The following is a 278,617-nucleotide window of genomic DNA, read 5'->3' as shown; positions in this document are numbered from 1 at the left end:
GCTCTAAGCATGTTAAGCATTTTCCTTGATTTTGGGATGATTTTTTTTCCCCACAGAACCATAGAATGTCCTGAGTTGGAAGAGATCCACAAGAATCATCAAGTCCAACTCCTGGCCCTGCATAGAACCATCCCCAAGATCACACCACATGCCTGAGAGCTCTATTTCCAGATTCAAGTGTATTCTCACTTACAGAGGCCTATTAGACATTGACTTCAGACAAAATCAACATAACAATCTTTAAAAACCAAAAAAAGGACTTGAAAATGACTGTAACTTTTTAAAGTTGCTCTGTGGCTTAAAAAGCAGAAAATTAACATTAAAAAAGGCAAACAAACCAACACACTTTCAAGGAATGGACCTATCTGAGTGGGCTTCAACTAAATGGTTCTGAGTTGTCCAATATTGATCTGAAAAGCAGAGATAGGATCTGGGATACTTCTGTTTTTCTTAAGAATGAGCAACATATTCCTATTAAAAAAAAATCTGTGACAGACTCCTGGAATCATAGACTAATTTGAGTTGTAAAGGGCATTAAAGATCATCTAGTTCCATCCCACATGCCATGGCCAGGGATATCATTCACTAAACCAGGCTGCTCAGAGACCCATCCAAGCTGGTCTTCAGCACTTTCAGGGACTGGGCATTCACAGATTCTCTGGGCAGCCTTACCACATTCACAGTTAAGAATTTCTTCCTAATATTTAATCTAAACCTATACTCTGTCAGTTTAACGCCATTAGCCCTCGTACTATCACTTCTTACATGCCCTTGTAAGAAGTCTCTTTTCAGCTTTATGTAGACTCCCTTTTATGTATTGCAAGGCTCCCTGGACCCTTCACTGCTCCAGCCTGAAGAGCCCCAACTCTTTAATACTGTCTTCACAGGAGGAGAGGTGCTCTGATCATCTTTGTGGCCCTCCCCTGGACCTTCTCCAACCAGTTGATGTTTTCTTATGTCGGCGTCCCAGAGCGGGGTACAGGACTACAGGTGAGGCTGCCACAAGACCTTGAGCAGGGAAATTGGACCAGATGACCTGCTGTGGTTCCTTCCAATCTGACCCATTCTGGGATTCTGTAATATATTGTAGCAACAATGCTGCCCCCAGCACTGGAGGTGAGGCTGCCCCAGTGCAGAGCAGAGCAGGACAATCCCCTCCCTTGCCAGGCTGGCAATGCTGTGCCTGATGCCTCCCAGGACAGGGTTGGCTCTCCTGGCTGCCAGGGCACTGCTGGCTCATGTTCAACTTGCCATTGACCAGGACACACTGGTCCCTTTCTGTGGCACTGCTTTCCACCGTCTCATTCCCCAGTCTGTCTGCACATCCCTTCCCAAGTGCAGAATCCAGCACTTGCTCTTGTTATACTTCATTCAGTTGGTGATTGCCTAGCCTTTTAATTTGTCAAGATCCTTGCCTTCAAGGGAGTCAACAGCTTCTCCCATTTTAGTGTCACTTACGAACTTGCTTAGTATTCCTTCTAGTCCTGTGTCCAAGTCATTTATGTAGTTTTGAAGAGCGCAGAGCCTAAGGTGGAGAGCCCTGTGGAACCCCATTAGTGACAGGTCCCTAGCCTTATGCCACCCTGTTTACTGCAACCCTTTGCACCTGGCCACCAGCCTGTTGCTCACCCATCACGACGTCTTTATCCAGCTGTGTGCTGGACATTTGTCCACAAGGATACTATGACAGACAGTATTGAAACCTTTACTGAAATCCAAAAAGATTGCATTAATTGGCTTCCCTTATTCTACTAGGTGGGTAACATTGTTATAAAAGAAAACTAAGTTTTTTAAGAGGAACTTTCCCATCATGAATCCATGCAGACTGTGACCAATGACTGCATTGCCGTTCAGGGTTTTTATTTAATAAACCCCCGAATAATCTTCTCTAAGATTTTACCAAAATAAACACCTTTCCTCCTTGCTTTGTCCACACTTTGTTCAAGCAGCACTAAAGGACCTTGAGTACTGAATCGCTTTGTCAGTTTTGTTAACAGCAAAGATTTTCTGTCCTCAAATTGGATAAAATTGCAGAGGTCTAAGTCTGGTCCCACTGCAAACAAGTGCATGTGGATGTTTACAACATGATCAAAGGATATATTTCCTTCTGCTGAGCATACACACATCAGGAGTCTAAACTTATTAAGTAAACATTTTTGCACACTCTTCTGCATTGAGGAAGGGTAAGTTTATTGTTAGCTAGAATTTTTTTCATTCTTTTGATCTGGAATTTAAAACTTCTGAAACAATTTCCATTTCAATGAAGGTTTAAAAATTTGCAATATAGTTTCTTCCCATATAGATAACCGACTCAACCTAATAGATATTAAAGAGCTCTTGCTGGTCTTGTATTCACCATGATGGAATTTTATTTAATGGAAATATCAAAATATTCTGCACAGCATTTCTGAACTGGTTTTCCGGGAAAGTCAGCTAAAAATACTTGATACATGATACATTAAAAAGCAGTAAAGATGAAAATAATTGTATCTGTGGAAAAGAGGAACCGTCAGTGGAAAACTTCCTTTCCAAGACTTGTGGTTTCCCTGCTGAAAATACTGTCTCTCAGTCTATGCATTCAATTTCTTCTCAGAACACTAAACCCAGCAACAGGCAGGAGAATATATTTGTCACTCCTCAACTGAGAATAGGTACCCCTTGCTTCTTTTTTCCTTCTCCAGAAGTGTAAAGACATCTAAAATGCAGAGAATCGTTCAGTAGTCCTCATTCATCTGATTTAGTTACAGAAAGCCCCAGATGCAATACAGAAGGTGGCAGACAAAGGATATATATTCAGGTCTGGTATTCCACAGGAAAGGTAATATGACTTGGCTGTGCAATATTTGCCCTTCCTGCTCTTTCCTCTTCAACATCTTACCAAAGCAATCATATTTAAATAAAACTGTGAAACCCCTTCCCACTCCAAATTTATCATTCAGCTGGGTTAAGGGGATCAGAAAACACAGCTAGGGCACTTCCCTCATCACGTAAATTAAATTACAGCTTTCAGACAAAGCAGCATGTTGTCAAGTGACATGTTCTCCTAAATTCTCCACTGCAGATTAAGCTTGCATGCCACTGAGTTGTTACAGATGTCAGATAACAGCCATACATCCATGAGAGAGTATTTACTATTTTTCTACTGTAAAAAAGCCACAGTTCTGCCTTGACTTTACAGGAACCACACACAGGCAGCTGAGGAATGCAGAAAGGAAGCTATACACTCCATCGCTTCCACACATCACACCCACCTGTGGCTTAGAAACAAATAGACTGAAGTTTACCAAGTACTGACCTTTTCTTCTGCTTCCCAGTCCACGGAATTTTGATCAGTGTCTATAAATATAAGAAAAGTTTTTCTCAAAGAAATGCCTCTGTAGTTGCAAAAGCAATAATAATTCATGTCAGCCTGTGCCAAAGCCAGCCATGCATACCACCCTTTGGTACAATGTTTTCTTACGAGATTAAGAGTACTTGGCATGGAGAGCTGAACAGAAACTACTGCGGTGCCAGGGAAAAAGATGAATGTACATCCTCTAACCTTCAGAAAATACCTTAGTAAAGTCACATTTGGCTTGAGCTTTTTTTAAGGAACTTTTTCCCAATATTATTTTCTGGCAAATCATCAGCTCCTTTAAATGGCTCTCACCAGCTACTCCTTGTACTTAAAGCATTTCACAACTAAGCTAATAAGTTAATTCTTGCTACAAACTTGTTCCATAAAATATATTTTAAAATATATTTTAATATGTATTTTTTTAAAATAAAATATATATTTTTAGTATTTTAAATATATATTTTAAAGACATTAAGATAAACAACAGTGGCTAAAATTGTATTCTGGGACTTGTACACTTCCTAAATTAGCATGGCTTTTTCCATTTTGATTGCCTGTCCAGCTTTTCTAGTTTTACTTGATCACCCAAGCTGAAACTGTATATGCCAGCTGCCTATCAAGGACTGATAATTTGTCCTAATTTTATTGACAAAATTTTATTGGAAGTGTTCTGTTATTTATAAGAAGAAGGCTAGGGGATACATTCCTTTACTGAAGTTAAAAATGCTAGCAATGCATCCATGAGAAACTTTAAAGTCCCCTTAAACTGGGTAGAAAATTAACATGTTGTGGGTAGAAGGGCATCAGGAGAGAGGAAAGATCACAAAAACTACTGTCAGTCTGTTTCCCAGTCCTGATGACACACAGTGGTGAGGCAAGAGTTTCTCACATCTGCTGCTGAAGAGCTTAACCAAACTGTAGGCACAGATTAGACCAGTACTCCAGCAGAAAAAGTAACCTTCCCCACTCCAGTCAGTCTTAATGTGTTCCTTTTCCACTTTGAGAAACAGGTAATGCTCTCTTCCATAGTATGTAGACGGCCAACAAAAAGCACAGGAAATAAATACATCCAATAGATTAAAGCCTTTATTAATACACACCAGTGCTTCCATTATACTCTTTCTGGTTTTTATGAATCATAACTAAAAGATCCTAAGAAGGAAAAAACCCCTCTTTGTCCCCCTGAATAAAGACTTTTACACTATAGTCACTGAAGGCTTTCTAGACCTTCTAAAAGTTAGGCATCCCGCTCAGGCACAAAAAGAGATCAGAGTAATAGTAATAGTAATAGTAATAGTAATAGTAATAGTAATAGTAATAGTAATAGTAATAGTAATAGTGGAGCAAATTCCAGCTTGCTGAAGTCAGAGACTTCAAAGGGTCCTTGACAAAATTAAGAGTAGGACTACCTTGTCTCTACGACATTTGGATGAAAATATCTCTTTTTAAAGATGAATGCTTCAGCAATTATTTCTCAGAAACACATTAGTATTACGATTGCTTGTGTAAGCTCTGTTGCAATGCAGCGAGGTGAAACGAGTGCTTGATGATAAAAGGACACTTCCACTGAGCACAAAGAGAGAGTATGACAGACAAATACATCAAACTTGGCCTGCAGATCCAAGTGCACAAAGCAAAGCTTACTGAAAGGCTACAAAACATAAAAATAAAAGCAATAAATGAAAGCACAATGGATAGGCATGGGTGGATGAAATGAGGGAAATACAGCATTAAAGATGATCCTTACTGCTTTAAGGAAAAAGTCAAAACACAATTATCAGGCTAACATTTTCAAAATGTGATGTGGAGCATCCATCTGAAGATACTGAAGCTGAGTTTCCGAAGTGCAGAAGATGAGCAAGTCAAAGGCAAAAATAGCAAGACAGAAACCTATTGCTGAGAGCACAAAACCTAAGCAATTTTGAACTATTTCCAGTTGGTCTATTTTCCAACTACTTACAGTTCCAAGAAACTGAATTATTAGAATCCCATTCAGCAATAAGGAGTCTATTAAATGATGTGGAGTAACGTAAGCAATCAGAAGTCACCTTATTTTAACATGACAGCTCCTAAAAAAAATTATACAAATCTCATGCTTGCACAAAAGCATTGAAATTATTTTACTAGTTATTGTGATTATGTTTATTCAGCAAAATAAATTATACAAGCAGAGTGATTTTAGGGATATGACAAGAAAAAATCTGAAAAAAAGTGGCCTAATACACACATGTTAAGTTATGTCATGTCATGTCAAGTCATGTCATGCCATATCATATCATATCATAATTTTGTAGAATACAGGAAAACTTCAAACAACAAACTTTCAGCATCAAACTCACAGCTAAAGTGACATATAATGGTAATTGCAAAAGAACTTCAAACTATGAATTGCAAATCATGTTGCCAAAACATGGCTTCTACAGGTTGGTTTGGTTGGGTTTCTTTCAAACTGAAAAAAAAAAAGGCAATTTAAGAAAAGAAAAGAAAAGAAAAATAGCAAAGAAAGATAGGAAAGAAGAAAATTGTGACTGTTTACTCCATTCAGTAAATATTTCATTAGGAAAAGAGTTCTTTCAAATTGCTTAGTTAGGGTAATTGCACTATATAGATCTTCAGAATTTAACTGATTCCTTCAATTGAGTATATTTGGTATGACTACTAGTGGTGTCCACCAGGAAACAGTGTTGGTCCCAGTCTTGTTTAATATCTTTATTGATGATCTGGATGAGCGGCTTGAGCCTACCATTAGAAATTAATGGATGGCACCAGTTGGGCTGGAGTGTTGATGTACTGGAGGATAGGAAAGCTCTGCAGAGAGATCTGGACAGGCTGGATCAATCAGCCAAGGCCAAGGCTGCGAGGTTCAACAAGGCCCAGGGCCAGGTCCTGCCCTTGGGTCATAACAACCCCAGGCAGTGCCACAGGCTGGAGCAGAGTGGCTGGAAAGCTGCCCACAGGAAAAGGACCTGGGGGTGCTGCTGAGAGCAGCTGAACGTGAGCCAGGGTGTGCCCAGGTGGCCAAGAAGGCCAATGGCATCCTGGCCTGGATCAGCAACAGTGTGGCCAGCAGGAGCAGGACAGGGATAGTTGGTCTGTACTTGTGAGGCCACACCTTGAGTCTTGCATCCATTGCTGGGCCCCCCATTTCAGCAAGGACATTGAGGTGGTGGAATAAGTCTACAGAAGGGCAATGAAGTTGGCGAAGAGTCTGGAATGCATGTCCTATTACAAGTGCCTGAGGGAGCTGAGGTTGTTTAGCCTGGAGAGGAAGAGGGTCAGGGGTGACTTTATTACTCTGTACTACTATCTGAAAGGAGGCAGAGGGGCAGCCTTTTCCCCCAGACAGCTATTACTAGTACAAGAGGACACAGTCTTAAGCTTCTCCAGGGGAAGTTGGACATTAGGAGGCATTTCTTCACAGAGAGGGTGATTACACAAGGGAATGGGCTGCCCAGGGATGTGAGGGAGTCACTGTCCCTGGAGGTGTTTAAGGAAAGACTCCATGTGGCACTCAGTGCCATGGTCTGGTTGACAAGGTGGTGTTTGGTCACAGGTTGGACTCCATGACCTCAAAGGTCTTTTCCAACCTAGTTGATTGTGTGATTCTGTGATTCTATATTTCTTAGCACATACATTCAGAAATCCCATGGTCTGAGATTTTGTGCTTTGATCTGTCCAGGCTGAATTCTTTGGTGTTTCCTGCAACTCATGAACAAATGTAGAGCCATTAGATCTGAAAACACACCACTCAAAATAATTTTACCACACAAAGATCTCCCCAGATGTATCTCCTTACCTTCCTGTAAGGCAATGTAACAAGCCACTAGAAAGAATTATCAGCCTCAAATTATCCACATATTCTTTCACCTCAAAGGAAGAAATGTTTAGATTATTATTTTCAACATACAGACTCTACAAAACGTCTTACATTATTCACTGGCTTGTCCTTGTGATGGTGTCACAGTAAAGTTAACTTCTGTTGACTTTTACATTCACAAAATTTGAGAGTAGGCAAATCAGCCCTACAACGGACTCTATCCCTGACATTAAATTTTCATTTTCAATGTAGAATGTACTTTTATTTTCAAGAAAACATGTGATGGCAATCTGAAATTAACAGCATTTAAATTTAATCAGGATTTCTTTAGACTGCAGATGACACAATTGGAATACCCTATAGACACATTAAATGAAAAGAAGTACCCCAATATCAGCTGACATTGTGAAGATTATACATCATGATTCCTGTGATGTGACTCCTGCTTTGACAAAGAACATTTGACTCCTTCCTGCTGACTTATTGCATGAGAAGTGCCCTATTCATGTCTGTATATGGTCTCCAGATGCAGAGAACCTGGAGAGCTGGAGACATCTCTGGAAATTCTAAAGTGAACCTACAACTGAATCTATTAGCTTGAAATACAATATTCTGCTACACATTGGACCCCAGGTGCTCTCTGTTCTTTAGCAGGTGAAAAGAGGACAAAAGTATATCCAAAGGCCAAAGAGGATATATACACACACTCACTGATCCATCTAAATTCATGGGCAGATTGCTTCTTGAATACTTTCTGCTGCTGCCATGGGAAAGAGCTGCCTTCTGCAGGCTTCTGATACTGACCAGCTGTGTGAGGTCATTTTCATGCAGTCCTTTTGCTAGCATGTGACAAGCTGCTCACTTGTTAACATATTTTTATATTTAATCAGTCAAAAATCTTACCATACTAATTTGCTGTAGTGTCCTTTTGGATGACAAAGAGTTTCCACTGCTATTTCTCCAAAGATTTTGCCCCTCCAAAGGCTATTTACAGAAGGATTTGCTTGTTCCTACAGGACATTTTTATCAGAACAGTGAAAATACACTTAAACTTCCCTGCAGAAACTTAATTATAAAGCTTGCTAAAAGCACAGGTTGAAGTCCTGCTTGCTGCTTGTGACTACAAGTTTCTGTCAGGCTGGAAAAGTCAGCTGCTTCAAGCCCAGCACCATTTCCATGATAAGGCAATTTCTTATGTTTTTAATTCTATTTCCTACTATGCAATTTACTGACCTTTAGCTGAAGGATTTCTAAGAAGCTAATCACCCGGAAGAATAAAGCCCTAAAGCAAACCCTCGAGTCTTCTCCTTCGGCTACTGCAATTAATAAACTAGAGATCCTTACCTCCTCTACAGCATTGTTCCCATACCAGTGTTAGATTCACCCCTGGCGAGAAATAAACATGATCATCCAAAAGCCTAAGAACTGTGTCCTGGGTACAGGGACAAGGGGATAGAGCTTTCAGTACTGTCTATTCTATACCACCCACATCACTGCTGGAGGCCATGGCCTTGGCAGGAAAAACACCATTGGCAGAAACAGAAGTGGCACCATCTTTAGCAGGGACATGTTGGAGGGTGTGCGCTGGACCAGAGCCAGGACTATGCTACTGGGCAGCAGGATAGAGCCATCATTACATGGAGCCACCCTGGAGCCACTGGCTGCCATGCTACTGCTGCCACCGCTGAAGCGGAGAGAGCCCTGCACACACACCACTGCTGCTGCTGTGGGTGTGGGGGGAGAGAGAGAGAGCCTGCACCAGTACTGCTGCCATCACCAGTCAGCATCTCTGCACCACAACCCCTTACTTGGATAAACTAGCTTTCCAGCTTTTCTTTTGTCCCTGTTTTCTGAGACAGGGCTGGTGAGGAAGAGGTTTAGCCACAGAAGTATTGCTGGCATGCTACCTCCCTTTTGCTGGATGCCATGTGGTGATGGTCTCCATTTTGCCCATGTTTAGAGATCGCAACAAGTGCTGCCCAGGGATATATTCAGTGGTGAATACACTTTCGTGGGTAAGGTTATCTCCTTCTCTCTCTCTCTCTCTCTCATGCACTCTTTGTTATTACTATTTTTGTGATTATTGCAATTTTTTCAGGAAATCATTATTCCAATTTATAATCTCTCCTGGTTTCCTCCATTATCAGAAGGAGCATGGGGAAAAGTGGGCAGCTGGAATGGGTTTAACTTTTCACCTGGGTTTTAAATCAGGACAAACGAAAACACTGAAAGGCATGAATAGGACTAAATTAGTCAAAAGGTAGAAAAGAAGACACTAGGAATTATGGTAAGTGCCATGTGTCCTATGAACTACTATCAACATCATCCCTCACATGATATACTGAAACAATAACCATATAACTGTACAAACTCCTTGCATAATTTGCACTAATTTATAGTCTCTTGTATACTAACAGCTGTATGTAAGATTTACTTACTTCACTGACTCAGCATTCACCTGGCTCCTCTGCACTACACTGCTTTAATTTCCCCTCCTTATTCCTAGAAGACTTTTTCTGCAGTTAATGCACTGAGACAGATGCTTGGCTGTCTAAGGCTTTCCTACAACCATGAACATTTGGCCTATGACTTCCAGTGCAGCTTGAACGAAAGCTCAAAGGCCAAATTTCATATCTCAAAATAATATTGCCTGCAAACCATGGGCATTTTTCAGGCACCAGCTTTTTTCTTGTAGCTTAAAATTTTGGCATACATTTCATTGCAGTTCAGGCAGGTCTGTAATTTGTCAGCCAGCCCTTCATCTATATTTGTGGAGATATGGTAACCCATGGTGTTCACCCTCTTCTTCCTGGGTTAATATATCCTTTGATGGCTTTCCTTCCCCAGCTCTTGCAGAAATTCTGTCTTTCTCAGAAGTAGTTTCAAAGCATGGAGGAAGAATACACAGAATGAAAGCTCCAGGGGTCAGTTTTATCTTGAGACAAACCTGATGAGATACAGCTGCAGGCCCTGAGGAACTCCATGGAGAAAGTGGCTAAGCTATCCATCATATTTGAGAAGTTGTGGCAACTGACTGGTAAAGCAGAAATACAATCCCCATTTTTTCAAAAGGGAAGTAAGGAAGACCCAGGGAACTACAAGCCAGTCAGTCTCACTTCAGTGCCTGGCAAGGTCATGTAGCAGATCCTCCTGGAATGGAGGTACAGGAAGGTGATTGGTGACAGCCAGCATTCACAAAGGGCAAATTTTGCGTGACAAATTTGGAGGCCTTTTATGACAGGATTATAGCATTGGTGGATGAGAGAGGAAAAATCAGTGTCATCTACCTGGACTCATGCAAAGCATTTGACACTGTCCCACGCAACATCGTTGTGTCTAAACTGGAGAGATAAAAATTGATGGGAGGAACACTGGGTGGATAAGGAATTGGCTGGATGCCACCACTCAGAGAACTGTGGGAACAGCACAATGTCCAAGGGGGAACCAGTAATGAGTGACATTCTTCAGGGAACCAGCACTATTTAATATCTGTGTCAGTGACACAGACAGTGGGAGCACGCTTAGCAAGTTTGCTGATGACACCAATCAGAAAGGAGTGGCCAATGGCCAGAAGGGCAGGGGTGCTATCCAGAGGTACCTGGACAGGCTGGAGATGTGGGCCTCTGCAAACCTCTGGAGGTTCAAAAAGGTCCAATACAACAGCCTACCTCTGCGTTGGGTCAATCCCAAACATGAAAACAGTTTGGAGATAATGCAGTGGATGGAAAGCAGCCCTGAGGAGAAGGGCTGCTGTTTGATAAGAAGCTTGACATCACCTAGCAATGTGAGCTTGGAGCCCAGAAAGCCAACCATGGGCTGCATCACAAGAAGTGTGACCAGCAGGTTGAGGGAGGGGATTCTGCCCCTCTAGTCCACTCTTGTGAAACCCAGCCTGTAGTACTGGATCCAGCTCTGGGGCCCCCAGCATAAGAAGTACATGACCTGTTGGTGTGAGTTGCCACAATGGTAATCAGAGAGCTGGAGCACCTCTTTTATGAAGACAGGCTGAGACAGTTGGAATTGTCCAGCCTGGAAAAGAGAAGGCTCAAGGAAGACCTTCTAGCAGCCTTACAGTACCTAAAAGGATCCACAAAAAAAGCCAGAGGACTTTTTTCAAGGGGATGTGGTGAAAGGACAAGGGGAAATGGTTGAAGAGAGCAGATTTAGAATCATAGAATAGTTTGTCTTGGCTGAAAGCTTAAAGATCATCTAATTCCAACTCCCTTGCTGCAGACAGGAATGTCTTCCACTAGGCCAGGTTGCTCAGATCTCCATCCAGCCTGGCCTTGGACATCTCAAGGGATTGGGCATCCACAGTTTCTCTACACAACCTGTGCGAGTGTCTCCCCACCCTCACAGTAAAGACTCCTAATGTCTAATCTAAACCTACTCTCTTTAAGTTTGAAGGCATTCCCCCTTGTCCTGTCATGACACGCTCTTTTAAAAAGCCTGTCTCCATCTTTCTTGTAGGTTCCCTTCAAGCACAGGAAGGAGGACTAAATATTAGATATCATGAGATTTCAAAATATTTTAAAATATTAATTCTTTCCTTCAGACCATTTACAGTGCATCACCATTGGATTTTTCAACATTTTCTTCACATTCTTTTGAAGTAGAATCTTCCTTTACAATTGGATGTTATTATTCTAACATGTGCAGGCAACTAAAAAAGCTGAGGCTTAGACACCGACCATGATAATGCTCCAAATCTTGTGATAAAACTCCTGGGAACAAACTGGGAATACAATGATTGTTTAGTTCTGGCAAGAGAGGATGCCAAGGGCACTGTTCTGGCAAGAGAGGATGCCAAGGGCACTAACCATTTTAAAGCCCTTTAAATAATCCAGAAGGTCAGATCGTGTGCCTATAACTCATTTTTGAGTTGAGTAGCCAATAATTCTGAATGCCTTTCTCAACTTCACTCTTCAGATCTTTGGCTATCTAAGTTAACATATTTCCTCGAACTTGCTGATCATCTTCTAAATTAGTGTTCACCCACTCATCCATTTCAACGTGCTACCAAGAGATTTGAGTTCCAAAATAATTTTGTCATTTGCAATCATTATCTTCTATCAAGAAAATGTTCTGCTTCATTACATCTTCATTAAAATGAATCTCCAAATGGGGTGTGAGTGAACAGTGCCCTTCAATTTCATTTATGTCATTTGTGAAGAGGGGTAAAGAGCAACTGTCTGCAAGAATCAATAATTTTATAATTACATACGTATTAGTGTGGCTTTTTGTATGATATATCACATAATGAGGCATCCTGCAGTTGCTGGAGCAGCAGTAGAGTATTATCCTATAATTTTTGCTTTTTTCACCACCATGTTTTATTAATACATCTGCACTTTGTGTGGTATGGAGATTAATGATTGTGGCTAGCACAGGTCTTTCTCGTGAGAACATTCTGCTGTGTTTTATAAACAAAGATAAAGTTTGGATGTTTTTTAAACAGTGTCTCGAGATTTGGACAGTTCAGGCCTGGCCAATCAGGCCTAGGGGGAGGTTTCTGGCTGACCAATCTGGGCGACCTCTGAAAAGTCTATATATATTGAAATCAAAATAATAAACTCTCTCTTTCTTGCCACACTGAGAACTTGGGTCCTTTTCTCTGCTAGCGGCTCAACAGCGACAAATGATGTTACTGCAACATGGCAAGAAAATACTATCATCTTCATTTGCGGAACAAATTATTATTATTATGCTAATAAAAGGGTATTTGTTTAATACACTTTTACTTCCTAATTTTTCAACATGATAAGACTTGATTGCCAATTTCCAAAAAAATGAGGATCCAGCCTTTTCACATAGTCCTAGAGGTCAGATGCTGGTGCTACTGTGAAGTGACTCTTGGTCTGAATTGCCTTGTAGATATTGGTGTGCCCAAGGGCAATATTTAATACCTTCCTTCCTGTACAACACCCCATACCAAGTCACATCAGAAAACAATAATGTCTGATACACAGCTCAAAAATCTTGGATATATATATCAGGTCTAGTTCAAAATCCTTTTAGTCATTTGCCTTAAGCCATGTCCCTTTTTGAGTCAACAGGTGGAAAGCTATTACAAAAATCAGAAGTGAAAAGGTAAGCCTCCATTCCAGATTGTAGATGTATTTATCTTCTCCATGAACATTTAAAAATTTATTATTTTATACAGTTTTGCCCATGAAGACATCATCCTTCAACACAAACTTAATCCCTGCCACGCTGATATTCTCTGACAGACATTTTTAAATGCTTTGCAGAAACTCAGACATTGCTAGTTTTCATGCAAAATTAATTCATTTTGTAATACTACCAGGACTCCTTCTCATATGAGGCTAAAGAAGGGTGCTGTGAGAAATATGTGTTGTTCAGAATTATCCTTGACATGTGAGAAAAATGTGTTGTTCAGAATTATCCTTGACATTTTGTGTAATTGTCATGGGTTTGAGACGGGACCTTGCCAGGAGGACGCACAAAAAAGGGTAAACAGGCTTCAAGCTTAAAGTTGCAAAAAAGGTGATTTAATTACCTAACAGAATTGGAGGATAAATGCAAGGCAAAAATAAACTTCTCATACATTATTTTGTTCACTCCTCCCTCCCTCTTACGAACCTATAGTATTCACCCCCTTTCCTCCTTTACAATCCACAAGACAGGTGGGGGGGCAGGGTGTGGGGTCTCTTTTCAGTCCACAGAGCAGATTCTCAAATTTATTCATCACTACAATTCTTCTACTACAAATACTCTTTATCTCTACTTGTTTCTCTCTCTCTCCAGACAGTTTTGTACTCTCACCCCCACCCTCTTAAGAAGCAATCTCTGCACTCACTCCCTCCCCCTTCCCTCTTTCCAAACCAGCAACACAGACAGGGGGCAGGTTGAGGGGTCCTCTGGTCAGTCCAATCAGGAAAAGAGGTTCTCTACTTAGCCAGGGGTCTTTCCCACGAGAGACAGTCCTTTGAGAACTTCTTTGGCGTGGGTCCAATCTCATCAGCAACATCCCGCCCAAATTCTGCTGCAACATGAGTTCTTTTGTCCATAAGGTGCTGTGCAGACTCTCCTGAGCTGAGGCCAAGCTGCTTCCATGCCAGGAGCAAGGCTTATCTCTCTCAGTTAAGGCCTTCTGCAGTTTAAACTCTTAGATGAGACTCCCACTGGTTCACAGTCTTTTCCAGGCATCCACCTGCTCCTCTGGCTTGGGCTGTGGGTGAATTTCTGCATCCTTATGGACTCCATGGGCTGCAGGAGAAACTTCTTGCTCCCCCCATAGCTTCCACCACAGCTAGCAGAAAGTTTCAGCTCTGGTGCCGGAAGCACTGGAGCACCTCTTTCCCCCATTCTTCACTGACCTTGGCAATCTCCATGCTGTTCTCTCACATATTTTCACCTCTACCTCCTCCTCTTCCAACTACAAAGAAGTGAAAGAAATGTGTGCCTGCTTTGTTTTGAATTTTTCTTAAATATGTTTTCACAGAGGCGTAACCAGCACCTCCAATTGGCCCAAACTTGGCCGGCAGCATGTCCATCACCTTCAGAGCCATCAGAGATTGGCTCTGCTGGACTTGATGTAAAAACTTCCAGAACTTGCACTCAGGACACGCAGGAGCCATCTTTGTGCCACACCCCACCCCTCAGACACCTCTCCAGGCCTACTACAACAGCTTCTGAGGGGTCCAAATTTCTCCTAGATGTTAAAAACACTTCACTGATGTTCTGGGCCAATCAAAACCACCACAGTAATTAGGAAGGAAAATTGTTTGCTGTCATGTTGCTCTAGTTTTTTTTTTATGGACTGCTAATTGGTTGAATATTTAAGAAAAGGAAATACCATTTCAAAAATCATTACCATAGTATGCAACTGGATTTACACAGCTACTGGCTCATGATCACAGATATGCCATTATACTTTCGAGGCAAATGGGAACTTTTGGATTTCATAAAATGTATCTGCCTATGATGATTTTCATAGCTTGGCTTTCCTTCAGTCTTCTGTGAATAGTACACAACTACCAGTCAAATCTCTATTTGTGAAACACATTTTTCCCCCCTTCCCACTCTGCTTGCCTACCTTCTTACAATATAACATGTCTGCAGCAGAAAAACATACAAGCATAGTATGAAATATTTACACTACTTAAAACAAGAAAAAAATAATCAAATACTTTTTCACCACTAGAAATTCCTCCAATTAAGACATGGACGCAACATCTTCCAAATTTCATTAAAATACCTGATAATATACACAGTATTTTTACTGGGACCAGGAGCACAGTTTAGGAAAAAAACAGAAGCGATCTAGAACATAGGGTTCCACACTCAAGGTTTTAAAGGCATAACAGGTAAACTATTATCAAGGAATTTAATACATTTTCACCATTATTCTTTTACGTTAGTTTGACACAGATGAATTCTGATATCGACAGTGAAAAATGGCTGGTAAAAAACATTTAGTTGAGATGGAACAAAACTGGGTTTTGGTAGAAAAAAAGATATTTGGCATTAGAGGGCTATGAACTAGCCAACAAAAATCCCATCTGCAGCTGTTGTCTTCCTCCCAGCAGTGGTCCCATTGACTCCAACAAAGATAAAAATCCAGTTGTTCTGGTGCAGGATTTAATTGAATTAAAAAAAAAAAGCCAAAACCAAAGCCCAACGCCCACTGACAACCCCCCAAAACAAACAAACAAAACCAAACAAACAAAACCAAACAAAAAGCATCCAAACAAACCAAACCAAAAAATAAACAAATAAACAAACCAACCCCTTATGTCCTATCTCTGTTAATTTTAAAACAAATCCAGACCATTTTATCTACAATTAATGTGTTTTAACCCACAATTCAACCATCCTAAAAAAGCTCAGTTGATGAAAACATGGAGAGGAATGACTAATTTGATAAGGTTAAGGGTGTCTTTGATAAGACAGTAGAAGTACCTGTGCAAACAGAAGATAAAGCATCTGCTGGCAATATTCTGGAAATTCTAAGTAGTTAAGATTGATCCCTCTGTGCATTCAGAACCAGCTAGTGGAATAGAAATAGATATGACTTTAAAGTTATAAGGGTCAGTTGGATTAATTAAATATACCAAATAAGGGTTCTCGTAGTTTAAATCTACACTGGATTAAACAGCATCTCCAAAAAAAAAGACATTACTGCTATTAAACCAGTATCATGGCCCCAGACATAAAACCAGCACCCCATCAGCTCTGCCCTTGAGAACAGTGAGTACATCTGTCAAGTCAAGCTCACTGGAAGAATTTTTTTCTTATCATATATGCTATGTTATATAGTATATATGGAAGTTAAACTTTGAGGTCAGATGTCAGGAGGCACAGGTTCCAGGATGTAGGGGAAAATTCTGCTATTTTGGGTACTTTGTAGTAGTAACACATTTACAGACATAAAATACAGCTTTGTGTATTTTTTTCCACATGCTTTGGCTCTTCACCGAAGTTTGAAATACTACCATTTTTATTGGATTATTTTCTCATTAAGATGAGAGCTATTAGACAGGAATTTATTAGTTTGTGGTTCAAATTTTTTCTGTACTCCCAGCTTTACGTTCCTAAGAAACTATTGCAAAGTTCCTATCTGGTGGACTGGCCTCAAAAAAAAAAATTTAGAAAACCCTTAATTATTCTACCTGTATTTTATATTTACCTGTATTTACCTGTCGATTATTGGTACCCATTTTTGGAAATAATTGCAAAATTCTGTTGTTTTATCAAAGCATTTTTAAAAAATACGATACTCACAATTTCATTAACTCCCTGGGATGCAGTTTCTTATCTATGCTAACCATAAACTATGAGAAAAAGGCACTTCATTAGTTTTCTATGGATCAAATCAACTGTCACCAAAGCTTATACAAATTACATTAATAAGCTGACCTAGGCAGAAAACGTTGAAGGTCTAAATAAGTAAAACTGAAGGCATTTTTTCCTCTCTTAACTATAATCTTTTTTAAGGAGTATGAAAGGGCAAGCTTCCACTTGCTACACTGTGCTCTGCATGGTGCACTGCAGTGTACTGTACATGTTCTGGTAGGACTCTTCTGACTCTCCCAGCACTGAAACACTCAAATGCCTCAAAATGTTGAATATGTTCCTAGCCTGTTCTTACGTAATTCACTTAAAATGTTGTTAAGACAGTTCTGCAAATTGGAAAATATTGTTGAGATATGACTGTGTAAGTATCAGTAACCATGTGGTACCAAGTTACCATGTGGTAATAACTTGTCAACAGAATAGTTATTTACTTATTTATTTATATATAAACTTAATTCTACAATGATGTAATCTGAATTATTTTAGCCTCTGGGAAAAAAAAAAAAACAAAACCAACATATATCCATGTATGTCATTGTTTCCCAGGACAGTGTTCACATTTTCAAGACTGATTCCTCTGTATGTTTCATTAACATTTAAAAAAATTAAACACAAAAAATTAAACCATTTTTTCATGCATGCAATCTTAACCATGATCTACTCTGAGAACTTTCTAACAGTCATCAATAGAGGTAAAAAATGTATTTTTATCAACTTTACAGATAAAGTGTATTGACATTTTTTCACAAATGCATTCTGATTTCATAATGATTCCAGGATGTCTCAAAATCAGAAAAGATAAAAAACCTTTAAATAGAATTTAGATTTACGTTTGCTCAGCAGCTGTGCTTAGGAGGTGTACAAGCAGGTAGTCTCACAAAGTATTATGTCTTTTGGTCTTTTTCTATAGCTGAATTCATTTCTAGAATAATTTCAACATTTCAAGAATGATCCATGGGCTTGGACTACATTTCTTTTCCATTTTATTAGGATACTCTTTTTATGGTGTTGGGTTTTTTTATATATAGCTCCCCATACAGAAACTGCCAGCTTGACTCTACATCTCTACATCCAGGATCAAAGCCAATGTCTGTCATTCTATAAAAGGAAAATAAAATTAAGAACAGCTTGCTCATCAGGATGTTTAAAACAATCCCTATTTCACCTGCCTAAAATTTTTTAAATACTTATTTAATTTTGTATGGGTGTTGTGCTATCAATTTCATTTTTTTCAAGGTCACAGACATAGAAATACATTTGACGGAGTTAAAAAAACAAAGATAAATTATTACGGAAAAATGGCTAGAACTTTGGCATGCGTTTTTTCTTAAATACTTTTAGGGAGAAAACACTAGCAGAAAAGAACAGTAATGTACTGTGACAGGAAGCAAAAGGTATGTAGAGGTCTTCAATATTATTCAATATTTATTGTCTTGCTATTGCTGAACACAAAAAATAAGATCTGTCTCTAGCTTTCACAAGTTGTATAGCATAATTGTATTATGTTTTTTCTAAGGTTGTGCAACTCCTTTAAGGTATTGCAGGCTCCAGGAAGAAATATATCAGCTACAGTCACATTGTTTTATACCGGCAGAGGGGCATTTTTCTGTGCTAAGAGGGCTGCAGGTAATTCTATGTCTACCAAGAATGTACTGTGAAATCCTGAATCTGAATAAAAAGGATACTTACTAAGTACTTTAGTATTAAGAGAAATACACAAACTTCATAGAGAAAAAAGTAAAACCTAACTTAATTTTAGCTAGTCTTCAGGAATCATTGAATTGGAATTATTTCCCCTAGCTCACCAAAACAGCTAAAACAGAAGTTTTAAGAAGGGGTACACGAGAAGGTGAATAGAGAAAATTAAAGGAAGGCCTGAATTCTGAAATTGTCTTGCAACTCATTTTGTTCCTAATGTCTAGAGAGGCACCACCTCACTGCCTGCAAGGACAGGTCAGACATTTTACTTACTGAAAGAAACATCTGAGTATTTCCTCTCCAGATATGTGTGAGAAAATTTAAAAAGAAAAAAAAAATTACACCCTGTGGCAGTGAGATCCAAAGTCAGAGCTCTTCTGCACAAAGTTTGCCTGATCTTGCCCACCCTGAAACCCAGTATGCCTTTTTCTTCATGTATCTCTTCAGTGCCACTCATACCTTGTGACATTTCTGTACCAAAGTCTAAGCATAGTCATTGTGTTTCTTACTATTTCTTTGCATTAATTATGTTTTTCTGATTTGCTATGGCTTGTAATGTGGTAATATGCCAGCCTTCCTTTTAAGTGGTCTGAAACCTTTTATGATTTAATTAAACTAATATGATACTCTTCTGCTTCCTTTCCACCACTAGACTTCCTCTTATTTTTTTTAATTGAATTCTCCTGATGCTGACAGATACAGACAAATTACTGCAGTTGCTCTACACGTCTGAAAAATAAGGACACTTTTTTTGGTGTCTCTATATGAATTTATGCAGCTAGGTCCAGGTTTTAACACTTGAGATTGATGACAGCTCTTGCTTCTCATCCAGGTGGATTTCAGTGCTCATTTCTGACTCAGCAAGGTACATACTTGTCTCTTTCCCCAAGCTGTCACACAGAACAGGCAGATTCATGTGAAAGGCAAAAGTGACAAGGTTTCAACTGCAGTTTTTGCAGATCTCCTCCAGGCCTTAGTTACCCAGTTGCTACAGACAGAACCTCACTAGTGTATGTATCAGGCAAACCTCACTAGTGTATGTTTCAAAATGGATGATATCAAGTACAAGTAAATAAGATAAATTAAACTTCCATTCTGTGCTCTCCTTCATGCCACTCAGCAAGAAAATGGCACGTTTTGGTTGGGTTTTGTTTGTTTGTTGCATTTACCATTGAGCTACGGGTTTGTTAATCAAAATCAACACGTTTATAAACATACTGAAAACCATAGCACCACAGGGAATTGGATCCTAATGTTATATATACCTTAATCAATCAAACGGCGGGGAAGGAGAAGACCATTGCCAAGGAGTAGCACAGAGAAATGAACGCGTTTGCTGTTTTGGTATTTAAGCCTACCAGGATGAAAGCCGGGGGCAAATCTTCCCAGCCGTTTGTGTACCTGGAGCCCCAATGCTCCCGGCAGGAGCAGGGTGTGCGGGCCGGCAGGTGGGCCGGCCGAGCGAGGGGCGGGCGGGGGCCGGGCTCTCCGGTTGCCAGGTGAAGCGCAACGTCTCCGCCTCCCCGCGGTAAGCGCGCAGCCCCGCGGAGCGCACGCAGGCGGTCCGCATCGGCTCGGCTCGGCTCGGCACGGATCCCCGCGGCGCGCACCGCGCCAGCCCCGCCGACCCCCGCCATGGCGAAGGCGATCAAGAAGGGATTGTTCTGCCCGGGCTTCTGGAGGAGGAACTGGCTGCTGCTGAGCACGGTGGCCGCCGTGCTGGCGGGTGAGCGCGGGGGCAGGCAGGCAGCGCGGCGCCGCCGCCCCCCGCCCGGCCTTGCCGGCACGGTTCGGCCTTGCCCGGCGCAGGGTGGCGGGGCGCCGGACCGGAGCCCGCGGCGGGGCGAGGGGCGCTGCGCGGCCGTGGGGCCGGGCTGGGCGGCGAGGGGCGATGCTAGCGACCCACCCGAAAGGCGGGCGAGGGCGGCCGGCCGTTCTTGCCCAGCATCGCCGCGGTCGCGGGGGCAGCCCCGCAGTGTGGCGGTGCCGCGGGGCCGGGCGAGATCGGGGCCGGGCGCGGGGGCACACGGCGCTCGCAGCGCGGGCGGCCGGGCCGGTGGCGGGGCCCTCCTGGCCGGGCCGGCCCCTCCGCGCGTCCCGCCGGCCCGTGTGGCAAAGGTCGGGGATCGGCGCGCTGAGCCGCCGTGGGGAGAAGGCGCACGGGCGCCGGGGGCTGTGAGCCCTCCGTGCTGCGGGTCCCCGCGCAGGCTGTGCCCGGGCGGCCTCTGCAGCTCCTGGGGGAACGCGGCGCCTCGCCTGCTGCGGGTCTGCCGGTGGCAGCCCCGCCGAGAGAGGCTGCAGAGCCGGAGGTGGCTTCGTGGAGCTTCTGGTGGCCCAAGCGAGTGGTGCGACTGGAAGAGTTTGGCAATGCCACCCAGCTCTCAGAGGCGTTTTCAGGGGCATTATTTTAAAGATAGGAGGATTTCTTCCCTCTGTGTCAACAAGTTTCTGAAGGGGAAACATGTTGAACACCATCTTACTAAGGATAGGTGGGCAAAGAGGGCAAAGAAAATGTATCAAGTTACTTGGACAAAGAGGCTTTTCCATTTTGGCCCTAGTCGTACACCTAATTTCATTTTCTTCTGGTGATTATTTGGAGAACCTCATTCACATTGTTTCTCTTGTGGAGAAGTGCTGCTTTAAACATCTGCTTGCCGCATGATGGGTCTCTTTCAGATGACTCTTCTGCTAATTTGAACTTTGGCCGGACCATACCTGTTTCAGTACAAATTTGTTCAGAAGAGAAGTATTATTTTGGAATTCCACCCAGTTATTTACAAGATGTGATCAGAACTGTGCTTACATATGCGTGTGTGTTTTCGTCAGTGCATTCAGTATGTGAAAGATCTCTGGATTTTTCTTGTCTCATTCATAAAAGGAAATATTTTTGTGAGTTTCGCATACCAAATACTAAGGGCCTTGCTTTGAAAATCTGATTGTGTAACTGGAGGAGTGTATATGTGTCTGTGTTTGCATGTGTACAATTGCTTTTTCACATACTCTTGTCAGGTACTCTTCTATGAGTTGACATACTTACTTCCCATTTACAGAAGCGGCTAAGAAATATTCCCCTCTCATTATCTTCAATGATTGTGGTTAGAAATTAAGAGTGTGATGTTATTCTACAGGTGGAAAATTCTGAAATTAAATTTCTTTTAGAGCCACAGTGTATGCAGGAGCTGTGAGCACAATTGACCCCAATTCCCCTAATACCCAGTGGGAATTCTCAGTGAGAGAAGGACAGGCTCCCAACACCTCCTGTGCACTCAGACTTCTCTGTCTGCTACACTGTAATTAACAGTCCAGAACTCAGGGGAGCACACAGGAAGAACAGGGAAACCCTTTGCAAAGATGAAGTTGAATGATATATTATTGTTTTACTACAGCTTGAGGGAAGATTGTAATATGCCTAGAGTCCACAAACCCTTCATAATCAAATTTATGTATTTATTCTTTTTTAATATACCCTGGGAAATTACTCTGAAGTTTGTTAATCTAGTTAGATTGGACTAAGAATTTAGCAATTATGAGCAGAAGAGTTGCACATAACTCTGAAATAAGAAAATGGGCTTTTCAAAAATATATGATGAGGGAGGAGTGGAAGTATTAAATGGAGCAGGCTGTGAAAATATGCTGTGAAAGTTGTTCAGCTGTGCTGCAAAGTACCTGATATTCCTAGACTATCATAGGGAATAATGATTTTTGCACATCATTATCAGAGCCATGTTCAACATCCAGTTGAAATGTGCTTATCTTTGCTAGTACCCTCCTAAGCTGAAAAGTTTTCCTGAACACTTGTGTGTGTCTCTGACAAGAGAGAAATAGACAGAAACCCATCAGAATTCCAAACACTTCTTTCTTCAAGAGTAGTTATTACATTATATTTTAAGCATTCAACCCTTTGCCTGTCCTTTCCATTTTCAAAAACATTTTAATTTCTTTTATGGCAAGGGGATTATAATTTAAAATCTGTACACAGGATACCTCAAGTGTCATGGCTTTTGGGTGGAAACAGCTGAATGTTTCCACACCAAAAAAAAGAGAAAACAAAACTCGAGGCTCAAGTAGTTCTTTTCCTTGATTTAGTAGAGAGTCCATTTCAGACCACCAGGCTGATGTGAAGTGATCTGTAGCCAGGAGAGCAGCAGCCTCATGCAAATACCTGCAGAAGAAGGTGTATCTTGCATGTTTTTACTCTGCTGACCCTACAGACCCCAAAGCAACTGAGCTAACAAAAGCAGTTTAAAAGTCAATTTGCTTCATGTGCTTCTACAGCCTTTCATATAAAAAGTTACATTGTTTCCAGATTATACAATCAAGGCAAAATAAACCAGAAATATCCCTAAAATTTACTCACCCTGAAATAGGTGTCCAAAGGGCAATTGCATACAGAGAGTTTAAGTCACACTTCACAGGTTTCTTGTAGAGCATTTCTTTTTTGTCATCACTTTGTCTCCAAAAGGTCATTGCTGCAACACGGACAAGCCAGTCATGAAAGTAAAAGGCTGATTATGTGTAAATACTTGCTCATTAGTCTGTCACAGCCTGACAGTTTGTAATATTGGGCAGTTCTTCAGCAGAACACCTTTTTCTTACAGTGGAAATTAAAGTGTAGGTGATTTGCGTACATATGGTCTGAGGCACTGAGTTGCAGTAGCATGCTGTCCTAGAGCAGAGATCATTTTACATTCTCAGAAATTATACACTAGTAAGTTGCAATTTTTTTTATACTTGTAATCTTGAAATCTATTAAACTTTTTTTTTTTTTTTTTTTTTTGGTAGCAATTCTGTGTCTGGGAAACATTATTCTGAGGGATTCGGTTCACCTAAACTTGCAGAGTACAAATACATTTTGTTTTAATCACTGAATTAATTCACTTCCTAAACAGATTCAGAACTTCAGATACCTCTGAGTCTTTGACTCTGAAATGGGCTTTTCTCGACAGCACTTGTGTGGGACACTTAGATTGTTCCGGTATTCATGAGGAAGTGTGAGAAATGCAATATTTAGATTGATACAGATGAAGGAAGCTAATGGCACGGGAGATTGTGAATGGCAAGCATCCTTTCTTCAGCCCACAGTAGATCACGTCCCTCAGAGGTGTGCCAGTGCAGTCTCAGTGTGAGGCAGCGATAAACACTTTTGTGCTCTGCCATTACCTTCCTCCATCGTTCTCCTCTTCACACATGTACCGTGTACGCGGTCCTCACGCTGCACACCTCAGACATGACGAGAAAGGGACCTTGGTGCCGGCCCGGGAGCCGGGCTGGGCAGCGCAGGGGCGGCGGGAGCTGTCCGAGGTGGCTCAGAGAGCCGGGACCGGGCGGCCGGAGAACGCGCAAAACGCGAGCTGCAGCGAGACGTGGTCTGAGGCAGGAATGGAGTCACTAAGGGAGGGCAGGGGTCAGGTATAAAGGCTGGAGCATGCCTAAATACCTGACTTTTCCACCTCTGAAGTGAATTTATTCAGTCTCTGCAGGATCAGACACTTTGCTTGTGCAGTTCCATTGTTGAAAGATTTGTACTGGCATCAGACCTCCTTTTCTCTCCGCATTTGAGAATAAATTAAAATATGCATAGTTCCTGTTGTAGCACCGGCACTGCAGAAACTTTGAATGTTGTGACTGTAATTATTTGCCAGGATTTGATAAGTGCAGCAGCCACTGAAGCTTCTGGTTTATGTTTTGTGATATTCCTCTAGCAGTTTAGATGCAATTTTTTTCTCTTTAATATTAATGGAGGTATTCTTTTATATTATAATATTAACTAGTATTATCTCAGTATAAGAATATTTCTTGGTTTCTAGACAAGTCAGGTGCATTCACACCTGCTAAAAGAAAGGCTGTGCTCCCTCTGTAATCAGACAAGAGGGGATTTGGCAGTTGGTTGTAAAAGCAGTAGTTCTGCATTACTGGAAGCCCACCAGTGCATTCTCGCAAGAAAGAATGTCTCATAGGTGAACACAACAATAGAAGAATTAGTAACATATTACTGTTGGTGGCCTTTCCCTATGCAGAAGGCCACCCTGAATCCAGCTCACCATATTTCTGAGTTTCTTTCTCAAATGTAGTCTGCAGCCTCTTAATCCCATAGACCTATAAAGTCTTTTTCACAGTAAGTTGCTTTCTCTTTCTGGCAAATATAATTTACCAATCAAAAGCCTGTTCTTTATATGAAGTAAGGTTTGACCATTTTCCATTTCCCTCTTCTTGTACCCTATCATAAAGTGGCCTATTGGCTTAGTTTAGGCTGTCTTCAGTACCATTTCTTGCTGCTTGCACAGCACAGTAGTTAGGTGCCAAACAATGAACTAGATTAATAGTTTCTTTAAATACACTAGCAAAAACAGCAGGAAAGAAGTTAAGGGGAATTTAATAAAATGAAAGAATTATTACTTTTTTTCTTACAAGTATGGTTGTAAACCAAGCATTTGATTCCTTTCTGGGATTCTGAAGCATAGCATTTTGTTATTTTGGAACTCATACCAAATGAAGACCAGACATCTTGAATCAACTGTGGTAGCATGGAAATTTAACAGAAGATTGTTTTCTTCCTGGTGTGCCTCAGAACAGCATAGATGATACTTACAAATTTTTATGCCTCTCTAGACAGTGATGGGTCTTACATCTGTGTTTCTCTGTAACACTTGCCTACAGTTTGATAAAGGATGTGATCTCTTCAGAAATGTATGAAACACAGCAATTCTGAGAAAACATCAATTTAATTTTTAAAAACGAATGTAAAATGCAGAATGATTAATAATTTCATCTGAGAGTTTCACATGCTATTGAGAATCAAAAATGCTCTGAGCCAGAAAGTCAGACAGTGAAAGAATTCAAATGTAATTGAAGTTAAGCATGATCCTCTTTTGGTCTTGAACTGTTTTGAAGAAAAGAAACCCATCTTTTATTTCTTCTTCCGTCATATAAAGTTTTCCTGTTTCATTATTTGTTTTAACACAAACTCTGGGTTTCGCTTTACGTGAGTGAAGTGAAACTATCACTACAGCTGAATTTTTAATAAAAGGAGCTTTGGAAAGGGTGAACCTAATGTCAGTTTACACTCTACAAAGTCCCCAGACTACCAAAGTCTACCAATATTTTTTTTTTGCATTTGAAGAAATAACACCATTACTAACACCAGCAAAATATTTACTGTATTCATTTTTCCGTTATTATTTAAGGGAAAATACAACAATGTAATTACAAATTTTTTTTTCTTTTATATTTACATTTTAGAAGCAAAGCATAAAGACACTTTCATCTTATATACCCAAAAAAAAAAAAGATAACGTTCAGGTTGAGACTACTCACAAACAATAATTTCACTGTTCGGAAATCTTTAATATTTTTTTTTCCACAAAAGCCTCATAGGATTTGTGCAAGGCATTTGTACTTACAGTCCCACAACATCATCTTGTGCTGTAAGATAACATCTGTATCACATCTGAAGATCAGGTCTGTATTGGAGTTAGTATTCTAAATTTGTTGTCCTTTCATGCTTTTGGAATGGCGAGCAACCTGGTCTTGCTTAATATAAGCTAATTTTGTAGGTCACATATCTGATTTCTCAATGCTTTGATGTCTTCATTGGTTTTAGGATAACAATGTTTCTTCTTGTTACTGTCTATCTTTACTGTCCACTAAATTGCCTTTCCAGCTGCTTATCTCAGTCACAATCATTCCATTGCTCTTCCAGCAAGGGGAGAGCTAGAACAGCATGTCCTGTTTACTGTCCTTTTCTTTCATCAAAGAAGCTGTAACAAGGGTCAGAATCTGGCAGATATTTCCAGTTTCTAGCCTTTCATCTTTCTTATACCATTGCCAACCATTTTGTTTCTTATATATTTTAGGGGTCTTTAATGAAGCTGCATTTTTCATCATGTACTCTATTGAGCTAATATTTCTTGGGGTGTCCACGACATACAAAGGTGCTTATATGGCTTTGGGATAGCAAGCAAATATTGTGGAAAGAGAACAGAAAATCAGTGGGCTTTTGCACAAAAGGGTGAGAAATTCTTAATTTTTTGTGTGTGGCATTGTAATGGTGCCAATGGTGCTGTGGAGTGTTAGGCTACATAAGCAGAGCAGTAGATCCAACAAGTGGGGAACGTGAGTGTCTGAAATGACTGAGCAAAGGGGTCCAAATGAAACACTGCTTTATAAAATGTAGTGGATTTGGAGACCTATACTTTTCTGACTGACTGCATTGTTAAAGAAGGCTCACATGTCATAGGTAGTTGAGATGAAGAAGAAGGGTAAAGGTTTTAGAAGTGACATCAGAAAAGGGTCATAAGGAAGGTGACCAACAGAAGAACAAGTTGCTGTTGTCAGGTTACCTTTCAATTTTACTGTAAAACACAGGAATACACGATAGAAGGATTACCCCTAGGTTATCATATCTAGCCTCTGCTGCTTCAGGTTACACCATTGTAGATAAAATTCTGTTACATATCATGCTCCATCTTAAAGCTGGATAGGGTGTTTGGTGCTGTATATCCTCCTACAAGCTATACTCATCAATCCGATGGTTGAAAGCCTTGCAATTTCCAAAATAAATGTATTCAGTTTCATTGTGCATCCAATAATTAAAATATTGCTCAATTGCTAGTATTCAGCCATTTTCTATATTTCCACTTCACTCATCCCTGGTGGACAAACCAAGCTCTTCAATCTCCTTTCAAAAAGCAGGATCTGCATTCTTTTAATTATTCTGCAGTCCTCTTTTGTGTGTGTTCTACATTGAATTTGCTTTTCCTGAAACTTTAATGAGTTTCACACAGTATTTCCCAACAGAACAGGTGCCTTCACCACAACACATCCAAATTCATGAAGAAATATAGGTCGCATAGCTGCTGGGAAAGAGCTGTCATTTTGCCCAGATTGTTTAATTTATGACATATCTTAACAATGTGCTATTTGTGATGTTAAGGTTGTAAGGACAGTACTCCACAAACATAGTATGTCGAGAAGTTTGTTGAAAAACTGTGAAAGAAACAACTTGTGTCTGGTACAGCTTAGTTTATTTTTACAGTGGTATGTTCTGTACAACAGTTCTAGCTAGATGAAGCACATTTGTAAGGTTTTTCTTTTTCCTTCAACAGTTTTTTTTTTTTCTTGGCTTTCTCACGAAGACGTTGCGTCTGCACATGGAAAATATTTGGAAGATATGTACAGGTGAAATTCATCTACTGTCCGGATAAATGGAAGGAAAGCAAGAGTGTGATAGGAGACATTGTTAAATAATCAAACTGGTTAGCCCTCTGCATGTTGGGAGGGAGCACTGGTTCAGCATTTAGCAGAGCTGTGGTCACACATAGCCACAAGAAAATAGCCACTATTTCTCTTTTCCTGGCAGAGTGAACTGACTGCCCTTGATCTGACTAAGGGTGAGATGTGCCTTGTGCAGGGCTGCATAGCAGAGAGGCTGCTCTGTGTTATTGGTGAGCTACAGGCTGCCCTATGTTATTTGCCCTGTTCTAGGCTCTCGTGGCACAGAAAGTAGTAGAACTTACGTGCATTTGCTGTTTGCAGTAGCCTTCACACCTACTGTGAGCAAAGGGAGTATACCCACACTGGAGAAGGTGGTTTTTCCCCCTCTGGCCAGCACTCTACCTTTCCTGCATTCCTGAAGGTCCATCACAGGGAGTCACTGTCTACCTGAACTTTCCTCACACTACAGTCAGATGACAGTGTGTTACTTGTGTGAAGGAATTTACAACCTCTGCACCCTCAGGGTAATCAGAGAGCATCAAGGGGTCTCACTGTGGCAGTGGAACGAGCGCTGCTTCTCTTACACATTGCTACTAAATATTCTTCAGTAGACCAAGAACTGATATGGGAACTTTCTTCTGGAAGATTTCTGAGAGAACTTTTCTTCACATGTTTTTGTAAGCAAGCTGGTAGTCTGGCTAACACAAGCAAGCAGAGTTAAGATCAGTTACTATGTAATTATACCCCAAGACTCTATACCTTAGTGGTTTTCTGCAGTTTTCTAAGAAGCTTTTTTTTTCAGTCAACATCTGTATGCCTATTGGAAGGTACATTGTCAAGTAGAGTGTAAAACAGTAAAATGTATAACATTAGAAAGTATTAAAAATAATACAAAGAGCTGAAATAATACATTTTTAAGTATTAGTAATATTTTCTAAACCCTCTCTTTTAATGTTTTATAGTTCGCACTGTGTTTCTTTGCAGCTAGTAGACAGCTAGTGGTAACAGAAATTCTCTGGAGAGAGCAGAGACAAAATTGATTTATAAAATACTATTAAATGACTCAGAATGTATCAGACTGTACAAGTCCTGCCTGCCTATGCAGCAATTTGACATGTTTGTACTGGGTGTTTTGTATTGTGTTTGAAATCAAGTCAGTGAACTTTCTTTGCTAGCCTTTTCAGTTCCATGAATCGTCTGCTGTGAAGTTAATACAATTAAGACCCACATATAATGATAGAAGTAGTGTGTTTTAGTCTGTCCCATGTGTGCAGCATATCATGTGAAATTATGAAGAGCCTAATCACTTATTTAATAGCACAATAGATGTTGCTACAGTACACTTAATAAGAGGTTTGAACCATGTGACATTTTTTCTTCATTCAGTGCTGTGTCAAAACAAAATTCCTATAATTCCCACACTGTCTGTCAGCATCAACCAAGGTCACTAACTCTGCTTCAGTGAAAAGGAGTTTCCATACTACGGAATTTTAAGAAAGCAGGAGGAATAAATACCACGGTTTTTGCTTTCAGAGAGCTGCATGTACTTCAGAACAGATAATTTTGCAAAACAGATTATTAGTTCTGCGAAAATATATGCTGGATTCCTTTTCACATTGTCTTTATGATTCATTCCTGAGGGTCATTCACATAATGAAGTCTGTGGGATTTGAAGGTGATTTGCTTTTTTTTTGGTGTCGTGCACACTGATGGAGAATTCCCTGCCAATTGACACTGTGCATCTCAGACCAGTGTTTTCATCCATGAGTGCAAATAACGTTAGAGAGTCCTACTTGTTAGATACCAATTTCATCTGCTTTATATTCTCTTTCAGCACAAAACAGAAGCAGGCATGTCTATGCATGGACTTTGCTGATTTGTTTCTAAATTGAGTTGCTCTACCTGTGAAGGTAAAGCAAGCAAAGGGGCATGCTATCATGCCATCTTCTTGCCTGGGATGTAATTAGGTTCTGAAGAGCAATTAACCCACAAGGTGATGTAATGCAAAAAAGTGCAGTAATGTCATACCGCATGTCCTGAACAGATTCAGGTGCTCAGAGTTTACGAGTTTTCAAATTCAAGATCTCACAAGATTCAAGGCCTCACATAGTTGTACAAAAAAGGCTCCAGGGTTTACCTATCACTTTCTGAAAAATTGTAAATGGTCTCCACATTTGGTTGCTTAGGGGGCTGCTGAGCAGCCCACTTACTTTTACAAGTTTACAATAGCTGCAGGACAATCTGTCACACCCCATGTGTGCTAGTGTAATTGAGCCCAGAGATTATGCAAATTTTTTGAACAGAATGTATCAAAGTTTTTTTCTCATTTCCAAATCTGTGTCATGAACTGCAGCAAGGTACTTGAACTAAAATGTAGTAGCCATGTAATTGTTCCCATACAAATAATTTACCTTTTTCCTTGGAAAACATTTCAGAAGGAATAGCAATAGGGAAAGAGGCACTCCAGATAAAGGTCAGATTGAAATAAATTACTGTTCACCAGATAACCCAAATGTCACAGAAGTAGCTTTGCAGGGAGACAGAAACCTCAACATAATCATCTACCAAGATCCATTTTACCTAATTTCTGTTGTGTACATACTGCACATACATACACAGGCCAGCCATGTTCTGCCACCTTTTTACACAGAGCTGTCAGCCCCTAGGTCCTGTAAAGCCTCAGGCTTGGCAGATGTGGTGGGTCTAGTGCTACATACAGTGGAGCTAGTTGCAGGTGCTAACTAGCCCCTTGCAGCACCCTGTGCTCCCCTTTCTCTGGGTAAAACAACAAAAAATGGCTCATCCTATACAGAGGAAATATGTATTACCACTAACTTTTTAAGCTGGGACTCTTGGGACTCCCTGAAAGATAGGTGCCAATGGATTTCAGTTGGTATGCTCATGTTCAGTGATTTTCTTCCACCCTGTTTTTCTTCTCGTTAGTCTTATCCTCACCCCTCTCCTTGCTTAGTCTGTGAAACAGACCCTTTTTTTGAAGGATTTTGTGTCTGTTACCAAGCTTATAAAAAGCATAATGTGCTACGTGGGAGAATAGTAACAAGGAGTTAGGGCATCTGTTGTTTCATATGGGTTCAGACAAGAGAAACTGAGATTTTTATAAGACTTTTGTCTATGCTTAGGGTTGCCATAATCAATGGGGTGTTAATAGTAGTGATTGCCATGTGAAATATTTTTATGCTGGACCACACTTCTTTCTGTGTGTTATAATTCCCAGAAGAAATTTCCAAGCTGAACTTGGCTATTGAGATGACGACCAAAAAGTTCTATATACATCCATTTCCAGTGCAAAAGCAAATATGTTCTGCGAAACTTCTAAGCTTCTCTTGTTACTGTTACAAAATAAAATTTCTTATATTCCTATGATATATTAAAGCAGCATATGCTGGACGCGAACTGCAGTTAAAAGGTAGCTGCATTTTACTGTAGTTTTTGGCATGCTGCACAAGTGCACTATCTGGTAAAGAAATTGCATGAACAAGGAATCGAGACCAATAATGTAATTTCAAGAGATCATTGGAATGAGGATCTCTATTCTCAGCTATTGTCATTAGATAAAAAATATCCTCACAAAAAAATCAAACACAAAACAGGTATAAATATATAGGTGGAAAAGCATAAGGAAGCCCTGCTATAATTTTGAGATCATATAGGAAGCTTTTGTAGTGAAATCTAAAGTGGAAAACAGAAACCTGAAGAATTAAAACAAGTGTGAATACTTCTACCTGCTAGCAATCCTGTTGAATACACAATGATCAGAATTTCATCTGGTCAAATATGACAGTCACCACGTAGCATGACAGGCAGATGGTTAGAATATGTCCTAGTCACACCTGCTCCATGTTAAGTGGCATTTTATAACTGGCTATAAACATGCAGTTCAGTCCTGTTGCAATTTAAGCAAATGTCTACCCTAAGTTCTGTGAATTCTCTGAAGACATGAAGGAAATTACCTGTATGGTTAAATTCAGCCATTTACTCTGATACTGTCAGGATCAAAGTCTTGGCAGTTTCAAATCATGTAACCATTTTACAAGTGGAATTCTGTCTTGCTTGGGCTTATCTTAAAGTGCAGAGTAAGTATTTTCAACACATCCAATTCAGTCAGTAGATTAGAAATAGAGATCATTGTGTCTTATCATTCACTAATCAAGGTCATTTGCATAATATAGCAAATATCTTCAAGGCTGTTAAGACTCGAGATTGCTCCAAGGAATTTTAACTGTCCGTGTTAACTGGCAGAGATTACACCTCGATCAGAAATCTTAATGGTTGATTAGAGCAGCTCATTTCCTTGGAAGGTTTACTTGTTCATTTTCCCTCTCTGTTAACAGGAAAGACTTGGTTTTTAATCTGCCTTAATGTTCATTTAGCTTGATTTTGATGACAAAGAGTTCTGTCTTGTTCTCTCATTGGATCCAGTTAGAAATTGGATCTCTTGATGTTCAGTTTATTCAGAACTGAAATATTACGAAGTTCCTGTGTGAAACAACAGTTTTAATGCTTTCTAGACACTGATGAACACATTTCCTGTAACCATAATTTTAATTTGAAATTCATGTTGGAATGGAAAATAAAGGTATTGCCTGTCAAACTGAAGATTTTTGTCTTTTGGCCTATCATTCTTTTTCTTTTGGTAGAACTCTTATCTGTGATGTGTCTCAGAAGCGAGAACTATCTGATGATTCATGTAATCCGAAGATAAGACGAAGTATAAATGTGCCTTGCACCATGGCTCAATCACTGATTGAATTGTTAGTCTGGTATTCATAGGTTGGTTATGTGGTGGAATGAGGGTGAAATATATGGAGTGTATTTTTGTTGATCAATTTCCTGGAAGTTATTAAATTAATTTAGTGATTACAGTCACATTCTTTTCTAATTATGTAGAGCAGCAATTACTGGAAGTGGTGCTGCTGGGTAGGCTTATTTTCACCAATAGAAATCATCTGAAGTATTTGTGTCACCATCTCTCTTTGGTGTTTGGTAGTGTTTATGTATTGATTTTTTTAATGCCAGTTATGGGTCTTTTAGAACTAGCAAATGCAGGTAAAAAGTCAGTACTGGACTGTACTGATAATCAGAGCACATAATTGGATTTTTCCAAAGACATACCTAAAGACATCCTGCAGCTTCAGAATTACGTGTGTTATTGCTTTGCTTGTCATCAGAAAACGAAACATCTCTTGTCTCATATGCTTTAGAAGTTCTGCCATAGCTGTGAAAATATGTTTATTGCTTGCTGGTTTTGTTCTGCTATTTTTTCTCCTGTTTCCTCATGTCTGTACTATAAATTACATCTAATTTATGTCACATTTTTATGTCCCTTTTAGGTATCGGAATTGGCGTGCTGGTACGGGAATATGGCAAACTGTCTAACTTGGATAAGTTCTACTTTGCCTTTCCTGGGGAACTGCTGATGAGAATGCTCAAACTCATCATTCTGCCATTAATTATATCAAGTATGATCACAGGTATGACTGGAAATGTACTGTTAGCTGATGAGATTATAATTGTGGGTTAGCTTGCTTTCTAAAGGAAAAACCCTTAAAAACAACTTGATGGAGCTCTATACTGAGAAATACAGATTTCATACCTTTAGATTAAATTTCTCTTTATGGGATGAGAATGGATTTGGAAGGATTAGCACTACTATCTATTACATTATAAAGAGCTGTGAGCTAATAACATTGCGTGTTTATAGATTCTTGTATCTCTCTCTCCCTGTTTTCAGGAGTGGGTTAAGCAGTTGCAAACTGCAAAGCCCAAAGCTGCAACTGCATGTTCTGAGGTACAGAATTAACTGTTGTAAGTAGTATCTTGTTACCATTTCACAAGCAAGGGAGAGCTGATCTCATAGCACTGTCACAAAGAGAGGACATTCCTGACCTACACTTCCTTGGTCTCAACAAACTTCCGTGAGGTACCTTGCATGAGCTCTAGCATTCACTAAATCCTTCTATGAATCCATTCAATTCGCTGACCTGCCAGAAATAAATTAAGGGGAAATAAATCCACTTGTACTTTCCCAAAAATGAGAACTTCTTTGAACCTAGCGAGTGCAAAGGGAGACTGTGGCTGGGAAGTGGGTAATGGAAAGAAAAGCAAAGCTTCCATGTTTTAGGAATAGCAAGTAAGCTGTTGGCTGGAGCCCGGCCGTGCATGCTGGAATTTGCTAACAGCTCACCCAGCGGGAAAGATTAGGAAAGATTTGGTGGAGAAAAGCCCAGAGCAAAGAGACAGAACCGAGTGTCAAGCCAAGCAAACTTGTCTTTATTCTTTAAGACTTTGCTAAGGGTACAAGGATTGTGACTATTTTCTTTCAGCTTCCTGCAGTGAATCAAGACACATTGATCACTATACTGCCCCTTTTCATCTCGACAAAACCTCTGTTTTGACAACGTATTTGTGTCCAGCTGTTTGTTGATTAGTTAGATGTTAATGAAAAGCATCAGACATTTGACTAGAGAACAGGAGAGCATGGTGTGATAAGAAAATCAAAGGGGAATTTCGATCATGTTATGAAGGTTCTTTCAAGAATAGGATATTAAACACAAACTTTTAAGCTCCTCAAAGTTCATAGGCAAAAATATCACTGCTTTCACAGTAGCACCCCAAAATGAGTCTATGACAGAAAGTTCTAAAGGGAAGCTGTCAAGGCCTTTTGAGCATATCTGTAATATACAATGACAGAAACCTAGTGTTAGAATTGAAATGGAGAATGTCAAGAGCTGCAAGATTTAGAATGGAAAGCTGCCAAAGGCAGAGTGAGAAATGATGACACAAAATAGTCAAGGGTTGTGTCCAAAGGAATGAAGGGAGATGAAACAGTTATTGGTGTGTAAAGGAGAGGAGAACCTTAGTCTGTGACAGCAGATCCAGGAAAAGCTGCCAAGATAAGACTGAGATGTTCCTTTTTTTGTACAAGCTTTTATTAGTAGTGAAGTTGGGTCTATGTTTTCAGAAATAAATCAGGTCATTAGAATAATCATTAAATGAATTATTTATTAAATGTATTCTTGTCCAGCACTTGCAAGGGGAAACAAGAATCATCCTGTTAAAAATATCATGCTCTTACTTAATGTATAATATTCCAGTATGGGTAAACTGCATTTGTAACTACTAACACAAGCTTGGATTTTACAGATTGCACATTACAGTTACATAGAGGGATGAGAATGAGATGCTCTTTTTCTGACCTTGGCATATCCAATTTCCGTAGAAAATAAGAGCATATTTTTTCTACACTTCTATGCTAGGTTTTTAGGCAAGGAAAAGGAAACAAGATTGATAAAAAAACAGAAGCTACTTTGATAGAGTACGTAAGGCTTTGCAGTTGCTGAAGACAAAAGGACTAATTGCCTGTGTGCAAGTAATCCTGAAATGCATGGTAAACAAATGAACCAAGCATGTCTGTGCATGATAGTTTTCACTATTCACCTGCATCCATCCTCAGGATGTTGATGAGATATTTTGCCTCTTTTAAAATGGGTATGTTAACCTTCCAAGCATCAGAAATGTGCATTTGAATTTAATAAGTAAACCTGTGTATGTGTATGGTATGTATGGAAGCGTACTAGTAATTTTTCTTCTTTTACACAGAGTCATACAGAATGATTGAAGTTGGAAGGGATCTCTTGAAACCATCTAGTCTGATGCCCGTGCTCAAGCATGGTCAGCTAGAGCAGTGTTTTCCTGTTCAGGTTAAATTTCATGGGGTTTTTAATTTTTTACTGTTGTCTCATGTCTTGTCTCTGGGCACTGCTGCTAGGAGCCTGGCTCTGTACTCATTCCCACCCGTCAATAATTTCTACGCATGAATAAGATCCCTCTGAGCATTCTCTTCTCTGGATTGAATAGTCCCTGCTGTCCCAGCTGTCCTCGTGTGAGAGGTGCTCAAATACCCTCATCACAGTTGGGGCCCTTCACTGGACTCAGTCTCAAGTCCATCTCTTTCTTGTACTGGGGAACCCAGAACTAGACCCAATATTCCAGCTGTGTCCCCCCAGAGGTGCTGTGTTTAGAGAGATTACCTCCTCCACATGCTGAGAGTGCTTGTCGTAGTGTTGCCCAGGAGGCTATTGGCCACCTTTGCCATGAGATCTTACTGTCTCGTGGTCAGGTTGTTGTCTGCCAGGACCCTCAGGTCCTTCTCTGCACAGCTGTTCTCCAGCCAGTCAGCCTCCAGCATGTACAGGTGCCTTGCATTATTCCTGCCCAGATGGAGAGCTTTGCATTTCTTCTTGCTGAACTTCATGTGATATCTATCAGACAATTCTCCAGCCCATCCAGGTACGTCTGAGTGACCATATAACCATCTCATACACCAGCTACTCCTCCCAGTTTTGTCTTGGTGATTTTTCCACAAAACTGTTACCTGTAACCAAAATCTAGTATTTTGACATGACATACATTTACAAAAGGCATCAAACCTTCCTAGATGCCTTTGGACCCAGCATCACAGTCTCATTACAGTTATGTACCAAATGAGCCACTGCAATTGTCTCTGGTGCACACACTTAACCTGCAGCAAAGACACAGTAACATGACAATGTTTTTCTGTTGTGGTGAGCTAATTGCATCCCCTTAACTTGTGAACAAGATAGACACTCATTTAGGACCAGCTAAAGTGTTGTTGCTACTTTTATTACAGTAACTTCGCATATATTGGGACCCCAAGTCCTGATCATGGGAATAGATACACTGGTCCAGCTGAGATGATCAGATACAGGCCCTGTAGGGGTCTGCATAATATGTATATTCCTAGGAGGTGGACAGCCTCAGAACACATCTTGGTCCCACAAAAGACAACCAGCCAGAATGCCAATTGTGATGCTTTCCTTTCACGTCCTACATTTAATCAATAATGATGAAGTTTCTTTGGAGGAAAATACTTTTGGGTCTCATTCCAGAAAAGGTACAGCCAAATGCAGAAATATGTGCCTTTGCCACTAACAGTGAGGCAAACAGTGAGCTGTCTTGTTTACAATCATAGCTGAATATACATCCTGGATCTTACTTAAATTTTTCATTCCCCTCCTTGTTCTCTTCTTTACAGTAATTTTTGAAAGTGTGAATTTTACCTTTGTGCTAAAATTCAGAATTGCAAAGAGGTCATGGAGTCTAACTTGACTTTAATAAGGTTTTGACACTGTCTCCCATAACATGCCCCCAGAACAACTGATAAAATATAGGTTAGATAATTGCACAGTGAGGCAAATTGAAACCTGTCTGAATGGGCAGACCCAGAAGGTTGTCATCACCAGCAAGTCTGGTTGGAGACAAGTCAGTAGTGATGTACCCCAGGGTTCGGTACTGGGGCCAGTAGTGTTTAACATTTATCAATGAGTGATGCTGGAGCTGAGTGTTCCTGCAGCAAATTCACAAGCTTGTTCAGTCTGCAGAAGAGAAGGTTATGGGGATACCTTGTTTCAGATTTCCAGCACCTGCAGTGGCTTATGAGAGAGCTGGAGGGGGTCTTTTTCCATAGGCTAGTGCTAAGATGGTGGGGGAGGAGGGGGTGGCTTTAAACTGAAAACAGGTGTAGATTAGACAGTGGAAGAAAATTCTTTACTGTGAGGGTTGTGAGACACTGGAACAGGTTGCCCCATGAAGTTGTGTTTGCCCCGTCCCCAGAAATGTCCAATGTCATGTTGGATGGGGCTCTGAGCAACCTGTCTAATGAAAAGTGTCACTGCCCTTGGGAGATGGGTTGGAACTAGATGATCTTTAAGGTGCTTTCCAACTCAAACCATTTCTTGACATGCTTGAAAATGCAGTCTGTAGTTTTCTGTTTTGGAATTAAAATGTCTTAAAAGGTAATGTCACACCCTGAAAAGAATCAGCTCATGCTATAGAGATGGGAGCTGTGCACAATTGCATGATCAGATCCCAGTCTATTTGGGCATAATGATGTAAATCAAGCCCACAGGAAAGAGAGTGGAGGTTGGAATCACTCTTTGAGGTTTCAGGATTTTCTGCAGAATTTAAAGTATTACTGATTTTAACCTGGAATAGATTCCATCTTTGTGAAAAAACTCTTAGTGATTTCCTCAAACTCTTGCTTGTCCTTGGAGCTCTAATTAGAGCAGGAATAGCCTTACCTCTGTCTATTTTCAGATTCAAAGGGCAAAAATCTGCCTCTGGTTAAGTGGAGGGCTTTGTAGAATGTTTTTTTCATTCACAAACCCAGTTCCTCTGAGTGCAAAAGAGGAAAAGCATTGTTTACATACTTATGTAGTGTACAAGTTGCAGTTTGTGGAATTTTTCCTCTAACCTGCCTGGAAGCATAACTGTAGCTTAGTGAAAACCTGACATAAGCACTGAGCATGTAGTTGTTTTGAAAAAATTGAAAAGTTTGGTTGGTAGGACCCTGCTTTATGCATGGAATAGTCTGCGCAGTACTCTGCCTCAGAGCCAAATTTTAATTGTTCTCTTCTTCTCATAATAATTTAAATGGATTCAGATGTAAACTTATTTACTCTGATCCAAAAGCCCACCACTGATAATTGAGTTCAAAATATAGAGCTCTTCTGTCTATCCATGAAATTTCTATCCCTCAGATTAGCTAATAGCATGCTAATGCATCATCATGTCAAGAAATTATTTGTATTTTCTGTCTCCTGCTGTAGTGACATGGGAAAATTGAAAATGAAAATCAAAAGCCCACAATGTTACTCAGGATTAGTGCGATGACATCAGAACTAAAGCTGTACTGAGTGTAATACTCCCCATTCCAAATCCACTTCTTTTGAAGTAATGCTCTAAAAGAAGGAATACTAGACAAATACAAAAAATACGTTATTTTTCAGGGGCTCTGTAGGGAGAAGGAATTGGGAGGAATCTCTTGTGTGCTTCATGGGCGTTTCCAGACTTAAATCTAATAATTTTGGGATTAAAACATCCAAAATATCTTTGAAAGTCTTAGAAATTCACAACTCTAATTTCATTTGGAGAATGAAAATTCTCTGGAATTGTGCAGTATATTTCATCAAGGGTGCGTACTGAGTAGACTAGCCCCCTTTAATCACTTTTAGCAGTCTTTTTCATGAAGTGAGCTACACACAGTATGCAACAGCAGTAAATGTTTGCAAATCTGTTTTCTGTCAGGATCACAGCAAAACTTAGGTTGGAGACAACTGTCAAGTTCCCTGAAAAGTTGTTGCCTTGTATTTTGGTACAAGCTGGGGAAACTTGTATGCCCAGTCTGAAGCTAACTAATCCACAAAAAATGTCTGGCCTTATTTCCTGCACATAAGTTCCTTGTTAGTAGCTAGTGTCAGGAGATCTGGATCTTAATGCAACACTCCCAGACGTCCAGATACTATGAAAATACCACATCTCTGCTTTCCGTCTCTCTTCAATCGGTCAGTCTCAGATGGGGTTATTTCATGCTGCCTGCCACATTGACTTTCAAACTATAAGCTGTGGATCGTGATGTGGAGGTCTTTCTTCAGGGCTAGAGTGTGTTCTGTCAAAGAATGCACACCACATATCTGATAAATGACCTTTCTTCAATGATGTTTCCAGAGCTACCCATAAATGCCAGAAGTTTTAGCTTTGTGTTAAAAGATGTGACATGTAGCACAGCAGGTCCATGTCTCAAATCTCAATATTAATGGCATGATTTTATCAGTGATTTGATGTCTGGCTTAAGTTCAGCAATAATCTCTCCCTCATTTCTTATCTTTCCTCCCTGACAAAATATTAATAAAGCTTTTCGTATGTTTCTGACCTTCCCTGCACTTTCAGCCTTCACAGACAACTTCAAAGAGGCTAGAACAGATGGATGGGAGTTTCTTTCATTGTGAATTTGTGCAGGCTCAGCTGTGGGGAACACCAGAATTCCTTAAAGCAGTTGACAAGGCATTTGCAGGTACACACAGCATACTTCCAGAACAGTGGAAAAAAAGACAGTATCAATTACTTTCTGAGGGCAGCTGTATGTGAGCTGTAAATACAATGTCTCCTGAGCTGTGGATCTGGAAAAACTGTTAAGTTTCTATGACTATAGAAATATACTCTTGCTTTACTCCAGGGCCTGCTTTGACTACTGGTCCAGTACAGACTGAGGCATCATGGCAGTTCCATCTTTCCCAATGCCAAATATATTATTCTATTTGCACTTGTTACTCATAGGACAAAGGTAATGAGTGATTCCACCACAAATCTGACTTATTCTGACAACTGCTTGAGAGAAGAAAATACCCCAGTGAACTACCTGGGCCATGTGACTTTTCCCATTTGCAGAGTCTGTTGTTTTACCTTTCTAAAGAGTATGTTAGATTGTGACTGATGAATGGATGTGTTGACTAGGTTATCTGTCCTTCACAGTTGTTCAAAAGTAAAGTGTGAGTTTCCCACTTTGGATCTGTGTTGGATCTGTGCCTGGGAAGGTACTAGTTTATGTTATCACAGTGCCAAAGACTTTGGTGAATGAAAACAAAACATTCAAAATGGAATACAAAAGAGCTAGAATGCAATGAGGGAAAAAAATGGAATTGGAGTATTAATCAGATTGTTGTTATTTCTTGTGCTTATCTTTGAAAATCAGAACAGTTCAGATTTAAAGAACCACTTATTTATTTTGCCCATTCTATTTGTAATTTAAATTAGGACACATTGAGACTGTGCTGATACCCAGGAATAGACCTGCTAATTCCATTGTATATATACATTGTGTGTACATTGATTTACAGTGCTATAAAGGAGTACAGATAAGGAAACGGCAGGAGGACAAATCTGGATTTTTTCCTATAATGCAGGGCTTCCAAATCCATTTTTCTGTAATATCATAATTCCTGGGATGGCAGCTGCCTCAGCAGTTTCCATTTCTACAAGTCCAAGAAGCGCAGCTATTTGGAGATGCTCCATTACTGAGGCATCCTTAACAGTCCCTGTGCATCACCAGCATAGTCCTTGGGAAATTGCTGGTCTAGGTTGACATACTTGGGGACTGTTGTCTGAAATACGTGCATGTTCTTTGCATGCTGTGCTGTTTCTTAAGCCAAAAGAACTCCCAGGAAAATCAGATCCATTATATAGTATTAGTGAATGAGTTATCTGGTCTCAGATGGGAGACTCACCTTGTCCCTCTGTACCATTGATTGTGTGAAGGACAGAAAATGTTACAGTACTGTTAATGAGTTTTGCCTTCAGTTATACTGAGGTATGCTGGAAGTCCTGCCCCTGCTGTCCGTGTGCAGTCGTTGGGGCAGGCAGGACGGCAGAGTCACGACTTATTAATGGACAAGGCTTTGTGCCCATCTTCTTCAGATTACTTCTGTCACAGTCATCCACTCGTTTCCCATCAATATCAGTTGACCTTATACTACTGGGACAGCTCCTACATTATTTAAGGTTTTAAATTATAGTAATAAAACTTTGAAGTAGGCTTCTGTTACATGGAGTATGATTACGACCAGCTCTCAAGGGCAAAGAACCCAAACACAGTAGCCATTTTGTGACACCGGCTGTCAATGCCTCCTGTCCTAATCATGTCACTGAGGGCACTGCTGGTGGCACCACTGTGATTGGGTCTAAAGTCAGTTAGTGTCTTCTGCTCTTCTGTTGTGGAGCTCAGGACATAAACAACAGTTGCACTGTATAAAACAAATTGTGTTCACTTTTCCACTCCATTTCCCTGTGCGTAGACATCACAATTGATTAAAAATGCAGTGTCATGTTAAAGGGGTTTTTTAATAGCTTGGAAGCTAAAACTTTACCACGTATACATTTCACAACCAATAACTTTGACGTAATTCAAGTACTTTCAGTACTACAGGTTTTCTGTATTCACTCCTTACTCCATGTTTCACCAGCAATAGTGCAGAGGCTCTATTTCTGCTACATCCTTGAACTGAATCTGATTTCGCTAATGAATCTTGTTAGCCTGTCCATCTTGGCAGGTTGATGTGTCATCTTCTTCCTGAAAAGTTTTTATTATATTCCAATCAAGGAATATTATCTCTCTTGTAAAGGCATTAATTTCAGATTATATAACATCTAAGAGCTTTCTAGAAGAAAAGTTAAAATGTTCCTAGTAGTGATACCATCTGCAAATAAGATGAATGGAAGGCAGTACTGATACCTTCTTTCTCTGCATGTTTCCAATAACCTCTCTAGGGAAAGGTGATTGTGCCAACTGCCAGGAAGACAGCACAACAGCCCTTAGCAAACTGATATCCAGGGTCAGAAATTTTATTTAAATCTTACCTGAAATGTTTTCTGTTTTATAACAATGTTAACCCTTTCATTGCCATAAACTGTTCATCTCCCATCCCACCCTTTCTATCTGGCATTTAGAAAGGTCCATTACAACAACTTTTTCAACCTCATCCTAAATGGTCCAAGAGATGTATCAGTATCTGGACAATTATATCTATTGTTGTATTCCATATTTTAGTAAATTTGTTGGGGTTTTTTTTTCAAATAATATTTTTTCATTGCCTCTCCCAAGTTAAAAGACGAATATTTGACACACTAATCCAATTGAAGTCTCATTAGATCACTAAGTAGAAATTGAGAATTTTCTGATTTGAATTTTTTTGGTGGTATTTAAATAGCATGAACAGATGCTTATGCACTACCTGCATGCATCTATCTGTCTTACCCGTGCTCTCCCTCCCACTGCCCCCCTGCCACATGCTAGTTTTTCTAATTTCATTTATAAGACATTCTTCTTTTGCATTTACACAACATAGTAGTGGAATAACGATTTGTTCCAAAGAAGAGCGATTAATTAAATTTCTGTCAAGTATATTGGAAAGGTAATTGCTACAAGCTGCCATAGAAATCCTTTTCCTTTTCCTTTTCCTTTTTCTTTACAGTAAGAAACAATGACATTTCAATAGATGGGAGAACTGCTGTTATAGAAGGATTGACAGAATAGGAATGGAAGACTTCTTGTAAAAAACAAAAAAAACAACAAAAGATGCTAGGTCATCAAAAATCTCATTTGAGAGATTCCATATCACAGTGTGTTTGGGGCTTCCATTTGCCATAGCTTTTTCATTATCTGGTCTTAGCTGACATCTGACTCAGAACTGTTCCCCTAATGAGATTTAGATATAGAGATCATTCAGTTAGCTGGTGAAAGACTAGTTGCAAAAGATCATTCAGAGCACCATGACACAGTAAACATGAGGAAAAAATAAAGTTATGAGGTGCATGCCAAGTAAAAGATGTTTGAGAATGATCTACTGACAATAATAATCTGAGCCCTGTGTCTCAGATTAGTAGTGGACTCGTACATAATATCATGCTGTCTGAAGTCCTGCATGTGGGTGGTATTTCTGTAGACAGTTGTGAAATTCTTACTTGGCTCCAATAGTCTTGTTCATACACAAGGAACATTTCCCAGAGCACTCCACAGAGCATCAGAAAAAAAAAGTAAAAGATTTACCTTCAGGTTTTGGAAGAAGCAATAGAAATTGCTGTTGAACCTAGACTGGAAACTGAAATTTCAGGGACAATATGAAGGAAGGGAGCTTTCTGGAGATTAATCACAATTGGGGTAAACTTGTACTACAAAATCATGCAAATGAAGGGGCAAAACGGGAGAGAAAGGGCTCAGAGTCTGAAATGGGAAGAGGGGAAAATCACAGATGACTCAAAAATGGGTTCAGTAAAGCATAGGCTCTGAATTCACCAGTGTTACAGTAATTCCCCCACTCCACTTTCTGTCTGAAGTATGCAGAAGGATTTTCTCTTCAAAAAGTGAGCATAAACCAAGGCAAAAGGAAATGCTGGGCCAAGGATAAAAGAATGGAGGACAACTGGCTTTGGAATCTTTTCTTTTCAGAAGCCCTGAGAAAAACATTCTTCTGAATTTATGTTTCAACTGTCCCAAGTTTATAGAATGGCAGAAAGGACCTTTCCCTGGAGTGAAAAGGCAACTTTCTTATTTGTTTGTATCACCCAACTATTTAATGACAAAATTTGCATGGAAATATGATGAAATCTAGCCTTACGTGTGTGAGATACTTCCCTTTCCTAGCAGTAGCTAGGAGTAAATTAGAGTTGGTAAAGCGTATGGAAGAAGAATGCAAATTTGGATTCTCTTAGATACATAGAGGAATAAGAAAATAAGCAATAAGCTAGCTCAGCACTGGAGCTAGAATTCGGTTTTCACTCCTCAGGTAAAAAGCATGTCTGTCTTCAGAAGGTACAGGCCAATACCAGTGTTTTAGTATCGGTAGTGTTTCCCATTGCAAGTAGAAGGAAAGTATGGCAACTAATTCAAAGTTTTCACTTGCGTCTAAGGAAGATTGTTTTAAAGACCACCAGCTCTGTGATGACCAGTGGATTAAATGAGAACTGTCAGTACTAGGTAAATGACATTCCAAAACCACTTTGGAACAGAGAGGTCATACCACAGTCAGATGAAGCTGATATTTTGATACTGCTTATGTCTTAAATTAGAAACAATCCTGGCTCCATCTTTTAAAGCCAAGAAACTTCATGCATTTCAGGCAGCTGTCCATGTATCAAAGGCACTGTGTCAGCACTGTTGTGGGGTTTTCTTTTCCTAGTATTTTTTAAAGAATAAGTATTACCTTTTTGCAACAACACATAACCCCAGCAATAAAATAACATTACTGTTTTTATATAAAACATTGTGGTCCCCTTGGAAGAATTGCCTACTGAAATTCTCTATATGCATTTTAAGAGTTTCCTATGGTTTTCTATTTTCTTATGTCTTATGCAACATTCTGTTAAAAGTTTTGCTCTCTTAGATGTTCACTAATCATCTAATTTCTATGACGTAGTGACATGAAAAATTAAAGTGTGTACACCTGGGAGAAATTGAGAATTATTTTGTGATTTATCTAGTGACCACAGAAATTCCTCAATTATAGCAATAAGACTGCTGGTAGTTTGGAGCAGTTTCAGGACTGCATTCTGTCTTTGAATCATCACTGAGGTCATAGCTGAGAAGGTGTAAAAGCCAGACAGTTCTACTCTTCAGGAATTTTTGTTGTTATATTTTTGTTAAAATAGGGAATTAGGTATCAGAACCCTGAGAGAATTGTGTACAGTTAATGTGCACCATACTTGAGCTCTTTTTCCTCAGAATTCAATTAGTTTATAAACTAATAGATGAATCCACCATGTGGCTGGAAGTTGTATGAACCTGGGGGGGCCTTGAGCTTCCTTCTGGCCCTGGGTCACTTAAGACGAACAACATGCCGTCAGTCCTGGAGCTGACTAAGTGGCATCAAGAAAACTCACATCTTGATCCTCAAGTAGCTGTGTTGCAAAAGGAGTTAAGCAGCCTAGCCTTTTACAGATCATTATACGTAATGATCAATGTGTCATGCAGATAATGTGATGATTCTATCAGCTTCCACCAATGTTCAGAAGTTTGAGAACAGCTGAGAAGTACTGCAGGGATGCACTTGATGGTGACACTGAAATTTGTAGACTAGCAGTAAAAAATGCTGGTTATGTTTGTTATGATTGTTATGTAATTATGATTGTTGCTGTTGAACTACACAAACTGTGGATGTAATTTCTCATAATGTACTGAAAAAGAGCACCTGGAAGCATAAATCTGTGTGCACAGTTGCATGTGTTCCACTCTGCTGAATAGTATGACAAATTCTAAGGATATCAGTGTTATTCCTTAGGGATAAGATGATAAGCACTGGAAGTCAGAAGATCCCTGTGATTGTTTCCAGTTCTTCATGGAACCCTTTCCCCACCCAGATCTGACAGGACTACACGACAGGTCTCACAAGAGAATAGTGAACAGTTCTGGAATTACAGTATTATACCTCAAGTCAAAGCCATTTGGCCGTCTGTACCTACACATTTGTATAGGCTTCTAAAGTGAACACATTCTATATTCAGTGGCTACTGGTAAAAAATTCTGGAACACCATGTTTCATATTTAAGCTTAGTTTTGTTTAAATCAGTCTATTCCCTTAGGTAAAATAGCAGTATTTCAGGTAAGTAGTTTTAAATACATATAATAAGAAAAAACAGTAAGAAAAAATGCAGTGCAGAATTTCACTTTGGTAGAGTTTTGAGGTTCTTGAGTGAGATAAAGTAGAAGGGAGAGATTAGATTTCACAGATTGTTTTTGGTTTTAGTCTTTTGCAAGTGTATTTGATGCAAAATAAAGAAAACTGGGCAATAAAGAGAAGAGCGCTTCAAGCCAGAGACAGTAACATAGAAAACATGCAAGGTGGATTGCAGAAGACTTGACAATTGTTTCCAAAGCTTGACTTCAGGTGTTAAAACTTTAACTCTGTTCTGCTAAAATTATATGGGCAGAGAGGTAGACTAACAAATTTTAACACCATTTAGTGTCTTTGGTGGTAATCTCACTTAAGCCTTTTTGTATCACAGCCACAGAGCCACTGGCTACAGCAGAATTAGAAAATATTTTATAGGAAAATTTAAGGGAGTAATCAGAAATACTGTGGTTTTGAAATGCCCAGGGATGGAGAATCCATCATGCTTGTTCAAACTCTGTACAGTAAATTATATCAACAATTAACTGTTCAAACCTGTTTAAGCAATTTTAAACTTGGGGATAGAATGAGGGAAAAAAGACCAAATAAATTAGTTATAAAAGTTTGGTGGTAATCCAAAGCAGATAACCAAACTTAATTTCATTACTTTTGTGATCTAATTTTGAATGACACTGCAGGCTTTCCTTTTGGAGTAGGACATGTGCCATGTTAGTTTGAGAAATAAGTTTTTTTCTGAATTGAAATCAGTGTTATGTAGTAGTTTAGTACTTTGTTGTTAGTAGTTGTGTTAGTGCTTTGTTCAATACATCTTCCATCAACTCTTTCAATTATGTCCAAAAAAAATGTAAAGCCATGATGTCACTTCAAAGGAATCTTAATTTTGAGTTGTCTGGAGAAAAGGCTAGTAGCTATCAATATTATCGATATTATCAATTGCTCAGTTGTGACAACAGGATGTATCTGGACAGAGTCTATTTATTATATTTTCCTATGTGTAACAAGCTAACATGTTAAAAAAGGAGCCTTGTATCATAAATCACCCAGTGCAAACCTGTGGCTGTGGCACTTGTAATGAATGCTAGCTACTTCAGTCTCTAAATGGAAGCACCATTCTGAATGCAGGTTTCAGAGTACAGCAGCTTTCCAAAAAATGGAAACACAAACCCCACACTTACCATCCTCAGACCCTACTTATACTAATTCAGCCATGTCTGCCTGAATGATCTGTGTGTTTTTATGGTTACCAGCAAAGGAGCACCAACATGACAATGGAATGACAGGCTGGATCCTAGGACAGCTTGCTCACTAACAGGATCATTATCCAGTTTAAAAAGGCAGGGTCAAAGTTTACCCTTTATTATGCCTCTGTAAGTCTACTGAGCATAACAGTTTGCAAAGGGATTTCATTTGGAGTCAGAAGAATGCTTGTCACAGGAATTTCCTGTCATATTTACTGTAGGATCTTTGTAACTGAGTACTCCAGGGAAATAACCTTGCAGGATTATTAGGCTCTTAACTATGTCAACAAGACTGTCAGGCAAAAAACCCCCCAAAAATATGAAGACACAAGTTTAAGAATAAAATTGCATTACGGGTTTTGTGAAATTTTCATTAAAATGTATGGAACAGTGTCAATACCTGTTTGCTGTCTTTTAAAAACATGATGGGAATTCTTCCAAGTTAATATATCATGTGGAAAAGTTTTAACATTGGCAGCCTTTGAAAACAGGCTTGTCCACAGAAAGCATTATTTATTACTATCTGTGTGAATTGACATACACAGGTAACCAAGGGAAGCCAAGTGACAGGTGAAATGGAAAGTGTAGATTTATTTCATTACATCATCGACAGTGCCAGGCATCAGAGACACGCATGGACATGGGGCTCTGTTAGGCTTAGCTCATCCTAGCATCCTAGCGGGCAGCGTGGGGGAGTGCTCACGGCCTGCCTCACCATAACAGAAGGCTTCCCACATGTCTGTGAGAGTGTTCTCTCTCCACAGGAATTCTACTTCTCAAAACAGGCACAGGGTGAACCACACTAGGCATAATAAATGGAGTTTTTCTACACTGACATTTTTAGCATTCCCAGCTGCAAGGTCACTTTGATCTAAACTATTCCCTCCTCCTCACCAAATCTTCCAGTGTTAACTCTTTCCTCCCGGAATATCAGTTCTCAGGGGTTCTCACTGACATGTTTTCCACAGCTGAGCCCACAGCAATGGAAAAGGCCCCTTTTCTGCCTTTTTTCTTCGCAGTTCCCAAGAAATAGAAATGATGGCCCAGATTCCGTGTCCATTCTGTTACTCCTGCCTCAAACAATATCCTTAGCGCTGACAGCTTCCTGTAACAGCTGTGGTATTGCTTTTTCTGTGTTCTGATCTGTATTCCCTTGCCATATGAATAGTTCATTAATTATCCTTATCTGCTCTACAAGTGAGAGAATATTTACATCCTGATTTCTGTATATATGTGTAGTTCTTTTGTACTCAATTTGATTATATACTATCCCATGGAGGACCCCAAAATAATCAAATAGGTTATGGAATAAAATAACCTTCATTCTCCCCTCCCAGTACTGTTTGCATTTTGAATAACAATTAACAGAACTAGTAAGACATTATGTGAGTACTCTAAGCACAAGTTGTCAGTGCTGTTAATATACCTTCTGAAAGAGATACTAACACATGGTTAAAGTGTGCTTGCTAAGATCCTTTTTCAGCTCAAAGATCAGTAAGTTACATTTGTCTCAGATCTCTTGATTTTTCTTCCTTAGCTTTTGAAGCTATTTTTTTTCCTATGAAATCACGCTTCTCTGAGGCTAAATATCGTCCTGGTGGTTTTGGTTTTGTATACAAAGGAATCTTTGATTCCAGTCTTTGATAAACTGATTCAGTAAACATACAAATAGAAATGTATTACAAATGTATAATAAAGAGATAGCAGTGAATTATTAACTACTGTTGTTATAAGCAGACAAGTTTTGGAGTCACAGGGCTCATTTTGCCCTGGTTACTGAGTTGTATGTGTACCCATATAACTGTAAATCTTTTAAACAATTAAAACATACTTCACGAGAAGTTTCATCTAATACTGTTGCCAGAAGTTAAGTTGACCTCAGTATAATATCTGTGTCAGTACTTTCCCTACCTTCATTAATAAATCTACCCTGTGTTCTTTACAATGACTTATACAGGTGGAGAAGTGTGAACCACCCAAACTTAATAAAAGCTTTAGTCAAAAATTAAAAAAAGTAAACTTGTTAATGAAGACAAACTGACTAGAAATGATCCTTGTCTGATGTGCCTTTGAGCAACCTGGGATAACAGCCCTGAGCAACTCCCTTCACATGGCTTTTAGTTTTAAAGCCAAGATGTTACAGATCTGAAAAAAGTGAAAATATTATTTAAGAGAATAAGGAAATAAATTGTGACATACTCAATAAACCAAAGAAGTCTAATTCATCACAAATATCCAGGAATCAAGAAAGCTCAATTGTCTTTGCCCTAGAAAAACCCAGGGAAAACGGATTTTTACAAGAAAGCAGAAGCAAATAAGGTGGTCAGCTATAGATATTTTTCAGAAGTGCAAATGTCAATTAGATATTTAGAAACATCTTGAATAAGGAAAATTTCCTGCACAGAAATAAAAGACAATAGTTACTTCTCTCTACAAAAATAACAACATAAGAACATTCTTATAAGACTGGTTTTTATTGTTTTGTTTCTGTGGCTCTTTTTTGCAGGTGTTGCTGCTTTGGATTCCAGCATTTCTGGGAAGATTGGTTTGCGAGCAGTTGTATATTATTTCTGCACTACAGTCATTGCTGTAATACTAGGTACTCTATGATTCTGTAACTTTTTTAATTGTCAGCATTGCCTAATTACAAATGTACAGCACTGTGACCTTACAAATTTCCCAAGACAGGATGTGGAAAGAAGACAGGGAATCATACCAGAAAATTTGCCATTACTTGTAGCCAGGTACAGAGAGAAGTTAGTTTAGTCCTGCTGTTCACAGTTGGGCCAATGTGAAGCCACAGGCAATTTTACCATGTATTTCAATTCAGGGAAGATTAGGAGCTGTCTGCTGAGGTAAACAGTGACCAGCAGTGAGAATTGAGCAGTGAGCAGAGATGAATTAATACCAAAGGCCAACTCTAACTACAAAGTGAATTTCCTCAATAGCAAAGTGATAGCTTGTTCCTGATTCTCAGATGTGAAAATATGTAATGTGTCACACCTGAAATAATGACAGAAAATGCTGGTTCCTTTGTCATCTCATTTCCTTCCTTAAAGGTTATTTTCCCCCCTCTGTCACTGCCAGGCTCCAATCCTGCATCTCTGAAATCCACATGTTCTCTTATAGTAAGTTTATTCCTGACAAGCAGCATTGATGTGTTCTGGATTTGCTTAAAGAAACCTCTCTTAAGAAACAAAACCTCATCTCATACAGCTGGGAAATTTCTGTGAATACATAAGGAGGAATATTGTTAAAGACTAACGTTAGTATGTATCTAACTTTGAAATTTTCCCTACTCTGGGTGAGGAGTTAAACCAGACAATCTCCTCAGGTTCTTGATATTCTAAGTTGTTCCATGGCGTTATGACATTACTTGTTTCATAATGCAGAGCTGTGCTAATTCACTATTGCTTTTATTCACAGATGTCATTAGAAGGACTTCTTCCTGCCTGGTTGAACGCTCATCCAAACGCGTCTTTCTCCCTTCACTGAAATTTAGTTGTTTCATTTGCTTTAGATTTCTTTGGACTTTTATTAGGGGAAAAAAAAAAAAAGAGAGAGAGAGAAAAAATAATGCACATTTGGAAAATAATAATAGTAAAAATGCCTAAAATGAAGCCACTAAAGTAAATGAAAATATTGTAATTGATTTCAGTGTTTGCAAGGTCAAATCTAGTGTTTCTTAATAACCCACAATTTTTTATTTCTGTCTTCTTCTGAAGCCCTTTTCTTACATAACTTCATTGCTACCTAACTTTATTAAAACACCCTGTGACTTTCGGGTCACAGGACAGTGCGCACTTGTATAAATATCTGAAAGCTAGAAACAAGAAGAGCTACATAAAGGAAAAGGTAAATAGCAATTCAGTATATTCACTCTGCAAAAGTTTCAGTACACTCATCCGAAGCCCACATAATTTACCCTCTTGGTGAGCAGAAGTGGTGTAGTGCCATACGTACAAAAGCAAAGCTAAAGTGCTGAGGCTTGCATTAGCAAGCCTACAAGTAGCTCCCGTATTAGGGGAACCGACACATTTAAGGGCACCACCTGCAGGCTTTTCTTTTGTGAACATACAAGCATGAGAACCCAGGGAAAGTGTTTGGTGAGCTGAGCTCACAAAGAATTTGGCTACACAGGATATAAGCAATAATGCACCAATGCTACTGCTTGCACTGTGAGCCCTCTGCTTCTCCTTCTGCAGGGATTGTCCTAGTTGTGACCATTAAACCTGGAGTGACTCAAAAAGCAAGTGAAATTGACAGAGTGGGCAGTACCCCAGAAGTCAGTACTGTTGATGCCATGCTGGATCTGCTCAGGTGAGGTTTTCATTTTTGGTTTCCATATCCCCTTTGCAGAAGTCCAAACAAACACAAATAAAGTTGCGATATGTAACACAATAAAATGCTTTCTGATATTGTTTGGATGAATAAGGGGAGAATAACTCGTATTTCAACAGATTAGACATTTTAAAATATACTCAGGGCAGTTTGTTTAAACAATTCTCTTTATACCATAGACTTTGGTTAATAAACCAGTGATGAAAAATCCCTCCTTCACAGAAATTGACATGCAAGATCTATCTATTATGAGGAAAATATCCATAAAGGACTGGTGGATTATGGGTGGATTACTGACTGACAGCTTTTGTGTCATCCAGCATAGAAAACCAGCTGAAATGGCAGTGCTGTGGTTCCCCTCCACAAGGCAGGATGCAGAGTAACAGATGCAGTATGTAAGGATTTTCAAGGGTTCCACAGTCAAGAAGTTTGCTTCATCACCAGTATCTAAGACACTGTGATAATGTGTCTTTCCCCATCAGCATCGTTGACAATGATAGATACTTTGAAGTGGTTAGAAGAAGGAAACCCCTAGAAAAGTCTGCAGAAGACATGTGCAGGTTTTCAGAGCTAATGTGTTTAAGGAATTCGAAGAAAAAAAATACAAAAGAAAAGGCTGTATTGCTAATGGAGGCTAGGTAATTCCTTCAGAAATGTTTCTGTTGATTTTTTTTTTCTTCCAGTGTAATTAGTCTCTGTTCTGGATCACTATTCCTGCTTACCATTTTATTTTTGTAGAATTTTTACTTAATCTGTCACATAAGAATCAACAGCCACCTATCTAGTAGTTCAGGGGTGTGCTATAGATTATAATTTAACTTCTTGCAAACAAGTTTAAGACAGTAAATTAGGAGTTAAAAATCTGAAATTCTCTTTGAAAGGAATTAGGATTAATTTTCCTACATATTTGTATTCAAAAACATGGATAAAAATAATGGACTTAAGATTCAAATCCAGACAGTCTTGTAAAGATGAAGGAAAACCCCACACTTACACAAACTGTTTTTGCTTTTGAATATATTTTGCATTAAAAACTTGAAAACTAAAGGCAGGAGTTTGTGAAGGGTCCGTAAGAGAGATAAAAAACCTCTGTTTCACTATATACAATGCATTTTTCTGCACTGGATTGGATATTTACCAAACAGCTAATTAATGCTTTCTTTTTGTAATTGTTTGAATCTGAAATTGGCAGTTAGGAAAGAGGCACACAACTGTGTTGCACTAAATTTCCTAATTCTTCAGTGTGTGAAAATTGTCCTTGACCCCACAATAACACATGAGAACCTACCATTAGCAAAGATTAATTTTTGAGTTCAGAACTACAACAGAGCATACCAAATATCTGATTCTTACAGCACAGCCTTTATAAGAGGGTTTTGGGGTTTTTTTTCTCCTCTGCCTATATTTGACAAATACTGTAAAAACGGTGTATCATATATTCTTTATGCAAGTAATGGAGATGATATAGCAGGGAAAAAATACACTGTGTTTAGTAGCTTTCTGATAGAAATGTCACATACTAAAAAATAAATCCAAAAGTTCAACGAGTTCAAGTAGGAAGACAGTCATTGGGACCCTTAAACCCTTAATTTCTTTGGACCCTATATCTGCTGATGCTAAATAACTGCTTTCTGCTAAAAGAAACACAACATGGTCTGTTTTTTAAGCATCGAATGTTATCATTTTGTTTATAACAAATAACTTTTACTTAGTATGCTATAGTATCGAAATGCTTCTCTGCTTGTTAACAGGAATATGTTCCCAGAGAACCTTGTTCAGGCCTGTTTTCAACAGGTGAGTTTGAATATTCCTCTTTACTTCTGTAGTTTTAATTATTAACCACAAATTATTCTCTTATTAGTCTTCTTGCCATTGTTAGGAGCTCTAGCTCATGACCCACAAGACTGCAGCAGGCCTATAGGCTATCCAAGAGCCAGGGGAGTAGAATTCGTATTATATTATTGGTGAATCTCTTGTTTGATCTACAGCTTCTAAGGTACAGAACCCTGATGGCTCACATGAATTGAGAAATAAAGTCTTTGTCTATGTTTGCTACCTTCAAGTCAGATTGGTTAATTTTGCTCTTATTTTTACTGGACAAAGGCTATGCCTTTGTCTATTCTTCAGTTTCCTCTTGTTTCTAAATAAGCTCTTCTGTTTTTTTAAAAAACTTTTCCAGTACAAAACCAAACGTGAGAAAGTTAAAGCTACAACTTCTGTGGATAAAAATAGCTCCATATTTCCAGACGGACCCACTACAACTGCTACGACAGCAAAGGCTTCAGAGGTGTGACCTTTATCCTTGTATTCCTTCATAATATATGAAGTAGGGAGAAAGAGCACAGACTAAATTTGGTTTAGTTCATGTGGTTAGTGATGAAGAATTGAAAGGAAATAGCACATAGATGGATTTTAGCAAGAGCACGAAAATTAATAAGTAAATGCTTAGAGGTCATTGCAAGTGTCTTCCAGTAAGTTTAAGAACATCAGAGGAGCCCACAGGTTAATTGAACAGTCCACAGATAATAGATGAAGATTGATTAAATTTAACTGCATATGAATTGTCAATTTTCTGAGAAATTAAACAGTCAGTGTGGAAAGACTAGGTGTACATCATTCTGAGATGTTTGAGTAGCAATGACATAACTGTAAGCACTAAAAAAGAAAAGGAGTTGAAAATAATAATAAATCCTTTTTAATGTAAAGCAAAGCATTAAAAAGGATTTGTTGACTAATAGTTTGTTGCTCTGAAAAAAAAATGTACAGAGGCAAAAGTGAAGAAGGGATTTAACAAGCCTTTCATTAGGTGTGGAAAGCTTATGGATGTTAATGGTCTACATAGCATGGACTTACTCTGGAAAAGAGAGAGAAACAAATTCAACAGAATGTGAGCACAGAACTACAAACAGTACCAAATCAATATACATGTGACTATACTCCTTCCAAATTTTATCTGAAAGTAATAAGAGCATGGGAATATGAGCAATATGAAGAGACATTAATTAAATCCTGAAGCAGAATGTAGTGATGAATGGCATCCTTTCCTTCATATGTTCATACTGCACAGAGGAATGCATTTTTATGTGATGTGCATACAATTCTCCTATAAATTATGCAAATTCACTGATGTTCCAGTTGTTATGCAATGGTCATATCTTAAATCCGTAAATATCTTAAATCCAGATGCAAACCCTCAGGTTGCTCAGAAACAAACACAAGGATTCTACATCTGTGTTTCTTCTCCACAGTGGAGAGTAAATCTGGAGTGTAGGGGAGTACATCTTGAAAGCATGGCTGTGGATACCTAGACTTGCCATACTTAATGTCAGACATCTGTAGAAAGGACAATACTCCCTGCTAGAGTTTGGTCAGATCCTTGCCTGGCTTTATAATACAAAGTATTCAAGTTCAGCTAAGTGCATTCCTGAGCTTGCCCACTTGGAACTTTCCGAAAGCGAATAGAGTAGCTGGAAAAGAGCTCCATGCTTTTATAAAATAAAAAAACAACCTAAATGTGTTTTCATTTTAGAACTCTTTAAAGCAAATTCGTTGTTCTGAGATAGTACTTTTTTTCTCTTGATTCCAATCTGTAGAACAAAACCCAAGAATATAAAATCGTGGGCATGTATTCCAACGGCATCAATGCACTGGGGTTGATTGTCTTTTGTCTTGTTTTTGGAATCGTTATTGGGAAAATGGGAGAGAAAGGACAAGTGCTGTTGGATTTCTTCAATGCGCTGAACGAAGCTACAATGAGAATAGTTCAGATAATTATGTGGTAAGTCCAAGGATATACTGGCATTTTCTAACAACTTCTTGAAGTGGATTTTGTCATTGAAGAGGTAGGAGCAGACTCAGACTCTGCTTGTATGCACATGTTTCACACAAACAGTAGCTTGTCAGATCTGACCCTTCCATGGATTTTTCTTACATCCCAACCCACTGAGATGTCTGTAAAACAGTCCAGGGTTTAGTTGCACACTTCTTGCTTTCTTAAATAAAAGTAAATTAATTTCTGCTATTGGTCCTGTTCTAAGCAGCTAGTTTAGTCCCATGCTAAGTTAAAGCCCTGTGAAATAGGCTGCTGGGTATTTTTCTGCAGAAAATTACCCACGAGGCCCCAGTGTTACCATATGCCATACAGGAATTTACTTATAAACTGATCATCCATTTTCTTGCATGTGCCAGAAGCTGTGGCTACAAGTTCCCTGAGTTTCTACCCATGTGGGAGCTGTTGTTTGAAATAAAGTAGAGTTGTAGAGTTTGGTGCTGGAAGTATGAGGAATTAGTCCTGTTTTCATCAAGTTCAGTGCTTAGAGGAACTAGGTATTCCTGCTTTCTACAGGGATAAGGTACAATTTTGTTTGTCAGATAGCACACATACATTTTATGAATTTGTGATTTCTGGTTTTGAATGGATACATTTTATATCTTTACAAATATCTAGATTAATTATCCTGCTCAAAGCCCTGAAGTGTCATTGCCCGCATGACAGCCTGCTTTCTGTAACCAAAAAGAATGCAGTGGAGCTGGTGTTAACATAAGTCCTGATTTTTCTCTTGAATTTTCTGTAGGCAGTAGCCTATGCAGCTGTTCAGGTTCACAAGGCATGTCCTTGTGTAAGTTTACCTTATCCTGTGCATGTGACAGAGATATAGCCCCCAGTGCTGCAGGGCAGCTCCTGTAGCTACAGGAGACCTTTCCCACCTGTGTCTGATTACAGAATACACAGATACTGGTTTCAGCCCTGCAGACTTCCATCCCCAGGGGAGCCTGTGGCTATATAGATATTATTTGCTGTAATAGGGTATATACCCACACCCCTTCCCGACTTCTGTGTATTCTGTGACACCGAGTTATGCAATACTAGCTAGACTATACTTAGAGTTACATTTACTTTGATTTTCCAATTTTTTTTCATCACCTTTGTTGTAACCTTTCTGCAAACAAATGAAGTCCATTGTATAACATAATACATGAAAATATATGAATATGAAAATATATTAATATATGAATGTTTTCATATATGAAAATATATGAAAACATACCAAAACATATTTTCTGTCTCTTTTTAAACATTACTCTGGGAGATAAATTATGCCATGGTGAGCATGCAGCATTTCTGAGAATGCATTTCTGATATCTTTATTTTTGCTTTCTAGGTATATGCCAATTGGTATCGTGTTTTTAATTGCTGGGAAGATAATAGAAGTTGAGGACTGGGAAATCTTTCGTAAATTGGGTCTTTATATGGCTACAGTAATAAGTGGGTATGTAATTTCTTAAAGATGAAATCATATGTATGCAATTTTGAAGCTCAGTTGACTACCACTCAGTTTTCCACCACAGCCAGTCTTCTAGTCAGAGACAAAAATTCTCGTCAGTGAAAATTATGTGAGGATGATTTTAATCCATATTTTGCTGGATGCATGTCTTGCTTTAGAAAGTCACTGCCTTGTATTCTGAAAAAAACCAAAACCCAAATGCAAATGCTTTTCTTGTATTCATTGTTTCATCTTCACAGCTTATGCTGAAACAGATAATATCATTGTATTAAGGATGAGGTTATGAAGTATGGTTTATTGGGGGTTACCAGCCTATCACATATATACAGTACCTGGATTATGTTAGGAACTTCCACGAGACTTTTGAGCCCAAGGTGTAGCAGCATAGACCAGACTTTCCCTGCTGAATAGAAATGTGTAGTAAGTGCAGTGCACAATAAATGATGCCAAAGAGACTCATCCCTTCCATCACCAGTACCAAGCAAACAGCTGACATCAAGAGAAGTCCTGGGGATTGCACTGTTAGCTAGTTAGTCCATCAAGGTAAGGGTAGATGGTGAAGCTGCAAAAGGAGAAGTTGCAATCTGAATAATGCAGCCAAGTATCAGAACTTTTTTTCTATTCTTCTTTCTTAACTGTTGCCTATGTAGAACAGTCTGGGTGGAGCAAGTTACACCTGCATAAGGTGGAGGCTTTCAGCAGTGGAACTTTAGAATGACTTAACTGCTCCAAATGATAGGCTGTAATACCATATCATTATATATATCTGCAGATTATCCTACAAAGCACCCTTTTGACAGATAAATGGATATTACCGTCCCAATAAGTAAAATGCATTTAAATTTCTATTTCCAATTCAGTGAAGCATAGCCTTCTAGGCTGTCTTGGTTCAGTACCTTAGCATCCACTCCTATAATTCCTTCGTTATACTAAGGATTTATCTATGTTTTGTCTAGGGGCTAGATCCAAAGTTGTTCATGAGTTTCTTTCCCTACATTATGCATTTGCATGCTGTTCTTCAAACATCACTCACACACTTTCTGACAGCCAAGCAAAGAGAATGGTGATATATTAGTATTAAATGCAAACCATTTTATAAATATTCAAGAAGTATCTCTGGGGTTTTTGCATTAATCTGTGCTAGATAAGCACATTTATTTCAAGGTTGTTGTTTTGTTTTATGCATAAGTCAATATGTTTGCACTAGCTATTTGAAAACCAGAGATAAAATTACTTTCCAAATAAAAAATTACAGCTCCAGAAATAGCACTGATTCATTACTTTTTCAAAATGTTACAGAGATGAGTGCAAGTTATGTTCATCTGATGCATTATGCAGTTTTTTGTGAGTATCTGTTTGGAAAATAAGACTTGGAAAATAAGTCAGATTTTTAAAGGTTTCAAAAGTTGATATTTACCAAGAGACTGTAAATCAAGACTCTAATATTTTCTATACAAATTATAAATGAGACCCTCACCACCAGCTAGATAGAAGTCATTGACAGACTGACAGAGTATCACTTCTGCAGGTTTTCTTTGTTATTAACTCCAGTTAACTCCGAGGAGGAATATGTTGGATGGATTACTACTGCCTTTTGACTTCAGTTTTAGATCAGATAGCAAGTTTTACAGTTTTAGATGTGATAGCAGGTTTTATGACTATTTACCTATCGGTTACTGTTTACTGGTTACTATTTGTACTGTGACAAGTCTTCCGTAATGTGTGTGTGAAGACATACTGCCTTCTCCAAAGTACTTCAATTGCTAAGTAAACTGCCATTACATAGTGTCCTGTTTAGCTGGCAACCATGGGTTTGACAGGCACAACAATTTTACGTAGATTCCCAGGTGCCATCAAGAAAATGGTATGTAGTGAGTACCTTTACATCCTTGGAGAGAAAATGTCTCTGTTCCACCAAACATGACACCATTTACTCTGATGGGTGCTCAGGTAGATTTCTGCAGCATTTCTGTCTCCTGCAGAGTAGGCACCTGTGGGTGCTGCTCAAGGCATTGTGGATGAGGCTAACAGCAGCACATTCTCTGCACAATTGACCATCAGGGAGAGCACGTTGTAATCAGATTACAGGAGCAGATATGGACAGGTACATGCAGGGCTATAGGCTGGAATGAAAAGGTGCTTGTTCTACATTTTTCAGCCTGCAAGAATTCCCTTTTTTCTTACCTCTCAGGAAAAAGGAGAAATGTTGCTCTTTGTTTTGGTTTCTTAAAAATTTCCATTCCCATCTTCATTTTGGTTTTCATTCTTATGTGCTTGACCTTGTCTGTTTGCAGTGTATTCTGTTCATCAGCATCTTCTGTAACTGTTTATCATCCTCTCCTGAAGCTTTGTCCTGAAAATAACAGGTTATCTTAAACATTTCTTTTATTACTTATCAAGAAAACTGTGCAAGAGCACGAAGGCTGGTGTGTCTTATCCTCCTGTTTCTTTCATTTAACCTCCCTATCCAGCTCACCTTCCTTCCAACTTTATTATTTATGGTGTTTCACAGCCTCAGCCCTATGAGAACTCATCCACCATTGTCTGCAGCTCATCTCAGTCTCTGTGTCTCATTCAGATCTCCACGAGGAAAGAGATTTCCCCCAGTGTCTTCGGTCCCATTTGCCACTAAGTATCTCAAGCCTCTCACATTTAATGGTTGCAGAGTCAGGATGAGGACATATTAGAAGTTACAGCAGAGGAAAGTCAAAGGCATAATTTAAGTGCCAGAGGGAACTCAGGCTGAAGTGGGAAAAAAGAAATGCAGTTGCAGCAAGTAGACTCTCCTTGCCTGTGCCTTTGTCTGTTCTGAAAGCAGCAAGGCAGCTGCATCCCTGTAAGGGATAGTCCTATAAGGAATGGCAGCTTAGGATTCTGAGGGACAAGATTCTTCCTATCTTAATAACGAATGCTATTAGAATTTCTATTTTCAATTACTGATTATGATTTTTGGTATAAAAATTTCTGCTGCTTGCTGAGAATTGCATTTATGCATGAAAATAAATATTGCTTCAAATTCATTTAATGACAGTAGTAGCAAAGCAGATTTATACAAATACTTTATTTTGAATAATGTCATGTTCATGCTGCTACTAAAAAGGTGCAGATCTAAATTTTTCAAATAACTAAGTCAGTATGCTTTTAGAGTTAGACATACTTGAAATGCTTACTCTCATTAACATTTTATTAAGACACCAAATGGCACCCATACCACTTTATTTTTTTTCCTATATACTCTGCAGAATTCAGTTTTTTCTCAGGCACCATTGTATAAATTGCTAGGTTTCTTTCTAGAGTTATTTACAAAATTTTATCAATACATGTCACATGCTGTTAGTTACATTCCACTAAATAAATCAGATGTTCCCATACTGAATGAAAACTTTATTGCCTATTCCTTTTAAAAAGATAATTTTTCCCAGGAAACAAGTATATAGGTTTTGTGTGTGATTTTTGATGCTGTTGTGACTGTGACTTCTGCTATCTTGTCTATTTTTGGCAGAACAAATGGTACCATGATTTATTGCTGTCTTTATCAAGTGGTCTGAAATCATAGAGCACTATTACAACACAGAATGTGCACATGAACATATGTGAGGACAGAATAAAAATTCCAGGGTCATACGTGATGACAGTTTTTGGGTTTATGTTTCCAGGCTATGTGATAATTTATTTTCATAAAAAGCTGATGTTGCTATAATTGCACCTTTGAACATAGGATATATTTCACAGACCCTGCAAATACATTTCATTTCAAATGTACTTACAGCAGTCAGTTTACCTCTAATCTTAATGCCTTTTAGCTCTGCATTCATATGCATTCAGGATTACTGCACGGTATTCAAAATTCATGCATAACTGGAAGGATGAATTTGTCCCTAAATAAATACCTTAAATAAATATCCAGGCAAATATATCTGAGCTGCTAAAGTCAAGAGGGGAGGTTGATCTCCTATGAGTCAACCCACTTAATTTTAAAAATTAATAGTTTCAAAATACAGTATTTCAGCCTCTTACAACATTTAAAATGCTTAGACTACATAAAGCTCATTTATACAGTCTGAAATACTTCACTACATTTAAATTGTAGACCTGAGCTTATACAGTTTTTCTCAGAGCAGGTGTGGATTTTTCTAAAGGTCCATATTTGAAGTTTCTGAAGAAAGATGTGGATTTCAGCTGTCCCTGACTGGAAAGCATATTTACCTGTATTTCCAAAACATATTTTGCAATAAGGGCACATAAACTGAGAATAATAATTTGATTTGATTTTCTGATTTGTCTCTGGTTTGCACTGTAAGGATTTGGCAGAAGAGTGAAGTGTTTTAGTTTTATTTCAAATCACCCTCTGCACATCAGTTTAAATATTATGTATTAGTTTAGGCTTCTCATTTTCATGAGTTTAAAATTATTTCCAAGTAAATTCTTTTCTGCCTAGGAAAGGGAGACAATTCATTTACAGTCTCTCTCTTCTTTCCAAAAGCAAGTGTAGGACAGCATTAGTCTCCTTTTTATTAAAAAGCAGGCATTCTCTCTAAATTTTGCACATAGGTGTCACTAAAGTCACCTTTAGTGATTCTTAAGTGTACTTGAGGACAGAACTGGGTATCTATTATCACCATCTTAGTAGAGCAAGACAATGAGATGGAGCTCTTTGTTTAACTAGTCCATTTTATTTTGCAGACTTGCAATCCATTCCGGTATAATTCTGCCACTGATCTACTTAATAATAGTAAGGAAAAATCCTTTTCGGTTTGCCATGGGGATGGCTCAGGCACTTCTGACAGCCCTCATGATTTCTTCCAGGTAAAAAAAACATCTTTTCTGTAATATACCTAGTAATAACCACATTGTTTGTGCTCTGATTTTATTGCTACTTCATTACAAGCCCTGGTATCAGCTGGACAGTTTTCAGTCCCCTGGAAGCTGAAATATTGCTTTCATCATTATTTCTGTGGTACCCAAAAGGCACTACAGAGTGCATTGGCCTTACACCTGGCCTGCCTCTCCCAGGAGGGGGCAGTTCTTTGCCATTCAGTTCAGTAGTCACAGACGTGATACAGTTTAAGCTGCTGAACATTTTTTGTGACAGCATATACCATGGCAATTTTACCATGTAATTTTGGGAACAACTAATACTTAGCTATTTCTTCCAATAATTAGAAGGTATAACAAAAGTTGCTTTGCTTTTTCATGGTGCAGCCTTCCTCCCTGCCTTATATCTCCGTTTGTGTCATAAAGCAGATCAAGCTCTGAGGAAAAGGAAATGTAAGGGAAATGATGTGTTGTTGCCTGTGCTTACTTTGTGTGTTTCATTATGTGCCAGCTCAGCAACTTTGCCTGTCACCTTCCGCTGTGCAGAAGAAAAAAATTCAATTGACAAAAGAATCACGAGGTTCGTTCTTCCAGTTGGAGCTACTATCAACATGGATGGCACAGCTCTTTACGAAGCAGTAGCAGCTGTATTTATTGCACAGCTGAACAACTTACAGCTGGATATTGGGCAAATAGTTACCATTAGGTAAGACTAAAGCTATCAGCTGCATTTGGTGGGAAGTGAGCTTTTTTGTGAATGGTACATTAGCTTTGGATACCCCATGGGAAAGTTTAAACTATCATTCACAACACAGGAAATAAGAAACATTCTCCCTTCTTGGTCCAAGGCCTAGCCAGTGCTACCTGATGAGGAGGTAGGATAGGCCAGGATATGCAGCTGGTATACAGCACTGTTCTGGAAATTGCCATTGTTCTTTCCTGCAAACACTTGCAAACCAGCTTAGCATCTACCCTTGATCTGTCCAGTTTGCTTGATAGACATGTGTTTCCTGTTACTCTGCAGTGTAACTATAACAGTACATGGCTTGTCCTATAAGCTTGACATCAGACTCTGAGTAAATACTATTTAAAAGGAAAACTGGAACATTTAGGCTTCTTTCTTGCAGTGAAATAAGACCAGTTATGCTAGAAAACAGAGTTTCTGTCAGCAACATGTATTCTGAATGCCTTTTCTGGGCTTTATTTGGGATTTAGTGTCACAGCTACGGCAGCCAGCATCGGGGCTGCAGGCGTGCCCCAAGCCGGACTTGTCACCATGGTGATTGTGCTGAGCGCCGTTGGCCTGCCCGCAGAGGATGTTACTCTGATCATTGCAGTTGACTGGCTTCTGTAAGTTCAAGGCACTTCATATTTAATTATTTTTCTTTTTTTTTGTTTTGTTTTTTTTAAATGTTTACATCAGTTGTCTGGAAATGTGTGAGTCTGAGACAGAAAGCAACAAAATCATTTAAGACTACTGCAGGAGATGGACAAAGTTTATTCTTATGGCCAGGCTTGTTCAGAGTTAAATACAGTAATGGCTTTAATTGTGAGAGAAGTCCTACTACATGGGATGGCAGTTAATAACCTCACATTCAAAGATGCTATCAGCCTTAAAGTAGTGATCACAGCACTAATAAATCATGAGTATCATCCTCAAGACAGACAAATCTGACAGTACCAAGAAGTGCCTCTAGAGTATCAAAACTGCTACCACATTATGCTAAATACATACATCATTCATAAAAATCAAATGTAGCCTCAAGCTGCAAAGCACATCATATCCATACACTGGTAGCGGAGCACAACATGAACAAAGCAAAACTGGCCCTGGACTCCACATGCCCACATATGGCAGGCTGTACACGGGTCTGTGCTGCCAGCACTACTTTACTGGGGCTGTTCTTTACTGAGAGCACTGGCCCAGCCATTGATCAACAAGCACACATGTAAACTCAGAAACTGTTCTTTATGCCTGATCCCAGCTATCTCAGAGCATTTCAAAGCTTCTCAGTCCCATTCAGCAGCTCTTTCTGGAGAAAAGCCTTTTCACCAGAAATCTTTCCTGTTCATGTTACACCAATGTGTTTCTCTGCCACTTTTGCAAAAGCACAGAGAATCACAGAGTATATTCTGGAGTTCAGAAGGACGTCAATACTCAATTTTGTCACATGATATGTAGGATAACAGGATGCATAAGTTAAGGAGTATCGTTTTAGTTCTTTTGCCTCCTAAACTGTGTGAGCTTTAGTGCTCAGATCAAGGTCATGTTCACCTGCAGTAACTTAGCATAGATGATATTTCATTGGTATCAATCCAGTGATCTTAATAATTTCATAATATTTGCTTGTCTTCTTCAGGTTTATTTACACTCAAGATAAATGCCTTGCTGTTCCTCCTCCACCCTTTCCAATCATTTTCTTGAAGGATTTCTGGCAGCAGCCTATGTATTTCACTGATATATTTAATTTATTTGATTGTATAACTCAGTTTTGCAAGTAGAAATTCCAGTCTCCAGAAAATCAGGGATGTTGGATGGATCCAAGAATCAATTCAATAAATGTATAAGGATGATTTTCCAAAGGAACTAGTTCCATCCATAAGAACATTTTTCCGATCTGCTGTCTGCAACAGGGTTTGATAGTTTTGTTTGCTGTGCTCCACAGTCATTTTGTTTTCTCCAGCTCTCTTCTATTCCTAGAGGGCATTTAACATTTTTAAGGATAGTGCAGATCAGTAGAATCCACTGTCTCAGTGCAGGTATCTAAAGAGTTTAAGAACAGAACAAATGTATATTGGTTCTTTTTCCAAAGTACTGTTCCAGCCTCCTGCAAATTGCAGCTCACTGAATTCCTGAGTTAGAGGTGGTTTTTGTCTTATTCTTCAATTAATACCTCATTGCTTTGGGACTCATGTTTCCACACGTCCTGTGGAGATTAATTCCACATCGTAATGATGTGTTCTGCAGAGACATACTTGTATTTTGTTTGTTTTAATCTATGTCCTAGTAATTTCATTTGATGCCCTCATCTTATGAGTGTGAGAGAGAAAGAGAGCAGTAATTCCCTATTTCTCATAGCAGTCATGACTTTATGTATCATATCTTTATTCCACATTTAAACTCCACAGTTTATGTTCTTTTTAGGCACAATATTAGTGCATGAAAGGTACTTGTTCCACCATGAAGCGTACAAATAATTCAAGATGATTCTGGTTCTAATTGAAGCATTTTTCAGACTAAGATGCGTTGCTGTGTAGAGTAAATTAAAGATTAATTTAATATACTAGGGATCATTGCTAGTGCATTTTGCACCTCAGGAGATGGAATGCATGTTGTCATGCCACGTAGATTATTAACATTTTCACCTTTAGTACTTACTGCCTAAAATGTATAATTTTGCAAACTATTTGTCAGTAGTGGCTCATTAACAATGCACTAGTTAATTCTGAACTTACCAAGGTTATACTACATGGGTTTGAGGAGTATTTCCACATGTTAAATGAAGAACAGAAACATTAATAGAATAGTACTATTATAACAGATGAGTTTCCAGTGCTGTTGATTTCCTCATTTCTGACACTGATCCTACCAACATTTTTCTTTACTGCTCTCTCTTCCTTTCCCTACCATATATTTTCGTTCCACACAGAAAACTTTCTAGCATTGGAATTCAGCAATTGTAGAAGTATTGCAAAATACTGTGAATATATTCACCTCAATGTCTCAGCACAGAAAGAAAAACTTGTACTGCCACAGAGCCTTTGCAGTCCTCTGTAGCTGAAAAGAAAAACAGGGAAGCTTGGCCTTCCACTGTCCATGCTCTACTTCCACGCCAATTTTCAAACTTTGTTATATTGCAGGGGTTTGGTGTTCCTCTGCCAAGGCACAGCAGGTTTTTAAGGCCTGCATGTTACATTTCTGTTTGAAGAAAAACCAACAGTGAAAGAAGTATCATATTCCTTTAAGTGACTTGTTTATTACAACTTTGTCTTCGGCCCTTTAACAAGGAGAAGCTAGCAGAAGATAGGCCTTTCCCTTCTCCAGGGTTTGGGCCAGAATACTGAAGACACTGGGCTAGATGCTCCTCTGGCTGAGGACATGACTGTTAGAATGACAAAAGGCACAATGCAGACTCTGCTGCTGCACCCCACAGTCTCTCATCACAAAGAGAACCACCTGTGTAGCATACTTCAGAGCCTGAGAGGTAATCCTTCCAGCATTTTGTAAGGCTTTGCCACAGCAGTGGAATTACTGCTCTAACAAGTGACATGACTTGCAGTTTTGCATGTCCTGTACAAAGTCATTTCTCATGAAAATTACTCCAGGCTTCTTCAAATACATGGCAGGAAAATTCTCTTTCTTGTTTTACAAGACCTTTTTCCTTTAATTGAAAGAGTACCCAAATTTGCACTGGGAAGAAAACAACACTGCATGAGCTAGAGAAGGTTACTTTTACTAAAAGGATTTCCTAAATAACATACTGAATGGTTTGTCTGACAACATTTTTCTTCCACAGGGATCGATTCAGAACAATGGTCAATGTCTTGGGAGATGCCTTTGGTACAGGAGTAGTGGAGAAGCTCTCTAAAAAGGAGCTGGAGCAGATGGATGTCACCTCTGAAGTCAACATAGTCAATCCTTTTGCCTTGGAAACAGGAATACTTGATAACGATGAAACAGAGGCCAAGAAATCTTACGTCAACGGAGGCTTTGCTGTAGATAAATCTGACACCATATCCTTCACACAGACATCCCAGTTCTAAAGCCAGTAGCTTTCAGCTAGAACAGGAGCACTAAGGGACATGGCCATATGCAATATCTCAGAAAGGTAACAGGATAATTAAGAATGAATTACATTTCACTTACATATGATTTACTGCAATAGACTCTGATCCTCTTTACCAGTTCTGCCCCTTCTCATCATCTCCCTCAACAGTTTGAACTCACCATTGTTAGTCCTTACTGATAGGTTGAAGAAAAAGACAGTTGTAAAATACTTCTTTTTTTTTTTTTGAGAATATACACTATTGCTGAGGCTATGAAATGCCTCTCTAGAATCAGCATGCTCATAAATAGGTCATTAGCTGGGACAGCCAAATGTGTTTTACTCAGGAGTAGCACAGCATTTCACACATTACCACAAAGCACATATATGAAATCCTTTTTTACATCCTTGCCTTCTAAACAGGTTGCACTGTACTTGACAACTTCTGTAACTTGATCATTTGCCAAAATGCTAATTTCTGCAGCTGAGGGGATACTACTTGCGTGATTCAGGAAAAAACAGACCAGAAGGGCCTTGTAATAAGTACATTTTACTGTGAATAGGGTTTAGTTTTTCTTCAACTGTGAAATAATTAGGCGCAGAAAAATTTCCAGTATTTATGTAGCTAAGTTTCCCCATGCCTTTCATGTGAATGCCAACTGCTGGGATTGGCCTTCAGATATGAAAGAAATTGCTGTTAGCTTGCTCTTCTGGCATTTGAAGAGCTTTTGTAAAATGACACTTTACCTATTTAGGTCAACTTTCATGGCCTCCTAGCACATTTTCAGCAGAAACAGAAATAATTCCATTTTCTGTTGTCCACCTTTGATTTTAACAAAATATTAGTCAGCCCAAAAGTAGGCAGAGGTCATGAAGACAAAAGTCTAGAGTACAAATTCTAAATGTTTCTTCCTTGGAATAAAAGAAGATATATTACCAAGAATAAGGAATGAGAGCTTTTTCCTAGAAAGAAGCCACTCTCACTAAACTTCTTACATGGACTGGTTGTTTTTTTGGCTCCTTGGTTTAGTTTGCCAGTTGAACATGCAAGTTTATAGCTGCAACACCACTACAGTGCCAACTTGTCAGCTAAACTGTATCTTATGAACCATTTCTGGACCTAGAAAATCATGTCCTCAGGTGGCTTGCTATAGGATAAGAAACACCGAGAACTTCCTCCTTAAAAATCTCCATTTTCTATAACATTTTATACAAGATTTCCATGGTGCAAAAATCACTCTCTCAAGGGAGGAGTTGCTGTAACAATTTTTTTTTTTGCCTTGCACATTGAAGTAGTTAGCCATTTTATATATAAACTGAAATTCATATACAGTTATCTGTTTGTGAATAAGCTTGTGGTAAGCATAAAATCACTCTCATATGCTAAAAAAACCTTCCAAGTACCTGCAGTGTTATATACTTGATTCAGTCCTATACTTTTGTATTTAAACAGTCCAGAAGTGTGCCAAAGAGAACTGATTAAGGAGAAAATATTTACTGTAGATTTTGATAAATTGCACCTTAAATTAATGAGACATAATACTGTATTTAAATTTAACATCATAAACTATATTAAAATGTTAATCTAAGTATTGGTGAATTTATACAAAATAAAGAACATGTACAGATTGAGTAAATCAATCTTTTACCTTTGCAGAAACAGTATAAAACAGTCTTTATTTGTGCAGCTTTGCTTATGGGAGGAAAAAGCCTACCAGTTTCCATGAGTAGCCTATAATCTATGCCTTGTCTTTAGCTTTTTAAGTCACCCTTTTATGATCACCTTATTATGTAGTCACCCTGTTAATGATGTACTGTGAACAGTGGTCCTAATGTGTTACGAATAAATAACTTTTCTCTTTACTCTTGTTTTAGCCTGCTGTCATCTCCTTACTGTAGTGCATAGAGTTCCTCTAGCTATAACAAGAAAACCAATTCAGGATTTATGTTATCCTCTCTAGTGATTTAGCTGTAGCCTTGGCAAGAATTACACTCTTCCAATTAAATAAATGCTTAAGAGTAGAGTGCTGAGATTGCAAGAAACCCGTCTAACTGGAGATTAGGTGGATTGGGAGTATGCTATTATTAAACACATGCTAAGCAGGGGATAGTTTATCTATTATTCATCTATCTGGATCAGACTCAACTGAGCAGGGGTTGATAGGGGTGTTTTGCCACCTACTCACAACCAAGAGACCAAACTATGTACTGAAAATCATCTTAAGTTCAAGGATACTTTTGTTGACACAGTGTTTCATGTACCTTCTATATAACCTGGAAAGACCCTGCTTAAGCAATGTGTCTGTCCTCCATGGTCTCCTGGTCTGGAAGATTTGGAGTGTGGTGAAGAGTCTCCTGTTAGAAAGGCATCTGCAGATTTTGGCCCTTTGTACCATGTTATGTTCTTGGAGTGGTTCTGGGGCTGCAGAAGCTATCACAGGATTGCATTTTGAGTAGTGTTTGTGGCATTAATTCATGGAGGACCAGATTACCCACACACTCATCCCTGCTGAAATACTCAGGGACTTTTAGCTATCTCTTATCTCTGAACAAAGAAAGCACTTGGTCCATAAACATACACAGGTCTGTCAACATGGTCAGCTATATCAGCTCCTCAGGATCTTAAATTGCATAAAAACCATCATGATATGTGCAGTTCACTTGTTCTTTAACATTGCCTGATAGAAACAGAAACTGCCCAGTAGTGCATGGTCAGGGAGGAGGCAGCCAGTGGACCCCCAGGCTGGGACACTGCAAGGTCTGTGCCAGCATCCTGCCACCATCACCCAAACCCCTTCTGCACCACTTGCCCTTCACAGGGTCAAGGTCCTCAAGGTACCTGGTGACCCACATCACCTGCCCCAGACCAATGGGGACCCTTAGCCTCATCTCAGGGTGCTGCCCCTAACTGGAGACCTCCAGTGGAGGTGGGGACGTCGTGGGGACAAGGATCTCTGCGTGCTGGTATAGGATCCTGTGAGATCAGAGACATGTCATTGAGGGTCACGGGTGGTTGACATCCCCATGCTGAGGTGGCCCTACCCCCAGCTCCATGACCCTCTACTCCCCCCAAATGCAGCTGCTATATCAGGGTCAGGGTCTTAGCATCACTCACAGGTTTCTCACCAGAGGAGAGGTGATTTGTTTAAAATTTGAGCTGTAAATCCTGGTTACAGGATTTACAAACAGATCAAAACAGATCTTAGGCACAGCTGCCTTCCCACTAGATGTCACCAGTGGCACAGGGACTACTGGGAGCCCTGGGACTGAATGTACTGGAAGCACCAGGAGATGGGGGAGCTGGGCTGGCCATGCTTGGTGGAAGGCAGCTTGGGAGGGCTTCTCATTGCATGTTGTCAGCGGGCACTGCTAGCACTGAGGTTCACTATACTGGGAGCACTGGGCTGAGGGTACTGGGACCACTGGGCAGTACTGGGATGGGAGGCACTGGGGGCAATAGGAGCATGTGTTTTGGGGGACGGTTTGGAGGCTGTATGTGCTGAGGATGGCATTTTTGGGTGAGTATTTGGGGTCCCTGGTGGATGTTTGTGGGCCATGGGCTAGTTTTGGAGACTATTTTGGGGGCTAAAGGGTCATGGGGCAAAGGCTACCCCACAGAGTGGTTGTCCCCTGCCATGTCTGAGCGGTGGAGGTGAAGGAGGTTTGGGGGTTCAACATACTGCAGGAGTGGGAGCCTCCTCAGGATGACAGCAACCCCAAGGGCACCAGCTACACCATGCAGAAGGTGATGGGGAAACGCACACCCACTGCTCCCCAACTTACCCCACCAGAACCCCCAGCTGATGCCTGGATCCTCTCCTTGTTGTGAGGGGACAGCCTGGATGCCAGTGTTCTGCTTTTGGCCTTGGGGGGAACCCCAGACATGTGGGTCTTCTCCTGGCTGCAGGGGCCACCCAGACATCTGTGTCGCATGCTGGTCCTGGGATGGCCATGTGGACATCCGGGTCCCACATGGAGGCCATCTGGATATCTGTGTCCCCTCAGTGTTGTGGAGGGCACACCAAAATCTGGATCTCTGTGGGGACCTGCCCAGATACCTGTCTCCTCCTGGTTCTGCTGGGCACCCCAAACACCTGGGTATTTTTGTATATTGTCCTCTGTCTCTGAGAGCCCAAAGAAGGGGGAAGTAGCTTCAGAAAACACCAGCTCTCTTTGCTGCCCCCATATCCAGCTGTCTGGGTCTTTCCAGCATTTTGAGACTGACCAGAGGATCCCTAACTCAGGCTGTGTGTGTGTGTGTGTGTGTCCCCAGGCCTGCCACTGAAGCCACTCGAGTTCCAACATGACCTGTGCTCAGCCCCACGGCTCAAAGCACCATGGCAGCTGCATCGCTGCCCTCAGCTGTGCTGTACAGGGGCAGCCCAAGGGGGGGACAGAGGGGGTTGGGGTACCCCTAATGCTGCCCCCTGAGTCCAAGATGGATGAAGATCAAGGGGAACAAGGAAATTTTGGGGTTCTTAACCACATGTCCCCCCAGTCCAAGGTGCGGTGGCTGAAGAACAAGGGGCCGTCAGGGAGGACCCCTACAGCCAGGGGGTCCCGACCCACCACAGCTGCAAGCCCGGGACTCGATCTGTAAAAAGCCCCTTCCAATCCGACCTCTTGCAGGACTCCGTGACAACCGGCTGCCACCGCCAGGTGTTACCTGGCAACAAGAGACACCACAAACACAGGCACATGCGGCTGGGCCCTGGAAGGCAGAGAGAGCGGAGGAAGGAGGCTGCTGGCTGCCCACATTCCTGACTTCCAGCTTCCCTCCGAGCACGAAGGCTCTCATCCGCCAGGACAGGTGCTGTGTTTTCGGGCAGGGCTGCAGCCATGTCCTCAGTCAGCCTGTTGGAGCTGCTGGATGAAGCCATCGGGACGCCCGAGGTCAATGTCAACTTAGAGGCGCTCCGCAAACTGCTGAAGGTCATGCTGGGACACCTGAGCCTGCTGGGCCTGCAGGGCGTGTTCCCCCTGGAGCCCGGAGCACAGGGGGCTCCTGACACCTCGGGAGCTGCCGGCATGGGACAGATGGACACGACTGAAGCCCAAGTGAGTGGCATCTCCAAAGCAGAGGCTTTTCCTAGCTCCCTGGGTGCTCCCCGCAGGATACCCCCTCCTCTAGGGTCTGTGCCCTTATACCAAGGTTTGGCTGAAGCCCTAGCTCCCAGCAACATGTTGGGTTTCACTGTGGGAAAGAGAGGGAGATTTGGAGCAAAAATCTGGGGCTGAAACACTGCTCTGGGTGGTTTGGGTCCTCTGTATGCTGGGTCTTTTCCTGCTGACCCAGGGTGTGCCATAGGCTCCCAGGACAGGGACAGGAGTCTCTGGGGAGCTGCTCACCTGGGGCTCAGCCCCACCACACATCTCTCTGAGACCACAGCTCTCTCCCAAGGGCGTGGCTGGGACGAAGGCTGGGCAGCCCAACATTTTAGAGGATATCCAGAGGATCAAGGAGGAGCTTGGCCAGGTGAGATGCCGCCATCACAACTTGTGGGTCTGAGAGAGCAGACAGCAACCTTCTCTGCGCACGCTGGAGGTTCAGCTGCATCCAGCCGTGCCAGATGAATGAAAAGTGCTGCCCACAGTGCCTGGCTATCTGGCTGGGCAAGACCCTGCACTGTCACCCACAGACCATGGCACAGGTAAAGGTCCTGCAGGCCCCCAGGGATCCTCCCCTGAGGTTCATCCCTCCCTACCCCCTCTCCTAGACCTCAGGTCTCTGCAAGGATCTCAGTGAGGAGGTCAGTGAGATGAAGGCCCGCATGGGAGAAGACATCCGGACGATCCAGGAAGCACTTGGCCAGGTGAGCTGCTGTCAGTGGCCTTGGGAGGGAATTGGGCCCTCGCCCCCGCCCTGCCTCTCAAGACCTTGCCTTGCCACCCCTGCCCTGTGGCTCTGTGGCATGATGGGCACTGGGAGAGAACAGTGGGAAGGGTGTCCCATGAGGGAAGCATGGAAACTCACCCTTGCCCACTAGCAGTCTCCCACTCTGCCTGCGGATCACCCTGGTGGTAGAAGTCACTGCCTGCTTCAGCCAACGAGATGCTGAGGCCCTTTGAACTACATGGAAAAATGGAACATGGGTGCTGGAAAGGAAAGAATGGAAAGATCTACCAGTACAGGGCAGCCACAGTCTGCACAGAGTCTCTCTGGCTTGGGGCCAGGCTCAGTTTGGATGCTCCTTGGTTCTGACTGCTGTCCTTCTTCTCATTCCACCCCTGGATGCTGCTCCTGCCAAGCCCCAGAGCACCACCCCAGGGATAGAGACAGGGACCCCCAGTGCCCAAAGTGACACCGCTGGGACACAGCCTGGATCCCAAGAAGGCCACCCAGCAATTGAGAACATCACCAGTGACCTGTCTGAGCTCCAGGGCCAGATGTCCTTTCTGGAGAGCTTGGCCAGAGACGTGCAGGGTGAAAAGGAGAAGGTGAGCCCATAGCAGTCCCTAAGGGGGCTGCAGGGATGCCAGGGGAGTTGGCAGGGAGGAGGCAGGCAAAGGAGGGTATGGGGTCCATGCCCTGACTCTGCCATCCCCACCCTTCCCAGATCAGACAGCTGGAGGTCGCCCTCAGAAAGCTGGGTGTGACTACAGCCGAGTGTGAAGTGGATGACACCAACCAGATCCTCCAACAGCAGGAGTAAGAATATGGGAGAGGATTTTGTATCCCACAGGGCTGCAGGGAGTCAGTGGGAGCTAGGGGCTGGTGGTCGGGGAGCATGTAGTTTGCGGAGCAAAGCTCACTTCCCAAGTGGCCTTGTGGAGGCTGAGCTTGCCTGTGCTCTCATCTTGTTGGCCAGGTCTGCACTGCAGGAGATTAAGCAGGAGCAGAAGGAGCTGAGAGAGGAGCAGAACATTACCAAGGCCACACTGAACCAGCTGGTCACAGCTGACCAGCTTCAGGAGCAGGTGAGGTTTGGCAGGAGCACTCCAACTGTTGCCCTTATTGGCAGGGTGATCCTTGTGGGGTTCCTGACCATATTCCCTGCCTGGCTGGGACCATCCATGGTACCTGAGTGTGTTGGCTGCATCCATCCCATCTCAAAATTAATTCCTTCTTCCCTTTCTGCAGCTGAATGAGCTAGGGGCAAAGATGGAGAGCATGGTACAGGAGCAAGAGTCAGTGGCACTGAGGAAGCTCCGACGCCACTGTGAGAAGCTCCAGAAGCAGATGGACTCCATGGCACCACAGCAGGTGCAGAGTTTACTGCCACAGAAGACTCAGGTAGGCAGCTGGCAGCATGGGGGGGCTTGGGAGGCTGTGTCAGAATCCCTTGTCTGGTTGTGCTTACTGTAATGTAGAGCAGCCACTTGCTTCCCCCTGAGTTTGTTTTGGATGGGTTGGCAGTATGGCAGGAAATTAAAGCCTTGATACAAATGTCCTACTGACACTGAGGGCTCATGGCTGGTGGACAAGTAACCTGAATCTGTCCCTGAGGGGCAGCCAGACATCCCTTGCATGGCACCATGTTGTCATTTTCCTCCCTGGAGCAGGATGAAGAGCTGCTGAAGAGCATCCAGGCCACTGTTGTGCGGGTGGAAGGGGACTGCGAGCAGCTCAGCTATGTGACAGGGAGCCTCCGGGATGACCATCTCCAGAATCAGAAAGATATCAAGGTCAGTGGCTGAACAGGGTCAGAGTATCCCCCAGGCACAACCAGGCTGGAGACTGCCAGAGGCTTGAGCCCACCTGCTCGCAGCCCTCTGTGGATTCAAAGGGCCTTTCCCGAAGTTTTTTGGATAGCAGGGAGCATGGGGTGCTTGGCTGGCCAGAACACAGCTCTGACCCCACTGTGGTGTCATGGGATGCTTTCTGTATTGGAAGGTTCTGTTCCAGTCCCTGGAGGGTCTCGAGAAGAAAGCAGATAAGGAGGACCTGATGCAGCTGGTATGATCTTGAGGAGTCCATCTTCAGCCCAGGGGGTCTTGGGCATGGTGACAAATACCCTTTGTCCTCTGGGTGCTCAGTGATAAAACTGGTCTGGGGGTGGAAGGGGGAGGGTGTCAGTACTTCCAGACTGGCTGCAGATCCTTTGCCAGGTCCCTCTGTCTCCCTCTCAAAGGCCCTTTGGCTGGTGGGATTGCCCACATGGGGGTGATGGAGTGAGTGGGCCACACAGCCCTGAAAAGGGCACGGCACGATGGCTCTGCAGGAATGTTTCTGTGTCTGGTGCTGGCCCTGCCTGTCAGACCTCTGCCCTGTCCCCACTGCTCTCCTGCCCTTCCTCCCTACTAGAAAGCGGACAAAGCTGCCCTGGGCAGCAAAGTCAGTTGTGCCCATTTTGATGCGAGCATGGAACATCTGGAAGACAAGTTGCGAGAGTTGCTGAGACGGATGTCAGGCCAGGAGCAGCGCTGGCAGGAGGCCCAGCAGCGGTTCAGAGATGCCTTGGACTACAAGGTGAGGAGTGCCTTATCCTCACAGTGCAAAACAGGGTCCTGGGGGCTTTGCAGCTTGAGGCAGCATCCCTCTGAGGTTTCCCTGTCTGCTGGCTTTTCGCTGGGGACCACCATATTCCATCCTGGGGCAGCTGGCTGAGGATGTGCATCTGTCCACAGCTGGATCGCCTGGAGCTGGGACCTTTCCAGAAGCAACTGGAGGATACCTGGGCAAGGATCATCAAGGACCTCAGGGATGAGTTGTCAGTAAAGCCTGAGGACGCTGCTGGACTTAAGCAGTGAGTTCAGTGGGATGGTATTGGCTCTGTCAAGAGCACTGGCCTTGTTCCCTCCTTTGTGGTACCCTGGCCTCAGATCAGGGTAGCCAACAAACTGTAGGGATGCTGACAAAGCAGCTACACCTTTTTCACACTTTGGTAGCAAGTTCCCCACATCGAAGGAGGCACAAGAATGGGCACCTGCAGAACACAGCTGTCCAAACCAAACCTGGGGTGTGGGAGCAGAGGTGTGAGGATGGAGGACAGAGCAACCCTCTGGGTTGTTCCCCTAGGCAGGGGTGCAACACATAGTGCCACAGGCCTGTCATGATCTGCCCCCCTTGGTGAGGCCCAGGGGAGTCGTGAGCACTGACAAGGTGATGACGTCAGGCAAGGACTGGTTTGGATGGCAGTGTGGGTTGCCTGCACCCTCCCCCTCACATACCTGCCTGCTCTGGGCAGCCACAGGCCACTGCTTCAGGTCAGCGGTGCCATAGTGAGCTCATCTCCTTTTCCCCTTGGGTCAGACAGGAACCAGGCTCAACAGCCCACAGTTCCCCCTACAAACACTGAGACTCCCTTCAGCACCGTGCCTGGCACTTCTTGCTGCCTGTGAGCTGCTGGCTGTGTGCAGGCAGCGCTGCAGTCCTGCCGGGAGCTCACCCAGCCCTTTCCCCCTTAGGCAGCTGCTGGTCCCTTTCAAGTGCCTGTCCTGCGACCGGCAGCTCAACGTGCCGGTGCCTGGCCCGTGAGTAGCACCGGTGTATCGGGGGGCTGCGGGGGTGGCGTGGGAGGATGGGTGCTGGCCATGCCCTGCTGGCACAGGGGCTTGGAGTGTCTGCCTGGAGGCTCTGACTCTGCCGAGCCGTCTCCGAAGCCATGTCTGTCAGACGTGCCGTGGGAACCCCTCCAGAACTCCTCCCCAAGGGCAGCAGGCAGAGGGATGCTGTGCGGGTGGATTTTGGTGCTCTGCCCCAAGTTGGGGTGACTCATTTGTCCCACCACCCACCCACGGCTCCTGCCCTCCCCAGGCACATTGACACACTGCCGCTCCTTCCATCGCTGCCCAGCAGCCACGCTGCACACCTCTCTACCACCATCACAGAGGAGCAAGCACAGCAGCACGGTAACAGGTAGGGGCATGGGGACCCATCGCTGGCCTCTGGGGTGCTGGATAACCCTGCTCTGATCTCCTGTGAGGGAAATCTCTTCCCTGAGTGGGGATGGAGGGCACCAGGGGGTCTGGGCAGGGCAGGGGAGCAGAGGGTGCCACAGAGGGCCAGGTGCACTTACTCCAGGTCTCTGAGTTTTTACAGCCCCTACTGTACTGCTCCATCAAGCCCTAGTCTCAGTGGCACTGAAGTTACATGTCATTAGTTGTATCTGGTCTCAGCCTGACCTCAGGGCTTGGTGAGGAGTCGATTCAGCACAGTGGGACAAGCATGGGTTTCCTGCAGCAGTTGTAGGGGAGTCAGGAGGGACATGCCTCATTGGGGAGCAGCCTCTGCCCCCCTTACTGACACAGTGGGATGAAGCCCAGGGTACCACAGTGTTGGACAATGAGCACCCCCATGCCCCATCCCTCAGGAAGGTGGTCAATGGCAAGTCTGTCAAGTCACAGAGCTGCCTGGGTCAGGATGCATGCAGTAAATCGCCCAAGGATCTCCTGCTTCTCTCCAAAAAGGTAGGGATGGTGAAGGGAGGAATGTCCGGGAGGAAGAAGGCTGGGAGAGATGCTGAGCATCGGGAGGGAACCCTGCCTCAGTTTCCTCAGGAAGAGGTGGGGGGGAGGGTTGCTTGGGGATGCTGAATTAGACCCCACATTTCAGCCAGCCACTTTGTCCTTTCTAGCCTGCCATGACTGAGCTGCTGGGCACAGATGACCGCATGGATCAGGGCCAGGAGCACAAACCTGAGGTGACAGAGGGCACAGGTTGAACTGGGTGTGGCCTATCAGGTGGTGGGAGAAGAGAGCACCAGCTGTTTGCCCGTGATGGGTGAGCAGGGCTCTGTCTGCATGCCTGGGCAGGTGCAAGGAGGGTCTGGGGTCTGGGGTCTGGGGCAGGCTGAGGAGGGGTGGAAGCTGGATGGCAGATGAGACAACGGGCCGTTAGGGGTGTTCAAGTTGGAGTGCAGTGTGGAGATGGCGCTGGCCCTTGCGGGACAACAGCCCATATGTTGGAGGGCAGCCCTGTCCCTGAGGGTCTCTGGCCATGCAGATGCCCCTGGGCTTCAGGGGACTTATCTCTGTCCTTCACCTCCAGGCCCAACCACCTAACTAGAGCACCAGCCAGCCTCAGACCTCAACCACTGATCCCAGGTGCTGTGGCATTTGCTGTAAATTCAGTTCCCCCTAGATGGAGCCAGCAGCCAAGCAGCTGGCTGGGACTGGGTCCTTGGAGCCCTGCATGAAGAAAAGACTGCCCAAAGAAAAGGGACTTCTTTTCAAGTTAATAAAAAAGTTGTGACTGCTGTGTTTGGGATTTTCTAAGCAAGACTGATTTTAAAACTAACCCTCTGCTTCAGAGCTACCACCCTAAAGCTGGCCAGGTGCCACAGGGAAGGGTGATGTTTCAGTGGGGGCAGGAACTGGAGAGCTTGGGGTGAGCCCCCAGACTGGGTCATGTGAGTATGCAGGGGGTGTCCCCGAGCCAGGTGGAGGGGCTGAGGTTTCCCTCAAGCCATGGGCTGTGGGGGTGCAAGAGGTGGAGTCCCTGGCTTGCCTCCCACTCATGCTTCTGGTGCCCCTGAGCTGAACTGCTCTTTGGTGAAGCTGCAGCAGCACTGTGTGTCTTTGGGGGCCTCAGATGAGCCCAAGAAGCACTGCCCCCTCTCCCACATCAGGCTCAGGGCTGGGTTCAACATCATCATCAGGGCCTGGGAATGTAGTGAACCTGTGGGACCCTTGCAGGGGATGCTTAGCTCCATATGGAAGGTGCAGTGCTGATGCCACTGTTACTGCTACTGCTGTCCTCACCATCCATGCCATCTGCTGACCCTAGTGTCCATTATGTGACAGTGGTGTCTCATAGGTAGGTCCCTGGGGTCCCATAAGTGACAGTGACCATGCAGCAAGTGCAGTTCCTACACCTCAAGGGGTCCATCATCTGCTTCACATTGCCCAGTCCTGTGGGGACCCCCCAACCTCACCCTGGGGTGCTGCTCCCAGGTGGGGCCCTCCACAGGGATGGGGACTGCCAGAGGTGGGGACCTTCAGTGTGATTGATCTGTGGGGGCAGGGATGTCAGGGTTGTCAGGCATCTTAGAAGGTTGGGAACAACCACAGAGGTTTGGAGACAACTATGGGATCAGAGACCTCCGAGGCTGGTGTAAGAGTCTGGGAAACAGCAGGGCATCAGGGGACATGCAGGGATGCAGGTCAGGGGTGGATGTTTGGGTGCACAGGACCCTGATTGTCCCACCAAGCCACTGATGCTCAGCACCCAGCAGGCTCAGCTGTGGGTACCCACAGAGGAGAGAGGCCAAGCCTCTCTCCTCACAGCCCCACATGCTGGTGACCACCCACAGCCTGGTGAGCACAGGGTGATGGTAGATGGGTGAGGGGTCCTTATTTCTTCCACATGGTGCTGGGCAGGGTTATGCCTTTACTTTGGTCCTAGATTTATAAGCCAAACACACTTAAAGGGGTAAAAGGGGTTTTACCTCGGTATTTAATAAGGATCCTTCAGTGCACAGTTCATCAAGGTGGAAAACGCCGAAGATGCACACTGCGTGTGATGCGTATACAAATTTTATAGACCTTGCATATTAGCATATCTGACAAAGATTCCCCAATAAGAAGCTTAATAGATGAAGTAATGTCCCCCCTATTCTGCCAACTTCTAAAGTCTCCCCCTCTCAGATGAGCCTTGAACCCTGTTTACAAAAATATGTCTCAGACAGCCTAGTTTTCATGGAGAATCCAGACAGAATAGGAACTTCCAGCCTGCAACTGGGAGCCTTTTAGAATGTTTTGTCTTCCTGCCTAGAAAAATACCGGAACGAAGTTACAATATCAAGCTACAAAAATTACAAATATGTATGCTAACAATAGAGAGAATATGGAAAAGGTATATAAAAGGCAAAAAAATCACAACAGCATCAAGGGGACCCTGGGCTGTAATCCGGGCAGTCCCCATTTCTGGCACCACCCACCCCAAAGCCACTGTGGGGCCACAGTGAAGAGGGGCAGGACTAGGGGTGCTGGGGTGGGCTGAAGGTGCTGGAGAAGGATGGGGACATCTCACCCCTGCTGCAGGGGGTCAGGCTGTTGGGGGGTGAGGATAGCTTGGGATTTGAGGTGCCTCAGAGCCCAGGGCTGGATGACTGGTGCCAGGTGCTGGGGGTGGGTCCAAGACCATCTGGCAGGTCCAGGCTTTTGGAATACAGTGGATATTTACTCCAGAACTTCACCTCATCACTGATGGGACATTTGCAGGCAGCAGCATTTCCAGCACCATTCTGGTTCTTTCTCTGTCTGGCTCCACCTGTATCAGATGCAGCTGGCTTTGCAGCAGAATTATTTTTCCCCCATTTCATTTAAATCAATTGCCTCCAGAACTCCTCTGAAAACTTCATTAACACCATTTACTGAATTTGCATCAGCCAAAATGTTAGTCATCAAAAGCTCTTCTCCTCCACACTTAACAGTTCTCCTTTCGGTGGATAAGCCCTGAGAAGCCAGGGACTCTGCATGGGATGACATCCTCTCTCCATGTAGGGCTGGCTAGGGGGCACCTCCAGGAGGGACAACAGACTTGCCAGCACTCATGCACTAGCTCTGTCCCATAGGAAGCGTACTGCAGCATCTGTAAGCACGGGGACATGGGAACAGACCCCCTGGCCTTCACTGGGCCTCTGGCAGGATCATCCTGGCATTGCTAGATCCCTAGGAGGGATGTGTTGGTGTCTGTGAGGCTGGCTGGAAACCTTTGGTCAGAGATACTGAGTTGGGGTGCCACAGCAGGAGTTGGAGAGCAGATGTGGGAGCAGGCTAAGGCATGGTTCGGTGTTCATGATTTCCACTCTGGGTGAGTGAGCTGGAGCCAGAGTGCTCCTTCCTGACCTCTTCTCTCAGGATGTTGCATTTACAGCATGGATCAGGTCTTTACAAATGCGCTTGGACCTGCTTTAAACTGTCAGTGTCCTCACGCTTCTTGGCGCGATGACTTTATGGCCAGCCACATCAATCACTGCTGGTCACACACACAGGTGCCAGTATCAAGTTCATTCTTCCCCTGGACTGGCTGTTGAGGACAAGAATATGAGGGTGGTGAAACCTGGCCCTGACCCAGCAAACATGCACGGGGGGAGCAGAGAGAGGTCCACAGGCCCCTGTGGGAGAGCTGAGAGGTCCATCTGCTAGCTCTGCTCAAGGAGCAGGGGCTGTGCATCCTCCATGCCCAACCATCTGCCCTCCCAGCTGCTGATGGGATGCTGCTGAGCTACCCCTGGGACTGAAAGGAGGCCGATCTCCTCCCTGGCCCCATGCTGGAGAACCAGCTCTGGGCCTGTTGAGCTACACAGAAAGGCAGCTTTTTTATTGTTTATGCTTCAGGGTTTTTGTATGGAGCTTCAAATTAAATATCCATAAAGCTTTTCAGATGAAAAGTGGATGAAATGGAGTGTTGGAAGCTCATCTGTTGGAGCAGGATGCTGCAAAGAAGTGCTTTGATTTACCCATTGCTGGACCTTGTCTTTCAAGGAAAGACCAACCTCACCATGAGCAAAACAGAGACAACTGATTATACAACTGAGCAGCACTGTAATTTGGGTCTCATTTGGTAATTTGTGACCTGTGTTTTGTCAGGGCCCTTGTTTAAAATTAGAACCCCAAAGATAAAAGTTGTTGCCTTTCCTGGTGGTTTCTCCTCTTCCTCAGTCTGATGTGAAGAGCGCATGTGGATGGGGAGGCAAGTCTGGCAGCAAAGGTGGAGTGACAGGGGCTGCAAGAGGCAGAGACGCGCCCAGTCCTGCCTGTGCTTCCTGATATCAGCACTTTATTACATGGTTGAACCCTAATAACAACTTTCTGCTGCTTCAAGATACTGGCTCATTTATTTTTTTCCCCTTCTATTCACTTGTAGGCAGTGAAATGGAGGATGAAAGCCCATTTGTGGCCTCTCTCCCTGCTCATATCCTGGCAGTGAATACAAAACCATGAAAAGGCCCCAGCCTAAGTGATCCTGGGAGACACAGTATGTGGGTTTAGCCCACTTTCCCTAAAGTCTCTACAAATACTAAGCAGTATTTTCTACTTGCAAAACCTTATGAAGCACACTGCAGCAGCAGCAAAGCCCCTTTTCTTCCTCAATGTGAGTTTTTACATATCTTTTAGGAAGGTTCTCCCTTTTTTTCTGGCCCATGTTCCCACTGACAATCAGCTGAGGAACTAAAACCATCTCTGTTCTCCCACTGAGGAGCAAAAGCATGAATTGTGACTAGTATTGTTAAATTAGGTGTTACAACAAAAATTAAATTAGTCTGGGGGGAGCGGAGCTGTTTATTGAGTGGAGTGTTTGTTTATTGAGTGGAATGGGGTGGTGGAAGTGTCTGCACTTGGGAGGTTCATGGGAGATTTTTGGGGACTCAGGGGCAGAGGGTGAGCAGAGCTGCCCCCTTGCCCAGCCAGAGCAGTGGCCAGGGTTGTTCACGTGCAAAACTGGCGGGGGGGAAAGCAAAGATTTCAGTCTGGCTATCAGCATCGCAGAAAGACATCTGCCCTCCCGTGTAATCCAGAGCCACCTTGATGTGTCAGAGTGCATGGCTGTGGGGCAGAGATGTGGGACTGGGCGAGACCATGCAGCTGCCCCAGCCACTGCCCCACGGCCCAAACCCCATGTCAGGGGCTCAGACTGAAGTAGCCCTTACAGGACATGAATTCCCAAGCCACCCCAGCAGCCAGCCAGGACCGAAACCAATCTCCACAGCCCAGCCATGCCAGCTCCACACAAAGCCCTGCTGACCCAAACACAGTGGAGAGACTCAACATGCCCCATTGCTGAGGGCAGAGGAGCTGGGGTGATTCCCAGCGGCCCGTGATCCAGCCATCTGCTGACACCAGGATTTGAGGGTGAGCTGTGGCTGGATCCAGGGTCACGGCTGCTGGCAGGGACAGGGATGTTGGTGGGACTCTATGCATCAGCTCCAAAATTTCCACCAGAGCATCAGCTCCAGGTGTTGAAGCAGAGCCCCAGCTCTGGACACTGAATCTGAGTATCAGCCCCAGGCACTGAACCCAAATGTTATCCTTGAAGCCAGACTCACCTCTCTGGTATCCCTCTGAGTCTTCCTCCAGAGAGCACTCCAAGATGTCTGAAAATAGAAGAAGACCCCAGAGACTTTTACTTCTGGATCTGGCCCTAGGCATGCCCCATATGCGCCCAATCCTTGTTGCATGGAGAAGGCAAGACCACCTGAGGTGGGAAACACAGCCCCCTTCATTTGTGGCATCACCTCCCTCCACACATAATTAGTGTCCTAATTTGAGTGCTAATTAACAAGCAACAGCCTTCTGCAACTCCCACCTTCAGTTTTCTCTCCCCTAAGGCTAATCAAGAGTAGGTTCCTGATTTTCTTTTAATTAAACAAGCATTTGTGATGCTTTCACTTTCCAGCCAAATTTGCCAGCCCTGGGGTTCTCCAGCCTCCTAGCTCTGTCCCAGATTTCCATTTCTGCTTAATAAACTCGCTTTTTGCCAATTTTTTACCCTCCAAGCACCTTTAAATTGTGTCACTGCCTTTGCCAGCATGCTGGTTTTTTGGGTAAAATCCTCAAGATCTGCTTCCAGCTCTGGCATCAACAGCAGCAATAGCTGCACTTTCCTCTCTGTGCACCCCAACAGGAGAAAACTGGGGTGTTTATGCAAAGAAATTCCCGAATTCCCTTTCCCCATTGCTGGAAAACCACAGGGATATCTTTACTTCCTTCCCTGGGCAGGGTTCTAGCTCCTGCTGGAGATATGATGGGAGATTTCCCCATCATCATCAAGTTTTGGATTAACCATCAACCCCGACCAGCTCCAAAGCAAAAAGCCCAGAGGAAAAGAATGCAGAGTGAGAAGAAGTTCCCAAAAATAGAGGATTTGGGGCCAAAACTTATGCTCCTGGTGATGCTTTTTGGCTCAAATACCTGCTCAAGGTGGTTTGGGCATCCTGGAGAGGAAGGAAGAAAGATACTTTGAGCTGCTTTCCTGTGAATAAAAAGGGAGGAAACAGGGATTTTGGGGAAAAGTTTTGGTTTACCCATAGCAGATCACCATCCGGTTGCTGGCACTTGGCCTGGAGCTTAGCACGGCTGAGATTGCCAGATCTAGGTCACTTCAGCAGCTTCACCACATTGCTGTTCCCCTAACCTCCAGCACAGGCAATGGAGCCAGGAAAGGAACCACAATTCCTGGTCACTCGACACTCAGTGGAGCCCTTTCAGCAACAGCCACAGCTTCTGCTTCTCAGCATAGACTCGAGTCTGGGGGACAAAGGAGAAGGAGGAGGACGCTGGAGGGGGAAGGAAGCAGTCTGGCCCCCACCGTGCACCGAGATGCCAGCAGCACCCACCAGCATCTCCTCTGGTCTCCCTTGCTGTCTCGGTCAGCTCAGCACGTCGCTCGTCCTCCTCTTGCAGGGCTTTTAGGGAAGCTTCAAAATGCTTCTGCATCCAGGAAAAAGGGGTTTATACTCCTGGAGAAGGGGAGAAAGTGGGGAGAGTGGGCTGGAACCCCTAAAGCACCTGAATTATGGCCAGTGCAGGTGGCCCCTCATCCTCCTCTGCAGCTGCACTGCAGCAGATATGCACGTGCATACCCATGTTATAACCACCTTTATAGTTAGGTTGAATGCACGCCCTCCCCTTATCCGAGCAGATGTGTAAACACAGTGATAAACAGGCACTACAGGTCTGCCAGACGCGCTGGGAAATCCCATCTCTCCAAGGCCTCCTGTAAAAAAGTTACCACCAGCCCCTAAAAAGTTCCCACCACCCTTCAGTTTCTACCCCCTTTCCCCTACTCCCTGCCACCCCAGCCAGCCCCAAACCCCCGGTGTGACCCCGATTTCCCCTCCGGTCCCGGAACAGGAACAGCAACGCTCCATAGCGCAGGCGCTGCGTGACAGCAGCACTTTGAATCGCCAATATTTAGAGTTTTGGTCTCAAACCTACCACTGTTCTATACAGCTCAGTTTTGGCTTTTAGATGCTTGCATTGTTTTTCTTCCCCACTGGAAAAATTCTAAAAGCTTGCCGCACCTCAAAACACATATTTAGGGACAGAAAACACAGGCAGCGGCAGGTGGGGGTTGGGAGGGACGAGTTGTTTACGAGCAGAATTCTCACTCCTGCGGCTGCAGCGGGGCAGGCGAAGCGCGGCCAGGAGAGGGCTGTAGGGGACAAGGATTAGAGCAGGAGCGTGAAAAGCGAGCAGCGTTCCGCTGAGCCCATGAGCAGCCCGGCTGGGAGCCAGGGGGCTGAAGTGAAATAAAAACCCACCGCTGTCCCTCCGCACCCAGACCGTGCGGGAAACATAGGAAGCGAAGAGGGGAAAAAAAAAAACCAAACTAGCAGATGTAGTATCTCTGGTGGGAGGTGGTGTTGCAGCAGAAATTCCAGAGGGGAATAATGTTAATGTAAATTTTGTAATAAAATTAATTCATGGAACTGAACCAAACGAGGGTCTTGGAACAAAAAGTTTCACTTTTATAGAATAACAAAAGTATGTTACATATATATATAATATCGTATAATACATATAAAAATAGTTTTATTATATTCACTATATTTTAACGATAGTAATGTTCTGAACTATGTTTCAATGTATCTCATATTTTTATAAAAAATAAATTATGTTTAAATATAATTGAAAACTTTATAGTATAGAGTTATAAAAATAATAAAACATACATAAAATATTTTTTAAAATACTAATCAGGAACTATAAATAAGGTTGAATAAACCGTAGAAGAAGTTTGATATTCCCAAACAGCTGTAAAAACCACTGACCCCCAAAACCGATCAGCTTTGGCTTTTTCAGGGTAAAAAAAATAGGGAGAAATGATGGAAAAAACCCCATATTGGGCATTCGTGACACCGTTTATAGCCCCAGATTTGCCCTTGCCCGGGGGTGGGAGGGGAAAGGGGGCGAATGGAAAAGCTCCCCCCTAATTGTTTGATCTCGGGCAGCAAGAGGAAGCGGCGCTGTGCGATCCCTGCAGTGACTGCTCGAGGCGCGATGGATCGAGGCAGGGCGAAACCGCGGAACCCAGCCCGAATAAACACAAAGGTTGATCTCTCGGGCCAAAAAAGGAAAGGGGGGGGAAGTCCAAACCCAAACCTAAAATCCTTCTTTCCTTCTTTTTTTTTTTTTTTTAAATTATGCTGTCTTCTAAGAAACGCCCAGAAAATTACTTTAATTAACAGCAGACCAACTTAATGCTTAATTAATTGTTAATTATTTCAGGCACTTATTGTCCTTTCTTAAGAAGAATCTCAGCCTACATAAGGCTTCTGCTGCAGCAAGAGAAGTCAGGGCTTTGCAAGGTATAAATATTTTCCCAGAAATGGTCTCACCGGGGTGAGGTGGCGGTGAAGGGGCTACACGAAGGGGCGCACCGGGGGTGACTGTCGCCTCTGGCAGGTGCCGCCAAGAGGGCTGCACCGACAGGAGAGCGAGGTGCGAACAGAATGTATCGAACGGAATACAACAAATAGAATGAAGGAGCCGCAGCGGGCTGTGGGGTGCCCCCGCCCCGCATGTCCCTGAGCTGCACGCTTATCGATAAGCGCTGCCCACGGTGTGCGCGGCGGGGGAGCCGAGTGACGGCAGCCAGAGCCGGGACAGCGGATTCCTGCGGCGGGGAGCAGCGGGGCATGCTGGTCTCCATCAAGGCCACAGAGTTCAGGCACCGGGACAGGTCAGCCACCCCGCAGCCAAGGACGGGACCCGTGTATCCCGCTGCCCCGCGGAACCAAGAAGTGCCTTAAAATCTAGCCTAATCGCACACACAAGCATACGCACAAAAGGAAAATTGGGGCTGTTTTTTCTATTTTATTTTTTTTTTAAATTCACGACCTTCGTGGTGGACAGCAGCACAAGACTGATCACTAATTAAAGCAGCTGAGAGGGGAGCTGGACAGGAAACAATTTGTGTCCCTAGGAATATGGGCAGCACCTAGGGCTCTGTTTGGGGGCACACAGGTGGCATCTTGCAGTCCAGCTACCATGTCCATGTCCTGCATCTCCTGACAATGACCCCCTGACAGCTGCCAGCCAGCTCCTGGTCTCACTGGGACTCTCTGGCCTCATCCTGCTCCTCCTCCTCATCCCACCACACACTTTTTTTCTCTGCCAAAATCTGTGGGAGAGGTGGTGTGCCAGTCTCCATGGTCATGTTCGCTGTGGGGACACCCATGGAGGGATCCATGTCTGGGAGGAAGGAGGAAGGTGGGGAGTGAGCGGGTGCAGAGCCTGCTGCTTACTTCCCCTTGGACAAGGTCCTCTTCCTCCTGAAATGATTTTGACTTCTCCCCAGAAAACTGAATTGTCCCAAAATACAACTGAATTCTTTCCAAAATAACTCTGAATTCCCCCCAATATCTCTGAATTTTCCCAAATACCTCTGCATTCAGCCCCAAAGCTTCCAAGTTCTCCTAAAATACCTCTGAATTCTCATTTCCTGGAGTTGCTGTCACATTCCTCACCTGGAAGCTGCTCCCTATTCAGCTCCATCATGCATAAAGGGCCAGAGCCAGACTTGGGGAACTAGGGGGCAATATTTAACCAATTTCTGTCTTGTGGTACCATGCAATAATGCTTTTTGCTTTTTTTTTGGTTTTTCTTTTTTTTTTTGCATTGCCCTTATTTTCCTCCCTTCCCTCCCCAAGGCCTGTGTTGAGAAAGTAAACGGCTCCAAAATGGAGGAAGAGGGGCAATCAGAGGGTGCAGGAGGTGTCCAAGCACGTCATGGCCCCATCTGCAGGCGAGAGATTGGAGGCCTCCTCCCTTCTTGGCTGATAAAAGCTGGCAGAGGCTGAGACAGGACTGAGCTTTGGCTGAGCCTGTGCCAGAGAGAGGAGGAACAAATCCCAAGGGGAAATAAACCCACTGGAGAAGCAGCAAGTGGAGGAAAAGCATCTGGAGGAACCCCAAAACGGCATCAGTGACAGCAAGGAAAACACCAAGAAGGTTTGAGTGAAGGGGAAAATCCCTGTGCTGATAGGTGGGTTACATGGCCCTGATGTATTTTGGGGGTAAAAGGGGATTTTGAGCCCCCTCCCCATCCCATGAACTCAAGAAGGGAAGTGGATTTACCCTTGCTTTGACCTCAGGATCTCTAAAGGTGTTTTGCAGTGGAGGGTCATGGTGATTATTTGCTTTCCATCTGCTTCTAACAATCCAGTGGGGGAAATCTGGGTGAGAAGCAGCATGGCTCCTGCTTTTATCTTCATTTAAGGGTGATTTTCTTACCATTTTTCTGCTTTTACTCATCACCCTGCTGCTTTAATCCCCTTTCCTGCAGATTTGCTGAGGAAAACACATAGAAAAGAAGCAACCTGTTCATTTTCAACTGTCACAGAGTGGTTTATTCAATCATTTTGGAACTTTGTTACTCATTTCCAGGGCCCTTTAGCATGGGCAACCCCTTGTTTGCATGAAAAACCCCACACTGAGTTCCAGAGGATAAATTTGAGGCCTTTTGGTGCCAGCTCTTATCTCTCAAACACACATTTTCTCCAGGGTCAACAACAAACTTCTTCCCCTCTCACAGGATTTCTTTGGACGTGAGAGCTGGACGTGGCTTATCTCAATTTTTGGGACTTTCCTCGCTCAAATAAACTTTGTCAGATTTGTCTGATGAAGGGTGGAGGCAGAGATGGGTTTAAGACATAGATTAAGCCTTCAGCCAGCACAAGGAATGGGGATTTGGGGGTATAATAATATCTACAATGGAGAAGGGCCCATCCTAATGTACTCCTCATGTTCCCTTCCTAGTCATCAGGGAATTAATTTATTTAACTCATCTCCAAGGGTCTTCCCATAAATGAACCAAGTTTTGCTTCATTTGAAGAAGAAAAATGATGCTATTTGAAAATAAGAAAAATAATGCTGTTTTCTTGAAGTATGTTGATTAAATGTGGTGGTTGAGCCCATTTATTGACATAAATAGGGGCAGAAGGCTGAGATGTGACTCTTTGAAGGACAATAATTACATTTTATCCTTTCTTTACCTTTTCTGTGCCTCTAGTCAGGAGGAAAGGACACTCAGGGTGCAATGGCTTTCTTCCTCAAGCCACGGCCATGCACGTGGGACCTTGCCCTGGACTACCACACTGCCAAACAGTTTGAAGGTAATCAGAGGAGGCCAGAGACAAGCAAAGTATCTGTTCCTGGTATTTTCTGGGCTGCATCAAATTAGATGTCCAATGGAGTTGGAGACTCTTCAACTCCACCTTCTGTCTCCCTAGGGCCTCCATTTTAAACCTCCATCTCTTTTCCTCCATCTCCAACCTCTTCTGGATATCCTCCACCTCCAGCTCCCACCTCTTCACTCTTACATCTTCAGCCTCACCTTTCCTCTCCTTTTCTCCTTGAAAAGTCACCGGTCAGGGGGGGTTTGGGGTGTGTGTTGTCTAGGCTTAAATTTGGCTTCTGATTAATTCTGTTCTGCTTTTCAGTGGATGTAACCCTGGATCCAGCCACAGTGGGTCCTGAGGTGATCCTCTCTGAGGACCTCAAAGAAGCTACGTGGGGTAGACCTCGATGCCAGTGGTCTGAGAGTCCGGGCCGGTTCGACACAGATCCCTGCATGCTGGGCAGTGAGGGCTTCAACTCGGGCCGTCACTACTGGGAGGTGGAGGCCAATGGGCGCTTCTGGGCCGTGGGGGTGGCCCTTGAGTCAGTTCAGAGGAAAGGCCGGGTCCTCTTCAAGCCCAACACTGAGATTTGGGGCTTGCAGAAGTATGATGAGCTCTGCGTTGCCCTCACTGCTCCATCGAACACCTCTGTCCCACTCCTCAATGGGGAGATTGGGGTCTACCTGGACTATGAGGTGGGATTGGTCTCTTTCTACGCTGTCAGCAGCCGCAAACGCATCTTCACTTTTCCTGTGGCCTCCTTCAGTGGGGAGAGGGTCTTCCCATACTTCTGCGTGCTCCTCTCAACCATCAAACTGTCCCCCAAGGGCTGATGCACTGGAAGAATCCTTCCAAAGCTGGATGCATCATGGTGGTAGGAAATGCTTCTTGATGTTCCTCAAGTCTTATTTTCCAGGTCTTGGAGTAATTTCCAGCTCAGTTCAGGGTTCTACCTCCATCTTAGATGTCTCTGTTTTGGGTTATGTCCAGGGGGTTTTGGGTCTGAGCTCAGCATGGCTCATCTCATTTCAAGTTGTCCAATTCATCCAAATTGGTTAACAGGAGTTGGGCTTCACTGAGCTTGTTTTGAGCTGAAAACTTGGCTTTTTCTCCCAAATTCAGCCTCCTCTGAAGGTTCCTTTTGCTGACCTCAGTGCCTATGACTGGCTGGGCTTCCAACGCAAATTAAAAATCTTAATTTTTGCAGGCTTTGCTTTAATACCAGCCATTATCTCATTTTAAATGGGATTTTGTCATCACAAGAATGTGCTCACACCCACTGCCCCCACCATTTTCTTCTGCTGTCCCCATGCTCAAGATGTATATCCAAGTTATTAGCATGTAAATATTCTCAGAATATAATAAATTTTCTTTTTCTCTAAGAAGCATAAGGTATTTGCATTTGACCTATCAACAAGTTGTCCCAAGCCCAGAAAGATGCCCCAGGGTGACTCTAGCTCTACAGGATTCCCAAGAACTGCCTCTCATGGGTCCCCAAAAGCTGCCTTGTCCCAGCAATACCTTGTTGGTCCCCTGGAGCCCCCAGTAACCCATTTCCCAGGGGGTTCAAAACCTTTCTGAGGTTTTCTTTCATGTCCCTATGGTGCTGCAGGTACCTGGGTATGAGAAGCCCTCCCTGCAGCACCCAAGGAGCTGACACAGAGATTTGGAGGCCGTCTCATCCTGTTGTCCTTGCTTGAGCTCTGCAGCTCAGGTTTATTACAAATCCAGTTCTTCTCAGTGCTGCAGTGGGAGGAGCTGAGCCCATTGCCATCCAGATAAGCACAGAGCCCATGACCACGGATCCAAAACCTGGAAGGATAGAGGAGATAACTCCCCTCAGACGGGGCAGCAGGAAAAAGGAGAAAAGTCACACATAGGCTTCCCTCAGCTTTAGTTCTCCTGCATCCTCATAGGCACCAACATGCCAAAATATCAATATATATTTCTTTTATAGAATTAGAACTAATTTGACATCAATCTGCCAACCCTCATACTGATTTATTTCTATTTCTAATAAGAAACTCAAAGCTTTGCAAGAAAAAAAACCCTTAAAATAAAAAATCTGAACTTAGGATTTTCTCACCAAAAGCACCACTCCCACATTTTAGGTCAGAGGGGAAAACAAAGGCCAGTTCCAGATGCAATGTTGCCCTTCCCAAATACTGTCCCATTGCTCTGGATGTACCTCAAGTGCAAGAAGAAATGCACATTTCATGGCTGAGGAAACAGCAACCAATGTAATGATGAAGAACATGGACTCACAGGTGAGACAGAGGTGAGCGGTTCACCCATTGCCATGGCTGCTCCTCATCCTCCCTCAAAAGGCCAATCCAATGCTCTGAGATGCCTTTGTATCTCATCACAAAGCTCTGAAAGAGAGGAAAAGGGAAAGATTTTTACTTTCTTCCAGCCAAAAATCTCAATTTTACCAGTTGCTCATGCTGCTTCAGGGCTTCTTTGGGGCTTTAACATTTCAATCTGCTACCAAAAAGTGTCATCTAGAAACAGGGGTTTGTTCCTACAGTTCTTACAGCAGTTGGCTTTGGTGAGGAATTTGAAGAGACCCATGATAACATACCCTCAAGACCTTTTCCCCAACTTCTCACCCCAGATCTTCAAGAAAGATCCAGGAAGAACAGGCAAAGAAACAAAAAGGTTTCAAATACATTGGGTTTTTTTTGTTTTCTCTCCATGCCAAGCATGTCCTCATGTCTCCTTACCAAGTCCTCCATGCTGTCCAGCACGGCCAAGGAAGCACCAAGTGCTGAGCAGTTGTCCTGGCTGGATGTCCAGTTCCCCATAACCTCCGAAAAATAGTAGCATTTTCCTCTGTACCTGATCCAGTCGAAGGGACACTGAAAGCAGGGCTGGGCACGAGGCTGAAAAGCCTGTACTGTCATTAAAAATAGAACAGTGTTAATGTGCAGCATCTTCCCCTTGCCTCTCTGGGGTGGGGAGGTCATCCTCCACCCCATGGCTTCCAAAAGTCTTGCATCTGCCTCAACTGAGGGCAAAAAGAAAAATTAAAATACCAGGAGAAATCCTGGGAGAAAATAAGCTCAAATCATGGCCCAGCTTGTGATGCTGAACAAGAAACACAGGTGCTGCACCTTCAAATCAAAAAACAGGGTGGTAGGCTTTAAACCCCCACATTTTTAAGAGGAATTTCAAAATAGCCGTATCCCTGAACATGCCCTTGGTTGTTGCTCTCTGTCATTAATGCAAAACTAGTGAAAATGACAGAAAAAAATTCTCTCATTCCTGCAGACTTCTTGACTTAGTGGGACTCATGCCAACATCTCCAGGCCCTTTGTTCTCTGAAGAAAATACTTTCATGTGACTGTACTCATGAAATGGCTCTTCCTGTTGATTTTCTAAGGGTTTCTAGATGACACCAGCTCCTACACCGAGGGGATGGGTTTGGTCTTCTGTAGAAAGGCTGCTCTGAAACATCCTTCCTTCAGAGAGGATGGCAGCTTGGGCGGGCTTTTTCTTTCCCAGGAACAATGAAGTAGATCTGGCACAAATGTGACAACCCAAAATATCTCAGAGACATTCCCCATGAGATCAAAACCTTGACATTCACCTGCAAAAGTGATTGCTGTGATGGACAGAGCCATGAAAAGCACTGCCAGCATCACCTGGCAGGCAACACGTGCCTCTGGCTTCATCTCCAGGCTGTGACCTGCAAGAGAGCAGACCTTCAGTCCCTCTGTGAGGATTCCCAGGGGAGCAACATGCTACAGGTCATGCCAAGATGATGAAAGGCTGGGCTCATCCCAATGCCAGTGGACTTGGCGTCATTTCATGTGAGAAATACCAAAAATTCTACTCCACGTAGAATAAAGTAATTTATTTTTTTATTTCTGGGAACTCTTTGGGGAACAGTCTCCTCCCCAGCTCCAGACGCAAACTCCTGAAGTGTACCATAATTAAAATTTTGCTTTAATTTCTGGGGTTTACCCCATTATTAAAGTTCAGTAGAGTGTTTGTCTCCACCTAAACTAAGACCCTTTGGGTCTTGAAATTTATCTGAGTCACAGTGCCTCCATCTCTGGATCCTGTGATCCAGAATATGTACTATCCCTTCACCATGAGCAAAGAAAATTCTTTTTCCTAGGGGTTTTACTAAAAAATCTTAGTGTTTTTATCCAGTGGGACTTCCCCCATTTTTTGTCTAAGCTTTTCCCTTTTTTGTCCCCATCATATGAAACAAATTTCATGGGAAAAACCTTCCTCTCCCCTCTTCTTCCTGGAAAAATATTAGAAAGTTGGTCAGAAGCCAAATATTCCAAATAGTTTAAAAAAAAAAAATTCAACAAATAAATTTTAAAAAAATAGAAAATGCCACACATTTGCTAAATCAGAAAAAAAAAAAAAAAACCAAAAAAAAAAACATTCCTGAAAAATCTTAGTCCCTGGTTGGGTAGAACAAGATGATGGAAAAGCCCCCAAAAGTCCCTTTTTTACCTTGTGTGACAAGGGGATAATAGAGATGGGAACAAAATCAGGAGAGCTGAAACAGGGCAAAACAGAAAGCTGATTTCTCCAAGGAAAGAAGACAATAATAAATACTTTGCTGATGTGTCCAAACTGGATTTAAATACCAAATGTAAGGTAAGGTCTTCCAACAGTTCAACTCCTCAAAAATTTCTATATTCACATCCAGAATAAATCAGAAAACTGGAATATTTTTTTGGGGGAAAAAAGCCTAAAAGAATCAGTTACTTGAGTGCATCAGGAAGGTTAAGCCTAAACTGGAGTAACCCATGATGTCTGAAATGGGCCTGTTTAGAGCAAAAATTCCATCTGCTGAGTGACAAAAATTTTCCCTCAAGGGAAATGACAGAAAAAGCTTTCTTTCCCCTACAACCTTACTTCAGCTGGGTTTTGTTCTCAGATTACAGAAGTATCAAAAAACCCCCAAACCCAGTAATTCTACAGTTCATTGCCCTACAGTTACCTGCCTGCTTGCTCCTTTCCACGCCCAAAAAGCCAGAATAAACCCTCATTTCCTCCATTTTTGGGGTTCCACCTCTGCAGGTGCTCTCGCCTCACCTGCCAAGCAAAATTCCATTTATCAGAGGTGTCATGAAGGCTGTCAGTCCTCAGTTAAAATTTCCTCACCATTTAAAATTTTCTCCCTGCACCATATTTAAACTCTTCTCCCCAGCTGAAGTTTTCTCACACAATTAAAATCTTGTCCCTGAAATTAAAATTTTCTCTCCCCCCAAGTAGTTTTATCCCCCTAATTATACTTTTCTCCCCTCAGATAAAATTTTCTCCCTGCAAGTTAAGTTTTCTCCCCACAATCAAATTTCCACCCCAAATTAGTTTTCTCCACCAATTAAAATCTTCTCCTAATAAAATCTCCTCAATTAATATTTTCTCCCTGCAATTAAAATTTTCTGCCATAATTAGTTTTCTTCCTGCAAACCTTTCTCCCCAATAAAGTTTTCCCCCAATAAATATTATCTCTGCTCAATTAATATTTTCTCTTCAAACTTAAAGTTTTCTCCTCCCACTTCAAACAATCTCCTTCTATTAAAATCCCCCTAACTGAAAATTTCTCCCTGCAATTAAAATTTCTCTCCATAATTAAAGTTTTCGCTGCAGACTCAAACTTTTCTCCCTCAATTAAAATTTTCTCCCACAGTTAAAAACTTCTCCCTGCAACTGAATTTCTCTCCTCCACTTAAATTTTAAGACCACCTCCCCTCAGCCCCTGAGCCCACCCCAAACCCCCTCACCTGGATCTGCTCCGTGGTAACAAACTCAATGCTGAGGCACAACCTTCTCCTGTGAAGAGAAACATAAACAAAGTGTTAAAAAAAAAGGTTTTTTGGTTTATTTTATTGCTTTCTGAGGGATTTTCCTGTGCCTCCTCAAGTGCAGAGGAAGGGGTTGCCACCTGCCCACCCACAGAACCAGGGATTCCCCTCCAGCTCCACCTGGCATCACTTCACCCTCTTTTCCAGCATTTCTGGGTTTTTTTTCAGCTAGGGAGACTGATTGTTCAAAGATGGTTTTTTTAGTGTGCAGGACGGGAAAGTGCTGCTGAAGATTGCTGTGTTCCAGGGTGTCAGGGCACACCAGAACAGCCCTCAGGGATTTTACAAGGATGAAGTACAATTCCCTTCAGCCCATTTCATCATTTTTTTACAACAAAAAAATTTTTACTACTAAAAAAAAAAAAAGTTCTTGCAATTTAGCTACCCAGCTGCGGGGTTTTACTCTAAAACCTAATTTATTTTTGTATTTTGAGGGGTTTTTTGTAATCAGTGGTCACACCCCACTGGAGCAGCTGCTTTGGCAGAAGGCAGGAAGGCTGGCTGACAGCAGCTCACCACAAAAACTTTCTGTGAGTGTAACAAAAGCTGTGGGTGGAAAACAAAATAAAAATAAACATGAGATAATAAAAATGCAGAAATAGAAATAAAATCAACCCAAATTAAAAATAATTTTTAAATTAATTTAAAAATTAAAATAATTTAAAAATAAAATAATGCAGTACTTTTCATACTGTTGCCTTTGGGTTTATCCTCTTATTTACCCTGTTTCTTGCTGCTGATAGGTATTGGGGCAAAATCTGCTTTTTTCCTTGCATTTTTTATTTTGGGTGTCTGAGAAAAAAACATCATTTTTACCTCTATAAAAAGGTGTTGCTTGGGTTTGTTATGCCACTGGCTAAAACCTGGGATTAACACATAAAAAAAACCTAGGAAAAGGGAGGGGAAAATGTTATTGTAGGCTGGAAATTGGTGGTCATTCTGTGCAGTTGCCAAAGAGTCCCAAACCTGGAGGAAACACAGGTCTGGATGGTGTAAAGGACACATCAGGAGTGGGGGGATGGGCTTGCAGGAGAAAAAAATCAAAATAAAATAAAGTAATGAAATAAAATAAAGTAACTAAATAGTATAAAATTCATTAGCAGCCTGCAGAAAATCCAGATTCTCACCTATTCCTGGGCAGGAGCTGGGAACATTGGATCTGTCTGCCCCAGGATGAAACAGAGGCCAAATATTATGTCAAAACCAGACAGCAGAATAAGTCACGTGGTACAAAAGGCATTTCAAGTCACTCTCAGCCCATATTTGGGGGAAGAAACACCAACTGTCTTCTGTCTCCTCCTCACCTGATTACCTGCCCGTGGTCATGCTGATCCAGCTCCTGACAGGCTTCAGCCTCACACCCGAAAACCTTATTTAAAGGCTTTTCAAAGTTATTTTTTATTAATTCTACTTTCACAGATGTTTAGTACAACCACCAAACCCACAGATGTTTCTGTGCCTCCACGTCTGCCACCTCTTCCTGGCTGCAGGACACCTATTCGCTCACCATCTTCCATTTACAAGGGAAGGCTGTAGAATACATACACACATACATATATATGTACAAACAGAAAAGCAGATAAAAGCCCTGTCCAATACCACTTCCTGGAGCTGGATGCAGGCATGAGTGTGTAGTTCACAAGGCAAGAGGTTGTCCAAGGACGGTGTCACTTTTGGGCTGTTCTGTGACCTTCTGAACAGCCATGGCTGGGGAAATTGTTTATGCTGATTTAAGGCATCTTGGGGATGGTTCTTCTGCTGGGAAGTATCATGGTAAGTCCTCTTTGGGGGAAAAGGTTTTATTTCAAGTTTTGGGAAGACTTTTGTATTTGTTTACTTTCGGGTTTGCTCATTTCTCCATCCCCATGTTGAGGTTTCCAGGATCATGGAGAACATTGTTGTGGGTTAAATGCCTTCAAAGGTGGGATTGTGGCTTGAGAAGAGAAGGAAAAAGAGAAATGAAGGGATGAGAGAGGGTGAGAAACATCTGGAGGTGGAGAAGTTTTGTTTCCAAGACTCTTCACTTGGGGGACAAAATGGGTCCCAAGAAGCCCAACATGAGCAAACACACCTGGATGGAAGGAAAGCTGCTGAGATTCTGTCTGGAATCCTGGTGGAGATGAGAACTGTAGAGATCTTTGTCTCACCAACTTCTGGCACTAGCAGGAGCTCTAAATTAAGCCAATTTCAGAAGGTTTCCTACCTCCCAAGTTCCATCATTGGGTACCCAAGGGTGCTCCTGAGGTTCCTGCAGCCACTCCACCACCTGAAAAACCACCTTCACTCTAGACCTCATCAGTGGTGATTTACATTTTTGAAGGAAGCAAAGGAGCTGTAAACTTCTGCTCAAACTCACCAGCTTGACAGAGGGGCTTTTTCTTTTTCCTCTAAACCCCCAGCTTTTTCATCTTTCATTTTTTAAAGCAAATGTGGCTTCTTTCAGCTCCTGCCTTCTGTCCATGGTGGCACGGGCTCCTCCTCATAGCAGAGGGGCTGGTGCAGCTCATCCTGCTGGTCCTGGTGGTGGTGCTGAGTGTGCGGGGTGAGTAATGAGCTCTTATCTACATCTCACACCCCGGTGAGCAGCCAGGGAGGGAAACTGGGGTTTATTTCAGCATTTCAGCCTTTGGAGGGGACAAGGTTGTCCTGTAGAGATGCAACATCACCCACCAAGAATAAACCCCTTCTGAGTAAACCTAAATTATGCCTGTAGCTATAAAACAAAGGTGGAGGATACAAGCCATGTTTTTTCAGGCTGGCTTAAGTAACTGTATGAGAAAATGAAACCCAGTTTTGTGGGGTTTGTGGTTTTTATTCCCAAATGGCTGCAGCTTCTCACCCCAGATTACTGCTCCAAGTTTTTCAGGGCTACCCGCAGCCAGCGGTGACAAGCATTCCGCAGCTAGGCAGTGAGATCCAGGGAAGGAGCCAGATGGAGCAGTGCACGTTGTCATCCTTGGTGCAGTATTTCTGCAAGCCCCGAGGGGAGAGTCCCACAGGTAATCCCCCTTCCCACCTGACTCTGCTGGGAGATGCTCAGGTGAGACCTTTGTGGGGGTCTTCTACTGCAAGGAGACCCTTAAACCCTTGGCATTGTGAGGCCACCAAGGATTATTTGGCAAACAGGAGAGCTGCAAGAAAGAATTCTCTTATCCATGCAATTTTTGCTGATCCCTCCTCCATGGAGGAGCAGCATCAGCCCCAGGGAGGAAGCTCCTCACCACTCTTTCTCCACCTCCACCAGCCAATAATGTCCTTGTGGTCACTGAACCTCAGTAACCCTCCTCTCCAGTGGCTGGAAAAACCACATCAATGTGAAAAACTCAACAATGAGGAAAGAGTCGGCGCGTGGGATGTGGAATCCCTCAGTACCTTCAGCCAGTGGCTGGGGAATAACCTGACAACATTTTGGAGTGTCTCATGGCTTTTTCTCCTCTACAGCCTATGCTGGCTGCAAGCTGTGTCCCCAGGACTGGCAGCTCCATGGGGAAAGATGCTACTGGCTTTCTGAGGAATTGGGAAACTGGACCCAAGGAATGCAAAGCTGTGAAAATCAGAACGCCCAGCTGGTAGTGATCCAGGACAAGAAAGAGAAGGTAAATAGGGAGAAGGTGGCTTGAAAAGGACATAAAAGTCCTGATTTTTAGATAGGCAGGGAAGAAAAAAGTGCCTAGCAACAGGAGGGTTTGGGGCAGCATTCAAAGTATGGGGGACATTCATGTCTCATCAATTTGGGAGTCAGATTCACTCCAGGAATTTGCTTGTCATGAAACTCTCCACAGAGAGACACTGGGAGCAACTGATCACCTCTGTTTTCCAGGAGCACATCAAGATGATTACAGGCAAAAGCGCACCACCTGTGTGGATTGGATTAAGGTCATATCAGAAGGTGTGGAGATGGATGGACAACACACCTTTCAACCCCAAAATGTGAGTGTATCCACAGCTTATCGCTGTAAACAACAGCTTTGCTCCATTTCAGACCTAGTTCATGCCCTGACCCATCGGTCCAAGATGTTGGGAGTCTATGCATTGGACTCATTGCCCCTAGCAAAGCTCTGCAGACAAAAAGCTGGAGAACTGTACCAGAGCACCGTAATCCCAGAGCTCCCACCAGACCCATGAAAAAACATGGCTTTTCGTACTCCACACATGCTCCTCACAGATCTTACTGCAGGCACAGCAACTCCCCTCAACTCTGGTCATGCTCCAGTGAGAGATGGTACAACATGATGGAACAGTGCAGGAAAAGGGCAGGACAACCCATACCTGCCTCTCTTTTTCTGCAAGACTTGGAGAGTTTCCTCCTCTTCAGCAATACCATTCTTGTTCTGCAGGCTTGGCACCTCTCTGCAGGAGATGGATGAAGGGTGCGGGACACTGAGAACCAAGGACTTTGAAGTTTATAGATGTGATGCTGAACACAAGTGGGTTTGCAAAAAAAAACCTTTCCCACTCTGCTCTGTGACAGCAGGAGATGGGGAGAAATGCGATGCCTCCATCTGACAAGCACCCACCCAGAAACACCCATCCCACAAGAGACTTGCTGCCAATATTTGGGGTGAAATAGCCCCATCCTCACTGTTACAGCTTTGCAGTAGACTTCAGGGTTTGAAAATCCTCTTACTGGGAGGATCGAGACCAGTTTTGGGGCCACACAGCTGAGCCTCTGAGCTGAGGAATCAGAAAGGTCTGTGCCTCAGGCTCAGTGTTGATAGAGCTGTGGCATCAATAAAAGCTTAGCAAATTGGTTTGCTTCCATTTATTGAAATAACACAGGCAAGAGCACAGATGGCACATCATGCAAAGTTCATATATAAACATTGCAAATTTCAACTCAAAAAAGCTGCTGTGAATGACAGATGTTACCCCTATGCATCTATCCAGGCACAGCTGAGAGTGTCACTGATGCAGGCAGTTGGGTTTTGCTCAAGTTTTGAGGATTTGGATGGGTTTGTTTTTCTTCTGAGTTTTTTTGGGTTTGGGTTGAGTGTTGTGATCACTGGTTTAGAGGCAAGTCATTAGAGGTGTATCCAAAAGATCAGTGTTGGGGCCAGCACTGTTAAACATCTTCACCAATGACCTTGAGTACACCCTCAGCAAGTACACAGTACACAGCTGGGAGGACTAGCTGATCTGTAAGATGATTGAAAGATCAGAGATAAGACTCAGAGGGTCTTGGACAGACAGAAAAAGGATGTCTGAGAGAAATCTCTTAAAGATCAATAAGGATGAATTCAGAGGCCTGCATCTGGGAAGGAATAATACATGGCACTGTTACATGATGTGGCCTGACTGACAGAAGAACAGCTCTGCAGAGAAGGACTTGAGAGTTCTGGTGAACAACAAGCTGACCATGAGACAGTGATGCAAGCTGACGGCAAAGGCAGCCAATGGCCTCCTAGGAAGGAAATTGAAAGCATGTGGAAGGAGGTGGTCTTTTGTTTCTACTCAGCACTGGTAAAGCCACACATGGCATATTGTGTCCAGCTGTGCATTCCCCAATATAAGAAAGAGATAGACTTAGTGGACCTAGTCCAGTGAAGGACTACAAAGGTGACTGGGGGACTGGAGCATCTTCCATATGAGCAAAGCCTGAAAAAGCTGAGATTGCTCAGCCTGGAGAAGAGAGGCTTGGGGGTGTCTTACTCATATGATTAAATACCTGATGGGTTGAAATGAAGATTACAATGCCAGGCACTTTTCAGTGGTGCTCAGAGACATGAGGCAATGGGCACAAATTAGAAACCATGAAATTCCATCTGAACACAAGAAAACACTATTCTACTGTGAGGCTGGTCAAACACATTTTTGAGAAAGATTAAGACATTTAATGAGCAACTGGGCATGATCCTAAGCAACAAATTCTAGCTGACCCTGCATGAACAAGGGGGTTGGATTAAATGGTTTCATGAAGTGTTTTCCAATAGAAGCAATTCTATTCTGAGGTTGGGTGGTTGTCTATGACTATCTAATGTGAGGATGTAAAGAAGACTAAGAGAGGGCTTTTTTCAGAGATTGGAAGGGCAAGAATATATAGTATAACTTTCAATTAGAAGGAGGGGAATTTTTTTTTACTGTTGTGGTGGGAATTCTCTGCCCTTGGAAATATTAAAAATTCAACCACACAAGGCCTCAAGCAGCTTAATCTAACTGGACCTGCTTTAAGGTGGGTTTGGACTAGGTGGCCTCCAGAGGTCTATCTCAAGCCAAATGATTTCATGATTCTCCATGGCTGGATTTAAAGAATGTAACTCATAACAGCTTTACATATTTGTGGTAACACTTAAAACGCACATGACTCTTACATGCAGGGTTGGTAAAACATGCATACTATAGAATACAAGACCAGGACCTAGGCAAAGCCAATTTACTCTGGATAGCTATAATTTTAGACTGGGACTACTGATCACCTGAGATGCTTGTTTATTTCTGTATACATGTCCTAGTAATTTTTAATGCTTTGAAATACTCAGATGGAACACACCACTGACTAAACTCAAAGGCTTACTGATGAAACCCCAGAAACACTTTCTGCTAACTTCAGTGACTAAAAAAAGAATTTAATCAATCCAAGTAGAATCAGAAGAACTGACAAACACTGCCAATACCACCAGGTACCTCAGCTTACTTGGCCTATAGGTAAGTACAAATGGCCCCAGAGATTTTGGAAGAAAGCAGAAGACCTAGCTCAAAAATATGAAAAAACTGCCCATTAACTCCTTACTAAATATAGAAATGTACAGATTTATATCTAAATGTACAGGTTTATATCTAAAGTAAAAGGAGAAGATTAAAAAGAAATATATTTTTATAATATCTAAATGTGTCTTTTCATTTTGATATTCAGGAATGTATTTTCCTTTTCTGAATATTCCTAACTCACTAATCTGATTGCCACAGAAATATGCCTAAATTATCTAGATACAAATGTAACAGTAAAACTAGACTCAAATAGATGCAGTCAAAGGTTGTAAAAATTGCAACTAGATCTGCATCCTTATCATAATTGCTTACCTAATTTTTCCTTCTGTACTGAAGTGGAAGCTCTCTAATAGCTGTCTTTGTGCAGAACTCTATTTTGGGTGCTAATCCCTTAAAAATAAAATTAATATAATCACTAATATAATCACTGCATATACAACATTCTTATAATCAGAGCACTCCAAGTCCTCCATTGAAACTGCAGAATCAAAAGTGACTAAAGGAGACACTTCAGCTAAAGAAGACTTGCAGCAAACTCACCAGCAAATTACAGTGGCAAAGGAGTTTTCCTATGAAAAGCAGCACTTTGATTTTAGTCCACACTCCTAATTGGTATAAATGGTGCCAGAAGGGGAACATGATGCACAAGGCCAGCATGTTCCAAATGTATGATTGAGGCATTGACCCAGACACTTGGTACTGACTTTGACACTTCCTCATAAAGCCAGTATTGTGAAGAAAGGTGAGAAGAAACCCTTGATCTACGAAGAAGATATACAGTACTTTACTGTTTAATTAGCAGTTCCTTTTGCACAGCGGTGGACCAGGCTGGCCCAAAGGACGCTTTCTGAATTGATGTGAAAAAAATTCAAGTTTGCCTTTCAAGGCAGGTAATGCCATGAGAAATACTGTAAAGACACTAATGATGCCTGACGACAACAACAACAACAACAACAACATCTGTTCCCTTATCTTAGACTTTGAATTGTGCATTTCTAGCAGTTCCTCTCTTCTATGAGAAAGGGAAAAATCACAGTACAGTACTTTTTAACTACATTTGCCCCTACCCTTATGCAAGGAGGACAAAATATAAGCAGTAGTGATAAAGAAGGAAAGAAGTGAGGTACATCTAGAAGGAAATATGATTATAACATATTGGTAATTTGAGTGCAGCATCTCCTGCATTCCAGATCCAGCCACAGAAATGAGGCAATGCTGCCATTTCTCTGGATCTGAGCTAGTCTGAGGGCACCCACAAATCACCTGTTCCTTTACCAATATGTCACTACCTTCTTTGTTCCCATCAGGTTCTCAAAGTTAAAGAATTGTACAATGTAACATTTAGTTAACCTAAGCACATTTTTCTAAATTTCCATTCCAAAGGAATAGAAAGTATCCCTGTATAAGGCAAAACTTTCTAATAGTTAGGTTTTTAAGCCTAGTATTTTCTATACTTGCGACTTATGCATAAAACATGAATTTTTAATGTGAAATAATGGCATTACTAGTTTTTAGACTAACTGCAAGGACATTCTGAATAAGTCATTGAAAAAGTTAAGTCAACAGGAAAGATACCCTCTCTGTTCAAAGCTATTGTATGCTGAAATAGACACATATTAATAAAAGAGGAGTCAGTTTTATTTCTTCTTTTGCACAATCTAATCCATAATACAGTGAGAGGGATTAAAATACAATTATTTTAGGCTGCTATTGCTCCTTCAGCAATGAACCCTAGAAAGAAGAGGCAGAAGAACACTTTATAAAAATAATGAAAGACCCCCAAGAGAGGAGTGAGAACAGGCAGAATAAAAAAAACAAGACATGTACATGAGAAAAAGAAAATGGACAGAAACCTGGCATCCCCAAAGGCCAAAGAATCTGGCACAAAGAATCTTTAGTATCTTTTAAGTGACTGGACTTTTCACACTATCTGTGGATATAGGTATATAACTAAACATAAGGTTTTGTTATTAGGGCTTCTATCTGCCTATAGCTTATGACTAACAAATTTAATTTAGGTTAGCCTGTACTTGGTACATTCTCTGATGCACTTCTATATTCAAAAGAGCACAGGAGCATCCTCCTCTGTTCAAGAGGATGAAAGGGATAGTCAAACTCAAGTCCACACAAATTGCCATTAAGCAGTTGAATTCCTTCCTTCTTCAGACAGGTATGATAAGCACCAGTTTCAGGCAACTTACTGCAAAATGAGGAGAAATTTTCATCACTAATTCTCTATTCACACCAGGACAGGCAGAAGTCAGCTTGCATTCTGGGATCAGAAAGCCTCATGTACTCTCTTCATAAAATGCACACTCATCGCCTACTGAAAGAAGAAAGAGACATCCATGAAAAATAGCCATCAAGGTTGTTACATGGAATTGTCATTGCTGTGCAACGAAAACTTCGTAAATTTACAAATGTGAAAAAATGAGTGAATGTCCTTGACAGAATGCTGCTCATCTCATGCATAAGGATGCTCTCAGTAGCAGGTGGTAGTTGGAACATTAGTGGGCCTAGGAAGAGTGGTACAGGAATGGCATCCATTCAGCATGATTTAGAATTATTTGATGTTGGAAATGTTTAAGACAGCAACTACTTTTTAGTATACTGTCCTCCTCTGTTGTCAGGGAGTATCTCAGTTTGCATTCCTGAGGGCCACAGCAAACAAAACCAGAAATACAGCAAACCCAAACCATTTGGTTCTGTATTTGTATATAGGAAAGAACACAACAACATCAGGGGTTTTTATGCCTGCTTGACTGAAAAAATAACTGCTTCTCCAGAAAATGGCTTATTCACTATATCTCCAGTGCTCTTACTTTGCTGGGGCTGATTACTTTGTTTTATTAAGGAAATTAAGAGGATAAAAGGTTGGGAAACCATTTATGTTCCCACTGGTTTTGAAAGATTTGGTTTAGTAGAGTAGTCCTAGAGCTGTGACACAGGATGTCGGGCTAGTGCACATTTTGCAAAATATTTATACAGCATGTGTTTATACACAGAATGCTACATCTTGATCAAGTCGATTTCTCAGTGTTTTCAATACAATCAGGAGTTGCCTCACTGGCAAAAGAACTGAATATTCTAATCAGCCTCCTGCAGGAACAAAATAAAAAATTTTGATATGAAATGACAACATTCCAGTGTTTGTTCAGCAGATGTATCATCATAAATCAGTTTTGAAAGAGAGTCACCATAATATTTGGAATGTATTCCCTCCAGAGGGCCAGCATGTAGTAAATGACCATTGTGTAATTTGGCCAACCAAACATATAGCATGCAAGCAGCATCCTGCAAATTGAGGATGTAAGTATCCATGTATTACAAGCAAAAAGGGATGCCAGTCTCTCAGGGACAAGGCACAACACTCATCAACTGAAAGCGTAGCTTTGATGAAAGTATGGCATTACTATGGTTGGAGCCCCAGCACACCACTGCTAATCAAATGGGGGGACCAGTGGAACTGCTTGGAAGTACAGCTCAAATGATAGTACTGCAGGGCTGGATAATAAAAGCTGCACTGCTTAACTGGTTTGCCTTACATATATGTGCAAAGTCCTGTTTTGTTTACTAGTGATCTCACTGCTGTTGTCTGAATTCCAAGATTGGCAGCTGGCCATCACACTGGTACCTGTGCAAAGTTGAGTGCAGATGATGGACGAAGTGAGCTATCCAGGGTTACTTTCACAAGATAAAAACATGCTTGGGACTCTGCATATGTAAATGGGAAGAAGTAAGGTACCCCAGGTTACCATGACAATAAGATAAGATGTGCTTGGGACTGTACATACTTGGATGAGGGAGATGAACCATCCTGGGTTATCATAGCAAAGCCTTCTCAAGCCCTCCACCACACTTGTCTTTAGTTCTTTTCTTCCTTCAGAAGCCCATTAACTGTGTTCTGAGTAAAGGAGGTCAGCACTGCTCCATACAGGTGGCACAGCCAGAGATAGAAGATATTTTCATGAGCTCCCAGCACAGGAGGCAAGCTATATGACACGCTGTCAAGTATCTGGATTAGAAATTATAGCAGGGGTTTTGCCTTCCTGAAGTGAGACACTAAGATGACCACAATGGATATTCTGCTATAAAAGCTGTCACTGCCTTCACTTGGACAGGTTCCGTGTCTTTACAGAAGCAGGGATACATTCACTTCTAATCAGAGTGAAAACAAACCCTGCAAACCATGCTGCAGTGCTGACAATTTTCAGAAGTTAATAAGGAGTCTACCACGTTTGATCATATTCAAAGTTTCATCTTTTTTAGTCCCACTGCTTGTCGGCCTTTCTAATGGATCCCAGCTTTACAATAAGCAAGAAAAACTTTTGTGAGCTTTTGACACTATGAAAAGAAGGCAATGGTCAGTTTTGCCACATGAGCTCTGACTTCTGATGTAGCAAGGACATGGATAGGCACTGGTTCCTCTAGTGAGGAATATACTTTGCTTTTTTCAATACCTTTTAAATTTAGAAAGTTGAAAGAAGATAGTATACCCCACTGTACAACAAGTAAGCAAAATCTCTGCATATTTTTGCAGAGCCAAACAGCAACAAGAAGGAAAACTGAAGTTTGAGGGATGAAGGATATGTAGGTAGTATGCAGAATAAAGAATGGGTGTTCTATAGGGCCAGAATGTGCTGATGAGTTCATTAAATCCGTTGGCACTACCTAGAACAGTCTCATCCCTTTTAGAGTTACTACTGAACAGCCTTTTCTGTCCTGTCACACAGAAAAAAATCTGCTATGCCCATGGGACAAAGAAGCCTTATACACTACACCTAGTTACCTAACAGCATGATACCCACAAAGCTAGCATGAAAGTAATAATACAAGAAAATGAGCACTCTCTGTACTAAACCAGATTACCTTTCCTATTTCTTTGCCTTGTTTAGGCTTTTATCTAGAGATAATAATAGATTTTGCAATTTAGTCTTTGCATCCTCCTTTTCCAGTAACACTGAAGTTTTTGAACCAGGAATGATATCACAAATTACCCTTTATTATCAGCTACCTTAAATGCAAAAAGAAAATAAGAAAGGGAAAGATGACTATCTGAAGCAAGGCATTTTGAAAAATAAACACAAAATGTACAAGAAATATTTGTCACACAGGGAACATGGAGTATATTTTTAATTTGCTGTAACAGAATAATTACCAATTTTAGCAAATTGCCTGAAGTTTTAGAACATACATGAATGCTCCATAATCAGTGACCTCAACAATAGCACTCATCCGCCACCCAGTGTCCATTTGCCTTTTTCCTGTCTTACAAGCATGCACAATATGAAGCCTGAAGGCTATCTACCAAGATGATCTCTACATTACTATTTGTGATCGAGTTGAATATGACCAGCAAACTAGACTCCTATCAGAAATAAGAAAATTCAGGTGAAGAAACGAAAGCATCATGATCCTAACAAAGGAGTGCAATCAGAAAAGAACTTTTTTCTACTCAGTGTACAGGAAATGATGGAGTAGAAGGAAATCACAGTGGAAGAGGTCCTTAAATTTATGGAGGAGAGAAAGCTCAGGGGCACAACATAAAACCAACACATATTGATATCCTTTACAGTCTCATATTAATTATCTTATGGAAAAATATTTACTTGCCTATTACCTGAAGACACAAGTTGAGTTAATCCAAACTTAATTATATTAACTGGGAGATAAAAAATAAACTATAGCAGTGTGGCTGAATAATAAGAATAAATTTACTGTTGTTTACAACTGGAAGAGTAATCAAAAGCTACCCTTACACAAAGGGATGGATGAAGGACAGCAAAGGAATCAGAAGAGTGGACAAATGATAGACAAGAAAGGAGATAGATGCACAGCTACTTTCTACATTGGATTCTTGAGTATTTGTTCTAATATTATTATTACTAGAATAAAACCAGACATGAAAGAAATATCAGCACAATCAATCTCTCTGATTGACACCTGATGGATTTACCATCCATCAGGTCAATGGGACAGTCAGTGGCATCTGCTCGACCTTCTGTTGATTTTACAGGAATGGCTTGCTGCAGAAGGACAAAACCCCGAAACCCAGCTAAGACAAATGAATTCCAAGCAAATTAAAGCTATGAGATGAAAATATTTTTAGAAAACCACATGTTTCTGTAGGTATGACTGAAGGAGTCTGGCCAAAGCTTACTAGCAAAGAGAAAAATTAATATAGACAGGCCATTGTTATAAATAATCTTTTTCTCTCCCCCACCCCTCTACAAACAATAGATTTTGGCATTTAAAAGACTGCCTAATCATTAAATGTGACATGACTTGTCACAGACTTCAAAATACAGAATTGCTGATAGAAAAATAAAAAGCACAGGGTCAAGTTAGCCCAGTATGTCACACTAGGTGTCAGAACACAGCCTGTCCTAAGAATGAAAAAATCACGTAATTGACTTGAAGGGAGCTTGCTTATAAAGGCTGGTATTCAAATGGCTCAAATTAGAGCAACATAAGAAGGGACCAACATGTACCAGGCCACCCACTTTGAAAAGACAGTCAGAGAAACATACTCACTATGTGAATACATGGACCTACTTTTTCAATTTTAGTTATTCAACTATTCAAGTGTTTTAAAAATCATACTTACTTTCTGTATTTTGCTCTCTGTAGCAGGAACTATGGCACTTTCAAACACCTTCAGGACAAACGTAAGAAGCAAAAAGATTCATTATAACATGGACTAATTAAACAAATTAGAATTCACAGGAACACTTTAATATCTATTCAAGACAATTCCTGTATTTTTTGTCAAGCTGCCACTGAGCAAAATCAAACTAAACTAATATTATATATGACTGTGTACTTTAAGATCTGATCTACATTTTTTAAGTTGCGTGATGTTTTGGAAAAAACAAAGCTGAAATTTCATATTAATTCATATCTGCATCATTCATTCCTTAACAGCCTGTATCTGGTAGAAAAAAAAATCAGGTTTACAGTACCAAAACTGCAATTCTTTGAACAGTAAACCAGCAGAACCACAGGTACAATTAGGAAATTCATGTTTGGAAAACACTTGAATTCTTGGCCAATCCTATAGAACACATCCCAAAACCACAGATGAAAAGCCCTAACTGCAAACACCTTAAAGGACTGTAATTTTCCACAGAGATTATCAGCAAATGAGAAAATGTAAGGAAGTTTTCCTTTATGTTTCTGTGTATTATGTAAAGCTTGTCTGAATATCTAATGAAAACAAAATCAGTTAAGATAATCACCTATGAAATGTCTTTCAAGAAACAAATTCAAATGCATTTGACCATCTTTAACTTTTGTCTATTTTACTACAATGAATTATGTCTTATTCAAATACTCTTTGCACACCTAGGAGTGAAATTCTGACCATGTCATTTGAAATTCCACTCATGTCAATCATAACCACAGGGGAAAGAAAAAGTAATCATGCTGCTCAAAGAAAGGCCTCTTAATAGCAGATGTAAACAATTTTAGAGAAACACAAAGGTACTGGTAGTAATTTGAAAAACAACTGAGAAGACTTTGGAGCAAATAGATAAGTAATAAACTATTCCTCTAAACTTCTTGCATTCCTGTTTTGCAATGGCCTCAGCATGGGCTTTCTTGTCAGTAGACATGACTGTTCTGTCTTACACGAATTTTTAAAACAATCTTCAAACACAAAATAACATATATTAACATACAGTAAAGAACAGGAAACATTCTGAAGACTCCTGTTCTCATCAGTTCCAGGTGTTAGAGAGAGATGCAAAATGGCAGCACAACCACTTGTCCATCATTTATTTGGACCTTCATTTACATCACATGTCTTCTATAAAGACAAAAATCTTAACAGACAATAGCCATATTATAATTGAGGTGTGATATTGATCCTGGATCAATCATATCTGAATTAAAATAATTGCAATTAGCCTCATGCAGACTGTTGCTATTACTGAGATTAGGTAAGAACCGTCCACATGGGAGATGACTACCCATTACCACTTCTGTCAAAGCCCCAGATCATAAAATCTTAGAGAAATGTACAGTTCTGTTCAAGGAATGGGCCTAATAATGCATCTTATTATGCTGAGATGCATGTGAAACAAGAATAAGTTATCATTTTTAAAGAAAAACAAGATTACACATTAATTGCATCTTGTACAAGACTTGAGACATCACTTTCTAGCCCAAGGCATCCAACCAAAGTCACCTTTTCAAATCACTTCCTATGACACCAGAGAAGGAAAACAGGAGGAAGAACATGCATTCATTCTGCCTTTCTGTGTTGATCCAAGATGCACATACTGAGAAAAATTTCAATTTCTAAGCCAGAAACACACCAGGAAGTGTTAGTGTAGGAAAGAAAAGGGTACATTCACATCAGACTCCTTGGTCCAGTCTTAGGTATGTGCATCAGTCCAAGTCTGCAGGACCCTATCTCAGACGGGACTTAGCGGCCCTTGGCTTTATTACTGATAACCTCAAAAGGGTGCCACATTAAGATCCATCATCACGAGTTCTCTCATTTTGTATTTTTGGCTTTTATCATCCCGTGTAACAGTTACTGATTTCATAGACCTTAGCATTACATAAAAACATTTGATTACCACAAGAGAATGACTCAGTGAAAACCATAATTTTTTCTTCTATCCGATGGGGAGAACTGTTGTCAGCAACATACTAGTATTACCCATTTGCACCACAGCAGTAATCTCTTCGTTAAATAAGCAACAGGCAGCAGCTAGCCCCCTACCTTCCCATTTAACATAAAAGTTCTTGGCATATTTTCCTAGCAGACTTTACACCTGCGACTCCAAAAGAACCGGTCAGTGTTTCCTGTTTGAAGGAAGAGCTAAATAACCAGTCCGAGGGGGAAATGAGTGCTACAACGACAGCACATTTTAATCTTTACGGGGGTATTGTCACAAAGGCATGGCCTCATTTATGCTAAATTCCATTCCCAGATAAGAGCCAAGCCATTGAAACACCCCAGACAGCAGCCCAGGAGCTCTTAGCACTGAAGGTTCGCATACACATGTACACACACACACACGTGTAGCTTGCCAGCGCCGTGCGGCAGCCTGCAGGAAGGTGACCGACATCCCAGCGGCACGGCAGAGGCAGAGCAGGCAAAGGCACGGCCGGCGGCACAGGACAGGGTCACGGACAGCGGCGGGGCAGAGAGCGGGGCAGGGCGGGAGGAGCAGCGGGGCCAGAGGAGGAGCCGCGGCAGTGCCCGCCCCCGCCAGGAGCTGCCTTCAGCGCCGTGCCTGAGGCGCGCCCGCCACTCGCTCCTCCCGACGCGCCGAGGGCGGGCACTCCCGGCCGCGCTGCGATCGGCGGAAGTGTTGCTGCCCCAGTTCCGGCGAACGGGTCGCGCCGCCGGGACGGCACCGGGCATGGCGCTGTGGCCGCCGCGCTCCCGGGACGGCGGCGCCCCGGAGGCGGAGGACGAGGAGCGGGCGCAGGCTGCCGCCGCCCGCCAGCGCTTGCCGGAGGTGCAGGTACGGCCGCGGCCCCGGCCCGCTGCCCGGCCCCTCGCAGCGCGTCTGGCCCCGGGGGCGCGGTGCGGGTCGGTGCCGGGCGGCGCGGCCCGCGGAGGGGCGGCAGCGGGAGGGTCCCCGTGCCGGGGGGCGGCGTGCGGAGCGCCGGCCGGGTGGTGAGGGCCGGCGGGGACAGGTGGTTCTGGCGCCGCCCGCCCGGGAGCAGCTCCACCGCGGGCAGGCGATGCGGAAGGAGCTGGGCTGGAGTTATCCCAGCGTCCCCGCGCCTGGGGAGCAGAGAGGTAGGCGGTGTGCTTCTCTGTCGGCCGGGGCAAGGCGGTGGTTTATAAACGCCCTGAAAGGAATTCTGTGTGCTCTCGCAAGAAGCTGCCATCGCGTTGCTTTGCCAAACAGTGGGATTTTCTCCTTGTTACTGTAGACATAAAAATGCTGTAATTCCCAGACAAAGTTGGGACAGTAAGTTTGATTTGCCTGCGTTGAAGTTTCCTTGAGATAATCTTTCGCAAATTGTCCTTCGTGTGCCCCTGCCAGCGGTTATCAGCACTGCAGATTTCATAACGTGGCAGTGGAAGGCTGAGGAGCTAATGCATATGGATGCTTTTTTCTTCCCTCTTGGTGGAAAAGGCATGGTATATGCTATAGAGGATAATATCTTGAATTACTAAGTGTATATTGCAAGCACACACCTGGAAGCAATGTAAACAGGGTTGCTTAGGATGTCCCTTTTTTCTTCCAGCTATGAGGGGTGGCATACCCAGGAGATTTGACCAAAAGAAACATGTGTTCTTGGTGGGCCTTGGCCACTTTATAACTTAAATTCCACTTCTAGTGTCGGTTCAAGGGAAGATGTTGGCCATCTGTTTATGTACTAATACTGAAATACAAGCACCAGCAGTTACTTTACTGTTGTGACCTGACATCGCAAAACCAATACTTTCTTATCAGAAGTGTATATTCAGAATGTTCCTACACTTGGCTGCTGCTAATGTTCCAGCCCTAAGATAGCCAGAGGGGTTTCAGCTCTGTCAAAAGTATTTTACAGTCTGGAGACTATTACTGATAGCAGCACAGGACCCATGATTTTGCAAATACACTTAACAAAGTCCAGGTGGCTTGAATTGGAAGTCTCTTTGTAAAAGGCATAGCTGTATATTGCCATGCTTCATCACTCCTGCTATTACAATTCTGCATATCTAAGGTGCCTTCTAGGTGCATTATTATTATTATCTTTGGGATTTAGGCCAGTCTGCTTCTACAGAAACTAGAAACCAACAATTTTCTCTCCATAAATAGCATGTCTGATTTTCCTCACAGACATACAGCCAAGGGATCGAATTAGCCTGCCAAAAAGAAAGAGAGTTTGTGAAGCACTCTGTAGAATGCACATGGAACCTAGCAGAAGCCCAGCAAAAATTTGGTAGTTTAGCACTGCATAATTCAGAATCCTGTGATCAGGAATCTGCTCAAGCAAGGGCAGAAGCCGCCGAGTTGAGATGGAGAGAGGAAGAGTGGAGAAGGAAAGAAGAAGCACTAAACCAGAGGGAACGACAGAATCTATGGAATGCAGATCCTGTTAGTAAAGAAGTTTTTAATAAGGTACGACCTACATCAGCATGCATGGAAACTAGTGCTAGCCTCTTTTGTTCATTCCCATTGTTACTAGTCTCTGAGTGTCTTCTGTGTCTTGTATAGCACAAAAACACAGTATGTCCCTCACCGTTGGGTCTGGGAAGATCATGGAACAGACCTTGCTAGAAGCTGTGCTAAGGCATGTGCAGGACAGGGAGATGGTTCAGGACAGCCAGCATGGCTGCACCAAGGGCAAGTTCTGCCTGACCAATTCAGTGGCTTTCTATGATGGGGTATCTGCATCAGTGGATAAGGGAAGGGCTACAGATGTCATTTGTCTGGACTTTACTTCTGTAAAGCCTTTGATGTGGTCTCCTACAACATCCGTCTCTCTTAAATTGCAGAGGGATGGATTTGATGAGTGGACTGTTAGGTGGAGGTGGATAAGAAAGTGGTTGGTTGGAGGCATGCAAAGGGTAATGGTCAATGCCTCAGAGTCCCAGTGGACATCAGGGACAAGTGGTGTTCCTCATTGGGTCTGTATTGGGACAGGTATTATTTTATATCTTTATTAGAATTACACAGAGGGATTAAGTGCACTCTTGGCAGATTTGAAGATGACACCAAGCTGAGTGGTGCAGTGATCAGACCTGAAGGAAGCCTCACAGAGGGACCTGGACAAGCTCAAGAAGTGGGCCCATGGGAATCTCATGAGGTTTAATAAGATCAAGTGTAAGACACTGCACCTGGGGAAACTCCCTGTATCAACTCAGGCTGGGGATGAACAGATCAGAGCAGTTCTGCCGAGAAGAACTTGGGGGTGCTGGTGGGTGAGAGGCTGGACATGACCCAGCCATGTGCACTCACAGCCCAGAAAGCCAAATGTGTCCTGGGCTGCATCCAAAGCAGTGTGGGCAGCAGGACCAGGGAGGGGGTTCTGCCCCTCTGCTCTCCTGAGACCCACCCCCAAAGTGCTGCATCAGCTCTGGGGTCCCCAGTATAGGAAAGGACTCCTGTTGGAGTGGCTCCAGTGGAGGGCCACAGAGATGATCAGAGGGCTGGAGCCTTTCCTGTGCAGAAAGGCTGGGAGAGCTGGGTATATTCAGCTTGAAGAAGAGAATGCTCTGGGGAGCACTTACTTACCTTCATGTGGCCTTTCAGTGCTTAAAGGGACCTTATAAGAAAGATGGGGAGAAATGTTTTTTATCACAGCCCATATTGATAGGACAAGGGGGAATGGCTTTAAACTAAAATATGGTATGTTTAGACTGGATATAAGGAAGACTTTTTTTTATTAGGGTGTCAAGATACTGGAACAGGTTCTGCTTTGTGAGTGCACAGGGAAGTTGTGGATGCCCCATGCCTAGAAGCAACAGAGGTCAGATTGGATTGGTCTTGGAGCAACCTAATCCAGTGGAAGATGTTCTTGCCTGTGGCAGGGAGGGTTGAAACTCCATGATCTTTTAATGTTCCATCCAGCACAGAATATGAAACTGTTAGTTTGCCTCTAATACTGTTTACTGTAATACAAATTATTTAGGATTAACTTTTTTTAATAGTATAATCTCATCTTTGCCTTCAGAATTAAATTTCAACAGCTATTTTTGGCTTTTTCTGAGCCTTAAAATCACAAGCCAGGCACAGTTATGTGAGAAATGCGGTTACCTTTTTATGAAGGGTCCCTTCAGGTGCACAACAGGCCGAAATACAGGCTGAAAATATGCCAAAGGTGCACAACGTGATATAGTTAGCACAATTGACAAGAATCCCCAGTTAGAAACACAGGTATTGGTAATCCCCCCTCTTGGTTCAGCCCTTTTCTGAAGTCCCCCTTCCTCGCTATGTGTTTATGGGAAGTTGGCTCAACCTTGGTTCTTAAAATAAACAAGATTAGGATTAGTTCTTTAGGAATGTGTTTTGTCTTTCTTTCTAACAGAGTAGATAAAATGCCAGCTATGAATCTATGCAGTTACACAATAATAGGCTACAGAGCTACAAATATATATGAAGAATTTATAAAACCAAAAATCAGTTTGGGATCACTGTCACATCTCCTAATTTCATTGTTTTAGCTGATCCAGGCTTCAATGCATATGATTATCACAACAGATCAATAAGTGCCTATCTAAAAACAGAAGTTTTTCAGAGACTGTAATTGAAATTATTGAAATTCTGTTAGTAGGTAATTCACTTTCTAAAAGAAAACCTTCTTAAATATGATAAAACTCTAAAATTAGAACATACCCCTTTAAATAGTAACATATTAAAATATAACACTATTTATCACTAAACAGTATATATCACTAAACAGTATGTCTGGAGTTTATGTTAAAGTACAATCTTTCTCTTCCTCAGAGTTTTATTAATCAAAAAAGAAAAGAAATTGAAGATGAAGCTGTGTCTGAACCACTTATGCAAAAACACGAACAAAAGATTAGACACTTTGGTGAGTCTGTTTATCCAATATTTTGCAGCTCCTGCAGAATTTGTGTTGGTTTGCTCCTTCTTGTACACAGTAAATGCTAATAAATGAAAGACGTAGATAACAGACTGTTCAGTTTTATTTTATCAGGACAAAGGGATATTCCACACCAGTGGAAAAAGGCAGAAACATTCCTGGAAATCTAAGTAATGTGTATAAAAGTGCATGGATTGTCTGTAGATTTCTCCTTTTATTATATGAGATGAAATGTTTTATTATACGTTTTTCTGTCTCTTGTTAAGCTATAAGGATAATGGCTGATTAAATGGATATGTTTGTAAACACGTACACTGAGAGTATGTGTGCTCAGAAATGTGTGTTTAAAACTCTTAATTATCCACTAGGTGTCACTTTAGCTCTATCATAGCTGTTGAACCCAATTAAGCACAAAACTGGTCTTCTAAAGTAATCTGAAACTTTGATGGTTCTCTGGAGTGCTTGCCATTCAGGCTGGTTTCAGACTGTAGTATAGGACAGCCAGAACAATCAAGAACAGGACTGAATTGGCAAAATTTAGTTGTTCTTACAAACTTGTTTTTACTAAGCTATTTGGCTTCTGAGGGTCTTAAATCTGTTTTAAAGAAAGGGCTTTGTGACGTGTTAGCCTTGCAAGTAACAAGCTGAGGCACAACACTGTCAGAGTATGCAAATGGCAGTATTAGGCACAGGTATTCTTAAGTACCCTAACTGCTTAGTGTAATAATATTGGAATCAGAAGACAACTCCCTTGCTGTGCATTTCAGCAGGTAAAAAAAGGAGGCTACCTTGTAGGCTTCCTAGCTGATAGTTGAGCAAAATTACTATTTGTCTAAATTAAAATTAAGCTGTTGCAGAAGCAACCTTATTACAGAAGGTAAATTTTGTACCTCCTGAATTCAAAGCCATGTTACTTTAATTTGAAATACATAAGTCCATTGTAAAAAGCTATGGTATGTTAATGATTTCTGAAGTCACTTGATCCATGCTAGCTGCTGCCAAGGGCAGTGTGGACTTGGCTACCCATATTGCATAAGTCCTGCTTCTGGATGTTGCTCTGACTTCACAGCAATAAAGAACTTAAATGGAATAACTTGAAAACAGTTAAAAGAAATATAAACTGTTGCTTTCTCTTTAGGTATTTGCTAGAATTAAGATTAATCTTAGGTCATTAGCATTGAATTATCTTTAGCCCAGTTATATGTTGATAGACGGGTGAAGCTGTATGTCTGGTACCTGCTGCCAGTAATGACTGCCAGTGATACTTGAAGGACAATTTTAGTAAGTGCTCTGAGTATTGAGTTCTGGTTTTTAAACTCAGCTATACCATGATACCACACGACAGCTCGTGATACCACAACTCGAAGCGCTAATTAAATTTCCAATACTGATGTGGCTTTGTTTTTTTTAGATCAAGCTGTTTGTGTAATTAATTTGAATTCTTCTAAAAATCTAGCAAATTGTGTGTTAGAAGCACTTTAATTTTTGACGGATTATAGGTTCTGTTCTTTGCATTTTTATTTGCAGACATTCAGAGGATTTGTGTTTGTCAGAATCACTTAATGTAAATCTCTATCCATAAACTTTTTAAGCTATTTGATGTTGTAAGTAACAGATACATACACCACTTTGTTACTGTATGAGAACTGATTAAAAATAACTTACCAAATATGCTAGAGATGCATGACTGTTATAATCTACTTTCAGTATCTTCAAAGTCTAATTATGCCTTTCAGTAATGCTCTTTCAGCATTGGTTAGATGTATAAATAAAACCCCAAATTTAGCTGCATGCTGTCATTCTGAGGTTAGTGAATTGCCAAGTTGTTATGTATACAAGGTATCAATGCAAGTAACTTCCTTGCTGCATTAAACCATTTATCCATTTAGTATATCTTAATTGTATTTGTCTTATTAGGCATGCTGAGCAGATGGGATGATAGTCAAAGGTTTTTGTCTGATCACCCATACCTTGTATGTGAAGAAACATCTAGGTATCTCATGTTGTGGTGTTTTCATCTAGAAGCTGAACAGGTATGAAGATGTTTAAATTCTTTGAAAGCATACATTTTCCCACTTGCACCGTAAGAAAGATGGCCAACTTCATTAGCTGTTGAACTGTCCTTCCAAGCCTCTCTACATTATTAATACTGCATTGTCACATTTATGTGTAGTTACAGCTGATGATGAGTCCCTTGCTTCTGTAAGCATTAGTTCTCATTTGTTTAGGAACTGGAGCAAAAGCAAATTTTGCTGAATTTTAGAAATACAATCACAGTAAACTTCTTTAAATCAGAACTTCAGTTTGTTTGTTTTTTGGTTTTTTGGTTTTTGTTTCAGAAAAGAGCTCTGATGGAGCAAGTAGCACACCAAGCAGTTGTAATGCAGTTTATTATAGAAATTGCGAGAAGCTGCAATGTGGATCCAAGAGGATGTTTTCGTCTCTTTTTCCAAAAAGCCAAAGTAAGTCAGCTTGGGCAATGATGTGAGAAATTCCTGAAGCTGTACAAGAGACCAGTGTTTTAGAGATGTTTTCTTCCTAACCATATGAAGCTAAATAATTTGTTGACTGATTGAGGCTCACGAGAAGGTGTTTTGTTATTTTCTAGACAGAACACTTTGTTGTAATTCCAGTTCTGAAAATGAAAGCTTAGTGGATTTTGGTTGTTGCAGGTGGAAAGCAAGATACAGTAGGGGGACAACAGGTGTATTACAGACAAATAATAACTAAATAGCAACAGCAAAGAAAGACTGGCCTTAAACTGGGGTCAAACTTTTGTCTAATTACATGTGTATTTTCAAAGTGTAGTTACGTATGGTCACCACTTTTCCATTTCATCTGCCCTTTACAGTGAGGTACAAAATACTGTCCCTTTCTCATAACTGAAATAGGGCAATCCAGAGAAAGGTGGGAAAACTGAAACTGTGGTTTACTGTAGACTGTATTCAGTTGTTCAAGATTCTAATGGATCTTAACATTGGCTGAAAGTGTGTAGTTAAGGTGTGAATCAGTTTGTGCTTTACTTTGGACCAAAGGACTTCAACAAGCACCTGTTGTAAGGATACCTTCTGAGATTGAATAAATGAAAGGCTAAAATTAGATTTAGTTTTACATGTCCTTAAATAAATCGGCTACTTTACTTGTACATATAAATGCTACAGATTGGCTTAAAAAGAAATCTACCTGAAATGTAATTTTAAACTGACTAACATTATTCCTTGATTTGTTCATTGTTGTTATTCCCTAAAAGGTGTAACATGCATTACTGCATGGTATTTTTCAGCACTGTATATGCTTATAACTCAACAGTAAATCTGGCTGAAGAACAAATATTTCATTTTTCTCTTTGCAGACAGGAGAAGGCTACTTTGAGGCCTTTAAAAATGAACTTGAGGCATTCAAGACAAGAGTGAGAATCTGGTCACAATCACATGGCTTTCAAACAATGTTACTCCATGATCTCAATGTCAATCCTGGTTGTGTGGGAGAGTGGACATCTTTTTTACAGGTAGGTTTATTATTTAGAGAAATTAATTTAACTAAAGCAGGATTAGGACCTGCCTAGAGAAGCTGTACCTTTCTGAGTAATAAAAGAGGATTATTTCTAGAATTGCTAGTGCTTGGGATATATCATGCAGTATTATTAATATATAAGGCATATATGGGCTTTCTTTTTACTTGCTGGAATTCACACAGCATCAGCATAAGTTCAAAAGCGTATGTTTGTTCAGTGCCTTTAAATTTTCATGCCTAAAACAAACACTGCATGATAAAACCAATCTCATGCTAGAATTGTATTCCCAGTTGTCACTACAAGTAGTGTAAAATCATGGGATCAGTCAAGTAACTCACAGAATCATAGAATGGTTTGAGTTGGAAGGGACCTTACATATCATCTAATTCCAAACACCCTGCCATGGGCAGGGTCACCTTCCACTGGGCCATGTTGCTCAGAGCCCCACCCAACCTGGCCTTGAACACTGCCAGAGACCCCACAACTTCTCTGGGCAAGGCAAGTCAAGCCTAAGTCTCCCTTTGTGATAAAAGGAAACTGAGCATACTTAGGTCTTTTTTACAGTTCCAGTTATGGCCACATTCTAGAATGAAGAAGTAACTTAAAAGATTGTCAAAAATGATGTATTAGGAGTCACAATTGAAAGTATTTACTTGAAATAATTTGATTAAAGTACCTCTCAAAGGTAAGATCAAACAGCTGAATTTTATGTAAATGTGCGGTCAGGTGCTAGAAATACTAAGACCAAAAACAAGCTATGATAGCAAACTTTAAAAATTCTTCACATAGTGAAACAATACTAGTTGATGATTTTTTCAGAGCTTATTTCCTTTCTATTGCAAATTTGTATCGTCATGAAATGGACAACACAAACAGTCTTCTCTGTTTGTCCTTCCATATATACAATTACAGAGTATTAAGCTGTCTGTTTTTCATCTGTTGCAGAACACAGGAGACCTACAAGGTTCCATAAACACAGATGTCTGCAGTTTCAACTCTGTGATACAAAGAGATGAAGAAGAATCCAAAATGATGGACACATTATAGTACTTTTAAGACTGAGGCCAAGTACTCTTTTTTTTTTTTTCCTTTTTTTTTTCCCCAAAGAAACAAACATGGCTATTTTCTTGACACTTATTTTTCTGGGTACTGCACTTTATTTTTCGTGTCAGATTTTTGTTGGTTTTATTTGGTTTCAAGGGGAGGGAGGGACTTTGAAGGGTGGGAATTAAGAAAAAACTTGTAATATTGTTTGAAATGTGCTGCTAGGTTTTTAGTTGTTCTTGAAGAGCAGGGTTCTTACATTGCCGAATGTGAAACTGGATGTGTTTTCTGCTACTAACCTTGCCTTTCATGACTTTAGAAATTAAACATCTGCACAAATACAATGTTTACAAGAAGCAACAGATTCTTGGTAGAATCTGCTATTGTCTTACTACAGATGTGGATATGTTTAACTCTGAATATTGGAGATTGCAACTGTATTCATGCTACCTTGCTGACAATATAAGCTCTCAAATTTGGTTATCACTAATAGCAATAAATCCGTATCTGGTATCAGTATTTCTGATCTGAATGGATTAGATTAAAACACTGGCTTTCTACCTCTACCTAAGGGGATTTAAATGTTATATTGTACTTTCATTAAACATAACTTGGTTTAATCCTAAAACGTAAGCAACACTTGTCTACAAATGAGTGCTGGGTTGTATGATTTCTAAGAGTCTGACTCTCTTCTTGTTCATAAGGCTAACTTCAGATCCTGTTTTTAAAATGAAGTTTCATTATGGTAGAAGTATTTGATGAAGGGAACTTGAGGTACAAGGGTTAGGCTAAGACTTCAGTTTAAACAAAAAGCTTTGTCACAGGCCATACAGGTAAGGTGTCATGCAGTCTTTGAAAGGTACTTCATAGGTTCTAAACCAACGTGGGTGTCTGATACTGTCAACTCAAACAGTAAAGTGCAAAACTGTTAAAAGCTTCCTGTTTGAGAAGCTGGACATCCAAATACGATTTCTAGACAAGGCCTTCCACAGAACGAGTCTGCTGTGCTTTTCTAACTTGCTGCTCTTACAGTAGGTCTGTCCATAAAAGTGTATACTGCAATTGGAAGACTCCAGCAAAGACAGCTCATGCCTCAGATAATGGTATCAGTACCCACTCTCCATCCTTTACTGAATTGTTCTGATTGTACACAAGGTCTGGAAGGCTTGTTGATTTCAAAAGTTCAGTGATCACAGTCTACCTCCAGTTTTTAGTTCAGGTAGAACAATCCCAGGCAGTGCCACAGGCTGAGGCAGAGTGGCTGGAAAGCTGCCCACAGGAAAAGGACCTGGGGGTGCTGGTGACAGCAGCTGAACATGAGCCAGGCTGTGCCCAGGTGGCCAAGAAGGCCAATGGCATCCTGGCCTGGATCAGCAACAGTGTGGCCAGCAGGACCAGGGCAGGGACTGTCCCCTGTACTTGGCACTGGTGAGGCCACACCTTGAGTGCTGTGTTCAGTTCTGGGGCACTCACTGCAAGAAGGACATTGTGGTCCTGCTGCATGACCAGAGAAGGGCAATGAAGTTCATGAAGAGTTTGGTGCACAAGTCCTGTGAGGAGCAGCTGAGGGAGCTGGGGTTGTTTAGCCTGGAGAAAAGGAGGCTCAGTGGAACCATGTCACTCTCTACAACTGCCTGAAAGGAGGGTGTAGCCAGGTGGGGTTTGGCCTCTTCTCCCATATAACAAGTGACAGGACAAAAGGAAATGCCCTCGAGCTGTTCCAGGGGAGATTCAGGTTGGACATCAGGAGGCATTTCTTCACAGAAAGGATTGTGAAGCATTGGATGGACAGCCCAGGGAGGTGGTGGAGTATCCCTGGAAGTATTCAAGAAATGATTGGACATGGCACCTAGTGCTGTGGTCTGTTCGACAGGGGGTGATCAGTCAGAGGTTGGACTCGATGATTTTGGAAGTCTTTTCCAACCTTAATGATCCTATGTTTCTGTGAAACAGAATCCAGTAATTTTCAGCTTTGCTTATGGCCAGGAAATGGAAAAGTCTAAGTCTGCAGAATATACCAGAGTACTAGTATGAAGGCAATAGCAGATCCACTGATACAAGTAGCTTTTCATGACACTTGGGCTCTCTAGCCTTCTTTTGCAGACAGACTGAGGATAAAAGAGCAAGGAGCAATTCTGTCCCACATGTGAATTGGTGATAAAAAATACAAATTTCTACTCAATGTGGTTGAGTTTGACAGATACTCCAGAAAGGATAAGTAAACACTGCCTCCTCCTTAATAATTAGTTAATTATTAAGGGAAACTGAAGGGAAAACTAGTAACTTCAGGTTGTTTTTTAACTGAATGTTATATGCAAGGGTAGTAAGGGCAATGTAACACAGTGACTTGCAGTTGCTACCCTTAACAGTAGAGCCATTGATCTAGCAACCTGTTATACAGTAAAAGTTACTGCTTAAGCTTCTAAGGGAATAAAATGGTAAAGTGTGGGAATAAGTGTCAAATAATGAGATTCTCTCCCCCTGCTCCTCCTGGCTCACTGAAACTTCTGCAGGCTGGCAAAAAAAATCTTAACTGTTTTTTGTTGAACTGAAAATGCAAAACTATTAGTAAACAGCAAATTAGGGTTTCTCAATGTAATAGGACAATATTATTATAGGTATTTCTCAAGAGGACAGTACAGGTGCTCACACTGGCATCCCTTCTTTAAATGTAAGGAAAACTGACTGTAGTGATAGCTGCTGCTTATATTGTTCAGGTATAGTAATTGGGAAGACTTTACAAATTCTACAATGACCATATCTTTTCTAGACTCAAATGTGTCTCCATATTGATAATCTAAAACCAGATGTACAGATGCAATATCCCAGCTCTGTAGCTGTTTACAGTCACTGCTAAAGGAGATTGGAACCTGTATTACTTCAGACATTACCTAGACAGAGTTGTTTGTGCCTCAGGTTTTGCTGACTCTTGAAACACTCAGTCTGGTGAGCATTAAAAAGGGACTGGGAGAATTCACTGAAAAATAGCAATGTCTGCAATTACCTGGGCTGTCAAAAGGTGCAGACTGTGAAAGTTTGTAATTCCAGTTATCCAGTTAGTAAACACAAGAGCTGATCAGACAAGAATTTCATGAAAACCAATCTAATTGCTACAATAAAAATTGCAACAGTAATAAGCCAAAGTTAATATTTTGACCACTGGAAATCATGGCACTGGCATCAATGAGCACATGTTGTTAATAGAAAAGACACATTCACTGGTCAAGATCATCTAGGTACAGGTTTACCAGATTACACTTAATCTATTCAGTATTTGCTTTTACTGATAAAGTCTTACAGGGTTACACAAAGACAGAGGCTTTACCAAACGTGTTAGACATCATTGAAACTCCATTTCCCATGCGTGCAAGATAGTTGCTCCAAGAGCAAAAATATAGACATAATACTTGTCTAGATTATTTGCCCTGGTACTTAGTGTAGTTTAAGCTGAGCAAAATCAGCTAATATCTGTGCAAGCAAACCTATAAGAACGTAACTCTTCCATGAGATCAGTTTACATATGTGCCAGTTCTGGCCTGAAATAGGTTTTTGCAGACTGGTGGTCATGGTTCTTCACAGCTTCTGGCTAGCCACAGCTAGGCACATGTTCAAGAAATGTGCTTGCATGTCCTTATCATTGCTTCATTTAATCAGTCAATGTGCTTTCTAATTAAGCTGTATTCTGAAATGTTTCCTTTGCCAGTCAATATTTGCGAACATATTTTCCAAATAAGAGACGCAGAGTAGCTGCTATTGTTAAAGACAGTTACTGTATTTTAAAAATCAGGTGTATTTAATATAAAAAAAGTACAGCATTAAAGTGATAACCACAGGCAACAAAATTTTATCATAATGTAAGTTAAGGACAGCATTAGACTTTAATTACTGGTAGACTACTCATACAAATCCTTGGTTGCTGAATCTCATTAATTGGGCATGAGCTATGACATGAACAGAAGTTTGACCTATTTTCACCTGGGAATGGCAGCATCTTTCTGGCTCACATCTGGCAACTTGGTTTGAAGGAAAGCATAGATATGTGGCCAGATCTTATTGGTTTCTGTTCCAGAAAAGGATTTCAATAACCCTTTTTTCCTAAGGAAGAAAAAGAAGAAAGTATTACAGAAGTCCAATTATTTAATTGTTCCAAAATCATCTCACTTGAAGACTGCCCAGGCAAATATTATGTGATGTAACAGCAAGAACAGCTGTAGCACTGGAAATGCAGGCTGGACATTCATTACTCTGTTCCTCAAGCAGTTAGCTATTGTCCACATCAGCTCATAAAACTGATGGCTGTCTGCAGAGCACTTAATCACAAACAAGGTAAAGGTAAGTAGCAATGTAGTCACAGAGCACGTGATGTACAGCAGCCGTCCAGACGACTGTGACTAATCCAGGTACTGTAAAGTTGCACCTCACAGATCAAAGAATGTGCATCAGGAAAAGCAAGATAACCAGGCACAAGTAAGTTATTCTAAATTAGTTGTAGGAACTGCTTTTATCTGTCAAGTATGACAGGCTTCTGTCTTACTGTGGTGCTCTGAGGCATATTCAGAAATTTCAACAAAATTAGGAATATCATTGTCCATCTAGAAAAACTTCTTTAAAACCTATGCACCCCAAAGATGAAGCTTCTAGTCTTCTGCTCAACAGTACTTGAAGAGTATAATTAAGGGTGCTGAATATGGAAATAGAAAAAGGACAATCCCTTCATGGATATTGTCAGTCTGATTTCTTTGTCTAGGCAAGATAAGACTAAAGCTCTATATGGTGACCTGCTATTATCTATATATTAGCAGTATGATACTTGCCATTTTACATTAAGAGAAACATTGTATAATTTTGACACTTAAAAGAACTAGTAATTTGTTGTCACTCCAGGATGTGAATGACAATTCTGAAATAGCTACTTATTCCCAAAGACTCTTGCTACCTGGGCCCATCACAGTCCTGTTCTTAGAGCAGCCACTTTTAAATCCTCATTAACAGCTTCACAATTTGTGTATCACCTCTTGACCCCTTGCACTTGTTAAAAGGGTTTCTACTTAATACATCCAGAAAACAAAATACTGTTAATTCTTCCGAAAGAAAAGGGAATTTTCTCTGTTACCTTACCCACCAGAGCTGTGTTGCTCAGAACAGTACTGTGATGTATTGAATAATGCATAGCACTCTTTGTAAAGCTAAATGTGGCTGGCTGCAGTGACAGGCTGTTTTACCACACAGGTTCCTGAAGTTCTTATACAACAGTGGAAAACCATACTCATTCTACTGGGTTGATTTTTTACCGAGTTCATGAAAGCTACATGGCTACCCACACCACACTCACTGTTGTGGTATAATATATTCTGTAACTGGAGAGATCTGTTCTTCGCTATGCTAATGCGAAATAAGCTTTTTAATATTTACCGATAATACTCTAGAACAGGTTTTGTTTGTGCATCGTAAGCCTGCAGCCTCTTGCTGACAGTCTCTGGCTTGTCATCATCACGCTGAACAAGTGGCTCGCCAGTAATGTCATCAATGCCCTGGTTAAAAGCAAACATGGGAGTAGATTTCTTACTTCTGTTTAATCATGTTTTGTGTGATTTTGTATTTAAATTATGATCAATTTCCAGTTAATCAGAGTGTAGATTTCGGCTTATAAAGAGAATGGCTGCTGCCTGTGTTCTTATTTGGAATATAAGGTGTTGACTTTCCAGTAAAACAGTCTGTCAGTTAAAAATATTTTCTCAGTATTGCCAATGAACATTAGATCATAGTGATGTGACTAATTTGTCCTCTGGAGCATTTGTAGAATATGGGGAATATGTAGACAAAACCTTCACGTAAAAGGGAAAACAATATTGTTGGTAATATTTTCCTGTATAATAGGAAATAAGAGACATTCAAAATAAGATTCATTTGACAATACTAAAATGGGCCAAGGAGTTAATGGCCCTTTGATTTTCAGTTGCCAAATGGAAGAGTTATCATTTAGCAACATCTGTAAAAAGAAATGGCGTAAGAGTTAGCTGAAGCTTTCCCTACTCAGATGGGAATGTGTGAATTCCCTCATGTGTGAATTTTTGCTCTTGCTAAGTAAGTAAACATATTGCAGGTCTATTAGATAACAGAGACAACTGTATTTCACCTGTTCATCTCTATTCCATGTTTTCACTTAAATATTGCAGTCCACTGTGTTGTGATAAGCCTGCTAATTAGTGAAAGGTAAAGCAGTTCCTCATAGCAAAGCTCTGGCAGCTGAAGCCTAGTCTTTGGTAAGTCTGATAATTCTCTGTTCCAGCTTGCCTGTGCTCTTCTGCAATTGAAAATAACTATGATTTTAAACACCTTGTTTTAAACAAAACAAAGGCAATAATTTCAGTTGCTCGCTTCCAGTGATTACCTGGTATTTCAAGCTGGCCTCTTTTCCTGCAACACTGAAATCCAAAAACTACAGGGCCTGCTGTGCTTCTGATGTAACTTAATAGAGCTTCCAAGTGAAATGTGATACCACAACAGCTAAGTTATTTAGAGTTAAGGATGAAATACGGTTTAAGCTGAGTTGCAACGAAGCAAATCCTTGTTCTTAAAAAACTTCTAAGGTTACTTAGGTCTTTATCTTCAGATTCCTCTTTAGGATATCTCACGCCATAAGCTCTCAAAGCTGTTGAAAAGCTTCCCTGACTTGCAAGTTTCTACATCCAGTTTTGCAGTACAGCAGCCCTTCCCTTGAAAATACCCATCCAGGTTAAATATAAACCCAGGGAAAGCATTATGTGGATTCCTCTGACTGAAGATTCGGTGTGTTTCCTATATATATTAAGCATGACTCCTCCAGAGGAAGGAAAAGAAAACTACATTTTGGACTTACAGGCTGCATGCAGAATAAAACCATGCCCAAATCCTGTGCCAGTGTGTAATGCAGACAGTATTCCAGATCAGTGAACAGCTTTAACAAGAGTTTACAAAATACCACGGTGTTCCGCTCTGCAGAGGACAAATATGTGGTCCACCAGCTCAAGTTTTACCAGGTCACTGACATACCCTCATACCAGCAGGGTGTTACTGGAAAGATTCTGTGATCCCAAGAAATTAAATGAGCCATTTCCTTCTGAGCTGCTGTGTTTTGAAACAATATATGCACACAATATTTTACTGCAGCTAGCAAACACAATGCAGCCATTTAGTGCCAACACCAATGTGTACTGCTTACCTGCACTTTGGGAGGACTGAATTCAAGATTGTAGACTCTGCCACTGGCAGGGTGGATCCAACGTGCTGTGAGCCGACACTTTATGGTCTCAAATGGCACGTCTAGGTCAATCACAGTGTCTATGTGACATTCTTTATCCAGGGCTTCTGCCTGAGCAACTGTTCTGGGGAAACCTTTTTAAAGGAAACAGCTCCTTAAAATTCCAAAAGCAAAGTTATAACAAAGATTACCTGGATTGTGTCATTACACAAAATAATTGTCAGACAGAAGAAAAACCAAAAAAGCATTGTCAAACTCTATAAAGGTTCAAGAGACATCAGATTTTCCACTATTTTTCAGTCTGTCACAACATTTTAGGCTGTTAAATGCCTCCCAGCTTTCATTTTTTCATTTCAGTTAATCATTTTCCCAAAACTACAACAAATATGTGCAGAAAGACCCCAAATTCATTTGTACCACATACCACTACTCTGCATAAAAGCACTGTACACAGATTTGGAACAATAAAAGCTCCAGTGAAAAGTTTCACTCAGAAGTCAGAACAACCTAGAAATGTTTGCAACATCTCTTACTTCCAAAGTTGTGTGAGTCTGACTTAACGTGGTGACCATTACAAACCTGTTTTATTCAATTGCAGTAATATATTTACTAGTTGCCAAATGTATTTACCGGAGGCAATCCAGGATTTGGAAGGGTTCTAGAAGTTCTAGTAGATCAAACTATCTTCAGGTATGATGACTGTGAGAACACTCAGGCTAATCAGGAACCTGCCTCTTCACTTCAAAGATGCTGTATTTTGCCCCATGAACTCTATGGCTCCCTACTCTGTGCCTTCAACTATTAGACAAATCTAGTGGAACTCAGGTGAGGTGCAGTGGGAACAAAGAACAAAAAAGCCAAGGTCTCCAGAAAGCATTTTAAATGAAAAATGGAGCACAAGATCTTCAGTGGTCAAAGCTACTGCAGAACATGCTACTGCATCCTATATTCATTGGAACAATGCATCTCATCAAAAAACTAGCATAATCTCATGTTCTTCAGTAGCTTGTCATTTGCATCATACTGTACAAGTAAAGTTCTCCACAAAGGCAAGTACCGATAGGTACAAACTTATGAAACTCTTGTATAACACTGATCTGTCCATTGCATGAGTTAGGAAAAACATTACAAAAAACATTACAGTTGATTAACTCAGACCAAGCACTTGCTTGTGTATTAAGTCTCTTGCGCCTGGTTTGCATCATCTTATTTCTCACACATTCACATCATCTCATGGAAGTGCTTATAAACGTTAAGAGCAGAGGGAGAGCCAGGTCTTCAACTGCTGTTCTTTTTTATTATTGGCAAGCTAGTCAGCCACCACACAGCTAAGTTATACAGCTGGAAAATGAGTTTGCTCTGGGACTGAGTAATGAGAAAATTCCTCAACAAATTGAAGTGCCTTTATAAAAGCATGTCATTGAAATTGAACCAGCATTTTCTACATACAGTGTTTTCTCAATACAGAAAAAGATCTACAAGATGTGATGAATTATGAAGATTGCAGGAACACAGAGAAACGTGCCCTAACTTATATAGCACATAAATCTAAATGGATTATACCCACAGACACCTACAACTCAGACCGCTACATCTGCTGAGACTCTAGAAGCCATCAACCTATCCTAAGGCAGTAAATGGGTATTTGGCTAAGTGAGCATACAAAGAGTTTAGCAACTCTGGTTTGAGCTAGCTGACCCCATCTGTTTGTTCTGCATTGCAGTGATCTAACTAAAGATTTCAGGTTAACCTATTTCAACAGAACAGTGTTGTTCATGCGGAGCCCTTTATGCCAGAGCTATCCTTAGTGTGATTTGCTGAGTCTCATTACAGATGCTGATGCAGACAAAAATTCTGCTCCAAAAGTTTAAAGGCAGGAGCATGTTAACATGCAGCAGAAATTTATTTATTCTCTTATGGTCCCAACACATTTCTCCTGCTCAGAGCTGCTGGTGGGCAGAGCTATACTGCTACACATCCAGATCCACAAGACTGGAACTCTGTGTACACAGGACCTGGAACAAAAGAAAAAAAACTCCAATATCTGCCATTCTCTGCTTTATTGATTAGGTTTCATTGTGCAGTTCACTGTGGGAATGAAGACTTTGTCTTAGGAAGGAACCCACTTGTGACTAAAGCCACCAGAACAGACCACTGTACATAGAAGCAATTATAATAAAGCACAGAGAGGGACAGAGACCTCCATGGATTTTTCCCTCCCTCTAAACAAAAAAACCAGTAACGTTTTAGTTTTACCTACTGAGACAGGTTGTGCCTAGAGTCTGAAAGAACACGCATCCAGCCTAGACACTATTTTTGTGCTGTGCATCCAACTGTACTCCCATGGGCTGGAGTAACAAGAGCCATCCAGTTCATGACAGCAGCAGAAAATGCATTTTCTCTCTAGTGTGAATGCTGAAGCAATGACCTTAGACTGCAGAACTGCAAAACAATTCACTTTGGAGAACAGAACCAAACAGTAATGAAGGAGATTTTAGAGCAGTTGAGCAGTGGTTTTTATTTCACTCCACACTGCTGCAGTACTTTTCTGTACTTACCTTGTTACCATATCACATGCCTACCTTCCCCTTTAAATAATTCCAAAGCCCCACCCTTCAAAAGTTTTCCATTCCCTAGGGATTTTAATAAGAAAAGGCTTTAAAAAAAAGAAACTTCTCAATGCATATTTTAAAGGGGAAATACCATAAGAATTATCATAAAAAATACCAGAATTGCCAGTTTTCAAATTTTATTGGAGTGTTGAACTACCCTTTTCAATATGAATTAAATAGCCCTGTAATGTTCTGAAGGCAGGATGCACCCAAAGCATTTTTCAGCTGAAGAAACTGGGGCAGACTGTCTGCTGAAAGTTCCACAACAAGCTGGCAACAAGCAACTGAAACAGTCCCAAATTTTCCAGAGCAGTTTTTCTTTTCATATATAGTGATATCCAATATGCTAACTTACCATCCAATAGCCAGTTGTACTGGTCTAGACCTTTTAATTCACTCAGCATTAGCTGTGTCATGATGTGATCTGGAATAAGCTGCCCTTGATCAATGTAGGACTTGGCAAGGATTCCCACTTCTGCAAAAGTAAGAGAAATTGCATTACACTATCTCTGACCTCCAGCAAGCAGAAAAAAAAGCCCACAAGCCAGCAAAAAAATTGTTGTGATCCAGATGATGCAGAAAAGCTGTAAACAAGACAGACAGCATGCTTGCCAAAATTAAATACCGGATGATCAGCTAGGATCTGACCATACAAATATGTATGAGATTAATTTGATCCATTTGTAGTTTCACAGATGGCAACAGGGCAAAGCACACCTCTATCCTCACATCCTCTAAATAAGTTTATTCGTATGTATTTGAAATACTAAGTTCCACAAAGTCTAATAAGGCAAGAGTCTTCAAAATAAGAAATATACAGGATACAAGTTTATTAAGATACCAGCCCTCAGACTTTCTGAAAATAAAGTTATTTTCTTAGTTTAGTGGCTAGCTACTTACTTACACTTTGACTTCATTATACAGATAAATGCCTTTGGCATTTAAGAGAGCAGTCTGCAGTGGGGCACTCTTGCCAGATATGTATTTTTATGATTACTAGAGTTACAAGAGGATGTTTATAGACATTGTACACTATTTATGGGACACTAATATTTTCCCATGGAACTGACTAACATTTAACACCAGTCACTTATCCCACTGGCTCACTAAAATTCCATCCATGCATCGTAGTTCCAGATATCACACTGTGTTCCTACATGGCAGGCAGTAGCATGCTGTAGTTCACCCAAATCACAGGTATAGCCAGGAAGAAATTCAGTTGCCAGGGTCGTGTCCTAGGCATAAAGTTTCCCTATTTTTCATTTATAAAACAATTACCCAATTATGTTAAGTCACCCAGAACAGCAGCTAGACTGGTACTATTGTGGAACTGCAGAAGCCTTTACTTGCAGCCACTTCACATCTAGTTACAGAAAACCAATCAGAAGAGAAAATGGGATGGACTGACATACCAACACAAGATAGGACCACTTTCAGCAGAAAGCAATGAAAAATGCCAGTCCCATCACTTAGTGCATGGACTGTGCAACAGGACAGAGGCCCTTCTTCAGAAGGGGGAACTGAAAAGCAGTAGATGCCCTCCAGTAATGGGAAGAAGGTGACAGTCTGCCTGAGTACAAAGTGTCCCTTCCCTACTTCCCTTCTTCATACCACTTTTATTATTCTAGTGTGCTTTGAACTGTGTACCCTGCAAAAGTAGGTTGGGAGGAGGAATAAATCACATCTAGATGGTTTAATGTGTACTTGATGGTTAGATCTGCTCCTGACTTATGTTGCAGCATTGCTCTAGCCACAATGATCTAAAAATATGCATAAGGCAAGGTTCACAGAGAACAGTTCTAACATACGCTGGAAAGACTCATGGGTTTTTGGACCCAGAGAGATTAAGGGTATGGTGAGCTACCAGCAAAACTAGAAAAATGCTGCCTTTTGCTCCTCTCTACAGAACTCAGGCAATTTAGAAAGTCACGATTACAAAAGGAAAAAATATGCACAACTGTACCCAAATAGTTATATATTAGGACAAAAAGTTGGTGCACTAGATCATACCTTTTTTTTTTCACCCCTGCTGTTGGTAGTGAGATTTAAAGAAGTTTGTAGGTTTCATTTAGTTCTGGGCTTTTTCTGAAACCACTACAGGCACGACAATCGTTGGAATTAAAGGCAACACAGGTTTCCTTCCTTTCTGTATGATAACAGCTATCCATGTTCCATGGTTTTACAAAAGACTGACATATTCTAACCACATTACAGCAAACAAGCTCTAGCCATAATCAGACAATAATTTCCCTAGCACTAAAGAGGTGGTGACAGATTCTCCACTCTCCAAAGCAGCAGAACATAATAATGACTGCAGATTGATAAGGACACGTCTTCAACAGGACTTTTCAACAACATCCATTTTCACAAGACAGCAAATGCAAAAATTTGCACCATGAAACTACTGTTAACTATCTCTAGTTTTCCAAATGTTTTAACTGGTCCTCTTAGTGTAACCCATTTCCCAAAGAACTGGAAATTGCAGAACCCTTCTATCAAGATCGAAACTCGTTAACTCTTTGCCTTGACTGAACTTGTCAAGGCTCTCTGAGTTGCCCCTCAGTTGTTCTCCTATTCTGAGTGGACTACCTAGTCCTGCTACCTCACACTTTATCTCAACCCCCTGGAAACCATTTCTGCAACTAGCGACGGACTTCCAATGCAATTGCAAGAAAGCTTCATCCAGGTTTACTTGAATGAGAAACTCTGTAGTAAATTCTGCTCCAACTAATTTAGAGCAAATTCCACCTTTCAAGCTGTCCATTGACTTCTCACATTCTGGGTTTTAACATGTCTGCTACACTTCCATTTCTCATCTTTGCTATCCTTCACAATCTTTGACCTGTCCAACCCACCTAGAATTCTTTGCTTAATCACTTCTCTTTCTATCACTTCAGCCTCCCTCCTCAATTCAAGCAACGTAATATTTCCACTTGCAATTCACACACTCTTCAGCTTGATTCTGGTGGTTTATGATCTTTCATAAAACCTACAGTATTTAGTAAAGAATGTAAACCCCAAAGCACTTGGTAAGATCACAGATTTCCTTAATTTTCTGCAATGGCTACCCACTAGGTCTTACAATGAAAGTTCATAACAGAATAGCTTTGTGACTCTCTGTAAATAAAAGTTTACGATTGTGCAACCAAACAGAAATAGCATGAATATGATCAGATATGTCTGGGCAGACATGCTCTCAGCAAATTCTAAACTGATGGATATTAACTACAGTAAAGTCAGTCATTGTACCAAAGTAATTATCCTTACTGAGCAAGCAAAATTTGTGTGAAGACATGAGGAAACCACATCACAATTGATTTCACAATACAGATAATTTTTCACCTTCAAACATGGTTATGAGTATTCCAAAACTAAGACTGCCTATCACCTAAGCATAATACTACAGTAATATTTACAAGTGAATGTAGTACTCTATGGCTTGAAGTTGCTGGAAATAAGAATACTCTCACTTCCTCACATGCAGCCTGAGATGCTTCGTACAAAGTTTTTCACCCCACCATAAATAAAAGGAGGTGTGGAAGTCAGGAAGGGACTTTTCATTATTACAAAAATCCACCAGAGAGGGGGACTGTGGCATCTCAACAGAGGCCAGAGGTCAAGCTAGGACTATACGGCAAGAATAATTAATATATTTACCTAGTTTAAGCACCGCTGTATGTAAACACAGATCATTCTGAAACCTAAGCATGGTATGAACTCCTAAGACAACAATAACTTTAAAATGTATGCAGTTCAAAAATTTTGCCCTTTGCTTTTCTGGAAAGCACCCTTATGTTATGCCTGCCAGTTCAGGAGTAGGCCTAATTTTGGAACAGCTGTTAATAATTTACGTGTCTCTACTTCTAGTCATCAAATAGACATCTGAAAAGGTCTGATTGCCCAGAACTCTTCCCCTTGCCCAGCCTGTTAAAAAATGTGAATATTTTTCACTTTTAAGATATTGAGATGTAGAAAGAATCAGAAACTATGAGCACTATTAGAAACACCTACAAAAACCACTGGATGCTTACAAAAAGCACCAAGATGAGGAAACAATGAGGCGTTACAAAACAAGCAAAACGGTATAACCCCAGATAACCCCGTTCCCCTTCAAGAAGAGGATGCCAAGTGACAGCTCGTGGAGGACCCACGGCTGCAGATATGATGTGGACATCTCTACAATATGAGGCCCACTCGGGTGGCGCCTGGCCTCCAGAAGAGCTGCGTGAAGTCACCCAACCTGTGCCGGGTGCGGGGGGCACACAGAGCTGGGGCTGGGGAGCAGCAAGCCCCCTGAGAGAAGCGCCTTCCCTTCCCAAGGGGGCAGGGAGGGAGGGAGGGAGCGGTGCCGGGAGCAGCAGCGTGTGTCCCTTCCCCGGAGCGGGGCTGTGTCACGCAGGAACCCCGCGGGGCTGCGTGGGGACAGTTCTCGCGGAGCGCGGGCGGCTAGACGGACCCTCCCCGCCTCGCACACACCCCACCCCGTCCCCAGTCCCACCTGTCCTCTTCTGCATGTTGTCCCTCAGCAGGTCGCCGCTGGAGAGGTGCTTCACGCCGAAGTGCTTGATAATCCGAGCGGACACGGTGCCTTTGCCGGAGCCCGGCGGCCCCATGATGACGGCGCGCAGCAGCGGCGGCACCACCATGCTGCTCCGGCCGCGGCAGCAGCGCCGCCCTCCCCAGCAGCGCCTCGCAGCGCCGGGACACAGCCCGCTCCTCCCGCCGGGAGAGCCAGCGCCAGCTCCCCCGGCTGTCAATCAGCGGCAGGAAGGAAACATCCTCCACGGAAACGCACGGGGGGAGGGATAAATGAATAGTGATAATAGAAAGACAGTTAAAGCAAATTGCATTTTAGAGCGTCGCAGCAGACCGCGTTTAGGCATCACGGTGCGAGCTGGCGCTACCAGCTTCTCCGCATCCTTCTGCTCAGGAGGCCCGTTTTGGCTGCTCCCCGAGCCGCCGGCCTCTGGCCCTGCCTGTTCCCACTGTCAGTCACAGAATCAGTATGGAAAAGACCTTGACGGTCACCGAGCCCAATAATTAGTCCAACTTTGCCTGTCCACCTAAACCATGTTCCTAGTTGACACACGTCCACACTTTTTAAATATGCCCAGGAATGGTGGATTCCCTGGGAATATTCCCTGGGGATATTAGGGATTCCACCCCTTCCCTGCACTACCATAAGGATTTCCCAAACTGAGCCGGGACACGGCTCCTTACCTGGCTGTCACCTGATGGGTGCTGGGCTGCTGACATGTCCCATTTCTGTCACTGCCCTGCGCAGGTGCCCTGAGCCTGTGGCTGACTTTGCTGTGCTCAGCTCCCCCGCACAGCAGTCCTGCTCTTGCTGGTCTCTCACAAACAAGCTCCCACTGTCTGGCAGCAGGCAGCTGCGCTTTTAATGAGCTGTGCCTGAGTTTTGTTTAAGATACTTGAATGTGAACAGCTGCAGGTTATCCTTGTTGTGTTCTTTCAAACACACAGAGCCGTGTCTTTCCCGCAGATAGGATTCAGTGATTCTCAGCTAAAGCAGAACAAGTGTTTTTGCCAAAAGAGAAGATTGTTCCATTTCGTGAGTGTTCACTGTAAAGTCCACAGCAGTAGATGTGAGCCTTCCTTCTAAAGGTTCTGGAGATGTTGATGGATCTCAACCACTGTCTATCCGAAGGGCTACAGTGAAAAAATGATCTCACAGAAAGCAGAGCAAGAGATAAAACATTGATGAAATTCAGCTTCCTTTTTAAAAACCTTGATTCATTTCAACATTTTTACACTGAAACAAGTAAAACAACAAGAAAATATTCAAATGGGTGTTTGGTACTTAAGAGCAGTAAGGAAATGGGAATATAGCCCCAAAACTCCCCAGCCAACAAAATTAATTGCCTTAACAATTAAGTATGAAGGCAGTGGCTTAGCACATAAAGCTTACTATGAGCATAAATCTGATTACACTGAGCAATATGAACCTTTATAATTGAACCTAGTAATACCTCTATTGCAGAGTGTAGTAAGACAGAAAGAGTTAAACATTCAGGGCTTTAGCAGTGTTCCCAGGGCAACATCTAAGTCTGCCAAAGCACGACAGTCGTGAACAAAATTTGGCAAAAAAAGCCATTTAAATGCTAGAAGCCACACTGTTTAAGCTCCACACTTCAGAGAGTTTTGAACAGCAGAAGTCCACAAAACGTGTTGATAACTCTTCCTAAAGCAAATATATGGGAACATTGATGGTATCATATGAAATAAATATCCAATATATTTATAGAAATAACTAGAATTGTCAGAGAGATAATTAACTCTAATCTCCAACGCCATCATGTATAAAAAGCAGCAGTAATTTATCTGCCTGTTATAAAGGAAGCCTGAAGTTCAGCCTCTCTACAGGCACTATTGAGCAGCTCAGAAAAACTCCACACAGGAATGTTAAGATAGTCCCATTGCTAAAGACTGTTAAAAACCTCTGTGAACTTCATAACAGATTAATGAGGAAGGGGTGGAAGTGGATAGAAACGCACTTCTCATACATACACGAGTTCTTATTAACATATGGCCTTTGCAGAACAGAGGTGCATACTTAGATTACAGAAAATAGGTAGTAAAAGAAATTATTGTTCCCCCCTCTCCTTCGCTATCTTTGCTGAAGTCCAAACCTTGTCTCAGTAGTTTTGTGCAATAGTTCTGACATACTCAGAAGTGGAAAAGGAAATAATGGGAGAAATGGGTCTATGGTTGACTAGTCTGTATGCAAAGATTTACAAAGCTATTCTGCATTTAAAGACATGCATGTGTTTCTTTCCAGCAGCCCTCATTTTGGTGTTTGGAAAATGAAATTTTATTATCCTTATTCAGACTTAATTATTTATATCTTAACACAATAGCCAATGTTTATATAACACAACTTGTGCTGTATTCTGGATTAAACTTTTTCACACATGTAGCCTACAGTTATAAATTAAAAACCTAAATCCTGCTCAGTGAGTACTGAAGTAGCCCTTATGATGACTGAACAGTAATCAAAATCTTATTTCAAACAAATCCAAACATTCTTACCAATAGATAATTTTTTCAGATTTCTCAGCATTTTTTCAAACATTAGAAATTCTTTAAAGAGGCTTTTTAAGGTTTAAATTGTCAAAATAGTTTCTGTCAGGTCTGCTCCTTGGAGATCTAAATCCTTTCTTCTGAGTTTGATACAGAATTCCTGTAGCGCTGTGGGGTAACTACTTCCCGAGTGTTATACTTTATATCAAAATTAAATGGTTACTTACGTGAGGAAGAATTTATAATATGCTGACTTGGCAAGACTTCTGACATGGTAACCCACGAAATTTTTGTACCTCATCTGGGTAGATGGGTGAAAAACTGGCTGGAATTAAGTGTAGAGCTTAGCGTTTTGTACCCTACCAAAAGCTGTTAGTGCTTGTGTTTCGTCAGGGTCTGTCCTGGGGCCTTGTTGTGTCTAGTGTCTGTGAATAAGCCCGCTAGGAGAGAGAATGCATCCTCATCAGTTTTGTGTGTAACACCAAACCATGCAACCTGAGCAGATGGGCTCAGGGGCAGGAGGTGGAGTTCTGTAGGAACAGGTAGGGAAAGGGGCCTAGCAGGACCCTGACAGAATTCAGCAAAGGCTGGTGCAAAGGCTGGTGCAAAGTCCTGCACCCAGGACACACTAACTCTTCCAACAGCACACACTGGGAACTGACCAGCAAGGCAGAAGCTCTGCTGAAGAAGACTGGGAGGAGCTGGTGTACAGCCAGCTAAGCACCATTCAGCATGTGGCCACTGGCATCCTGAGCTGTATTAACAGGAGGGTGGCCACTACACCAGGGGAAACAGTTATGCCCTTGTATTAGGCACCTCTTAGGCCATGCCTGTGTTCTGTGGCCAGTCCTGTACTGGGCCTCCAGTACAGGACAGGCATTGATCAGTTGAGCAGGTTTAGCAGGAGCCATGCTTGTTCAGACTGCAAAGAAGTGTTCAGGGGTGCCTAATAGCAGCCTTCTAACATCCATAGGAATGTTACTGAGGAAGCAGGGACAGGCTCCTTACCAAGGTGTGTGGCAGGACTCAGTAATGTCAGACAGTGGAATCTCACTATTAGCAGAATCAGCTCTCTGGGGTTTTTAAGAGCCAGCTGGATAAAGCCCTGAGTATCCTAGTCTGACCTTGCTTTGGTCTGCAGATTGGACTACAGGTCTGGATTCCAACCTGGATTAGGCTATGATGTTGTATTTGTTAAACAAGATAGCCCATTAATCAGGTTTTAAAAAAAGGCATGAAGTACTTACCTAATGAAGACTGACACATATACACAACACAGCTGCAAATTCTCCCTCAAAAAAATGTATACCATCAAGAACATTTGAGGAGCAAATTTTTCTTTTTCTATTAGATATAATGTAGAATGAATTGCTGTTGTTGAACTGATTGCTTTACATTTAAAGCAACAAATACATAACTCTACAAACCTATATTCTATATATATAGGTTATATATATATATAGAATTGTGATTCTTTATTTATATAGTGTTTTATTGCAAAGAGGGATACAACAATATCACTTTTATGAGGTTTCCCCTACCTTTATTAAACAACCTAATGAATTAATATTCAAGATGCTGAGCATAGCAAATTAACACTTATCCATAACACGGGTTGTTCCAAAATTCTAAGTTTCCTAGGAAACATGTATTCTTCAGACAGAAACTTACTGCCTGTACACCAAGCTTGTTACACTCAAAACCTTATTTATGACAAAGATGAAACACACCTTATTTGTGAAGTGAAAACCCTATTGTTAGCATAACTGAAATCCTAACAGTGTCATTCAAGAATTATTAATTCAGATGTAATTATGACAGAAAGTGTATGTTAATGCTAAGTTACCATTGTAAAGTTATTATTTATTGTATAAATAATGAATTGCTACACACACACACACCCCTCTTAGTTTCTACCATTCTCCTGATGTTGTGTTCACCCCTCTGCCCCTGCTCCCGAGGCCCCAAGGTCATGGTCTCACTCAGGTGGGGTCGGTGAGGTTACAGTGAGCAGTCAGCATCTGGAGTCCCTCACCAGGAAGAATGCCATGCTTATGTTGGCAGCTTCTTCTTCATCCCTCTAGGGTTCACTTGCAGTCATTTTTGTTATGTTTGTTAGCAAGTTAGCTAACACAATTTTACACCCCTCTTTTTCTTCACTAGTCTGTAGCTCTACATTACGTCTGAACTTACTACACACTGTACCTCCCACATATATTAGATAGTTGCTTTGTCTTTTTTGCTAAACCAGTTCTGTCCAGCTCCAGGTCTGCATTCAAGAAAAGAAACAATTGATAAAAGAAAAACAAATTAGCCATAGAAAACCTGTAAAAAGTGCTCTCACAATTAAAGGATGCAAAGCAAAGCTGCAAGCAGATCAAAGAATGTTCAGACAGTGCAAAGCTGACAAGCTTCTGTTCTGATGCCTTGGAAACTCAGTACAAGGCTTATGTCCTGTTATGAGCAATGCAATACTTTATTGCAGGCACAAGTTGATAATAATCAAATACAGAATTTTAATCATTTGAAAAACATTTCTGTTGTCTCAGTGGTTCTTTTGAGATGTATTTGGAGTGCATAAATGTAGCCCTATAAAAAGCATTCATCACAGATTTTTTAGACATTCTTCAAAATACACATAAATAGGAAAAGACATTTAGTTCAAGTAAAAGAGAAGTTACATAGCTGTGTTTCTAAGACTGTGTGAAAACTCTTGGGAGATAAGTAAACTAACAGAAATCCAGAAAAAAAGAATTATCTCTTTGGATACTTGGAGCCCTCATATATTAGCAAAAATCAGAGCTCTCTTGGAAATTTCTGTAATGATCTCTTCTGTATTATTTATCTCAAGTTATTAAAATATCAGGACATTATCATGTTCTCCAACCATTGATTAAATGAAAATTAACATTTTCCCTGAGTATTAAAGGTAAACCAGTAACAGCTTTACATTTTGAGATGAAATTGTAACAACTGTCCAGATCACGACATGTATACACTTATGACCTGCTATTCAGTCTCCCTGTGCCACCTCTAGGCAGTTGAGAAAAATCTTTTTCCTGACTCCAGAAATCCTTGAACTCCTAGGACAATAAGCTACTAGTGTTCCCAAGGAAAGAAAATCCCTCTTCTATATTAGGGTAGTTTTATGACACATAGAGCTGTCATTACAGGGATACTTACATTATACCCGCAGAGTAGTGTTTTCTAGTCTATCTACCAGTGTTTTTTACAGAAGTATTTTATTTCAGTTACATGAGAAAATTCTGGCTGCCAATAGAATAATTTTTGAGGAAGACTGTTTTCCCAAATTTGTTTTCCCACTTTTGTTTTCCCATGCCTTGACATAAAGCAAATACTTGCAAATTGTTAACAGATGATAGCAAATAATGGGAAGTCACAGAAAGACAGGATGGACAGAACTAAAAATATATGTGTGGGAGAACAGAGGAGTACACACAGCAAGAGAAATGAACCAGAGCAGACAGCTCATTTGAACTATACTTACTTGACTAGAATTTTTCAATGCAAATCTGATACAGAGTTCAGACAATGCAGTGAAAGACATAGATAGTTCCAGCAGCAGCACCTGAAAGCCTTTTACACAGCTGTCTTCACTGAAGAAGACACTCTTGATTTCAGTGGGAGTGTTCATCCTCTATCACATCCCATATCCCCAACCTCACAGCAAACTCTTATTTAACTACTCTTGTGCTATTATGTCTAAAAGGCCAGTGATTGAAGGAAATTAAAGGAGACAAAATTGTAAGAAAGGAAATAGTAAGTGTCAGACTTCTTCTCCATTAACCATGAAGTTTAGCACTGTTTGCTCCGGAATTCCAAAATACCCTCCAAACTCTGAAACCCAAAAGAATTTTGCAGACACTTAACTGAATTTAATTGATTGTAAGGAGGAAAACAAACCAGCAACTTATTGAGAAAGTTATAAGATTTTTTGTGCAGAGAAGTTTGGACATAGATGTATTAGCTCTGAGAAGATATGTATGTTCTTTACCTTCCTCACACTTACAGTTTTCTCTTAGTTCTGCGCAGTGCATTACACAAAAGAATTTCAGCTGCCCAAGGCCCACCTTCTTTTCTGGTATATCCTAGACCAGCGCTGCAACTAATTTCTTACACACAGAAAGCTACATTTCTTTGATTCCACAAAAACATGACAAAACTCTTTGTCTAAAAAGACTGATAGGTCCATCTGTACATGAATAATGAATAGCTCTAGGTATTTTTGCATATCTCAGAAATCTTGCGCATCACATATGGGAACTAATGCTTTTTAACTGCGGTCATTTTTTGATCCCCATTTTCCATAAATTTCTTAACCTGCTTTCTTTAAGAAAATTTCTTAGGCTTTGTTTCTGCACAGATCTGGTCTTTTGATTAAGATGTATAATTTTTCTGGTTTTGATTTTTTGCCTTAGCATCCGAGTCTGGGAAACCTACAGCATCTGTACAGGCTGGATGGTAAATGGATTAAGTGAAGAAGAAATCTGGGATACTGGTATGTGAAAAATTTGACTTAAGCATAAAGAGCAGTGTGTCCAGCTGGTCAAGGAATATGATTGCCCTCTTCTACTCCACGCTTGTGAGACCCCACTTGGATTTCTGCATCCAGTACTGGTGTCCTCAGTACAGGAAAGACAAGAGGACACAGTCTTAAGTTGTGCCAGGGGAGGTTTAGGTTGGACATTAGGAGGAATTTCTTCATGCAAAGGGTGATTGGGCATTGGAATGTGCTGCCCAGGGAGGTGGTGGTGTCACTGTCCCTGGAGATGTTTAAGAAAAGACTAGATGTGGCGCTCAGTGCCATGGTCTGGTTGAAAAGGTGCGGTTTGGTCTCAGGTTGGACTTGATGATCTGAAAGGTCTTTCCCAACCTAATCAGTTCAGTGATTCTGACTCTGTGGTTCTGTGACATGGACCTGATTTAGCCAGTCTAGATGTGGGCCACAAAAATGATTGGTGGGCTGGAATAACTTCTCCTTGAGGAAAGGCTGAAAGAGCTGAGATTGTTCAGCCTGGAGAAGAGAGGGCCTTGGTGAGAGCTCATTGCAGCCTTTCAGTATTTAAAGGGGCTTCTCAGAGACACAGAGGGAGAATTTTTACCAAGTAATGGCAGGACAAAGGGCAAGAGTTTTAAACTGAAAGAGGGTAGATTTAAATTGGACATAAAGAAGAATTTTTCTATCAAGAAGGTGGTGAGGCACTGGCATGAGTTGCCTACAGAAGCTGTGGGTGCCCAATGGCAACCTACCTGTCAGTGTTGAAGGCCAGGTTGGACAGGGCTTTGAGCACGCTGGTTCAGTGGAAGGTGTCCTTGCCCATAGCAGGAGGGTTGACTAGATAATTCTTAAAGGTCCCTTCCAAACCAAATAAGTCTCTTATTCTGTCATACAAAGCTTGCAGACTGTTTTATCAACACAGCAAAAATCCTTATGCATGCTGATCAAAAAAGTTAGGTCAGCAAGCAGCTAATAAAAGGTGGTTTTAGTTCCTCCAGTTTCTGAAAAGTGTACCTACTGTGGATTTTTTTAGAAAAAGAAGTTTTAGTCTCTGGAAAACAATTTATTTTTAAAAAGCATTGTTGTCATTTGTAAGGGAAGTAGTCTGACTCTTGCTGTACCAAACTGGAAGATGCTGTTGACTCTCAAGACTCTTGCAAGAGTCCTTGCAGAGAGAGGGCTCTCAATACAATGGAGCACTGGGCAATCACCAGTGACGTGAAAACAGCAAGTTGAAATGCCAGATGCTGCACCGGGGATAGAGAAATGCCAGACACAAGTCCAAACGGCCAGAGGGGCAGCTCTGGGGTTGCAGAGAGGTCTCTGGCAGTGCTGGTCAGCAGCAGCTCTGTGGCAGCCAGCAGCGTGCCCTGGCAGCCAGGAGGGCAGCAAACCCACCCTGGGGGCACCAAACTCGGCATCACCAGCCGTCCAAAGAGGTGACTGTCCCTCCACATCCAGCGGGAGGGCAGAGCCTCCCTCTGAGTGCTGCATGCAGGTGAAATGCACCATTTCACAGGGATGTGAAGGTCCTTGAGTGTGTCTGGAGAAGGGCAAGACAGCTGGTGGGAGGACTGGACACCATGGCCTGTGGGGAGCTGCTAAGGGCTTTGGGCTTGTCTAGTTTGCAGCAAAGGAGGCTGAAGGGCATCCTCCTTGCTCTCCACAGCTTCCTGAGGAGGGCAAGGGGACAGGGAGGTGCTGATCTCTTCATCCTGGGATCCAGTGAGAGGATGTGTGGGAATGGTTCAAAGCTGTGCCAGGGGAGCTTCACACTCTCCACTAGGAAGCATTTCTTTACAGAGAGGTGGTCAAGCTGGATGATGCCCTGAGCCTGCCAGTGTGTAAGGGGCATTTGGACAGTGCCCCCAACAACCTGCTTTGTATTTTGGTCAGCCCCGAAGTGCTCAGGCAGTTGGGCTAAACGATTCTTGTACATCCCTTCCAACTGGACTATTCCATTCCAAGAAACTACCTGTGCACGTAAATGTAGCCTAACAATTGACGTTGTCACACCTCCACTGTAATCCACATTTCTCTTAAAATATAGACTGAAAGCTTTTAGCAGGTGTCCTCCTGAAGGACAGCAGGACTGTGACTATCATTAAGCAAGCAGGCTGTCCCAAGGACCGCGAGCCGGACTCATTCATCCGCGCGGTTTCCTTAGGGCAGCCAGGGATAAAAAAATTACCGAAAAGTACTGCCAGAGGAACGTGTTTCTAGAAACTTGCTCATTTCAATATGGGGACAGCACGCTGGTGCCAGCACCACGCTGCGCTCCGGGCAGTGCTTACCCGCCCGCGGAGGGAGAGCCAGCGCGGCCCGGGGGAGCAGCGCGCCGAGCGGGGCTTCGCGCAGGCACTTCTCCCGACACTCCTACACTCCTTAAGTTTCAAGTGAAAACACGCAGGTCGGGAGGGCACAGCAAAAGGCAGAGGCTGCCACCCCTGCCGCGGCAAACTCGGCCAGGCCCTTCCCACCACGGCCGCGCCGCGATCCCGGCGGATGCAGAGCACGGGGCGGTGCGACCCTCCGAGCGCCCGCCCGCCCCGTGCCCTTTGCCCCGCCGCTGTCCCAGCGCTTCCTGTTCCCAACCACGTGGGCAGCGGGATGGCGGGCGAAGCGCACTGCCTCAGCTACACGGGCTGCAACTTCCTGCGGCAGCGCCTGGTGCTGGCCACGCTCAGCGGGCGCCCGCTGAAGATCCGCAAGATCCGCGCCAAGGAGGAGGACCCCGGCCTCCGCGGTGAGCGGCGGCACCGGCGGCCGCGGGGCGGGAGGACGGGGGGCGACGGAGCTGTGCTGCCCCGGGGAGGGGCAGCCCCGCTGCGGGAGCTGGGAGAGCCCGGGCTCCATCTCGGGCACCCAGCTGCGTGCCGGTGTGTCCCCGTGAAGGGGCTCTTCCCTGGGCGCTGCACACACCCGTCTCGGGTGGAGCTGTCACACGTGGGGCGCGGGGCTTTGGGAGGAGGAGGAGGAGGTATGGGAGCGGCGCGGGGCGGTGAAGGAGGCCGGAGCATGGGCGCTGTCACACACCGGCCGGTCTGTACCGTCAGCCTCTCTCGCTGCCCGGCGGGGCGGGGGAGACGGGCAGTGCCATCCCCGTCCCGCTGGTTCGGCTCGGCTCGGCAGCCCTGCCTTACGCGGGGTCACGGCTTTTCTCCGCACTGACCGTCCAGGGCCGGTGCGGGCGGCCGGGGCTGGTGCTGCCCTGCCGAGCTGCCCCGCTGGACCGGGCTGGCGCTGCCCGTGTGCCTTTCCGCCCCGGGACAGCGCCGTTCGCTCGGCGCCCGGCGGGAGGCGGTGCGGGCGCGGCCAGGCGGGGCTCCGAGCGGCGCTGGGTGTGCGTGAGCCGCGCTGACAGCCCGCCGCTGGCTCTCGTCCCGAGACGGCGGCTTCCAGTCGGGATGGCAGAATTAATGCCCTGCCTCTCGGGCCCTCGTCTCTGCCTCGTGCCCCAGCATCGCTGCTCCGTGTGTTAGTGGGAGCTCGTATTTATGCAGTTTTCACGAGTCACACACTGTGCTTTGATTTTTTTTATCAGGGTTTGCCAAAACAGTAAAGATGAAAGAGGTGAAATCCATTCTCATTTCTGCGGACTTGTTTCAGGGAAACCTTTCTTAGGGAGCACCCTCTTCATTCTTGTACAAGGCCTTTGGCATCCTGGGGTGAATTCCATCATAAACTGAAGTAAGAAAACAGTAGGATAGAGTTTGAGGAAGAAACATTATTGTGGTGTTCAGTTATTTTTTGGACAAGGACCCCTGTTCTGAAGTAGATACTACTTCAGGGGTAGATGGTACTTTGCTACTTTGCTTCCTGAGAAGACTTCAGTTTGTAGCTAAAAATTCTACTTAGAAACTGCCAAAGCATTCTTGTGTACTTGACTTAACATTTACTATGACCCAACATATTTATTGTGGAGCGTTTGGTGGTGGTGAAGTTTGTAGATATTGCTGTGTTTTTTTAAAAAGTGTTTTAATTGCATTTTTAAAGCTTGGGTTAGAGTGTAAACTATGACTGTAACAGAGAAACAATAACAAATCCTGATTTGTGTTTGTAATTCAACATGCAATTCTTTTTGCTTTTCATGACTGGAATATTTGCGAACTCTTCTACAGGTGTTCTCCAAGAGTGAAATGTGTACTCACAAAAATGCAGTCTTGCACTGGAACATGCCCCAGTGCTGTCATACAAACTTCATAAACACATAAGCTGTCACAAAGTTTAGATATTGTCGTAACAGAGCAAAAACAGTATTATGTGACTGAGGCATCAATCATGTTATGCAAATACTGACAAACTAAATTCTGCAGGTAGCTTTGTAGTTTAAATATCTGGTACATCCTAGAGTCACATATAGAAAGAAAAATCTGGTTACTGTGTAAGAAGTAACACAGGGTTATTGCTAAGGGAGTTCTGCAACGTACAAACAGTTATGCAGATGCTGTTGGCTCTTAAAACTACCTGGGTTTTGAATTCTGTATATGTTCACCTATCTTCCTTGATGTGGAGTCTACCATGTTGGGATACCTAAGTACTAGAATACTAGCATATTCCTCCTGGGATGGCTTTTATTAGCTTTTTTTTTGTTGTTTCCTTTTTGATTTTGGTTGGTTGGGATTTTTTTGTTGTGTTTTGGGTTAAATTTGCTTGTCCTTTCCGTTGTCTCTGAGTGAGAATCTGCACAATTGAGAGAAACTGAGGAATTAGTTCCACATGAACTGTTACAGTAGAGTGAACACAGTAAGCGAGAAAAGAAGCAGTGCGAAGACTTGTGTTTCTTTAGCCCTGAGAATGGCCGTGACTGTTTTGGAAATGGAATATCTGAGAGTCTGCAATAACTAGTTATGTTTCTGGAACAGCTGTGCAGCAATGGCTCTTCACATCTAAACATCCCCTTCTTTTAAGCTAACACTTATACAGAGAATAATGTGAAGCTGCTATTAGCTTGTCATGCTTCAATATATGGCATCCTGTTTGCTATCATTTGTATCTTTTGCTTTGCACTGAGCAAAATGTAAATTGTCAAAGGTTTTATCCTGGGCAAAAGTGATCCCAAGCCACTGTGATCAGAAATGTCCATGTGTATCATGTGCTGTGTACCAGGAAGAGGAGTGTGATTAATCCAGCTGCCACATCTGAGGGCACCTGGATTGATTTGAGATGCCTGTAAGCATGGAGGCTCACATTAATGTCTCTGTCTTTACAGTGAATTGCCTTTTCTCTGTGGTAGCATTATACCCCAACTTGAAGTGTGAGGAGCCTTACTGTCATGGAAGGCAGGAAAGGGTAAAAGTACAAGTAAGATGTTGAACTTTTAAGAAACTTCATAATTCTGTCTGTGCTCTACTCCTTAGATTTTGAAGCAAGTTTTATTCGCCTCATTGACAAAGTGACCAATGGCTCAAGGATTGAAATAAACCAAACAGGTGAGATCTGGTTTTTTCTGCTTTGTCCGTTTTGATCTCCAGGATTTATCGGTTTCTGGAGTGGAATCAAAGTTTTGTCTTAGTGATAGGTGTTTGTTAGAGGCAGATATTCAGATGTGATTGACTGAGAAGATCAGAAATAACCAAGTTGACAAGTTTTGTAATAATCAATCACAAGCAAGAAGATCAGTGCTCTGCCATAATGCAGAGAGCTAAGGAAACTATTGCCCTAGAATTAAAATTAGTATTTTGTTAGCTATGCAGGATTTCATAGTGGGGAAAGGTTCCTCTGAACCGGAATTAATTTTTGTAGAAGAAAAAGAAGGTTTACCTCTACAGAGGCAGACTTCTGAGCCAGACTGCTTACTTATTCATGCTTAGAAAATGGCTTGATTAGAGCAAAAAGCATCCCACATGAAAACCTCACTGGTCTGAGTTATTTTCTTCTTTTTTTTTAAAGAATTTTAATGATTTTCAGTTGGTCAGTAAAGCAAATGAGTTAACATCAGATATGCCAAGACGCCAATAACATGATGAACTCATGAAGGTTCTGTGGAGGATAATAATTGTTGATATCAGCATTTTGGAGATTGCTAAGAGATCCTTGGTTTTGATGGGAAGAGAAAGGAGGAAAATTATGTGCAGGACAGACAGACACTCATGAGCGTTGGCACATTTATTAGCTGCAGACATGTAAATAGTATGCTAGAAGTGCTACCATCTTCCATGTAGTCTTCTGCCTCAGATTTGCCCACATACAATGTTGCTATTTATTTTATGCTGTAGTAATGGCCAGTGTTGTTACAGTGCTCTCATTTGGTTTGCTCCCCTGGCCTCTTCCCCAGGTACTAGCTTGTATTATCAGCCTGGTCTTCTCTACGGAGGCTCGCTGGAGCATGACTGCAGCCCCAGTCGTGGTATTGGCTACTATTTGGAAAGTCTGCTCTGCTTGGCACCTTTCATGAAGCATCCACTGAAGATCGTCTTGAGGGGAGTAACAAATGACCAAGTAGATCCTTCGGTAAGTAATGAAGTTTAAGTATCAGAGGAGGATATTTTTTCCTCTTAAAATTAAAAAGATTAGGAAAAAGTGTCTAAAACATGTTGCATTTTTATTATCTCTCACATCCTACATCATACAGAAGTATCCATTGTTGCTGCATTAGCAAACTCTTTGAATCAAAGAAACACCTGCTAAACTGTACCGTGCTCTAAACTTCAGTTTGTAATCCCCATGTTGACTTTCAGTTCTGTACTGCTTCTGTCATCTCCCCTGAAAACTCATTTTAAAATGCAGTGTGAGGCCCTGCCACAGGTTTGGTTCTCCTCTTCTCTTAGAATTTCAACAGATTATTTCTCTTACCCCAAATATGTATTTACTATATAAAGAGGAAACTGTTTGAAATTGAGTGCGAAAGGGAAGGAATCTCTCTCTTCTGTTGGATTCTACATAGTCATACCACAGCTGCTTTCAAGCCTTCTTTCTATTAGAAGCAAAAGTCACATGGCAATTAAGAAAATACAGTAGCAGAAGTATGTAGTAACTCTGTGCTTCTTCAGAAACACGCCAGAAGGTGTGGTAGGTCAAATGGCTGTGAAATGCTTGCCTTGATTTCTGTTACTGCTGATCTGCAGTCCTTTGTTTCATACCAGTGCTGTTACAAAAGTGAATTGTAGGAGACATGGGATGAGCATGCTGAAGTAATGATTTTAGTGGTTATGCTCTTTATTATTTTTCTCAAAAGAATCCATACATAAAGCTTTGCTTTTAGAGAGCAGCATTATTGTTTACTTTTTAAATGCTGATTGGACACTGCCTGTTTTCCTCTGAGAAGATTAAGGGATACATTGTCACTTGAAAACTTGGCCAGTTCAAATAAATACAAATGTGTGTGAAGTAGAACTGCAAATACTACTTGAGCCTCCGAGTCCTGCTAGTGACTTTTTATGACTTTTGAGCTGTGCTTCTCTTGTCATTTAAAAAACTCACTCTCTCACTTGTGTCTCTGTGAGACATCCACATGAATCAAAGTGGGTTGTACACAGCACTATAACAAAAAAAGAGGAAGCATTTTTTTCTACCCTTTTAGTAATTGTGATTAAAAGTACTTAATGTAACTAGTATGTAGTAAGAATCAGAGGAGGTTGGGGGTTTTTTGTTTGTTTTTGTTGACTGTTTAATCACAATGGAGAAATTCTTGTATAATCTGGAGATGAAGACTATTCCAGTGTTCACGTTGCTTTCAAGTAAGTTTGGACTCTCATCTAAACAAGTGAGTCTTGATTCTGGAAATTATCCCCTTTTTGGCATCAGTCACATCAGGCTGAGATTAAACTACCTTAGTTCGAATGGGTGCAAGAATGAAGGCCGGTTTGTGCTTAAAGGGTGCTTGCACTTGCCAAAGCTCAGACAAGTGCCTTAGTAATCATCAGGTGTCTTCAGGCTCCTGACACTAAATGTAAATAAAAGGCATGTGAAGAGTTACATCGTAAGTTCATATAGTAGCAACTACCCAGTAGTTGCTAGTGACAACAGTAACAACTTCAGTTACTGTGACCCAGCTCATACTTGTTAATTTTTAAGTGGTTATAAATGAATACCATCTCCTAAAATTGGTTTAAACCTGGTTTATGTCTGTTTAACTTGCCTGAATAAACAATCCTGTTGCACAACAATAAGGTACTTTAAGGACTTTTACAAGTTGTTTTGTATGGCATATGGCTCTGCTGGTTGCTGGGACTAAAAACACAAATTTAAGTGCTACTCTAATTGCTTTGTATGCTTAAGTAGATGGAAACTTGGTTTTAAATTGATTTGGACTTTTATTTTTCAGTAGACAGAGGGTGTTTATAAACTGGCTGAACAATTGTTACCTGTGCTTGCCCAAAAAGGGGCGTTTAAATTTGTTCATCCATATGTGCTTGCTGGCTTTCCAAAGAGAAGATGGAAAAGCAAACCAATGTGAATATAATGTGGGAGTTTAAAATGAGTGTGAGTTTAGGTGTTTACCCTGCTGCTCTTCGTGTAAGAACCTCTCTATTCAACTTAGTGGGTTGACTTGCATGGCCAGGTTTTGTGGCCAGCGGTGGCTTCTGCAGGAAGTTGACAGAAGCTTCCCCCTGATCCAAAAAAAGCCATGTCCACTGGCTCCAAGACAGACCCACTGCTGGTCAAGGCTGAGCCCTTCAGTGACTGTGGTAGTACTGCTGGGGTAGATTAAAGGAGGAAGCACGAGGGAATGGAACTGTGGAATAACCTGCAGCTGGAGAGAAGAGTGAGAATATGTGAGAGAAACAGCGCTGCAGACACCAGGGTCAGTGAAAAAGGGGAGATGTTCCATGTGCTGGAGCAGAGATTCCCCTGCAGCCCATGGTGTGAGGCAGCTGTCCTGCAGTCCTTGAAGAGCATATATCCACCTGCAGCCTGTGCAGGACCCCACGCTGGAGCAGGTGGATGCCTGAATGGCTGTGAACCCAGGGGAAGCCTGCACTAGAGCAGGGTCCTGGCGGGACCTGCAGCCCTGTGGAGAGAAGAGCCCATGCTGGAGGAGCTTTGCTGGCAGGACTTGTGAGCCCATGGGAGACCCACACTGGAGCAGTTTATGAAGAACTGTAGCCAGTGGGAAGCATCCATGAGGCAAGTAGCAGGAATGTGTGTGCCAGAGGAGTGTGACCTTTCTCTCAGGGTAGCAGTGAACAGGTTGGCTGACTGTCCTAGGTTGCAATATAGATGTAATTAAGTATTCTATTACCACCAGCTGTGGGCCGTTAGCTGCTATCACCTGCTAATGACCCACTCTGGATGACAGGCAATGGGCCATCAGGGACCCACCGTGTGACTCATGGACTTATCCCATCCCATTGTGGGATGCTCTGCCCAGGAGGGAGGAACCAGGTGTTCCCACCTGGATATAACCTGGCCTTGGAACTGCCTGAGCTAGCCCTGTCTACTGGGTTCCCAGAGGACGAGAGCTACCACTGGATCTTCAGCTGGAGACTAAACCTTCACAGGATCACCGCTTGAACTGAACTACTTCAGTTGGACTGCTACCACCACCCTAACAGGGTGTTAGGTTGTATCTGACTTTGTCAGTGCTTTTCCTTGTATTATTTCACTTATTTTTAATTTCAATCTGGACTTATGATCTCCCACTGGTTTGTTTTCAAACCAACACACTGACTCACTGGGCTTTGTGAAATCCACTCTCAACACTGAGATCCTGGTTTTTGCACAGCCTCATAAGTATTTGTGGGATGTGATTGCTGTGTGGTTTGAGGTTGCTTTTTACCAGAGACCCCCTTGTCAGGAGGACATAAGGGAATATTGTGGATCTCCTGCTGTGGGGAAAGTAGAAGAGGTCCAGGTGAAAGGAATGGTGTTTCTAAAGGACATCTTGTGGAATAAAAGACTTCAGCTGCATTCAGTAAGGCTGCATTCCTGGAGTATAAGAGTGTGTGTGTTTACTTCTGTGTTTGTTTACATATGTTAATAGTCCTCCAGTGGGGAGCAGTGGAAGGCTCTTTGATAACTGACTTCAGTCCTAAAGAGTACTGTGGCCACTGAATAACACACACTTTTTCCAGCGGGGACTGTGGTGCTGTTATTACTGATAATATGATACATATTATTTGGTATATTATTAGACACAGGAACAGATTGCCCAGAGATGTCATGGATGCCGCAACCCTGGAGTGTTCAAAGCCAGGTTGGATGGCGCCCTGGTCTAGTGGGAGGTGTCCCTGCCAATGGCAGGGGCAGGTGGGCTAGATGATCTTTAAGGTCCCTTCCAACCCTATAACATTCTATGATTCTGTGATAATATTGCACAGTATTATTACTGTGTGAGTGATACATGCTAAATGGGTGAGAGGAATGCTACTTTGCTCGCACTGTCAGGAAGAGATAAGCCTTTGGAATACAGCCTGAGCTATGCATTGGCAGCTGACACTTGCATTATGTTTTCCTGTGTGGTCATTGGTGAGATCTGACCCTGGTAGCTTGTGGGACCAACCATGTGGGACTGGGTTGAGGCAGTTTTAAAATTTTCTGTATGATTACCTATGCAGGGGGTGTTTTTGTAAAGTGCCATTTTGATGGGAATTGAGGTGACACACAAATGATAGCTCCTATTTTCCTTCTCTACCTATTGTTATTCTGACGTTTAGATACAGCTGCAGTAACGTGTCATAGAATAACCATTCTTAATGTTTGTGTTTCCAAATGTTGAATTTTTTTACAGCTATGCCATGGGGCTGTAAGTTCAAATGATTGCCATGCTGACGTGAGACTAACTTAGGAAATTTTAGCTTAGGAGCAGTTATCTTCAATATTAATCAAAATTCAGCAGTTGTCTGTAGAAAACAAGGAAGTTTTACCTACTGAGCTTTCTCTCCCGCACACACTTTCCTTTTTTCCATGTTAAACTCAGTTTTTTCTCTTCCCCCGTCTCCCATTTAGGCCCTTTTCCACAAAATACAGCACTATATGTGGCGGGGCTAAATGATCTGTGCAATGCTAATGGATATGCAGGCCAACTGATGCTTTTCCCTTCCTTAGGTAGCCATATGCTGTAGAGTATGTTTGGGTTTTCTGTTGTTTTTTATTTTTATATCTTTGCACTGGATAAGGGATTCTAAAAGTTGTTTTTCTCCTTTTTCTTAGCTAGTGTATTTCTTTAAAGGGAAGTGATTTGCATTTACATGACTTTGTGAAAAAGCAATTATCTATGGGACTTAACACGTCATTTGTGGTGATGTATACCCTCAGTTTTATAATGCCTTTGCTTTAGTGTAACTTGGTGTTATGTTGTCTGTTCAGAAAATGGAATAACTGGCCTCCAAGGGGAGCTCAAGGCTAGGCAAAAGGCTAGAAAAATGTGTTTACATCTCAGTTCAGCTGCTGTTTTGTGATTTTCAGTGAAATACTTCTCATCCCGCCCAACCTCCCACTTTGTCTGCAAGGCAGAACAGTCTTTTCCCGTTCTGCAAATATTGCTGATTGCCTTCTCTGTTTAGGCTACAAAATTGGAGCAGTCAGTCTTTCATTGTTTGTCTGGTACCTGTAAGTATTATGCCTGGAATTTATCTGAGGACTGAAAACTATGACAAGTCTTTAAGCTTTTGGAATTCTTAGCCTACACTGTAAAGCTTTCCTTTTTAACTGGTATATTTTGTTTCATAAGAAGGAGGGAGAAATGTTGTGTAATTTTAATGTGAACCAGATCAGCCTGTTGAAAGTTCTGCCAGTGGTATTCGCATATTTGTGCACATGCATGTTAGTAAAGGCTTTGCTCCAAAAGTCAAATTTATATAGTTAAGGAATACTAGTGAAGGGCCAAATCGAGGTAGCCTTGCTGTAAACATAAACTTCATAGGTATGAAAAGTTAAGCATTGGCTTACAGGTTTGGTTTTTTTAATGAAGACATTCAAATATTGATACTAGTGTTACAAACGACACCAAATGCCTCTCTGTAAGAAAGGAAGTATGTTGTCCAGGAGGATTTGAAGAATGAGAACTGCAAGATACACTCATAGCTCCTCAGATACCTGTAACAGAATGTTCACAGATTTGTGGGTGAGGTAATGTGCTACTACTTTGTCAGTGGCTGGCACTCTCTGCAAAGCAGAGAATAGGAAGCTCAAGAATTGTGGATTCTGGCTGAAGGCATGAGAGAGAGGGTGCTTTTTGTCTGCCTCTGCAAATGCTGCCTGCCTCATGCCTGTTTCCTTCATCTGCATTTAGTTTTTCTTTGGTCATGCTGTCCTGATCCTGTACCTCCGCAGCGGGTTGTTTTGGGTGACTTCCTGTGCTGTTGCACTGCTAAATAATTATCACTTTTGGCAATGCTACTGAAGTTCCAGAACAGGGAAGAAGAGGGCAGTCACTGTAGTCTTAGGTCAGCAATCAGGAAGAGCAATGGCAAGGATAATTCTGTTCAGGCCTGGACCTGGTGAGCACCTGGCTTAAAAGGGAGTACACTGATGATGTGTTGCCCACTTCAGATTCTTTTAAGTGCTTCAATAGAAACTACCTATGGGCTTCTGTCTCTTAGAAACAGGTGAAAAGAAGTTGTTGGTAGGAGAATGATCTTCCTGCCAAATCCAGGGTCTGGTCTTGCAGTGGTGATGGAAAAAATGCAGAAGTTCTTGGAGTCATTTATTAAGCTGTAGGAATTTTTTAGTAATGACAGAAGAATATTATTTTCTCAATAAGAGAGAAATGTTCAGAGAAATGTTTCAATGTTCAGAGAAACAAGTAAGTTGTTTAGCCGAACCGTAATGGAATTCAAAATCAAGCTGAAGAAGAAAGCCAGAATAGGAAATTCCATCTACCAGTAATTGGTTCTAGGAATTGGTTTTTAGTAGTGATGTGCTGTGGTAGTCTAAGTAGTTGAAGCTCTCTGTGCTACATTCCCGTATCTTCCCATAAAATACCTCCTATGAAGAAGACTTGTCTTTATTAGTCACTTCATAATGGAGTGGTTTTTAAATTACTGACTAACATAACTTCCAATAAAGAGTCTGCTTCTTGAATTCTGTGTTCCATAGGTTGACGTCCTTAAAGCAACAGCTCTACCCCTTCTGAAGAAGTTTGGAATTGATGGTGAAAGTCTGGAAATCAAGGTAAGACAGTTTTTTCCTTTCTTTTCTAGCATGTGTTGAAATGATACTTCTGCAGTACTTCACAGGCCCGTGTGCTTGCTGTGGGTTTTTGTCTCTAACAGATAATTAGTTGTGGCTACACGTTTCTAAAATATTACCTTTTTCTTGACATGTTTTAAATGGCATACGAGCCACACAGTGATAGAGAGGGTTAAGAGAAAGTAGTGACTTTTCTTAGTCTGCAAAGAAGACTGAGAAACCTTTTTTCTTTTTGTTGCTTTTCAGTTCATTTATTATCTTTTTATTTCTACTTGTTCATTCTGTGCCATACTTGGGGCTAGGGAGTAAAAATAGAATCTTTAATCTTCTTCACCTGTAGGAGAGTTGGATCTGTGTTTAGGTAATTGAGGTTTGCTTTCAGTTTGGAAAATACAGGAAAGAAGCTTTTCTTAAAGACTACAGTCTTCCAAGGCCCAGTAAATCTGGATACAAAACAGCGTTGGGGTTTTTTTAGGTTAGAGAAATGTGTGAAGGCCTGGCTGCACTTCTGGTGCCTGCTGGTGCCTTGATCTGCAAAGCCTCACCCCCTGGGTGGTTCAGCTCACCCTGCCCACAGCCCCAGTGCCCTCATCATTGTCCTGGCACTGTCAGCCTCTGCTCCTGTGACCCTGCAGCAGGACTGGCCTCCAGCTGCCCACTGCCCTCCCCATATGGCTGTGGGCTCCCTTACCTAGACACACTCACTGGCCCATGTCCCACCTCCATCCTTGTGGATGTTAGCATGGCGTGGTGGGACTGGGTCAGGATAGACAGACCTGCGAGTGGGAATGGGTTCATTCTAGTCCCTCACACACGGATTCACAGAATATTCTGAGTTGGAAGGGACGCATATGGATCATCAAGTCCACCTCTTAAGTGAATGGCCTGGATGGGATCAAAGCCACGATGCTGACATTGTAAGCACCATGCTCTGACCAACTGAGCTCCAGTCAAATACTTCTAGTCTCTTTAGCAGCAAGGTGCAAATTTGCGGCTAGAGACTGGTATTAAGCCAAAGCTGTTTTGGAAAAGATGGCTTTTTTTTGGTTATTTACTATTTCTTATTGAGAAATCACACCTTGTTATACTTGAGAGTAGTGGAAAAAAAGAAATCAATGTCTGCTTTTAGTTCTGGTGTGAAATACATTTCTGCCTTTAGGATGTCTTTTTCTTGCCTGTGTTCACAAAATGCCCCTACTTAAAACATTTTATTCTGTGTGAAATAAAAATGTTATTTTGGGGTGTGTACATACATTCTTTGTACTATTCACTAACCTGCTTTTTTTCCTCCGTTATGCTTTCTAGATCAACCGAAGAGGAATGCCTCCCAAAGGGGGTGGAGAGATACTGTTTTCTTGCCCAGTGAGAAAGGTTTTGCAGCCAGTTCAGTTCACAGACCCTGGAAAAATCAAGCGCATCAGAGGAACTGCGTATCCTTTTTGTTTATCTGTTTTTCTGCTTTTAAACGAGTTAGCTTTACAAAGAAGTCCCCTAACTTGGAAGTCACAGAAGTGCACCCATCTTGCTGAGCATGTATCTAGGTAACACAGGGTAACATTGCACTGAGGGGTCGTACAACTAGATTTCAGGACCATGTCTCAAAACTGCTGTGTTCAAAATGTTGCTGTTTAGAAAGCATCTGTAGGCAAGTTAATAAATTTAAAACTGAACAGCACCATTTAAAATCTTTTCAGTAGCAAGAAAAAATTAAAATACCTTCCATCACATAATGTAGCAGCACTATGATAAATCTTACCTTGTGTGTAAATCCAGTAGTGAAAAATGTAATTTAGTTATGCATTGAATAGGTGACATCTTGGCAGTTAAGCAGTCTAGCAAAAGTTAAATGGGAGCTTAAATCTCAGTTCAGTTTACACCTTGTTGCACGCACTAAGCTTTTTGGTGTGTTTTGAAAGAAAGTTCTTTGGCTCTTCATATTTGGTGGTAGCGTTGCAGATGGAAGTGGAGAAGATTTTACTTTCACACAGAGATAAGGGCACCAAATAGTATTGTGAACTCCTCACTTTTTCAAACAACTGCACATCTATTTAGGGTTTTGGATTATTTGTTTATTTTTTGTTTTATTTTTCTCTTGTGGCTTTTGTATGGTATCTGTCATGAATCTGCTGTCATTGTAGGAAGAAGGCTGCCTTGTAGGTAGAAAGAAATCCTTTACAGGAAACTGTCTTAAGCAGTGGCCAACATGCAGTTTAATTTGTGATTGAGAGTCCCAAACATGATCTGACATTGATTACTCAAAAGGAAGGCAGGAATGAGGTCAAGTTTTCTGCCAGAGGTGTAGATTTGCGGCCTGTTTATTTTTTTTACTTTGTGGCATACCATCTCAACTGTGTGTGAGAGCTGGATGTTTTGACTACCTTGTCCAATTGCAGCATTTGGATAAGTGCAGTATTGCCAAGCAAGAGCAGTTTTACTGGATGCATAAGCTGTAAAACAAAAACAAGGCAGCTCATTGTGCTTTTGCTGGTGGGTGCCATGGTCTATTGATGAAGAAAGTAATTTTCTTATGCCTCCATTCCCCTCTGGAGTAAATAGTTCTGTATGTTTCTGTGTGGAGGAGGAAATGCTCATGACTTCACTGCCATTGTTCTAAATTGATGTTAATGGGCAGCACCATTGTGGGCCACTTTGACTGGTTTTGATTGATGTATCTGATTGAATTCTTAGCTGTTGGCTTTCCTGGGCCTTTTGTCAGGGATACAGGTTTGCCTTTTAGCCTGATGAAGGTCAGTGTCATTTTAGTTTAGCTATTAACTGGTCCTTCAAGACAATAGAAAACAAAACTTTTGGAAGGGTAAGTCCTTAGGTCTGTTCTAGGTATGCTTTTGACTCTTCAAGATTCATCTGAGCAAATCTTCCTCGCAGCTGGGGAGATTCTATTTCAACAACCTTTTACAGTAATCTGAAATACCAAGTGCATCAACTGTGCAGAACAATCAGTTTTCTGATTATGTTTTAATGGTTTTGTCCCTAAGGTGTTAAAGCTTTTGGTTTGCCTAGACCACAAGAGATGCTGTAGAAATTTGTATGTGGCTAGCACAGGTCTTTCCCATGAGAATTTTTCCTGTGTTGTATAAACAAAGATAAAGTTTGGATGTTATTAAAAACAGTTTCTCAGATGTGGACAGTTCAGGCCTGGCCAGTCAGGTCTAGGGGGAGGCTTCGAACTGACCAATCCGGGTGACCTTTGAAAAGTCTATATAAGATGGAATTAAATAATAGAAGTTTCTTCTTCTGGATGCCATTTTTGAACCTGGGTTTTTTTTACTCTGCTAGTGGCTCAATGGTGACATTTGTAGAAAAGGAAACTCCTTTCTGCCAACTGGGATTTTTGAGAGTGTATTTCTCTGCATTGCTGAGAATGTGTGTGCAGATGAGTGGTTAAATGTGCAGAGCATGAGTCTGCAATATAGTTGGGATGGAATTTAAAACATAATGTGCTTTGCACGTGTGAAGGTCTGTTGGGAGTTTCTCTGAAGCAGCACCCGAGTACAAGGGCAGAAAGGCAGTTCATCTCTTGTGAACTGTGAGGAGGTGGGTTGGGGTGAGCAGGAAGGTAGTAATTTCTTCTTTCCTGGAGCCTTCAGATGCTGAGTGACTAGAGAATGACTGAACTTGATAGCCTCAGAGCACTGCAAAATAGTTGGAGATGGCAAAGATATTTTTCTTAGAATCTTTAAAACTTTTTTTTCTTGAAACATTTGTCTTTAATTTCTTATTAATCTTCCCAGTTTCTCCCTGACAGAAACAGAAAGGCAGGATTTTTTGCTGCTAATTCACAGAAACTTCACTTAGGATCACATTTTAGCAACACGTGAAGAACGGAGCACATGGGACTTCCTCCATTATAAGAAAGTATATGATGACAGAGCAGCACTTTAAATTTGATGAAGGGCATTTTCAAGGTAGATGTTTACCTAGCCATAATCTGTTCTTCAGAACATGTTCTGTGTACTTCGCTTCAAGGGATATCAATGAAAAGACTGTAGAAAGCACTTATGCATATGCATGTGCATAAGGAACATGGACAAGTGCCCATGAATAGATGTATAAAACCTGTGTTTCCTGAAATAATGCAATGGGGCCTCTTCACTTTTGTCAGTCTGTTTTCAATTTCTCTTGTGACCACAATGGATTTCTTAGCTCAGAAATGTAGATACTCTGTCCGGGTGTCACCACAGATGGCAAACAGAATGGTAGAATCTGCAAGGGGCATCCTGAATAAATTCCTCCCAGACATCTATATCTACACAGATCATATGAAGGGGGCCAGCTCTGGAAAGTGAGTATCCAGAATGTACTGGGAACAAATGTGTAATTCTGCATTTGTTCATCTGCTAGGGTGTTCTGATCTATAGTTTTACTGAGTTTTAGATAAAAACCTTTATTTTGTTAATTTGAAATAAATATTTCTCAGAAGGAAAAAATGGATGATTCACTAGGCACATTTGTTTTACTTATGTAACAGGGATAGAAGTGTCTTTTCTTTAATAAGGAATGCAATACATTATTACTGCCACTAAAGGTAATTTGACCTCCCTTCATTTTTAAGTCTGTTTCTTTGAAGTGAGGTTAAGATCAAAGGTGCCATGGTATGTTGAGGAAACCAACATTTAAAGTTGACTGTACACCTTCTGATGGTAATGGTATTATTAAGGATGGGACCAAAATGTTTTAAGGAACTGTTAGAGCAGTATGGTTGTCTTCTGCTGAATGGCTGAAGAAATGTCCTCTTACCAGCAAGGACTGGAAAATTAATTTACTGTACTTCCACAGATTTTGTTTACCAGCAGAACACAGAAGTGGTGGATGCAATTTAGACAATTTTGCTGGTATCTGTCATCTCTGTTTTCCTCTAGTCACTCTTACTTGAGGCTGAAAGATTCTGGATAACTCATTTGTTTGTCTTCTGTCTGTATGCTCAAATGCAGGCATGTGTGTTTTCTTTCACAGTTTCTGCTTTTTGATATATTACCTTAAAATTTGTTACATTCAAAAGTTTACAAACTAGAAGTTTGTAAACAATTTTGAAGTATTTTTTGTCTTTTCCAATCCTTCATCATATTTAATATCCCAGCTTTGTAACTTTAATGGCTCCAGGCTGTTAACAGGATCAGAATTGCAAAAATATTTCTAGGAGCTCTGTGGTTTTGGGGTCCCAATTTTTTTTAACTGTCTATAAAATTTTAAAAATCAAATTAATTCGTGCAACATTATGTTTACTACATGTAGCTCATGCAGAGGGACAAACAATACCATGGGAAGGGGAATTGAATCCCTTTTAAGCTGGCTGGCTGGATTTCTTGTGCTACTGTGTTGTGACATTCATCTTATGTATGAATCCAGTATGATAGCAGTATCCCTGATACTAACTAATTGGTCTAATCTTGCTAAATATTGAGGCTTCCAGGGCAAAGAGGTGAAGCCCCAAAGAAGGGTAGTTTTGTTTTTGAATGTTGCAGAGAAGAAACACCAGATACCTTTGAAATGTTCATTAAACACAAATAAATGTGAAAGATCTCCTTCTCTACTAGAAAAAAATAGTGTTTGTGCAGTTTGGATGGCTTTTTAGTTTCTTTTTCATTATTCCTGTTTAAAGAGTTTGGCCCAGGGAAAGCTAGCATAGAGGGTTTTGTGGCAAATGGTAGTGGATTTGACTTCTAAATACTGTTGTTAATTTTCTGTTTCCAGAGTAAATCTAATATATCAAACAGGACATTTGTCATCCTATATGAGGAGCTGTTTATGACTTTGAAGTTCTTGGCTCATTACTCCAGTTTTGTCCTTTAATCAAATGCACTTTCCCCCTTTCTTTCAGATCACCAGGTTTTGGCATGTGCCTCACTGCAGAAACCATCAATGGCACTATTCTCAGTGCTGAGCTAGCCTCAAACCCTCAGGGCCAGGGAGCAGCTGTGCTTCCTGAGGAGCTGGGCCAGAATTGTGCTAAGCTGCTGCTTGAGGAGGTCTACAGAGTAAGTGGCCAATGTGTTTTGTGTGCATAGGTGTAAGGGAAGGAGGTGATAAAATTGGTAAAGGGACAGATGGTTTGGGAGCACCCTCAGAAAGGCTCAGATCTGAAGAAAGAAATTATCTGATGCTGCCATTGTCTTTTTATTTCAGGTAAAGGGTGGTTTTGAATGATGCCTTTAACAGTGTAATGACTTACTGGGGCATGTTATTTCCAATGTGTGAGACGTGTTACTATGAATTGCAGGAGTGGCAAATAGGTTTTTTGTTGCTTTCTGTCTGCAGCAGAGTTCAGTTAGCTTCACATGGGCTGTTACTTCTTTTTTTTTAAATAAGTTGGATGGGTAATATAGTCAATGCTTCTAAACTGGTGGTTGGAATGGGACATTAGCAGTGGAAGAACATAGGAGGGAGCAGCAGGCCTCCATGTTGACCGCTTTGTGATGGTGATGACAAAGTGAAATGTGCTGAGAATTGTTGGTTGTATGAAGAATTGGCGGAATGGGTTGTTGGAGAGGACCTAGGATGTTGTTTACTTAAGAATCTTAAGAGTATCACAGTTTTCCTCAGCATGGTATTTTTTCCTTTATTAAAATGGTTTTCATTTGTGGCAAGAATTTTAGTGGATGGGCAGCTTTCAGTCTTAAAAATGATTTGGCAAATAGCTCCCTGATGAGTTTCTGATTTAATAGAGAACCTTCCAGCTGCTTTGTTTTGTATCTCCACAAACGTTAAAATTACTGGGTTTTAGTATTGATAAAACACATTTGGCCTTTAGGAGGCAGTCATGTACAAATTATGCTCATTGTTTAAAAAAACCAAGTAGTTACTCAGGTTTCTGTAGTAACCTGATATGAATTTGCAAAGTGTTAAAACTGTCATTATTGAGATTCTGTATTAGGGAATGTAGTCAGTTATAAAAATGCCCCTCAACCTCAAATCACATCCACACCTGTAGTAGATTGTTCATCTGTGCCCACAGTATTTGCTCCTTTCCCTGCTGCAAATCCTTCGTCTGTTTGAATTATCAACTTCCAATCTTCCATTAATATTTTGTCTCTGTTTATTCAGTATATGCAACATGTTGCTAAAAGACTTTTCTAGCCCAGGTTTCTTATCTCATAGATATGCCAGGAACAAAATGTTCTTCCTGGATTTTTGGGTACAATCTAGACTCCGTATATTTGGAAGTCCAGCATGTGTGGCGAATCTAATCACAGCAAGTGACTGAAACATCTGTCTGTTTCTGCAATTATGTAGTGTTATGTAGTTATTTTTATTTTAGGGGTGAATTGTAAAAACCTTTTGGTACATTTGTTGCTTTGTGTAAATGTCTTAGAAAACATCTTCAGGTAGTCAAATGTCTAGAGACATAAAAATCAAGTTTCTACATACTTTTATCAGCAGAAATAGGTTTTTTTGTCCTTTGAAAACCATTCAACGCTTGACAGATTAAAACTAGTGAGGGAATTTGTCCAGATAATATGCTTAGCGCAGAGTTAGACATCAGAGGAGTTATGAAATGGAGAGAGCTGGAAAGGCCTAAAGCAGGTAACTTTCTGCTTTAGTGTACTGCAGCCATTTGAATATGATGAGTCAAATTCTGCAAAGGACTGTGAGAATTTCAGGACAACAGGAGAAAATGTTTGAGGAGGAAGCAGGGTCAGGCAAGTCCGTGAATGATAAATTAATGTGCTGTCAGGTTTCAGTGTCTTTGAAGATCAGATTGTAAGTGAGGTTGTTAGTTGTGGCTTGCTATGGTACTGCTGTGCTCCTGGAAGACTCCTTTATGTATGGGTGACTTCTGTCCAAGAGTGACTGACAAATGCTGAGCAATGTACAGACTACTTGTCCTTCACTGCAGCAGCTCTCACTGTGGAAAAGTTGTAGTTTGCTAGCATTTTTGGCTATTGTGCTACTTTACCCACTGAAGTGCTTAGTCATGACTTAGTGAATTCCCTTCTCCCTCCATCATAGGCAATATATGATGGGTTTTGTTATGTAGTTTTCAAAAAACGCGCTTGAATTTATGTGTGACACACATGGTCATAGAGTGCTAGCCTGAATTTTGAAAGATAAGCTTTTTTTCTCTTTTTTTTTTTTTGGGGGGGGGTGGGTTAGTTTGTTTCTTGTTTTGCAGTGGACTTTTTTGGGTGTTTGGTTTTTGGAGGTTTGTTTTTTTTGTGGGTTTTTTGTTTGTTGTTTGTTTATTTGTTTTTTGTTAGGTCAGTTTGGTTTGAACCCAGAGAGAATATAAAAACATGTTGCAAAGTGCACAGTGTTTGTTTAGTTTTAATATACTAATTTTTTAATGTTTCTTTGCCTAGTTTAGTTGTTTAGAGAAACTAAAAATTTGAGAAAGCAATAGTAGATTGCTCTGAACGGGCAGTCTTTAAGTCCCATGTCTTTTTACACCACCTATTGTTGAATACAGGACTCAAGGGAGAATTTATTTTCCCATGTTTTGATCTTCTCTTTACGAGATTGTTTCACCATCTTTGTTTTTGCATGTAGGTACTACACTGCAGGACCCAGGGCAGGTTGACCAGAAAAGGGTGCCCTGAGAGCAGCGGAGATAATTCTCTGTAAAAGGGCTTTAGATGTTGGGGTCACCCACAAATCTGCTGCAGTTCATTAATGCTGAAAGGGGCCCAGGGACATTTAGTAAAGTGCTTGCTATTATGTAGACTTTACCACCCAGGAAATCTAAGGATTTGAGTCTAGTTAAGTGTGCTTTTAGTAAGCCTTAAAAGAGAAATTTAATGGATTGTATTATGATTCTTGGAATCAGCAGAGCTTTTTTAATGCACATTTGTCGATGGAAATATGTCAGAGCAATTGACCAATAATAAATGGCAGAGTGCCTTAATTGCAATGGCTCTACAAGACAGGGCAATGGAGTGACTGACTAGCACTGTAATTACGAATCCATATGCAGCTCTTTCTGAAGCTTAATTGTAGAGGGCCAGTAAGGATTTTAACTCTTTTCTTTGAAAGGCATTGTTTATGGGAGCTTTATGTAGTGAGTAATTGGCAGAATGGAAAGGCCTGGAAGAACTGGAAAAGCATTTTATTTTTATATTCTTTGTGATCATGAAAAATAGGGGAGTATGTATACCTGTTTAAGGCTGAATTCTTTAATGAAGAAAGGGCCAGTTGCTAGGGGACCTTGGAGAGGCAGGAGAGCTAAGGCTGTTTTATTTAACTAGAGTTAAAATGAGTGAAGGATTTCTCTGATGACTTAATTTTCAAGATGGTCTTACTTCAGTGTGCTAAGGCTCTGCTTCATTCTTCTGGAGAAAAACCCAAACTCCAAAAACCAAAACAAAAACACTTTGCAATAATTTGTTACCCTCCACATAACAAATTCTTGAGTCTTGCAAATATGTACCACACAGGTAAGGGTGAAAATATAAGGGTGCCAAAATATAGCTAACACTCAATGAAAGCCAGGCTCAAGCTCAGAAGGATAAATCTTTTTGAAACACTTGTCCAGTACCCACAGCTGTGATATTTGTCTGTACATGTTAGCTGTAGTATTTGTATAACAACATTTAAAAATGGATGGTATTTTAAGTGGTCTGTGTCTAATTGTCACAGCTAGCTGGATCTGGCTCTGTAGTCAGTGTAAACAATAATGGAGAAAACTGCCACAGACTGAATTAGTACAGTCTAGAAGCTGCATTCTACATTGGTAATGAGTGCCAGCTATTTTGGAACAAACATACTTGGGCTCTGACTTTGCCTATCCCGTTTCTTTTGGGAGGGTGGTTTTTAATTTTCTGACTCTTGAGTAAATGGCAGGTGGATTGAAAGAAAAAACTTGGCCTCCTTGGGAGTGTTAAGTCCTTCACTTGGCAGAAGTTACTGTTCAGTCATTAGATTACAACCAATCACTTAATGTCATTGTCTGGCCTGTGTGGGAATGGTGTTGCAAATGAGTGATTTAAGTCACTTAAATCACTGGCAAAAGTATCAGCAAAAGCAAGTTTTGGTATAAATTTGTTGAAGTGCAACGAAGTTTGATGGCAAGGTTCACTATTGCTTATTATGTAGATGAAGTACACAAAGAAGAATTGGATTATAATGAATCTACAATGATTTATGCAGAGAACAAGAATGCAAAAGGGTAAGGGAGAGCCTCTCTTTGGTGAAAAAGGGGTGCAAAAAGGGTAAGGGAGACCCTCTCTTTGGGTCACAAGAGTGGACCCCTTGCCAAATGTAGCCTCAGACTTGATCAACAATTTATGTCTAAAGGATGTAGCAGCATTTAATCATTGACTACTGGGATGCTGGTACAATAAAAAACTTCTATAAAATGCATGAACCCCAGTGTATGCAGTATGGGGAACAAACAAGATGAGCTAGAGATCTGCTTGCAGTCACAGGGTTCTGCTCTTACTGCAATTACAGAGACATGGTGGGGTAGTTCGTGTGACTAGAATGTTGTCATAAAGGGCTACACCCTGTTCAGGAGAGACAGACCAGGAAAGCAGGGTGGTGGAGTTGTCCCCTGCGCGAGGCAACACCTCAAATGTAGCGAGCTCTGTCTTGGGGGGATGATGAATGAGTTGAGAGCTTATGGGTCACGGCAAAAGGGCAGACTAGTAAGGGTGACACTGTTGTGAGTGTTTGCTGCCTGATCAGGAGGAGGAAGCAGATAAGGCCTTCCACAGGCAGCATGAAGCAGCCTCAAAGTCACAAGCCCGGGTTCTTTTGGGGGACTTTAACTACCCTGACATCTGCTGCAGAACCAGCACAGTGAAACACAAACTGCCCAGGAGGTTCATGGAAAGCATTGATGACCATTTCCTGACACAGGTATCTGAGGATCCCACAGGGAATGGTGTGCTGTCCAACTGATACTAACAAACAGGGAAGGCCTTGCTGGAGGTGTGACCATGAGAGGGTGGAGTTCAGTACTGGATGAGGATGAAGCAGGGCAGCAAGTAAGTTTACAACCACGGACTTCAGGAGAGCTAAATTCAGCTTCTTCAGGGACCTTCATGGAGAATGTCATGGGAACAAGCCCTGTAGGGTCCAAGACAGTTGGTTGATATTCAAGGATCACTTCCTCCAGGTTCGACAACAGTGCTTCCAAATGTGCAAGAAATCAGGGAAAGGGGAAAAGAGATTTGCATGAATAAATAAAGAACTCTCATTATCAAGGGTAAGCAGGAAATACATAGGAGCTGGAAGCAAGGTCAGGTCACTTGGAATGAATATTGAGAGGTTGTAAGAGTATGTAGAAATGAGACAAGGAAAGCCAGGGTCCACCTGGAATTAAGTCTGGCAAAGAATGTCAAGGACAACAAGAAGGGCTTTTTCAAATACATCAATAACAAAAGGAAAAAGGGTAATATGGGCCTGATACTAAACTGGAGTGGGACCCTGTTGACAGAGGAGGCAGAGTTAGTGAATGCTGCCTTTGCATCAGTCATCACTGACACGACCAGCCCTCAGGGACCTCTGACCTGGAAGGCAAGGGAGAAGGAAGGGTTGAAGGAAGACTTCCCCTTGATCAAGGACTGGATTGGAGTCAGGCAAACCTGGCATCCACAAGTCCATGGGCCCTGATGGGATGCACCCACAAGTGCTGAGAGAGCTGATAGACACCAAAGCTGGGCAGTTAGCACCTTTGAATGCTGTGGTGATCAGGAGAGGTGCCTGAGGACTGGAACAAAGCCAATGTCACTCCAGTCTTCAAAAAGGGCAGGAAGGACAACCCAAGAAACTACCAGCCAGTCAGCCTCACATCAGTCTGTGGAAAGGTGATAGAGTGCCTCATTTTGGAAGCCATTTCTATCAATTCAGAGGACAAGAAAGTGAGCAGGAGTAGTCAGCAAGGATTTATTAGAGGTAAATCACACTTGACCGACCTGCTTCCCTTCTATAATGAAACAAGTAGGTGGATGGATGGATGGATGGATAAGGGGGAGAGCAATGGATATTATCTAACTCAACTTCAGCAAGGCTTTTGGCACTGTCTCTCACAACATCCTCGTAGCCATACACAGGAAGTGTGGACTTCATGAGTGGACAATGAGGTGCAGTGAGAACTGTCTGAATGGGAGATCCCAGAGGGTTGTAATCAGTTGCATGGGGTCTGGTTGGAGGCCTGTCATTAGTGGAGTCTCCAAAGGTTTAATATCTGTCCAGAATTGTTTCATTTCTCCAGTAGTGACTTGGATAAAGGGGCAGATGCCTCCTCAGTGAGTTCACTGATGACAAAAAGCTGGAAGGAGTGGCCAATAGCCCAGAGGGCTGTGCAGCCCTTCAGAAGGACCTCAACAGGTTGGAGAGATGGGCAGAGAAGAACTGTCTGAGATTCAGCAAATGCAAAAGCAGGGTCCTGCACGAGGGGAGGAATAACCCCAGGCACCAGCAGAGGCTGGGGCTGACCTGCAGGAAAGCAGCTCTGTTTATCCTGGTGGGCAACAAGCTGTCCATGGGCCAGCAGTGTGTCCTTGTGGCCAAGATGGCCAATGGTGTCCTGGGGTTCATTAGGAAGAGCACTGACAACAGGTCGAGGGAGGTGATCCTGCCCCTCTGCTGAGTCCTGGTGAGGCACATCTGGAGTTCTGTGCTCAGTTCTGGGCTCCTCAGTACTGGGGAGACATGGAGCTTCTGGAGCAGGTCCCAAGGAGGATGACAAAGATGACTGAAGGACTGGAGCATCTCTTACAAGGAAAGGCCAAGAGAGCTGGACATGTTTGATGCTGAGAAGAGATGACTGAGAGGGGACCTTATTAATATATCTGAAGGGAGGGTGCCAGGAAGATGAATTCAGGCTCTTCTTGGTGGTGCCAGGCAATAGGGCAATAGGCAACAGACAGAAACAGATGCACAGGAAGTTCCACCTGAATATGAGGAAGATATTTTTACATATCCTTTACAGTGCAGGTGATCACACACTGGAACAGGTTGTCCAGAGAGGTTGTGGAGTCTCCCTCACTGGAGATATTCAAGAACTGTCTGGATGCAATCCTGTGTCATGTGCATCACAGGGTGATCCTGCTTGAGCAGGGAGATTGGACCAGGTGACCTCTGTGATCCCTTCCAGTCTTAACCATTCTGTGATTCTGTGACTTAACATTTACAACATGATTCAGTTAGATTTACTATAAGCACTGTAGTAACTTAGCTGTAAATTAAGAAACATTCATACTACACTTGCTATAGTGTATTTAAATTGATTTATACATGCACACACATAGACACAAAGAAGTATGTAAAAAGCTTAAAAATTCCCAAGTTTAGTAAAATATTTAGGTCAGATGCCTTTGTACCTGTCAATGGGTGAAGGGTTAAGCCTTGAGTGTTGAGTGTATCAGTCCAGGCCCTGTCAGCAGCTTTTGGTGATTGTTCTCCAAGTATTGTAGACTTGAGGGTTCTTGACCTTCAAGAGGTGTAGCACTTAGAAGAGGGTGCTGGTGCAGCCTGCTGTGGCCCAGGAGAACTCAAAGACCCTCACTTAGTACTGCTGCCTATAGGGTTGTGAAATGCTTGGCTTTAGCCTTCTCTCATTCTCCATCCTGGCCACAATCTGGGTCAGTTGTTACCGGAATTTTCCTCAAAAGGTGCCCTAACTATAATATGTTTTCACCTGAGCTATTATTTTTGACAAAATAATGTTCCAAGGCTGTCTGTTAGGAAGCAGCAGTTTGTTAGGCAGAAGGTGCTAGGAACAGACAGTGTTTCTGATAAGCTCAAGAGGAGCTTAACTACCCAGGAGCCATTAATCAAGGTCACGGTCTAATGAGAATTCCTGAGGAGATCGAAGAGTGGCCAAAGGGGACAGGGGGGAATGCACCACCACAAATGGGCACAACACATTGCTACTGCACAACAGTACTGTGGGATGACTGACTCACTGCAGCAGGAGAGCTTATGTAAGCAGCTGGGACACGATGGATGCATCATGTTTTGATGTATTGCTTAGGACATGGTTGTCTCCATGCTGATTGAAGCTTTTGTATAAATTTGGGTATAAAAGTAGATACTGCATAATGTTTTCAGCGGTAGAGAAACAAAAAACCAAGCTCAGAAAATGTAAAGTTTTCATCCAAGTGATAAGGAGCATTTTGAATTATTAACCAAACAAATACAGAAAGTTTGGTGTCAGGAATACTCCTTACCGAGCTCTTGTCTGCTTCCTGTACATGTTTCTCATTGGCAAATACAGCTGGTGAGAGCTGTGGCTCTAGATTGCACCAGCAAATTCTGCAGATACCCTGTTCACTCAAGACAAAGCATAATTTTTATAAGTCCCATAGAAGGCATTAGGTTGAGTACATGAACTTCACTTTGGTATGGCAGATTCACACAGTTAAAATGACAAGTACTGCAGTAAGAGCATATTTTAGGAGTTGGGTAATGGTAGTGAATATAATGAAGCTACTTACGTCGTTGTGGTGTAGTTCATTACATGAAGTGCAGAGACGTTTTTTCAGAAGAATGGAGCTGAGGCTTGCCATACAGAAGCAAGGCCATCTTGAAAATTAAATCTTCAGTAGCACCCCCTCCCCCTCAGAAAAGTTCTCCTTTCTGCCTCTCACTGAGTAAATGTGCTGAGGTTGTCACAGTCTGATTTTCTTAATCTATGTAGTCCAAAATTTATTTTGTCTCTTGCCTTTTTGGATAGTGTTATCTCTTGAAGTGATGATAGGTTACCTTCTTTGTCCACAGAGGTAACTGTCAGTGTACCTCATTACAGAATTTGGTTTTAAAAAGATGAGTTTTTAGTTTTGGTCTCTCCAGAGAGCCTATTCAGAGGACCTAGTATTAGACCTAATGCAGCAGAAAACTGTTCACAGATTTCATGTAGCTGTGGATCAAGATGAATATAAAGACCATCCAAAATTATGTCAAATATTTTTTCTATTTTCGGAGTTTTTGCGTATCAGTAGTTGCTAAATTCTCTCTACAGCAGTCTTGACTGAAACTATCCCTTTTAATTTCTATTCCAGCTTTGTAAACAATTCTTATTTCTAAATCTAGCCTTCCAGTTCTAATTTATGTATGCTTCATAGTAAACATCTTCCATATGCAGAACAATTTACCATGCACTAATGACTTAGTGCAGTCAAATATGTACAAGAGTACGTGTATTTCTACTTAATTTTATGCATGGCACATTCACTTAGCAATAAAAAAAAGCTTCCATTTTAATTATGGAGGGGAAATGTTTACAAATGTAAACCCACAAAAGTTAACAGCAAGGGTTTATGTGCATAAGTGCTAAGCAACTTTTAACTTGCAGTTTTGCACCTGCTAACGCTGAGCTATTTGTCCAAATATAACTTTATTGTTATCATAAAGTGCTGGAATTCATGGTATCTTCAAATAAAACTAATACCTCTTTTCAATTTACTGCAAAGAAATTCTTCAGAGTTTACATTCTGTGGTGTTAAACAGATTAGGAAGGATGTTTAATGTGACCTTCTTACTGGGTTTTGTTTTAGTTCTGTTCCTTTCCCAGCCTCCCGTGTGAAATTAATTTGTCATTGTTAAAAAATCTAGATTTTTATCTTCTTGGCTCTTAAAAATCGGGAGTGGTATTTCAGCCTTTTAAGCATATCTTCTGCCTTTGCTACTCTCCTCCCATCCCAATTTCTGGTTTGTACAGAGATTAATTATTAAAACATTTTGGTTTGCAGGGGGGCTGTGTAGATTCAACGAATCAGAGCCTTGCTCTGCTCCTTATGACCCTTGGACAGCGGGATGTTTCCAAAGTCCTGTTGGGACCTCTGTCTCCATACACGTAAGTTGTTTTGTTCAGTTCCATTACATAGTCTTGTTTTAAATCACTAGTTTTATTGAACATCTATGTTTATATATGGAAGACTTTGCCTATGGTTACAAATAGAACAACTTGTACCTGACTTCAAATGAAACAAGTGGTGTGAGTTGCCTAGAGTTTGTTTCTACACGTTAGATGAGTCCCTTACTGTTCTATATTATTCCTGTTTCTGAGAATTGCAGAGACAGGGTTTATTGATGGTTCTTGACCTGGAAGGTATGTGTACATCAGTTTGCTTTTTGCTGCCTAGTGTACACTACTGTGTTTTCCCTAGAGATCTCCCTGTTGCTGTGTCATTAAATGTCATATTTCAAATGGCTACCCAAACTCTAAAGCTGTGATTTTTTTCCTAGGAAACAGCTTAAGAATTCAATTCATGGAGCTATGTGCTATTTCAAGGTTTTATCCCTATTGGGCAGCAGAATCCTAGCTGGTCCTTCAGTCTCAGTTTTTATTACAGTTCTGTCTGCAGCTGGTAGTTGTTCAGAGGATAGAAAAAGGCTAAATTTCTTATATTGCTAGTTGTAAATACAGGTTACAGAATCACAGAATCATCAAGGTTGAAAAAGATGTCCAAGATCATGAAGTCCAACTTTTGACTGAACACTATTTCTGAGCTAGACTGTAGTGCTAGGTCTGGTTGTTTCTTTAACACTTCCACGGATTATGACTCTACCATCTGCTCCATGAGCAGCTCATTTCAATACTTAACAACCCTTGCAGTGAAAAAACTCTTCCTGATGTCCAACCTGAACCTTCCCTGGTGCAGCTCAAGGCTGATTCCTCTAATCCTGTCCCTTGTTGCCTGGTAGAAGAGACTGGCCACAGCCTTCTTTCAGGCAGTTGCAGAGAGCGATAAGGTCCTCCTGAGCCTCCTTTTCTCCAGGCTAAACAACCCCAGCTCCCTCAGTCACTCCTCCTAGGTCTTGTGCTCCAGAGCCTTCTCTGGTCTCCAACACTTCAGTGTCCTTCTTGCAGTGAGGGGCCCAGAAGTGAACACAGGATTCAAGGTACATCCTCACCAGTGCTGAGTCCAGGGGGACAATCCCTGCCCTGGTCCTGCTGGCCACACTGTTGCTGATCCAGGCCAGGATGCCATTGGCCTTCTTGGCCACCTGGGCACAGCCTGGCTCATGTTCAGCTGCTGTCACCAGCACCCCCAGGTCCTTTTCCTGTGGGCAGCTTTCCAGCCACTCTGCCCCAGCCTGTGGCACTGCCTGGGGTTGTTGTGACCCAAGGGCAGGACCTGGCCCTGGGCTTGTTGAACCTCACAGCCTTGGCCTTGGCTGATGGATCCAGCCTGTCCAGATCCCTCTGCAGAGCCTTCCTGCCCTGCAGCAGATCAACATTCCCATCCAACTTGGTGTTACCTGCAAACTTGTACAGGTCATTGATGATGATATTAAACAGGACTGGCCCCAGTACTGAGCCCCAGGGAACACCAGCCACTGTATGGATGTGACTCCATCCAGCACCATTCTCTAAGCCCACCCATACAAATGGATTTTTAACCAATGAACAGTGTACCCATCCAAACCATGGGCTTTTAATAGTTCCCCAGATCCTCCTTATGACCCTTCTATGTGGGCATCACACTGGCCAACCTCCAGTCCTCTGGGACCTCAGTTAGCCAGGACTGATACTACATGATGGAGAGCAGCTTGGTGAGCTCTTCTCCCAGCTCCCTCAGTACCCTTGAAAGAATCCCATCCAAAGCCATAGACTTCTGAGTGTCTAAGTACTTCATAAGGGGCTCAGTACTTCCTCATGTACTGCAGATCTATTCTGCTCCTTGAACCCTAGTTCAGGAGGCCAGTTATCCTGAGGACAAGTCTTACTGTTAAAGACTGAGGCAAACAAGACATTAAGTACCTCAGCCTTTTCCTCATCCTTGGTGACAATGTTCCTCTCTGCATCCAATAAAGCGTGGAGATCTTCCTTCGCCCTCCTTCTGTTTTTAATGTATTTATAAGAACACTTTTTATTATTTTTCACAGCAGTGGCCAGATTGAGTTCTAGCAGAAATTGGTTAGGGAAACAGCATCCGTTATAAAAAATTTAATTTATCAGACTTGCAAGTGATTTACTGGATCACAGTTATTTCTAGAGACTGAGCAGCTTTTCTTTAGTCAAATGAAGGAAGGTTTGTATAGCTGACAATGGCATCAAATAGTAAGAGTATGAACTGTCCTTTTTCGGTTATCATGGTACCGATGCTGTATATGTGAAAGGTACAGTACTGTGATAACTGAAGAATGGTGGTGCCATCACATGAGAGCTAAAAATTACCTATCTGCTCTTCTCAGCCCCTGATACCTTGGAAACAACATTCATCAGATTTTGAGGGGAAAACAGGGATGTGTCGTATTGCACAGAGGGGAAGTAATTCCCTGTGAAATAAGTACTCACAGGAAAGGTTTCTGAAGAGTAGATATTAGTGTTTGAAGTGCACAGTTAAGCTTATCTAACATATAAGCACAATTAAATCACTTGTTGTGAGTATTTTATTTTTTAACTTTTTTTCTATGAAAATTAAGCAAGTGCACAAGTTTACTTTATAAGCAGGCTGGATTCAAGTTGATGGGTTGTCACTTCTTCTAAACTAGGTGTATGCAGCCGGGATAGAGGTTAGAAGTACACATCCTGGAGCAGCAGATCATCAAATCTCTGATTCTGAGAGAATCTGTGAATCATCAGTCCTGTGAGGAGCTGTTCAGATATGATGCAGCTTTTTCTGCAGCACCCTGTGCCCTCAACGAGGGCTGCTTATAAAGGACTGGTAGATTTGGCTCCCAGGCAACTCACTGGATACACAAGCTTTATGAAGTAAATTGCAGTATTGTCATGTTCAGCATCATTATCCCTTCTTTTCTCTCTGAGCTGTGACATCTCTGCATGCTACAGAATCTGAAGCTATTTTAAAGCTATGTTTATGCTAGATTGGCTTCCCTGTCCGGCATAATGTAGCATGAATGTGACAGTTCAGCTGGTTGATGAGAGAACCACATGGGGATGTGGTGCTTTGGAATATGTCCATGAGAATGAGGAAAAGTTCTTTGAGATTTGTGTATTTTCATGGAGACATCCTTTGCCTCCGCTAATGATGGGGAGTGGAAGGGCAGCCAACATCATGGGCAGGGCTCTTCTGAGTGGCAGTGGGGACACCAGTCTGCATGACTAGTGCCTGTCTGCATTACCACTTTCTTAGAATTCATATTTCACAGAAGTGCCTCTCTGTCAAGCTGATCTTAAAATCAGATGCAGGGTGCTGGCCGTGCCACCAGCTCACAGCTGTCAGTCTGGCAGGACAGACCTGTCTGCATGCAGGTGGATCAGCATCAGCCAGGGGTATATGAAGGACAGCAACAGGAAAGCCTGAGTGCCCCAACTCTTGGCTTTGTAAGGGTTTAGGGGCTTCAGGAGGGGGTGGTTCAGGGGGCCTCTGCCCAGCCAAGCTGACGCTTGGAGTTGTTCCCCTGGCCGGGGGTGCCCACCTGCAGCTCCTCAGTCTGTCTCCTTTTGGGAAGGTCTAGAGCAGTGCTGGAGCAGTCTCCTCCTGGCAGGAGCATTGCTGGGGCTGCCAGTGCTGCCAGGCACTTGGCCAGGCACTTGTGCAGGCCCCGGGGCAACTGAACCACGAATGCATAGCTGGTGCACAGGTCTTCTCTCACGCTGGTCTGTGAGTTGGTTGCTTTGCCGTGATGTTGCAGTAGAGATGGGCACCGCGACACAAAAACACGACTCCAAGACAGGAAGGAAGGTGAAAGACAGAGCGAGCTTCATTGCTACAAAGTCTTTTTTATACTATTTTCTGACATGTGTGCCATACAGCTATAGGCTCCTCAAACCTTAGCATACAACACCATTGGTCAGTTATTCCTAGTACACAACTCCTGTGAAAAACAGCCTCCCTATTGCAGGTGCAAAATTCCTTCATGTTTTTCTGTCTTGTTGATGAGCTGTTGTCCAAACTTTGTTTTGCCTCTTGCTTCTGTCCTCGGTGAGGTTCTCACTAGTACGGGTTGTTGTCCGCACTTTATTTTTACTTCTTGCTTCTGTTCATGGTAAGGTTCTCACAGGTATGAGGTTGTCTGTGACATGGCTGATGTTTGTGAGCCGAGGCACACCTAGACAGACCTACCTGCCGTCGATTCCCACACCCTGGTACATGAAGTTCTTGTGTAGTTTTTGGTAATCCTTAGCAGGCTTTGGGAAAGAGACAGCACTTAAACAGGCTTTTTACTCTTGCTGTTGGCTGTAAGACCTCCACTGTGGCTCATGTAGCTGTCCCTGCACCTAAAGAGCAATGTTCAGCTCTGCCTTGTTCTTGCCTGAATGCGCAGTGTAAATTTTCAGCAAAGTAAACCTTCTTTGTACCTCTCACCCCCTCCCTCACTCCTCCAGCCTGTGCCTGTGTGGTTGGTGCAGCCTGCACTGTTATTTGAGGTGCCCACACGCAACCCACATCAACCTCAGCACTAATACAAACCTGCTTTCTGTCATGTGCCCCCACCTCCACCTCTTTCTCTCCTATTTCCAGGGCTCTTACCACTTGTTCTTCTATGGTACAAGACAAAGCTGGCCTTCTGCTGCTTCTGCATTCTCCCCTGATGTCCCCCAGGCAGCCTTCCATTCTCTTGCACTCTAGTGAGCCTTTCCCATGTACATGGAGGCTGATGTTTTTTCTCACTCTGCCTTTATTCAAAAGGGAGAAGAGGCAGATATGCAGGGTAGCCCACCTGTGTGCAAACGGAGGTATGGACTGAACTGATCCCACCAACATGTTGCAGAGTTTGCTGATCACCTTTTAGGATTTTTCCCTGAGTTTCTGGCTCCAAACTGCCTCTGGCATTTGTACAGTTTATTCTGTGCCCTCCTTGCAGTTCAGCATGCCACTCCTGCTGTTTTGGGCTTGCCTGCTTTCTTGTCACACTGCCAGAGCCCTGTGAGAGGACCCAGCTAAGGAGAAGGCTGAGAGAGAGCTTGCTGCCTGTGAGCTTTACTGAAGCATTTGTGCCAGCGTATGCCTATTTGCCTATTATAGTTGCAACCAGAAACCTTGCAGTTGGGGAGGCATGGAAGAAGAGGTGCTTTTCAGTTTTTCCTTTGAACTGTTAATCCATTTGAGAGATGAGAGAGCTGGTCTGTGCTGAGGCAAGTTATCAGTCCAGGAAGGTGCACTAGAAAGTATACATAGCATTGGGAGCAATGTTCCCACGTTCACCCTGCAGAGGTATTCAGCAGATTGCTCCAGAGATGAGTCAGATCATCCCAAGCACAGACCAGTAAAGGTAAAGCAGCCTCTCTTTGTCTGGTTCCTGCCATTTCCCTCTTCTCCTGGGCATATATCTGAGTGCAGGAGCAGCAGCATACCCAGCTGAAGTGTGTAAAGCAATTTTGCTCCTGCAGTTTCCATTGTACTTCTTCACAATTTCTGTGAATAAGAGCTGCCAGGAGGCTTTCAGAAGCCTCATGATGTCACAGTGCGGACAGTTCTACCCTTTTGGTCTCCTGCTTCCCATTTTGTGGGTACTTTCTCTTGATTTTCTGCAATGATGTATCTGTGATTAGCTTGTGATTATGCTTTCAGCATGTAGAGCAGATGCTTTTTTCAGTATGCCAGACAAGCAAATGTGTTAACTGGATGTCCACATTCCCTTTCTTCAGACTAAGAAAAACACATACCAGTTGCTGGAGGAGATTAAATCTTAGTTCAAGACTGCAGACATGCTTGTGGCCATTACTGGAAGAGTGCAGACTTCTGTCAGGAGCAATTACAAATTTTATTTTGTAGTCTTTTGGTGTAATTGTTTGTTCACTCTTTTGGAGAAGCCAGTAAAAATGTTTTCTTGGCTGTTTTTGGTTTTGTTCTTTTTTATAGTTTTTCATGTTACTCACCATCCAGTCATTGTTTGTTTAGGATCACTGTGATTGTTTAGTTTCTTCATGCCTTTCTTTCTGAAATGATGAAAGATTTTTTTCCTGAAAATGAGAAAACAGGAAGAATTCTGAGTCTGAATGTAATTCTAATGAAACATTTAACTAAGTGGATAAGTTAGTAACAAAAATCAAACACATGCTTTAAGATCTCTCTTAAAGTATGCACCCAACCTTTTGGCTATCCCTGTTTATGTTTTATTTCTGCTTCAGACATTGGGCAGGGGAAAGGAGAATCATGGATTGGTATGGGGTTCATATAGAGCCCTCTCTGATGAAGAGTCGGCATCAGGAGTGAATGACCTTGCTCTGCTACATTTCACTCCTTTCTTCTTCCCTCACCATTTTGTCTTGCTGTATTACCAGCCATTGCCTCTCTCTGCTTATACAGAGAGTGCAGAGGTTTCAGCAGGAGTCACTAGCCACTTCTACAACACAGGTGAGAACAGTGTTTGGAGCCTGAAGCCTTGTTTCTCTGTATTAAGCAATATTTTCATATCTCATTCACGATGCTCATTTCTGGAATCTGTGTTAGTACATACTGCTAATGAGCTTTCTGTTTTGTTTCTTAAACTGTGTTATTTTCTCTCCCTCAGAATTGAATTTCTGCGACACCTGAGAAGCTTCTTCCAGATCACGTTTAAAATTGAAACAAAGACTCCTGAGGAAGAGCACATGGGTGGGGAGAAAGTCTTAATGACATGTGTTGGTATTGGATTTTGCAACCTTAGTAAAACTATAAGATAAAAAACATCTACAGACTTCATGAAAGACAGAAAATGCTGCAAAGATTTAATAAAACCTACCTGTCTCTGTACTTACTCTGGCATAGGGAGACCTGTGATGATTCCAGTGCGCGCTACCCAAGCCCACTGCATGTAAACAATAAACTGACTTTAGACTGTTTACCTCTGTGCTATTTATAAATGCAATGCCAGTATTCTGTGCTGCTTGGAGTGGCTCTCTGGAGTCTCCTCTGACTTGGGACTCTTTGCACTGTATTCCACTGAATGGGACACAAGTGCCTCATGTCACTGTGCTCTCAAGCCTTAATGAGGTGAGTGCTCTGGTTTTATATATTTACTGATTTCACTCATAGCTTTTTCTGAAAGGTTTACATAGAGAGGGAAGACAAAATTGACCAAAACAAGCTTTGCATTGGAAAACAAGTGGTCACAACAGAGATGTTAGATTCTTGAGATAATCACAGAGATAATATTGGCATGAAAATAAATGTATGACGGTAACTCTTTGTTTATACATTGTGTTTGTGTAGAATGTATCAGATGCTCCATTCCTGTTTACATTTACTAAATTCACAGAATAACCAAATAGTCTGAGTTGGAAGGATCATTGAATCCATGTCTTAAGTGAATGGCCTCTGCAGGGATCAAACCATGATCCCTGCACCATGATTTAACCAGCTGAGCTCATCTCAGGGTTGCAGTTTCACAGGAAGAATAAAATACCTTTTATTTTTCCTAATGTTAGAATACTGCAGAAGAGATCACAGCCTATACTGACTTGTTTTAGACTCTTTTGCAAAGATGGACATGAAAGGGAAAACCTCCATGTCAGCTTTTGACTTATCACATATATTGTTTTTAGGTTTGTTTGGCATGCTATGCATGTGGTTCATAATTAGTTGTGAGAAGTAGCAAAAACAGCTGTAGGCTTTGAGGGACAAAAATACACTCAGTTACACCATCATATTTAGTGCATCTGCTCCATTTTTAAAGTGCCAATAATGCTGTAATGGCACTGCTTGGATTCACAGATGCAAAAAAGTTCCTACCAGGTTATAAATATTTACCCATGAAAAGCTTTTGGTAGATTCCAGGCAAACCTGCTGAAGTTAATGCTAAACTCCTGACACAAGGGAAGAAATTTATATTTCACTTCAGACTATACTTAGTGTGTCTGGAGTAAAATAAAACTGTATCAAAAGCTGATATATAGGGAGAGCAAATACTAGTGACTGTGTTATAGTGATTTTACAAACTTTATCTGATGCCACTGTAAACTGGGCATTACCTCTGTAGTATGAAGAATGTGTATTGGACCCAAGAAGAACTTTTACAAAGGTTCAGTATTTGCTTAGTAGTTTAACTATTGCAGGCCATGTGAGTAATTTTTTTACTGTACTTTGTTCTTGTTGCAATCTGTCAGACATGTTTTGGAAAAATAAAGTATTTTATTCCTAAATAAGGTTTTATTCCTGTTTAAAGCAAAAGAGACAACAACTGGAGAAAAAAAGCTTGGAAGTCTTTACTGAGCCCTTCACAAGATAAATGGCTATCTTGAACTTATACATCAAAGAAACAGCTTTGGGAGTTGCCAGAGAGGGAGGAAGGGAAAAGGCAAAGCCATTCTTACAACATATGAGCTTTCCAAAATTGGACTTGCAGCTAAGGAAACCCTAAATAAAACAATAGCAAGTGAAATAAAGTAACTTGACTATATTTTTTACATTTCAAGTTAGAAAAAGGTATGGTGGCAAAAAAGATTTTACCTTGCTCCCTTCTGTCACTATGTAATGAAAAGACTAGAAACTTTATGAATTAAAATTACCGAAAATATGAGGAGACACTGATCCTAAAGGTGAAATGTACAAGGTAAGATTAATAGCCGCTAGAATAAAAATACAAAGCTTATATGAATTCAAGATTCAAGTTTGTGCCACAGCTCAAATTTCCAAAGTGTGCCTAAATAAAAATTTGGAAGTATTGTCACAACTTCTAAAATGAAAAGCTTTTTTATTTTTTAAGATAACCTATGAAGCTGTGAGGGTTTTTCTGAATGTTCCAGTTGCACCAGGCATAGAGAAGGCAATTGAAGTTGCCCAGGTAGCAGATTCTTCAGCAATGATTACGTCACACAATTACTTGTACTTGTCTCACTGTTGAAGCTGGACTGGTAACCCTTAGCCCTGCTGCAAATTGCATAGCATTGCTCTACAGTACAACACTTGCTGCAGCTCTGAATTTGCTTGTTGCTTTACAGAGAAAAAGAAAAGTATATGAAACTAATACTGTTTTTCTAGAACAGTCACTCTCTGGAGAAATGGAAACAATGCCAGAGAAGGTTTTAGGTAAGAGCTTTATTAAAATTATTTGGCCTTCACTGTCTGGGAAAAGTACTGATTAGAAGGAAATCCTGCAGATAAAAGCTGTTTCTTTATCAGCAGAACAGTAATTAACATCTGTTTTGGTGGTCTGCTCACACAAGCACTAAGATAATTAATTTTAGAGCTGGACAGAGGAAATTAATTTTTGGTGGAAAAAATTCATACTGTTGGTAGCCACAGACTTTATGGTAAAAATGATAGTTACTAGGAGACACATCTTTCATCTAAGTCTACCCATGGCAGAGTAATGCTCAGATAACTTAAATTTGAAGTGATTGGCTGTACATAAATAATTACTTTGAACTCTTTGAACAATTCATCATCAACTTCGGTAATCCCTTTGGGTGAACAGCTCTGATCACAGAATCAGAATGGTTTGGGTTGGAAGAGACCTGAAAGGTCATGCAGTTCCACCATGCCCCAACCAGGTTTCTCAAAGACCCATTTAGCCTGGCCTTGAACACTTCCAGGAATTGGACATCCACCACTACTCTGGGCAACCTGTTGGAGCAGCTCACCACCTTCACAGTAAAGAATTTCTTCCTAATATCTAATCTAAACATCCCCTCTGTCAGCTTAAAGCCATTACCCCTTGTCCTGTCACTACATTCCCTTTTAAAAAGTTCCTTTCCAGCCTGCCTTTAGGTTCTGTTAGGTACTGAAAGGTGCTTTAAGGTCTCTACAGAGTATTCTCCAGGCTGTACAAACCCAAATCTCTCAGCCTGGCCTCAAGGAGGAGAGGTGCTCCAACCCTCGGATCATCACTGTGGCCCTCCTCTGGACTTGCTCCAGTATGTCCAGGTCTTAAGCCCCAGAGCTGGATGCAGCACTGCAGGTGAGTCCCACAAGAGTGGTAGTCATGGTGGTGATCTGAAAAGTATTTTTAAAATATGCCCTTACCTTGCACCTCCTGCCAATTTTGTAATACTTTCTTCTATGATGCTGTGGTGATAGTTTGACTGCATCTTCTGTGTTTATGTCAGAAAATTCATGCATACTTGCTGTAGGTTCTGGAGTAGAAGAGATTACACTGGAAGCAAAATTGTTTCATTCCAAGCCAGTGCACTTTATCAAAGGCATATGGCTACAAGCCAGTGCATTAACTGTCTGGGGAAACACACAGAAGGTAAGTTAGCTAGACCAAAACAGTAAAGTACATGGCTGTCTTGGGTAATGTTTTCAAAATGGTGTTTATGTTACTGCCAGAGCGTAGATACTTTCTCTCTTCTTCCTGTTCCCCATGGGTGATACAGATTTTGTTTCAAGCCACTGAAGCATAATCCTCTGCTTCCAAGCTGTGACATTCACATCCCTGTTTTGCAATCATACTCTTGAGACAGAAACCAGAGGGAAAAAAAGAGAAACAAGAAAAGAATCCGTTTTCAGGAAGCATAATTTTGCCTATGAGTTTATTTCTCTCTCTCTCTCTCTCTCTTTTTTTTTTTTTTTTTCTTTTTTATGGTCATCTCCATGCTTTTCTTTTGTATGTCTGATGTATGTCCACTTCTATTTAGTCTGGCTCCTAAGGGATCCCCAGTGAGACACACAGCTGTGTCAAGGCCACTCTAAATAAAAGAAAAATGTGGAAGGAGCATCTTGCAGTTACTGCTTAGGTCTTGGCGAGCTGTGCCTTAAAAGATCATTCATGATGGGATATGTAGAGTCTTTCTTGTGCCTGATCTGTGAGCAACACTGACAAGCTCTGAAAAACACCTATAACTTGTTGTCAGTGAGAGGGGTAAAAAAACAAAAAGTCCTGCAGGAAAGAGAGCGTGTGGGCTGAACTCTGTGGTGACAGCATTGTATGAGTAACAGGAGTAAGTCATGCGCTGTGTCAGAGCATCACAATGTCCAAATAGCACTTGGGCTAGATACAAATTGAGTTGTGACTTTGTTACAAGACAGATCTATTAGGATGATTTGTGGTAAATCTGTAGGAATAGATGTCAGGTGTTAGTGCTAATCTCTTTCCTGGAACAGTAAGATTATGTACATGCGCTGAGAAGACTGCCCAGGGCTGTATTCCCTGTCTTCTAGAAAGTACAGAAAAAACTCTGTGTGTATGTACCAATAAGGAGACCCACAGAGAAAACCTGATTTAAAGTGATATTGATCAAGGCTATAGCTGCAAGAAAACAAAGGCCAAAATTAACTCTTTACTTGAGGGTGAACAGTGGCTGGGTGCCTACGGAAATCAAGTAGCAACAGCTCTGCACAGCTGTGCACAGAGAGGTAGGCTGTGTCTTTGTACATTTGTTCTCATGCTGTATGTCTGCCACATTTTCACTCCCTCTTCTCAGTGTCAGTTCAGCCATGGTTTTCTGGCAGCCTCCCCTGTGCTGTTTCACACAACAAACATCAGTCAGTACTCCTTCAACAGTGAGCCCATGGTGAAAATCTCTAGGGCCTTGAGGAGACTGATCCATGTGAGGTATCTGGTGCTTAACTATGGATGAGCTAGTAGGATTAAAGGTTTGATTTCAGTGATCATCACTACATGTCAATGACACATCTCATTACACAAAATGCAACAGGATCAGGAGGGTGCCCATGCTTGCAGGATACCTCAGAAGTCACACCATTTAAGGACAAATGTCTTACTTCTTATCATGTTTTTAACCTGCTGCCACCTTGCTCCTTGAAACTTATTTACACCTTTTTTTCAATCCTAAACTGTCTGCAAGGATAACAAGAAAGCTGCTTTAGCAACTTTTTGTATAAATGTGATGTATGTTTTTAACTTCTGATGAATGTGTATATATTCTTCATGTTAAGACTATGGTTCTGAATAGTCATCCCTCAGCACACCAGGACAATTTTCCTTGTGTGTCTTGAAATATAGTTTTGATTCACTATAATGCACTAAACCTCTGCAAGATATGTCTAGATCAAAATATGCATGAGTTTTGATTATTGATTTTGTTTTCTTTAACATTATGAAGGTGGGAAAAAAAAAAAAAAAGAAAGAAAAAAAAAAGAGAGAAGAAAGCCCCAACCTTACTGGTTTGTTTGTGTGTCAACATTCAGAAGCAGTAAGGCTTCCTGACAGATTTGTTAAAGTATTTGTATTTAGAAACACATCTACACATTCAGAATATGACTGTGGGAAAGAATTTCTACTGCAGAATGTTTCTGAGCACTGACTGTAAAAATCTACTTAATAATTCACACTAAATGTTTATTATCCACTATTTTCCCTTGATTTTTTGGACATAAGAAATCAACATAATGTGTTTTCAAAGAACACATCCACAACTAATCAGGGCTATATAAGAGAGACTAGGAAATGGTATTTCTCTTTCTTTGGGAAATGTTTTTGTCAGCTTGTTAGTAAAAATACTGTTTCTTCATCCTTCACTCTTAATGTCAGCAGCAACTTTTGCCTTGCAACAGTGTCAAGATCTTGTTCTAGACTGTTTGAAGCGATGATGTATGAATTCTAAGTGAAGAGCTATTTTGAGAGATCTGGCTTTTTTCATGGGATGTAGAATCTTAGAAGAACAGGCTATTAGACAAGGCACAGGCTTCTCAACAGTTTCTTATTCAAAAAGAGGGTGAGGGAGGCTAGTCTAAAGTGACTGGATGTGGCAGCTGCCTGAAAAGGTTTTCTTAATTTTAGTTTCAAAGTACAAATAAAGAATGAACATCTGTTTCAGTTTGCAGAATTAAATAAGCATTGTTAGCACATTATTTTAAAACTTGAAATTTGCATTAAGAAGTAAAAAAAAAAAGAGTGTAAATAATAGCCAAGGAGAAGGATATTGCAGAATCCTATTACCCTTTTTTTTTTCTCCTCAGTCTCACAAGTTTACACAGAAAAGAGCAAATTTTTTCAGAAATATTTGAATAGCTATTGAGACATTGTAAGGAAAATACAAGACATGATCAAAATCCTCACTTGCTTGACTACATGGGGTGAAAACCATACTTATGGTCATTTTCTTCACTGAACCACTTTCGAAGAAAGAGGTGCTATGAGAGAACTTGTCTGAAAACTTCTCTTCACACCTTTTCAGGTTTTGGTGAAGTCACTTACTAATTTCCTCTGCCTTATGTCTTTTCCAGACAATAACACTGACATTAATTATTAAACTATTTGAACTGTTATTGCTAACAATAGGCACATAAATATAAAAAGGTACATTTTTTGCATTCCTGTAATGAAATTCTTGGCGTTATGCATTTTTATCCTCTGTTCAAATGTCTGTGTTTTGGAGAACTGCTTTAGTGCCAGTGGTACAGAAGAATGAAGTGACTCATTTGTATCCCAAGGGAGCTGGACTAGAAAATATCAAGACTCATAGAACCTCAGGTCTGTCCAAACATTTCCCTCACTTTATGATGGCTATAAGCTTGTTTGGGCTCTCCAAGCTTGAATCTCCCTGGGTTATTTTTGCTCCTTTTTTAAGTTGGTTTTGCTTTGAGGGTGGTGTGGTTTTGTTTGTTTGTTTTTGTTTAGTTTTGGTGGAGTGTAGGGTTTTTTCCTTTGTTTTGTTCACAGAATTTGTTTGGTTTATTTTGTCTACCTCTAAAGACTAAACTCTGCCCATTTTACTTGAGAAAGCTTTCCACTGTGGTTTATCCTTTTCTCTGCTGATCTCTTCTCACTCTTCCTGTCAGACCCATGGTGTTTGCTCTGTTGTACAAGCTGGAAGAACAGCTCCCACCGTGCTGCAGTGGGGCTCTGAGTTGCTGTTCTCTGTATGTACACAGAATCTTCTGCAGGCTGTCCCCCTGGCCACTCATCCAGACAGCTTCTCTCTGTTTTATCCACTGGTCATGATCTGCCTCACTGCAGGGATTTTTACCCAGGGTTTCTAAAATGGAAAAGCCGAGTGACAGATTGGATTTCTTCTAACTAAACCTGCCCTAGTAGCTCATGCTGAGGAAACAAAGCATTGTCCTCATCTCTTCCATCTGAGAGGTCTTCTTGGAGGCTTGCCATCTTGAAAAGCAACGATCTTCTGGCTGAATCCTCTGAGTTTGAAAGTGGAGCAAGAAAGCAAACTAAGTCTAACACTCAAAGTTTTTTGCTGGTTGGCACTAAAATGTATGGGCTGCTTTAAAAAAGGTGGAATATTAACTACTAAATGGATAAAGAACACATTGTTATAAATTCCTGTGTCTCTTAATTGTACAAGATAAAATCTTGTTACAGAGCTTCACTCTTACAGAAGACTTTATTCTTTTAGGACCCTCCATTAAGGAAGCCAACCTAATGTGTTTCCTTATCAATATTGTGGGGTTTTCTTTCATTAGCTTTCCACTGGTGAAAACCCTCATAGCATTTCATCATATAAGGGGTCAACCTCTGCTACTGCAAAGACTAACTCCAGCACAAAGACAAGGTTAGCTTAAGACAAGGAGTTCTGAGGACTAGATATGACTTTTTAGCTTCTTGCTTTTCAATGAAGCATTGTGGGGAAAAAAAGTCACAAAGATATAAAAGCACACAATGGAATAAACTAATGTAATTGTGCTACTGTTTCAATTATCTCCATATATTTAAAATGTTTAAAGCTATTTTTAAATACTGTTCTTTAGCCCACTAGCATTTTATAGGAAATAAAAAAATATCCCAACCCTTGCCAGCATATTTTTGCAACACTAGCTCATGTAACAAATCAAGAAATGCTGATGCTAAGGATAGCACTTCAGTAGTTGTATCTCACCCACCATTCTCACGACAACCCACTTCTTCTGGTGTTACTGCAGCTGCTAGCCAAATATTAAACTCAACAAGTTCTCTGTGTGGCATATTAGTTTCACTTTTGTGGGTAAGCAGAACAGCGGCAGTTCCAAGTAAAAGCAGTTCCCTCTGCAATCTTTCCAGTTTGCTTCCTCTGCCATTTACTGCATGGTAACCTCTCCATAGATCAGAACAACATTTATTTCTGCTGCCTGCTGCAGCATTTCTCAAGCACAAACTGCCTCCTGTTGTCACAATTTCTGCTAACCAAAAATGTCTCTGTCTGGGTTTGCTGGTAGCTCTAGGCTTTCCGTCTATGGCTGACTCAATTCTGTAGCAGCAGAGGAAGCAGAACAGAACACATTCAAAACCAGGAGGGTTGGACATCTGTGACTCATCTCAGAGGACTGTGTTTCCTTCCCAGGTCTAGCTGTGTTGAAAGCAGTGCCAGGGCTGCAGGGTTCTCTTGTAGCTTCTCTGCTCCTGGGAATGCCACATTCAACATTGCTCAGCATTGAGTGAAAATCACGACAAATAGCTTTCCTTCATTTCTGTGGATCAGAACTAGCTGTGCTCTTCAAAGCAATTAGATGAACTCATGTAATGGCTTTGGTCCTTCACATTAAAAATGTCTTGGGAATGACACACTCTGAAGCTACTCCCTGTGAGGATCAAGTAAACTTCTTTCTTCCCCAGGTACTACTACATTAACAATATTTTTTATAATCTACAGCAGTTGAGGAAGCTTAATGGCAAGTGATACATAATCTTTGCTCTAGGGAGAGCTTTGGTGCTTTATTCTGTATGTGTGTCAGGCAATACTTACTGGAATTGCTTATCTAAAAATTTTCTTCCTCCAAGAAAAGGAGTTTATGGAAGCTATTTCTAGATCTTGAAATGCTCTCCCAGAGAGATCCAACATGTGGTTTATTTCCATTATGCTATAAAGCATGGAACAAGGACTCAATGTTTTCAAATGCAATAATTGCTGGGTGCTTTTTTTAAATACAGGAAATTAAAACAACAGAATTTGATTTATTGTTTTAATTACAAAGAAAGATCTTTAACTGATCTGACTGGAGTTCAGTTATAAAGGAGAAGAAAAGAAGAGCGATTTGACATGGTATTGATGTTGTTTGTACCAATGTAACTACAAAGAAATAGTGAAAAATTCTAGTTAATTAAAATTATGTAGAGTATGACCCCACAATTTATTAATGAAAGCCATGTTACTCAAGTGGTGGTGTATGGGAAGGCCTCTCTCAGAAGTGCCTCTTAGCTGGTTTGCAGAGGTCCATAGCAGGGTATCTTTTTGAATCCAGACCACGAATTTACTGATTGATGTGATTGATGTGAGCACAGTAGGCAGTTAGGAAAACATGCAAGATACACTTGGTTCTGTTTTGTTGACATTGCCTTCTGTATTGCATCCAAGTAGCTTAGTAATTGTACCTTAAATGTGTTTCAAAATGAAAAAAAAAAAATAGAATTAAAAAAATATCATAAATGTTGAGCTCTCAAGTGGGGAAATTCCAAAACTTCAACAGCTGACATTAACAAAACTTTTATTACCCCATTGTGTTTTCTTTTGTCCTTTTAGTTTCTAGCTGTATCACACTCACATTCTCCTACACTAAAGCAGATTAAATTACACAACAGATTAAATAATAAATAAAAAAAAGACCAACGGCATGAAACATTACTGATGGAAATGAATTTACATAAACGTTAACTTTTGAGGCTTCCTGACTTTCACAGATAGATAAATGCTGCCAAACAAGCTCAGGAAGGTTAATTTCCCATGATAATACATGGTTAAGGAATCCGGACAGAGCTGCATGTGGTTCATTGCATTTAAAATCAGGTATTATTAATCAGTACATATTTAACTTCTAGAAACATTAATTTTAAAAATCCACAACAGATGTTCTTACCTAAATGTCCATACATGTCTTGAAATCATGAGAAAAAATTCTCATATATGTATGTATGCATGCGAAAACACTATTCAAAGAACAATCCTACTTTCCACAAACTGATGCCAGGTCATTATGCAGTCCTGAACACTGTACACAATGAAGTCCTGGAAAAGGTATTTACGTGAACTGGGACTGGAAACTTTTGATTTTGTCTTAGAGTATTTCTGGTCAATTTCTGAGTCCCTCTAAATATCTGGAAACTCCAGATATGAATAGAGAAATACAAGTCTGTTTATATGAGGGAAGCAGGCTGTTTCCCTAAAGTAAGAAAGGCTGAGGTACTTTTGCTTAGATTTTTCAAAAGGAAAAATGGACCCTGGTACCTCCAAAATCTGTTATGAGAGGTTTTCAATTTAGTAGACTTCCTTACTCCCATTGGATTTTCAAAGAAAATTTCTTTGCCGTAACTTACTTTCCTATTAAGAGGCAAACCTGGGAAGGGGTTTTAATTTGTCTCTATTATGAATATGAATACAATTTGTGCAACAGTAGAAACAAAAACCTTTTGAATTTTGTGGAAGGTTGATCCTGGCTGGATACCATTTACCCAAAGCTGCTCTAACACTCCCCTCTACAACTGGACATGGGAGAGAAAATACAGTGAAGGGCTCCTGACTTGAAATACAGACGGTAAGAAATCACAAACCAATTATCATCTCAGGCAAAACAGTCTGATCTTGGGGATTAATAGAATTTATTACCAAGAAAATCAGAGCAGGATAATGAGAAGTAAAACAAAATCTAAAAACACTTTGCCCCACCTCTCCTCCTTCCCAGCTCTACTTCACCCCAGCAGTGCAGGCAGAAGGGGAATTCAGTTCATCACATGTTTTTTCTCCCAGTGCTCAGGGAGAGGAGTCCTTCCCCTGCTCCAGCATGGGGTCCCTGCCACAAGGGACAGTTCTCTATTAACTTCTCCAGGGTCAGCTCATCCCACAGGCTACAAGAGTTCTCCATGAACTGCTGCAATGTGTGTCACTCTGCCATGGGTGCAATCCATCAGATGTTGACAGCTCCAGTATGAGATCTCACAGGGTCACAATTCCTACTCAGAAACTAGCTCCAGTGTGGGCTCCTCTCTCCCTGGGTCTGCAGGTCCCTGCCTCCCACGGGGTCACAGCCTCTTTCAGGCACCCGCCTGCTCCAGGTATGCAGTTCTCCACAGGCTGCAGGTGGATCTCTGCATCCCTGTGGTCCTCCAGGGGTGGCAGGGGCACAGCTGCTTCACCTTGGGCTGCAGGGGAATCCCAGCTGCAGTGTCTGGTGCACCTCCTGCCCCTCCTTGTCCATGGACCTTGGTATCTGCAGAGCTGTTCCTCTTGCATATTCTCACTCTGCTCTTCTTTGTCTGCAGTTACATCTGCCCAATAACTTTTTTTTCCTTCTTAAATACGTTATCAAGAAGCATTGCCACGATTTCTGATTGGGCCAGCCTTGGTCAGCAGCATGTCCATCTTGAAGCTGGCTGACTCTGGCTCTACCAGACACGGAGCAAGCTTCCAGCACATTCTGACAGAAGCCTCTAACTCCCCTCTTACTAATGCCTGGCCATGCAAACCCAAGACAAATTCACACGTTATGGTGTTTAGGTACCAGTTAAGCACAGAAGAAATCCTGCTTTAAAGATGAAAGAGAAAACAAAGCAAAAGAAAATCTATGCAAGCAAAAGTTGATTAGGAAACAAACTTACTGGATGGAGACTTGGCATATTGATAGACTCCTGAGGCATTTGTATTGCAGTAACTAGGAGTTTTGACAGCAGAGCCACTAACAAACACTGCAAGCTAAGGTCTGCAGTGTCTATGCTTCAAAGTTCTCCTTCAGCCTCAGGCTGCAGTTTTATTAATTTTATTTTATTTCATTCTGTTAGCAGATTTTGAGGAGAAATTCAGACTTGCTGATTCTTTTCCTCACTGTGTGGTAACAGTATACCTAACTGTTTGCTCTAACACTAAGCAAAAAGTCACACAGTGACAGTTAATTTCTGTAAAATTTCTGTGGTTCTCTGTAATGCCATTTATACCAAGCCATTTCCCATCAGTGGACTGCATTTCAAAAATTTATTTTGAAGTTCTACAGTTAAGCCAATTGCTTGCACTCAGTTGCCTGCCTGCTTTTTCCAGCTACATAACTGTTGGCTGCATGCTAGGTTTTATCCTCTAATAGGAGAAAGGCACATGCTCCTTAAAAGGAAATCCCATGCGGCTGCTCCGTTGTGACTCAACTAACTTGGCAAGAAACTAGTTTACTCCTTCTCTGTATCAGATCCACACCAACCTGTGCTGAGCCACATGGATGACAGTGTTCAAAGGATTGGAACATTTAGCACAGCCGCAAGTGGTGTGGAGGTCAGTGCAGGCCTTACTATTCACATGAGGCGATCAGCTTCATTAAAAAGTAAATTAAAAAATCATTTCATCTTTATTTGCAGAAAACCTATAAAAAACTATTGAAACCCACAAAACCAGAACAATTCAATTTGAAAGGTACAGATGAAAATCTCACGCACTACATGTGGTTCATTTGTGCATATGCCACCAATATAGGTAAGAAATACGGCAATGTTACTATGCAATCTTCGTTAATCCAAGTTTTAATGCCACTGAACATCTGGCATAAACATCCCTCATACAAAGCAAGAATCTGTCAGGCAGACCACTGTTCCTGATCAGTGTGGGCAACAAAGCAGGCTTCTCTGTCTTCTCCTCATATCACTTGGAGGGGATCCCAGAGAGCTGTCAGAAAATGGAAGCTTATGCAGCTCCTGGAAAATGCTAGGAAATGAAACAGGGCAGTTTTGGACACACAGGGAGCATTACCTGATTCTGTTCCTCTGGTTTATAGAAGCGACTGTCCTGAGTGCTTTTTTAGTTGCTCAGCAATAGAACTAATGCCTGTTCTTGTAGGGCTTTTTCCATATTTGTTTGGGATTTTTAAGGTTTTTTTCCTATGGGATTGTTGTATGATGCAGCATTTTCTACCTGATCAAGAACACAGTGGGCTGTTGGATAGGGGACTGACAAAGAAGCACATCTTCCACCAGGAGCAGCAATGAGGGTAGAATTTAGTGTCTAGAAAAGTACCTTTGGCATTCTTAGGTACATACTCTAAAAGCTGTCTTTGCAGAAATGCATTACAAAAGGTATTTTTAGGTACTTTCTATTTTCTATATGATCTGAGTCATATACAAACCTGTATTTACAGGTGCTTTTTCTTCCTTTCTTCTCCAGGAAGATGGTAATCACTCACAGGACTTTAGAAAATAGGTTTCAAAGAATAACTATAAAAAATGAAAACATTCCTTTAAGAGTGTTCTTTGTGCCATATATTTAAAGGAAAAACATGGCTTTTAAACCAAAATGTGTTTTTCTCCAAGGCTGGGCCTACTACACAAAGAAAAGGAGAAAAAACATTATGACATATTTACTAAACAGTAAGAATTTTACATCCTACTTCAAAAGTGGAAAGAAAAGTGAAATACATACAGTCTAACTTCATAGATCTGACTTAAATAAGTAACTTCCTTGGAGTTGCAATTTGTAAAGGTTTTGCAAATAATTCCCTGCTCCTGACAGAGAATATGCCTTGATTTTAATTTCAGCTGAAAATGATAAATCTATGTCCAGTTATGAGAATTTTTAAGGAACTACTATAGAACTGTTTCTGTAATTTTTCAGCTTTTTTAATATGAAAATGAAACAAAATCTATTTTCTGGCCTGCACACTAATCTCAGAATCTAGAACACAGAAGTAATCGAGTGAGTAAAACTAAGCTTTTTACAGAGATGGCAAGTTTTGTAACTTGCTTTGAAAAGCAAACAAAATTTGCTGTAAAAATCATGTTTTGCGTATCATTAGTGGTATTTTTGGCCATTATTTGGGGATATGTTTACTAAGTTTATTGTTTAGCATCCATGGTTTTGGATTCTGTGGTTATGCCTGTGTTACTACACCCTACACACAACGGTATTCACACAGTGTGAATGTGTAAAATGAAACGTGGGAACAGTACAGAGATAAATGATACTTCAACTCCTTGCCACAGTTTGATGCTTGTATCCGAGCACATTAACATGCAAATGTATGGATCCCATATGATCATTTAGCAAAGGAAAAGGAAGCGGGTATTCTTAAATAGTAGTTAGATCCAGACCTGAGATGTTCACAGTTTTTGAATGCACACGCCTTTTAAAGGATTTGTTAAAAATTGATGTAGTAGTAAGAACTCTGATAAAAGTAATGAAGAACCCTGAACAGACTAGTGAAAAAAGAGTATTTCCTAGGACAACACCGCTTCTTGCTATGTTATACTAAAATTTGTTTAAACTAATTACAATAGAAGATAAAAATGTCAGTTATCATTAGATAAGCTGTAATATTGTGTGTCCTAACACAGACTGGACTCTCACAATCCCATCAAGTGTTGGTGTACTTTGTCACTCCAGAGACAGAAATTTTGCAGGTCCAACTACACCTGACCCTGACAAATTGCTGAAACTTGACAATGTAAGGATTTGTCATGTAATTCAGGAGAATTCCTTTCCTTTACAGGGGTCTGCCAACAGATACCTTGATGAGTAGAGTCTTAATATATGCACTGAGCACAAGCAATATAGCACACTACTCTCCTCATCTTTTAAGTAGTCTGGATACCAGTGGCATATTAGGTAATTATGTTTGGGAGGCATCAGAATATTTTTATTTTGGAGTTTCTTTCCTTTTCCTGCTTGGAAGGAGTTTTCAGTGTTACTTCAGCATTTTTGCAAGTGTTTTCTCCACTGCAAACTGGGAAGACACATTAAACATGAAAAACAAATTATTAGAGGATGTAATACCACAGAAAATTAATTTGACAGGAAGGACTAGACATTATAGAAGGAAACATGCTGTAATTGACTTTATTTCAAAATCACCAGGTATTCTTTGCACTGCACATTCAAGAAAAACAAAGCAGTGTACCCACCAAGATAATTGCTAATTCTGAAATTACCTAGATTTTGTTTCCTGTGAAATGATGTTATAGGATATGGGCATACTTTTTTCTTCTGCACAGAGTAAAAAACCATGCATCACATCATGGAAAGGACATCGAAGGATGTGCTTTCACATCCTTTAAGGACACAAGATTGTCCTTAAGGAGTTACATTTTGACAGTACCAAATTGCTAGCTGACAGGTAACAGCCTGCTTTGAAAGTACTGAATGTCATGAGCATGAGCCTGTTGGCAGTCTGAGACTCATCATCTATCAAATTTTTACACGGCTTTTTAGCTCTTCCCTGTTCCAACTTGTGTTCTTCCTTTGTCTAAGAGACAGCCTGGTTCCTGAGCTTTCAGGTGAGGCATGTTTATTGGCACAGACAAGAAAAAAAAAAGAACGAGCTCAGTGCACACGAAGTAACAGAAGAGTGTGCATTTCAGAAGTCAGAACTGAGCAGTAAATCCCAGGAGGTGGGACAGAACTAGCACACACAATTTGCTTGAAAAACAAGCGTGCATTTTTTCTTTGGCCCAGCTAACACACGCACCACTGTGCAGCCAGACCGCAGCAAAGAGGCAGTGCTTGTTTACCACGGCTCAACAAGGCCAGATCTGTCCCTCACACTCTCTGGTGCGATGCCCTTTGCCTCACTGCGGTCCAGCTTTCACCTTAGCGCGGCTCCTACAGACGGCGACTTGTGAGAGAGACAAGAAGCCCTTGCTGCACCGCCCGTCGAGCAGGCAGCGGGGCAAAGAGCAGCGCTCGCCGGCTCGGCAGCGGCTCCGCTTCTCGCTCTGACAAAACCCTGCCGCCCTCTCTAGTGCCGACGGAGCCCGACGGAGCTCCCGGTGAGTTTCGATCACGCTCCCAAGCACTTATGTGACTCTTGGGGACGGTCCTGTGCAGGGCCAGGGGTTGGACTCGATGACCCATGTGTGTCCCTCGCCCCTTCGAACACAGAGCACGCCGTGATTCTGTGACGAGGGGCCGCCGCCTCCACGGGAGAGTTGCGGCGCGCTGCCCCGCGGCCGCACGGTGTCCCCGCGGGCCGACGGCAGGCCACCCGGCCGGCCCCGCCCGGCACAGGGCAGTTCGGCGCGGAGTGCCGCGCCTTGCCTCGCCGGGGGAGCGCGGCGGGACCCGCCCCGCCCGCAGCCGCGCGATGACGTGAGCGGCGGCAGCACCGCCCAGCCGAGGCAGCGGCGGAGCGCGGGTCGGCGCGGAGCTGCTCCGCGTCCCCCGGCCGGCGCCGCCGCGCATGGGGAGCGAGCGGGCGGGACGCTGCCTGCGCGCCGCGCCGCGCTGCGCTGCACAGCCGTCGCCGCGGTGAGTGGGGCCGGCAGCGCCCGCCCGCCGGCGGGGCCGTGGGGGTGGCTGGGTGGCGGCTGCACCGCCGCGTCCCTCGCCCCGTCCCGCGGGCGGGGGCAGCGCTGTGGCGGGCCGGGCCGGGCCGGGCCGGGCCGGGCCGGGCGCTGGGGGACTGCCCTGCCCGCCGGGCGCTGCGAGCGGGGCACCGCGCCGCTTCCTCCCCCTCCGTAAACAGCGCTCCCGGGGCCGGGCCGGGCCGGCCGGGGCGGCGGGGAGGCTGCAAGTGTGGCTGCCGCGCCCCTTCGGTGGAGGTGCTGTGCGGTGCGGGAGAACTTCCTCGAGAATACTTATTTGTGCCGTTAAAAAAAAAAAAAATCTCACCGCTGGGGGAGGGCAGACAGTCAAGGAACCACGTTTGTAGATTTTCTCTGTGTGTCTCGACTGAATTTGCTTCTGCGTGGGGAAATATTCCGTTAGGTGTGGGATGTGAATTACTGGACTTAATTAGTTTTCAGAACATAATGTCTCTTTTTTTTTTTAAAGAAAATAATTGCAGGTAAAACTTCCTCATATTTTTTCGTGACTGAAGTTTTATTAGAGCCTGATTGTGGCCTTGTCTTCAAATTTCTCACTTCTGCAGTCAATGACAGGTGAGAAAATAACACCCTCCTTTGGTTGTTCATAATTTTTTTTTATGCTGAGAGATGTTGACTGTATTCCTTTCGGTTGCTGGACAGAAGGAGACTAAATTGGAAGGAACTTAATGGCAATTTAAGGTTTTGAGTGTGATTTTGCACTTGAGATTAGTTACTTAATGGTCAGTGTTTCTAACATCTTGGCTCTGTAAAGCTTACCAGTTTATTATCTGCTTTTTCATTTGTTCTATTGCTAGTTAAATTTAATGTATATTTAATTTAGGTGAGAGAGAAGTATTTCTTAAGTTTTTATTTTATGGAAAATCAGTATTGACAGAACACTGTAGATAGATTCTGTGCACTCGTAAAGTTGTTTTGGATCAGTTATATGGATTATCTTCCTTTTCCTTCCCTGCTTCTCAGTCTTCCTCGTAACTGATGTGGGGGTAACACTGTTTCAGCTGGGGTAACACTGGGGGTAATTCTTTGGGCATGCCTATTTATCTTCCCTTCTTAGGGTTGGTGGCAGTAATTTGAGGATTCGGGAAGAATACAGTGGCCACTACTGTACAAGTGTCTTCTGCTTGATGAGAATGCATCCCAAGTGACTTAAATGGTATAAATCTAGAATTTTGAATTAAACAACTTCAGTATTATTGTATGAAATAATAGGGTTTTAAAGTAGTGGTGCGCTCTCCAGAGAAGCCTTAAATTTGAGCTGTTTACAGAGATTTTAATTTTCGTAAGAGCCAACAAATTCAACATGGGGAAGTAGTGTTTGCTGCTGGGAGAGGAAGTTGTAATGAGCAAGAAGTACATGGAATGCAGAAAATAGTCCAACATCCTTGTTGGTTGAATCAGAGTGACTGGAACCGCAGAATGGAAAATGAAAGGAGGCTGCTACTGCATTTTGCTGGTAACTGTTCAGAGTGATGATTAGACTAATGAAAATTGAAATCTCTGTAGAATAACCATTTCCAAACTATGGGGAGGTAATGTTATACATGACCACAGAATACTACTAAAGTGAGTGTTACTGCCATGCTTTACTTGCAGTGACATCTTCTTTCTGAAATTAGAAGAAGAGCAGTTGCTGAGCGAGGTTGTTGCTTTGCCATTGGTCTCTTCTAATCTCAGCTCTGGGGCATTTTTACAATATGACCTTATGTAAACAAAGAGCTAAGTGATGGTGTTTGCAGTTACAAGAAATAACGTGAGATCTCATCTGAAAGCACCTTAAAAGGGAAATAAAATTCAGAAATATAGTAGTTTTAAACAGAGACAGTAATGAAATTGTGTTCATTATGAATAGAAGAGTATAAAATGTTACAAAACTTGCATTAAAAAGCAATTAACAGAATTGACCACACAATAATAAAGCAAATATTTGTTCTAAAAAAATGGCATTCTAAAAAAAAAAAAAACAACTGGAAGAAGGCAACCAAAAATCTGGTGGCTTTTTTTAGAAAGCTAACTGGAACTGGAAGTGGGAGGTTGAACTAGATGACCTCCTGCGTTGCATTTCAACCCAAATTATCCTATCCTAGTGCTCCTGTGATGTTACAAGCTAGAATTTTTCTTTCAACACACCCACTACTTTTTATGTTGTCGTGCCTGCAGATGTTATTACTGTCATTAGACAGTACATAGTTCTGTTTTTTCTTTTGATATAATAGAGCTGCTGTTTCAAAGCCTCTGACCCTGGATGTGCACTGATTTTGGTGGGTTCCTTACGTATTCAGATGTCCCATGGGGTTCTCAGCATGAGCCCAGTAAGATGACTAATATGAGTAATGCTAGCATGATCTGAGTCAACATTTGAGCTCACGCTTACGTTTGTATTTCTCTAACTTGTTTCAGATGCAATTTCTTTGTCAGAAGGTGAATGAAGAGCTTTCTTGAATTCTGAATATGAGATTTTGCAGATTATTCTGTAAGATAGATCTGTGTTTATGGAGATGTGAAAAACAGTACAAAAATGTGAATATACAGAGAAGCTTCTTTGTAGTAGTTCTGCTGAAGGGACTGTAAGCCAGTTTCATTTGCCGCATACAAATAGATGCTTTTTGCTGCATGCTGTGTTCATCTAGAGAGTACATCATACCTCTCACTCAAATGGGTTGTATGCGTCTCGGTACAGTGAGAGCTACAGGGTACAAGCATCAGGTAGGTTGTCACTGTCATTTGCAACCTGTGAGATGCTCAGAGGGAAATGGTGATGCCTCACTCAAATGTTAAGCTCTGTGGGTTATGCAGTGCTGGATGCAGAGAGGTCTGGTTCACATGGACAATGATAACCCCCATGTGTTAGGTAGAATGACTTGCCTAGAAGGCAATTGTCCATCTAATTCTGGTTATGCAGTTACTGTATCACAGAGTCAAAGCTGAATCTTTAAATGTGATTTGTAGAAGAAAAAGTCCAATCTGGTGCAGGCAACTATTGATTTAAAATCAATAGAAGCATTGTCCTTTTATAAGGTGAGTTGTCTCTGCATCTGTCTCTGACAATGACTTCCACAATAGTATTACACGGTGCCTTTTGTTGTTAGTAGATCGCTTTTTAATCATGGCTGCACATTTCCTTTTATTAGGTTGGGAGGCATTAGCTCTGTATGCTTTGATTTTCTGTCTTCTTGTCTTTCTCCTGGCTTTGTGTGGCTGGTTTTTTGCGGGGGTGGGGGGAGGGGGTATTTGTGTATGTGGATTTTCTTTTTTCTTAGAATCTTTAGTATTTGTGTATAGATCAGAAAAATCTCTGAACTGATTTTGGTTTTTTGTGGTTTTTGTAATGTCACGAAAGGGAATATTCCAGATGAATTGAGAATGTTTTCAATCCCTTCCCTCTTTTCATCAGAGCACTTTGTTTCTTGTCTTGTGTGTGGCTGTATTAAGCAGAGATTCTGTTGAGCTGCACATCCTGTGAGTGGTTGTTTTGCTTATCTGCTTACATTTGGCTTAAAATTTAATGTCATGTGGGATTAACTGCAAGTTATTCTTTAAGGAGTTTATTATTTTGTGTTTGTTGATATCAGATGTTTTATCTGCCTTCTGTTTTTTTGCTTGGCTAGCTCTCACTTTCGATCCTGTTCATGTCTCAGGTAAGCCAGTTATCACCAAAGTTGTTTTTAGGCTAGGACTTTGAAAGTGCTTATATGCTTGCATAAATATGTATGGTGTGGTATTTCTTGCTCTGCATCCATCCTCATGTGGGACCTTTTCTGATATTTATTTGAGTTCTTGATCTATGTGTTGTTTGTGGTGTAGTTTTTTATTGACAGTCCAGTGGAGCTGTTTTTGCTGGCATTAGCTTTACCATTCTGCTTATGTGCTTGAGCAGTTGCAGTTGCTTTCAGGACTTAAAGCCTTTTACAGGTGTTTGACTAAATGGATTTATTATATGTGTTCAAAATGTTGTAATTAAAGTTATTTGCATGTATAATTAAAAATTTTAAAAAATACTTCTTTATGTGACTTCATTGGTCTCAAGGATTTATCCTTTTGAAGCATTTAATGAGAGTAACTATCAAATCAGTTTAAAGCAGCTTGTGAGGCCTTCTTTTTTTTTTTCTTTTTTTGCGCAGTCTACATCATCCTGTTTAGCACAAACAGTGTCAGAATTTTGAGGGGTGGATAATATCTTAGAGGAATAGTGTTAGTGTAAAGGTCTAGTATGCTTTAAATGAATATTTTCATTTTCTGCTGTCCATTAGTCTTGCTTGACTACTAGGATTTCACAGTTACAACCAAAACGTTCATCAGTATTTGACATGTCACAACACTGGCTACAGCTTGGATTTCTAGCACTGTCCGGTATTTCTAAAATAAAAAAAAACCTTTGTCTTCTAAATATCCAATCTTGATACATAAATATACAGTACATCTAGTACCTGTATTTGTCAAACAGTTTTTAGAGGCCTCAGTTATTCAAGTGCATTTAGATTGGAAGGCCTTTTAATTTCAACATGGAATTATGAAATTCTTTGCATGGATTCAGTTGTGGAGATATGGCTGCGGGTCGTGCCTGAGTTATGTATTAGGTAAAATTTGACCATGAGACTAATGCAAGAGCATTTTGGGACAGAGACCACCATTGGAAAAAACCCATTAACTCCTAATGAAAGAGGGGTTTATAAATCATGGAGAGGGAATTATAAACCATGAAGTCACAGAGGTCTAAGAGTACAGTGGAGTTGTAGTTTCATGATCTGTAGTAACTAGTCTCTTGAACTGTCTCTGGTTCTCAAGATATTGCTTTCTTCAGCCTCTCACAAACACTGGAATTTGCTGCTCCCTCAGTTGTGTAAACACAACACTTTTTGTAGGCCTAAGCTGTAAACTGTATCACAAGTGACCTAAGTTAAAATTAATTTTTGTCTCATTTGGAACAAGTGGCACGAGGGAAAGGGAACGGACAGGATGACTTCTTAAACTGGCTTGCAATGTCAGAGAAAATGTTGTGTAACTCCATCCTGGATAACCCCAAAGATGAACTGAGCTACAAAAGAAATGTTGGGTTCCCAGTGGAATCGGAGGGCACTGGGTTGCACAAGATCCAGATCCTCAGCTGTGGGCAGTAAAGCATGTGTCAATCCAACAGCTGGCTCCCAAAAGACTGAGACTTTGGAACTACTGTAACAGCTGTGTAAATAGGTGCATGGTTATCTTTTAATTGCTGTATACCTGGGTCTTCATAAACCTTTGTAACTATGCTCTCTGTCAGGAAGCTTGTGAAAAAGTACTTCTGGTTGCTTTTCTCCTAACTTGGTTTCTTCAGTGAAAGGGGATTTCAAGGTAGTTAGCTAACATTAGGGCATTCTATTCCTATGGGTCTCTTGGTTCCTAATACTGGAGCCTAGCACACTGAAATGGTCTTTTGGACATTAAAAAGATGATGGAATTGCACTGAATTTTAGTATTTTCTGAGTATTTCAGAAGTATGCTTGCTGAAGTTGGAGAGACACACATTAGACTTAAGTTTGTGATAATGAGAATGCAAAACTTAGTGAAATGTATAGATGCTGTGCAAAGTGGATGTAAAAATGATCTGGAATCTTCACTTTTCATTATTGTGCATTGGCAGACTTAAAAGCAGTGTGGTGAAATAGACGGCCATCAAAGTGGAGAATAAATAAACCAAGGGATTTATTTGGTTGAGGTTTAATGAGATTACACCAGTATCAGTCAAAACCAAATGAATTTGAAGCTATGTCTACAATGTAGTTGCATGTGTGATATTGACACACATAGGTGTACCTGAACTCACTCATATTTCAGCAACTGGAAGCCATGGCAGGGTAAATTGTATAGGACACTGAAAGTTTCACATTGCCTTTGCTACCCAAGCTGGTTCAGGTGTATTAACAGGGTTTAGAAGGATGTCTTTAGGCTGTAGCAGCCTTAAGCCATACCATAATTTTCTTGGGCTTTGTTGTTTTTCCAGGTCTGTCTGCAAAGAGCTCTTGCTCAAATTGCTAGCTTATTGCCCTGGTTTCAGCCAGGGCAGACTTAATTTTCCTGGAGTAGCTGTGAGGGAGTGGAGCCTGGAGTCATGTGGAAGTGTCTAGGTTGTTATTCTATACCATGCACATCACTAGCGTGGTGAGAAATAGGGGACTCTCACTTCTGGAGAGAAGGGTTTGGCTTTGGATCGAGAAAAAGTGTGGTGGTTGGGGTGAACCTGGGGTCTTTGGTGAGCATTTTGCATGCAAGTCACCCGCTTTTGTAAGCTTTTGCTATTAATGCTGTTATTGTTACTGTCTGTTTTCTTATCTCATTGCTGTTTCCAGTAAATTGTTCTCATCTCAACCCATAATCTCTGCCTTTTGTCTCTTTCACTGGAGGAGGGGTGGGGAGGGAGCAGCTAGGATTTCTTTTTAGTGGGAGTACTAAAGTGGGAATACCATTCCTAAACCATGACACCAGTATTTTTGCCAGCAAACTCACAAAACTGAGTTTTAAAGTCACTTTGGAATGATAAAATGTTTCTGTTTTCTGAAAAAGATTATAGTATGTGTCAATTTTGCGGTGATTCGGTCAGTTTTGACACATAATTTTTTTGAACTCCTGAACCTGAGGTAAAAATTTTTGGGTAGGTTAATAATACATGATGTCTCTTTTTGTAGTTAAGATTGTTATGCTGTGATGTGGTTGTGCAGTTGTTATGACTGTGCAGGGTGGTGAAATAATATTTCTTAGACTTTTCATAAGGATATTTGAAGTTTGTCATAACCTGAAATTACAGCAAGTTAACCACATGCCATAATATGCTAGAAGGCATTGTCTGTTTAGTGTCTTAGCCTTGCAGTAGTTTGTGGGCTGCTCAACCAAATTCTGTGAAAGGTCTTAGAGAAACTTTATATTTACATTATTTGAAGTCATTCATGGAAATACAGAAAAGCTTTACTTTTGAACAGCATATAGGGCACTTGATGCTTTGTGTTACTTTGTCAAACTACTTTGCTCCTTCTCCAACATCTGTAGTATGTCTTGGATAAGAAACTCAGTGTTATTTTGAGTTACTGCAATGTAGTTGAAGTGTTTCTGACTGAGAATGCCTAAGGAGAAGTGACCTTGAGTGTCCTTTATCATATAGTTAACGGGTTAAATATCTGTGAAGCCAGGAAAAGTGATGGTCCTCTTTCATGCTGAGGAGACACACAGAATGAAAACAGGAGCATATCATCCCTGATCTTCAGTGGACAAGCAGCTAATAGAGGTGAAAAAGGTTTCTTTAAATTACTGTTTGTTCTAAAGAAAGCTGTTTGGATGTTGTAATTACAATTCCGCAAGAGCCTGAATTTAGTCAAATGGTGTAAGTTTTGGTTAAACAGAGATATTGCAGGTAAAGAACCACAGAATAATATAGTGAGGAGGGGACCACACTTGGTTCTTGTTCCAAAGTTCCACATAAATCAGGGTAAGTAAGGAGGTCATAACATATATGAAAGGTGTACCCAGGCAGGTCATAAAAAACTCCAAGGATGGAGACAATACATTGACTGCTGGGCCATCCTCTGGATGTTGGACTTTTTCTTTATATCCTCTCTGAGCATTTTGTTTTGAGTTTGCTCCTGATGTCTCTTGTCCTGTCAACAGCCTGGCTTCATCTTCTGAATAACTTTCCAGTAGGTACTGGGGGATGCTGCGAGGCTCCCCCAGTCTCCTCCAGGTGCAATAAGCCCTGCTCCCCAGTCTGTACTCACACAGTCTGTGCTACAGCCCCCAGCTGTCCTAGAAGTGTCTGCTGTGAGCCTGTTCCTGTTTGCCAGTGTTTTTTTCTGTGTTAGGGTAGTTGGATAGGGCCTGGACTCAGAATTTTAAATTCAACTAAGATCTGAATATTGCTAGATTTCTAAGTAAAAGTCAGGACAGTAGGTGGCCAGAGACTTTCCAACAACCAAACTGGGAACATATTCTTCCCCCCGTTTGTGTAAAAATAACCGTAAGATGATGAACCGTGTTTGGTTTAAGTCCTTGAAGGATATTGTGACTGGAAACAGGCTGTTCAGCTCATGTAATTACTGAGCTTTCATTCTTTATGAACTGCACAGTTTGAAAAATAGGATATGTTCTGATAAATTTACTTGGTTATGTAACATTTCTTTATAAGCATTGCATTTAATAATGTCAGCTGTAATTTTTTTCCAAAGTTTTTAATGCTTCTGTTACATTTGAATTTCAGAAATGCAGTATGCGAGCAGTAAGTTAAAAATTACTGTAGTTGGAAACTATAGCCAATGTGCTTTTAAGGATAACATAATTAATTAAAATTCAAAGTCTAGATTGAATTCATTGAGTTCCATCCCTTCGTACATAAAAATGCACCATAATATGTCTTGTTTAATTAAAACATTAGTGCAAAGAACTATTTGGCTGCTTCAGTGATTAAACATGTGGAACAGCAGTTTAAAAAGTAAATGTGAACCATGAGTGGTTTATATTAAATGTTCTCTTTAATTTCAGTCATAACTTAAAGAACATATTTTAATATAATTTTAATAAATCAATTTGTCTGGCCATTAGATTGCTGAGTATTTATATATTAATATATAATTAATAATTAACATATATATAATTAATATATGAGATAAACACATTTATTTATATTTGGGAGGTTGTGTTTGTGGGGTTTTTTCTTCCTTTTTTTAATTCACTTTGATTCACTAAGATTCATGGATTGTTAAACTAACTGGAACTTTTGAAGTGTTATAGTCCTTTGTTTTTGTCAGGTCATTAAACTTCAACCAGTTGAGACTAATACATTCTGTTTTGCTAGAATGAATGTCTTCTAGAACTAGTTACAAGGGTGTGCCAGTGCAATTTGGTTCTTTCTTCAAGCTGGATCTCTGAGCACAAGTTTGCAAGTCAAGTTACTTTTAATGTTTGCCTTTCTTAACAACTGCTCTGTGATCTCATTGCTTACTAATAAAGTTGATTGTGGAATGCAAGTTTCTTGCCTTGGGGAACATAAATATATCATGGATCAGTATGCCTTTTTTTTGCATCACTTAATGGTGTCTAAATTAGTATCACTGGTACAAGCTCTTATCAAACTATTTGTGCCTAAAATTCTTGTATTTCTTACTAAGATTTGTTCTTGTACTTGAGGAGTTAGTATATATGTAATGTTAGAAGACTTGCCTTCTGTTTCCACTTTTATTTTGTTTATATGGCTTTTTAAATTTCATGTTACTGCCTCTTTTCAAATTAAAATGACCTAAATTATTAGGCTGCTTTTTTATTATTTAATATTAGTTCAAAGGGGGAAGAAGAAATTTTAAGAAATCCCATTGTTAAGCAGAATAACATCTTAATTGCTTTTCCTGTTAGAGAGAAGCATCTACTCAGAGGCAGTTAACATGCATGAATTATTACTATGGTGTTACTGGTTGAAACAATCTTTGCTTAATTCTGGTTAAAAAGAAAATCTAATTTCTTGTCTAATAGTTAGTTTTTCATAATGCATTACAGTGATTCTAGAATACTTACCGTTTGTTTGGTGCTGTATCTTTCTCACCTGGACATAATTTCCAGTTACTCGCTTAGCCTTTGGAGGAAGAAACTAAGCAAACAAAACTGATGGACATCTTCTTGCTGTCAGGGAAGTAAGATGGGAAATCATTGTCACCAATGACACTTAAATGAGAAGAAAGAGAAACTGAGGGAAGAAAAACAATATTAAAGCTTTCCTGGCAAACACCTCCAAGATGCAGCAACAAGGTTAAATGCGCTTGTAGACTTGTTTGGTAAGCTTACACAGCAGGTGGTAGGAAAAAAGTTTGCTTAAATTGTAAAAGTGAACTTCTAATATGAATGATACACACAAGATAACTATTTTGAACCTACAAATAAAAAAAGACTGTCAAAGACAATGTGGGGAGAGCATAATATAACCTTGCTGTTTCTAAATGGTTATATTTCTAGTGTTGTAGGAAAAGGAATTTTCTTCTTTTATCACAACAGCACAATAGTGCTGCATTCCTTTCTCACAGTAGTGAAGCATGAGGTGAATTTACAGGCAGAAGAAGAAATTCAATAGGATTCTGGAAGTAAAATGGGCTTAAAGTAAGGAGAGAGCAGGAATGTAAACAGCTTTGTCTCATCATCCCTCCAGATGCCTCACTGTTCATTACCTTCTTACTGTGTCTTTACTCTTTTTTTTTTTTTTTTCAGAACTTTTCTGTCATGTTCAGCCAAATCTCTCCTGTTGTGACTTTGTTGCTTTCTTGCATTCCTTCCTCGGGGCCCATAAATAAAACAGCCACTAGCTGCTCTGCTCTGAGTCAAGTAGGTTTTAAGATTGCTTTCTGATCTTGACAGTAGTCAAGGTTTGACCTACTTGGAACCAAACTTCATGGTCCAAATCTAGCCAAGTATTTTGTCTTTCCGTTTGCGTTGCTGAAACATCTTTTTGTTTTTCTGGAACTGTTGTCCTCAGACTTGCTAGAGCAAACTCCCAGACAAGTTTTGAGTGCCTCAAAGAGAAGGAAATGGGAAGAAAATAAAATAACCAAAACCCACTTCACTAAACATTAAGTATATTTGCAAACTGGGCTAAGTAATATTAAAATTAGCTGGGAGGTTGGAAAATTGATTTTCAGTTGAAGGAGAACTGTTGCTGGTTTTGAAGAAGAAACTAGTTTTAATTTGTTAGTGGAAGAAAAAAATTGCTTGTGAAAAACAGATTGTGAAAAGACTCAGTTCTTTTAGTCTCAGTGGGCAACGGTGTGATGTTTTGATAGAATTTCTTTTGAAATGTGAGGAAGGAGAAGTATCGATGTTTTGTCTGGAAGGAAAAGAGAAACTGGCGGGTTGTTTGGTAGTAGACTGGATGAGAATTGATGTTTAGTCTGAATACAGTGATAATCGTCAGAAGTCAAAATGTATTACAAATGAGGGAAAGCAAATGCAGGTGACAGGTAATTAAGAAGGTGCAAGAAACCATGAAATTAGCTCAGTTAGAGCATGATGCTGATAATGTTGAGCTTGTGGATTCAATCATCACACCGGCTATTCACTTAAGACTTGGGCTCAGTAATCCTTGTGAGTCCTTTCCGACTCCGAGTATTTTGTGATTCTTGAAGTTATGTGTCCTTGCCTTTTTGACTGTGAGGTGTCACAAACGTGAACTGAGTGTTCTGTGAAGGTGTGGGTAGATGAGTGGTTCTGTATGAAAATATAGACAGGGGCAAGTCCCTGTAAGTGGCTTTTAACTTTACCTGTTACTGTACATATTTAATCATTTCGGCAGCAGTAACTGTTGGAAAGTACTGTGTAATGTCAGATTTCAGTGAGGCTGATGTGTTGAGAGAGGTCCTTTATGATAAGGCTTCAGAAATGTTCTTTTATAACCTCAGTATAGACAACTGATCTAGGAAAAGATTGATGCTGGTAGGTGTTTGAAGCATGTGCAAGTGCTATGTGCGAGTGTCTCGCTCACTTTTGATTCACCATGGTTGAAGGCCAGACATTCTGGCTGTATGTGAGCTTTAAGGATTTCATAATTTAAACGAAAATTTTCTCTAAAGTAGTGTTTATTTCCCCAGAAAATGCTGTATCTTACACGTGTGTGCGTACATTCCTTACTTCTTTTTCACCAGTACCATTTCACCCGTTTAGTTTCTTGACAGAGGAATGAGCAGAAATACGTATTTCAGATTGTAGTCTGTTCATTATTTAGGCCATGTGATGGAATAAAGTAGCAGCTTAATAAACCTTTTATTTATGACACCTCTGTTTACTGACACAGATCATGTACAGGATTGGTTTTGCAGTTGTAATTTGTGACCTCTCCTTTCCTGTTTGTTCCTACATAATTTTATTTAAATTTTTTTTTATCTGTGTACTGGATGAGGCCCTTTTGAACTCAGTTAAATATGGGATCACAGTACTAATTCACTGGGTGAATTGCTGGTGCATTGGTACATAATGTAACTGTTACTGAAACAATTATATACCCATTGATTCACGGCTGTAAATGCAGTGTTTACTGTAAAATGTTTTACAATTCTGTTGAAATGAGAGGGAGTATTTGGTAACATATCGTTGCATACCTACATATACATTAATCATTCTGTATTTTAAATTATGACATACCTCTGTTTTATGGAATATTGGAGTCAGTTCTAGGTAATGATTAGAATTTCGTATGCTTTCAAAATGTGGTAGAACATTTCAAGTGTATTATTGCTAATGCTACTGTTTCTGCTAGTTTCAAAACACTTGAAAAGTACTCTCTGTGTTCCACAAGTAGATCATCAAAATGCTACTGTTGGACTAGTTCACACAAAGTCTGGCTTTAGTAAATCTCATTATATGATTACAGCCATACTTAAAGTGTTAAATTGTGTGCACAAGTAACGAAAGAAATGGCAGGTCAGCTGTGGATTACACAGACTGTACGTGGGAGTGTCAGTTTGTTGATTTGTCTGTCTTTTCATTTTTGTCCTTGTAACCTGAAAATCCTAGTTAATTTAAGAGTATTATGTTTACTGTCTAGACTACTGTGATAACTAGACCATTTACTTGGAACAGATGCATGATCTCTAGACTGGATAATAGCAGCACATTATTTGACATCTGCAATGCTGTGTTTCTTTCACACAAAAGATAGAAGATGAAGAAAAACCCTTATGTAATTTTGAGTTCACTAATAGTTCTGGAACTAACAGCAGTAACACTGTAATCTGAACTTCATCACAGGCAGAAATGAAGTAATTTGCGTCGCAGAAATAAAAAAATTGACATTTTTTCTTTGTGGCAACACTAGTCTTAGTGATTATATAAAAATGAGTTTTCTAGAGCAGTTTTGTAGATTTATTTCCTTATATACTCTAGGGTTTATGTAACTTTTTAAGTGAAGTTGCTTCCCCATTAGAAATAATTTTTTGATAGTTGTCTGTTTGCAGGTAATCCTGTCTTGTAAAATTCAGTTGTCACATAAATAGCTTGATCAATAATTTCTACTTTCAATGGATTATTTAAAATTACTCACTTGACAGCCGTTACACAAGAAGACTCTGAAGATTATCAACTCCGAAATGAACTTGTATGCTCTGGAGTGATAAGGAAGTGAAATACTAGGGAGAGCTGCTCTTTTGTCTTCTACCAAAAGTAAAAAAACCCCAAACCTCTCAAAGGGGCAAAACAAGTCCCTTTGAGAGGTCCAGCTGCTAGGTAAGGAAGGAGGAAATAGGAAATGGAGAACGCCCAGAATAAACAAAGGAAAAGGAATTTAAAGTGGGGAACTTTTACAAAATACAAAATAGAGCAGGGATATGGAGTAAAGTGGAAAGAAGAAAAGGGGGTTTCTTTTTACCCTCATTTTTTTCCTTTTGTCTTTTTGAGGGCAGGGAGAGGGTCATGATGTATAAAACAGAAGGGAGGAACAAAACCAGGGAAAAAATGGAAGGGAATTTATCTGCCAGCATAATTATAGTGCTGCTGGACTAAGAGCTCAGCTTGAGAAATATGTTGAGGCTTTATAGGATTAGTACAGGCAATGTATTTGCACTTGTGTGGTAAAGGGAAAAATGTTTAACCACTTGCCCAAGTCAAGCTACTGCACTGAAAAAGCTCATGGAATGAAGTACCAGTAAGGGGGCCCTCAGCAGCTCAGCAAAGGCAGTACAGAAGGGACTGATTAGAGAGCAACTATAGCTCTAGGAAGACAGTGGAACTACATAAAGGACTGCTTTGGATCTGTAAAAGGAATGAGATATAATGACATATTGTCTGTTTTGGCCATAGTGAAAACCACACTTGTTTCAATAATATGTTGTCCATTTACCAGGATGTGAGCTCGTGTGTGTGAAGCCTTTGACTGCCTAGCTGTACCTCCCATATTAGTGAATTGGCAGAAGTTTCCCACCCAGTTTGTTAGTCACAAACACATAAAAGCAGAATGGAAAGGCAGACAACTATATTAGTGTTTCCAGGTTTGCTTGCTCATAGAATAGAATTGCTGGTAGGGTGAGGTAGATAGCATTAATAGGAAGGGTTTTGGCAAGGCTGGGATGAGAAGGTATGTGGAAGCTTACCAACACCTTACCACAAACAAGACTGATAAACAAGAGGAATGACGTCCTTGAGCAGAAAACACTGAAAAGAGAGAAGACTTAAAAGTTTGGAGTACTGAGTCTTTATTCCATGCTGAAGGCCCAGCAGACACATTCATGAAGGGTTCTGCAGGATGGTGTTTTCTGTGCTGCAGTGGTCCTGTGCTGATCGAGTTAAAGGAAAACTGAATTAACTGGGGTTTAGTAATATAGGTGAAGAATGCCAGTACGTTTTATTTGTCGTTGTTTTATTTCTCATACTGCTGCTGCAGTGACAACGGGTAGGCATTTAGCTGACAAAGTGATTGCATCTAGTTACACAGTATTGTTACATTACCTGAAGTAGTTCAAAGAAATACTGCTTTAGAGATACAACATGTCAAAGCACGGAGTCTGTAATTTGATTGTATTCAGTATTAAAAAAGGCCCCTAAAATATTAAGAACAAAAGAATAACCATAACTGCATATGTATTTACAGCTGTTGAAGTGGCTTTTAAAGAAATGCTTTGAAGTGCTTTTAAAGAGGATCTGCATCAAGCTTTTCTGTTCCTATGTATTTAAAAATAACCAGATGCCTATATGCAAAAGATTTAGTATTATCACTAGAAACCTGGCTTCTGCTCTTTTGGGATTGAAGTTGAAATTTACATTAGGTTAATATGCATAAAGCAAGTCAACAGTCAAACATGTTAGACTCCCTAATATGACTGAGCTGCAACTTGTTTAATTTGATTTCTAATTTTTTTTCTATCAGGATTCAAATACTGTTTCACTTCTTGGCTTCTCAGTCAAAGCCTTATGACATCAAAAAAATTAAATTGAATTAATTTGAATCAAACCATTTTCATTTTGAACTGTGTGGATGTGATAAATATTTGAGTAATATGTGACTCAGCTAGTAGCTTAATAAATCTAAGCAGGTTTTATGTGTATTTTTTTTATTTGGGTAGACTTCTGAGTTATTGCTAAGGTAACAAGGTTACTAAAACGTCATTGTTCTAGATAAAATATCAGGTACAGCGTTTTGGAGGCAACCAGCATTTAGCACCCACTGGATTTGTTACTTTGACACTATTTCTGTGCAGCAGGTCCTGTTTATTGTTAAAGCCTCAAAGTTTTTGGTCTAAGTTTAACAAGGTTCCATGTCCCAGAACCATCTTGCATTGCAAGTTAAGTGTTGGGAAGATGTATGGGAAAACTCCCATATCAATTTCCACTTGAAACTTCTAAACATAACAGAGGACTAGGGGCTGGCGGACAGAGTGAGGACAGCATGAAAGAGCTTACAGTCCTTGCTTGTTTTCATTGGCAGAGTGGCTTGGAGAGACAGAGAAAAACTTCATTGTAGTTGCAAAGGGAAGAAAGGCCTTTAATCTCCAAATGTTTTGCAACTAGGAATATCTCTTCCTTGCTAAAATGGGTTGTCTGAAATTATTTAGGGTTTTTTTTTATTTTTGGTCAAATTGACCTGTATAAGAGTAGAACTTTGTGTTACTGTTCCTTCTTTCATATGCAGGTCTTGCGATTGTTTTGCAGTTTTGCAAGTTAGAAGCTGTTCCAACAAGTTAAGTGATTGTGTCAAATATGTACAACTTCAACAGAGACAGCAAATGTTTATGAATGATAGTTTTATTCTTTGATGTAGTCCTGAGTTTTTCCGGTTGCTAAGCATTTTTATGTTTGCAATTTGTTGTCTAGGTAGTCTTCAAATTAGAATAATCCTAAATAAGTGCAGATGTTATAGAACTGTACTCGTTTTTTTGAATTTCAGCCAGGTTAAACGTAAGGTCTCCACCCATGATGACTAAGTCCTTCATATATTTAAAGTAAAGTATTTATGTAAAATTGAAGGTGCATAATGTTTGTTATACGTGTGTATGTATAAAGAACATGTAATCTGATCCATGTATATTGGTGGTGCTTATAAGATATGTTTCCTGCTCAGTTATATTGAAAATTTGTGTTCAATTCAGCTCTCACTATACCAGTAGTCGCTATAATTACTACTTTTTCAGGGCATGCTCAATTATTTCCTAAGTGTAGCCTGCATTTTTCTTGAGTATCTAACTTAACGTTTGTATTGCTAAAATGTATTTCTTTTGAAAGAAAGTTTTATTTAAAAGGCCAGTAATTTTGTCTGATTGTGCATTCCAGTGCAAACCTTATTAATACTAGATCATTCCAACTTTGGCATGCTGGAATAAGTTCAGTGAACTACTGCCAAAGATGAATACAGCTGATGTACTGTGGGCTGAGGGAACTGGCGTGTTTTCATTTCAAGAAGTCTGAGGAGACATCTGTTTGTTGTCTTCAGCTACCTGGTGGGAGGCTATAAAAAATACATAGCTGGACTTTTTTTTTTGGAAAATATGTGGTGTTTGGATGAGAGACAACAGACACAAGGAGCATGGGAAATTTTAGTTAGTTATGAAGGAAATTATTTTCAGTGGGAGGATGGTCAAACACTGGAACAAGCTGTTCAGAAGGGTTGTGAAATATCCATCTCTGAACGTGGTAAGAATTTTGCTAGACAGGCTTTGAGGCTGCTATAATTTGACTCTGCTTTGAGCAGAGGTAATAGACCAAATGACCACCAATATAGTCTCTACTAACTATATTAATATTACTATTGTTATTATTATTGTTGTTGTTATTTTTAGTATCATTATTATTATTATTATTATTACTACTACTACTCCTCTTTGGCACTTTCACATGTAATGTATGTAGTTTTATTTATTTGTTGCTACATAAAAATAGTGTATTGTTTCACACCAAGGAAAATGTTTGCTTGAATTGCTCTTGTGTATGAATAATCATAACATTAGGGTAAATAATCTTGTTTGGGTTTGATTCCCTTTTGATTATTACTTTGAGATTGTAGTTAGTGTATATAACAACCTCTCTAAAGTGGTTTTTTTTTTCTTGTTTCTCAAAGTAGAATGCAATGGGATATTATGTCTAAATCCCTGCAAATATCTGCTGAAGCTGTGCAGATATTTGTGGTTAATTGAAATGCTTTGCTATGTAGAAAGAATGCTCATGGCCTTTCTTCTGTATGAAACCTTTTATTTTCAGATTTTCCTTGGGTATCTTTTTAAACAAATGTAAGTTTCCAGCCACAAACCACCTTTTTCTTAACTCTGCTGGTTTTTCTGCAGATTTAGAGGAGCTTTGATTTTCAGTGGTGTGTTCGTCGAGAATGCATTTTCAAGTCGGTCAATGGCAGAGTGAGGCATGTTTCCATACATTTCTCTGCATCCATGCTAGCAATCCTGTGTTTTTGGAGTGAAAAAAAATGCAGAAATACGAATTGCTGAAAACTTTGAAATAGTCGTAACTGAAACTGGGTTACTGAATGTTGTCTCAGTACAAAGAGAAGTGCTGACATAAGGGAACAGGTGACATAAGGAATACCAGGTGAAAGGGACAGCGAGACCAGCTTTCCAGAATGTCACAGGTTTGAGCTAGTGTAAAACCACTGCACTCAAAAACTAACCTGCATTAACCTTCACATTTAAGACACGTTTTTCTTAGTAACTTTGGTACTAGAGTTACTTAAAAATTAAATAGTTACAGTAGTCTTACTTTTGGTGATGATAAAATAGGAGTGTGGCTGGTTTTGGAGGCATTCAGGATTATTTTAACTGCTTGTGCAGCTGTGAACACAGCTGTCTCTTACAGGTAAATTTGCAAGTAAATGCCCTTGGTTCACTGAATTTTTATTTCTTTGGCATGGTTATAGAATAGGTATCTTTAAACGTTTCTCAGGTTTTTAGTGAGATATAAATGGTTAAATGTATCTGTTTATGTACTGAAAAGCTAGCATGTAGAAGAGTTAATCAGGAACAAATCCTGAAATTTGAGAACTGAAGTGAGTTCATCTCCTTTAGACTTTGTAAATTGTGTGTTGATCCCTCACACATTTGAATTTGCAGTAATTTTAACGCTTGCCTCTGCTGTTTCCACATCTTTACCAACAGCTCATGTATTTCCATACTGTAAATTGTGTTGATGTTCTCAAGAATGCCACTTTGGTTTAAAAGCTTTTTCAGAACTCTTTGTGACTACGTTCTTCTCATGTGTTGCCAGGTGTCCTACCACTTGTATATGAGAATTGAACTGACGTGTTTGTGTGGGTTCAGTTCTCTTGTGGTCTGTCAATTTGTGTGTGTGCCACATTTGCATACCTTGTGTCTTACATTGTTAGTTAAATGCTGCCCCTACTGCTGTTGTAGATGGTCTGTGTTGACTGGTGTGCCATTTGAGATGCAGGCTTTCTAGCTCATGCAGCTCTCTCTGCTGGTCAGCCTGTGTAACCAGCTATGCCTCAATTAAACCACAGCCGGGATGTTTCCTTAGCATATGCCTGTCTTTTCCTATGTAAGGGTCAGGAGACTTCACTGGAGAAGGTCAGTTGCCTTTGTCTTCAAGTCCTCTAAAGATCTCCAAATAATTTAGTTAGGTGGTTCTCCCTCACCCCATGTTGTGTTCCAGTGTGAGTTGTCCTTGCTGAATGGATTTGCAATTGTCTCTGATTTTGCTGCCATATTCTGTGTCTTCCCTGAGAGTGAAATGGCCTGCTTGCTTTCCTTTCCTTTCTTACCTGGTTTACCCACTTACCTTAGGATGGAGTTGTTATTTTGTAGTGACTTGTCTGTCTTTGGTCATACAATCACTGCTCCTGTAAATATTTTCTTCTTGTCCAAAAATACCTCTCAGATGTGCTGCATTGAGTTTGATTCCATTCCTTGGAAGTTCCCTTCATGAGTGGCTGATCATGATTCTCTGTCTTCTAATTCAGTAAGTTACTCTGATTTCCTTCTGCTTGTGGATCACACATCACTGCTAGTCAGTAGGATGGGAGAAGGAAACTGTAGGAAGTGACAAGAAAAGGTGGAGAAAGGAAACATTAGAAGAAAAAGAGGAAATTACATGGAAATGAGGAATGATGTGCGTTTTTAAGGTTTATCATTTGGAGGGGGGAAAAAGAAGTCAGAATTTCTAACTTAATTATAGAACCTTAATATCTTCTGGTCTGAAGATGCCTGAAGGCTGAAGGGATTTTCAGAACTGTCAGGTGTGCCCAATTGCCATCAAAATCACTGTTTTGAGTGATTTTTATATTCTAATTCAGCTGGATGAATCCATGTAAACCTCTGAAAACATGTCAGAATTGTCCAGAACATTAAGCAACCCAAATCTGTGCCATACAATTGACAAAGCAGATGAACAACCAGTTGGAATATTAACCTAGCAGGTAATACCACCTCTCTGCATAGTCCCACAAAACTTGTTATTGAGCTCTTTAGTTTTTTCTCACCAAGCTACCTCAGTGATGATTTCAATACAAGTCATCTTTAGTCTGAGTCTAATACTAGTTCTTGGTGAGAAATGAATACTGCATCCGATAATGGTAACAGAGGCCTGGAGTCTTGCAGGTACTAGAAAACCCTGTAATACTCACTATATTTTTTGTTTTTAGCATAATACCATGTGATTTCTAACCGTGTTAACATTTACATCTGTTGTCTTAATTATTTAACTCTGCAAAGATACTTCTTTGCTAAATCATAAATGCTAACACCATAGTAAACTGTAGATTTTTGGGTTCATTATTTAAGGCAATTAACTTTTTTTTTTGTTCTGAACACGTATGAATTGATAGCACTTTGATAAAATGTCAGTTTCCTACCAACCATGCTTTTCTACTTTTTTTTTTCCTTTCATGCAGTTGAAACAAAGACTTTCAATACCATTAGGCAGTCAGTTCCAATTTTTAAGGAAAATTACAATTACTGGCCTTTTGAGACCAGTACTAAAAATCTGTGCACTAATAAGTTTTCAAATGTATTTGCTTTCCTGGTTACAAAGAATGAAGAAATAAGAGCTGACATACTCCTGTTGGGGTACTTCTAGTTTGTGTAGTAGATTCAGCATTTTCATTTATTTTTCTGATGCAGAAGAATTACAGCATTTGGCAAACAAAGCTTGCATTTCAAATAAAAGTAAATGAATAGATAACACATGCATGATTAAGTACATGAAATGACACTTAACTGCCTTTATAACGTTGATGATGTAAATCGTAGCATTTTAAAAAGAAAACTTCATAATTTTTGAAACAAAATGAAATAACTTGCTGAGTTTTCACATTGTCAGACAATGTATAAATTAGTTTGTACTGCTGGATCACACTATGACTACAGCAAATATTTAAACATTCCCAATTTCAATGCTTTTTTCAAATTATTAATACATTCATTTCTGTAAGTACAAAGAAACACAATTAACATTCTATTGGGCTTATACCAGCTGATTGGAAGAAAATTAACTGTACCCGAGCCAAAACCAGCACACTGTTAAAGCCCTTTCCTTGTTATACATTGCTGGTCTTGATCAGTGCCAAAATGCTGCTATAGGATTTTGGCAGCAACCTGGAAATGATGCTGCTGGGAAAAGGAATAAAAATACAGGTAATGTGGTGTTGAAGTTAAATACATAGAGAAAGAATCACGTGTGAAACCCTCTAATAAAACACTCTTGGTGTAGAAAGTCGGACTCTTCTAAAACAGGGAAAGAGGAAAACAAGTAGAATATGTTAATGCAATTCATGTGAATTATTAAATAGCAATATGTGTAAATCACAGATAAGAGATTTTCTGAAGATACAGTAATATAAGATAGTCTTGAGTGTGATTTTAAGTACTGCAGTAGTTGTACTGTAAAGAGCCTGATCAACAAACAAGCACTTGTGTCATTTTTCCCAGAGTCGTTAAGGCTGGAAAAGACCTCTGAGATCAAGTCTAGCCATTAACCTAGCAGCACTGTGTTCACCACCAAATTATATCCCTATGTGCCACATCCACATGCCTTTTGAACACTTTCAGGGATGGTGTTTCCTCCACCTCTATGGGCAACCTGTTCCAATGCCTGACTACTGTTTCAGTGAAGAAATGTCTCGCAATATCCAATCTAAACCTCCCCACACACAACTTGTGGGCATTTCCTCTTGTCCTGTCACTTGTTACCTGGAAGAATGTGCCAAACCCCATCTCACTACAACCTCCTTTCAGGCAGTTGTAGAGAGGAAAGTTGTTTTCAGGTGTGGCTTGTAAAGACCGCAAAGATTATTTCTTTATGCATCTTAGCTTAAAATCTTGGATCGCTATGAAACTCCCCTGGGGAAGTACTGTTGCAGGCTTGTTGTGCTCCAAAGCTCTTTTCTGGGCACTTACTCTTGGCTGCTGTCAGAAGAGCTAGATGTGCCTTTGGTCTCATCCTGTATGGCTGTTCTGAAACAAGTGAACCAGCAAATGGGAGAGATTTAACTCTCAAAATCAGATTGCCTGTTGTAGTTTAGGTGCAGAATAAATACAAGTAACAGAGTTTTTCCATGGGCAGGTAAAAAGGAAAACTGGTCTGAAGTTATACAATGTGCTAAATATTGACAGTAGGTGAGAAAAGACAGATTCAAAGAATGTTTAAGGTTGGAAGGGACCACAGTGCATCTAGTCCAACCTCTGTGTTCAAGCAGCAACTTGCAGAGCACATGGCACAGGATTGTGTCCAAGTAAGTTTTGAATATCTCTGCTGAGGGAGACTCAGCAGCCTCTCTGAACAATCTGTTCCAGTGCACAGTAAAGAAATTCATCCTTGTATCCAGGTGGAACTTCTGTTGCTGTTACAGTTAGTTTTCTTATTTCATTGCTGTTTCCAGTAACTTGTGCTTATCTCAACCTGTGATTGTCACCTTTTGTGCCTCCAGTTCTCAATTCTATCCTGCCAGAGTGGGAAGGGAAGGTCAAGTGAGCCATGTCCAGTTTGAGAAAGTACCGGTGGAGGCACTGAAGGGGGGAGTATAATTTCTTAACCACAACAAATGCTTAGAAAAGGAAAAGATGACTAACTGTATATAGTAAGCTTTGTGTGCATTAAGTCAAAGCCACTCCAAAATGTACATGTATTTTCATAAATAAGTAAAAGAACCTTAATTGCTGTTGCTAAATTCTCTAGAAATATTTCAAAACTGGGGTTAGATTTACAGGTGTCACAATTTGTTAGAGAGCAATTTGAGGAAAAGGAGGAAGGAATGGTTCATATAGCATTCTGAAAGAAACAGAACTGGTTGGCTAAGAAAGAAATGTTTCATAACTAGTGAGTGTGAAGAATTAAGCTTTTTTTTTTTCATTGTTCAGTAGTTAGAGTGGAATGTAGGTGTTCCAGAAATACTTGCTGGTACTGCTTCATTGTAGAAGTAGCAGTAGCAGCTCAGAATATTAGGATCAGGGGGCATGAAAGGCCAGAGAATGGTGAAGAAAGCAAGTAGTTAAGAATTCAGCTTTTGAATAAAGAAAGATTCCTGTTCTGAATTTTCAGCAAAAAAAAGATGAAAAGAATACAGTTAGGCAAAGACTAGTAAAATGCATGCAACGAGATCCCTTTTGATATGTGTCCAAAAAATATGGCCCATGTTTGTTAGCTTTGTTGCTAAATTCATATACTTGAAAATTATATGCCCATAAACACTAATTAAGTTTTCTCATCCTGTCTATGCTGGTAGGGAACATCAGTCTATATAGGTTTCATTGAAAGCAGTTGTATTGCATGGTATGTCTACAGTGGACACTGGGTTTCAAGCAACCACTGCAAGCAAAATCCAAGGATGTATTAAGTAGCAGTAAGTAAGAACTCAGTAGGCTTCAGTCTGCTAGTTTCTTTTCCTGTTCAGTAGGCAGTTGAATCTGTGCAATAGTTGATAAGAAATTCGTGTCATGTACTGGTATCGAAGTTAAAATGTGTCACATACTGGTATTATAGTTAAAAAAACCTTGAAATTAAAATTTTCAAGCTCATGACATTGGTAGTCTAGGGAAACTTAGTAATCACATAATCATTTGTGATAAACTGTTTCTTGCTGTGATACTGATCGCAAAGCAAATACTTCACTGATTGTGGAACTATGTACTATTAATTAAGAAAGCTTTTGCAATATAGGCAAGTACTTGGAGTAGAAAAGCATGAATTTGAATTATTTTGAAAAACTGAAAGAGAACTATTTTAAAGGCAGGTACCTCTTTCTAATTTCCCATAAATCCATCCTATATGTTACGGTAGTTGTATGTACAGCAACTGAGGGAAGGAGATGTTCTCCAAGTGTGCTTGATTAACTTTGATAGCTGACTAGATAAAACATGCACTAACATCCCGCATGCACTTTGAAGGGTTTGTTGTGTGTTCTATGTAATACAGCCCTTTTCAAACCTAAAGGAACAGGGTAACTGAGAAATCATGCTGTAGAAAGAGCAATATTAACTTAGCATCAACAGGTGGATATCAGCTAATTGTGTTACTTTTGCTTTTAGTGCTTCTGAACATCTTGGTTTGTTTCTCTGCAGTCTGTGCTGTGACCTCTTCAGCTTCTGTATGGCTGCACAGCCTTCAGGCTCATATTACAAAAGCAAACTATGGTGGGATGGAAGCTCTGTGACAAGACCTGAGGAAATACATGATGCTTCAGAAGCTGTTGGGAGCTGACTGTTGTTCAAGACTACCAGTGCTTCATTAGGGCACTGAAACTCATAGTAGTGATTTTTTATCTGTTTGAGTAGAGAAGATATTGGCTGGCATGGATGTTTTTTATAAACCAATGTTATAATAGTTGGCACAACTTGCTGAAGTCTCTTCACCATCCTGTTTGGCTGGGTGTTTTAAAAGCTCTGTGGAAAACTGTAATTTCTCTGTCCAGGAGGAAGCAAAACTGATTTATCTGAGGAACGTGTTTGCACAGGCTGCCCAAGAAAAATTTGAACAGGTGTGAAATCCACACCTGCGAGCTGGTGGACTGTGCAGAACTATTTCTTCAGTTCTATTTTGTATGTACTTGTAAGAAAGCCAGATGCTTATAGTTATTTATTTGATTCATTATATGTTCCAGGTGCTAAGGAAATAACACAGCTACTTTGCTCTTTCTCCATTCTTCTTGAGAGTGGCAGATCAGAGAGTACCCAGCTGGAATCATAAGGATTAGAGTTGCTCTGCTCTTCTGGAGGATTGTGCTGTTACATTTACTGTTCTGGTTTCTTTCAAAAGCTAGTTGGCTCTGCAACAGGTAACATTGTCAGTAGTTGAGACTAAACAATCTTTGTTCTGTCAGTAGGAGTATGCAAAGCATGCTGTAGAGACATAGAATCATAAAGGTTGGAAAAGACCTCCAAGATTAAATCCAGCCTTTGACTGAACACCACTATGCCCACTAAAACCCCAGCACAAAATGCTACGTGTACTCATTTTTTTAGCTCTTCCAGGGATGGTGACTCCACCATTCCTTGGACAGCCCATTCCAATCCTTAACCACTCTTTCAGTGAAGATTTTTTTTCATTTTATCCAACCTGAACCCCTCTTGGCACAACCTGAGGCATTTTCCCTTGTACTGTCACATGTTACTTGGGAGAAGGGACTGAAGCCCACCTCGCCACAATCTCCTTTCGTGTAGCAGCTGATAGAGAGTGATAAGATCACCCCTGAGCCTCCTTTTCTCCAGGCTGAACAACCCCAGCTCCCTCAGCTGCTCCTCACAGGATTTTTACTCCAGACCCTTCATGTCCCTTCTGTGGACATGCTCCAACACCTCAGTGTCCTTCTTGTTGTAAGTGGCCAAATACTGACCACAGAGATTCAAGGTGTGGCTTCACCAGGAGTGAGTACAGGGGACAGTCACTGCTCTGGTCCTGCTGGTACAAGGCAAATTACCATTGGCCTTGTGTCCCATGGTGGATCAAGTTCTTTTAAGAATAACAGTTACTTTTACTGGTGTTTTTTCTCACTCCACAATGGGAAGATTAAAACTGTGATTTGGACATCTGTCTTAACTTGGTCTTGCTTAAGGGCTCTACTAAAAGACTCCTTAAACCTTCTCCTTTTTTTCTTCCCCAAATCAGCTCCAATGGTCTTTGTTGTTTTTTTTTTTTTTCTCATTAAGGTATTTTCTCCTCTAATTTTCTGTCAGTTTAAAATATGATTTTTATAGGTTTCATTTATTCTATCTTCATAAGAAAGAAGGTCTGAAAATGTTAGCAATAGGAGGGTGGGACTTTTAATGCTTAAAGGCATTAGCTGCACCTGTAGTGCTCAAAGGTGTGAGCTGCCACTGAGGTTTCCTCCCCATGTGTAAAGAGGAAATAATGACTGAAATCCTCGGCTTAAAGTTCCTAATCACCACCCCTGAGGCTCAGCAATGTGATCTAATCCTCCTCCATCAACTTTTTCCAGCCCACTAAGGGAATAAGTAAATGCTGCTTGGAGAGTCATTGAAGTACCAAAGAAATACTTGATAAGGCTTAAAATAATAAATTCTTCTTCCCTGCAGGTGGGAGGGGGAGAAAGTGGGGCCAGGGAGGGGAACGGAATGCACTGAACCTTCTGTGGTATATTTTTAACAGCAGCTATTCCTACTTCTTATTTCTGCTAACATGTAGCTGTTATTTGGACACCATGGGAATGAGAAGTCAATTCATTTGTTAATGTTAGTATGGGAAGTATTCTTTACCATATACTCTGCATTATCTGATTTGTTAGTCTGGGAAGGCTGGGCAGACTCAACAGAACCCAGGGGAACTGGGAAAGGAATGTCCTTGGTGGGGAGTGACATAGCATTGGTTTAATTGGATGAGTCTGGGACCTGATGAGGAGAGACTATATTTGCCAGAGATAGGAGGTGAATGCAAGAGTCCTATGTACTCTTTTGTACAAGACAGTAATGTCTTGTACAGGAGACAAAGTGGGAGAAAGATCTAAGTTTTTCCTGGTTTTCTTGATTTCTGTCCCACATATGACTCACTGTGCTCTTCATTTTCCACCTGAACCGAGACTTGTGCTTTTACTTAATCCTCCTGTCCTGGAGTATCCCCCCTGCTCTGGTGCCTGTCACTGCCTGCCAGCAAATAATCCATGAGAAGATACTTTCTTCTCAGGAGTAGTTGAAGCTTCTTCCCAAGTCTTCATTTGTGTTCAGTTATGTTTCCAAAGTTTAAAACATAAGGCTTTGGAAGAACTTAATTCTGGCAGGATGCCGTAATATTCTTCCTCTTCTTGGATTTTTCTAGGAATCAAATGGCATTCAGACCTTTGGTCATGTTCAGTAGCTACTGTTTCCCTGCGCCTACCAAGATGAAGCAGGTTCCAACTTGCTAGTTTTTTTCATTTGCTTATGCACAATCATTGATTTCACCTTGTATATATTAAGGTTATGCCTGCCTTTGAAACCATGAACTTTTAATTGGTTTTAAACAAGTTAAATTAATTTTTAAGTAGTTTTAAACAAGGTGGAGTAAGTGCTAAATCATTGAGGTTATTTCAGCTAAAATTTGAACCTTGTTCCATACCCAGTTTTGGATGAGACAGGAGAGAAGAATTTTTCTTTATTGGAAAGCTTAGTTGGGAGGAGGAGGTGAGGATGGGGAAAGAGGAAAAGCACCTGCTTTTGGGAGAAGTTTGGGCATAGACTTGGTATACTAATCTTTGTTTTTGACCTAGTAATGCATTCTAAACTTGAAGACTATTCAAGCAACATCCAGGTTTTAGAGTAAGGGGTACTCAGATTTTTCTGTAAGACCTGATGTTCTGCTGTGCTGTTTTCTAGTATGTGTCATGCTGTCCTTTCTCGATTCACTCTTTTTTCTTTTCCCCCTCAAGGATTTGCTTGTTTTTCCTCTTGCCCACTCATTTTCTTCTTTCTTCTTTTTTCTTTTTCTTTTAATGTGTATAACACATAAAATGATATAAAACGTTCAGTGTGACTCAGATGGTGTGCTAACGTTGCTTAACAGGACATAGTTTGAGAGGGGGATAATTTGGTTTTAAGAAGTGTCTGTATCAGATGAGATAGAATCCTTCATCAGAGGAAGCATCCTTCCATTACACTGTCTTGCTGTCCACAAAAGCGTGTCTGGTAAAAAGAAGCACAAAAACCACATCTTACATTATTTTGATTTCAGAGGGTTTCTAACATCCTTTGTCAGTTACAAGAGTAACTGCCATAACCCCTTTTCTCAAAAAGAAACTGCTGTACCTTTTTGTATTGAGTGTGGCTGAGATGGCGTTCATTGTCCCACAGCAGCCATCACAGCTGTGCTTTGCACTGGTAGAGGTTGGTGACACAGCAGTGTTTGGCTGCTGCTGAGCAGCTCTGCACAGCGGCAGTGCTGCCTCTCCATCATTCCACCCTCCACCAGCAGCCTGGACATGGGCAAAATCTTGGGAGAGGACATAACCAGGACAGCTGACCCAAAGTGACCAAAGGGATATTCCATACCATATGATTTCAGCTCAGATACAAAAGCTGCAGGAAGGAGGAGGAAGGGAGAGCGTTGGTTATTTACAGTGTTTGCTTTCCAGAGCAGCTTCTACATGGGCTGCAGCCCTGCTTCCTGGGAAGTGGCTAAACATCTCGTGCTGACGGGAAGTAGAGAATAGGGGCTTTTTCCTCTTTGCTTATGTGTGCACAAACTTTCACTTTTACTTTTGTAAACTGCCTTATCTCGACCTGGGAGTTGTTTTCCATGTTATTTTCTCTCTGTCCAGCTGGGAAGGGTGGTGGTAGGTCGGCTTGGTGAGCGCCTGGCATTCAGCCAAAGTCTACCCACCAGACCCTTCTTGCAATTCTGACTGCCTGTGTGAAGTGACTGGCAGAATTTCAGCCTACACGCTATCCTGAGATGTGGCCATGGTGACATATGCTGCTTGTGCCTGTAGTTAATGAGGCCGAGTGTTAGATGGTGATCTTTGTCTATGAAGGGGAAGCATCTGGTAGATGGAAATCTATCATTCCTGAGTGCGGATGGAAGAAGAACAAGAGCATGTTTTTGTGAGTTTGTTTTATTTACTGCTCAAAATAATGCAGAAGGCATTGCATCCTACGTTGTAATGGCATTTAGGCTGGAGCAGTACCACGGAGTCACGAAGAATCTTGTTTCTGTTGTAGGCGTGAGGAATGTCTTGGTTACCTGTGAGGTACTGAACAATACACCTACAGCTTTTGATAGAGTTGTTCACAGTAGTGCCAGATTTGTTACCTAATTGTATCTTTACTGAACTCTAAAGAGTAATTGAAAATGGAACTAATAAACACTTCACAGAATGACTGTGTTGTGTTACTTTGAGAGGTGTTAGATATATGAATATATTACATCTATGTCTTTCCCTCAGTGCTTTTTTTTTCCCTTGGTATGATTTGTTTTCTTCCTTATTCATGCCCTTAGTGTTGAACTCTGAAGAAAGAATTTCGTTCTCTTTCCTCACCCTGAGGTTTTCTCAGTATACTGAAACTGAAAAATGAAATGTGAGACACTGTATGGGGAAAGTTACAGTAAGGGTTGAATTTTAAATTTTTTTTTTTTTTGCAGTGTTTAAGCAATTTGGAGATTTTCAACTCTTTACCTTCTTTGAAAAGAATTATGAGATAAATCTTTCTTTGCAATGAAATTTTTCCTCTTAGGTATTTAATGAAATAAGGAATTTTGTTTATATCTGGTCTACCAGTGGTTCACAGCATGAGCCTAGGGAAATGATTTAGACCTTTGTATTAGATCTGGAAAGTAAGAAAGGTGGTAGTGTTTTATGCAAAGCATCCTCGTACTGAACTGCAGTGGAAACTGAAAATATTAAGGTTACTATGCATTGTTACAGACTGGTGCAAATAGGTAAAGATTGTCTAGAATAGGGGAAGGGCTCTGGTGACACTGAGGCTATGTTTGTCGCAGAACAGAAGAATGCTTTCTTTTGTAGCAAAGCTGCATTGTGGAGGTTTGTTTTTAACCAAATTTGATACCGAAGAATGCTATCAAGGATCAAAAAAATTAAGATCTTGATTTGACTTCTCCTGTAATTTTCCTGGGTTTTTTTTACACTTTCATTTTGTCTATGTGCCAGACAAAAGTACTCACAGTTGCTCTGTGACTGTATTTATTTTAACAAAATGAAACTCAATTCACTTATTATTTGGTGGATTGGCAGACAAATACTGTAATATGTAGTTTCAGTCTAGATGTGGGTGGACTCTTTCTTGCAGGTACTAGTGATCAAAGTCCTTACTGAGTACCAATTAGGAAAACAAAGAGTATTTAAAAGACTGCTTACTGGTAGGTGAGTAGACCGTGGCAAATTCTGAAGGGCTGTAGAGGGGGGAGGGATGTCCATTCCAGTACCCACAGCTGCTGGAATGCCTGGTCAGAAGTGGCCCGTTCAGACATCATTAATTCCTGCCTAGGATTTTTAGTTGGCCTTTGTTTGTTAACTGGCATATATATTTAACAAATCCAAGAAATACTAGTATTTGTAGTGACATGTACTTTGTTTAGGAATATCTTTAGGAGCTCAGAGCATGCATAAAGAGAGGAGAGACCATGGTCAGTTTTAAACTTCTAGTTCATTTCAGTGGTCCTTAGCAATTTGTCTTGTACCTGAAAATGTATTTACAAAACCCTGCCTCTTAGAGAAACTAGTTCAAATGGAGACAAGTCTTAGTCAGTATACTTTGCAAGTTATGAAAAAACTTGTCTGTAATAAACCATATTGCACTTTCATTCTAGACTTAGCCCCAGCATATCTAATAGTTTGAATTCAGTGAAATAAAAAGTGTCCAAAGAGTCTGCAGTGTCTATTACAGGCATTTTTGGGGGTTCTGGCTGGATTTTTCCCTGCGTCATGGTCAAAGCTTGCTTTTGTCAACTTTGCATTTGCTGCATTCTGTTTTGCCTCGGGAAGTGGTTCTTGGGGTGCATGGAATAGCTTGTTCCAAACCCTGCAGAGAGGTAGGGAATACTTTGTCAGAGCTGAGGTGAAGCTGCGAGTAAGTTTGCAGTATATGCGGAAAAGTTCTGTAGAAAACTGAATGGGCTTGTAAGTCTGAGATTGATCTAAGAAAAAGTCCTTCTGTAATTTAGAGAATAGAGTATCTTAGATTTTGAACAGATCACCTTAGGTAGATTCAAATTTCTGTCCACAAGTGAGCGGGAAAATAATGTTTGTAGACAAGGTTGGAACTCTGTGGTTGCAGAGTTGGAGTGGGGATTTGCAGAGAGAACTGAGGTGTCTTGGTTTGCATTACTGAGTGCATGTGTCTGCAGAACTTTTGGGTGAGTTTCCACAACTCTAAAGACATTGGAATGTGGGTGAAAGCCCTAGACTTCAGGGCTCAGAGGCGAAACTTGTGTTGGACTTCGATGTACATATTGAGAGACCTGAGTGCTTTCAGGTTTTTTCCCTAGTTTTTTGTCATCAGAAAGACTTTTAGGAAGATTTAAATAATAGTTCAGTAGGAATTTTGTAATGTAACATTTTTATAAACAACTTACCAGTTGTTAAATACTGTTGTGCTATGAATGTTCAATCTTTATTTTATAATGCCTTGTCATAAAGGAACTGATAATAGCACAATCTGTAACAGCACATTTTAAAATCCAGAAAAGAACACTGTATCTTGTTAACTGATCTTCTGTATATCAGACCAGTCAGTTATGTTTTGGCTTTCATCTTCCCTTCATCAGGTTCAGTAACACAGGATTATCTAAAACCTATTTTGTAATAGTGGATCTACTCTTGATATTTTAATATCAGGCAATAGAGAATCTACTTACTTCTTTACTGTTTGTTTCAGTAGTTTGGCACTTTTTCTGAGAGAAAAAAGGTTTCTTAAATGGGTGTTTATTCTAAAGCTATTGTATTTCCCATTTAACCAGTTCATTGTTTTTCCACTATGTTTTTTATTTCTTGAATCTGCCAGGTAGTCTGCTTCATCATTTTAGTCTACTGGGGCACAGTTTTCATGCTCTTGCCTTCTGCAATTTTCTTATGGTGTTTCAGGATATCATATCAAAAATAATGAAAAATGGTTTTTGTCATTCTTTCTTCAGGGCTTGGGGGAATGTGAAATGTGAATATAGGCAGTTCTAAGTTTATCTTAATTTGTAATATTTTCTTTCTCTTTAAAAGTGAAGTGTACAATTGAATGCTTAATCATACTCAAAACTGTTCTATAAGTACAGGTGATGATAATTTGAGTCTTCTGCAGTGCTGGGGGAAGCACCAGTCTCATGGTTTTGAGAATATACAAGAGAACACAGACTATTTGAAATATTACGTTGTGAAGATATGTTTGTCTTAACTAAGTGTTTCTTTCTTGTTTCACTTCTGTTACATTTTTTCAGAATCTCTGCTAGTGGCATATTTTGTGAAAAACCTTTGTTTACTTTCTGAGCCCTGGGTTTTCTGGCCTGCATTTTTTTCTGACAATCTGTGTTTATAGAGATAACACGATCTTGGCAAACCATGTAGTGCAGTATCTTTGCAAAAGCTGACTGGTATTTCAGATAGGGAACGAGTGGAGAACTCTCAGACCATTGATAATTAAGGAAGCCTTAAGTAAACTATCAAGCAAGTACATTTTCCTGAATTATAAAGATAAAACTACAACATTTCTGTCATAAATTTTTCAGCAATATGAAGCATTAACATAGGGTTTAAAAAAAGAATGTACTCCTTTTGTAAAAATACTTAAGCTCTTCTATTGAAAAGTAAGAAGAAGCTCCAATTTTTACATGTTATAATATTGCTCTATGTAATTACAGTATTTGTATATTGATACAGTAATTGAACTCTGAGTCATTTGATAGCTTGTGATTGCATTTCTATAGTCTCAACTTTATTATTTGATTAAACGTTTACAGAAATTAGTTGATTTCAAATATTTCTGTGGTAGTTGCCTATATATCTCAGATTGTTGCTTATATGTCTCAGATGGTCTTCTTTGTGTTTTGTTGTCTCGTATTAAGTGACTAGGCCCTGATTCTCTAAAAATTTATGTAAGTCCTTGTTCATAGCCCTGTTGAAACTGTATAGGATCTAAGTTGGAGAGCAGGAAGGGAACTGTTGTGGGTTTGTGTTGGCTTTTTCTTTGGTTGGATTTGGGGGGGGGGGTGTTTTGTTTGTTTTTTGTTTGTTTACCTTGTTTTTGGGTGGGGGCGGGTGTTTTTTAAGTCACGGGGTTTTTTCTATTAGCTGTCTGAGAACTTCAGGCTCTAATCTCATATAGGTTTTTAGTTGCTTCTGTAATAATAAAGAAAACTTAAATAAAAATATTACATTGTATAGAATTACATTTTCTACAACCAAAGATTAGCACTTGAAATAATATTAGTGTCCCAGGTTCCTGTAACTGTTGTCTCATTGTGAAGAGCTAGCTTGGTTTCCTTTACAAAATTTTAAGCATTTTTCCAAAGATGAGGAGGAAGGAGGGGAATGACATCAAAATCCCCTGGAAACCCCCTCACTTTGAGGAGGGAATTTGTGCAATGAAATTTGCATTAGATCTGACCTTTTGATATACAGTTTCCAAACTGAAGATGAAAAAGCAGGGTAGGCTGAAGAAAGTATTTCTGGAGAGTTCAAAGGAGACACTGACATCTATTGCTCTTGGCTGTTTGGAAGAGTTTGCTGATTCACTCTGACTTAACTGTTATCCTGTTTACATGCTGACAGTTATTTCTGCAAAGAGCTAATTTGTTCAAGCACATGTTTCCAGATTATGTTCAGATAGTGTAGCTGGCGTAGGAGTAGTTCCTTCATCCAGATGTTTTTACTTTTTGATGTCTCTGTCTCAGATTTACTCAATTTATTTTCCCTCATACTTTTCACAGAAAAAATGTTACAGTAATCAAGGTCATGCATGTTTTATCACACAGCCTATTATGCAATTTTCATGTCCAAGACCACTTTACCCTTTGCTTTTGTCAGGTGATGAAAACTGGGAGAGGAAAGAAGCTGAATAACGTATGAAAGTGGAAGCAGCAGGGGTGCCATCTCACAAACATAACATTGTGGAGAACTCAGTGGATCTTTTTTTTATTCTCTTTTTGTACGCAAAAGAGCTGGTTATGATTATAGTCCCCGTGGTGCTTTACTGTGTATGGCACAGTGTAAAAGTGTACTTTTAATCTCTAAAGGTAGATATTTAGAAGCTCAGCAGAGAGTAGTAGTTTCAGTCATGGTTTTCAGGAGTTGAAACTGGAGGCATCATTTCACCTAAAACAATAGAATGTAGAGACCTAGAGATACTGTTCCATTGAATTATTTCTCACTGAAGTGACTGCAAATTTCCTTAAACTGTCTTTGAGGTTTCAGTAACAGGTTTTTTTCTTGAGCTGTTCTGAGTCTTGGGCAGGAATCATGATCTTTCCTTCGTTCCCACCTCTTTTTTCTCTTTTCTCTCTTTTTTTTTTTTTCTTTTTTTTGATGTTACTAAATTCAATCTGTGTTGAAAGAGAAAAGCCACAAAACAAACCATGAAGGTGAAAGTAGGTTTTTAAACATTGTTTTGACACTTCTTGTCTTTATAATGGCTCTTCCTCTTTTTGTTTACCTCCTACTTGCCTAGAGGAGACTTTGTGGTGTCACTGCCCTTTCCCTCTGCTGCAAAATCTTCTGCTCCTGGTTCTCAGGAAAATTCTAGCTCTTCAGCGTTCTTGAGTTCCTGCACATAGTGTAAACAAATAATGACAGTTACTTTACAGGCAGTAGTTTTACTAAGCTCTGAGGGGGGAAGTTGCCGGACTGGGGAAGTGAGATAAGAGTGCAAGAAAGCAGAGATGACGGAATTCAGAAGGAAAGTCCAAAGGAGTTTAACTTTTTAAAATCCAGGTCTTGAGAAAAGCTTCCTGAACAAATGCAAGTGGAGCAGTTTATACTAACAGCCAATAGCAACTGGAAAGACTTACGACTAGTTTTCCTCCCAGAAATGTTTGCTGTGAGAAACTCATCTTCTGTGAAGGAAGAGAACTTTGTCATTTCTACAAGTATATAACTCTGCTTGATGAAACTGTTGTGTTGCTATTTGCCTAGAAGATAAACCTTCTTATAGGCTCAGAACTCCAGAGCACATCTGTAGTTGGAGAGGATAAAGAACTTTGTCAGAGGTCTGATGTCCCTCAGAAGTACGAGACTCTACGGCAGGTGGTAGGTCTTGGCTGTTCCCTGTTCTCTCTATTCCATGGTTAAGCTGTTGAGAGCAGAATGTACCTGGGAAATCCCTGCCTGCCACAGAAGGCTGAGAGAAGAGTAACTGGTTTGAAACCTTTACTGTTGTGATATAGCTGGTGTCTGCTGCGCCATTCTTCAGCAGCTCACTGGCTGCAGCATGAAATGTGTATGACTTCTGATAGCTTAGCATAGCCTGGCATGGTTCTCGACAGTATCTGATAGACCAGCATCTGTTTTGCAACTATTGATGCTGTTTTTTGGCCGTGCAATACTGTAGCAACAAATGCTGGTTCATGTTTTGACAAATAGCTCTTCAATTATGACAGCAGGAACTGCATTTGGGAAAGAACAGCTAGTTTTCTTCAGAAGTGTGTTCCAGCATTACCTCCCCACTGTTTCATCCTTGCAACATTTAAGAAAGCCAAATAATTTGACAGACTACTTTGCTGTTGTAGTTTTTGCTTTTGTTTGCACTTCCAGTTTTTATTTTAACTTTTGCATATAGCTGCAACTGCGTTATATATTCTCTACAGGTTGTTGAAGGGTTTTTCCTCAAGATAGTATTTTTAACAAAAATGCCTTTTAATAGAAAAATACTTCATTTTTTTCTGCTCTAGTGGTTTGTTAGAATATTTTTTCAAATTTGACATGTTATTTTTTCATTTAACCTTTTTTTAATCATTTAACCTTTTTAAATCATCTTCTGACTTCTTCATAAAGCACTGGTAGTTTTTCTTACATAGAAACTGGTGCTTTGATTATTCAATGTAGAACAGTGGTTCACTATTTTCTTGTAACCAAAAGCCATCCAGGCAGAATGGGATCAGTAGCAAGCAATCATGCTTTTTACTTCGAATTAATCTCTTCCATGTACACAGGAGCATTGGCAATTTGTATTTTAATGTTTTTCTGAAAGAAATCAAAGAATCAATTAAGGAAGACCTGTGCTTTAGTAAGTAACATTTATTTTATGGTCTGAGCTATTAAGTATTCAGTTTTCAGTACACTTCAAAACAAAGTCTAGTATGATGTGGCAAACTTGTGAAAATATGACTTAGTCCTAATTTTGCTGTTGTCATCTTTTATTGCATCACTTGAGAAGAATTTGAGAGGTACTTAAGGGAATAGTGGTAAATTGGTGGCATTTTTAACATGTTTCATGCAAAGATCTTCCTGACCCATTATTGTTGCTTTTCCTATGTCTTCAATGCATATAAAGATGTGCAGATAGTGGTGGCTCTGAATAGACTAAGGATCCTCAGATGCCATTGTCTTGGAACAATCTGTGCCAGATAATTGGGCAACCATTTGAATTGCTTGGAAATTTTCTGATGAAATAGACTTTTGCTGAAGTTTATCGGTGTGGCGAAACTGAAATGTTTTGCAGATAAGGCCCAACTTTTGCCAAAGTTCTGATGGAACCTAAGCAGAGCTGTTGCTTCTGGGCAGGTCTTTGATTTGATTACTTTTCTAGTAACTCACCTACTCGCAGTTTACTGTCATGTTGAGGCTTCTACCTGAATGTGGTGTTCAGTCATTTTCTGACGGCACCATCAGATAGATTTCCTCCTGCTATAAGTGCAGCAATTACTTCATTCTGTTGTGAAGAACTTAGAAATCACAATTTTTAGATTTCTAATCAAAATGGAAAGATTATAATCCTCTTATTAACAGTTTCTGTCCACTTAGTCCCTGTTTGTCATGCAAGTGGATCAGGCCAGGATCATTACTTTTTCCTCATGAAAAGGTTCATGGACTGCTGCTGGATTGTGGTTACTGGTACTGGTTTTCCAAGCGAAAACTGTAAGCAAATGTTATCTTTGCTTCTCTACTTTTTTTTAGCATGTTTTGTCACTGATTTGTTTGTCTGTCATCTTCCTTCTGTATCTGCTTGCCACCACATGCATTCAAATTTTGGCATATTGAAAATTCTTGTGTGCTATTAGTATACAGCTGATAAAACAGGAAAACTCCTTTGGAGTTACTTAACTTTTTGCAGTTGTTTCTTGTTGGAGCAGTTGTTTTCTTTTGTGGCTTTATGTCATGGCAGCGCAACAATAGGCAGAGTATATTAGAAAAATGACCATGAAAACTGAAGATACACTACTTGTTCACAAAACATCTTTGAATATGCTTTAAAACAATATTTTATATTTTTTGAAAACTATTTTTAAGGTCAGAATAAACATTACCTGAGAAAAGACAACAGAGTTTTAATGCAGAAGATGGTGCATTTAAAGCACGGATTAACTTTATGAATGACCTTGGCACCTGTTATCCAAACAATGGAAAAAAGGAAGGCAAACCAGATATATTCATAAATGAATTATTATTATTCATAAATGAATTATTCAAAAATGAATTATTTACTATAATAAATGATTAGACAGAAAGATCTTAATCAAAAATTTTTACTACCCAGTATGGGAGCTAAAATTAGGCTAGTATAGTGGACTACATCAACACAATTATATTAAAGGAATTCTATTAAAGCTAGCAAAAAAGCCCACCTAAAAATAATTAAATAGAGATTGATGTTACTTACCCATATTACCAACTGTGGTCAAATCTGTTTTCCTTAACCTGGAGGAGCAAAGGGGCATTCCCACCCAAGGAAGGAATCTCCACATGCACTTCAAGAAGGGATATGTTAAAAGAACCTGCTGTTTGAAAGTGGAACTGGACTTTCAGAGTATAAAGTGATGGACTGTCAATCATATCCAGGCCAACTGTGTCACTTTAGCACTTTTAGATGAGGATATTTTGCTATAGCTGCCACATCTTCACCTCTATCAGGATGTTTAACTTTGGTGTTGTTGAGTCAGACTGGTTTTAGCATAATTCAACACCAAAAGCAGCTTGACACCCCCTCTCAGTTCACCACAGATAGCTTTGCAAAATGGGGTACTGTTCCATTTGGTTTACTCCATTCCAGACGGAGCATCCTGCTGTACCACCTACCCACCATTATTTGGGAAGGCTTTCATTATTGGGGGTCATTCAAATTCCGTGAAAGAAGGCTGTGTGTATAAGCAGATGGAAAGTGTGCACATTACTTTCATCTTTGGTTTACTTGCAATAAACGTATTGAGTTGTTGGGAGGCAGCCTGTGTCTTCAAGGCCTTGCTTGTCAATAGAAAATGCTATTTAATATTTCTTCTTTCACTAGTAAACTGAGTAGTTGGTGACAGAGGCACAAACATTAATTATATTTATAGTGGTTCTGAAGGCTTGTTGAAATAAATTCTGTATTGTGTTCTTTGCAGACAGTGGCAACTTGGAGATGATGGACTAATTTATTTTGACTGAGGTCCATCAGACTCTCAACTTAATTTTGGATTTGGGCATTTAAATCCTTGCAGCTACCAGAAGTGTAAGCTGTTGTAGACTTGAATTAATAGAGGGAAAGAAGAAATGGAGCAGCTAGGTCACTAACAAAATGCTGCACTGCAAGATTGGTACAGCAGCTCTGCTGCTGAAAGAATAAGTTGTGTCAGATGAGACTTAGTCTGAAAGTGGGAATAGTTTTATAAGGCCTTGATGCAGATCCTGTGAGTAGGTTTGTCAGTACATATGTACTGAAGAAAAAGTAGTTGACTCCCTCTCTCAGGAAAAAGAAGAAAAAAGAAGTGAGGGGAAAAAGAGAAATAGATTACGTGAACCTGTTTAGTTCAGAGTTTTTAATCACTGAGTTTCCATGCTATGTGTTCACAGCTATAAGCTGCTCTTTCATGAGCAAGAAATCATGTTTGTTTGTCATGTAAAGAATAGACATGACACTGGGCTGCTTTATTGATTTTTTTGCCTTTGAAATACAAGCTGCAGTGTCACTGAGTCTATTCAGAATGTTGCGATATGTATTCTACTGTGTTTGTTGAAAACTACATAGTTAAACACAGTCAGATAAATCTTCATGCAATTTTGCTCAAAGTCAGGAGCCTGATTGGGAATTATGAATGGTAAGCAGTTCAGAGCAGGGAATAGTACTTTTAAAATAGAAATTAATTTAGAATACCCACAGTGCCCCTTGATCTGAAACCTGCGTGAACAGGTGGTGGTTCTCTGCTTTGTCTGAAGGTCATGCTCTCAGATTAGTGTGCATGGAATGTGTGCTCAGTAGGTCAGTGATAGACAGCTCTCCCCCAGACAACCTTTCCTCTCTCCCTCTGGCACTTCAGCACAGGTCTGGAAAATTTACACTGACTGTACTGGCCTTCAGAGATCCTGGCACGGTCTGAAGCGCCTGGAGGAGGTGCATACAAAATACACAGCTGTCCAGGCAAGGCAAAACTGCCTGTCTCTAAAGCTTGTATTGCAAGAGGAGAAACGCTAATCATTGCCATCACTCTGACTTCTGTGGGGGAAGAAGCTGAATTTACTGCTCATTGAGATGGGTTCGTTTTTGGGGAGGGAAGACAGGAGAGAGTGTGGTATTCATGCTGGACTCAGTCAACGCAGCACATGGCTCTGAGGAAGCTGTGTTGATGTTTTCACTCCTGTTCAGGGAGGTACCTGTCTGAAGAGTCATCAAACATAAAACTTGAAGAGTTCTCTCATTCTGAATTCTGCTCCCTTTGAAACTCTGTTGTCTTTTTTCCCACCTTTATTCAGTTTTAAAATTAGTTTTTGGTTCTCTGTCGGGCCCTTTCCTGTGTTGGGAGAGTCACAAAGGGAATGTATGTATTTTTTTCACTGCTGCAGGAAGCTGCTGTTGTGCTTAAGCGCGTTCAGATGGAGTTTCCTGCAACCACAGAAGTGTTGCGCAAAGAGGGTAAGGGTGGGTGTGCACTTGTCCTTCCTGCTGCAGGGCAGTTTGGCTTAGCTTCCACATTAATTTAAATGAGTGGATGTTGTTGGTTTTCAAAGGGAATTAATTGTTCTTGCTAAGCAGACTGTTACTACGTGAAGTGTCTGTTTTCTTTATGTAATGCCATCAACTGTTTTCTTAAACTGATGCTGTATTCACAGAAAAGAGAAACGTGTGCAAAAAAATTGGTAATTACATTTGAAGTCAGGTATCTGGCTTAATGTACTACTTTCTTGCTAGAACTGAGAAGCAGTCTCAGTACCAAAAATGTGGATTAATTTTTTTTAAATTTTGCTTTTAAAAAAGACTAAAAAGGCTTTTTGTATTTAAAAAGCCTAAAATGTTATTGGCAAAGATGACAGGAATTTGGGCAGATAAGATAGGAGAGGATCACTGTATCTAAATACAGATTAGAATTCTTCAGGAATGATGCATTATATATTGTTCACAGCAATTAACACTTTTTAATATTGTGGTTTTATTGCAGATACATTATGTTCCACCTCTGCCTGTGTGCCTGCCTTGTGTGACTTTGTGTGGATTTCTGCAGCAAGTGGGTGGCTTGTGACGTGCTTGTTTAAAGGGCTTCATCACTCCCATGTTTAATACAGAGATTTCTCAAGTTATAAAAAGGTAATTAAGTGTTGGGAATTTATCTGTAGTGAGGAGGTACTCTCAGTTTTGAACATTTGAAGTTGTATATTTGATGTGGTATGGTTAAAGACCCTGGCCCAGGAGGCTTCCCTTCAACAGCCACCTGTTGCCTCAAACACCCCCTTCCCCCACCCCCGAAAAAACATAAGTTAAAAAAAATAGTCTGAAGGATGTGGATGCTGCATATTATTAAATCATGAGAATTTTGTGACATGTCTTCCATAAGTCTTGATTTTCAATCTCATTAACCAGTTTCTTGATGGTTGACTTAAAAAGAGCCATATTAATTACTGCAGCGCAGTGTGGCTGATGAAAATAATTTTCAGGTGCATTGGAAATACAGATGTCAACAGAGAATTGTATGTAAACATGTTCCATTGTCAATGCTGGTGATTGTGGTTAGAGCAAAATAGCGGATGATTAATCTTATAGTTTAGAAGCTGTGACTTGAAATTTTATCTGGACTAGGAACATAAAATAATCCAATCTCACATTTTTAAACTTTTTTTCATTATCAGATATTTGTATGGTTATTTATTGTGTTATTAATGTCTTCTTTGATTACATTTATCAGAGAGAACTGTTAGCTCGAGTTCCTTAAGAATCGATTAAATGATTATTCTGAAAGGAGGTCTTGGAAGACCTCCCATTCATAGGCACAAACCAAGTCTGCTTACAGATTCTCATCTCAGTAAGCACTTTTTTTTTTAATGTGTCTGCTTACAGTTCAAACTTAGCTGAAAGCTGGTATTCCTATCCTTCTGTTCATCAGTGCCATTTTGTGACCCAGCTAGTTCTTTCTAGTCTTCTAGGTTGAAATTGGGAATGAGTTGTACACATCCCACTCAAGCTATTCTTTAGGCCTTCGGGTTAAATTAGCATGTTGCAGTTGGACAGGTGAGCACATGCTGTCTAAAATCCAGCGAAAAGTAGTAATCCTTTAGCTGGACTCACAGTTAATATTTTGTTTTTTCCTGTAATACTGTCTGTTACAATTCCTCTAGGGCTGTCTAGTAAATCAAAGATAAGCTTAGCTTTTCACAAACCACTTAAGCCATTTTCTTGTGTATGGGTTTTAATGTTTTTTCTGTGTCAGAACAGTACTGTCATTAAATAGGAGTATTACAAATAAAATCAAGTACAGTTAGTCAAGAAGCATTTCTTATATTTCTTCCAGGCAAAACAAGCTATGGCTTGTCTTACAATGACAAATATGGACAATGCAGCAGCTTCTGCTGTCCACCAGAATGGTGACATCCGTGGGAACACCAGTACACCCAAGCAGACTGAACCATTGCTTCAAGTGTACCTTTATCATTCTCCTGGGAAGACAGAAGGACATTACCTTCCGTTTTCAGCTGGAGAATATGTTGCAGAAGAGATTTGCGCTGCTGCCTGTGAAGCCTGTGGTAAGTATATATGTAACAGTTTATCTAATGAAGCACTGAAATTCAGCCTCATACAAGAAAGTTTTTGACAGTCCAGAGCTCATCAAAATGGTGGCATTTAAACTGAAATACTAATTTTTCTGTTCTTTCAGAAGTAATTAGTACTAGGCTGTAAAACTGTTCCATTAGAATGGTTGTGAAGCTGAATTGTGTGACTGCCATATTTTTTCAAATACTATAAGGATATCCTTTAACTGAAAGTCTTCTTTCATTGAGCTGAGATACAGTTTGGATAGTTAAATCACAGCAGGAGCTGTAAATAGCTTGAATTAGTTCCTGATGCAATCCTGCAAAACAGCTTGGTGCTGGAAGTTACTCATATGTTCTGTATTATGCATGCTTAATCACTTTGCTGAAGGAAGCTGTTCTATTAGATATAACATGACTGCTTGTATGGGTGGTTAATGCTCTTTGTAATAGTTTAGGAAATAAAGTGTGTAAATAACATGGTGGTATACTTTGAATAAAGAAATGAAACATTGATATCTAAGAATGCCTTTGAATTGTTACATTTGCCCAGAATCTAGCATAAACCAGTGCTGAAATCTGTGGTAAAATAATCCTAGCATGCATTTTGTATATGCATCTTTATTTCATTACAAAAGTATGTTGAATTTTTGAATAAAACTAATTAATTCCAATAATCCCTGGGTATGAAAGTGACCATCTTTTTCCTTATGTACCTGTGCACACACAGACATACACACTGAGTCTCTCCATATGTTGCTTTGAGTTGTCAGTGTTACAAGGCTAGCTTTATCTTTTAGCTTCCCAAGTGCTGGATTTCAGGTGCAAATAAATTTGAAAGAAGAGATTGTAATTCCAAATTACATGTTTAAGAAAAGACTGGATGTGCCACTTAGTGCCATGGTGTAGTTGACATGGTGGTGTTTGTTCATACATTGTTCTCTTTGATCTCAAAGGTCTTTTCCAACATAATTGGTTCTGTGATTCTGTGAAATACTTCTTTTCCAGTGAGTCACAATAATGACGTCGCTGAATCTGACTGTATATTTTTTATCTCCAAGCCATCTTAGACTTCTGTGACTTTGTCTTTTGGTGGCTATACTGTTTTTAAATGTAATTGTAATGACTCTAGTTTTGGGAGGGATCTGTCATTTTTCCTGTGCTGATAAGTGTCTTGCACTGACTGAGTTATATGCTGTGAGTTGATAGTTTGCTAGTATATGCTAATTTCACAAAGATTCTTCTGGGTTTAAGGCCTATTTTTCCTTTAAGTTCTTCAGGTGTTTCAGAGTCTGACTAAGATCTAAGTTCAGAGAGTTGCTTTTCATGTAGTAAGAGAGGTTTAGACAGATAAGCACATACGATGAGTGCAGCAGAAACATTGTCTGGTATTCATTCTGGTAGACCATTTTCCATGAGAAGATTGGTATTTGGAGGTTTGTGATATGAGAAATTGATAGATCTTTTGATAGCAGAGCTGATTAAATCCAAGTATGATTGTTATTGGAGGCAAGCAGGACAGGATCTAGGCAAACGTCAGAGAGAGTCTTAGTATGTACCTTTCAAACAGGTCAAACAGTTGAAGGTTTTCCAGTTTCTGCTGACTTGCCATTAGATCTGTTATATCTGTTATATTTATGGCTACATAAATATTATCTGTGTAAATATTATTCTGCCAGTTTGATACATGCGTGCAAGAGCTCAGCCTTTTTTTTAATTTAAAAACAGTTTTCTGGGCTTGGAAAAATATAATAAATGTAAAAAGTTTGGAAGGTTTGTATTTTTGATAAGGAGAATGGAACATCAAAGTGACTATCGCATTTTCCAAACGGAAATGCAAACATAAATAAGACGTCTTGAAATTATGTTTAAATTGATGAATCAGTCATGGTTCAGTCCTTGTATGTTACCTAGTTAATTGCCAAGTAAAAAATTAGAATTGTCACACCAAATTGAAGAAAAGTCAGTGCTCTCAGCCTAAAGGAGAAAGTGGTATTAGAGGAACTAACTGATGATGGAAATGAAGTAAGACAGAGAAATGGTTCCAGTGGTTGCAGAATCATTGTGTTAGGTGTGTCTTCTAAATTCAGAATAAGAGCCTTGTTTTCTCAAATCATGATCTTAAACCTTTTCATCTTTTCTGCTCTCTGTCAAATAATCTTAAGTAGAATTTCTCTTTTAGGGAAAGAGAATTTTTTCATGTTTATGCAGTCAATTTATAAGACTGTCAAGCAGTGAATGCCATTTGAACAGAAGTAGAAGTAATGATTCAAGAAAGCCACCAGAGCTGGTGGACGAGAGTGATAATGCAAACTTGATGTGATATTTACAAAGTAAAAATATTGATTGTTTACAGAAAAGTCAAAAAACTTTGTTCACAATTTTTATTTGAATTGTAAATTACAAAGAAATCTAGAAATCTGTTTAAAAATTAGCCTGTGTAATTGAAAATAACATGAATTTTGTTGTATAGGTAAATCAGCTACAGACTACTAGAAACATCTGAAGTCTGAATTTGAATCTTGAATGTGTTTATTTGTATACAGAAGGAAAGTTAGTTGATTTCTATACTACATTAGTGTTACTATGCCAAATCAATAATTTTTCAATAATTCCCAATGTCTTTCAATTGGATTTCAGAGTTGTCATCATAAGATGAAGTAATTAAAAAACATAAACAACTTTATACTGTACTCTGTAACTTAGCAGAATAATAAATTATACAGAAGATGAGTATTACATGGGAAAATAATTTACTTTTAATATTTAAATTAACAATTTGTGTATTTATACTGTTGTCTGAATAATGCAAATAAGAAATATGTGCATCATTTGTATGTGTAATCCAAATTTTTACAGGATTAAAGTTAACACATTGAAGATATTTTTAGGTGAGTTTGTAAAACATAGTTAAAACAGTTATAATTACAAGCAAGGCATTGTTTGATGTCAGCCAAATAAATGTGTGCCATGTTCTTGAAAATCTTAATAAATTAGTAACCAAGTATGCAGAGATAATCACTTTAAATGTAACTAGAACATTTGAACAGTGTACTGAAAAATGTTTTGCTAATGCAGGAACATAATTTTGTGTAGTATCTTGCATTTCTGTCATGGCTCCTCCGCTGGTGTATAAGAACCCTAAATTTCTGTAGGATGCATTTGAATTTATCTTCATGACAGCTTTTTCTTCTATCCACATCCCCTTCTGTTAGGTTCGGTAAATGCTGAAATCTTTTTAATGGAACTAGAATTCCAAGAGAGAACAAGTTTTGAAATCCTGACAGGGTTGCTGGGTTTCGGACAGCTAGCAGTTAACAAAAGACCTTGATTTTGTTGGCTTTTGTGGTTGTGGGGTTTTTTTAATGTTGATATCCTGAAACTCCACCTAGGAATGTTTTAATTCTCACCCATCTGAATTGCAGATAGATTGGAAGTTCCATGGTATCTCCCCTGAAAAATGTTGGTCTCTTTTAGAAAACCATAAGATGGTAGAGATCTTTTAATTACAACTGAATGAATTTTACAACATTTCACAATGAGTGAGAATACTATTTCAAAGCATTTAATGTGATTAAGTGCTGGCAGTGTTTGCAGTCAATTAAACATTTTCAAGGGAGAGACTGCATTGTGAAATGTGATGATTTTTAGTACTACTTTGCTTGTATGCTTCAGAAGAGATTCCTTGCTACTAACAAGGGAATTTTTGGCAGATTTTTCCTAACATGCTGAATTTCCAGAATTGACATGACTCAGAGTTCACATGGCTCCAGAGTTATCATGAATATGATAACTGTTTGCTGGGAGCTGGTTTTTTTGTTTGGTGGTTTTGTTTGCTTTTGAGTTTTTTGGGGGGGGTGGGTTGTGGGTGTGTTTGTTTGCCTGTTTTTGTGGGGTGGTGTTGTTTGGTTTTTGTTTGTTTGCTTGTCTTCCTTTAGATTATAGCCTTTCCTGAAAATCCACACAGAACATGCAGCCCCTTTCTGCTTCCCCGCTAGCTGGGGAATGAATTAATCAGAACTCTGGGCAATCCTGTTTTTCCAGGAAAAGAAATACAAGCTTTGATTGACTATTCAGAAAGCATTTTGTTGACAGGATAGTGACATTGAATGTGATGTCAAGGGTTTAGTAAGCCTCCAGTTTGCATGAATGATGAGGGTAAGATATTATTTTTAGGTCAGAAAAGGCAAGCAAATCTCCATCTACTATGTGCACAGCTACATAAGTTTTAAATAATTTACTTCCAATTGTGTGAGAACTAATCTGTGTATTAGACTTTTAAAATTTGAGATTTTTAAAATTGTTTTTACTCATTCATTAATTACTTTAATATTTTTATATCTAATGACTTACATGCTTGAATTGACAGTTTCATACGACAGTATTTCTATTGCAGACTATGCATGAATTTCACATTTCATAGTGGTGTCATGGCTTGTTGTGATTTACATTTTCTGGTTTTTATTTTTTCTTTTAAAGAGGGACATTACCTTATAAAAATGTGCTGTATGGGGGAAAGGGTTCCTAATGCCAACAAAGGAGGAGAAAAACTGTATTTTCTTAGTTGCTTTAGTATAAATGAAGTCGTGTGTCTTGTCTGGATGTGAAGCTCTAAAGTCATAATGAGGAAAATAAGAATCTGCATATTTTCTTAGGCTTGCAATTGAAGTTTGAAGTATAAAATTTATGCTGTGTTGTAGTCTTTCATGATGTTACTTGACAGTCTGTATGGTATGACAAGGCTCCTTTCTTTAGCCTTACATAATAAATAAATTGTGAAGAGATACTGTCATTGCAGTAGCCTAGAAAATTTATTTGATAGCATTTTCTGGAGAAGCAAAGAGGAGAAAATTCTGATTAATTATGACTGAGTCACTGTCTTCTCTGCTAATTCATCACTGATTGAGTTGATAGTATGGTTAATGCAGTGCAAAAATCCAAGGGAGACTTTTCAGTACCTGTTGTGAATGGCCTTTATGATTTTGCTTGTGTTGAAAAACACATTTCTCAGAAATCTTCACTATTGTTGACATGTCTTGGCTTCACAAGAGGACTTATTCCTCACCCCAGTCTTTTGGTTTTCATGTTTTCAAGAGAATACACTTAAATACTGGTTACCATCAATTGAAAAGTCCACACAATTAATAGTGGTGGTAAGAATTACATGAAAAGAGAATTTTCTGGCCTTTTTGCTTTTGTCAGATTTTTATGGACACTTTTTGAGACTTTAAAGGCTTTGCTCTGTTTTATAATTGCTGAGCGTTGGTGTAGCAAGGCAAATGCATAATTCTTGAGGGGAAGGAATAAAAAAAGTGAAACTCCTTTTCTTGAAAAGTATGTGTGATATCTGTGTCCTTGAGCACTGGCACTGAGTGGTGCAAGCTACAATTCAGAACTATAAATGCCAAAGTATGAGGGATGGAAGAGTGCACAGTTTACTTTTCATACCAAGGAAGAAAAGTAAACCCCAGTGGGGGAGATGAGGGTGTTAATAGAAATATTTCCAATTGGTAGGGGGAGTACCACAGTCATATCTCTTGCTTAGTTAAAGTTTCAGAATGGCAATGATACGATCTTGAAATATCTGTGGGGTTTTTTGAGAGGTGGGGTGGCGTGGTGGTTGAGCTGTCTGTAATATATTTGGTGAAATACAGCAGCTTAGCATTTGAATTTAAGAATATGATTTTGAAATGTTTACTTATTCAGAGTCCTTACATGGGATGGTTAGTAGTTTGGGTAAATGTATTAGTGAGATTAGGTAGGTCTCACTAAGGTATATAGATAAATATTCAGCATTGCTCTGAATGGTCTTTAGCATCTGACAAGAGTCATGAAACAGGCTGGTGATTCTTATATGCATGACACTGTAATTGATCTGAAATTTTTTGGGATACAGACACCACACAACCTTAAAACTGCTAAGTTAGTAACTGCTAAGTTACTGTCTTATGGACTACTGACATGTATAATACAGTTCATCCCACTTCACACATCAAACGAGAGCCATGTTTAGTTGCATGGGATCGGTTTAACTCCATTAAAAATATCTGAAAACTTGGGTGGATCAAATATGTCTTATTGCTCCAAAAATTTGCAACATTTAAAATTACAGCAAGTCTTTCAGTTACTAATCCCTTCAGATTTATTCCTGTCGGGGTTTGTTTTGGTTTGGTTTCTCTTTCATTGCCTTACATAATGCTTTCCATTTCTCTAATTTCCTGTAAGTTTATGACTCCTTTATATAGAAAATCATGTGCTGGAGCCTGCAACTCCGGTATGTTTTGTAGAGCTTTAGTTTAAGAAAGTGTCAGATGATTAGCCTGCAGATTTCAGCAGTTTAATCTTCACAACTGCACAACAGAACTCTAGTTCTTAGCCCTCTTACTGGACCCCTATAGAGGCAAACCCTGCTTTGTATCAAATTTAATAAGCTAGTTGTTTTTTAAGACTGAAATATGTTTTGTTCCAAAGGGTTATGGGGTTGTATATGTGGAGTTGGTTAGTTGTTTCTTCTGATTGTCTTGCATGCAGTTTAGATGTGATGAAAGAAATACGGGGTCTGCCCCCTTCAGTAATTACCTAGATGTTGTTCAGAACAGAAAGAAAGAAAGGGATTTTTTCTCCTGGTTTCTTGTGAGAATGTCAATTATTTTGTTCTAAGTCTTTGAGCAAGGGTGTGGATACTTTGCCTTTTCCCAGAATTGTTTTGTCCCTTAATGCCATTTTAAGTTACTTCTGTTGTCTTTACCTGTTATTTTTTTCATAATTTTTTGCCTTCTTACCCCAAAGTGTGTTGCTTTAATGTAACATTTTCTTTAGATATGACCTACTGTGATTTTGACACTGTAATTTTTCATCCCACTCTCTGATCTTTAGACCCGTCTCTCTTCCTGTCTTCAGAATATATTTGTCAGTGCTTGCAGTTCATTTTTCTGTGCTGTCAGTTGCCAGGCAGTTAACCTGTTTTTCAGCTCTAACACTGGCGTCACGTGGATGCATAACACTGCAGTATAGTACACTGCTGTGTCATATATTGCGGTGTTTTTCAGCTGGGAACCTGAAAGCCAAATTAAAATTCTGGTGCTGCTGAAGAGGTGATGCTCAACTGATTTACATAATTTTCTGATTAAGTAGTGTTGTTTGTGATTTATTATTAGCATAATTCAATGTTGTTGAGGGAAAAAATTATTTTCCAGTTCTGTTTTATTTTAACAATATGTATGTGTTTATATATGTTTGGATATAATATATGTTTGGGTTTGTTCTAAACTGAGTTACTAAAATGGAGATGGCAGGTAGTTTTCTTAATCATTATAGCTTTCTTCGTGTTGCTTTACTTCTAATTTTTAATCAATCTGCAGTCTTAAAATCAATGCTCAAATCAAATTATCTGATTTTGGAAAGGCAAGAGAAAGAATAATGTACTGTTGTAAGCTGCTTCTAAATGGAGGCTAAGAAGCCATTTTATTAAATGCCATGCAGAGAAAATCTTGTAATATAACAGTGAGGTATAGGACAACAGGTGAACAGCATCTGCAGTCAGAGAACATAAAGGAAGAAGGAGATATTAAACCAGCAAAGCAGCCTGCAGGTTATGGGATCGTGATTGCAGTTTTGTTGGCAATATTGATACCTGTTTAGAGCACTGTGGAAATCTGCTACTTTTAACCTGAAATATTTTTTTAATACTTTGTGAAAACACTTTTATTCTATAGATGTTTGCTTCTCTGTTCTTCATGTAGGTATCATGCCAGTGTATCATAACATGTTTGCACTCATGAGTGAAACAGACAGAATGTGGTATCCCCCAAATCACATCTTCCATGTAGATGAAGGAACCAGACTCATCCTGATTTACCGGATAAGGTAATATAAATAATATGTTATATCATTATCATGGTAAAACAGAACTGTGTGAGTAAACACACAGTTTAAACACACACATAAACCAATATGATATTTAATTGAAATGCAGTTTCTCTCAGAAGTTATGGACAGATTGCTGGTGCTTTCTGGAAAACAGATCAAAGATAAAGAATCAGAAAATAGATCAGAAAAAAGAATCAGAAATATTGGAGTGATTTGAATACTGTGTTTTATTAATTTTCTCTATCCTGTATGTTTCCCAGTGTCAGATTGGAGAAACAAGCAATAAAAATGTAAAAATAGTACTAATAGAAGTAAAAATAGTGCTTTTCTTAATAATGATACATATAATCTCCTCTCTGCTTGCCTGTTTGAAATTAGTGGCAGTTCTGAAATACAGAGTAATTTTCCTGTGTAGTCAGGCATGTTTCTGCAATAAAACCATTTACCCCATACCTTATATTTGGGTAAGGTTAAACTTCAGTCACAGTTCTCCTTTTGCAAATGATTTAGTTTTATTTACATTGTTTAATTTGGCCTGCATGTTCCAAAAGAAACTGGAAGACACTAATAAAATTATTTGTATTCTGATTAGTGAGAATAACCTGGCAGAAGTTTTCATTCCTATCAGTACAGTTTATCACCCTGCTTAAATACTGTAGTACTTTAAAACACGAAGAACTGGATGAGAAGCCTTCACTGACTCACTGGGATTTCACAGTGATCCTCCAGAGCAGCCAGCACTAGTTACATGTATATGAGAGCAATAATGTCTGATGTTGCTAGGCAACAGTGCCTGTTTATTGATCCTTAAATTTATTTCCTACCAGGTTTTATTTTCCCCACTGGTACTGCAGTGGCAGCAACAGAGCATACCGGTATGGCATTCTTCGTGGTGCAGAGAGCCCTGTCCTTGACGATCTTGTCATGTCTTATCTGTTCGCACAGGTATGAGTTGTTCGCTTATTTTTTAATGCAGATTGGTAAGGGTTATTAGTATTTATTCCCTTTCCATCTTCTCCTAGTAACTCTCTAGGCTCTTGAAAGCTTGAAGCCCTCTCAAGCTGGAAATTAAATTCCATGTCCCTTTGTGTATTTGGAGAGATGAAGTTCAAAACAGTGCTTCTAAGCATGATAGCAGCTGGTATTCCTTATGAATAAGTGCATCTTTTTGTGGATGAAGTAGGTCATTCAATCTTTTAAAAACCAAGCCAGCAGAACTCCCCAAATAAACCAAACATAAACAATCAAACAGAACAACGATTCCCCCCAACAATTGCACCCCAAACCCCTTTTCTTGATAAGCAGCAATGCTAGAATTTTCATTTGATTTCTTGCATTTTTTCTCAGTGGCGAGCTGATTTTTTGGATGGATGGGTACAGATGCCTGTTACTCACGAAACACAAGAAGAATGCCTTGGAATGGCTGTTCTAGATATGATGAGAGTGGCCAAAGAAAAGGACCAAACCCCAATGGCTATTTACAATTCAGTCAGGTGATTCCATAATTTGTAACTGTTTCATATCTATTGAAACATCTCTCTGATACCTAAACCTAGTACTTTTGCATGTTACTCTCTGGGAGGAGGTGTTCAGCTGTTGGCAGTTGATGTATTCTAGTTGATGTATTTCTTATCCGGTGATAAGAAAGCAAGCAAATGGTTACAAATGTAACGAATGGTTACATAAATCTGTTACATTTATGTAACAAATGGTTACATAAATTTACCGATTGTGTAAACTAGAAATTAATAGAAAATTCCTGTCATGATGGTCATTCATGATTTGGAGACATGGATTTGACTCTCTTAGTGACAGGTAAGGCAGCAGCTTTTTATGTGAGAAAATATGTAAGCAATAATTAGAGGTGAGACACCTTCTGGATGTCATCAGATCCACCTCCCTGTTCCTGTTAGGGCCAACTTCAAAATTAGATGAAGTGACTCAGGGCCTCATCCCGTTAAGTTCAGAAAATGTCCAGATGTGGAGGTTCCACTGTATCTCTGTGCAGCTTTGTCCTGTGCATGACCACAGAAATGGAAGATTTTCTCTGTACCTAGCCAGTCTCCTCTGTGATACTGATAATCTTCTCTTGTCCTTTCATGTTATTAGAAGACAATTAACAGAACATTCTACTTGAGCCTTCTTTTCTCCAGGTTGAATAAATCAAGCTCCCATATGCCTCTTCTCTCATGTCATATGCTCTTAACTATCTTTGGCAGGTCTCTGCTAAACTTTCTTTAGTTTATCAATTCACTTGGCTGTATCAATCCTATCGGTTTCTACTCCCACTGAGTTAATTCTATCCCTGCTTGCTACTTAGTAGTTGATGTTGTCTGTGAATGAAACCTAGCAGAAGTTCAAAACAGAACGAGGCCAGCTCCTTGCAGGTAATAACTGCAGCTCTGTTGCCTCTTGATACAGACCATGGATTGTGAGATAGGAACTTCAGTAAGAGCCAACCATGGTGTTGTATTCTACCACCTGTATTTTCAGCAAGGAAATCTGTCCTTTATCCATGTAGCTGCCGTGCAGTATCCTCTTCACAACTTCTATACTTAACAAAGTAATTGTGTACCTTCAATTGCCTTACGTCAAAACTTAACTAATGAAAAAGCAGACATATTTCAATTTATGGAAAATGCATTATAGAATATATGTTGCAATTGGTTGAGGAGAAAAATGGAAAATGGAAGAAGACAGGGAGCTGTATTTGAAAAAAACAAACTACAGATTTAGGAAAGGATCTTTGTTATCCTACAGTTGAAAAAATAAGGGTACATTTAGAGGAGAAGGTATTTTCAATGTTGACTTGTTTAGCACAGAGCTAAGTATCTTTGCTGGATTTAATGGATAAAATCTGTAGCTTTTTTTTTTTCTGATTATGTATTCACAGCTACAAAATGTTTTTACCTAAGTGTGTGCGAGCAAAAATCCAAGACTACCACATTTTGACACGAAAAAGAATAAGGTACAGGTTCCGCAAATTTATACAACAGTTTGGCCAATGCAAAGCCACTGCCAGAAACTTGAAACTTAAGTATCTCATAAATCTGGAAACCCTTCAGCCGGCCTTCTATTCAGAGGTTTTTGAAGTAAAAGAACCTGGCAGAGGTCCTTCTGGAGAGGAAAGTTTTGCAACCATTGTAATAACTGGAAATGGTGGAATTCAGTGTTCAAGGGGAAAACTTAAAGACTGTGAGACACTTGGAGAGCAGGTAATTTTAAAAATTATTTTAGTAACTGTTGAGTTTGTTGTGGAACAGAGTAATAAGCTTATTTTAGAAGTTCTGATTTACCTCAAGCAAATTTGGTAGGTAAATTTTACTTCACAATAATGATATAATTTCCATATGGCCAAGGATCACAGAAATTTATTTACTTAAACAGTGCAAGATACTGTATTATTTTTTATTTATTGGTATTAAATTGTGTGTGTGATTTCCCATCACGACTATTCATAATGCTGAGTTTATCCAAACCTGATAGAAACTCAAAGCAGTATACGTAGTGAGAATTTTCCAAACATAGAAGTAAAGGCAAAGTGGAGCACTTGTGAGATTTTCAAAATAATTTTATCTGTTCAGTGCTTTTGATTCATAATATATAGCAGTCAAGACCAAACTACAAAAAATTGCATTTTTACAATGTGTAATAATTTGTAAAAATGTTAGATGCTGATGTTTTTTTTCAATACTTAGTAAAAAATAAATCTGATTAGGTGCCCATATTTTTTGAAGTGTGGTGTTCTTAGAATATTTGTAGATTCACAGTTACCTCGTTCATAGTTACTATGTATCAGCCCTCTGCCTTCCCTAATTTTCCTGTAAGTGCCAGCTGCTCTGGCTGGAGCTATCAGAAATGTCAGATTTTGCAATTTCTAGTTTTAGGTGTACAAAATTTGTGCATACCATGCTATTTGGGCTTGGCAGCCAAGCCTTTAGTATGAGGGAATCATATTTTTTATAAAGATTGCTAAATTATTTTTTCATAATTAAAAGTATCATTCCATTACTGACAGACACTGCATGTATTTTCACTGGTACGGGGTTGGTTTTGAAATCAGAGTGAATAAATAGGGCTGCTTGTAAACATGATCATAACTTGTGTCAGTAAACTTTACTGAGGAATTGTCATTTAGGTACTGAATTGAAACATAATTTTTATTTATTTGCATGTAATGACATATGTGGGGTAGATTGTGGAGAAATTGGTTTTGCAAGTTCACGTTTTCAACAGCCAGATGAACAAATAGGTGGGACTGAGAGGACAGTGTTCTCTTACAGTCTTTCTTCATTCCTGCTACAGATTTTGCAGCTTGTATCACTCTGAATGAGGTCGTGACATTTTGTATTGTTAACAGGCTTTCTAAACCTGTTTAATCAGGATGCCAATAATAAGCTCACAAAAAAAGCCCTCTCAAAAAATTAATCTAAAAATTCAGTTGTTCACAAAATACTACACAGCAAAGAAATATCTACAATTATAAAAACCCAAAGCCGTTTGTGGATGTTTTTGTTCTCCTGGATTTCTGTCCTTTAATTTATGTTCCTAGTGATTATTCCATAAACAAAAAAATCCTGTATTTGCTTGTAGTGGCATTTTTAAGGTTTTATAATCCTGTTTGTTGCTAGCTTATGAGTTTGGAGCTGTAGGAATCCCAATGTTGCATATAGGTGAGGCTTTTTAATTGCCATTTGTATTATTACTGAAATTATATAATACTTGTTGCAGGATTTACAGACATACTGTGATTTTCCTGATATCATTGATGTCAGCATTAAACAAGCAAGCCAAGAAGGCTCCAGTGAGAGGAGAATTGTCACCATTCACAAACAAGACAGCAAGAATCTGGTCTGTGTACTTTGGTTGCTGTTCTTCCAAGTAGATATTGCTTTGAGCAGGCTGTGTGATTGCTGTATGCATACTATTGTATAATCCATGACCATGTTTATTAAGCATGAGATAAAGCTAAACACATGGCAGTGTAAGTGGTATATCAGAGCACTAAAGGTCTTCTGCATTCAAAGCTGTGTGCTTGGAATGAAATAGAAACAGACATTTATATCTGAGGGAAATTTCTGGTACACAGATTGGTTCTTTTGTTTATTAGTCTTAAACCTGAATCCATGGTTTCAGTTCTCAAGTGTGCTGTTTCCATGGTATCCTGATAAGCTGCCTGCTAGAGACCAGCACATTGAAAAAGGCTTCAAAATGCTCTGAAGCAATGATGATACAAAATAAGTATCAGGACAAAATTAATGTCATTGCTTTTAATGTTTATAATTCTTTGAAGAAGATCTTAAGAAATTATTTTATACACAGATGTGAAAAGCATTTTGCTTGAACTCCAACCTTGCACTTGCGTCAGGCTTTCTAGCAGGTGTAAATGTCACAGAGCTGTGGGGTGGGCTGACCCTGGCTGGCCCACCAAAGCTGCTCTAATCATTCCCCATTTCAGCTGGACAGGCGAGAGAAAATAAAATGAAAGGCTTGTGGGTCAAGACAAAGGACAGAGATCACTCACTGATTACCATCATGGACAAAACAGACTTGACTCAGGGAAATTAATTGAATTTGTTGCCAATCAATTCAGAGTAGGGTAGTGAGAATAAAAAATCTTAAACATTTTCCCACCACCCCTCACTTCTTCATGGGCCAACTTTATTCCTGATTCTCTACCTCCTTCCCCTCAGCAGTGCAGAGGATTGGGAATGGGAGGTATGGTCAGTTCATCACATGTTGTCTTTACCTCTCAGTCCTCCTTACACTTGTTCCCTGCTCCTGCAAAGGATCCCTCCCATGGAGGACAGTCCTCCATGAACTTCAATGTGAATTGTTTCCACAGGCTGCAGTTCTTCATGAACTTCTCCAGTATTGGTCCCCTCTGTGAGGTGCAGCTCTCCAGGAACAGACTGCTCCACGGCTCCATAGTGGCCCATGGGGCCACAGGTCCTGCCAACAAGTGTGTTTCAGTGTAGGTTTCCCATGGGGTGACAATCTCCATGAGGAATGTCCCCCCTGCTGCAACGTGAGGTTCTTCACAGGCTGTAGGGGGGTGATCTCTGCTCCACCATGGACCTCCATGGGCTGCAGAGGCACAGTTCCCTCACCATGGTCTGCACCACAGGCTGCAGTTGTTTCCAGGTGCTCTTAAAAAGGAGTTTGAAGACTCCAAATTCTTGACACTTACTCAGAAATACCAGCTTTTTTATTGCTCTCTAACAAAGAACTTGCCAAAGAATTGTGTTCAGCTACTGTGTCCCCAGCATCACAGGCAAACACGTACTAAAGCCTATTCCGTTGTGTTGCACTACTGAATAAAATCGAGTTTGACTCAGAAAATGTTCCTCTATTTTCGTTTTATTTGCAGCAATAAATATGTTGTTGCAGATGGATTTAGTTTTGCCCTGCTTTTATGTGTTCTGCATCTTGTGCATAAGACCTTTCTGACACCCATTTTCCTTTGACCACATTCTTCTCCCTGCTTCTATCCAGTGCACCACTGTTCATAGTAGTGAAAGCTCGGCTTCTATCTATGATCCAGCTCATCATGGCAGTTTTTGCTGACGAGTAGTTAAGTTTTTAGGCAGATACTTTATTTTTCTTTGCTACTTGAAGGCAGCCATATAAATCTTTGATAAGTGAAGGCTTTATTTTAGGAGAAAGAGCAATGCAGTAGGTATCTGCATGCTAAGTTGTATCTACTCAGTTTTTCCCTTTCAAATGTTCACTTATATCAGCGTTCCTTTGCTGTTTCACATATTTGGAGTAAGGGGTTTTTTATGGCAGATTTAATTGAATCATGGAATGGTTGGAGTTGAGAGGGACTTTAAAAATCATCTTGTTCCAGCTCCCCTGCCATGGGCTGGGACACAGTCCATTAGAGCAGATTGCTCAAAGCCCCTTCCAGGGATAGGGCATCCACAGCTTCTCTGTTTGGTTTGGTTTGGGTTTGGTTGCAAACATTGAAGATTGCTATCAAGTTTTTAATGACAACAAGAAGGTAGAACATCAGTTAAAAACTGCTTTTATTCACATCTTTAATGTGCACATACATGCATATCTTTTATAGCATGAGTATATCCAGGAATCTTCTGTTGTGTATTACAAATTTAAATTCTCTCTCTCCCCCACAATTGAACAGGAGGCTGAATTTCAGTCATTAAGAGAAGCTCTCTCCTTTGTATCATTAATTGATGGATATTACAGACTAACAGCAGATGCCCATCATTATCTCTGTAAAGAAGTAGCGCCACCGTCAGTCCTTGAAAATATCCAAAGCAACTGTCATGGACCAATTTTGTAAGTGTTTTTTAATACTATAACAATGTGATACTATTTTTGGAAGGTGAGTTTAGTTGTCCTGGAACTGGGGTCGGCATCTTAAAATATTTTTATTGCATTTATGTAACATAAACTGCTTTATATTTTTCCTCTTATTTTTCACTTTGTAAAATACAGTGCCTTCTTGACTTGTTATGAAAGTGGAAAGATCATTCCTTGATATGGATAGAAATTTTCAGTTAGCAGGGCTTCTTTAAGAGGAAATTCGTTCTTACAATAACAAATGTTATATTTCAGCTCTTCTTTCTTGTTTAGCCATTTTCCTACTTAAACCCACCTTTTTCACCCACACAAATATTTTGTTAATTTTAGTGTATTTGTTAGGCAATTTTATTATAGCTTCTTTCGTAATGCGTGTTGAAAATCATATCATAAGCTGTGGGGAATATACTTTTTTAGCCCCTAACATTTTTTATTGAATAAATAATTGTGATGGTTTAGTATTAAAAACTTCTGATATACACCTCTCTACATAAGCAACCACCGTATATATTGGAAAATAAAGGGGCAAAGAGATTGCCTTAAAGCTGCACAAAATTCAAAGTTTGAATTGTTGTTATATTAGGTATCTGTTAAAATTGCTCATTAGCCAACCTCTGATATTCCTGAGTTAAAAAGTTATGCAACATTGAACATTTTCTTTTTACCGTAGCATGGACTTTGCTATCAGTAAACTGAAGAAAGCGGGTAATCAGACTGGTTTCTATGTCCTTCGCTGCAGTCCTAAGGATTTTAAAAAATACTTCCTTACCTTTGCTATAGAGGTTTGTATTCTGTCTTAGTGCCTATTTAATTTTTATTGTCTTATAACAATGAGCCTGGGATCTTTAGTGAATTATTCCGAATTTCCCCTCCTGAATGTTTGATGTGTATATTCCATAGCTGCTTTTGTCAGACTGGCCAGCTTTCAGGGTCTTGTAAGAAACATCAAAGTGCCTGTTGGTAAAGAATTGCTAATGCACATACCACATGCCTAGGAGACCGAGACAGCCAAGGGAAGAGAGCTTAAGAGTTCTGGAGATGGTGACATAGGTCTTGAGACTGCAGTAAATGTTTGGGAGATGGAGCAATTTGAAGGGTTTTCTATTTTTTAAAGTTTGGGGGTTTCTTGCTGAGCTCTTTCTGTGGGTTTTCCACACACCTCCTCCCCCCTCACAAGTGGGGCTTCATTAGATGAGTGTACAGTCCTTGACAATCTGAGAGTGCCTCTCCTTCACAGATTCCTCTGTGTTTGCATCCTGTCCCCATCCCCAGTGCTGGGCCAGCCATGGTATTTGGCAGCTATTACATCAACACAAATCTCTTGGTTATGTATGGTGTTAGCAAGAGAGAAAGCCACCCTGGAAATGCATATGGTTCTCACACAGAGAACCAGGTGTACCTCTTCTCTGTGACATTGCAGCTAGTGATAATACAGTGCTTTAGTATTGCTGTTAAATAATTGCATGATCTTGTTTCTCCTTAATTACGTTAGCAGAGCTACCTTTGTGTTTTTAGCTAGGGAATGTAATACATGGGTTTTCCTGCCGATACGCAGCAAGCTAGCAAATTTGCCAGTACTGTCAGAGATAGGTACATCTCTGAAAACTACCGAATAATACTGATGTGGAAATGCAGAAAATGTTATATCCAGTCAATGAAGTGTGTTTGACAGGGAAATTCGTAGACAAGATCAGTTCCTCAGCAAGCTTAGAGTGGCAAAGTTAAGAGTCAAGCTTCTGAGAGAAGACTACCATTAAGTGACTTCACCGCAATTATTCCTTCCTTTTTGTGAGTCTTGTGCAAGTCGTTCAAATGCTTTTTATATTCAGAATCTGTTGGAACATTTGCTGCAATATTGAGATACGGGACCATGAAAGCACTATTAAAAGCTCATCTTGTTTAAAAATGTTTATTGGTATCTTTTCAAGACTCATTGTAAAAATAATACAGTGCATATTGAAAATCTGCATTAGGAAGCAATTTCTTAGAATTGTACTGGAGATGACAGGAAAACAGAACTACAGCTGAGATCTCCAAATGCCTGCCAAATGAACATGGATTGTAAGCATTAGGGCTATTGCTTCCAACGAAATTTTGTTTTGATGAAACCTCATGTCAGGGTGAACAAGCTTTCATTAATAGCTCTGAAGGATTTTTCCTAGGATCCATTATCTGTTTTCTCAGCTCTGTCTTTTCTGATTTCATTAACATTTGTTTTTCTCTAGCATCAACATGCTAGTTCCAGTGATGGGAGTAGAGTCATGCTTTCTCAGAATCAATATTACATAATGAGAGCAAAATAACAAATTATGGTCATATTTTCCTGAAGCATCCTTTCTTTAATTAAGAGTGTACTATACATTTAATAAGCTTTCAAATAATAAATGCTAATAAATTTCATTTTTAATGGAAAAAATTTCTGCAGCGGGACAGTACTACAGATTATAAGCACTGCTTAATTACGAAGAATGAGAATGGAGAATATAACCTTAGTGGAACGAAGAGAAGTTTCAGTAATCTTAAGGATCTCTTGACCTGTTACCAGACAGAAACTGTCCGTTCAGACAGCATAATTTTCCAGTTCATCAAATGCTGTCCTCCGAAACCAAAAGGTAAGAGAAAGATTATTTCTAAGCAGAAGGTTTTCTAACTTCTAGATTAAAGACTTAAAAATAAGTTAATACTAACTTATGCTTCTCAGGTGGATACATGATACATGAACCTAGATGTTTTTGCTGATTAGAAAATATCAGACTTTGATTTGAATTAAATACTGTGTGGACTTTTAAGTAAACTGATCTCAATGTGATACCCTGTTTGTGTTGAATTAGCGGGCTCTCATTAGGGGGCTCATTAATATGTATTCTGAAATATAATTAGTTTAGTTTTATATTTTACGAATTTACTGTGGTTTTTCGTTCCCTCTTTCTTCTCCCAGATAAATCAAATCTCCTAGTCTTCAGAAGCAATAGTGTTTCTGATGTACCTTCATCACCTACACTACAGAGACACAATAATGTCAATCAGATGGTCTTTCACAAAATCCGTAATGAAGACTTGATATTTGTAAGTCCATTAATTGCTTTTTCCACTGCAGATGTTTGGTTTAATATGCACCAAGTTTTAAAAACCTCAGTATGTGTTTAAAAGAATCTTATCTGAGGTAGGAGATTTTGCTGTAATCTTTCCTTAGCATTGTGGGGAAAAAAATCATTTTCCAGTAATGCCAATAATTACTTTTTTATAATTAAGTGTCCTTTTGACTGCAATAGCAGTTGTTTGCTTGTAGAGATGTCTAAATATATGTTTAATGGTATTCCTTCCTCTCTGGTTCTTGCAGCAAGTTATTTTCTGAGATCAGTGAGCAAATAAATTACAAGCAATAAAAAACAAGCAAAACTTTAGGATGTTTCTTCTATAGTTGCTTCCTTTTCCTCAGTTGAACTTTACAGCCAACACACCTCTAAAGATTTGTAGATGCTTATGCAGGTATTTTTTGGTAAAATATCTTTCTTAAAACAGGTATTTTTCTTTCTTTTTTTTCTATCTGTATCCTTCCTTCCTTTTAGGAGGAGAGTCTTGGACAGGGCACATTTACTAAGATTTTCAAAGGTGTAAGGAAAGAAGTGGGGGACTATGGTCAGCTCCATCAAACTGAAGTTCTTCTAAAGGTGCTGGATAAAGTCCATCGAAATTACTCTGAGGTTAGTGTGATTGTTTGCTGCTGTGTAACACTTGCCCATGCTATGTTGAGCATTGCTTTTCTAACAATAAATTAGTATTTGTCATATGGTAAAGGGTTGGATGTTTAAGCAAGCTCATGCTTGGACTTGTGACACTGGGAATACAGATTTGAGACTGGCTTTGGGAAGTACGCCTATGTACTTTATTTCCTCTCTCCCCACCACGTGTCAGAGAATTCGGAGCTACCCACTGAGAACAGGAGAACAGTTCATTTATGCAGTTAAAGTACCACAGGAGAGGTGGTATGGCCACGGGATTATCTTAACCAGTAAATTCATTGTATACAGACATTTTCCATGTATGGAAAAACACTTCCTCTGGGTAGACTGTCTTCAGATGCTCCAGTAAAATAAAGTAATAAATCAGAAGTATATATGTATGAGAAAAACTTGTCATACATGGATTTACCCATTATCACTTTATATACTGCTTACTGTTTATTTGATAATGTAATTTATTCAAATTTCTCATTATCTAGATATGTTTACAGCAAACCAAGAGAACCAGTACACTATTTAATGAACTGATTTTAAATTATTTAAGACAAATCTGTATGAAAATGTACATCAAAAAAGACATTTGAGATGGCTGGTAATCATAAACCGTGTAGGCATACACTTTGGACTATTGAAAACAGTAACAATAGCAAAAAATTATAATTTTAATGAGATGGGTAATATGTTTATATTCTAAATGTAAGTATTAATCAGTTACTAAAAGCTCAGATTATAGAAATAAAAGTAGAGTTACCTGAAGGAAAATGTTATTTTCACCTTGCTTTGTTGGGTGAGTAATCAGTACACAAGCAAGTGTAGGTGGAGATGCCAAGTGTAGGTGGAGAAGGGAATAAAAAGTGAAGAAAGAAAGAATAGCATTTGAAATGTTCCTGACGGAGTTGGAAAAGGTCTTGCAGTAATGGATGAATTATATAATACTTTTTGTCTTTTAATTTTATAATGGGCTACAAAGAAATAAATTGGAAACAATAATGCATTATGAGAATAAGTTAGAAAGTGAATAGTGTATGATGAGTTTGTCTTCAGTTTATTTTACATAGTTAATTGACACGAAACAAAGATTACTTTTAAAAAGTTGAGATGCACCTTCCTGCAGAAAAGAAATAATTGTTAACCTATCTGACATGTGGACTATCAGTTATTTAGAAAAAGAAAATTAGGAAAAACCCTCCAGGATTTTTAGAAAATTTTCAGAAATTTCCAGAAAATTAGGAAAAACCCTCCAACAAAAAAAACTGAAACAAAAAAACCCAAACAACAAACAGTTGCCAAACACAAATCAATAACAAAACACATAAAATATATTACATGAGGTCTTTGCAATGAGATGAAAGTTGAAATATTTTTAAAAATGGTTATAGTTTTAGTAAATTTATTAGAATTGTGTGGCTTTGTTTTCACTGATATATTTTTTCTCAATCACTTCCTTCCAAAAAGTCGTTTTTTGAAGCAGCAAGTATGATGAGCCAGCTTTCTTACAAACATTTGGTGTTAAATTATGGAGTCTGTGTCTGTGGAGAAGAGAGTAAGTAGAAATTAATTATCTTTGTGTAGTGAATTTTATACATCTCTTATTAGAGTTTGACACTGGTGTTGGGTAAAGCCAGGGAAAAAACAAATAAAACAAAGCAAGTTCACACACCAGCTGGACAGCCAATACATGTTCACATTGCAGTACTATTAGTCTTGGTATCTGAGAACTAGTTAATAGTAGAAACAAAGAAAAGGGGAAAATTGTTTAAAATACAGTCAGTGTGAATAGTAACCTCTGTCAATGACTCAGTCATGTCTGTTCTATCTGAGATCACTTTTGCTGTGCCTCTGAAATGAGGTTTTGAAATGCCAGAAAAATTGCACCCCTACATTGTATCAGCTGTGGTTAGCTAGAAAGGGAGGCAAATGTGCTACTCAGAAAAATCTTCATTTACTGTGATTAAAAACAGTAACTGCCACCTATTTCCACATGTGCTGATGTTATGAGCACAAATACAACTTTAGGAAGTTTAGTTTAGAGGTCCCTTTCTGAAAACATGGGGTCCTGTTCAACAAATACAGTACAAAATTTTAGCAGCAGTAAAATCTTTGCATTGTCTGCAAAAGTTGAGTGTCTTTTCAGTTTGGCTTACTGATTTGTGACTAGGTATTGGTAAGATTTTTTAAGGACACCTGAATTACATTTATACCATCTTGTAATGAAATCTTAATTTTGGGTGGTTATCAGATGCTAATATATATTGTCTTCAAATATGCACTGCTGGATCTCACTTTGACAGTTTTTCCTCTGTCTTGCCCTAAACCTTTTTTTTTCAGTGATTAGAAATTTGTATGAAAGGAAGCATTTTAATATAATACATAGAAACTGTATAAGCATATCATGGAGATGGTTACCTTCATTAGGGAAAAAGAATTTCTAAAAGAGAGGGTGCATTTTCTATCAGAAATTCCCTCTTTTAGGAGGCTGGAAAAGGCACAGTACTATATTTGGCCAAGAACTTGTGCCAGCTTTGCAAAACAACCACATGGGATTTTTTCTATTTTATTCATTGTACCACACACAGGGACTAACTATATATAAAATTTCAGGTGGATCAAGTTTATAATTGAAAAAAATGGTTGAAAGAGGTACATGGTTACTTATTTCACCATTAGATCACAGCTGTCCTCTAGAAGTAGTTCTCTTTCTGAAGGCAGGAGACTTAGTACAGCTTAATGAGACACAGTTACTAAGAAACAGGAAGAGCAGTTGTTAATGATTCTGTGGTTTACCCACTTGATGTACAGATTTCATAAAAATTGTTTCACCTAATTGCAAAAAAAAGAAAAAAGAAAAAGGAGTTTGCTGTCTGTAAAATGAATTTGTTAAAAAATTTGTTTATTTGTTACAGCCAAATATAATACCAGTAGTTTCCAGTGTGAGCATCTTCTTGCAGCTGAAGGCAAGGGTTCAGTCATGCAGTTTGAAATTGTTGTGTTGAAAGTAATAAAGACAGCAGTTCTTGTTTCTGAAGTTATTTGCTAGATGGCTGTGTGAAGGCATGTGTCATATATATACACACATTTTTAGGGCAAATACTTGTCTGTTTTCAAGAAAAGCATCTTTTTCCAATAAAGCATTGCATTTTTCAGTAAGAATATGGATTGGAAACAAGTGTGAAGTGAATGACTTGAATATTATTCAACTCACTACATTGATAGTGCTGTACACTACTATGCTTTATCAGCAGTTACATTATCGTGCCTTTCAGGTGAAGGGAGAACGATACTCACTGGGTTTTACCTAAGCTGTAAAAGCTTAAATCTAAATAATTACACCTAAAAGATTAAATCTAGTAACTTTGCATTTTGAGAAGAAAGGTGAACTTCCACACCCTGAGGAAGTATACAGAGTATTTGTGGCAGTACTCAGATACTACAGAGGTTGAAATTTACACTTCACCAACAAGATTTCAAAAAAAGAATAGTACTAGAGTAATGAATCTGTCCTGAAATGTCATTATTTGTTGTTGGTTTTAATTATTTTAATTGTTACTCTCTTTATTATTATGAATCAGACATCCTTGTACAAGAATTTGTAAAATTTGGATCCTTGGACACATATTTGAAAAAGAACAAAAATAGTATCAATATTTTGTGGAAGCTGGAAGTAGCCAAACAGCTGGCATTAGCCATGCATTTTCTGGTAAGTGGCTCAATTTTGTTAATAGCTGAATTCAAATGGTTCAGAGTAATGCATGTAGAAAGGATGAGCTATTACCTGAATTCTTGGAACTCTGGAGAGTGTTTTGATAGTAGGTTGGGCATATACCAGCTATTTAGTAGATAGCCAGAGGCAGACTTTGTATCTTGCATGAGGTGTAGTTGAATGTCCCATTCTTTTTTAATCCTGTATGTTTTAGCATGAAATATAAACGTTTCCAATGCTTTTCCCCCACCTCCCCTACAAATCAATCCTTTCTGGACTTCCCACCTCATCTCATGATTCTGAGCAAAAACTACTTCCTGGTGGGGTTAATACTTAACCACTGGGAGGGGAAAATACTGTACTGTACACACTGCTGGTACATTCTTTTGGGGCATTAGGTCTCAATATTGCAGTCTTTCTAGTTCAACATAAAGGCCATTATTCAAAACACAGTATGTGACTAGGTAAGTCTTTCCTTCAACAGAGTTTAAATAGTCTTACTTTAATTTTAAATGGAAAGATGAGTATTCTTCTGAGTTAACACACATCTAATTGTTTCAAGCTTGAAACTTTAGGTAGATAATGATGACTGGCTGAAAACTAACTTTGAGAGAAACTGATGAAGTGCCTAGTGTTTGATCAGCTTAGTCTCTGATCATTATTTTATTTGCTGATGTTTCCCTCATGCTGTACAATGTTTGATTTTAAATTTCTCTTCAACAGTAGAACTTATTTTGTCAGTATGTAAAAGATACATTTCTGTTTATAGGAGGATAAAGGCCTTGTTCATGGGAATGTCTGTGCAAAAAACATCTTGCTTATCAGAGAGGAAGACAGGAAGTCTGGAAACCTTCCATTTATAAAGCTAAGTGATCCTGGCATCAGTATTACAGTTTTGCCAAGAGATAGTAAGTCTTTGCATCACCTTTCTTGTTCAGTGCTTCTGACTTGAAAAATAAGTTTGGGGTTGGGGTTTTTTTCTGACCACCATCTAAAATAATTTTGTAGTAGTAAGTTCCTTGATCTATCTGTCATTTTATAACAATCTCCACAGTCCTAGCCAAGCCGTGAATCTTCTTTATCAGTAAATAGCTACAGGAAATAAAGCCACAATGCTCCATAGTGTGAGCTTCTTTTCCCTTATTCTTATTTTCAACTTCTTCTCGTTGGTACTACTATTGTTACATTATAAATGTATAGTATAGTTTGTTGCATTTGCACATAGCTGCTGAATTTAGTGTCCTGTAATTGATCCAGGATTTCATGGCTTGCGGGAACTTTCAGAACTGAAAGCAAATGCACTTTTGAAAATGCTGAATTGGCAGTTAAAAATCATCTTTGGTTCATTTCTTGTTGAGTACCAGGGACCACTTGGTGATGTTAAAAATACTGGATTATCATCCACTGTTAAGACTGTTCCAATGCTTTATAAAGAGAATTAATTAAATTGAAAGTGTGCACCAGATTGTTATGCTAAAGGAACTGAAGTAACCTTACTATCCTTTTTGTGGTATTTTTCATTGTTTTGGAAATACAAAAAAAAATTATACTTGGTACTTTTATACATGTCTAAAGAAGTAATGTATCTAACAGCCTATAAGTAATGCAGTGTCATCATTTGCCAGTAAACTATTTAAATTCTCATTGTTTTAATGTGAAGCTTACATTATTCTTATGAGATCTCATTTTAAGGAGCTTTAAATCCAAATCAATACAATCCCATGTTTTAACTTGTTACTACAGTCAGTATCAATAGCTTAAAAATCAGATAGAGTAAAATTCCTTTTTATGGTGCCTTTTGCTGTGCTATAATGTGCCAACCACTAGCAAAGTACTTTTTACTCATTGACATGTAGTTCTTCTGTGGTAGCTATTAAATCTTAGGTAACACTGGGGGAAATACAGAAATCAGAGAAAACTTGTAATGTGGAAATGATGTTAAGGCAGTTTTACACCTTTAGGCTTATTTTACAATAAACTAATGGTTCTCCACTCTGATTCACAAATATTGTTTTTATTTTTATCCATATTCCATAATATGTTTTTTTAGGTGGGAATGAATACGTGGAAAAGTATTAATAGTACATTACAGAGTCATGTGTAGTATACCTCTAATTTTTACCAAACCAAATATATTAGGGAATTTTCTGGTTTTATTATTCATCCTAACATGTTTCCTTTGTGTGATTGCACAGTTCTTCTTGAGAGAATACCATGGGTTCCTCCTGAATGTATTGAGAATCCCAAACAACTCAGCCTAGCCACAGACAAATGGAGTTTTGGTACCACTTTGTGGGAAATCTGCAGTGGAGGAGACAAACCCCTGAGTGCACTGGATTCTTCTAGAGTAAGTATAACTGGGTCTGCAGTCACAGCAGTTCTCTGAACACTTCTAATTTAGAACATCTGCTGTTGTAACCAGCATGTAAAGTGGTGTGGCCTACGACCACTGTAGGAAAAAGACATTTTTGCTCACAGATAATGATCGGAATAGGTGAAGTTTGTTTTTATGTTTGGTTTTTTTTATTATTTTTAGAGGGACAAAGTACAGAATTGTCAGTATTATCCTATTCATATTTTTGTTGCTTTGTTGCAGCGGTGTATCACTTGAAACAAAAAGTATTCCTAACAATGGGCATGGATTTTAATTAGCATGCTATTAATTTGACATCTTAAATACTGTAGAGCATTTAATACTGCAGAGAATTTAACAATTCTACTATTTTAGCCAAACCAGAAATGTTACTGTGTCTCAAGCAGGGGCAGGGGGTGGAGGTGAAACACATTCCATAAAAATATTATTTCTTATGTATTTACTTCTTTAGTTGGAAGAAAAAAAAGTACTTTACTATGCTACAAAAAGATCTGTAGTAATATTTTATAAAGATACTGTAACCTTTCCATAAAGCCTGATCTGATTTCTCAGGTATTGTAATCAGCTGTGACAATAATCTCCAAAGTTTTCTTAGACCTAGCTTAAAGATGCCGAAGTATTTCAGGAGTTGCCCTCCATTCTTTCATAATGAAGCTTTTCACAACTGTGAGCTCAGCCAGCTCACAGGTCAGTAGAATTTTCTGTTGGACCTATCCAATTGAGAATTGACGAAATTACCAGTAAAGGAGACACTATCTTTCTCATCTTTCTCTGTCTTCTTATCTTCCATCAGTAACTAGCTGGAAATTCCTGAACTGATTACTCTTAAATTATACTGGCCTTGCTTTTGATGAAAATTGGTAAGATGTACATTTGGTGAGATAAGAAGTCTAGGTTTGGAGCTATAATTTTTGGCTACTCTGGTGACAATGTTAATGCTTCTGCAGCTCTTCATGGTTGTAAAATATAAAATGACTTAACTGTTTAATTCCAGAAACTACAGTTTTATGAAGATAGGCACCAGCTTCCTGCCCCAAACTGGACAGAACTTGCAAACCTTATAAACAACTGCATGGATTATGAGCCAGATTTCAGGCCTTCTTTTAGAGCAATTATACGTGATTTGAATAGTTTGTTCACTCCAGGTGAGTCTGTGACACAGCAGGATCAAAAAGAATCCTAAGTCCTATTGGTTCATTTTCTTGTTCTGCCTTCCTTTTTAGTATGTTTTTTGCAATTCATCATTGTCTTTGTCTGCAAATTATTATATAGGAATAAAGGTGGCTGTCAATATTCTTCTGAAGTTAGCCAAAAAAATGTAGAGCATGCCATGATTGTAATAACGTTATTCCTCCTATTGTTCACTGCTCTGTGCCTCCTGTTCCCTTCCTTCCCTTTTTCCTTCTACCTCTCAGATTATGAGCTATTGACAGAAAGTGATATGTTGCCAAATATGAGAATTGGAGCACTTGGATTTTCTGGCGCTTTTGAGGATCGGGACCCAACACAATTTGAAGAAAGACATCTTAAGTTTTTACAGCAACTTGGCAAGGTAGGTTGTTTCAAAATTCTCTAATAGTTTAGGAAGTAACTATGGTTTTCAGTTGTCTTTTGATGTCCCCATACACATTATTTACAGTGAAACTTCTGTTATGTAAGTTAGTAATTTCAGTCCTGTCTGAGCAACACATGGAGTTCCTTCTTGCTCTTTTTTCACTTCCACAGTATCCTTAGACAAAAGAAAATTAGCTGAGTTCCATAATGAATCCAGAAACACCAAAAGGCTAAACTGTTTTCAGTAATGCAGAGCTGCCTGACATAATCTTTATGTATGTATTTTATATATGTATACACACATACTTGATCTTCAGTTACGACTCTGGAGCAGTCTTGTGCAGAACTATTGGGACTGGGTTTTTTGTGCATGCATATTCTTAGAAATCTGAATATATAGTCTCTAATTTAAAGAGGAAGATATACGTCTTCAAGACTCATGTAGGCCTTGAACTTTTTTGGCTGTAGAAATCAGCATTTGGTTGCTAGTTCTGCAAGTCATTGCAGCCTAGCTGTGTAAAAGCACACGTAGACAGCTGACCAAGTGCAGCTAGCAGGTCTTCACCAAGTACTGTTTTTCTAGAATGGTTCCTTGCTGCTTTGTGGGTTTTTTAAATAATATATTCCTTTGGACTCAAGTACTAGTGGAAGCAAGCCTGAAAGTGAAGAGGCAGAACTACTTCTGTTTGCAGATCACTGGTTGTTGACAGTAAGTGTTCTCCCTGACAGGGAGAACAGCAGAGTGGTAGGTGTTGGCTGCATAAAAGAAGATAAAAGACAAAATAAATGGAGAAGGGGAAGAAGACAGAACATTGAAACAAATGGGAGAGGCACCAGGAAGAAACAGAGCAGAATTAAGAACCAAGACAAAGGGATTTATGGAAGTGCAGGAAAAGGATTATGCCAGTGGCAGTGAAAATTTGTGAAGGGAGAGAAAATAGATGGACATCACCCCCTTTCCTTGTCCTCGTTTCCTGTTCTGTTTGCTTCCTTTCATTGAATATGTTTCTTTTGCAGCTGTTACCCATGGTCCTGCACTTTTTCTCTCAGGGACGTTTTGTGGCATTTCACTTAAATAATTGATCACATCACCTTAAAGCTTAGTACAATGAGCACTGAACAAAAACTACACTGTACATGAACAAACGTGCACTAAGAAACACAAAGAAAGAGAGAACGATGGAGACTTGTTTTTAATTCCCAAGTATTTCTCATTCTGACCTAGGGGAATTTTGGCAGTGTTGAGATGTGCCGGTATGACCCACTGCAGGATAATACTGGGGAGGTGGTTGCTGTGAAAAAGCTGCAACATAGCACAGAAGAGCACCTGAGGGACTTCGAAAGAGAAATTGAAATACTTAAATCTCTGCAGCATGATAACATCGTTAAATACAAAGGAGTGTGCTACAGTGCAGGTATGTGCTATATTGAATACACCTAAATATGCATACTGAGGAGTTCAGAGAGGTCAGTGTTTGTGACAGTCACTGATTTGTCCTAAATTTACCAGGACTTAGAGTGTGCAAAAGAAAGGAAGTACTGTCTGTTGTATACTACCTCTCAGTACAAAGTAGGTATTGAGTTCAGTCACCTCATTGCAGAATCTGATTAATTTAGAGAAAGTATCATTTTGACTATTTACCCAGATTCTTTATCTTAAAGCAAAAAAGTCTTCCTAGAAAAGAATTTAGGGTTAAGTGGGAGCATGCACCATTTTGTAACTGTTCTTGGTTTTTTTCTTAATGTAGTATTTCAGAGTGGATATTACCAATGTACAGCCTACTCAGTAAAAGAGTATACACAGAAAAGTTTCAGAAACAGATCTATTTGAGTGCATTGATAATGCTATTTACGTTGATAAACAAAAGCATGGGTTCTGCCTCTGACGGGGATCTCACTATGAAATGAAAGATCTTCAGTTCCAAATCAGGCTGTTTTTAAAAGGTGGTAGAATTGGTGACAAGTTGATGTCATTTGCCATTCTGAGTTTCATCTTGACGTCACAGATGTGTACACTTCTACTTTTGCTGTAGCAATAGTAGCTGAAGTATTCATGAGATTATCTCTTATCTCTGTTAATATATCTCTTGATTAGAGATATATTAATTTATCAAGCATATCCACATGGTTGTTGATTTTAAATAGATGGCATTTTTGAAGAAATGCAGTTAATTAGCATATGAAAAATTGCATAGTGATGTACAAATCATAAATTGATTTCTTTTTATTAAGTCCATTTTATATTACTGCTATTGATAGATTTTTAAATATAAGTATTTTAAAACATCTGTCTTTGGAAAATTACAGAAAAAATTACATTTGTATTTTTTGTTATTGTTGTAAAAGGACGTAGGAATCTAAGATTGATTATGGAATACTTACCATATGGAAGTTTACGAGATTATCTGCAGAAACACAAGGAGAGGCTGGACCACAAGAAGCTTTTGCTGTATGCATCTCAGATATGCAAGGTAGGACATTTCAAATTATGTACATTTTTCAACGAAGTTTTGTCTCTTTGTTTTCATCTCATTTGTCTCAAACCAACAATAACTAGTTGTTTTGATGTATCTTTTATAATGCTGTTGGGCTGCTAGCACCACGTAACTGTAAAACAAAGTAGCAGTATATATTCATGTAGTCAAGAGCTAGAAAAACTTCTGAATATCTTAATACAGGATGCTGAGAGACTGGCCTATCTGCTGATTTGGCTAAGGCAGAATATACTCTCTTCTCTCCCTAAAGTGACCTGCAGTAAGATATTGTAGGAGTTAAAATGCTCACTTGGGCAATCTGTTCATGACATATAACTAAATTTTCAGAACTTTGACATTCAGCTGTAAAACCACCATAACAACATGTTTAAACAATTTACTTTAAAGGGTAAGAGCAAAGATACGTTATTGCTGTATGCAGAAGTAGACGCCGTAGAAGTGCCCAAACCTGTAATAAATTATTTGGTACTGGACATAATTCATAAAATCCTGAAAAGCAGTACAAACATCTGATCTTTCTTGTGACATCTCATTTTCCTTAGAAAGAGGCCTTATGCCTTCCCCAGTTTTATTCTGTAATTATGCTTTAGATACAAGGAGCTAGGGACACCTGAGATTTTATTGCATGTTTAGAACTTCAGGAAAAAAACATAAAAAAACATGGGTGAGGGGGAAAAAGACAAAAATAAAAAGTACAACCTCACTCTCTCATGGCATGTACCAGCAGTATTTTTAAATTTCTTTTCCCAATGCCTACATCAAAGACATGGAAACAGTATGTTACCTAAATTACAGAATAACAGAAGCAACTTGGTTGTAAAAAACCTTTGAGATCAACTCCAACCTGTGACTGAACACCACTTTGTCAACCAGACAATAGCACTGGGTGCCATGTCCAGTCTTTCCTTAAACACTTCCAGGGACAGTGACTCCACCACCTCCCTGTGGTGCCTATTCCAGTGCCCAGCCACCCTTTCTGTGAACAACTTCTTCCTAATGTCCAACCAAACCTCCTCTGGCACAGTTTAAGGCAGTATCCTCTGGTCCTGTTGCTTGTTGTGTGGGAAAAAATCCCAACCTTCACTTGGCTACAGCATCCTTTCAGGGTATTGTAGAGAGTGATAAGGCCACCCCTGAGAGTCCTTTTCTCTAAGCTAAACAGCCCCAGCTCCATCAGCAGCTCTTCACAGGTCTTGTGTTCCAGATGCTTCACCAGCTTCACTGTCCTACTCTGGGCACACTCCAGCACCATGTTATGAGAATGGTGACTGGGTCTTTCATAGAAGAAAGACTCAACATGGAGTTTTGAACACACCAAGGCTGCAGTCACTTAGCTGTTTTATTCTATGTCCATCTCAGCCTGTGATCTCATGGTGCTGGCCTTGTACACTCTCATAAGAAGCTGTGAAGCATGTAGAAGTCCACAGGCATTCATTCAAAGCCTGGTGGAACAACAGCATATCTCAGGACTTAAGTCTGGGGTATCCATTGGGAGGACTGGAAGGTGGATTTTGGCCTTTGCAAGCTGTGCAAGTATGGCAGAAATCTTTCAGAAAGGAACTGTATTCAGAAGCTACAAAGATAAAGGGATCTTAATGTGTGTGTACACATACATATATGAAAGAACTTTCAAAACATTACAGGTCTTCAGGATGATGAGAAATCAAAATAGCAAATGAGATGGTTCCTTCCTAAATACCGAGCACCATCCAAGAGAAAGGAAGCGAAAATATGCATCCTGCAGATACTCAAGTGGGAAAACATCCTGCTTTGATAAGACAAACCTTGGGGACAAACACTACAAAAATGTGGCATAGAACTTGCTATTACGGAAATATGTCTTCCATTCTAAGGAAAGCAAAATCTAAGAGTTACAGTGTATGTGCCTTGCTTTGGAGTGTTGTTGCTGTATGACCTGTAAAGTAGAGGTTATATCTATTGCTTTAAGATTTCACTCTAAACTGTGGCATTCTGTTACTCCAGAACAACATAATTCTAAACATAGTGAGTACCTGATATTGTGAAAATGGAATCTGAATGCTTTTTCTTCATTTAGCTGATCACATTTTGCTCTTTAGCTGGTTTTGCTTTTCTTGCAATGTTCTTTTCAGCATCTCACATCTTTCTGCTGTGCATTTCTGTCATTCTGTAATCTTGAGGGGTTTTGATCAAAAAGCTTTCTACCTCTGCCTTGCCGCACTCCTCTGAAGTGTATGAGAGAAATGAAGGCAAGCCCATACCTGAGGGCTAAAATTAATGTGTTTGGTTGTTTGCTGTGTTTTGGTTCCTTGCTACTATACTGGGAAAGGGTTTTCCATCTCTTAATGTTTAAAGTGTTTCAGGCCTTTCTGGAGAACCCAGTTTTAAAGACAGAAACATCTGAAATCACATTTAAACTCTGTTGTTAGACTAGTGCCACGGGACTATGATTACCACTCAGAATTTTCATGATTTCAATTAAAGATCTGTCTTAAAATAGGTGTTTTTCATGCTAACAGGAAAGTTGCTATCATCAAACTTCAGGGCTGTTTTCAGAACAGTATGTCAAAGTAAGAAAAATCTGTAGCATTTTCATAGGCTAGTTGTGCCAGAGACACAGAAGCATCGCTTTGAAGAAGTCAGGTTTGGTGTTTATGGCAGTGGATAGGTTGGCCATGAGGAATGGCATTTTTGAGCCCTTCTGGAATGGTCTGTGAGAGAATAGCGATGCCACCCAGCGGTGCTGGGAGGTACTGGAATCTGAGAGACGAAAACAAGCCTTTTGGCATGAATAGTATAACGCTGATTTTCAGAACTTTTGAGATTACCTATGCTATTAGTGTAATTTATTGCTTTTCTGTTGTGTTGAAGGGGTGATATGCTTTCTTATAAAACTGTGAAACTGACAACTTGCTTTGTGATTCCTTTCGTGTATGAGTCAGGTATCTCTTGGTATTGTGCTGCATCGCTTTCAGTCCTCCATTTATTGCTGTCTAGGCAAGACCTTCTTGATGTAGTAATGCCACTACACACACTGGCTTCTTCCAAATTTCATTGTTAGTGAAAATAACTAGGTGCACTAGTAAGAAGGGATCATCATCAACAAAAGATAGCATGGCTTCAGACCAGTGTTTTACTACAGCAATCCATTGAAATATAACAATAAACAGAACTGTGTTGCTGAATAATGGTCCATACAAAAGAGAAGCAAGGCACACAGGTGGGAATAAAGTCAGAGCATAGTTGTCAAATTCAAGGAATCCTGATACAAAGTTTCATGGAAGCAGTCAGGAAAGCAGATGCAGAAAATGAAGATAAAAGAGTAAATAAAATGAGCAGGTAGGACAGTCTTCTTGTGTGCTCTGGATTGTGTAGCCCAAATTTTGTTTTCCTTCTGCATATCACCAGCAAACTGCATTTGAGCACAGAAAGGAACTGCAGTGACTATCCAGCTATGTAATCAAAAAATACTTGGCTCTGACAGGTGCTTAGTTTATCTCCCTCCAGTTAAGAGAAGTCCCTGAGCTTGGAAAAATTAACTCGTCAGAGAAGACAAACCTTGTTTCGGTTTTAACTTTGAGGTTAATTCATTTTCTCAGGGGAAGTGCAGCTATGTAATGGTAAAAATAACTTTTTTCCTATTCTGTTTGTAACCTCTACGCCTAGGGCATGGAGTATCTGGGTACAAAAAGATACGTTCATCGGGATTTAGCAACAAGAAATATCTTGGTGGAGAATGAGAACAGAGTTAAAATTGGAGATTTTGGATTGACAAAAGTCTTGCCACAAGACAAAGAATACTACAAAGTGAAAGAACCTGGTGAAAGTCCTATATTTTGGTAAGTTTTCTTTTGGTATGTGAAGTCATGGCATGTTTTCAGTTTTTGCTATTTCAGTCAATTAGTTTTGCATGTTGTGGAATTCTTACATGAAAGCTCCACATCAGTTTTCCAGCATTGTGAAAGTCACATGAGATTTCACTTTACAGAATAGCATCTAGGACTTTTCAACATTTAAAAAAAAACCAAAAAAGCAAAAAAACCCCAAAAACCAACCAAACAGCAACAACAAAAAAATCCCACAAACAAACAAAAAAACCCCAAATAAATAAAAAACCACCAACCAACCAACCAAAAAAAAAACTGACAGAAAAATACCCAAAACAAAACCCCAAAAAGTACCAACATATTTCAAGGAAATAGTATCCAACAGAAAACATATTCAGAGACAAAAGAAATCTAACATGGCCCATTCCCCTGTGTGCTTTCAAATTTTTAGGGCTTCTAGTTCCCTCAACAGTGGTCATTCACGTCTTCCAGCTGAAATCTGTTGGATAGACCCCAAAAGAAAATGCCATTCTGTACATGCAGTTTTAATCTGTATTTTGATTCTGGCTCAGGCACTGCTTACCTAAAGAATAAATGCTACAAAATGGCATCTTAGTAGATTTTTTGGAGACATACAGTTTAATTCCAGAAGCACCTGCAACAGAGTTCAAGGCTCACTGAAAGTGCTGGAAGCCTATAATTGTCTTTCTTTGCAAGTCTTACCACAACAAATTCTTGTTTACTTGCACAGCAGATAGGAAATATATCTATAGCCTTGTTGGAAGAAAATCAAACTTGGTTATAGTTATCACTGTGTTTCTTTATTGTGGATTTGGTTTTCAAAACCAATTAACTATTATTACAGGAATAGTTACTAATTAGAGGTTACTGAATGATGAAATGAGAACGTGCTAATATCTGTGAATTAAGAACACTTACTAATGAGAAAGAAATTTTTCTTACTGAAACAAATGTTTTCAACACCAGAGTGACACATGTTACACAGAGGAATTTTCCTTGTACTGTGTGTTGCAGGTACGCTCCAGAATCTTTGACAGAAAGCAAGTTTTCTGTGGCCTCAGATGTGTGGAGTTTTGGTGTGGTCTTGTATGAGCTCTTCACCTATATTGACAAAAGCAAAAGCCCACCAGCTGTAAGTATATTTTTAATGATTCTCAGAGAATTTATTTGTTTATTTAAATTTTATAAAATGAATAGATTGTCCTATACCTTAATAGGCTGATCTCTACTGATGTTTTTCTGGAGATACCTTAGTGTTTATGAGACAGCATCCAATCAGAAGCAGTAGCCTGCTTGAAGGTACTGGTATCATGCCATAACAGGGAAAGAAGGTCTGAAAATTACTTCATAGTCTGTGCATATTTACCCATACTTTAACTTACGTATTAAAAAAATAATTAAATATCTTATTATAGATTTGTCTTTCCCATCCTCCGTGGAGAGTTATTCCAGATGCAACCATTCCATTGCATAACATTTATTTTTAATGCTGTTCCAAATTTAAGGCTGAGCCAAAGAAATACATATAAATCGAGTTAATTTAAATAAGGCAACTTAAAGATTTTTATGTTACCAGAACCCAAGTTAGTAAGTTAGTGAAGTTCAAGAAAGAAAAGGATACTGTGGACAGGTATCTTTGAAGACAAATTTACAGTGGGTAAAGAAAAATAGTATTAGCAGTTCTCCAACTCAAGATAAGATACATGATCTTACTTATACCTGGCAGTTCTCTATGGGCATAACAGAGGAGAGTTGATCCTTCTGTATTTACTGGAGCTGGCCTCACCCTTGGCCAGAGTCTCAGTCCTGGCAAACGTGGTTTTTAGACCTGAATAGTGATGATAGGCAAAAATGCACTTGGAGCATCTCTGCATTGGCCTCAGTGGACCTCTTAGTAATTCCATAAAATGAGCTATCAGAGGTATCAATGAAGAACTCAAGACAACTCTTCCAGCATAAGAACATAAATGTTCAGACATCTAGATTTCTTTAGAAAGATTATGAAATGAAAAGTGATTGGGTAAGTTACAGGCTCAGGTGGAGTGTACTTTGAATGAATCAATTCTACACGTGCATCCACCACTTCATCAGGTTGGTTATCCTATAGGTGTATATCAAGAAAAGATAATTCGGTAAAATTAACCCAAGTAGTCTGTTCGTCTGTCGTAGTCCTTATAATTATATATTGTTTTCACAATTGGCCATTTGCATGTCCATTTGCAGTTGTTGTTTCACACTTTCATGTCAAGGATAATTAAAGAAATTTATGTAGCATTGGAGGAAAAATAATTCCTTTATGTTGTGCTTAGAAATTTATTTCAGTTAATAGTACATCCTCATTTACTTTTGTAGTCTGGCAATCTGATTGAGGTTTTAATCTGCTTTTGGGTTATTTGGAATTTTTGGACAGCAAGATTTATGTAAACCATTTTTGCTGGCTTTAATTATACTATTCTTTCTGTTGTGTAGTTACTGATTAATCTTGCTAACGGTTTTTTATACATCAGCATGATAGTATCTGTTTTCTGTTTGGCATTTTTCAAAGCATCAAGATCTTGTTTCAACGTTTCAGAGAGCTCTTTAGAATCAGCTATGAGGTTATCCTTTTGAAACTAATTGATCACAGAAGCACAGAATGTTGTGGGATGGAAGTGACCTTAAAGATCAACTAGTCCAGTCCCCTCTGCCATGGGCAGGAACACCTCCCACTAGACCAGGTTGCTCAGAGCCTTGTCCAGCCTGGCCTTGAACACCGCCAGGGATGGGGAATCCACATCCACTCTGGGCAACCTGTTCAGTGTCTAAGCATCCTTACAGTAAAGAATTTCTTCCTAACAGCCAATCTGTTTTCCCCCCTTTCAGTTTGAGGCCATTACTGCTTGTCCTGTCACTGCAGTTCCTGGTGAAGAATCCCTCTTCAGCTTCCCTGTAGGCCCCCGTCAGATATGGGAAGGTTGCTATGAGGTTTCCACACAACCTTCTCATCTCCAGGTGGAACAGACCCAACTTTCTCAGCCTGTCTTCATAGGGAAGGTGCTCCAGTCCTTTCATCAACCTCATGCCCCTTCTCTGGACTCACTCCAACAGGTCCATGTCCTTCCTGTGCAGGGACCCCAGAGCTGATGCAGCACTGCAGGTGGGGTCTCACCAGAGAAGAGCTGAGGGGCAGAATCCCCTCCCTGGCCCTGCTGCCCACACTGCTTTGGATGCAGCTCAGGACAGGTTTGGCTTCCTGGGCTGGCAGTGCACATTGCTGGGTCATGTTGAGTTTTTCATCAACCATCACTCGCAGTCCATCTCCACAGGGTTGCTCTCAATCAGCAGCTGCTCTTAATTCCTCTCCCAGCCTGTAGCTGTGTCTGGGATTGCCATGGCCCAAGTGGAGCACTCTGTGTGTCTCCTTGCTGAGCTTGAGGTTTGCACAGAGCCACCCCCAAGCCTGTCCAGGTCCCTCTGATGGATCTCCTCCCTGCAGTGTGTTGGCTGCACCGACAGGCTGTTGTCAGTGTGTGCTCAGGGTGCACTCAGTCCCACTCTCCATCACCTACAAAGGTGTTGAGCAGTGTCAGCCCCAGTACTGACCCCTGAGGGACACCACTCATCACTGCTGTCCCCATGGACAGTGAGCCACTGACCACAACTCTTTGAGTGCAGCCATCCAGCCAGTTCTTTATCTGCTGAGTGGTCCTTCCATGAAATCCATGTCTCTCCCATTTGGGGACAAGGATGTCATGCGGGACAGGGTCAAGCACTTCACATAGGTCCACGTATACATTGTCAGCTGCTCTGCCCCTGTCCACCAATGCTGTAGCTCCACCATAGGAGGTCACCAGATTTCTCAGGCAAAAATTTTCACCGTTAGTAAAACCATGTTGTCTGTTTCCAGTAATTTCTTTGTTTCCTGTATGTCCTAGGATAGTGTGCAGGAGAATTGACTGCGTGGTCTTGCCTGGCAGAGGTGAGACTGACTAGCTTGTAGTTCATCTTCCACTTCCTCCTTTTAAAAATCAGCGTTATCTTTCCCTTTTTCCAGTCACCACAAACTTCACCTCAACAACTTGGTCTACCAACTCCCTCAGGACCCTTGAATGAATTTCATCAAGTTCTACAGACTTCTGCATATTCAGGTTCCTTATATGGTCATGAACCTAATCTTCTCTTACAGTGGTCTTAAGGTCTTCATTCTCTCAGTCCCTCCATCTGCCTTTCTTAACTTGGGCAGCCTGCCTGGAGCACTTGTCCCTGAGGACTGAGGCACAGGATCATTGAAAACCTCAACATTCTCTTTATCTATGGTTGCCAGATCATCAGATAATGATGAACATTTTTAAAGATTTTTCACTTAGTTAAATTGTGTATGTATCACTCAATTTTATTCTATTCTATATTATTATTCTATTCTACACACATAGAAAGCCTGTAGTTATTGATATATTCTCTGGACATGGAATTTATAATTTCATCATTGTTATGTACTATTCTATTTATTCTTCTTATTCTTATTAAGAATTTTTTCTTGGTAAGAATATTGCAGCATCTTTTTTTCCTTTAAAGATTATGTATGACAGTTGGCCTTTTGTTTCAGGAATTCATGCGCATGATTGGCAATGACAAACAAGGGCAGATGATTGTATTTCACTTGATAGAGCTTTTGAAGAATAATGGACGACTACCAAGACCAGATGGATGCCCTGATGAGGTGAAGTACTGTGTTAATATGTTACTATAGTGTAAAAGGTGCTCAGTTAGGGTGAGTACCTGGTAAATGCAGAACTTGTATTTTGTTCTGCTTGGACCACTGAAGTATTTATTCAAGTGGAATGGCTGTGCTGCTATTTCATCATGATCGTTTCATGATGAGTATAATCATATTTCTTTTCTGATTCTTTAGTTTGCACTGCCTCAGGAGCCTAGAAGCTAGTCTTGCTAAATATATGAAGTGGGACTTTGATGAGTGACTGTTGCACTTGGACACTCACATTTTTATTTCAAAAAGATAAATGTATTAAGGCAACAAGATCGGCATACAGAACTTGTCCCATGCAAGTCCCATGTAGAGATTCTCATTCAAAGCTGAGAACTATGAATTCTTTTGAAATCTGCAATATTTAGCAAAAGTATCTTAATATCTACCTAAGGATTTTCACATTTAATTCCAAAATTTAAAGAGCTTCTTATCATTATTATTTTCTTTCTGTTACTGTTCCCTTCCCAACTGTGGAAGGCCCGTGTTTATCATGTATATTATTCATGATAATTGATCACAGAAGCATAGAATGTTGGGGGATGGAAGGGCCCATCATCTAGAGTCAAGCATTTTCAACTTGCAGACTGTAGGCTCAGTTAAGTATATGAATCAGATTTTGTATGTTCAGGGTCTTCAGATTCATGTTCTTTGAAGATACTGAAGTGTAGCTCTAAAGCTGTCCCCAGAGCACACAAAATAATTCAGTGTTCTTTTGGTTTTATTTATACTCCAGGTGCTTTAAAAAGTACTTTCATACCACTTCTAAGTCTTGTAGTTCTCTGTTCTTCAGAGCAGGATGCACAAAGTCAGGTTCAGTCAAACTGGTAGGGCTGTACAGTAGTGAATCAGTAGTGAAAAAAAGGAAGTGAAATAGGTGGTTTTTTTTTAACATATGTAACTTCCAGCTCAGATTAATTGCTGCATCCCTTTAAAATCAAGCACATTTGGCAATAAGTCAAGAAATAATCTATCCAAACCTGGCGAAAGAAGGAACAACAGAGTCTAGTGGTCTAATAGAGAAGAGAAAGAATGGTAGAAGTGAGGGAGGGAAGGCATGGGGGAAGAAAAAATGTATGGACAATGAAAAGAAAAGTCTCTGAAGAACCTTTCTTGCATTTTACATACCAGTACAGCAACTGTTGAATTGCAAAGGTTTGGCTTTTTTGTAGATAACCTGAATGTCATATGTATAAGATAATACATAATCTGTTTTACTGAAACTGTATCTAAACTAACCCAAAGGTTTCAATGTCTGACATTTCTCTAGATATCCAAACAAGGTGGAAATGTCTCTGTGTCAGAATCTGTACTCATCCCCTTTTGATCCTGAAAGGCCAGTCATCACAGATAATGAATATTCTCATATCTGTAGCTTACAGCAGCTGATCTTGCAGTTTACCACCAGCTTGAGACTTGGTTCTAAAGCAGCTTGGTCAATGCAGGTGTTTCCAATTTGCTGAAAAATGAGGAACAGTTCTACTTTTTTTCCTGGTAGCTGTACAGATTGGTCTTAAGCAGCATGTGAAAAACTGTTGAAAGTATGAGAAATTGCTAGTAACTATCTAGATTGAATTAATAAGAAGAGTACAAGTGAAGAGTTTGGCAAGTTGCATGAGGCCAGGTTTCAGGTACATCTCTAGGCAAAGAGAATATTGTTGCCATGTAATTATTATAGTGGAAATGTCTTTCAAAGTGCATGTCATGGTTTGACACTGGCCGAACACCAGGCACCCGCAACAGCTGCTCACTGCCACAGCTGGGCAGAGGAGAGCAAAAAAATTAATGAAGGGGTCATGAGTTCAGATAAGGACCAGGAGAAAACACTCCAAGGGCAAAGCAGACTCAATTTACAGTTACAAAGTGAATTTATTACTTTAAAACTTTTTTCTAAAATTGTCTTTTATAATAAGGGCTTTTGCAGAGCCACCTGTACTCACTTCTTGTTGTCACTGGGATCAAGCAGATGAGCTGATTGGTATATCAAGAATTTAGGTACACTCTTTTGCAGCTGTTGTTTGGAAGCATAAAGTTAAGCTGGATGTTCTTTAGACCAGTTCAAAGTAAATATGTGTGGCACCTGTTTACCTACTGCCAATTTTCTTTGTTTCATCCACAGATTTATGCTATCATGAAAGAATGCTGGAACAATAATGTTGCCCAGCGCCCTGCCTTTAGGGATCTTGCTCAGCGAGTGGATCATATAAGGGAAAACATGGGTGGATGAGAAAACTGTCTCTCCTTCAGAGGACGAGTTGGAATGCAGAACAAAATGCTCTTCGTCACCTGTGTAAATATGACATATGTACATGTGCACACATCTTACCCTTGCTGGAAGTAAAATCTGTGTGGCAAATACCTTATTTCAATCTGCATACTGAGGAATCCTGCTGGGTCTTTTTTATCAGGATATATTTGTTACTATGAGAATATGTTGAAATTCTTAATAGGCAAAGAAAATATTTTTCTAAATTAAATAATGGGTAATCATTCATCAGCGCCATTATTTGCCTTACTTGGCAATACAAAAAAGATGTGACTTAAAATGTGATGAAAGTAAGAGATGAAAAACCAGTTTATTTCCTTGTTGAAATAGAGATGCCCAGAAAAGACTTCTAGACTTTCACACTGAGTATGTAGTGACTTAGCACCCTGTTTTGTGTGTTGCATGAAGACTTTTGTCTGTTAATACAGTTCTGTTATTTTTTCATTGTCGATGCAGAACTGGCTTCTCTGAGTAACAAAACAGAAGTGGTTTGGTGTGCCTGTCTCAATCAGTTATCAGCCAGCACTACATCCAAAGAGATATAATAGTTTGTGTGATGTACTGTGAGTATTTTGAGGGAAAGGGAGAAATTTGTGCTTAATTGAGAGAGACAGAAAATTTACTAATCAATCCGTGCAAAAATTTTAATTTAAAAATGAAAAAGCAAAGATGTTATCCTTTTTTTTCTTACTCTTCCCTTGTTGAGTAGGTATTAGATTGCCTTGACAGTATTGAAGATACAGTGATAACACATAGAAGTCATTTTATGCAGTGCAGTGTCTTCATTTTAAATAAGGAAAAGCTAAGTGTACTGCTTCTAAATGCTGCTCTTTCATTCTTTCCATCTTTGTAGTTTTCATGCAGTTGTGAGTGCATCTATGAATTGGGAACTTTCAAAGCAGGATTCAAAATCTAGAAAACGTCCTCATTTTCACAATTCCTCACTTTGCTGTTAACATGATCATCTTAATATCTTCCTTCCAGCACAGAAAAAGAATAGTTACAACTCAGTATCTGATATGGCCAGTCACAGCCACATCAGGCCTGTTTTGTATTGAAGTGGCCCAAGCCTACTTCTTTCTGTGGTAACATGCAACATGAGACTATTTGGAAGGAGGAGTTACAAGTGCAATTGCTCCGCACTCAGCGGAGGGCAAGAACATGCTTCCAGTTACTGAGAACTGGAAGGAGATCATAGCTACCTGAATGCTGTACAATTCATCTTTTGAAATAACATGCAAAAAATTAAGGAGAAGAGAGCACTTCGTTTTTGCCAAGAGGCAAAAAACTTGGGGATAATCTCATAACTCAAAGCAGTATAATTACAGAGTTTGTTTATTTTTAGTTCAAATAATCTTGTTTGTTTGTTTGTTTGTTTTTAGTTAAGCATTGTTGTTTGCAAAGTAAAATTCTTGTTCTGCTTGGACTTCCAATGGAGAAGTTCAGTTAAGGGGATATGCAGCTTGGCAAACTGACCTGACATCCTGATTTATATTTAAGTGTTCATTTTTAAAATTTGTGACAGTGAGTTAGTGAAACAGAGGTTACTTTCACTTCGGGGCCTCCTTAAGTTTTGTGGTTAACTACATCCAAATTATCAAAAGTTGAAGAACCTCAACTTCTAAAAAATTTTAAAGAAAATATCTTTACTTTGTGTAACATAGTGCCAGTATAGCAGTGTTTTGTACCACTATGATGTTTCTCTCCCACAATCACTCCTACAAAATTACTATTTTATAGTTCAAGAGAGTGCTAAACAGGGAGAGCAGCATCAGCTCCCCTTCTGCCCATTGCATTTAAACTATTTCTGTTAGTTTTCTTGCCACTAAGCATTTGCATAGATGATTTTTCAAACTAATTTCTCAGTCAGTTTTTAAGCTGCAAAGAACGTTGAAGTGCTTTGTTCAATTTAACTTGTTTTCACAATTTCTTTCTACTGCTTTGAGGATTTGTAATTTTGTGAAAAAAATGTCTTTGCATTTGTAGTCTCAGTCATGTGTACGTGTTTTTTGTAACAAAGGAGATAAAGCTTTAAAGCATTGAGACAGCATTTTAGCTGGATGACGTATGCAGGAATTACGTAAAATTTGCAGTGTGTGACACTCAGTAGCTCACTGGTTTCAAATACATAGTAGACTATACATAATTTATGTAAAAATCTCAGGGAAGTTTGTGTAATGCAATGAAGAAATCTTCCAGTCTGCTATCTTTTCAAGTGAAAAGATATCTTTTCAAGTGAAAAGATATCTTTTCACTATGTTTTTCTTGTTCTACTGCAGTATGACTAATCACATAGTCTATTTGGTTGCATAAATGTAGTGGTGAACTCAAGGATGATTTTTAAGTGTCTTGTGAAGTTTTATTTTCTTTTACTTTAATACTATATTGTTTTTAGAGAAAACCATGTCTTTACACTGCAGTGTAATTTTGTGCTGTTGGTCAGAGACAGTCTTTTGTAACAACCAGAGGCTGTGTAGAGGGCTTGATTGGGATGAAAGTTCTTAGCTGGGAGAATAGGACCAAGTAGTGCTTAGGACTTGGGGGATGTATAGTCTTCTGCAGTGTCAATATTTAGGTCCCAGAGCAGACCCAGTGGCTTTCTCAAAAAGCTGTTGAGGATGTAAATGCAGTGATTTTGCTGAATTGTTACTGTCAATTGTGTAAACTTTAAAAGAAAACCAACAACAACAAAACAACAAAAAACGCTGTATCTTGTATTTTGAAAGCTCTCAGATCTACAGTAGCATTGATATTGTCGTATTTATGCATAGCCTTTGTATTAGTAGACTAAGTACTTTGTTTTAGAAATTGTCTTCAGTTGGCATTGCATTCGTCATACATTAGTGTAATCATTATGCTACCTAAAACAGCAAAATGTTTGGTTTTTTTGGTAGAAAAAGTGCTGGTTTCTGTATACATGACTGCTACTGCAATGTAGAATTAAGATATTAACTACTGCTTTGCACTTGTATCTGAAGTGAAGAATTTTTGTAAGTGCGCAATGTATCGTATAGAATCTCTGCAATCAAGTATTGTGTCGTGTAGTATTGGTTTGTTGTCTATCAGTATAAATATGTTAAGTTTCAAAGTTAGTTTGTAAATATATTCCACACAGTATTCCACAAAGTTGCAGGAGTCATGTAGTAAGCCAGAGGAGGAATGAATTTTCAGGAGGAGAAACCCATGTTCTTGTCAAGTCCTAGAATTGGTTGAAAGCTTCCCTAGTTGAGATAATTGTTACTAAATGTACTGATGAATACAACTGTAAAATATATGTAAAAATTCTATTTTTCCCCCAAAATTAAATTTTTAATTGTGGCATTAAGTTGAGATGTTGACCAGCTGCCTTGAAATACATGGGAAAAGGTGTTACTGTATGAAGTATGAAGAAGTGTAGCTCTTGTGTCAAGAAAGCAAGCTTTTCAGGAATGTAGGATCACAAACATCTAGGTGATAGAATTCTGAGAGCAGAAGTAGAGGTGTAGAAGAACAAGACTAAAGAAGGCTGATGTTCAGCATGGGAGAAGCTTTGTGAAATGTGAAATGCACAATGAATTATGGAAAAACTGATGTCTACTGAAAATGCCATACCATGCCAAATAAGTGCTAATATATTTCTAAAGTGTGTATTGTCTGCCTTAAGTCTGAAATATTCATAGACACCTAACCTGGCTGCAAAAATTTCAAGAATTACTATACCAAAAGAAATTACTAAATGTTGTGCCACGCCAGACAGCAATTCTGAAAAGGTGTTTGATTAAGAATTTTCTTTCTGAATTTTTCTTTTTAAATAAGAGGTTTACAGTACTTTATATTAAAGTAGAAAAAGTCCCTTGGTGGTAGGGAGCAGGGAGGAGAAGACACCTGCTAGTTATTGTTGAAATGTAAACATTTGAACACATGGTTTTTTGAAGAGAGCATGAAAAGGATATTTTTAGAGAACTGTGTATCCATACCTGAAACTTAACTGTGTGTTTCTTTTGTGTTTGGATAGTGAAAATAAAGTAACTGAATTCAACAAAAGACGTATGTCTGCCAGCATTTTATTTTGTACTATGCCTAAAATTTGTTACTGGTGTTTTAAATCACTGCTGAAGACGGCTGTTGAAAGAGGTAGAACACAGCACATACAACTTTCTGACCTTCTTACAATAGCCATATGAAGTGTTTATCCTTTGGAAGAAACTTGGCTGTACCAAAGTAAAGGTGGTATATTAGATGTTACATAACTAACAAGTCTGGGGATTTTTAATCTGTTACTTTATTAATGTTTTCCGTAAGTGAATTAATTTGGGATGAAGAAATACATCCTTTTGTTCTCAGTATTTGCAGAGATGCAAGTCCGTAAGACAGAGGTGGCTTCCACAACCTTACAGTTTTTAAATTTGTTAGAAATTATAGTGTCATAATTTTTATTACTTTGTCATCTTTCCATTTGATTTTGCTGTAACTTTACAGGAAAATTAGCACCACTTTTAAGGAAAATTGCCACCATTTACCTTGAACAGCATTGAATGCTCTTATTAAATACACAGCTGGTGTATTTGGAACAGTCCATCCTTATTGTCCACAGTAGCAGTCCATCATAGTTATGGCGTACAGTGGCAGTGTCATTCAGCAGCCAGTACCATACAATTGAACACTGCAGACTGTTCTCACACAAAAATCAAAGCCCCTTGAGGTACACGTCATGTTTCCCCATCCCTCAGCATTACCCACCAAGCCTCCTTGTCTGGAGGCTGCTGTGTCCAGGCTGGACTCCTGCTGTGTCTCTGAGTGTCCAGTCAGCTAGGTAGCACGATGAGTCTCCATGCCTTTTGTTACAGAAAGGGTTTGCAAAGGGTCTATACCAGTTCATGGCCTCTTGCTCTGGGCTGCCACCACCCAGGGCTCAGTCTGATCCGACACTGCAGCTGCCCACCGAGCTACCTGCACTGAACGTATTCTTAACCCTTGGGTGCTGCAAGGCTAAAAGAGGCAATAGTTTAACCAAGTTAGGAATGAGCAGCGGTGACAGTTCTCTTCCACACACTGCTGTGGAAAAGAACTATACCATGAGCAGGACTGATGTTTTGTTTTGGTTTTTTTAAGCCCAAGTCACTGTGGTTTAAGGAGACTCGAGTTCAGAATAGGTACACATCTCTGATCATTTTTTTAAACAGCCTGTCTCCTGATCAGTAATGATTTTTAGTTTCCAGTAGGAACTTTCTGGGTGGCCTGGAACCCTGTGAACTGAAACCTAGCTCACTGACAAATTTTGAAATAGATGCTCTTGCCTGAATAAATTATTGGGCAAGTTTGAAGCCACATTAAGAAATAAAGCTTTTGTGTACTTGAAGGTAGATTCACAAAGCTGCAATTACTAAGGATTTGCCAA

At 40.5% G+C, this 278,617-nt stretch overlaps 9 protein-coding genes and 1 long non-coding RNA gene across 26 annotated transcripts; 7 read left to right on the top strand and 3 right to left on the bottom strand.

The window, feature by feature from the left end:
- The first annotated feature begins 20,191 nt into the window (after positions 1–20,191).
- SLC1A1 (solute carrier family 1 member 1) lies at positions 20,192–68,191 on the top strand. Its single transcript, XM_085043121.1, has 12 exons — positions 20,192–20,397; positions 33,236–33,376; positions 49,628–49,720; positions 51,327–51,441; positions 53,214–53,256; positions 53,642–53,749; positions 55,056–55,240; positions 56,625–56,732; positions 61,431–61,553; positions 62,074–62,268; positions 62,778–62,912; positions 66,080–68,191. Exons 1-12 carry the CDS (start codon positions 20,307–20,309, stop codon positions 66,324–66,326), a joined length of 1,584 nt encoding a protein of 527 aa, XP_084899247.1. The 5' UTR covers positions 20,192–20,306; the 3' UTR covers positions 66,327–68,191.
- Positions 68,192–70,666: 2,475 nt separating this feature from the next.
- On the top strand, positions 70,667–77,470 carry LOC146424831 (glutamine-rich protein 2-like). 2 transcript variants are annotated; one of them, XM_085043120.1, is made up of 16 exons: positions 70,667–71,386; positions 71,730–71,804; positions 72,046–72,141; positions 72,584–72,766; positions 72,886–72,977; positions 73,138–73,246; positions 73,410–73,562; positions 73,832–73,954; positions 74,163–74,225; positions 74,574–74,738; positions 74,897–75,015; positions 75,677–75,742; positions 76,026–76,127; positions 76,582–76,678; positions 76,846–76,911; positions 77,259–77,470. In XM_085043120.1, exons 1-16 carry the CDS (start codon positions 71,168–71,170, stop codon positions 77,274–77,276), a joined length of 1,746 nt encoding a protein of 581 aa, XP_084899246.1. In that variant the 5' UTR covers positions 70,667–71,167; the 3' UTR covers positions 77,277–77,470. The 2 variants fall into 2 exon arrangements, with proteins under 2 accessions (XP_084899246.1, XP_084899245.1); XM_085043119.1 differs by having other exon boundaries at positions 70,668–71,386; positions 72,578–72,766.
- A 1,177-nt stretch (positions 77,471–78,647) lies between these two features.
- LOC146424830 (uncharacterized) lies at positions 78,648–86,807 on the bottom strand. 6 transcript variants are annotated; one of them, XR_014847094.1, is made up of 4 exons: positions 86,644–86,807; positions 83,551–83,644; positions 83,126–83,461; positions 78,648–82,308 (listed from the first exon to the last, which is right to left on the bottom strand). It is a non-coding gene; the product is annotated as an uncharacterized LOC146424830 (long non-coding RNA). The 6 variants fall into 6 exon arrangements; XR_014847091.1 differs by lacking the exon at positions 86,644–86,807 and having other exon boundaries at positions 78,648–81,760; positions 82,261–82,308; positions 83,551–83,961; XR_014847092.1 differs by lacking the exon at positions 86,644–86,807 and having other exon boundaries at positions 78,648–80,240; positions 82,261–82,308; positions 83,551–83,961.
- A 737-nt stretch (positions 86,808–87,544) lies between these two features.
- Positions 87,545–109,932, bottom strand: LOC146424827 (C-type lectin domain family 2 member B-like). The gene is made up of 8 exons (XM_085043641.1): positions 109,066–109,932; positions 107,485–107,532; positions 94,092–94,140; positions 93,305–93,399; positions 91,928–92,026; positions 91,062–91,234; positions 90,604–90,710; positions 87,545–90,150 (listed from the first exon to the last, which is right to left on the bottom strand). Exons 4-8 carry the CDS (start codon positions 93,360–93,362, stop codon positions 89,937–89,939), a joined length of 651 nt encoding a protein of 216 aa, XP_084899767.1. The 5' UTR covers positions 93,363–93,399; positions 94,092–94,140; positions 107,485–107,532; positions 109,066–109,932; the 3' UTR covers positions 87,545–89,936.
- On the top strand, positions 88,237–89,562 carry LOC146424829 (E3 ubiquitin-protein ligase TRIM38-like). The gene is made up of 2 exons (XM_085043642.1): positions 88,237–88,332; positions 88,660–89,562. Exons 1-2 carry the CDS (start codon positions 88,257–88,259, stop codon positions 89,169–89,171), a joined length of 588 nt encoding a protein of 195 aa, XP_084899768.1. The 5' UTR covers positions 88,237–88,256; the 3' UTR covers positions 89,172–89,562.
- Positions 94,543–98,923, top strand: LOC146424828 (killer cell lectin-like receptor subfamily G member 1). The gene is made up of 6 exons (XM_085043640.1): positions 94,543–95,945; positions 96,616–96,714; positions 97,031–97,171; positions 97,614–97,768; positions 97,993–98,102; positions 98,510–98,923. The coding sequence occupies exons 1-6, from the start codon at positions 95,876–95,878 to the stop codon at positions 98,676–98,678; spliced, it is 744 nt and encodes a 247-aa protein (XP_084899766.1). The 5' UTR covers positions 94,543–95,875; the 3' UTR covers positions 98,679–98,923.
- Positions 109,933–110,142: 210 nt separating the features above from the next.
- On the top strand, positions 110,143–119,572 carry CDC37L1 (cell division cycle 37 like 1, HSP90 cochaperone). 2 transcript variants are annotated; one of them, XM_085043411.1, is made up of 7 exons: positions 110,143–110,359; positions 111,815–111,955; positions 114,284–114,374; positions 116,304–116,419; positions 116,726–116,848; positions 117,739–117,894; positions 118,846–119,572. In XM_085043411.1, exons 1-7 carry the CDS (start codon positions 110,255–110,257, stop codon positions 118,945–118,947), a joined length of 834 nt encoding a protein of 277 aa, XP_084899537.1. In that variant the 5' UTR covers positions 110,143–110,254; the 3' UTR covers positions 118,948–119,572. The 2 variants fall into 2 exon arrangements, with proteins under 2 accessions (XP_084899537.1, XP_084899536.1); XM_085043410.1 differs by having other exon boundaries at positions 110,145–110,359; positions 111,674–111,955.
- Positions 119,573–122,695: 3,123 nt separating this feature from the next.
- Positions 122,696–133,490, bottom strand: AK3 (adenylate kinase 3). The gene is made up of 5 exons (XM_085043412.1): positions 133,295–133,490; positions 129,152–129,271; positions 126,146–126,318; positions 124,357–124,475; positions 122,696–123,039 (listed from the first exon to the last, which is right to left on the bottom strand). Exons 1-5 carry the CDS (start codon positions 133,440–133,442, stop codon positions 122,916–122,918), a joined length of 684 nt encoding a protein of 227 aa, XP_084899538.1. The 5' UTR covers positions 133,443–133,490; the 3' UTR covers positions 122,696–122,915.
- A 9,441-nt stretch (positions 133,491–142,931) lies between these two features.
- RCL1 (RNA terminal phosphate cyclase like 1) lies at positions 142,932–177,368 on the top strand. Its single transcript, XM_085042160.1, has 9 exons — positions 142,932–143,102; positions 145,717–145,788; positions 146,634–146,809; positions 153,338–153,412; positions 154,736–154,860; positions 157,608–157,733; positions 159,270–159,426; positions 169,081–169,184; positions 175,757–177,368. Exons 1-9 carry the CDS (start codon positions 142,967–142,969, stop codon positions 175,905–175,907), a joined length of 1,122 nt encoding a protein of 373 aa, XP_084898286.1. The 5' UTR covers positions 142,932–142,966; the 3' UTR covers positions 175,908–177,368.
- Positions 177,369–192,116: 14,748 nt separating this feature from the next.
- JAK2 (Janus kinase 2) lies at positions 192,117–275,009 on the top strand. 10 transcript variants are annotated; one of them, XM_085042839.1, is made up of 30 exons: positions 192,117–192,260; positions 192,786–192,892; positions 193,395–193,493; positions 194,738–195,043; positions 195,946–195,975; positions 231,168–231,243; positions 231,761–231,906; positions 233,105–233,336; positions 241,085–241,208; positions 242,039–242,156; positions 242,559–242,704; positions 244,105–244,426; positions 245,943–246,062; positions 248,356–248,513; positions 249,208–249,319; positions 250,963–251,149; positions 251,476–251,603; positions 252,107–252,241; positions 253,736–253,823; positions 255,850–255,977; positions 256,750–256,888; positions 258,176–258,327; positions 259,349–259,499; positions 259,770–259,906; positions 261,134–261,323; positions 262,255–262,379; positions 266,049–266,221; positions 267,245–267,362; positions 270,816–270,929; positions 273,094–275,009. In XM_085042839.1, exons 8-30 carry the CDS (start codon positions 233,117–233,119, stop codon positions 273,199–273,201), a joined length of 3,393 nt encoding a protein of 1,130 aa, XP_084898965.1. In that variant the 5' UTR covers positions 192,117–192,260; positions 192,786–192,892; positions 193,395–193,493; positions 194,738–195,043; positions 195,946–195,975; positions 231,168–231,243; positions 231,761–231,906; positions 233,105–233,116; the 3' UTR covers positions 273,202–275,009. The 10 variants fall into 10 exon arrangements, with proteins under 10 accessions (XP_084898965.1, XP_084898967.1, XP_084898968.1 ...); XM_085042841.1 differs by lacking the exon at positions 231,168–231,243; XM_085042842.1 differs by lacking the exons at positions 193,395–193,493; positions 194,738–195,043; positions 195,946–195,975.
- The last annotated feature ends 3,608 nt before the right edge of the window (positions 275,010–278,617 follow it).

Source organism: Lichenostomus cassidix, chromosome Z (genome assembly GCF_008360975.1).
Source record: "Lichenostomus cassidix isolate B80296 chromosome Z, HeHo_3.0, whole genome shotgun sequence".
In the NCBI taxonomy this organism is placed as follows: Eukaryota; Metazoa; Chordata; class Aves; order Passeriformes; family Meliphagidae; genus Lichenostomus; species Lichenostomus cassidix.
The sequence above is the reverse complement of the archived record's forward strand: the minus strand, read 5'-3'. Positions and strand labels throughout refer to the sequence as shown.

Bases quoted from the DNA above. Each gene is read 5' to 3' on its own strand.
- SLC1A1 (XM_085043121.1), top strand. From the start codon at position 20,307: ATGGCGAAGGCGATCAAGAAGGGATTGTTCTGCCCGGGCTTCTGGAGG. The intron at 55,241-56,624 runs GTAAGTCCAAGG...TTTGCTTTCTAG, and splicing joins ATAGTTCAGATAATTATGTG to GTATATGCCAATTGGTATCG. The intron at 56,733-61,430 runs GTATGTAATTTC...TTTATTTTGCAG, and splicing joins ATGGCTACAGTAATAAGTGG to ACTTGCAATCCATTCCGGTA.
- CDC37L1 (XM_085043410.1), top strand. From the start codon at position 110,255: ATGGCGCTGTGGCCGCCGCGCTCCCGGGACGGCGGCGCCCCGGAGGCG. The intron at 111,956-114,283 runs GTACGACCTACA...TCTCTTCCTCAG, and splicing joins GTAAAGAAGTTTTTAATAAG to AGTTTTATTAATCAAAAAAG. The intron at 117,895-118,845 runs GTAGGTTTATTA...CATCTGTTGCAG, and splicing joins AGTGGACATCTTTTTTACAG to AACACAGGAGACCTACAAGG.
- LOC146424829 (XM_085043642.1), top strand. From the start codon at position 88,257: ATGGCTTTCTTCCTCAAGCCACGGCCATGCACGTGGGACCTTGCCCTG. The intron at 88,333-88,659 runs GTAATCAGAGGA...TCTGCTTTTCAG, and splicing joins CACTGCCAAACAGTTTGAAG to TGGATGTAACCCTGGATCCA.
- AK3 (XM_085043412.1), bottom strand. From the start codon at position 133,442: ATGGTGGTGCCGCCGCTGCTGCGCGCCGTCATCATGGGGCCGCCGGGC. The intron at 126,319-129,151 runs GTAAGTTAGCAT...TCCTTTAAAAAG, and splicing joins GTACAACTGGCTATTGGATG to GTTTCCCCAGAACAGTTGCT. The intron at 124,476-126,145 runs GTAAGCAGTACA...GCTTTTAACCAG, and splicing joins TCAGTCCTCCCAAAGTGCAG to GGCATTGATGACATTACTGG.
- LOC146424828 (XM_085043640.1), top strand. From the start codon at position 95,876: ATGGCTGGGGAAATTGTTTATGCTGATTTAAGGCATCTTGGGGATGGT. The intron at 96,715-97,030 runs GTGAGTAATGAG...TACTGCTCCAAG, and splicing joins GGTGGTGCTGAGTGTGCGGG to TTTTTCAGGGCTACCCGCAG. The intron at 97,172-97,613 runs GTAATCCCCCTT...TCTCCTCTACAG, and splicing joins CCGAGGGGAGAGTCCCACAG to CCTATGCTGGCTGCAAGCTG.
- LOC146424827 (XM_085043641.1), bottom strand. From the start codon at position 93,362: ATGGAGGAAATGAGGGTTTATTCTGGCTTTTTGGGCGTGGAAAGGAGC. The intron at 92,027-93,304 runs GTAACTGTAGGG...GCTCTCTTGCAG, and splicing joins GGAAAGGAGCAAGCAGGCAG to GTCACAGCCTGGAGATGAAG. The intron at 90,711-91,061 runs GTAAGGAGACAT...CCTCTCTTTCAG, and splicing joins TGGACAGCATGGAGGACTTG to AGCTTTGTGATGAGATACAA.
- JAK2 (XM_085042845.1), top strand. From the start codon at position 233,117: ATGGCTTGTCTTACAATGACAAATATGGACAATGCAGCAGCTTCTGCT. The intron at 251,150-251,475 runs GTAAGAGAAAGA...TTCTTCTCCCAG, and splicing joins CTGTCCTCCGAAACCAAAAG to ATAAATCAAATCTCCTAGTC. The intron at 255,978-256,749 runs GTAAGTGGCTCA...TTCTGTTTATAG, and splicing joins CATTAGCCATGCATTTTCTG to GAGGATAAAGGCCTTGTTCA.
- LOC146424831 (XM_085043119.1), top strand. From the start codon at position 71,168: ATGTCCTCAGTCAGCCTGTTGGAGCTGCTGGATGAAGCCATCGGGACG. The intron at 76,128-76,581 runs GTAGGGGCATGG...CCCATCCCTCAG, and splicing joins GCACAGCAGCACGGTAACAG to GAAGGTGGTCAATGGCAAGT. The intron at 76,679-76,845 runs GTAGGGATGGTG...TGTCCTTTCTAG, and splicing joins TCCTGCTTCTCTCCAAAAAG to CCTGCCATGACTGAGCTGCT.
- RCL1 (XM_085042160.1), top strand. From the start codon at position 142,967: ATGGCGGGCGAAGCGCACTGCCTCAGCTACACGGGCTGCAACTTCCTG. The intron at 153,413-154,735 runs GTAAGACAGTTT...TATGCTTTCTAG, and splicing joins GTGAAAGTCTGGAAATCAAG to ATCAACCGAAGAGGAATGCC. The intron at 154,861-157,607 runs GTATCCTTTTTG...TCAGAAATGTAG, and splicing joins AAGCGCATCAGAGGAACTGC to ATACTCTGTCCGGGTGTCAC.